A 257,500-nucleotide genomic window follows, 5' to 3' on the forward strand; every position below is an offset into this window, starting at 1 on the left:
TTAATACAATTACGATGATAAGTTTTTCTAAACATTTCTTCAATTTACTTCAAAATAAGAAAGTCACAAAAATGACGATAAAAAGGGCCTAAAACAAAAACAACATGTTAATTCATTTTCTTTTTATTCTATCGTTCGTGTCCGTAGTATGATTAAAACAATAAAATGATATAAATAAAACATTTAGAAGTTTGAACGTGGCAACTACAATTGTTGAAGATCATTTTAATTTCATTTGTATCCATCTGTCAGTAGTTTCTATTTGAATTTAAACATCTATTTTTATTCATAATGTTTTACAAAAAAGTTGTTAGGATTATACTTGTTATGTTGAGCACTAAATTTTATGACTTAATATTTTAAGATGTTGATTTACAGAATATATGTTATTAACATGAACATGTTAAGATTAAGCGCTTTGTGACCCTGGTCTAGAAAGGCGCTATATAAATAGAGATTATTATTATTATTATTATTATTTTCTTGAAATGGTTTGTGCAGTTCTACCTCCTCCACAGCAGGGGGCAACAGTGAGCAAAGCCCACAGCTGACTATGAAGTTCTACATGTGACCAGCACAGTAATGAACTATTTCATGCTAAATTAAAAGATAACAGAAACATTTCCAAAGCCTTGAACGAACAATATTCAGAACATTATAATGTATATAATGTGTATAATGAAGGAGCTTCAACCAGGCTGAGGCGTGTGCACAGGTACGCTGCACCCTGATCACTTTTATCAATTCAAGGGTGAGAAGTACCGATGGATGCCGCGTCTCCATGGAAACCGAGGCTGTCGGGCGCCTACCTGCTGTGCGTCTCCCAGCTGCTTGAGGTTGACCAGCGTTGCACCCGCGGATCGGCAGGCGGCGCCGGCTCGACTGAAGTTCATCTTGTACTTCCCCTCGGGGGCGCGCAGGTGGAACACCCCCGCGGTCATGTCTGAGGAACGATCCACAACATGAAGGTGTTGCGAGAACCTGAGTTCAAGGACCATCAGTCGAATCCAAACTACAAAGGATTTTCAGATGGTGCTGTTTTGAAGCTGCTCAACAGACTCCAGGGGATTTGATCGCGTTACTATAAAAACACTTAAAGCTTTATTGACAAACAGGTCATAGAATCAGATTTTTACTGGTTATTAAATGAACCAATTGCCAACTTTCTTTGACATAGGCTCCGCCCACTTCGCTGGATCTGCCAGCTGTCAATCAAAACAGCTGATTTGGCGTCAAGTTAGCGAAGAGAGACGTTACCGAGGTATGTGTTGGTTGTGAACTAATACTATGAGTTAAAAGCCAAATAGTGTCTTATTTTGGAAAATAAATAGAAATATATTGAAAGATGGAATTAGATTTTAAACAATTGACTTTTTCTCTCTTCTCTTTTCATTAAGACATTGGCATTAGAAAATTATTTTAAGCTCCGCCCATTGAAAACACTTTGTTTTTCTGGAGATGAAATCTTGTTGACCATAACCACGCCCACTCTGCTGTGATTGGACAAACATGGAGGTTTGTCAACGAGCGTCATCGATCCTGGAGGTCTCCACCTCCAAGGGACTCGTTGTATAAACAAAGCAGGGAGTGATTACAGCTGGAGGAGGAGTGAAGCCATTGTAACGTCATAATAGACTCTCGTAACCTCTCGTTCGTCCAGATTTCAGAGCAACTTTATAAAGTAATAAAGTGTAAAACATGGTCATGATGAGGAACTTACTGCATCTTGGAGAGAAGAACATTTACTACATGTAAGGAGAGTTTCTATACTTCCATAGTCTATAGACCATATTTTGTGTGTCATTATGGCTCATCCTGATTATAACAATAAGTACCGTAGTAATGAAGGTCTTTGCAGGAGGCCACAGGATCGCAGAATCCATTTTCTTCCTGGCACCGGTCAACAGGGGGCGCCAACTTCACCAGACACTGGAGTCCGTTCCCCACGTATCCCAGGCGACACTCACAGGAACGCTCGTTCTGTCAGAAACATTCATAGCTTCCGTTTCATTTTTTCAACATTGACTCGAGTGTGAACTTCAGTCTAGAAGAAAAAGACTCTGAGAAGGTAGATGTTTGAGAGAAACATCGTCTCGTACCGGACCAGTGAAGGTGCAGGAGGCGAAGTCGCTGCAGCCTCCGTTGGTCTCGTCCACACACCTGCACGACAACATTAACTTCACACTCGTGTGCTAACAAAGATGGTTGAAAACCAGCCGACCTGTTGATTGGCTCACAGATCGAGCCGTCTCCTTGGTAACCGGCGTGACAGGTGCAGTTGACGACCAGTCCCGTCTGGCTACAGTTGGCGTTCACGTGACAGTTCCCGTTGTACGAGGCGCAAAGATCCGGAGCTGGAACAAACACGCCAACCAAACAGACATTGTTTGTCGCCGCGGTTCAAAACTGTGACGTTAGCGTCCGGAACGACGAAGAGGTGAAAACACTCACGAGGTTCTGGGACACAGAAGGTTCCATTTCCCTGAAAACCGTTTCCACACAGACACCCGGTGCCGGGGATGCAGTCGGCGCGAGCGTGGCACTGACGGCACTCCACCGGGATGGAGCCTGAACACAACCATCCAGAGTTTCATTCTTGAGCCATCGGTGTCGACATCCAGAGCAAGAGTCCATCGTCACGGTCGACCATTATTTCCACTGATTTTCTTTTTCCGACATATTCATCTGACGCAGTCGTCGCCGACCTTTGAACCGCAACATTCAGGGACCGACCTTCAGGTAAACTGGTTAAAACGAATCCTTTAGAGTTTGAGCTTCACTCTTTTCCTCTCGTTTACAGGTTTATTCTTTTAGCAACTTTCTTTCCAGGGTCTCCACCAAGAGATGGGAACCTCGTAGACAAGTACCAGCCAGAGCATTCTGGGTAATATCCCACAATGGCAGATGCTCGCTTTGAATATTCCCGGGAGACCTGGGCCAGGTCCCGGCAGGTGGACTGGATCGATGTGGAGTCCTGGAGGCGGCCATCAGAGCAGGACTCTAGGCTCTTCAGACCGATGGTATGAGGACCCCCCTCCATGTTGAACCAGATTTAGACTCCTTCAGGATCAGGGATCTGGCTGCTCTGAAGCTCTTTCGAGCCCACTTGGTACGTTTTTCAATCCCACGTAGGATCCACCCGCAACCAGGAGGTCCTGAGTGGAGGTTGGCGGGTTCCTGCTGGACTCTAGGGTCAGCTCTGGTTCTGCCGACTTAACAATCATTGCACGTGTGGACAGAGTTACCTGGACAGTACACCTGGACAACATGCTTCAGAAGTCTTGAGCTGAGATTCTTTACTTTCCTGACCCGAGTCATCTTTCCCAGCGTCTGAGAACCTTCACATTCTCTCGTGACCGACCCGAGCGTCTACAGTTAGTGGTTTTCTTACCGATGTCGATCTGGCAACGGTCTCCCTTCCAGCCGGGGTCGCAGGTACACTGACCAGAGCCTTCCATACCTTGGTCACAGCGTCCTCGCCTTGTGCAGGTACAGGCTGAAATGCAGGTAAATAGAGACGACTTTACTTTGGATCAATATCAGCTCAGTGTAGAGACTTTAAATCAATACGTCTCTTTGAAGTAGGAAAGAAAAACAGGTTTATAGTTCACTGTGTGTTTGATGGTTTGTTCAGGTTTTCTTCGCATCACACTTCAGCATCTTTACATTTTGGTTTGGTGAATTGGGAATTGTAGTTTTTGACCCTTTACGTGTCTGTCGTAAATGTTTTAATCTTTTATATCAATCATATATACATCTATTGTATCTACGGTATATTACATATGCTATCTATCTATGATATAGATATCTGTACAATAGTATCTATTGTATCTCTTTCATATCTATTGTATCATCCATCCATTCATCCATCCATCCATCAACCCATCCATCCATTCATCCATCCATCTTTTGATTGTATCCATCCATCGTATCTATCATATCAATCCATCCATCCATCCATCTTTTGATTTTATCCATCCATCATATCTATCATATCCATCCATCTATCTATCCTCCCATCCATCCATTTCTCTATCTATCTATCGATTGTATCATCCATCATATCTATCATATCTATCCATCCATGTTTTGATTTTATCCATCCATCGTTTGATTGTATCCATCCATCTAATCCATCATATCAATCCATCCATCTATCCATCCATCTTTTGATTGTATCCATCCATCGTATCTATCATATCTATCCATCCATCTTTAGATTTTATCCATCCATCTTTTTATTGTATCCATCCATCTAATCCATCATATCCATCCATCCATCTATCCATCCATCTTTTGATTGTATCCATCCATCGTATCTATCATATCTATCATCTATCTTTTGATTGTATCCATCCATCTAATCCATTATATCAATCCATCCATCCATCCGTCTTTTGATTTTATCGATCCATCGTATCTATCATATCCATCCATCTTTTGATTGTATCCATCCATCGTATCTATCATATTAATCCACGTATCCATCCATCTTTTGATTTTATCCATCTATCATATCTATCATATCCATCCATCCATCCATCCATCCATCCATCCATCCATCCATCCATCTTTTGATTGTATCCATCCATCGTAACTATCATATCATCCATCCATCCATCCATCCATCCATCCATCCATCCATCCATCCATCCATCCATCTTTTGATTGTATCCATCCATCGTATCTATCATATCATCCATCCATCCATCCATCCATCCATCCATCCATCCATTCATCCATCTATCTATCTATCTTCCCATCCATCCATCCATCCATCCATTTCTCTATCTATCTATCGATTGTATCCATCCATCGTATCTATCATATCTATCCATCCATCTTTTGATTGTATCCATCCATCTAATCCATCATATCAATCCATCCATCCATCTGTCTTTTGATTTTATCGATCCATTGTGTCTATCATATCAATCCATCCGTCCATTCATCTTTTGATTGTATCCATCCATTGTATCTATCATATTAATCCACGTACCCATCTATCCATCTGCCTTTTGATTGTATCTATACATCGTATCTATCATATCATATCCATCCATCCATCCATCCATCCATCTTTTGATTGTATCCATCCATCATATCTATCATATCCATCCATCTATCTTTTGATTTTATCCATCTATCATATCTATCATATCCATCCACCCATCCATCCATCCATCCATCCATCCATCCATCCATCTTTTGATTGTATCCATCCATCGTATCTATCATATCTATCCATCCATCTTTTGATTGTATCCATCCATTGTATCTATCATATTAATCCACGTATCCATCTATCCATCTGCCTTTTGATTGTATCTATACATCGTATCTATCATATCATATCCATCCATCCATCCATCCATCCATCTTTTGATTCAATTTGAGTTTGTACTCAAAGAAATTCCGTAAACAACCAAAGGAGCAGCTCAAGACTCGAGGTCACAGGACGAGGATGAACGTCAAGGGAAACTGGAATTATGGCAGTTGGCAAAAAGGCCAAGTTGACCAGCGATAAAGATGATCTGCTGTTGAATATTTCAACTTGGTGACTGCGTGCAACAAAAGCCTTGAAGGTTCTTCAGAAGCTCTTTCAACTGTGTGAAGATGATCTTGCAGTGTTGCTATGGTGACAGACTGCTGTCGAGCTGAGCGCGTGAGACCGTCTGATGAGGGCAGAATTGGTTTTGGTAGATGCAGAGACAACATCTCCTTAATGACGGTCAATCCTGTGTAGTGTAGACAAGAGTGTTTACGATCCATCCGACGTGTTTGTGAGCTGTGCCTTTAGCTTTCAATGCTAACTTAGAAACCATCAGTCTTCCCCTTTAAAATATCCCAGAGCTATGTTTGTTATGCAGAAAAACAAGGTAAATTCAAAGAATAAGAAACTGCAGTAATTACATTTGAAATCAAATATGTACCTTCTATTTTCTCAATTGTTCTAAGCTAATATGTTCATTAAAATATATAAATTAGAAACAATCATTTGAAACAAGATTTTTTTTCTGCACTTGGATGTATTTGAAATTTAAATCTTCTATATATATTAGTGATATAAAGCTCTACCCAGCACATTACAACAACGACTCTCCGGCCAGACATGATCAGTGTATGTATCGGAGGCTTCGAAACAATTGATCATACTGGAGTTAACGGTGACCAGGGAGGAGCGAATGGAGGAGGCCAAGTAGTGCACCAAGTATAGGGACTTGTTGGAGGAGTCCAGGGGCTGGAAGACTTTCTATGGGTCCATAGAAGTTGGCTCTCGAGGCTTTTGAGGAAGCCAAGGAGTTCTTGGCCGATTGGGAATCACAGGGGTGGCTATTCAAGCCGCAAGTGAGGCTGCAGATAAATCCACTAGGTGGCTATGGATAAAAAGGGCAGATCCGTGGGTTGCTACTGGGACACAAGCCGGGACCTGATCCCCCTGGCTGGGTCGCCTGGACGAGGGTGTCTGACGTAGCGAGACCCGGAACATCCAATGAATCCAGGATACGTCACTGAGGATGTGTCCCAGTGATGTTGCTTTTGCAAGAATTAAGTCCTTGACAATCAGAACTATATACTCATGTTTTTAAAAATAACTATGCAAGAATATTTTTTCCCCCCTTTTTTTTGTTATTATTTATTTTAATTGATTTTAAATGTTTTGAATTTTAGCTACTCATCTTTTCAAAGTGCACTTGAATTTTTAATTCCAATACCTTTCCAAACATTTTCACCTCTAATTCCAGTTTCTTTGGCACAAAAATAGGTTTAACAATTTATGTAAAATAAATGCAAACTTCAACATTTTCCACGTGTGAAGAGTAAAGGTTCATCTTATCTCACAGACGTTTGGTTGAAACTAAAAGTTGCGTCACCTGTGCAGTTCGGGCCGTAGTATCCGACCTGACACTTTTCACAGGCTGTTCCACCGAAGCCACTGTAGCATGAGCATACGCCAGAAGCAATTCTACCCTCCTGGCAGTTGCCATGGTTACTACAGGGGGCGTCCAAACCACCTGGACAGACTGGGTTAAGAATCAATATTAGACAAACTCATGAATGTGTAACACTCAAATGTTTATTTAAACAATTATGTTGTGCTAATAACAATATTTTAATAATAATTCAAGCATTTATAATGAGCTCATTTCTCAATAGTTGAATTATTTAGTGATTTTGACTTGGTTAAACCTGGTTAAAAGTCTGAGCAATTCATATCTGCTTTCATACTACAAGAGCGTACTCCGCTCAGCTACATATTGAGATGACATTTGACAGTTTTCATGTCGATTCATATGTTCCAGAAGCTCACCTTGACAGTCCCGGCCATAGTGGTTTTTGCAGCAACTGGTTTCCCAGCTGGGATACAAACAGACTCTCTTGCAGCCTCTCCGTGAAGAAGGGAAGTCCAGCTGACTGTACCAGTGGAGTCTGTGACTGCCGCGAGGGTTCACACATTCCTCTACCCGTCCCTGTCGAATGTTGGTTTTTGGGGTAAAAAGAAAGATTTCTAGAGAGAAAAACGAATATCTTACTGTGTCAAAGTATCGCAGGGAGCACGGAGACGGAGACGGAAAAGCACAACTTCCACATCGTCCCTAAAACAAAAGACACTAAATATTATGGGTGTGAAAAGTAACATTGATACAGCAATATAATAATGGGGTCGTCATAGCTCGGATGGTAGAGTGGTTGCGGGTTCAGCACCAGACGAGTTTGTGGCGTTGTGTCCCTGAGCAAGACACTTTACCCTGATTAGCTGGCGCCATGTGTTGCAGCCTACTCCCATCAGTGTGTGATTGTGTGTGTGAATGGGGGAATGCGTGACTGTCAAAGCGCATTGTGAACATGGTCTAGAAAGGCACTATACAACTAGTCATTAATATATATATATTATTTTTTTTACTTTTTCACAACATACACAACATACAACATACACTTAACTATCGTAATCTTTTTCTGATAATACTTATCTATATTAAAGAGAACTGTATCAGATTTCTATTTACAATGAACATACAAATATTCACGGCATTTGTTTTGGGCTTTTTGGGTTTCACATAAACTTCCGACACTAGTCCTACAAGGCTAAAAAAAAACAATGAAATCCAGCTTCTTTCAAAGATTATCTGGGTCGTATTTTGGCTTTTAGTTCTATTAATTCAACCAAAAGAAAGCGGAAGAATCACAAGCTATCAATAAAAAGGAGTGTCACCTAAAATTGTTATGAATATTATGTATCGGAACAAGTTTAAAGAAATATATTGTGCATTCATTATCGTATCGTGAACTCATTATATCGTATGGAATCGTATTGTGAGCTGAATATATCGTACGTAATTGTATCGTGAGCTGAATATATCGTACGTAATTGTATCGTGAGCTGAATATATCGTACGTAACTGTATCGTGAGCTGAATATATCGTACGTAATTGTATCGTGAGCTGAATATATCGTACGTAATTGTATCGTGAGCTGAAAATATCGTACATAACTGTATCGTGAGCTGAATATATCGTACGTAATTGTATCGTGAGCTGAATATATCGTACGTAACTGTATCGTGAGCTGAATATAACGTACGTAATCGTATCGTGAGCTGAATATATCGTACAGAATCGTATCGTGAGATGAATATATCGTACGTAATCGTAATGTATAGCACTTTTCTAGACCAGATCACTGATGGAAGGTCTGACCATGAATAGATCTGAAAGTAAGAACCAGAATTTTAAAATGATCCTGAAAGAAACTGGAAGCCAGTGAAGAGTTTCAAGGATCGTAGAAATGTGAGTTCTTCTACTAGAGCAGCTCAGAATTCTCGCTGCAGAGTTTTGTATGAACTGCAGGCGAGAAGATCCTTCTTGTTTAGACATGAAAACAAACTGTTACAATAGTCCAGACGAGAAGAAACAAACACATGGATTATAAGATCCAATTGTGACAACATGTTTAGTGATTTTTCTCAGTTGAAGGAAAACATTTATGGTCAGTTTTCTGCAGTGTTGAACAAGAGACATGTATTTGTCAAATACAACACCCAGGTTTCTCAGGCTCAGTTTGACAGACTGAACCTTATCATCAGGAGCAATAACCAGAGTTTCAGTTTTGTCCACATTTAGCTGCAAAGAGTTTTCACTCATTGTTTGATTTCTAGCAAACAATTGACTAAGTTCAGCCTCTGGGGCTCAGTTGGATCAAAAGAGCAGTAGAGCTGGATGTCATCAGCAAACATGTGATAAGAAACATCAGGAAATCTCTGAATTATTTTACCGAGGGGAATTGAGTACAGCAAAAACATTAAAGGACCCAGAACAGAACCTTGAGGGACTCCACACAACAGATCTGCCGATTCAGACCTCATTTGATTGGCAGATACACTAAAACTGCGCCCAGAAAGGTAAGATGAGAACCATTCTAACACAGACCCAGACAGTCTTCATCCCTCAGTCTTCTCAGCAGGATCTGGTGATCAACTGTGTCAAAGGCTGACGACAGATCCAAGAGAACCAGAACAGTGGATTGACCCGAGTCAGCCGACATCATGATGTCACTGGACACTTTCAGTAAAGCTGTCTCCGTAGAGTGATGTTTACGGAAGCCAGACTGAAACTAAAGTACAGTTAAGCTACTATAGCGAGAAGATAACATCAGTGCCGCTTTATTTACTCGGTACTGATGCCATAGTTTGTTAAAAAGCCTGGAATTTCAGACAAATATGGACGGAATATAAAGCAGTTTGACCTAAAAGATTAGGAGAAGAAAGGATTAGATTCATGATGAATGTGATACTGACGTAAGTGGTTTTGTTCTGGAGGCTGTCACAATGGGCTCCCAGGCCGGGGGGCTCCAGCAGGTGGTCGATCCCATACGCGATGCCTCTTTTGAAGTTCATGATACGTTCCACCAAGTGGGCCTGGTTGTCATTTATGACCACGCCCCCCTGTGAGGAGTTGAGACGATGAGAAGCGATTGAGTGTTTCAACACATTCTGTCTCTAGAGAAGTTAGTTCTGGGATGAACGTGTTGGAAATGATGCAGGATAGAGTCTGGATTAAAACAATCAACGTATGGAAGTAAATCAGTGTCAACGGAATATTGAATGGTTAGATTTATCCCTTGTGTTGTGTCTGGTCTCGCAAGGAAAATTCCAACCATTAAATATATCAATTGTTCATTTAAATAATCAAAATAATAATTTAATGCTTGAAAAATATAAAACAAGATGGGACTATTTAACCAACATATACCCGGTTTAGAAGACTAAAAAACTTGAATTTAGATATTTTATTTTTGAATTATAGGAAATATCAAACTGTACATATGGAAAAAAGAATGTATTAACAATTAAAAATAAATAAATAAATATAGAAATTATTAAATTCAATCATTAAAAAAACATTCAATGCCTAAAAAACGTTTCAATAAAAACGGTTTAATGTATGTTAATGTAAAATTCAAACATTCAATTTTCTGGTAACACTGATATACTTTCATAAAATGAAAAATACTTTTTGAGGTTTATTCGAACTAATAAAACAAACCGCGAAACTCAATGAAACGTGATCCGAAAATAACGCGTGTAAATTCTCACCACCACGTTCTTGTCACAGCTCACGGTGAAGAGGGACCCATGCATGCTGCGGTACTTCCGGGGGACCTTGTTACTAGTACTGATGAAGAACTGAGGAACAAAATCAAACTTTGCAAAGAAGGAATGTAAAGATTGGTCGCTCCGGGTGTTCCTCTCTAACCTGGCTCTGTCGAATCAGGTGACCCTTCACGATGGCGGCCAGCTGCTCCTGGTGGTCCGGGCTGGACAGCCAGTGTTGTCTCTCGGCGGGCAGAGAGTTGAGGGCGTGGTCAGTGGGCCAGAACATGGTGAACGGCTGGTGGACGTCCATGGTGATGACCGGGAGCAAGCCTGCGTCCTGCGGGAACACGTGACTTGAATCCTCCGTCCACGACGCTCCCTCACGCCACAGAGAGTTACCGCTTTGTTTTACCTCGACCAGCTTCAAGAACCGACCGTAGCCGTAAAACGCCGCTGCTGCTGTGAAGTTCATCTCAGACGCTGCTCTCTGAGACGACATCAGACGTTCAACGTTCACTCTGGATTGATCTGGACTAAAGCGGGACGAAGAGTCGCACCAGGCTGGGCTTGTCCTGCAGCTGGTACGGCGTCAGCACCGAGTCGATGTAGTGGATGATTCCGTCGCTGGTGGTTACTTCACTTTTGATGATCTTTGATCGGTTGTTGAGCCAGATTTGACCCTGCAGAAGAAACGTGTTACACCAGTGAAGGAAACACTTCTTTCTTCATCCTTCCTTCATCCTTCCTTCATCCTTCCTTCATCCTTCCTTCATCCTTCCTTCATCCTTCCTTCATCCTTCCTTCATCCTTTCTTCATCCTTTCTTCATCCTTTCTTCATCCTTTCTTCATCCTTCCTTCATCCTTTCTTCATCCTTTCTTCATCCTTCCTTCATCCTTCCTTCATCCTTTCTTCATCCTTCCTTCATCCTTCCTTCATCCTTCCTTCATCCTTCCTTCATCCTTCCTTCATCCGTTCTTCACCCCCTGGTCTCTCTTCTACTTACGTAGCCTCGTGGAGTAATACAATAGAGCCTCACAAAGTGATACTACGGAGCATCACGTAGTAATACTACGGAGCATCGCTAATTAATATTACGGAGACTCCCGAAGTAATACAACAAACACCTGCGGAGTAATACTATGGAGGCTTGCAAAATTATAGTATGAAGCCTCACTGAGTAATACTACAAAGCCTCATGGAGTAATAATGCTCACAAAGTTATACTACGGAGCATCACGTAGTAATACTATGGAGACTTGCGGAGTAATACTACGGAACATCGAAAAGTAATACTACGGGGACTCGCGGAGTAATACTACGGATGCTTGTGGAGTATTACCAAAGAGGATCACTGAGTAATACTACATATCATCACTGAGTAATACTACGGAGACTTGCGGTGTAATACTACGGAGAATCGCAAAGTAATACTACAGAGACTTGCGGAGTAATACTACGGAGACATGTGGAGTATAACTAAAGAGGCTCACTGAGTAATACTACATAGCATCACTGAGTACTACTACGGAGAATCGCAAATTAATACTACGGAGACTTGCGGAGTAATACTACAGAGCATCGCAAAGTAATACTACGGAGACTTGCGGATTAATACTACGGAGACTTGCGGAGTAATACTACGGAGACTTGCGGAGTAATACTACAGAGACTTGCACAGTAATACTCGTTATAGTGATACGGAGAGATCCATGGCAGCATACCAAAGTGGTACTAAAACATATTGACGGGTTTTAAGTGACTTGTATCACAACAGTTTAAAGTGCAGTTTCTAATGAAATAAAAGGACATCAAGTCCACTGAGCACGACTTTGCCTGGACGACCAGCTCGGTCACATTACAAGACGACCTGTTCACTCAAGTCTTTCTTTCATTTTGTAAAATAAAATGGCTTGACTGGAGACACTTCGGTTTTCACGACTGTGAAAGGAAACAGTGGAGGGAGCGTGATGCTGAACAGATCTTCTGTGGAGTCACTTTGAAAATATCAACTTTCTGACCTGTTCCAGACTGATGTGTAGTGGATACCCAGAGGTCGTGATCACTTGCTTCACACTCCCGAGATCCGCCAGCGTTAAAGCCTCACAGGAAACCACGTGGTAAGACGCCAGTTCATGAATTCGTCGGGCCTGCTGCCAGTCATTGAGCTAGAGAGACGTGGAGCTCAAGTTAGATCCCTGACAGCAAATGCTAAATAAATGAATACAAACAAGTGAGCGGTTTGTTCCTGAGGGAGGTACGAAGACTGTATACGGTCCATCGCCACTGACAGAACCAGAACCAGCCATCTGTGGAATCAGAGACGTCCATCAAAACAGCTGAAGATTAGGTTTGTTTTTCACAATTTAATCACATACTAAGGTACAAATCCCGTTATTATTCTGCAATACTTTCCTTCTACACACACACACATATATAGGTATAAATATATAAACTGGTAGGAATGAGAGTGCAGACCCCTGCCAAGCTTTTTTTGTATTTCATCATTTTTTACATTTTATGTATAGTGACTAAATAAAGCTTATTTATACAACAAAAATATACATAAACATGTTTTTAACATTAGTACTTTGATTTGCAAATCATTTATAATGTTGTTAATAATAAATAAATTAAAGCCACAAAACAACCTGAAGTGACCCTGGTCTGGAAATATCTTTACCATTAACCCTTATCGACAGCTATGATTGGTTGGCTGGGTGGCAAAGCATTATGGGAGCTTTTAAGGTGACCATTACCGAGAGGGATGACGCCTCCAGTTCAATGGTAAGTTTGCAAGTAAACTTTAAATCTCATGTTAAGTGAAAAAAAATGAATGCTACCCTGTAATAAAGGAAGGAGCACTCAAGTGTATATTCTAAACATTTGACATTAAATAAGATTAGATGTAATCTGTTTTATATAAATTAGTTTAACACTAATCTAACGTCACCTTAAGGACGGTTCAAGTTAAACGTGGGGCTACAAACCGAGTGGATCAACACTTCCTGGGCTTCATACTCACGCCGAGCATTTCACTGAGACCACGATTTTCAGGATCTCTGAAGATTTCCTGAAAGACAAGGAGTGTGTTGTTGAGGAGGCCAACAATGGGGGGAGAGGGGTCAGCGAGAGGTCAAGCTGGCGCGCCACTCACTCGTCTGGTGCTGCTGCGGCACGTGATGCCATCGCCAACGTAACCCATGTGGCAGGAACAGTTCCTCTTGCCCTCGCCCAGGTACTCACAGCGGGCGGTGGGGCTGCAGCCGCCGTTCATCTACCAAGTATATTCCAGGTGAGTGAAGTACTGCAGTGAAGTACTGGGGTCACAAGCAGACCTGAAGGAAGTCCGTGGAAAACCATACGTTCTTCTTATATAAGGGGCGACATAGTTGCCGCTTCAAAGCTCGGAAAGTGTCCCTGAGCGAGATGATGGTGAGCTCGTTTGCTGCGTCGCGGCCTACTCCCGTCAGTGTGTGATGAATGGGTCAAAATGAATCGGATAAATGTGTGAAATGTATTACATTTCCTTTTTTCTTTGTTGATTTATGCTGAAAACAAAAACTGTTTTTATTTATTTTTTAATAAATATTGTATAATAATTGTTTAATTGTGTTATGTTTACTTTTCCATTGTCTGTTGTTTTTGTGTATTAATATTGACACAATTTATTTTGAGCAATATTTCACTTGACGTATTGAATTATTTAAACCGACAACAGTCTAACATCGTGTTTCCTTCAGACAAAGATGAATATTGTCTAGTGATTCACTGACGTAATCCCTCAATGTTAACTAGTTAAACCTAAATTAAGTCCACTAGTGAACCAGTCATGCAGTTTTACATACTAGTGAACTAGTGAAGGTTAAAAAAATCATACTAGTAAACTAGTGAAGGCCAACTCGCCTACTAGTGAACTAGTTTAAGTCTTTTTGGCTTTGCTAGTGAACTAGCTGGTCCCAAAATGTCAACTAGTAACAGTAAGACAGTTACTAGTTTACTAGTCCAGCTGAAAAATGGGCTTAGTAAACTAGTGAACTATTAATAGACAAACGGTCTACATGTTTACTAGTACTGAGTGTTCTGTCTGTACTAGTTAACGACTGAGGTCCAACATGTTATCTAGTTAACAAGTGAATGCTCCCTTCAGCGTCCTAGTTGACTAGTTCACATGTTATATTGTTAATGTTCACTAGTTCACTATTCAAACAAAAAATGATCTAACTAGTTAAATAGTGAGGTCTAACATGTTACCTAGTTAACAAGTGAATTCTCCTTTCACCATCCTAGTTGACTGGTTCACATGTTATACTGTGAATGTTCACTAGTTTACTATTCAAACAAAAAATTATCTAACTAGTTAAATAGTGAGGTCTAACATGTTATCTAGTTAACAAGTGAATGCTCCCTTCAGCGTCCTAGTTGACTAGTTCACATGTTATACTGTGAATGTTCACTAGTTCCCTATTCAAACAAAAAATGATCCAACTAGTTAACTAGTTGAGATCAGAGACGAGGCGTCCACAGTGGAACCACTCGTGAGCCTCGATGGTTCATGGACTCATAATTGACGGTTGAGTTCCAGGTGAAAACATACTTTGTTGCAGGGATTGAAAGCGAAACAGTATCTTCCGGAGCCTCTGAAGCCGTCCAGACACTTGCAGGCCACCTGTGGAGAGAGAAACGCTGGAATCACTCGAGGAAACGATTCTTTCCTCCCCTGATGTTTCGCTCAATCAACCAATCAAATCAGCAGCTCCTTGTCTGCTCTCCGCAATCAGGATCGAAGCATTTGATTGGTCATCACGCTCTTCTAGTGCTTCAGAGCCATTTTGTTTGGTCAGGAATAGAAAAGACGGAGGTTTCGCTTGTAAATCAGGGATCGTCAAACCTCAGCGGCCATGATGTGATACTTTGAGGCTTTTCGTTTATTTTATTCAGCAGAAGAAGTCAAGTATTATCATTTTTATAATTCTGACGAGAGATAGACACAAATAAAATAAAACACAAAAATGTATAAAAGATTTAAGGAAAAAATTAAACTTTGTAAAAGACGTTCAGAAAAAACTGCTGAAAGACCCTGTGACCCAGTCAGAATTGACCTGCGGTGACCCCCCCGGCCAGTTGAGTTGAGACCCCTGCTGTGATTGGTTTATCAAAGACATTGAAGGTCAACTAATTTGAAAACTCTCCTGACTCCCATGTAGTAAACGTTCTTTCTCTTCAAGACGCAGTAACTTCTCATCATGACCATGTTTTACACTTTATTACTTTATAAAGTTGCTCTGAAATCTGGGCGAAAGAAAGGTTACGAGAGTCCATTATGACGTTTCAATGGCTTCACTCCTCCAGTCAGCTGTAATCACTCCCCGCTTTGTTTATACAACGAGTCCCTTGGAGGTGGAGACTTCCGGGATCGATGACGCGCGTTGACAAACCTCCACGCTTGACCAATCACGGCAGAGTGGGCGTGGTTATGGTCAACAAGAGTCCCTGTTAGAGGCTTCACTGGTCTTACCTTGTTGGGTCCGGTTCTGATGCACTCGGCCGACCTGTGACAACCACCATTTTTTTTCAGACATCCGTCCACCTCTGACAACAGACAACACGACACAACGAAGGGCATCAGTGGCATCAGAATATTGAATTTAAAATGTTGACATTTTAAATGTTCTGAGTAAAATCTATTTTCAAGCATTTGACTCGTTTTTTAAATAATTAAATTAAATCATAAGAAAGGTTTACTTGTTTTTGTATTTTTAGATCATCTTATTTAAAAAGATAAAAGAGTTTTTTTTAGAATGTTCATGTTAAAATAATATTGAGAAAATGCATTTTCAAATGATCGTTATGAGAATATCAAACTCTATATGTAAAAATAATAGTTTGTATTAAAATAAAAATATAAAAATATTATTATTTAAAATATGAACAGTATTTGAATTTTCTAAAAATGATAAAAAAAAATTTAACCTTTTAGTATAGAAACTATTTAAGTAAATGATTCCAAATAATTAAATTAAAAAATACTTTTAAAATCTAAAATTCAATCATTCAATATTTTGAAGGCACGTTGGCCTGATATACGTCAATATATTCACACAGTTAAACTTTGTAGCTTCTGCAGCTCCATGAGTTCAACCCTCAATCTCTGGATAGTTTATAACTGTTGGACCTTCAGACTCCAGATGAGTGGGATCTCACCGAGGCAGACGACTCCATCTCCAGTGTAGTCCTTCAGACACGAGCAGCTCCTCTCTCCGCTCGAGATCTTTGTGCAGTTGGCAAACTGAGAGCATCCTCCGTTAGATCTGCTGCACAGATCCATCTCTGGGAGAAACAGAGTCAGATTCATGAACCGACACCAGCACCTCAAATATCATTATATTCAAGAGATGTTCATTATCTATTAATTATATTATTAAATCATTCTGGCTTCAGTTCTAAACTTTCATAATGTATTTATCATGTTTTTCTTCCTTTGATTTTAGGAAAAAAAGGTTTTTTTATTTTATTTTTAAGGATTATTTGTGTATTTTTAACCTCCTTTAATTCTTATATAAAATATTTATTTATCCTCATTTTATTGTCGTTTATGTTATACATTTTCAATAGAGAACATATTTAAATTGTACTATATATGTTTTGGTAAATATTTCTATATGTATTTCTGTGATGATGTACACAGAAAAAACGTATAAAATACCTACAGTATAAATGTGTGTTGTTGCTCTTTGATTATTTGAATTTAAGGAAGTGAAAATTTCACTTTTTTTTATTTTAAAGATCCTGAATGAATGAAAATAAATCTAAAAAGCGCTATACAAATAAAATTTTGAATAAAATTTAAAATAAAACTTACTTACTTACTTACAACATAAGCAAATGTTTTGTACCTTTACAGAAAGTTCCGTTTCCTTCAAATCCAACCACACATAAACACGCCGGACTCGTTCCTTTTTGGTCGGTGATACAACTGTGGAAGTAAACAACAGCTGGTCTAATCTCTGTCTTTTAGCTCAGCTCTTTCATCAATCTTATCCCTGGATGGATCTCATGATCCATCGTCGACCTTGAGAGGGACTCACTTGGCGTTCTCGTCACATGACCCGCCACAGGCGTCATCCTTGATTTCTGCGGCAGATACGAAGAGTAACGTTTGAACGAAGGAAGGTTTTGAGTCACTGAGTGAGTCTCACCGATCGAGCAGGACTTTCCTCTCCAGCCTTTGAAACATTCACACTTGCCGCTTCCAGACAAGCCGTCGCGACATTTCCCGTTGTCACACGCACACTCTGCAACAACAGCGAGTCAGTTTGAATCAAGGTGCGAGTCGGATGTGAGTCGGATGCGAGTCGGATGTGAGTCGGATGCGAGTCGGATCCGAGACGGATGCGAGTCGGATGTGAGTCGGATGTGAGTCGGATGCGAGTCGGATCCGAGACGGATGCAAGTCGGATGCGAGTCGGATGTTATTCGGGTGTTAGTCGGGTGTGAGTCGGGTGTGAGTCGGATGCGAGACGGATGCGAGTCGGATCCGAGACGGATGCGAGTCGGATGCGAGTCGGATGCGAGTCAGATGTTATTCGGGTGTTAGTCGGGTGTGAGTCGGATGCGAGTCGGATGCGAGTCAGATGTCAGATGTTATTCGGGTGTTAGTCGGGTGTGAGTCGGATGCGAGTCGGATGCGAGTCGGATGCGAGTCAGATGTTATTCGGGTGTTAGTCGGGTGTGAGTTGGATGCGAGTCGGATGTGAGTCGGATGCGAGTCAGATGTTATTCGGGTGTTAGTCGGGTGTGAGTTGGATGCGAGTCGGATGTGAGTCGGATGCGAGTCAGATGTTATTCGGGTGTTAGTCGGGTGTGAGTCGGATGTGAGTCGGATGCGAGTCGGATGTGAGTCGGATGCGAGTCAGATGTTATTCGGGTGTTAGTCGGGTGTGAGTCGGATGCGAGTCGGATGTGAGTCGGGTGTGAGTCGGATGCGAGTCGGATGTGAGTCGGATGCGAGTCGGATGTGAGTCGGATGCGAGTCGGATGTGAGTCGGATGCGAGTCGGATGTGAGTCGGATGCGAGTCGGATGCGAGTCGGATGCGAGTCAGATGTTATTCGGGTGTTAGTCGGGTGTGAGTCGGATGCGAGTCGGATGCGAGTCGGATCCGAGACGGATGCGAGTCGGATGCGAGTCGGATGCGAGTCGGATGCGAGTCAGATGTTATTCGGGTGTTAGTCGGGTGTGAGTCGGATGCGAGTCGGATGCGAGTCGGATGCGAGTCAGATGTTATTCGGGTGTTAGTCGGGTGTGAGTCGGATGCGAGTCGGATGCGAGTCGGATGCGAGTCAGATGTTATTCGGGTGTTAGTCGGGTGTGAGTTGGATGCGAGTCGGATGTGAGTCGGATGCGAGTCAGATGTTATTCGGGTGTTAGTCGGGTGTGAGTTGGATGCGAGTCGGATGTGAGTCGGATGCGAGTCAGATGTTATTCGGGTGTTAGTCGGGTGTGAGTCGGATGCGAGTCGGATGCGAGTCGGATCCGAGACGGATGCGAGTCGGATGCGAGTCGGATGTGAGTCGGATGCGAGTCGGATGCGAGTCAGATGTTATTCGGGTGTTAGTCAGGTGTGAGTTGGATGCGAGTCGGATGCGAGTCGGATGCGAGTCAGATGTTATTCGGGTGTTAGTCGGGTGTGAGTTGGATGCGAGTCGGATGTGAGTCGGATGCGAGTCGGATGCGAGTCAGATGTTATTCGGGTGTTAGTCGGGTGTGAGTCGGATGCGAGTCGGATGTGAGTCGGATGCGAGTCGGATGTGAGTCGGATGCGAGTCAGATGTTATTCGGGTGTTAGTCGGGTGTGAGTCGGATGCGAGTCGGATGTGAGTCGGGTGTGAGTCGGATGCGAGTCGGATGTGAGTCGGATGCGAGTCGGATGTGAGTCGGATGCGAGTCGGATGCGAGTCGGATGCGAGTCAGATGTTATTCGGGTGTTAGTCGGATGCGAGTCGGATGTGAGTCGGGTGTGAGTCGGATGCGAGTCGGATGTGAGTCGGATGCGAGTCGGATGCGAGTCGGATGCGAGTCGGATGCGAGTCAGATGTTATTCGGGTGTTAGTCGGGTGTGAGTCGGATGCGAGTCGGATGTGAGTCGGGTGTGAGTCAGATGTGAGTCGGATGTGAGTCGGATGCGAGTCGGATGCGAGTCGGATGCGAGTCGGATGCGAGTCGGATGTGAGTCGGATGTGAGTCGGATGCGAGTCGGATGTGAACACAAAAGTAAACAAAGTAAAACATTCTGCTAATGTTGACGTGAAGCTAGTACTTCTTGAGTGGTAGTATTACAGTATCAGTAGCTTTGTGGTGTAAAAGTACAAGTTTCCTCACTTGAAGAGCAGTTGACGCTGTAGCGTCCCGGCTCACAGTCCTCGCACGCTGTGCCATGGAAGCCCTCATAGCAACGACACTCGCCGTTGCCGTGGTTACCGTCCTGACACTCCCCGTGATTGGAGCACCAGCTGCCGTCGTCTCCGGGGCATTTGAAGCACTCGTGACCGTAGTAACCAGGGCAACAGGAGATATCCTGGAGGAGACCTCTTCATCAGTGACGTCACGCTGCATCTCAACAGGTTAACAGGTTAACCATAGTTACCGAGGTGACCTTGAGACACGGGACCAGACACCCGGGCACCAACTTCCTTCTCTTCCCGACCTTCTTCCTGTATCTGCAGTTGGTCTTCATGTTGGGAGGAAACTGTTCTTTGACCTGAAGAGCAGCAGGAACATGTTGCCTTGACTAGTGACTGAACTATCGTAGAGTCTATTATGGTATGTAAAGACTGATCCAATGAGACTTTGTACGGGAAACAAAATGGAGGTCAAGTCTCTGTTACTCACTGGTTTTTGTCCAAAAAGGCAGCGAGGGCTTCCTCCACAGTCGGTGCAGCGACCCTGAAGACAAGATGAACCGTCAGAAGACTGACTCGTCCGATGGTGTAGACGTCACTGCAACTCTTTAAATGAAGTTGGTGAGCTCTTGTATCATGGAGTCCCTCAGATTCCAGTGAGTCTTGTCTAGGAGGCAGTGAACCAGCAACACGGGTCCACTACTGGATCAGAATCTACTTATGGTTCCACGCACACGACTCAGGACCAGAGGAGAGAAATCTTTTCAGGCTGTTGCTCCTAAGCTTTGGAACGATCTTCTCTCTCTTTGTTCTTGATGGATCTACTGACTCCTTTAAGAAACATCTTAAGACGTTTCTATTTGTTCAGGCTTTTCCTTGAATTTCTCGAACTCCTGTGTTGTTGTCAGTATTATCTTGATCTTTAAAGTATGTACTTTTTTGAGTATTGTTTTGATTGTTTAAGCGCTTTGTGACCCTGGTCTCGAAAATCGCTATATAAATAAATATTACTTACTTACTTACTACGGTGGCCCAGAAGTCACAAACTCTCAAAGACAATTACAATTTCTTAAATTAAAATAACTTCAATTTTTTTGGTTTTAAGAGTTTGTCATTTTCAATTTTCTTCTCCTGATGGATTCACGTAACCACGTTGTTGCTGCTGTGAACCTGGAATCTCTCCTGGACCATCTTATCTGGACCTCCTCGACGGGTCATGACCATCACATCACTGTTGACCACCAGGGGTCGTCTCACACGTACGCCTGTTTGCAAGAAGACCTTCTTGCTGCATCTGTTGCGACGGACTTTGAGAACTCGATTGATGAACATGACCAGACCCAGCTGGGTCTCCATGAAGCTGCCGTCCAACGGGACTTCGTTCGCTGCCGTCTGGAGAGAAGAGCAGAGAGTCAAACTTAGTCCATTTCACTTTTTCTCTCCGACTCAAAAGCGTTACCTTGTTCTCGCTGTCGATGTGGAACTGGATTTGGTAGTCCTTGCCCAGCAGGGTGCTCCTCAGCATGCCGTCAGCGATGCGATCAGGGAAGAGGAGGTCGTTGGTGATCACATGGTACTTGACAACGTCAGCGTCCTGGAGGGAGAGACACTGTTAGAGCGTCGGTGATACCAGTGGTTGTTTAGAACAATCTCAGAGAGACCAGTGACAGGAAGGTGTTAGGAAAGACATGAACAGATGAAATGGATGGAGAGATGACTAGATGGATAGACAGAAATATGGACGGATGGACGGACAGACTAATGGTCAATGGATTGATGAATGGAAAAAAATATGGATGGATGATGAAATAATGGATGGATACATGGATAGATAGTAAGATGGAAGATAAATGGATGGATGGATGGATGGATGGACAAACTGATGGATGGATGGATAGTAAGATGGAAAGATAGATGGATGGATGGATGGATGGACAAACTGATGGATGGATGGATAGTAAGATGGAAAGATAGATGGATGGATGGACAGACAAACTGATGGATGGATGGATAGTAAGATGGAAAGATAGATGGATGGATGGATTGATGGAAAGATGGATGGATGGATGGATGGACAAACTGATGGATGGATGGATGGATGGATGGATGGATGGATGGATGGATGGATGGATGGATGGATGGATGGATGGATGGATAGTACGATGGAAAGATAGATGGATGGATGGATGGATGGACAAACTGATGGATGGATGGATAGTAAGATGGAAAGATAAATGGATGGATGGATGGACGGACAAACTGATGGATGGATGGATAGTAAGATGGAAAGATGGATGGATGGATGGATGGATGGATGGATGGATGGATGGATGGATGGATGGATGGATGGATGGATGGATGGATGGATGGATGGATGGATGGATGGATGGATGGATGGATGGACAAACTGATGGATGGATGGATAGTAAGATGGAAAGATAAATGGATGGATGGATGGATGGACAAACTGATGGATGGATGGATAGTAAGATGGAAAGATAGATGGATGGATGGATGGATGGAAAGATGGATGGATGGATGGACAAACTGATGGATGGATGGATGGATAGTAAGATGGAAAGATAGATGGATGGATGGATGGATGGATGGATGGATGGATGGATGGATGGATGGATGGATGGATGGATGGATGGATGGATGGATGGATGGATGGATGGATGGATGGATGGATGGATGGATGGATGGATGGATGGACAAACTGATGGATGGATGGATAGTAAGATGGAAAGAGAGATGGATGGATGGATTGATGGAAAGATGGATGGATGGATGGACAAACTGATGGATGGATGGATGGATGGATGGATGGATGGATGGATGGATGGATGGATGGATGGATGGATGGATGGATGGATGGATGGATGGATGGATGGATGGATGGATAGTACGATGGAAAGATAGATGGATGGATGGATGGATGGACAAACTGATGGATGGATGGATAGTAAGATGGAAAGATAAATGGATGGACGGACAAACTGATGGATGGATGGATAGTAAGATGGAAAGATAGATGGATGGATGGATGGATGGATGGATGGATGGATGGATGGATGGATGGATGGATGGATGGATGGATGATGGATGGATGGATGGATGGATGGATGGATGGATGGATGGACAAACTGATGGATGGATGGATGGATAGTAAGATGGAAAGATAGATGGATGGATGGATGGATGGATGGATGGACAAACTGATGGATGGATGGATAGTAAGATGGAAAGATAGATGGATGGATGGATGGATGGATGGATGGATGGATGGATGGATGGATGGATGGATGGATGGATGGACAAACTGATGGATGGATGGATAGTAAGATGGAAAGATAAATGGATGGATGGATGGATGGACAAACTGATGGATGGATGGATAGTAAGATGGAAAGATAGATGGATGGATAGATGGATGGAAAGATGGATGGATGGATGGACAAACTGATGGATGGATGGATGGATAGTAAGATGGAAAGATAGATGGATGGATGGATGGATGGATGGATGGATGGATGGATGGATGGATGGATGGATGGATGGATGGATGGACAAACTGATGGATGGATGGATAGTAAGATGGAAAGGTAGATGGATGGATGGATTGATGGAAAGATGGATGGATGGATGGACAAACTGATGGATGGATGGATGGATGGATGGATGGATGGATGGATGGATGGATGGATGGATGGATGGATGGATGGATAGTACGATGGAAAGATAGATGGATGGATGGATGGATGGACAAACTGATGGATGGATGGATAGTAAGATGGAAAGATAAATGGATGGACGGACAAACTGATGGATGGATGGATAGTAAGATGGAAAGATAGATGGATGGATGGATGGATGGATGGATGGATGGACAAACTGATGGATGGATGGATGGATAGTAAGATGGAAAGATAGATGGATGGATGGATGGATGGATGGACAAACTGATGGATGGATGGATAGTAAGATGGAAAGATAGATGGATGGATGGATGGATGGACAAACTGATGGATGGATGGATAGTAAGATGGAAAGATAAATGGATGGATGGATGGATGGACAAACTGATGGATGGATGGATAGTAAGATGGAAAGATAGATGGATGGATGGATGGATGGAAAGATGGATGGATGGATGGACAAACTGATGGATGGATGGATGGATAGTAAGATGGAAAGATAGATGGATGGATGGATGGATGGATGGATGGACAAACTGATGGATGGATGGATAGTAAGATGGAAAGATAGATGGATGGATGGATGGATGGACAAACTGATGGATGGATGGATAGTAAGATGGAAAGATAGATGGATGGATGGATGGATGGACAAACTGATGGATGGATGGATAGTAAGATGGAAAGATACGTGGATGGATGGATGGATGGATGGATGGATGGATGGATGGATGGATGGATGGATGGATGGATGGATGGATGGATGGATGGATGGATGGATGGATGGATGGATGGATGGATGGAGAGATTGATGGATGGATGGATGGATGGATGGATGGATGGATGGACAAACTGATGGATGGATGGATAGTAAGATGGAAAGATAGATGGATGGATGGATGGATGGATGGATGGATGGACAAACTGATGGATGGATGGATAGTAAGATGGAAAGATACGTGGATGGATGGATGGATGGATGGATGGATGGATGGATGGATGGATGGATGGATGGATGGATGGATGGATGGATGGATGGATGGATGGATGGATGGATGGATGGATGGATGGATGGATGGATGGACAAACTGATGGATGGATGGATAGTAAGATGGAAAGGTAGATGGATGGATGGATTGATGGAAAGATGGATGGATGGATGGACAAACTGATGGATGGATGGATGGATGGATGGATGGATGGATGGATGGATGGATGGATGGATGGATGGATGGATGGATAGTACGATGGAAAGATAGATGGATGGATGGATGGATGGACAAACTGATGGATGGATGGATAGTAAGATGGAAAGATAAATGGATGGACGGACAAACTGATGGATGGATGGATAGTAAGATGGAAAGATAGATGGATGGATGGATGGATGGATGGATGGATGGACAAACTGATGGATGGATGGATGGATAGTAAGATGGAAAGATAGATGGATGGATGGATGGATGGATGGACAAACTGATGGATGGATGGATAGTAAGATGGAAAGATAGATGGATGGATGGATGGATGGACAAACTGATGGATGGATGGATAGTAAGATGGAAAGATAAATGGATGGATGGATGGATGGACAAACTGATGGATGGATGGATAGTAAGATGGAAAGATAGATGGATGGATGGATGGATGGAAAGATGGATGGATGGATGGACAAACTGATGGATGGATGGATGGATAGTAAGATGGAAAGATAGATGGATGGATGGATGGATGGATGGATGGACAAACTGATGGATGGATGGATAGTAAGATGGAAAGATAGATGGATGGATGGATGGATGGACAAACTGATGGATGGATGGATAGTAAGATGGAAAGATAGATGGATGGATGGATGGATGGACAAACTGATGGATGGATGGATAGTAAGATGGAAAGATACGTGGATGGATGGATGGATGGATGGATGGATGGATGGATGGATGGATGGATGGATGGATGGATGGATGGATGGATGGATGGATGGATGGATGGATGGATGGATGGATGGATGGAGAGATTGATGGATGGATGGATGGATGGATGGATGGATGGATGGACAAACTGATGGATGGATGGATAGTAAGATGGAAAGATAGATGGATGGATGGATGGATGGATGGATGGACAAACTGATGGATGGATGGATAGTAAGATGGAAAGATACGTGGATGGATGGATGGATGGATGGATGGATGGATGGATGGATGGATGGATGGATGGATGGATGAGCAGCTGAAACCGACTATGAGAAGCTTCAGGATGAAAGTACCATCACGGAGGTGTTGGTGTCCTTCAGGTACTGGTTGACGGCCTGGTCTGTGGGCAGCAGGAGAGTGTAGTCATCGTTCATCTCTGCCGTCAGGTTGATCATCTGCAAACACTTGATGAGTCCAGAGAAGAACCAGAACCTCTCAGTCACAGACCAGAGCGAACTGTCGGAACAGAGCGAAGTTGGAGGACGTGTTGAGGAAGGCCATGAGTGTGGCAGGCTCTGGTGGGACACTCAGGCGGGACGGGGTCATGACCTTCCAGAGAGAACAGAGGTTAAGAGTCATGTATTCCTACCGTGTATTTTGTATTTTTATTTTAGTTACTTATAATCTGAACGTACATTTTTCTTACTTATTGAACAACTATTTTTCTTTTAAACCAATGACATCAAGGCTGTGCCTCAAATCGAGCACTTCTGCACTTACACTTAAGATTTTGAGTGCACAAGTGCGTCCCGAAGAGCAGTGTGTTATGTAGTGCACTATAAGCACTCAAACGGCCAGAAGATTTGAGTGTGGACACTTTCCACCCTCAACGTCCTCCATCTTAGTGACAAAGATGAAGCTGAACTGAAGCTACTTCACTGACGACACGTCTTCAGAGCAGATACTGACGTAAATGTCTCGGGAAAACAACACAACAACAGTAATAACACAATGAAACACAACTTAATAACTTGTTTCGATTGATGAAAAGTGTTGTCAAGTGTCGGTGATAGAGTTTCAACGACTGGTTACAATCAGTGTTAAAAAGTAGTAGAAGAAGAAACTGTCGAGTCATTTCCTGTAAGTGTGTAGTGACAGTGTTTGATTTGAGAAAGTACTACACTGTCGAAATTTGAGCACTGCACAAGTAAGTGCACTGTCTTACAGTGTACTGTAAAGCAGTGCACTTAGAGAAGTGCACGGTTTGAGACACAGCACTGGCTATGCTATGCTATGCTATGCTATGCTATGCTATGCTAGCAGGGGTCGTAACAACAAGTCAACATTAGTTTTAAAAGTAAATATAAGTCGTGCAAATCATACATTTCTATTTTCTATCAGCCAAATATGAACTTTTCTATCTGTCTTTTTTACAAGTTATCTAAAATAAACGATAGAATTTTCATCCTAATCTGGATTTTATTGTATTTTTCAGTGTTTACAATACAAGCAAAAATACTATTTAAAATGTCACGATTGGGATCAAACATGTCGAGCCGTCACTCACCTTGTCTACGATGTGCAGGTATCCGTTGGTCGCCGGCAGGTTCTTGATGTCGATCCTGGCTTCTCCGATATGAAGCCTCTGCGTGAAAATATCTCAAACCTCACGGTTGTTCTTCCAACAGTGACAGTTATTCGCAGCTGAACTCACTCCACTGATGTTACGAACGTCCCAGTCGTTGTTGTTGATCGACGACACGCTTCTGCCGACCAAACGCTCCAGATCCTCCAGGGAGTAGATCCCCTGCAGGACGTGAGATCTGCACAGAATCACTAGTTAAACAAGATCATCCAGACTTTTGTCATGTTTTATACGTGTTTGCTGTTGTTCCTGATTGTCTTTTGTTCATTCTGCATGTGTGTTTGTGTGTGTTTTTGTTGTCTTTATGTTTTATTTTGATTGTGTAACTTTTTTTAGATGAGATAATTGTGTATTATTAACGATCTAATGAAAGAGACGCAATTCTTTCCTGTTTGTTTTTTGTAACTCTTGCGTATTTTGTATGTGTGTTAGAGCGTGTGTGTCAAGTATCACAATACAGAGACAACAATACTATATATTATACTATACTATACTTTGATACTGTAGTAACAAGTATTTACGTGTTTGTAGTATTGTCCAGTACTTGACTCTGGTGTTGTGATAGTGTAGTAACAAGTATATATGTGTAGTATTGTCGAGTACTTGACTCTGGTGTTGTGATAGTGTAGTAACAAGGATATATGTGTAGTATTGTCCAGTACCTGACTCTGGTGTTGTGATAGTGTAGTAACAAGTTTATATGTGTAGTATTGTCCAGTACTTGACTCTGGTGTTGTGATAGTGTAGTAACTAGTATATATGTGTAGTATTGTCCAGTACTTGACTCTGGTGTTGTGATAGTGTAGTAACAAGTATATATGTGTAGTATTGTCCAGTACTTGACTCTGGTGTTGTGATAGTGTAGTAACAAGTATATATGTGTAGTATTGTCCAGTACTTGACTCTGGTGTTGTGATAGTGTAGTAACTAGTATATATGTGTAGTATTGTCCAGTACTTGACTCTGGTGTTGTGATAGTGTAGTAACAAGTATATATGTGTAGTATTGTCCAGTACCTGACTCTGGTGTTGTGATAGTGTAGTAACAAGTATATATGTGTAGTATTGTCCAGTACTTGACTCTGGTGTTGTGATAGTGTAGTAACAAGTATATATGTGTATTATTGTCCAGTACTTGACTCTGGTGTTGTGATAGTGTAGTAACAAGTATATATGTGTAGTATTGTCCTGTACTTGACTCTGGTGTCGTGATAGTGTAGTAACAAGTATATATGTGTATTATTGTCCAGTACTTGACTCTGGTGTTGTGATAGTGTAGTAACAAGTATATATGTGTAGTATTGTCCAGTACTTGACTCTGGTGTTGTAGTATTTACAGACCACATGACTCTTGACAAAGTCGTAACTACTTTCATTTGTTTTTCAAACAAAATTTGTCCAAACATCAGCTTTAAAAGCAACTGGAGTTACTGTATCCTCTCGTCCTCAGTCATCGCTGGGATCTCACAACATTTCATTCTTCCTTTGGCAGCAGAGGACAGAATGAATGCTGCCATCTAGTGGCAGGAAGTTGTGTGTCTGTGATTGTTGTGAACATCCCTTTTCTATGCGTTTTCAATTACATTCTGGCATCCTTGTCTTTCTATTCGTATGTGTGCACTTATGTGTTTAGAATGTGTGGTTGCACGCACGTTTGGGTGTGCGTGTGCGTGTGCGTGTGTGTGTGTGTGTGTGTGCGTAGGCATGCATATGCGTGGCACTGACTGCAGGAAGTGGGGCAGATGGTGTCTAGTGTTCCAGAAGTTTGTGTCGTCTGAACTCATGTTCCTCATGGCTTGTCTGGACGGAGCCAACAGTGTGATGTTTCCACTCAGGTCTTCAGCGTGACGTTTGTATTTCTGGAACAAACGCACACAAACATGCAGACTCACACCCAGCAGACGGACAAATCATTGGCTCACACAGTTGAAATTCATCTGCTACAACTGTTGTGTTGTTTTTAAAGTGTTGTGTTCAAACACACGTCAATGAAATCTACGAAGATGATGCTTACAAACCTGAATCAACCAGTAGAAACTGAACAAGGCTGAGTTAATTTCCAGCTCCTGCACACACACACACACACACACACACACACACAAATTGATTGATACACACTAATTCAACTCGGATCATCTGAATGTTTTTGTTTCACCTCCAGGACCGTCGCATAACAGATGGTTCCATCCCCTGTGTAGCCTTCAGGACACGTGCAGGTGTGAGTTCCACTTTCCTTCTGCTCACACTTGGCCTGAAACACCAGCAACACACTTTTACACAATAATCTATGGTTCGAGGCTCTGTGGACCAGCAGCACTAGTGACTCCTGAAAAGTTCTACTAATGTGTGTGTGTGTTGTTGTGATGTGTGACTCTATTATATCATCAGTGTGTGTGTGTGTTGTTGTGATGTGTGACTCTATTATATCATCAGTGTGTGTGTGTGTTGTTGTGATGTGTGACTCTATTGTATCATCAGTGTGTGTGTGTTGTTGTGATGTGTGACTCTATTGTATCATCAGTGTGTGTGTGTGTTGTTGTGATGTGTGACTCTATTGTATCATCAGTGTGTGTGTTGTTGTGATGTGTGACTCTATTGTATCATCAGTGTGTGTGTGTTGTTGTGATGTGTGACTCTATTGTATCATCAGTGTGTGTGTTGTTGTTGTGATGTTTGACTCTATTGTATCATCAGTGTGTGTGTGTTGTTGTGATGTTTGACTCTATTGTATCATCAGTGTGTGTGTGTGTTGTTGTGATGTGTGACTCTATTGTATCATCAGTGTGTGTGTTGTTGTGATGTGTGACTCTATTGTATCATCAGTGTGTGTGTGTTGTTGTGATGTGTGACTCTATTGTATCATCAGTGTGTGTGTTGTTGTGATGTGTGACTCTATTGTATCATCAGTGTGTGTGTGTTGTTGTGATGTGTGACTCTATTGTATCATCAGTGTGTGTGTTGTTGTGATGTCTGACTCTATTGTATCATCAGTGTGTGTGTGTTGTTGTGATGTGTGACTCTATGTATCATCAGTGTGTGTGTGTTGTTGTGATGTTTGACTCTATTGTATCATCAGTGTGTGTGTGTTGTTGTGATGTTTGACTCTACTGTATCATCAGTGTGTGTGTGTTGTTGTGATGCTTGACTCTATTGTACCATCAGTGTGTGTGTGTTGTTGTTGTGATGTTTGACTCTATTGTATCATCAGTGTGTGTGTGTTGTTGTGATGTGTGACTCTATTATATCATCAGTGTGTGTGTGTTGTTGTGATGTGTGACTCTATTATATCATCAGTGTGTGTGTGTGTTGTTGTGATGTGTGACTCTATTATATCATCAGTGTGTGTGTGTTGTTGTGATGTGTGACTCTAGTGTATCATCAGTGTGTGTGTGTTGTTGTGATGTGTGACTCTATTGTATCACCAGTGTGTGTGTGTTGTTGTGATGTTTGACTCTATTGTATCATCAGTGTGTGTGTGTTGTTGTGATGTGTGACTCTATTGTATCATCAGTGTGTTTATGTTGTTGTGATGTGTGACTCTATTGTATCATCAGTGTGTTTGTGTTGTTGTGATGTGTGACTCTATTGTATCATCAGTGTGTGTGTGTTGTTGTGATGTGTGACTCTATTGTATCATCAGTGTGTGTGTGTTGTTGTGATGTGTGACTCTATTGTATCATCAGTGTGTGTGTGTTGTTGTGATGTTTGACTCTATTGTATCATCAGTGTGTGTGTGTTGTTGTGATGTTTGACTCTATTGTATTATCAGTGTGTTAGTGTTGTTGTGATGTGTGACTCTATTGTATCATCTGTGTGTGTGTTGTTGTGATGTTTGACTCTATTGTATCATCAGTGTGTGTTGTTGTTGTGATGTGTGACTCTATTGTATCATCACTGTGTGTGTGTTGTTGTGATGTTTGACTCTATTGTATCATCAGTGTGTGTGTGTTGTTGTGATGTGTGACTCTATTGTATCATCAGTGTGTGTGTGTTGTTGTGATGTTTGACTCTATTGTATCATCAGTGTGTGTTTGTACAAAAATCTCTTTTCATTGAAATATTGACATTAGAAAATGATCATAAGCTCCGCCCACTGAAAAAACAACGTTGTTCTGTAGATGAAATCTTGTTGACCATAACCACACCCACTCTGCTGTGATTGGTTAAACATGGAGGTTTGTCTCCACCTCCAAGGGACTCTTTGTATACACAAAGCAGGGCGTGATTAAAGCTGGAGGAGAAGTGAAGCCATTATTACATCATAATGGACTCTCGTAACCTCTCGTTCGCCCAGATTTCAGAGCAACTTTATAAAGTAATTAAGTGTAAAACATGGTCATGATGAGAAGTTACTGCGTCTTGAAGAACATCTACTACATGACATGAGAGATGAAGTTCATCATCAGTTGACTCATTGCAAGTCGATAAAAATGACAAAATGATGTTCAATATGAATAAATCAATATAAAGGCTAAACCTCTCTGTCATTTGATTCTATTCTGTTTTTAATAAAAATAAAGATTTACAGTTGTTTCTGTTGCTGAGCAGCAGCAGTGATGAGCCATACAAGTGAACGAAACTTCAAAACCTTCTTGAATCCTGATGGAACCACATGATGTTCAAGCAGGTCCTTGAAGTAAAATCTAATGATAATTAATATATCTATATGGAAACTGAATATTTTTTATGTTTTAACACAAAAGACGTGAGGACATTTTGAAACGCACATGAAACACTTGTAAAAACACTATATTCACCAGATCATGACAGCCTCCATTGCCGCTCTGACAGGGGTTGACGGGGTCACACTTCAGTCCGTCACCCATGAAACCTTTTTTACAGACACAGTCGCTCTGCAGACACAACAGTGTGAAGGTCAGAAATCCTCAGTCCAGCTACTCGTAGGAGTTTAAACATCTCGACCAAACACTAAAACTAGAAAGTGAAACAACTCTCATATTCAAGCTTTAAAATGTATGAAATCTTAATACAGACTATAGAATTAAGAAAAAAAGTACTGAATAAAATGTAACTTTTCCCTGAAAATACCTTCAATACCATCCATACTGGTTCGTACAACAGGTAAATATATTATTTTTAATATAATAAATGAACATCTTTCATAAGCAGGAGTTGCTCACCTGTCCAGGTCCCACGTGGTTACAGTCGGCGTTTACGCTGCAGCCTCCTCGACTCTCCAGCTGACAGTTGTTGATTTCCACGCACACTTTGCCGTCACCGGTCCAGCCCTCCGTGCACTGACACGAAGCGTTGCCTGGACCCACGTGCACACACTGAGCCTGGAGGAGGATGGAGGGGAAGATATATATATATAACATACATAAAGAAAAGAACACAAAAACACCCCAAGAAAAGACAAACCAGTGCAATGAATAGCAAGATTAAAATAGACACAACATTAAAGACAAAAACATACAAGACAAAAAATTAACAGAACCAAACAAACACAAACCCGGACGTGATAATAGAAACAAACCAAGATAAAGCCTAAAAAGTCAAAACGTACAAATACAAAACACACTTAAACTAGACAACAATACCAACATACTAAGATAAAACAAGACTGAATAAAAAGATAAGACAAAACCACAAAACACACACTAGGAAGACATACCAAGAATAAACACACCAAGAAAAAAACACAATAATAGAATAAATACCAAGACAACACATACAAGTCAAAAAGAACACAAATAAACAGGATAACCTGTAAAACACAAACCAAGAATAAACACATGAGAATAAACACATGAGAATAAACAAAAAACAAGTCAAAACACACAACAGCAAAAATAAATAAATAAACAGGACAAGACACATCAAACTAACACAAACCCACACATACAAGTCAAGACATACAAATACACAGTATATCAAGACTGAACATAAAATAAAGATAAACAAATAGACACAAAATTGTAAAAATATCTATAGAAAACATAGGCTGTCCTGGTGTGTTCTATTGTGTCATAATGTATGATAAAATACAATAAGGTAATTAAGTAAGTCATTTATATTTGTACAGCGCTTTTCCAGACCAGGGTCACAAAGCGCTTAAACAATTGAAACAATATTCAATAAAATATATAATTAAAACTTCAAGACAAACACACGAGTCTCAGAGAATCAAGGAAAAGCACGAATACAAATAAAATGTCTTAAGATGTTTTTTTTTGACGTGCTTGAGTTTTCAAGACAAACAAAGCAGACACAACAGATGTTTCTTCTTTCCATCACAGGAACAAGACAAGAAAAAATGAATAAATCTTCTTACATTGGTGTCACAACCTCCGCGGTTGTTTAACAAACACGGCTTCACCTCGTCGCAGGAATGACCGTCGCCGGTGTATCCGTCTCTGCAAACACACCTGGACACCAGTTACTAGAGTTACAGATACACTGAATATTCAACAGATTACAAACATTAAAAAGAAACTTTAAACTCGACTTATTTACATTAAGTGGACGAGACACACGTCGTTGTTTATTAGGACGATTCTTAGATTTATAAAATCCTTCAAACGTCTGTGGTTTTGAGTTTGTGTAGCGTGTACTTTATCTCCACAGACCGTAGTATTAACTGTTGCATCTCTTACTCTCTTCTACTATCACGAGTCTGGATAGTTCCAACGGTGGAGTCTCACCTTTGACCTACAGGACCTCAGTCCTGACCCCGCATGACACCATCAAACAATACTTTACCTCCTTTTTTCTTTTTCTTCAGGCTACATTGGTATTATTTGAATTATCCAGAGATCGAGGCGTTATTTTGAGGAACAACTAAAACATGAAAACATGGGCTTGAGGAGAGTTGAGGGTTTATTCTAAAGAATGTGCTAAGATTAGACTAATAGAGAAATAATGCATCTTTTAGTTAAAATCTTAATATATTTACAAACCATCATTTTGTTGAGGAGATATACTTGTTGTGAAAAGCTTTAGATCAATTAAAATAGTGTGCCTTGTTATCCAGGAGGCCTGGTTAAGTTAATTTCTATGAATTGAAAATAGGAGTTTAGTTGATTTAGAAGAATTTGAAACACATATTGTCACGACACACGGTGACGAGCCTCTCACTGTGTCTGCAGCCCGGTGTGCGTGCAGTAGGCGTGGATGTGGCAGTGCTCCAGGAGACCCTCGGAGCTGCAGGTCGTGGCCCTCTTGTCACATCTGTCTCCAGAGAAACCCTCCAAACAGGAGCCTCGGCGACACGCTCCGCCGGTGCCCGGGCGGTTGTCGCACACGCCGTGGACACACCTGCACTCTGGCGGGAGAACATCACACTGATCGTTGGTCTCTGATCCCATGGAAGGTTTCGATCAGATAAGGTGGTGACGTTACCCTCGTCGCATCGATCCCCGTGCTTGGTGGGGTCGGAGCAGATGTGGCAGGCCAGGCCCTGGAAGGCTGGCTGACAAGCGCACGACCCGTTTCCTAGGATACCGTCGAAGCACTGACAGGCGGGTGACAAGCAGATACACATCAGTCGACGGGCGGAGACGTCCACCGGCGCCGCGTTTGGCTTCTGCTCTCACCGTTCCTTTGTCGTAGCAAGGATGCTGGAAGCCCCCGATGCACGGCTTGCAGTCCGGGCCGTAGAAGCCCCTGCAGCACTCGGCTCTCTGCACACACACATCGCTTCAACACTGAGTGGAAGAGCCGGCGGTGAGGAATCAAGTAGTGCAGCAAACTTTTTTTTAATATACCTTTAGTTCCTGTTAGTAGATTTAATTAAACCTTTATTATTATCTGTATCATTCAAAAGGTATTTTTTTTAATTGTCAAAAGTAATAATGCTTCACAAGCTTTTTATGACAATAAAAAGAGAAGATAAAAATCACAAACCCCAGTTAAAGAAGCTGCAAAGGATTGGCGCTAATTCTGAAGAAGTTTCTTTGAAGAAGTTCTTAACTTTGTGTTGCACTTAAGATGTGCTTAATAATGAACCTCTGAACGAGATAAAAAGTTTGGACACCCCTGACAAAAAGCAACATGAAAATCATTTCTAGCTCATTTATTAACGTAACGTAATTTGAACTGATTTGCTTTCCTTTTTTTTTTTTAAATGAAAAAAACATCCCAACATGCATTGCAGGAGGAAGAGGTCCCTCGGGCTGATGTTCATCTTCGGCGAGTGATATTTTCGGTGACATTTTTGTGCTTTTGAAGTCTGAGGCACGACACACTACGAGTGACTTTCTGGGTCGAGTGTCTTTTAATTGAGCTTCGATATGTAGGAGGTTAAAAAAAAGACATCAATATATCGTTTTGCTCCCTCGTCAAAGATTATCGATAAACCGGCGGCAAATATCCATATTGTATTTCAACACACTTTACAGATTTGACCCGTTTTCACCGCCGGTTCTCTCCTGTCCTGAGGCTTCATAAGAAGAATCGCAGGAGGAGATCAAGAATTTCAGTGTAAGAACTATTTTGGTCCAAGTAGTTCCTACGGACGACACCTGCTGCAAATGTGACTTTTATAAGGTTCTAACTTAATTACATAGAGTTTATTAATTTAAAATGAGGTTCCAGTTCACAGCAGACGATAGTTTCATAAAAACAAGAACGAGGACAAAGTGCAAAAAAAAGGAACAAAGTGCAAGGGATGACAAAGTGCAAATATAAAGAACATGGATCAAAGGAAAGAACAGGATACAAAGATTAACATACAATAACATCCTCCCTTCAAACTCAGATATATTTATATTTACAGCTAAAGATCCTTAATTTAGATTAAAGCTTTCTTTGGAATCATAAGACGGAAAATGAGCATATTTGTGCTTTTGTAACTGATGATAAGGAAGAAGTTAAACTGGCACACGAGCCTTTTTGGCCTTTGAATGAAACCAAAAAGTAAAAATCATCTCAGTCCACAGACACGGATCAGTTCATGGAGGTTATTTTGAGAAGATCTTTGCAGGACCCGTGAGAGAACCTGGAGCTGAAGTGACCTTTATGGACGCGAGACACGTGTTGAGGTCGACCCGACGCCCTTGAATGTAACTGATCACATCCACAAACCTGCTCAATATCATCATTACATGTTCATGTGATTCTCGTCTTGAGCTACAGTTAAATTACAACAGACCTAAGCTTTTGAAAACAAGACCTTTAAGTATCAGAAATTCTGTGAAAAATGTGTTGTAAATGTTATTAATACAGTTTTAATCCATTTGAACATTTTCCTTTTGATGGGTATTTTATTTGTCACTCACACATATCGTTATATCGTTGAATATATTGAATATTGCAGATATTGTGATGTTATTATTATCGTAGGCCAGATATCGTGACAGTATTGAACTGATGGGACGTGAACACACCTGAGGACCGAGGGTTGCTCTTATCATCACAAACACTCAGCAACAGTTTGAGCAAACAAACAAACAAACAAACAAACAAACAAACATGTTTTCATGACTCTCTTGAAATGAGCTGCGCCTCACATCTGCGCACGACTCTTCATGTCAAACCGCCTCGGCTGGAGACGCAGGATATGGGATGTTGAGAACTTTGACCAATCGCTTGTCGCTACAAATGAGCAACGAGTCGCTCAGCGGCGCGAACTCGCAGGAGAAAGTGTGAGAGTTCGCCTTGAAAGGCCTGTTTGTGTGACTGTGATGAGAGAGTTTTGATCGGATCAAGTCATCGCATCATTTCTATATGACCTCCAAAGAAACACTGACCCGAGTCACCATCGGATGATGCTAACGTTGGATAAAACCGATGAACTTCGAAGGTTGTCACGTGAAGCAGATCCGAAGCTCAAACACCTGAGGAAGCGTCAGGTGATCTACCTGTTTGGTGACGTTGCAGTATTTAGCGCAGCCTTTGTTGAGGGTCGGCAGGAGGGGAGAGATGACGTAGTCGCAGCTGTTCAGTTGAGTGTCCTGAGAACAGATGAACTATCCTTTATATACACTTATTTACAACACAGTTCTTGATGTTATCTACTAAATGTAGCAAACATAAAACATGAATCTATTTAATGTAATCATTTATTTTATTTTTATACCCTTTTTATTTCATTCATATTATTTAATTTTATATATTTTATAACCAAGTCCTGTGTTGTGTTTACAAGACTTGTACTTATTGACCTAGAACTTGTTTTTTATGAGGTTTCGCGACGCTCAAAAATCAGTCAAAATGTTTAAGTACAACTTAAGAAGTTAAGAAGCCACGAGGTAATACTTTAAAGCCCCTCAACACTTGATACTTTACAATCAAATTAAAATATTCATTTAATAAAGAGCAGATTAAAACCATCGAAAATGACAACACATTAATAATAAGAAAAATAGAGAACAAAGAATAATAAATACATAATAAATAAAAAAAACTAATAATGTGATATTATTAATACTCTAATTTTTTATGAAATGTAGTGGAAAATAATGAATCTACGTAAGTTTTATTTTTCGATTTCCTTCCACCCAAAGCTAAAGAAATTGTCATGATTTGGTAAATACTGCGTTGCAAACCATAAAAGAAAACATTACATTCAAATAAGAGATACAACAACTAAAATACTGTTGAGTGAAATATAGTTTTTAATATAATATATATATTTTTTGTGTTTGATGATCTACTGACTCCTTCAAGAAACATCTGTGTTTGATGATCTACTGACTCCTTCAAGAAACATCTGTGTTTGATGATCTACTGACTCCTTCAAGAAACATCTGTGTTTGATGATCTACTGACTCCTTCAAGAAACATCTGTGTTTGATGATCTACTGACTCCTTCAAGAAACATCTGTGTTTGATGATCTACTGACTCCTTCAAGAAACATCTGTGTTTGATGATCTACTGACTCCTTCAAGAAACATCTGTGTTTGATGATCTACTGACTCCTTCAAGAAACATGTGTGTTTGATGATCTACTGACTCCTTCAAGAAACATCTGTGTTTGATGATCTACTGACTCCTTCAAGAAACATCTGTGTTTGATGATCTACTGACTCCTTCAAGAAACATGTGTGTTTGATGATCTACTGACTCCTTCAAGAAACATCTGTGTTTGATGATCTACTGACTCCTTCAAGAAACATCTGTGTTTGATGATCTACTGACTCCTTCAAGAAACATGTCTGTTTGATGATCTACTGACTCCTTCAAGAAACATCTCTGTGTTTGATGATCTACTGACTCCTTCAAGAAACATCTGTGTTTGATGATCTACTGACTCCTTCAAGAAACATGTGTGTTTGATGATCTACTGACTCCTTCAAGAAACATTTGTGTTTGATGATCTACTGACTCCTTCAAGAAACATCTGTGTTTGATGATCTACTGACTCCTTCAAGAAACATCTGTGTTTGATGATCTACTGACTCCTTCAAGAAACATCTGAAGACACTTTTATTTGAGCTTTTTCCTGATTTAAATTCAACTGCAACACTTGAATAAAATGTAATTTCCATTGATAATGTACGGAAATCTGAGAGCCTGAATTGTAGATGAAGGTTTCAGTTGCTCAGTGAAAAACAAGATAAAATTAAGGTAAAACTGAACATTGTCTGAAGAAAACTCCGACTCTTAGCTACTATTTTAACTGTGATCGTAAAGACGTAGTTACCATCTCAGTGCTGCCGTCCGGACAGTTGGTGGTGTACAGGTAACTGCAGTGGACGCACGGACCCTGCAGGAGACACCTGTCAATCAAACTCATCCTGGACCGTTAGCCTCTGTTAGCTCGTTAGCTCGTCCGCTCACCACCGTGATCTTGCTCTCGGTGACGTCGCAGCGGTGAGGCAGGACGGGCAGGATGGTCGGCGGGTACAGGAAGCCGTCGATCAGGTGGATCACCCCGTTGGATGCCATGATGTTGGTGCTGGTCAGACCGATGCCTTTGTCTCCCAGAAGAATCTCACCCTTAACCACGAGAGCGTCGTCTCGTCAGCGGGCGTTTGATAAATAAAGTTTTAATAAACTCACTTTATCCGACACGGTGATGCTCAACATCTGATTGGCCATGGTTTGGATGCGAGGAAGAGCCGCCAGCTCGTCCACGGTGAGCTGGAGACACGTCAGTCAAACATCTGACCAGGATGGAAGGATGAGTCGGACTTACGGACGCGTGCGAGTAGATGTGGTTCCTCAGGAGCTCCTGGAGTTTGTACTGAGCCTGAGAAACCAGGAAGTTCATGATTGTGAGGAAAGATCTGGTGAAACCGCATGGATCGTCCTCACGTGGTTCAGCATGTAGAGGATACTCCCGTCTCTGGCCCGGTCCACGGCCTCGTTGGTGGGAACGAACAAGGTCAAAGGTCCTGGACCCCGGATGGGGAGCGGAGCGCCACAGTTCTGCGAACACAAGTGTGACATCATCACTGTGGGACACCAGAGTGTCGCGGTGAGTCCATCTGTCTCCAGCGAACGCTTACATCGGCCAGAGACAGGAAGCGGTTGAACCTGTCGTCCTTCGCCAGGATCTCTTTGATCGTTTTATCGGCAAACTACACAAAGAAAGAGGAAAAACAGATTGAATATCGCTGTATTATTATAGAAATAATATTTAAAAAGTATTTATGCCGTTGGTCGTTTATTCTATGCTTCAACGTCTTTGAGTAATTTAATTATTTCAATTTCTGTCTTGAATACTTTAAAAATAAATGTATTTTGTTTAAATAAAATAACCTTCCTGTCATATCAACCTATAACACTTTCATGATAAGGCTTTTACAAATACCCTGTTTCTTTAAACGACTTACACAGGATCCAAGGTCTCAAGCAGACACGTTGATATTATTTGTCATTACATTTAACTATACAATTCTTTAACGTATAATACAAATTTATTTCTTTCCACTGGGATGAGAAGTGAAGAAACATGAATAAAATGTACCAACACAATACTTTTGTGTATTTTATCATTTAGAATCTAGATTGTGTTAATATCAAATAAAAACAACAAACCTATTATTTCTCACATTAGTATAAGATTTTTTTTTATTATGTTTACATTAGGGGTGTCAACGTAGACACGGATATAAAATAATAACGTTAAATTGTTCTTTCTCCTCATAATAATACATAAGGCTTAACAATCATAAATCGATCTTAATCCCACAAATACGTTAAATTAATTAACATGGTTTATCTGTTAATTTAGTACATATTTAAACCAAAAATATTTTTCTGATAACTAATGGAAGGGCTTTGCTGTAATGGGATTAGGAGTGTTTGAATGGAGACAGAACCCTCCAGTGGTTATATAGAGGAACTGCAGGTCAACAAGAGAAGAAAAAAGTAAACGTTGACGTCCCTAAACTAAAATCCCTGAATAAAAAATACAAGATTGTGCTGAGAGTGACTCAGGTGTATCTCACCTGCTCATCTCTGGTGGGCCGGTCAGCAAGAGTGAACGTGATTGGCAGGTCGATGATGTGGATGATGCCATTGGCAGCAGGAATGTCCTGCTGGACGATGGTGTAAACGCGCCGAGGATCTGACGTCAAGATGAACTTCTGCTCACAGGGAGAAGAAATGTGGGATCAATGGTCGTGGAACCAGGCGGCCGTTACATTATGACCAGCGGGACTTTTAAATCTCGGACCTCCTGCTGTGCCGTTTGAGAACATTTTTACATTTATATTTTATATCAACATTTTTATATTGAATTAAAAACGGCTTAAGAATGAAAACTATTGAATAGATTTGATTTATTTTGAAATTATTTGAATTAGAAATTTAAAAAAAATTTAAAAAAAAGCTTTCAGATTTTCTCTTTAATTTATTATTTAATAAACTAACCTCTCAATATATTAATGATGTAATTAAATTATTTAAGAAACTATTCACTGCTTAAAAAAAACATTTAAATTCAAAAATCAAAGGTTTCAACTTTGGTATAATTGTGCCAGACAAGACCAGAAGAACACCGAGCTTGATCCAACTTTCAGATGATCATGTGACCCACAGACGGTCACATGACGACTAAGAAGCTCTGATGTGTCAACAATCGTGATGGATTCCAAAGCAACAGTAAAAAAAAAGATATTTTCAAATAATGGTATTTTTACAGCTTCATGTGAAGTTGAAAGTTAGAGCGAGTGGCTCAGGGATCGATTGGATGAGTCTGGAAGATTGAACTTTAATCCACACTTTTAAAAGGCTATGAATTAAAAATACTGAATTAAGAACATTTGTATTCAATCTATTGGAAATATAATCTCAAATTAATTTATGTTGAAAATATTTTAATTTTATATTTTTAATTACCTTTTTGAAACAACTTAAAACAAATTCAACTTTTCAATAAATAAATCATTTAATTAACTTATTTAACAAAAGCAAAAATCACCTGATATAGAAATGATTAAATTCAATTATTCAATAATTTTCTTTTAAATAAATTCAATTATTAAATGAAAAAAACATACATATAATTAAATGCTTGAAAACATTTAAATAAGAAATAAAGTTTTCAACAATTTAAATGTTAGATTAAACCAATCAATATTTTAATGGAACCAATATACTTCCGTACTGATCTAAATAAATATATACAAAATAAAATAGGGAGAATAGAACATTTGAATAATTAAATATAAAAACGACTATTTTCATCTTCCCTTTCATGTTAACAGTCGATGTCACTTTCCGATTGACCCTCATTTTCTTCTGATCAAAAATAAACGAGTGAAAGCACCTTGTTAGGTTTGTTCCTCCACTTGAGTCCACTGTACGTGAACAAGTCTTTCCCCTCCAGCTCCTGGTAGAGGTGCTGACCCAGGATCAGGTGGTTCTTACAGACCAGCTCGTCGTTGATGTTCTGGAAGAGACGTGAAGATCTGAGAACTAGTGTCGGCACAGAAGCAACTGTCTACGATTGTTCCTGGTCGACTCCTTCACCCGAGTCCACCTTCATCTTCCTCTCTAGAGACTCTTTCTCAGAGTCAACCTCAGCCTCTTCATCTCTGTCGCTTCTAACTCTTGTCTCTCCAGCTGATCTGAGCTGATCTGAGACCAACGTTCCTGAGGAGAGACTTGAGACTCACGGTCAGAGGAGATCTCAGCAGTGGGATGAAGGCTGTGAAGGGTCCGCTTTGGCTCAGGATCAGAGAGCATCCCTTTTCTGAAACAAACAACAACAACATCATCACTAACTAACTGATCATTATAAATCATCAAAGCAGTGACAGTTTAGTTTGTCTCTTGTTTATTAAGTATATACATTTATTTAACAACATTCATTTAAACTTAAAAAGTAAACATTGAGGTAATGTAATCCCTTGAAATAAACTTCCCAGTAACGGTGACGTCTCCCATTATGCTTTGCCGCCCAAAGCGCTTTGTGACCCTGGTCTCGAAAAGCGCTATATAAATAAATATTACTTACTTACTTACTTACTTACAATCGTTAGTAACGTTTGTCAACATAGACGTAGAGTTTAAATACAGAATTCTATCGACCAATCAGCTGTCACTGAATACAGCAGTGTGTTGAAAGGCATCATGGGAGTTCACCATAAATAAATCACATGATGGCAACAGCCTTAATGAAAACAAGGAACTTTGTTGACTCTTGTGTTGTGATAGTGTAGTAACAAGTATATATGTGTAGTATTGTCCAGTACTTGACTCTGGTGTTGTGATAGTGTAGTAACAAGTATATATGTGTAGTATTGTCCAGTACTTGACTCTGGTGTTGTGATAGTGTAGTAACAAGTATATATGTGTAGTATTGTCCAGTACTTGACTCTTGTGTTGTGATAGTGTAGTAACAAGTATATATGTGTAGTATTGTCCAGTACTTGACTCTTGTGTTGTGATAGTGTAGTAACAAGTATATATGTGAAGTATTGTCCAGTACTTGACTCTTGTGTTGTGATAGTGTAGTAACAAGTATATATGTGTAGTATTGTCCAGTACTTGACTCTTGTGTTGTGATAGTGTAGTAACAAGTATATATGTGTAGTATTGTCCAGTACTTGACTCTTGTGTTGTGATAGTGTAGTAACAAGGATATATGTGTAGTATTGTCCAGTACTTGACTCTGGTGTTGTGATAGTGTAGTAACAAGTATATATGTGTAGTATTGTCCAGTACTTGACTCTGGTGTTGTGATAGTGTAGTAACAAGTATATATGTGTAGTATTGTCCAGAACTTGACTCTGGTGTTATGATAGTGTAGTAACAAGTATATATGTATAGTATTGTCAAGTACTTGACTCTGGTGTTGTGATAGTAGTAACAAGTATACATGTGTAGTATTGTCCAGTACTTGACTCTTGTGTTGTGATAGTGTAGTAACAAGTATATATGTGTAGTATTGTCCAGTACTTGACTCTTGTGTTGTGATAGTGTAGTAACAAGTATATATGTGAAGTATTGTCCAGTACTTGACTCTTGTGTTGTGATAGTGTAATAACAAGTATATATGTGTAGTATTGTCCAGTACTTGACTCTTGTGTTGTGATAGTGTAGTAACAAGTATATATGTGAAGTATTGTCCAGTACTTGACTCTTGTGTTGTGATAGTGTAGTAACAAGTATATATGTGTAGTATTGTCCAGTACTTGACTCTTGTGTTGTGATAGTGTAGTAACAAGGATATATGTGTAGTATTGTCCAGTACTTGACTCTGGTGTTGTGATAGTGTAGTAACAAGTATATATGTGTAGTATTGTCCAGTACTTGACTCTGGTGTTGTGATAGTGTAGTAACAAGTATATATGTGTAGTATTGTCCAGAACTTGACTCTGGTGTTATGATAGTGTAGTAACAAGTATATATGTATAGTATTGTCCAGTACTTGACTCTGGTGTTGTGATAGTGTAGTAACAAGTATATATGTGTAGTATTGTCCAGTACTTGACTCTGGTGTTGTGATAGTGTAGTAACAAGTATATATGTATAGTATTGTCAAGTACTTGACTCTGGTGTTGTGATAGTGTAGTAACAAGTATAAATGTGTAGTATTGTCCAGTACTTGACTCTGGTGTTGTAGTATTTACAGACCACATGACTCTTGACAAAGTCGTAACTGCTTTCATTTGTTTTGGAACCAAAATATGTCCAAACATCAGCTTTAAAAGCTGCTGGAGTCACTGTATCCTCTCATCCTCAGTCATCGCAGGGATCTCGATAGGTTTAGCTTTGGAGGATGTAATGACTGCTGCCATCTAGTGGTCGGAAGTTTAATTGCAACACAAATAAGAGCAAACACTGTCAGTATTTGCATGTTAATTGTATATAAAAAATGTAATGAATTTATGATACAAATAAAACATGATTTTGTTCAATCAATAAATAAAATCAATACATTTTTGTCAAAAAATTGGATATTTAGGTGTATTTAGTGCTGTGTGCAAGAATAGAAAGTTGATGTTAAAAAAATGCATCTGCCATGTGTGTGTTTTTGTGTCTCAGTTTGTGTTAAACTGATGTAAAAAAAAGTTGTTGACATTCAAGTCAAAAAACTCATCTTCTCACCGAACAGGGCGACGGCGCCGGTCAGCGCCTCTCTGTGGCTTCCACTGCGGTCCAGCTCCATCACTCGCTCCATCAGGTTGCCGTAGCAACGATGGCCGTCGCCAATCTGAGACACTTTACATACACACCTGAGGGCGGAAGAGCCGATGAACCCGGAGCGTCGACACGACAACCGTTGACACGACAACCGTCGACGGCCAGATCAGCCGTAACATTACGACCACTTCATGGATCACCTTGTGACAGCCTAAAGTGGGCGTGGCTTAACTTTGGGTGAATAGGAAGTGTAAACATAAGGTTTTGTATCTGACCTATGATGATGTCGGTGTTTAAGACAAGATAAGGAACAATCTAATCTAATTAAACAGACTTACAGACAACAGTTAAACTGATGAAAGAAATTCAAGGAGAATTCGATACTTCCTGTCAAAGATAGTTTGGTGAATAGAAAATGTCTTCAACACACAACCAAGAACGCTCAAATCTTTTGGCCCCTGTGTGCTTGAGTTTGTCGCCCCTGGTCTAGACTTTCGGTCTAAGAAACTACAGGTGATGTGTCTCAAATCACATACTTCTCTTAGTATACTAGAAGTTAGTATCATCAGGACAGTGTACGTACTAACTAGTAACTAATTCTCCACAGATAGTATGTCTCAAATCAAACTCTGCTGCTACACACTTACAGGAAATGACGCGACAGCTTCTTCTTCTACTACTATTTAACGATGTTTGCAACCAGCTGTTTGAACGCTATCGTCGCCACCTGCTGGCAGCACGTTTTGCAAGTTTGGAAAAAGAAATAAATAAAAAATATGAGAATCGAAATATTCGCAATATATTTAAGCTGGTATCAGCAGCGAAGACGTGTCATCCTTCTACTGCTGCTGAAAATACACCTGTAAGTATATGAATATATATGCATTTATATATAACGTAACTTCCGTTTAACACGTCACTAAGATGGAGCCGTTTAGGGTGGTTAGTGTCCATCGAACCATGATCAGTTTTGTCTGCGTTTTTAGTGACAATTTAGTGTGCATGGCGCACTTAATTGGCGTACTAAGAATTGAGACACACTAACGCAATAGAAATACTAACTTTGAGTACGCTAGTGTGTGATTTGAGACACAGCAAGGGTCTCTGGGTGACCCGGGACCAGGATTTGAATCTATACGTTGTGGTGATCAGTAGTGTGGACTTAAGACTGGATCCAGACCTGGCTTGTCCGTCGACGCCCGTCTCACAAGCAGCAGTGGAGTGACATGTGTCCGGCGAGCAGGCGTTGACGGGCAGACATCCCATCATTGAGTCTCCGTCGATGGGAGACGTCCCGACCAGACACTCGCAGCTGGACTGAGACGCAGACAGAAGGAGGTGATCAGGGTTTTCACAATATTGAACCAGATCATTTCACTTCAAATGTTACAACTTTGAATTTTTCTTGATGAAATCCTGTTTTTTTTAGGCAATACATGTTTTTTTAAATAGTTTAATCAAATTATTTATATATTGAAAGGTTGATTTGTTGTTTTTTGACCAAAAATTCAAACATCAAGTTTTCCATAAATAAATATAATATAAATAGTTTTTCATATGTAGCCTTTTAAATTTAAAATAAATAATTTTGCTTATATTATAAATACTAAAACGTTCTTGATTTATAAAAAATATAAATAGATTTAGATTTAATAAAGAAATGATTGAATTTAATTATTATTACTATTTATTAAAACAATAATACCATTTCAATTTATGAAATATAATAATAAAATATATACAAATAATAAATAACTCAATTATTCAATGAAAACTAATTAAATCCTTACAATTACATTTTGGAATTTGATTATTTAATAAACAATATACAAATGTTTGATTTAATGATTTCGGAAAAAGAAAAAAACCTTCTAAGATAGAAACGATTGATTTTAATGATTTAATAAAAACTAATTTAACCTTTCAATATACAAATTATTTGAAAATAAAATCAATGCTTAGAATAAAACCTTTCAATAAGAAAATGTTCAAAGATTCATTTAATATTCTGATGATATACTTTCACAGTCTGTGTGACAAACACCTTGTTGGGTCCTGTGAAGACGCAGACCCTGGACGCTGAACACCCGCCTCGGTTGACGGAACAAGGGTTTTTGGGGACGCAGACTTTTCCGTCTCCGTCGTACTCGGGTTTACAGGTGCAGGTGAGTTTGGAGCCGGCGGCCGAACACTGAGCGTTGACGTGGCAGTCGTTGCCGGAGCAGAAACCTGAGGCGGGAACAACTGTTTCGTCTTTTCATGGCTTGAAAATGGCATGGAGACCTTGACGGCTGTGAAATCATGAAATGCTCCGACACAAGGTTTTCTTCACAGAGTCATACTTGCACATTTATTCTGCGGCGTCCTCCGGTATCCTGGCAAACACTCGCACACGGCAGAACTTCCTTCACCTTTGCAGTACGAGTACGAGCTGCAGCTCCTGCAACTGGGCGTCTCTGAGCAGATATTCACACTGATGTTCATCCGTTTGTTTCTTAACTAAAGTCAACCATGTAAAGATCAAATAATACTCATGTGAAGTAAAACCATGTTCAGTTGATAAATCTAACAGAGTTCTGTAGATCAAACACTAAACAAGTTACAGTTTTTTTAAAAGTTGAATCCAAAGGTTTTCTCCTTTAAGCTCTTTTAGCTTCTGCGTCATTTTTTTCTTAATCTGTCATGATCGGTCAAAACATGACGCAGGAACCTTTTAGGTCCAGGCAAGCATGTTGAAGGGACAATAAAGTATTTAGTATAAAATACACAGACTTTGCATTTTTCAGTTTTCAGTTTTGTGTATTTAAAAAATTCCAACACCATTTAGTTATTGGTGCCTTTTATGTATAATGTGCACATTATATGTGTCATGTGATCATTCATGTGTGTCATGTGATCGTTTATGGTTGTTGTGAACATTTGTTTGTGTTGCATATTCAGGTATGAGCCTCATTTGAACATTTATGAGTGTCAGGTTATCATATATGTGTGTTATGTGATCATTTATAAGTGTCATGTGATAATATATGTGTCATGTGATCATTTCTTAGTGTCATGTGATCATTTATATGTGTCATGTGATCATTTATGAGTGTCATGTGATCATGTAATGAGTGTCATGTGATCATTAATGTGTGTCATGTGATCATTTATATGTGTCATGTGATCATTTATGAGTGTCATGTGATCGTTTATGTGTGTCATGTGATCATTAATGTGTGTCATGTGATCATTCATGTGTGTAATGTGATCGTTTATGGTTGTCGTGAACATTTGTTTGTGTTGCGTATTCAGGTATGAGCCTCATTTTAACATTTATGAGTGTCAGGTTATCATGTATGTGTGTCATGTGATCATTTATAAGTGTCATGTGATACTATATGTGTCATGTGATCATTTCTGAGTGTCATGTGATCATTTCTGAGTGTCATGTGATAATTTATGAGTATCATGTGATAATGTATGAGTATCATCTGATCATTTATGTGTGTCATGTGATCATATACGTGTGTCATGTGATTATCTATGAGTGTCATATGATCGTTTATGTGTGTCATGTGATCATTTATGTGTGTCATGTGATCATTTATATGTGTCATGTGATCATTTATGAGTGTCATGTGATCATGTAATGAGTGTCATGTGATCATTAATGTGTGTCATGTGATCATTAATGTGTGTCATGTGATCATTTATGAGTGTCATGTGATCATGTAATGAGTGTCATGTGATCATTAATGTGTGTCATGTGATCATGTATATGTGTCATGTGATCATTTATGAGTGTCATGTGATCATGTAATGAGTGTCATGTGATCATTAATGTGTGTCATGTGATCATTAATGTGTGTCATGTGATCATTAATGTGTGTCATGTGATCATTTATGAGTGTCATGTGATCATTAATGAGTGTCATATGATCAATTATGTGTGTCATGCGATCATTTATGTGTGTCATGTGATCATTAATGTTTGTCATGTGATCAGATATGTGTGTCATGTGAACATCTGTGAGTGTCATGTGATCATTTATGAGTGTAATGTGAGCATATATGTGTGTCATGTGATTATTTAGGACTGTAGTGTTTAAGATGTGTATTGTGTGTAGCATGTTGTGTTGTGATCCTCAGGTCTCACCTGTGTCACAGCGTTTCCCAGAGTAGGGCGGCTGACACAAGCACTGTCCGTCTCCATCAGGACCCTTGTTACACACTCCGTGCACACAGTCGCACACTGAAACACACCAGAAGTTCATGTTCGCGAGCACAGACTCACAAAGTTCACCCGAGTCTTACTCTTGTCACATTTCTCTCCGTACGCCTTCGGGTCTTTACACTCTTGGCAGGTTAATCCAGCGAAGCCTTCCTGAGGACGAACAAGTATGTTCAACACAAACCAACACGTGGATCCATGTTTGTACTGACGTTGCACACGCAGCTGCCGTCACCCGTGTCGCCCTCCATACACGTCCCATGACGGTTGCAGGTCTTCCCGGACCACTTGGGACATTCTTTCAAAAGAAACCAACTGTTAAAGTTCTTCTGTTAAACTTGTGAGTAAAACTCCTGAGTTCCAGTTGTGGCAGTTACAACAGAACCTCTGCACAGACCGGCGGGTTCCGGAAACTTCACTTTCAGTTCTCTGTCTGTCACGCAACACAAGTACACAACAAAACACACACTACAAGGATGTCGGTGTTACTACGACGACAAGGACTCGAATCTTAAAATCATCCACGAAGTGTCCAACAATAAAAGAAATACATTGTTTTAAATGAGTTATTTTCTTCCCTTTATGTACTTCTGAAGTGTGTATTTAAAAAAACATCAAGTACTAGTAGTTATGGTTTAAATGTTTATTGTTGTTGATATGTTTCAAGTTATGTATAATTTTTAATTTATCAATATTTATTTATTAGATTTACTTAATTATTTTTGTTTTACTTTTTATTACAATATCACTTTTTATACGTTTTTGGTGGTATTGGTGGTAATTTTTACATATTCTTACAGTTTTAGAAATGTTCAGGATAAGAATTTTTGATAAGTTCTGGAAGAGTTTAGACATATTTTAGAATAGTTCTAGATGTATTCTTTGAAACTTATTACTATGTTTTTATAAATTTAACAAAGGTTTTAGAAGTGTTTACTTGGGTTCTAGAATAGTTTATGGGTACATATTTGATATATGCATGTACTGCTGGAAGTACAAACATTTTCACAATCTAGAAGTTTTAGATGTGTTCTCGTGGAAGTTTCAGAAATATACTGGAAGAGTTTTAAAAAATATTCTAGATAAGAGTTTTAGATCAATTCTAGAAAAGTTGAGACGTGTTCTAGAATTGTTTACATGTGTTCGCATGTTTTCTAGAAAAGTTTAATATATGTATAGAAGAGTTCTAGATGTGTTCTAGAAGAGTTCTAGATGTGTTCTAGAAGAGTTTCATATATGTTTAAGAAGAGTTCTAGATGTGTTCTGGAAGAGTTTAATATATGTTTAAGAAGAGTTCTAGATGTGTTCTAGAAAAGTTTAATATATGTTTAAGAAGAGTTCTAGATGTGTTCTAGAAAAGTTTAATATATGTTTAAGAAGGGTTCTATATGTGTTCTAGAAGAGTTTCATATATTTAGAAGAGTTCTAGATGTGTTCTAGAAGAGTATCATATATATTTAGAAGAGTTCTATATGTGTTCTAGAAGAGTTTCATATATTTAGAAGAGTTCTAGATGTGTTCTAGAAGAGTTTCATATATATTTAGAAGAGTTCTAGATGTGTTCTAGAAGAGTTTAATATATGTATAGAAGAGTTCTAGATGTGTTCTAGAAGAGTTTAATATATGTATAGAAGAGTTCTATATGTGTTCTAGAAGAGTTTAATATATGTATAGAAGAGTTCTAGATGTGTTCTAGAAGAGTTTCATATATATTTAGAAGAGTTCTAGATGTGTTCTAGAAGAGTTTAATATATGTATAGAAGAGTTCTAGATGTGTTCTAGAAGAGTTTAATATATGTATAGAAGAGTTCTAGATGTGTTCTAGAAGAGTTTAATATATGTATAGAAGAGTTCTAGATGTGTTCTAGAAGAGTTTAATATATGTATAGAAGAGTTCTAGATGTGTTCTAGAAGAGTTTAATATATGTATAGAAGAGTTCTAGATGTGTTCTAGAAGAGTTTAATATATGTTTAAGAAGAGTTCTATATGTGTTCTAGAAAAGTTTAATATATGTTTAAGAAGAGTTCTACATGTGTTCTAGAAAAGTTTAATATATGTTTAAAAAGAGTTCTAGATGTGTTCTAGAAGAGTTTCATATATTTAGAAGAGTTCTAGATGTGTTCTAGAAGAGTTTAATATATGTATAGAAGAGTTCTAGGTGTGTTCTAGAAGAGTTTAATATATGTATAGAAGAGTTCTAGATGTGTTCTAGAAGAGTTTAATATATGTATAGAAGAGTTCTAGATGTGTTCTAGAAGAGTTTAATATATGTATAGAAGAGTTCTAGATGTGTTCTAGAAGAGTTTCATATATTTAGAAGAGTTCTAGATGTGTTCTAGAAGAGTTTCATATATTTAGAAGAGTTCTAGATGTGTTCTAGAAGAGTTTAATATATGTATAGAAGAGTTCTAGATGTGTTCTAGAAGAGTTTAATATATGTTTAGAAGAGTTCTAGATGTGTTCTGGAAGAGTTTAATATATGTTTAAGAAGAGTTCTAGATGTGTTCTAGAAAAGTTTAATATATGTTTAAGAAGAGTTCTAGATGTGTTCTAGAAAAGTTTAATATATGTTTAAGAAGGGTTCTATATGTGTTCTAGAAGAGTTTCATATATTTAGAAGAGTTCTAGATGTGTTCTAGAAGAGTATCATATATATTTAGAAGAGTTCTATATGTGTTCTAGAAGAGTTTCATATATTTAGAAGAGTTCTAGATGTGTTCTAGAAGAGTTTCATATATATTTAGAAGAGTTCTAGATGTGTTCTAGAAGAGTTTAATATATGTATAGAAGAGTTCTAGATGTGTTCTAGAAGAGTTTAATATATGTATAGAAGAGTTCTATATGTGTTCTAGAAGAGTTTAATATATGTATAGAAGAGTTCTAGATGTGTTCTAGAAGAGTTTCATATATATTTAGAAGAGTTCTAGATGTGTTCTAGAAGAGTTTAATATATGTATAGAAGAGTTCTAGATGTGTTCTAGAAGAGTTTAATATATGTATAGAAGAGTTCTAGATGTGTTCTAGAAGAGTTTAATATATGTATAGAAGAGTTCTAGATGTGTTCTAGAAGAGTTTAATATATGTATAGAAGAGTTCTAGATGTGTTCTAGAAGAGTTTAATATATGTATAGAAGAGTTCTAGATGTGTTCTAGAAGAGTTTAATATATGTTTAAGAAGAGTTCTATATGTGTTCTAGAAAAGTTTAATATATGTTTAAGAAGAGTTCTACATGTGTTCTAGAAAAGTTTAATATATGTTTAAAAAGAGTTCTAGATGTGTTCTAGAAGAGTTTCATATATTTAGAAGAGTTCTAGATGTGTTCTAGAAGAGTTTAATATATGTATAGAAGAGTTCTAGGTGTGTTCTAGAAGAGTTTAATATATGTATAGAAGAGTTCTAGATGTGTTCTAGAAGAGTTTAATATATGTATAGAAGAGTTCTAGATGTGTTCTAGAAGAGTTTAATATATGTATAGAAGAGTTCTAGATGTGTTCTAGAAGAGTTTCATATATTTAGAAGAGTTCTAGATGTGTTCTAGAAGAGTTTCATATATTTAGAAGAGTTCTAGATGTGTTCTAGAAGAGTTTAATATATGTATAGAAGAGTTCTAGATGTGTTCTAGAAGAGTTTAATATATGTTTAGAAGAGTTCTAGATGTGTTCTAGAAGCGTTTCATATATTTAGAAGAGTTCTAGATGTGTTCTAGAAGAGTTTCATATATTTAGAAGAGTTCTAGATGTGTTCTAGAAGAGTTTAATATATGTATAGAAGAGTTCTAGGTGTGTTCTAGAAGAGTTTAATATATGTATAGAAGAGTTCTAGATGTGTTCTAGAAGAGTTTAATATATGTATAGAAGAGTTCTAGATGTGTTCTAGAAGAGTTTCATATATTTAGAAGAGTTCTAGATGTGTTCTAGAAGAGTTTCATATATTTAGAAGAGTTCTAGATGTGTTCTAGAAGAGTTTAATATATGTATAGAAGAGTTCTAGATGTGTTCTAGAAGAGTTTAATATATGTTTAGAAGAGTTCTAGATGTGTTCTAGAAGAGTTTCATATATTTAGAAGAGTTCTAGATGTGTTCTAGAAGAGTTTCATATATTTAGAAGAGTTCTAGATGTGTTCTAGAAGAGTTTAATATATGTATAGAAGAGTTCTAGATGTGTTCTAGAAGAGTTTAATATATGTATAGAAGAGTTCTAGATGTGTTCTAGAAGAGTTTCATATATTTAGAAGAGTTCTAGATGTGTTCTAGAAGAGTTTCATATATTTAGAAGAGTTCTAGATGTGTTCTAGAAGAGTTTCATATATATTTAGAAGAGTTCTAGATGTGTTCTAGAAAAGTTTAATATATGTTTAGAAGAGTTCTAGATGTGTTCTAGAAAAGTTTAATATATGTTTAGAAGAGTTTTAGATGTGTTCTAGAAGAGTTTAATATATGTTTAAGAAGAGTTCTAGATGTGTTCTAGAAGAGTTTCATATATATTTAGAAGAGTTCTAGATGTGTTCTAGAAAAGTTTAATATATGTTTAGAAGAGTTCTAGATGTGTTCTAGAAAAGTTTAATATATGTTTAAGAAGAGTTCTAGATGTGTTCTAGAAAAGTTTAATATATGTTTAAGAAGAGTTCTAGATGTGTTCTAGAAGAGTTTCATATATGTTTAAGAAGAGTTCTAGATGTGTTCTAGAAAAGTTTAATATATGTTTAAGAAGAGTTCTAGATGTGTTCTAGAAGAGTTTAATATATGTTTAAGAAGAGTTCTAGATGTGTTCTAGAAGAGTTTAATATATGTTTAAGAAGAGTTCTAGATGTGTTCTAGAAGAGTTTCATATATGTTTAAGAAGAGTTCTAGATGTGTTCTAGAAGAGTTTAATATATGTTTAAGAAGAGTTCTAGATGTGTTCTAGAAGAGTTTCATATATGTTTAAGAAGAGTTCTAGATGTGTTCTAGAAGAGTTTAATATATGTTTAAGAAGAGTTCTAGATGTGTTCTAGAAGAGTTTAATATATGTTTAAGAAGAGTTCTAGATGTTTTCTAGAAGAGTTTAATATGTGGATGATGATGTTCTACATGAAATAAATATCCCCATATATATACATGCTCTGCTGAAAGAACAAAAAATTATGTTAGGATTAGTGTAAAACATTTTTCATGTTCTAGAAATTTGAGAGAGTTTTAAGAAATGTTCTACAAAAGCTTAAGAAATTATTTACATGAGAGTTTTAAATATTTCAGTAAAGATTATGACATGTTTAGATGTGTTTAAGAACGGTCTAGCTTTAGTTTAGAACAGTTCTGGATGCGTTTTAAAATAGTTTGTCCATGTTCTAGTATGTTTAGTGTATGTCCTAGTTGAGTACGTTAAAACTACTAACATTTCCCTAATGTGGGAAGAATAAAGGTATTTCAATCAATCAATACCGCTGACTATCGATCAGCCGAGGAGATGCGGGTGTGTTTGTGTGCAGTTCTCACCCAGACATAAGGTTCCCCAGTGTTCTGGGCAGCATCTGGGCTGCATGTAGCTGCTCACACAGATGACTTTACATCCGGGCAGCACCAACACTTTGCTACCGAGCACCAGCGCATAACTGCGTCAGTGAAGACAAGACACGTTAAACATCACAGGTTTGTTGCCGTGACGCACAGAGCTGGTAATCGTGTACCTGCAGTTGTGTGTTCCCTCTTTACTGAACCCTTTGGGGCAGTGGCCGGCGGAGGCGGCGGCACAGGAAGTACACCCGGAGTACAAGCTGACCTTTTGAGCGATATCACAGCGACCAGAAGAAGAGGACTGGAGAGGACAAGAGAAGAGAGACATGTTTGATAATTGATATTCAAAAGTGACAACAAAGATGATTTCCAGCTGCAGTGACGGCACGAGAAGACAGTCGTGAACCTGAAAGAAAACATTATTCCTTCATTATCCTTGGTTTGTTCTCTTCAGAAGCTGATGCTATCCCAGCTACAACACAAGGGACACCCTGGACAGACTGCCAGTCCATCACATTCACAGACAATTAAGAGACGTTAAACTAAACTAGTAACTATTTCAAGGAGCAAAGATTAAAGTTAAGATAAAAGCACATCACGTTCTGGAAGAGAAATGTTCGATAACGGTTTTCATGTTTCAGTAGAATTTATGTTCTAGAAGAAAGGATTAGACTTATTATCAGAGTTTTAGATGCATTATACGAGACTTTTAAATGTGTTTTGAGAAGAGTTTCAATGTGTTCTAACAGAGTTTTAGATGGTTTTAGACATGTTTTAGACATGTTTTAGACATGTTTTAGACATGTTTTAGACATGTTTTAGAAGTGCTTATTTATGTTCAACACGTTTAAGATGTGATCTGGAGGAGTTTTTAAGAAATATTCCTGAAGAGTTTTACAAATATTCTAGCAAAGAGTTTGAGATGAGAAAAGTTAAGACATGTTTTTAGAACATAAACATATAAATGTTCCAGAAGACTCTTTCATGAGTTCTTGAAGAGTGTAGACAAGATAACAGCTGTAGAAATGTTGGATAAGACTTGGAAATGTGTTTTAGAAGAATTTAGACTTCTTCTATAAAAGTTTAGTCATGTTTTAAAAGAGAAAGTGAAGTGTTTAAAAGTATTTAGAAGATATTTAGATAAGTTCTTGGAGGTGTTTTGAAAGAGTTTATACATGTTTAATAATAGTTCCAGACGTGTTCTAGAAGAGTTTGGACCTTTATTAGAAGTGTTTAGATGTCTTCTAGAAGAGCTTTAGAAAAGATATTGAAGACTTAAGACTTGTTTATAAATGTTTCTGGATGTGTTTCCTAGACTTGTCCATTCTTCTCAAATAGATTTGTTAAGTTGTGATCTGGAAAATATTAAAACACGTTCAGAAGAGTCGAGCAGAAACGTCAACAATCCTCCGCTTCTACTTCAAGGTATCATTCATTGATAACCATTATTGATCGTGTCTTCAAGAGTCTTGATATCATAAGGGATTAAGTTGAATTTAAAAACATCTTTGAAAACATTTTATTATTTTTATTTTAAGTGTTACATTGTGTCATTGCTATGATGAAGATAGATAGATAGATAGATAGATAGATAGATAGATAGATAGATAGATAGATAGATAGATAGATAGATAGATAGATAGATAGATAGATAGATAGATAGATAGATAGATAGATAGATAGATAGATAGATAGATAGATAGATAGATAGATAGATAGATAGATAGATAGATAGATAGATAGATAGATAGATAGATAGATAGATAGATCAGGTGCGTTACCTGTTGCGCTGAAGTTTCCGCGCTGATGACCAGCAGCAGCAGGAGAAGCATGACTTGAAGTCCACAAAACCAATCCCGCCTGGAAGCGAGCGATCAACCAGAAGAACTTCAGATCAGATGCTGACTGAGTTTTCTTCGCTCGTGACCCTCAAACTTCACTTCTGCAGGAAACAACACGATGATAACGACATCCTTCGTCCGACTGTGATTCATCTGCGTGGACCAGAGTCCAAAACAAGTGAGAAGCTCTGGGGATCAGCGGAGTGCGGAGCCGAGGGAAGCCAGGAGGACTGCCTCGTGCAGGAAGAAGGCAAAGAGGAAAAAAAAAAAAGTAAAACAGAAACTGGCAGAGTTGAGACCTCCCAGCCAAGAACACCTCCTACTACACAGAAGCCAACACAATAGTGTTGACTGGAGTCATGACAATGTTGCTACAAGAGTCAACAACTTCAGCAACAGCAGAAGAACTTTTGGGATGTCACATGATCCTCACCTGTGGAGCAGCAGGTAGAACCTGAAACGACAGTTAGATTTCAACTCGTGGCTTCCGGGCTCTGGATGTCCCACTAGGAGGAGGACCCAGGGCAGACCCAGGGCACTGTGACTCGGCAACACCTCTGTGTTAAATTTAAAGAGCTGGAGGATTTTTCGACGACGAGAAAACAATCTTTCGATCGATGATCAGACATTTTTGAGTTCTGGACAATAATTCAAACATGACTCGACAGCAGATTAATCCAATTAATAATGGTTTCATTTATTTGGCTTATTGTGTGTTTAAAAAATATATAATTTCTTCTTCTTTTTTTGTTTGTAGTAGGAATTTTTGCCCCTTTGGTTTTTTATGTATTTCTTTTTTAAAAAGTCGAATGAAAATACACATTTACAAGTACCTTCAATCACAGCAGTCGACCGTCCACACAGAGTCTGGTTCTGTTCCAGGATTCTGCCTCATAAAAGGGAGTTTCTATACTCGCCACTGTCGCTCACTGTGATCGTCTTAAGATAACTTATCAAAAGATAAATCTTAAAGATGCTCTTCCTTTGCAAAATTACCTCAACTGTTTATGCCCCTGGTGGAGAGCACGTGTACTACCGGGCTCACCTCAGCTATGCCAATGATAACAATGACATTTTTTTTAAGTATTCTTTGGTTTGTTTTGAGAGAAGCTTCAGTGGAACCTGGATCATGACTGGGATCAATAAATGTCATTGATTGAACTGGTCCAGAAATGTTCCTGAAAATGTGTTGTTTGTCTTCCGAACATGAAAAAACGATCATTGGTCCAAAAGAGGTGGAGAAAAATGCTTATTTCCCCGACAGGAAGTCATGGGCGGATTTCCCTTCCCAGCGATCCCTGTGGGACGTCCAGATCTGGACGGATTTCCTCGTCAGCTGACTCCACTGGTGTTGCACAGAGAGACAAAAGCAAAACCTGATTTTTTTTTTTTTTTTTGTGACTTGGACGACTGACGCAGCAACTCCAGGCTGACCACACAGGAAGTCAGAGGTCAACCGATCACCAGAACAATTGCAGGAAGTAAGAAACGACACTCGAGGTTTCCAAAGAAAATTCTTTCATAATTCACAGAAACTGATGCATCGTGACCCAGATCAGAGAAGACCTGAATCTCATTTACTCACCTGGTCACATGACGCTCATGAATATTGGACACAACATTTCGTGTTGACGAAATCAATACAGGAAGAACTCACACCATCAATAAAAGAATAATATAATTAATAAAAAATACTAAAGAAATCTACACTTGATATGTGGAACAAAACGTGTCAGTCGTCATTATGTCATCGACAGCTCAATCCTTTAAAAATGACTGAGGACGAGAGGATACAGTGACTCCAGCAGCTTTTAAAGCTGATGTTTGTAAATATTTTGGTTTGAAAACAAATTAAAGTAGTTACGACTTCGTCAAGAGTCATGTGGTCTGTAAATACTACAACACCAGAGTCAAGTACTGGACAATACTACACATATATACTTGTTACTACACTATCATAACACCAGAGTCAAGTACTGGACAATACTACACATATATACTTGTTACTACACTATCACAACACCAGAGTCAAGTACTGGACAATACTACACATATATACTTGTTACTACACTATCATAACACCAGAGTCAAGTACTGGACAATACTACACATATATACTTGTTACTACACTATCACAACACCAGAGTCAAGTACTTAACAATACTACACATATATACTTGTTACTACACTATCACAACACCAGAGTCAAGTACTCGACAATACTACACATATATACTTGTTACTACACTATCACAACACTAGAGTCAAGTACTGGACAATACTACACATATATACTTGTTACTACACTATCACAACACCAGAGTCAAGTACTCGACAATACTACACATATATACTTGTTACTACACTATCATAACACCAGAGTCAAGTACTGGACAATACTACACGTATATCTTTCTTCTTACAGTATCACAATATAACATATCGTGATATGTATTTTATCACATACACCTAATTGTCTTTGTCTAAAGTTTATTTTGGCTTTTTATGGTATATTTATGGCTTTTTATACGTCCTTCTTACTACAGTATCACAATATATGGAAATATATTGTGTCGTAGAGTCTGTATCGTGATATGTATCGACAGATTCTTGAACACACAGACATACTTAATTAAACTCTTAGTTAAAAGAGAAAATACGAACGTGAAATCCAAATCATACAAACACTGACTAATGTGCTTTAATTCAACCAACATTTTCTGGTAAATTTTGAGTTGCAGTGACTTCACTGGATCCATAATATATCCCAGAAAATTAAACCCGATAACTTCTTTGTCAAGATTTGACTCACAGCTGGAGGCAAGGACTCGCCCGACCGTTTAAGAATGGACTCATGTAATCGTGTTTGAGTCTATCCCAGATTCTATGGGCGAGAGGCGGGGGACACCCTGGACAGGACTCCAGTCTGTCTCAGGACACACAAAGACACACAACCATTCACACACACACTTATACCTACATACAATTTCCCCCAAATTCTCAATCAACCTCTGTATGTTTTTGGACTGTGGGAGGAAACCGGAGTGCCCGGAGTAAACCCACGCAACACGGGGAGAAGATACTAACTACACACAGAAAGGTGTCTGGAAGCGAACCAGCAACCTTTGCCAGTGCACCACCGTGAGTGACCACCAGAGAGACGAACATTAAGACAGAAATTAATGAAAGAACTACTAAGAGATCTTTGGAAAATGGTTGAAATATAAGTAAAATACTAGTGTACGAATATTATCTACTCAGGCTTCTTACGTTTGTATTTATTTAATGTTTTGCCTATGACTTTGTCTATTTATATATGCTTTTTTATTTACTTTCTACTTCATTGAATTAAGTTTATTCATGTTCAGTGAGTTTTTAAAACTTTATGCGTACTCATGTACTTCATAACAGGTGAATCTGTTATAAAAACATATTAATATAGAAGAGGAACAAGTACTTTCCAGATGTTCATCCATTTTATCAGATCAACGGTTGCGTAATGATCATGATTTCATCAGCGAAAACTCTGGGGTTGTTGGGAAATCATGATTCACCTCAACTCTGCTCTGGAAGATAAAAAGGAAACGCCAGTGTGGATAAAATAGTTTGGTGTCATCAAAATATTTCTGTGATTTGTATCCATTTAATCAATTATAACTGTATTAAATAAATTAAATATATATGTTTTTTTGCAGGATAGGAAACCGATGAAGTCATAATTAAAGTTGAAATAGTAATTAATGAGTTTTCTTTGTATTAAACATATTTTTTGTGTCGTTTTCATGATTTTGTTCTGAAAGCAGCTTCTCAATAAAAGTGTCTAAAGAGCTCAGATCGTGTAAAGAGCAGAAAAACACGACGAGTGCACTTTGAATCTGGTCCACGTCTCAGTTCTCTGGATCCGTCCTGGAGGTCACGTGACCTTCTGGACGAGGCTCCAGTGGAACCAGAGGTGAAGTCTCCAGTTCTTGCTGATCACAAACTTCCCGGTACAGTATCTGTCGCCTCCGTCTGTCGAGCTGTCGCTCTGACAGGAAAGCGGTCGAACCTCTCAGAGCCACAGACGGGAAAGAGAGGAAGTTCTAAAAGTTCGTCTTCGTGCGACGGAACTGTCGAGTCATCAGCAAGTCCTCGCGCTGCAGGAGCGACAAACCGCTGACGACAAGCTTTCAACAATCCTGCATGATTTGAGCTTGTTTTTGTCTCTTTCGGGACAAACACCACAAAATAAACAGATAAACACGAGCGCAGACCTCTGCCAAGCTGCTCATCACCCGCACAACGTGATACTTCTACACTACAGTATTACCCTGCATTTATTTTAGCATTTGAAATGCATGTGAGCTCAGGCGGCTGTGGAACCTGCTCGCATTACACAAGAGAAACAATGATTCCTCAAATGACTCGAGGGTCCAGATGGTTATTTGGAACATTACAAAATTAATTTCATATTATTATCCTTCTTATGCATCGTGGGTTAAATGAAGGCACAAATGACCTCCTTGGCAGAGGTAGTTCATCATTTCTCTGTAGTTTAAGGCGTCAAAATATTAAATACCTTTTGTCAGAGGGCCAAACAAATGTATTTACCAAACTTTTTTTAACTTCAAACTCCATTATCTCCGTTTCTTATCTTATGTTTATCCCTAGGTTACCATGGTGATGCTAATATTGTCTTTGATTTTGAGCAAAAATGCATTGGTTGGTGCAGATTTGGCCCCGAAACCATGAGTTTTCTTTTCAGGGGTCACTCAGGGTCGACTTTAACGATCATGTTTAAAATGTAGACTTGAGTTCAGCAGTGAGGGAGAGGAGGATTACCTGGAGCAGCATCACCTGTAGAAGAACAACGAAGGCAGTTTTTCCATCTTTAATTCAGTGGCGTTTCCCCTTTAACACGACAACACTGGAGGTAAACAACAACAACAACAACAGTGAAAGTGAGTCCAGGACAAACACTGTTGTTAACAGATACAAAATGAAAAAACTGACCAAAAATAAAAACACTGATAATAACGATATTTGTTCATGTTGTAAATATTAACAATCGTCAGTATTTAAAAAACACAATCATACATTTATATTAATATAATACACATAATAAAACTCCAATTTACAGTTTAGCAACAACGTTTGTCAAAAAGTGCAAAGGATGAAAGATTTGAGGAGATTGTGCTAAGCAGTGTGTGTGTGTGTTTGTGTGTGTGTGTGCAAGTGTGTAACCAAGAGTCACGTGACATCCGAGCGTCTCCGTAAATGTACGAATAAAACTTAAATATTTTGGTATCGAAGCACGAACGACAAATGATGGAAACCGTCGAGGTTTGGGGTCGAGAGAGCTGCCGGAAGTGCTCAGGTAAGGACCGCTCACCTGCTTTAAGAAGCAACTCCTGTGGAATGTCTGCAGCGCCCCCTGCTGGTTATCACCGTTCTTGCAGGCAATATATCATCGTCCTGGTCAAGTGAGGATAAAACCTTCAAGTTTTCTTTAGCGTGACGTTTAAAGGCCTCAGAAGGTTCAAAACTCCAGACAAATCTCAGTGAGTCACAAGTTTAAACATAATATAAAAACACAATAATGTATTTTTATATTTGTATTGTTTCAATCATTCACTCTTCCTTCATGTTTTTTCTTTAAACTTTACCTTTATTTGTTTCTTCATATTTTCTTTGTGTTTTGTCAATTGTTTTCTGCATGAATTAATTTCTAATACATTTGAATTATTATTGTATTTATTTGATTTTACTTTTTAATGCAAATGCATTTATTGTTCATACTGTCATAAATGTGTCAATTATTGACATTGAAAGATACTTTTAATTAATCATTATTTAACCTTTAACTTAATATTAATTCAGATTTATTTTCTTTCCTTTAAACATTTTTTCATTGTTTTTATTTTATAGTTTTGAAAATCTAAATAAATTAAAATTTGTTAAACTGCAATAACTTGATCGTTTTACAACTGTTATCTGTATTTTTTTGTGATTAATGTCTATAATTAAGTCATAATGAGGGATGAGCTGACCTGCAGCAGTCTCCACACACTTTACTACACAACCTTTGTGTCACCTAATGAATTGTTGGGTTTAAGTTGGACAAACTGAGGCCTTTAAATCCTACATTAGTGTCTGGTTCTGGTCGGAGTGTGTGATGAGTTTCCATCGAACCAATCAGACGCGAGTGCATCATCCCTGTGAACCAATCAGCCCGTGAGCTCGACAGGAAGTTCCCTGCTGCACAGCGCCTCCCACTGGCGGGCGAGCAACGAGATCAGTCGCTCCCTGCTGTCGGCCCCCGGGACGAAGACGCACCACTGGACCTCGCCCTCGGCTCCGGCGCTGGCCCCGCCCCCTCTGAGATGAGGCTCCTCCCCCTCCGTGGAGAAGTGGTCCATGGTGAGGTGGCAGAGGAGGTCGGGGCCCGGCAGGTCGTCGAAGACCAGGGTCAGAGCCTGGGGGTACATCTGGTAGCCCAGCAGGACCCGGTCCAGGTCGCGGATCCTCCGGGCCTCGCGCAGCTGATAGCGCTCCCTGTTGGACAGACGCCATTATTGCAGCTGACTAATGTCACTGTTGTTACGTTTGTTAAATAATCAGTGTTTCATGTCTCGACTCTACCTGAGCTGCAGATCTGAACCTCTTCAACAACACGTCCTTCTTCAGGTCTGCCTCACTGACTCTCTCTTGTTACGCTTCAGTGAATATTTCACTTTTTCAAGTTCCTGACAAAATATCGCTCAGACGACAAGAATTCTTTCTTTTTTTCCCTGCTTCTTGGTTCACACGTGTTTTCTGACTGTAAAGGTGAAAAGAATCTTAAAAGCTCAAGCCTGAGATCACAGACATGTTTGTCTGCAACAATCTGAACCGTTTGAACATTAAATAAATATATTATTAAATATGTGAAGAGACGAATGACCACCAGGGGGCCTCAGCGAACCCACACACGGTTTATTCATCAAACAAATAAAGTAGCTAAAACTAACTAAAACTAAGCTAAATCTTCTTTTGATTACTTCAAGGAAAGATTAAGTGAAATTTGAATTCAAAAGTCTCTTTCCTTATCAATGTTCTCTCATAGCTATAAGTTCCTGAACCTCTCATGAGTCAAGAGAAATAAGACTCAGTGTCATCAGAATATCAAATGTTTGAATTAAACATTTCAAATGTATTAAGTGATTTATATAAATGCTGTTTTGTTTTTTTAAGAATTTGATTTCTTATAAATAATTCTATTCAATAATTCCTATATCGAATCATTTATTTTATTTTTTAAAATATTGAATCATTTTATAATAGATTTTGCTAATAATAATTCCAATAATTATAATAATAAAAAATAGCCTTTTAAATACAATATAAAATTCCGGTATAGTTGTGGTAACAGTTTAATATTGAATTTAAAGGCTAGAACATTAAAAAAAAAACACAGAATTTTGTCTTTTTTAGTTATTTGAATTAAATATGAATTATATGAAACTATATGCATGTTTTCTTTTTTTTAATATTTGGTTGAATTATTAATACAAAGGACAAATTCAAACTTTCAATATAGAGATTTTTTTTTTTTTTTTAATAAAACATTTTAATTGTTAAATCTAATCATAAAATATTCCGATGGCACTGAAACACTATTATATCGGACAATATAATCTGTACCTGGAAGGTGGTTCTTTGGCAAAGTCTGGCAGTGGATAACTGACGTAGTCCTCGTCCAGCAGGAAAACATCTGTGCTGGTCAGGATCAAAGTCCTGGGATGGAGCTCAGGGGAAGAAGAGGTAGGACCTGAGAGGGCGGAGCTTTGGCTCGGTAACTGCACCTACAGAGGTTTACAAGAAGAAACGTTGAGATGAAACACTCGAGACATTTCCACTTCTTCAGGTGCTCTCTCGCTGAACCTTCATCTTTCTCTCTTCGGTTTCTTTGACTGGTGATTACATCTCTCATTTCCTTTTCTCAGTAAAGTCTATTTATGATGGAGTCTGTAGCTGAACCATTTGTTCTTATAGAGTAAACGTTTGTAACTTTTTAATTAAAGTTGAATAAGTTTATGTTAAAAGTCCCGCTCAGCTGCCGACCAACACCAGTGGAAAACAGAAGCAACTTATTGACCTGGAAAACCAGCAGATAGAGGAGGACGTTGAAGGAGCGCGAGGACGAGGCTGCACCGACCGGAGTCTTCCTCTCCGCCACGATGAAGGTCAGGTCTCCCATCTCCTCCTCACTTGGATACACAAACTTCACTCTGCTGCTGTGGACCAGCTCGTAGTTGTGCATTTTACCTGAGGGCGGAAGAGAACTGTCAGCACGAGGAGTCGCACACAAAAGTGTTTATTTTGATTTTGTTCCATTTTCTTTCCTGTCCAGACATGTGTAAACATTGAACAAATGTATCTTTGTAGATTTTTCAATACAAAATATATATTTTTAATCCACAAACGCAAACCATGTCGTCGACAGAAAAATGCATTTGAAAACAGTTTTTCTTGGATTGAAGTAATTTGTATTTTTGAGTCATATTAAGGACATTTGTGTCTTAATTATTTAATCCCTGCAACTGTTTGGTAAGTAAAACAACATGAGGTTGATATTTGTGAGGTTAGAAAAACTCTGAATCGTGTTCCGAATAATTAAGGTTACTTAATACATTTTCTACATTTTTTTATTGAAATGAAAAAGATTTTAAATTGTTTTAATTTAAATTAAAGGTTGAAAAATTGTAAAAAATTATAATTGAAGAAACTTTTCTTTTTTTAAGATGTTTTTGATTGAAGCAATTTATTTTAATTTAATTGAATATATTTTAGGCGACTTAAGCAAGTTTTTTTCCTAATTCAAGATTTATATTTATTATTTAATCATCTTTTTTGGTGCCTTATTATTCTTTAAAAATGTGTAATTCTCAAACTTAAAGACTTCACTACAAATCATATTTAAAATCCTAAAGTTCATAAAGCACGATGGTGTACATCTTCTTCTGACACAGTAATGGTGGATTCTTCACCTGCGCTTGCGTTTGTGAACTGAGAGTAGAAATCCTGATCCGACGGCTCTGGAGGAGGAAGATGCTGCTTCTGACTGAGCGCCGACATCAGCTCCTGCAGGAAGACACTCGTCCCGTAACTGTCTCTGCTGAGGCAGCAGACGATGTGGTCGGCTGACCTCCCTGGACGGGAACACCAGACCATCAACACCTGCTTCATGCACCGGACCACGAGCGTGAACTCACCTACGACCCTGAAGTACTGGTCAAACAATCCCACGTTGACGGACTGAAGCTCCGACAAGCTGACGCTCAGACAGCAGCACAGGAACACGGACGGATCTTCAGAGTCTGTGACGTCCAGCACTGATGGTGAGGGATGATGTGGTTTGATTTCCAGGAGAAACACTGGATAACAACACGATCGGGTTCATGTTCTCACCTGGAGAGTCTTCCAGCAGGAAGTAGATGGTGTTGTTGGACAGCAGCAGGCAGCAGGTGAGCTCGGTCTCCGGAGACTTGTACAAAACTACTGACAGCCAGAGAGAGTGTTTCAACTCCTCCGCCTCAGACTGACAGACAGAATGTACTGGTTAGAAAATGTATATTCATTATTAAACAAACAATACAAGTGGAAGTAGATCAATTTAATCAGAAAATGGTTGAACATTTCAAATATTAAAACTGTATTTTATTTTTTTTAATTCATATTTCCATCTTTTTAAGCATTGAATTATATGTTTATATAATTGAATTCAATAATTTGCCTAATGAAAGGTTGAATTTGTTTTTTATTATTACATTCATTAAAAAAATGATACATCTCCAAAATTTGTGATTTTTTTTCTACACATACATTATATTTTATAATTACAATGAGAAAAGAAAATGCTGTAAATTCAATACTTTTAAATCCACATTGGGCTGTAAAACAACCATTACTTGAAAATATTTTAAAGATTAATTAAAGCACCAGCACTTCTTGTCGTCATGTGATCATCCACGCATCGCATGATTGGCTAAAGGTTTGATCCAGTCGCTCTGTACTCTTTTGGTCTCGTCCGGCGTCTCCATTATACCAACATTTTTATATTGAATTACAAAGGCTAAGAAAACGAGTTCAAACAATATATTAAAATAAATTAAAATGTTAAATTCAACCTCTAATATCCTGATGACACTGATATACTTCTGTACTCGCTCGCGTCTCCGTCCGTGTCTTACCAGCGCGACATGCTTGTGAAAATAAGTCGACAGCTGATGTCGTCCGAGTCCGGACAGAAGCTTCAGCCCGGCGGACAGACCCTGAGCGAGGTGAGGAGCCGGCTGGTTCTCATCCATCTGTTGAACCGAGGAGTCCCAGCTAAGAAGAGATGAAGAAGGTCAGATGTCAACTTGGTTCTGTTTGTTCTTCATGAACTTCATGAACAGAAACACTTTCCTCTGAACACATTTAAGATAAGAATTTACCGTCGCTCATTAATGGTACATAGCATTAGACCGATGAGGACATGATGGAGAAAATACCTGCCAGTGCTGGTGCTGTGAGGTTTGCTGGAGCTGGTAGAGTCTGAAAAACAGATGAGAGATAAACTTCAAGTCAGGGAAGAAGAAAGGTTTGTAAAAGCTTGAGTCATTCTCACCTCGCGTCTGTTGATCTTGATGCCGACATGTTCCGCACAGATGTGGCAGAGCCAACGTCTTCAGGCCCTCCAGAGACGCTCGGCACCGACTCAAGTCTGACAGGAAGCTTTTCTTGCCGCCGGCCAGAGGGAGGAGCAGACGCAGCCGCTGTCCTCCCAGCAGAACCTCCAGGGAGTGTCTGGACCTGAACAATCACCGGAGGAAACCACGTCAACATCAGAGGAACAAGAACAAGGAGTAAATCAGTGGCATCAGGATCTTGATCTTTAACCTTTCAGGTGTTGAAACCGTTTTTGATTGAAAAGTTTTCAAGCATCGATACACATTTATATAGTTTTAATCATTTCTATATTGAATTTATTTGTTTTGTTTTTATAATTAAAAAGATTCAAAAATGATTTTAAGATTTATTTATTTTTTAAACACATGGTTTTATATTCTTATTTCAATAATTCAAAAATAAAGTTTTAATGCCTAAAATGGTGGCCATATATATATATATATATATATATATATACATACATATTATATTGACCAACATTTTTACATCGAATTTTAATGGCTAAGAATGAAACATTTGAAAAGAAGTATTGATTTTAGATTATTATTGTAATCAAAATATCAATCTATGAGTAAAAAAAGTATTGATTTTAAAAACTATACAATTTTCTAAATTCAATTATTCAAAAACAAATTTCAATAAAGAAATAGTTTAATAAAATATTGAAATTTTTAAATGCAACTATTCAATATTCTTAAGGCCATGATATACTTATACAAACACTCTAAGAAATACTCAAATCCAAGTACAGATTTCTTCATGAATCGTGAACATTGAGATGTGAATAAACAGGTAAATAAGAGTTTTGCTCGACCTGATCTCGTGTTGCTCGCCGCGGTCTGATGATTGACGATCTGTCGTGGGTTTGGGGTGACGCACCACAGAACCGAGGGGAACACGGATCAGCTTATACACGTCAGACGGGGCAGAATCTCCCAAAATCCTCTTGAAGTCCATCCTCAGCACCCAGAGGTGTCTGTGAGTGAGGAAGAGGAGTGAAGGGAGAGTCGCCTCCTCTTCAGCGGGTAAGACGTCGGACAGAAGCGAGTGAGGGTCCGAAGAAACGGATGAAGCCGAGAGGTGAGCGACGAAGCCTCCTGCTGCTCCTCGACTCTCCTCCACCTCCCAGGAGTTGAGAAGTGATGGAGGGAGGAGTTGAGGAGATGCAGTTTTCTCTGAATCTGCCTAATTTTCAAACAAAAATGTAGATGTATTTCAGTGAATTAGCTGCAAAAATGACGTTGCTAAGTCTCGTACCTGGATCAGTGGCAGCAGTTCTTCCCGTGTCTGGTGGAGCTGCTGAGGCTCCGAGAAGAGAAACCAGCGAGTGTGAGCGCACTTGAGCTGCAGTGAGATGCAGCAGTGAGGGACTCTGGAGGTCAGCAGGAGCTCGGATGGAGGTAGAAGGAAGTTCACAACCAGCTTTGACAGCATCTCCGATGACGTTGGATTCATCTTTTCTGTAACTTGGATCCAAAATTAGTAGATTTAAAAAGTGTGGATTGAAGTTACAATTGACAAGTTCAGTGCAGTGAGCAATTATAATTCATATTAAATACCTCAGTGTCATCAGAATATTCCTTAATTAACTATAAAAATGATATAATACCGTTGCTTTGGAATCCCTTACAACGTATAGATGCACCAGTGCTTCGACATAGTCACATGACCGTCTGAGCCCAACATGATTGGCTGAACATTTGATCAAGTAGCTCTGTATTATTGTCTGGTGGCACCATTATACCAACATTTTATATTGAATTTAAAAGGATAAGAATGATAGATTATTCATTAAAAATATCCATGGAATTTGAATATCAGACTACATACAAGCATAAAACAAACTAACTCAAACTTTAAATTTATAATATTTCTAATTAAAAAAAAACATTTCAATAAAAAATCAAATCAAATGTTCCTACATTTTCTATGTTAAACCACTGATTTACTACATAATTTGTTAAATCATTTGGTAAATGTTGTCAAAGATGCATCTATGAAATAATGTTTCATCAATTGTTCATATAATTTGACAAATTAGTCACAGTCTTTGCTCTTAAATAGTTCACATACCATCTCTCCAGGTGAAGTCATGTGACAAGGACAACAGTCCAATCAGCTTGTCCATGAGCACCAGGCACACGAGCTTCTGATCCACGTCCTGATCCACCTCCACACAGTAGCACCACAGAACCCGGTGAACCTGCAGACTCTCGTCCTCCGCCTCCCCTTCGTCTTCCTCTGCCGTCAGCCTCTCGTGGAGGTTGGAGGAGCTTTCAGGAGGGAGATCTTGAGACAACGAGCAGATCGACTCATCCACGGAATCATCCAGGCCCATCTCGAAGTATCCGTCTCTGGAGCCTGGACTGTGAGATCACAAGAAATGAGGAAAGATTTATCAAACGACTTCATGCAGCCGATTGGATAGAAACAAGAAAAAAGACAATAAGAAGAGAGAACCGAGCTACTAGATCTTTCTGTCATGGTGGTTTATACAATCATTTATATATTGAATTCAAATGGCACCGGTGATATACTTCCATAGTTATCTGGCGTGCTTAACCATTTAAATAAATCAAAAATGTAAGTAGAAATAAACAATATACAAAATAAAGAGCCAATATATATTTGCATCTCTTCTTTTTTCATCCATAATTACTTCAAAATCGAATCTCCTCTCCCTGCAATAAACTGTGTTTCTGAAGATTATAGAATCATTTCCAGATACTCGAGTTCAAGATGGAATATATTAAATGACAAACGGCTGTTTCTGTTTGAATCACCTCAGACATAGCACATCTGTGGTCTCCACAGCAGGAAGGACGTCAGTGGACTCGGACGTGCTCTCATCTCTCTGCTCAGTTTCATCGTCGGACTCGGTCTTACTGGTTTGTTCCTTCAGATGCGAGCGGAGTCTCTGAGTCAACTGGGTGACAAAGTCTTTGTTGGACGAGAGTGAGAGAAGGTGATCGGAGAGGAGAGGGAACGACATGTGGCTGCAGGAGGCAAGACTGGTGTCGGATGGTTCGGAGCAGTAGCAACTGGAGAAGAAAATATCAATCATTATGAGGAGATTCAGAACACGATTCAGAGTTTTTCTAACCTCACAAATATCAACCTCATGCGGTTTTACTTACCAAACAGTTGCAGGGAATGAACTTGTACTTGTGGGCACTTCACGGTGTGTGTGGTCAGATCGAGTGAAGACTGGGACCTGAAGTAAGAAAGCTGGAACTATTTAATTGAAAATCCAAATTTGGTCACCTGCTCGTGACTGACCTGCACAATGTCGGCAGAAGAAAAGTGTGTGTTTGTGTTTAGGCTAGCAGGGGACGGGGCAGCATTCACAGGAGGGGCAGCTTTGGGGAGAACTATGAAATCTTTGTTTGCGACTTCTGAAAGAGACAAAAAGATAAGAAATTTAAAACCCTGGAAAAGATGGTGAGGTAGATAGTTTTCCTGAAGTGTTGTTTTGGCGTTTCATCGACCAAAACATCAGTATCGTTAGACACAATTGTCTAATGTTTGAAGCATAAGCGCCTGCTTTGGTTAGAAATGTGACATAAAATCACTGCACAAATGCATATACACATCAACACAACTTTGCAAATGTCAGTGTGCACACAAGCACATGCGACACCAGTCCATAAGGACAGTCATTTCAAGACACACAACACATACATACCCACTCTGTCACATTGAACAAATATTAACAAAAAAAAGAAAGAAACTAATGAATTTTTCTCGGTCTGCAACCTTTCACGACGAGCCATTTCAAGATCCACAACAACACAACTATCAAAACTATACAAGCAACTGGACTTAATAGGACTAAAGAGTGAGCAAGTCAAAATCTCACGTGTGACATATTTAGTAATATTATAGCCTTCATGTTGTAGTTCTCAAGATCAATTTATATTGAAGATATAGTTTATTTTGTTAGTCCCATCAGAGAGAAGAACAATATGACAGTGTTTTTCTAGGAAGTAATGAGAGTATTTTTAAGATTAAAACCAGAAACAGTTACAAAAAGAGCCGTTACGTGGTTTTGTTAACATATATACATGAGGTATGTGCTCACTATACACTGGGGGGGGGGCAGTGTTTATGCTTTGAAGCCACAGGGAAACTGTAATGTCGGAAGACCCGGGTGAAATTCCAGAGCTTCAGGTTGCAGACATGATTTAGAAGATAAAATCAATGAATCAATCTTTAGCTACCGTAAGACAGCAGCCAGAAAATGCAATTTTCTCTTCATTTAAAGCCAGAACTTGCATGGTAGGTGCAGACACTACCATCAACGGTGTCATCTTGATATCAAAACAAAGACTTGTTTCTGGCTGCTGTCCCCAGCGTCAGTCAGAACAACGACTCCTTCAGAGCTGCGCAGCCTGAAAGACAGACGATTACCTTGGCTGGGGCAGGCAGGCAGCTGAACCGTACAGGAGGAAGAGGAAGTAGAAGGAGAGGTGGTGACAATGACAGCAGCAGGGGGAGGAGGACAAGGAAGGACAGAGGATGAGCAGTGAGAGGAGAGGGAGGTGGAGGGAGGAGGAGGAGAGGAGGAGATACAGGAAGTAACAGCAGTAGACAGTCTGGTCTCCTCACTGATCTGACAAGAAGACACAGAGGTGGAATCTTTCAGAGAGCAGTGATTGTAAAGTATCCATTCAAAACCTAAAAATGCTTCAAGGCCCTGCTTCTCATCATCGATCACACAAATATTGTCAGATCTATAAGGAATTGCTGGTACGAGAAAGACAGTAAACTTCAAACCAGATGACATGAAACTGGTGTGATCCGGCCATTCTACCTTCTTGTCGCTGCTGCTCATTCGGTCTTTGACTTCTTTGGCTTTCTGAATGGCTTTCAAGACTTCCACCGTGTCCAGTTCTTTTTCCGTTGTCATGGTGACGTCCAGACAAACCTGACAAACAAACAGGAAACAATGTTCAAATACGTAAACAGTTCACTGATCACTAATTCTCACTATTGATTATATCATTTAAAGTGTTTCTTCTTTGACTTCTGATGTGTGCAGTAGATCCTCGCCATATTGTGGGTCTAAATTACAGTGTTGCGTTTACAGCACTGGCAAAAAAACTTTTTCTGAATATGCTATTATTTTGTGATGTCAAAAGCAATTTGGGCTGTGATTGGTTGGCTGGGCGTCAGAGCATTATTGGAGCTGTTCAGGTCACCGTTACTGAGAGGGTTGTTGAGGGATGACACCATTTATCAACCGTTGAGTTTGATTTTTAAATAAATGTTGTAAAATAAATGTTGTTCAATTAAACAATAACTACTTTGCGTTTTTGGTTTAATGTGTGGGGTTCAGAATGTAAGCCCTTTCTTGATATTTGAGAACACTGAGTTACTCTTTTACGCACCTCTGCTGCACGGTCACCAAACTGGGCCAGGACTTTGGTTCTGTAGTCTGGGATGATGCACATCGGGTTACTGGACAAGTTGATTTTCTCCAGACAAGGAAGCGAGCCGATGTTTCTTATCTCCTCCAACTGGAAATCCAAAAATCATTTCACACAAACTAACCAGCACGTGTTCAGACTCATGCTGTGACAACATATTGCAGAACCAAACCATGAAGATGCCGCGTTTACCTGGGCCAGTTGGTTGCTACTGAGGTCCAAGTTGACGAGGGAGTAGAGTTTGGTGAGACCCGACAGGTTCTCCAGCTGGTTTCCAGCCAGACTGAGAGTTTTGATGTTGCCTAGACGGGTGTGAGCAGCTTCCAGGACTTTCAGGCTGTTGTAGGACAGATCCAAATGGACCAAGTTGTAGAGGTACTGCAGACAAAGACGAGCTGTTCAGTGTCACTCACAAAACATATGCCATGAGAACAGAACAAATCAATTCAAGGAAGGAATAGTGAATCGCTGAGATGATCACCATGCATTACTTCTGTGAATATGCTGTTACATTTTTAGTAAATATTTCTGACTACTTCTAACTTTCTAACACTTGATTGGGGAAATACAAGATAATCTAAATCATTTCTATTTGTTATCAGAAAATGGTCTGATTCCTCACTTCTGTAGATGAATGATAGAAATGCTGATTCAGCACGTGCCGGTGTCTAAAGGTTAACAGAGTGACTTCTATATCCTGCTGGTTTATCTTCTTTTCAAAAAACACTGCAGTCTCGGTTTGTGCAGAAAACCAAAGCTATGTGAAAGATTCTTAAACAACTTTTATCATCAGCAATATCAATATAGATTATTTAAGGTTTATTTAACTAGTATGTTATATTTTGATATTTTTAAATTACTGTGATTAAAGTGCCTTTACATCAAAGAAACATTTTAATAAAAAAAGAAAGAGTTATAGGCTATAGAGATTTCACAGAAGCTTCTTCTCATACCTGAAGGTTTTCTACAGATGGAAGCTGGTTGTGACTCAGATCTAAAAACTCCACCTTTGGAATTAATTTCTGGAAAACAAAATAAAATAAAGATCATTCATTTATTTGTTCAATGCTCAGCATGAAAACATGTTTCATCTTGAGAATCAAATGCATCTAACAAAAGAGAAACAACACCAAACAAGGTCAACTCTGTCCAAACTATTTAAAGATGGTACAAGTTAACCCTTATAGTTTTCATACACTGGTGGGACAACCCAGAAATGCTGCAGTTGAAGCGGGAAAAACAGAAGCTATGCAACATCTGGCATTTAGTAATCATGTTGAAAGTGAACCTGGAGTTCCCCAAATAATTCCTGTACTTGAAGTCGCTTTGTTAGCAAACACACACATTTCTTCGCACAAACATGGGGAAATCATGGCTCAACGAAAAAGCACTAAGAGGCTGCATCTGTGTGGGGGGAGAGTTTGGTGGATCAAGACAGAGGAGGGATAAGAAGGCATTATCAATGGATTATTATAAAAGCATTCTGTCAGTTGACAGCTGCGCCAACACACTCAGAAAATATCCGGTCATGTGTCTGTGTTTCATAATATGAAGATGTCAAGAATATGGAGTAAAAATTTAATGTTTTACACATTTTTTTTCTAAAATTACAAAAAAGATTAAACAGTTTATTTTGGTGAGAACATGCATTTGTGAAAGAAAGACAAATGTTTAATATCTTTGTTGTGAATATATCTTACCACTGAGGAGTCAATGGTTGAGATGCAGTTGTGGCTCATGTCCACCGTTGTCAAGTTCTTCCACAGAGGAACAACTGCAGTCACGGGACACCCGGACTCCGAGCCCTCAGCCTCCCACTGGGAGAACTCACTGGCCTCCGGGACCAGGATAGCCTGTAAACGTTTCCACATTTAAGAAATAAAGACTAACGTTGACTCGGTCTAATGAAGCTTCTGGATTCATACCGTCATGGTTTCTGTAGAGTTGTGGACACTCAGAGTGGCCAGACTGGACCTGAGAGACGAGAGTCCTCTGATCTGCTGAGCGCTGCAGTCGCTGATCTTAAGTCAGGCAGAAGAAAAAAGCTTTTGATTGCATTTGTAAAACTATTTTCTGCAATTAAAAAAGCTGAAGGAATGTATGAAGACCGTTTACACAGGCAACAAATAAGTGAACCAAAACACAACAAAGTGTTTATTTGGAATCATTTAAAAATATAGGCAAAAACGATAAAAACAAGTAAATTATGTTTTCAGGAGTAAAATAACTGTTTGACTATGTTTGATATTTTTTTCAAGGATAAAAAGCTAACAAAACCATAACAGTGCCAGTTCAAAGTTAGTTTTTTTAGCTGAAGTAAATACCATAATGGAAACCCCCATTAAACTTAGGCTTCATTTATTTAAGTATAAATCCAAAAACTCATCTCTATCCACCAGCTAAATTTGAGTGAGAGTTTGATAATTACCTCAATCTGCAGCAGTGATTTGAAAAACGAAAGGTCAAATGGCAGAGTGTTCTCCTGGATATTACTTGTTCCCACCGGACCGATGGTACCCGGAATCTGATGTAAACAATAATGACTGTAAATCATCCTCCACGTACCACAAAATATAAACATTATATACTGTATATATATTTATGAACTGGCAAATTACCTTGAGGTACCGCAGTCTGCAGGTGAAGTCTAAGATATGTCCCAGGTCTGTTTTGGCATCCCCGTTGCAGCAGGTGGGTTTAGCCAGACGTAGCTGCTGTGAGACGGCGTTAAGCTCCCGAGGACAGAGAGAGAAGACCTCGCCAGCCTGCAGCAGATGCTCACCTGTGGCACAACAGGACACATCATCATCAGACTACAACTTTTGCTGCAACATTTTTCTCATTTCAATTGATTTTCATTCTTTTTTTTCTTTAGAAATGTAAAGTATGAAAGGAAATCAAGTAAATCCATTGTAACCAAGAAGGTTATAGTGTTAAATATTACGAATAAACAAATATACAGGAAAATTGATTAATGAAAAAAAACTTCACCTTTATGGAACAACTCCTCAGCCAATGCTGCTGTGACACCATTAATCTCCTGAAAACAGAAAATAATATTTAAATAAATATCTAGTAATAAGTTTCTAAATAGAGAAAATATATATTTATAAAAGGAGAATAATAATTTACCATACATAAAAATCAAACGTTCATATAACCTGAATCAAACGAAGTCTTGCTTGCATCTATATATAGATATAGGGTGTGTTGCATAAGACTTTTAGATCAAGAGACTGGTGATCTTGCTGCAGAAGCCCACAGCAGTATTTAACAACCAACTCCTTTGTGTTTTATACGTCACACTATCCTTTATCTAGTTACAATATTAGGACTTTGTGGACCAACAGTTTCGACGATTTCTTTTCTTTGGCGTTCACATGTTCTTCAGATCATGTCACATGATAGCATTTTAAATTGGGTTATTTTGTTGGACAACTTCTAGAGACAACACTGACTTATTGATAAAGATGTCATGTGACCCCGCAGTGATATCACAAGACAAACGTAAAACTTTTCAAAGGAAAAAATGTTTTTTCTTAATTGTGTTTTCATGGTTGTCTGTCTGGTGGTTAAAAAGGAAAATGTAATTTTGACCAGTACAGCTCAAAAATTGCCAGGCAAACAAATCTGTTTTATGGTCAACTATTTGCACTGCAACCTCTGCTCTCATGCTATAAAGAATTCTTCTTGTGATTAACACTCAATTCATCTCACCAATCCTTTCTTTAAATATCTATCATGAGGTGAAACTGAAATCATAAAAAAAAAAAAAGGTTTGAAGGTCACGAGGAAATACTTACGTAAAGGTGAAAGTGAAGGAAGTTAGCGAGGTGGGTGGGTGTCGACTGTGGAAACTGCTGGAGAAGAGTCTGCAGATACAACTCCAACTCTTTCTGCCGTCGTTCCACTAAAGTCTTGGAATTTTTCCCCAACATCTTTTTTGGTGGGAGCAACCGGCGATCCACCTTCTTCTCTGCCGTCAACTAAGTTGGAGGAATTAAAATTCTTTAGTATCAATTAATTAAAAAACTCATGAACAACTTTTGATAAAATGTATAAGACTAGATTAGGTTAAGGATTGAATGCCTTGTACAATAGTTCATTATAATTGGGTGAAAGGTAAAGAATGCCCTGTGTCATCATAGTCTCTATTGTCAAACAGGAAAAGTGGGTGTGACATTTAAAGAACCTTAAAAGAATGTGGGTGGATAAAAACCAGCATGATGAATGACATGCATGTGACACATGCCGACAGAAAAGTTTGATTGATTTGTATGTGAATGAACTGTATAACCTTACATGGCGTGTCAGATTAGAAATCATACGACATATTTTTTAAAAATTATTTCTATACAGTACTTCATTGTATGTGGAGTATTTGTTTTCCTTTAAGCTCAACCGTGAGAGTGTGCTTCTGACTATGGTTTGCTCATGTACTTGAACATGAACATTTAAATAAATATTGAATTACTTAATACATAATATAAATACCTTTTCGTGGAGATCATGAAAATCACTATAGCGATGCTTTACGGTCCACCGATGCTCCCCATCCTTCACCTCGATGATGTACACCTGATAGACATAAGAAAAAACATGACTCTTCAAAGAAAGAAAGAGGATAATAGGATTCTAAATACTTTTAAGCACATTTGTAACTGCATAATTACATTTTATGAATTGATGAGATACTAAAAGTAAAATCTAAGATTTTAAATGATCAGTATTGAGATTATATCTTAATAACCGCATGTATTGAATCAATTGTGCAATGGTAAAAAATAAATTTATAGTAAGTAACAAACACACAATGAAAGGTGAACAAAAACTGATTTCAAGTATGTGACTGGCATGTTTCTGGTAACTTAAACAACAGCGGAAAATCACATTTGTCTTCGCTCCATCACATGGTTCAGCATGACAAAAATTGAAACGGAAAAATGGGAAATTTTACAATTACAGTTATTTTAAAAAGCGAATAACAGAAAAAATGACGAGCAATATTTGAGGAGTTGAAAATGAAGAATCTTAAGATTGCAAAAATTACATCTGTATAAAGGAGCAAGATCAGCACTTTCGCTGGATAATTTTCTCCTGGTCTTAAATAGACCACATCTATCTAAATAGCTACTAAATCAACATAATGTGTCAAAATGTGTTCGTCATCTCCAGGAATCCTGCGAACATGATTTTCTATCTTCACAAACAAAGCTACGTTAACTGGAAGCTAAGCTAGTTAGCTTTGATAAAACACAACGTCTCTCACAGTGTAGTTTTCCACCAGCTCCGAGCCGACGACAGCAACATTTCTCTCGGCCACCTCCTCTGGAAATGTATCCTGCTCCATCACTGACTGCTAAAGTGGCGTCAAACATATATAAAAAACGATCTAAATGAACTACAGAGGATGTGGCGGCGCTTCTGCCAGGTTAGTCGTCGTCTGACGCCATGTTTGTTGTGGTGCAGACAGCTGACTGGCGAGAAGCGGAAGTGGAAAAATAAAACTTTATTGACAATGTACTCGTGACATTTTATATATATATAAATTAACAATCGCTTAAAGAGACTTTTTTTAAAAACACTATTAATATTAATAAACTGTGTTTTATAATAAATGTAAATAATTCCAGGACATTCCTCTCCAATGAGGCAGGATCACCTTCATGCTGACCCGTTAGTTTTCCCAGAGTGCACCTGTGATGCAATGAGCTTATTATACTGTCAAAGTATTTATATATTTGCAAAGGATACTGTAGTAGGGCATGACACGCAACACCGAGTCCAGATCTATAGATAGCACGATCACGACATGTTTATGAGGATCAAGTGACAATATATTCATTTAAAACAATAAATGCATTTTAGTACAATTTCTAATATTAATTGTCTATGTTTACATTTTAATCCTTTCCAAGACCTAAGAGTTTATATTATATTACATACCTGCTCATTTTAATAAAATCATACAGTAAGTTAACTAAATCCGTGAAGGAACATATTATAAAAGCCACAAATGAATATCTAAAATAAACCAACATTTATTGGGAAAGTGTTTAATTGTTTTTTTAAACACTTTCATAGCATATTAATGAGTTTGTCTAGTGATGTAGCACATAAAAGATCCACATGGAGGCGCTAATGAAGCTGGATAACCACATGACTTGTTTTTCTCTGTGTCTGCTGAGAAAGGGTTGCTATTATTAATAATGTTTGTGCACCAGGGGGCGATTTATAACATTTTTATTCATTTGCCATTTTCACTACAATAATGGAAAACGTCAAAACAAATGCCAGTGCAATAATAAATGCACGGTGTCTTTAATAACTACAATACAATTGGACTTTAACATAATAAAATGGATGTTTTTGCTTGATGAAAGAGGCTTTATTGAATCATTTTTGTCAATGTCGGAATGTTTACAGCATCTTGGTAAAAGTATCAAAAGTAGTAGTTACACTTTACAACACTGCAACAATTGAAGCTGCTAAAAAATGTCCCCTGTATTTACTCTTCGTGGTTCATATCCTTGCATGTGCTCTTAGGAGCTTGTATTTCACTGACAAAATAAAATCATATTGTAAATAGCTGTCATATTAGTAGTTTTGGGTGATTATAGGAAGGTCCCAGTATTCCCCTCAGAGGAGCTGAGGCCCCACAATGCATTTTATAAAGATACGCTTTTCTTCTGGGGTCCGTCCCAGCTACTTGGGGTAAGAGAGTGGAACACGCGATCAAAAAGCTCCCTTCAACAAACAATGATAAACACATTCACAACAACAGACCTGTGTGATCGTGGATCATACTTGCGCCACCTACAGGTTTCTAAAGGGAGTGCATCGTACGTGTTTCTAACTCTGATTTGATACGTCATTCCAGCAGATCAGTCGCTTGACCTATATTCAAAAACACTTCTCAAATAAAGGCAGGACTATAACGAATAAGGTTGAAAGTTCACATTTATGGGATGTTTATTAACCAACGGATTTATTTACGTCGTGCGTTTATTTATTAAAACCCGACGGACGTGTTTAAGAAACAGCGTCGGTGAAAATGTCTATGGGTGCAGTTTGACAGCTCCCCATAAACGTGTCAATACAATCGTGGTTCTGGTTCTGATCCAGAAGCGACAGTGGCTGGGCTCAGTGTGTCAGTTGTCCTCGGGGGCGGGGCTGGAGCTGAGGATCAGGTTTCAGCTGAAGGACCTGAAGCGGAGATACCATCATGCTATAGGGGGGGGTTCTCAGTTTTGTAACACAAGAAGAGGCTTTTATCTGAAAATATTTTAAGTGTTTTATATTAAGAAGTATGCTTAAATAAAGTCGCCGAGGTTAATTTGGATTTGTTACCTCTATAAAACGCTAGAATAAGCAGTTTGTGTCGCGAGTGCTCCCCTCCTCTCACCAAAACAAATGGACTCGTCCAGCTCTTTATCCAGGCTGTGAGAAGAAGGCAGAGCCAGAGTCAGGGTTTGTTGTCCACGCTGAACGTGTCACTCCAGCTTAGATCCACTGACATTTAAAACAGCCTTTAAACCCCCCCGCCCTCAGAAGATCCTTCAAACACACAATAGAATCTCCCTGTAGTTTCCAGTCAGGACTGATCAGATCTTTGGACTTTGAAGAGTCTAGAGCTCGAGGAGGGCGTGACGCGCGAGCAGACAGAAGAAGATCAGGCGATGCACGAGCCAAAGCCAGAGGTCAAGAAAAAAAGCGATAGACTTGTGAAGAGGTAGAGACCAGGAAGGGGGTCATTTTTTCATTTTTTGACCAGGGGGACGAAGCGTCCAAGAGCAGCAGGTCTTTGTTGAGGCGCGAGGACCATGTGAAGGAGGACAGAACCTGAGCTGAAGACAAGAAAAATGGTTTCAGGGACGATGTGCAGGAGGAGCTGCAGACAGACGGACCAGGAGGAACCTGTCAACCGCAGGAAGCAAGGGTCGTCCAAGAGCTGCAGGGGGCGCTCGCAGGGACGCAGGAAAGGAGAGGGTGGGTGGACCCGAGGAAGGAGCCACCATCATCCTCATCATCATCATCCTCATCATCATCCTCATCAGCATCATCCTCATCATCACACCCTCCAGAGACAGGTGATGTCACTGCGTCCTGTTAATGTCAAGGGGAGACTGGCCAAAGGGATGCGGGCCCCGAAGAACACCAACCAGTTCCTGATGCACGAGAAGTACCAGATGCTGCACCTGAGGTCGGACTCTGTGGGCAGCGACAGCGCCTTCAGCTCGGACAGCGACTCCGAGCTCACGGACATGGACTCGTACCTGGGGATCCTGGAGAACGCCCGGGGGGCCCTGCTGGGCAGCCCTGACCCCCACGGCTCCTCCACGGCGACCCCCGGGCAGGTCCTGGTTCTGGACCACCTGCAGCTCCATGAGGACAGCATGCAGTACTTCCCGTCCGAGGACGACCTGATGCAGAGCCAGAACTTCATGCAGAGAGACTTTGTCCAGTTCTGTGACATCCTGACGTCATGAAGGAGAACTTCCATCAGACTCGTGAAGATGTTTTTCATATTCTGGACAATTCATGCTTTTGTCACGTGAACAACAAAAGGAAGTGTGTTTTTTTTTACTTGTGTGGTCTCAACTTTGTGTTGATGTTGTTGCACACAAAGACGTGGGCTGGTTGGTGGGAGTGAGTCCAGTCGACCAATGAGCACTGAGCTGGATCTTACTACAAATATTATTGGTCGACACATGCTGTCAGTTTTTATTTCACCAAATAAAGAGATAAAACTGTTAAACACTTGTTGTTGTTTTTTAATATCAACCTTTATTCATAAGAAACATTGATGTGGATAAAGAAACTGATGTTTTTAGATAAGATTTAGATAAAAGTAACATGAAGACAATACCATTATTTTTTTATTCATGCTTGACGGTCTTGTACTGAACATAGTTATACTTACATAAATGTTTTAACTCATGGAGGGACTCATGAAAATAACTTCTTCCATGATCTATTTTTAACGATGGAATGCAAACAAGTACAAACAAATCTCCTAAACCGGATTACTTTTTTTTTTTTTTTTTTTTTTTTTTTAACATAATTCTATTTTTAACATGGAATTCAAATACTACGTTGTTTTTTTTTAAGTTAAATTAGAATTTTATAATCACATTTTGGTTCTGCTTAGTATTAGTATTTTTTATGTTTAAAAATAATATTAATAATTTAAATAATTTTATTCGAAAAAATCCAACGAAATAAATATAATATATTTCCTCAAAAATAGATTCACAGTTCAAACATATTTGAAACATTCCTGTTGTACATTCAATTTACTATTAGAACATGTTTATTGCCAGTGTTTTAAACACAACACTGTTTTTCAGTGGTAATGACAATGTTAATAATACAAATAATTATACAGCGTTTTTATTTAAATTAAATAATGATCTTATATATAACATATGGCATTATGTAATAATGAATAATACATGGTTGAATCATTTATTATTCTATGTTCTCCAATATTATTAGAAATTAAAAATGATGTTGAACGAGAGACAACTTCCTTCTAGAGGTTCATGTTCTTCTCGTGTATAAACCAGCAAGGCGGGTCCAGAGAAGCAACAGGGACAGAAATAAAAGTCGACGGAGAATCAGCAGCGACGAGCAGTTTGAGTGGATTATGTAAAGTCAACCTGACTGGTCGAGCGTATATAAGCTTCTTTGTGTTTCCGTCGTAAACTAAACACGTTTCAAAAGTTTCTCTGTTGAAAATATGAAGTTCGTCGGGCCGGACGGTTCTGACTCATGAGGAGACGACAGTAAAATCTGATCAGTAAAAGGTTAAAAATGTCTGTGACATCATAAGCTAATGTACATGTCTCTGAAGGTATTTACAAATAACTATAACTTAAAATGTTAAATACACCTTTTATTACATATTTCATTAAAAAATGAACATCTGTCGTTGAGTTCTGACCCGTCAGACAAAGTTCCGGGTCATCATCAGATCATATTCAGAATCAAACATCATCATCTGGATTGTGACACGTCTGTGGTTCGTGATGTTGTTGCAGGTGCAGCTCGTGGTATCACCTCCTGATCCCACAAAAGTTGTCAATATCTGACATTCAAATCCAGTATCTAGGCAGTGAACCCTCAGTCCGACCCCTGACCTCTAGATCCGATGACCCGAGGCTAAACCTTGCCGTTCGACGGTTCAATGAAAGATTGCGTCACGATAGATGACATTTTATTTAACAGGAAGTCACGAGTCAACTTCTTTATTTTAATTGTAGCGCAGCTGTGGTCAGAATAGAAATAAAAAGTAAGTCCAAACGTAGAGTCAGGTGTACGTGGACCTCACCAGGTGTACAGGTGAGACAGCATTGTTAGTGTTGAACTGTACAAGATGTAGTTTGTCTGATGATGACAATGTACTGGATCATTAATAAGAGCTTCACGGTGTAGCTGGGGAGAGGAAGGAGTCCGGGTCTCCCTGCTGGAGCTGCTGCCCCCGCGACCAAGTTCCAGATCAAGCATAAGAAGACGAGAAGCGACCAATTAGATACACAAATAATTTAAAGATTTCCTTAATTTTCTGAGACTCCTGTGTTGTTCTCAGTGTTATATTGATCTTTTAAGTATATATTTTATTGAGTATTGTTTTGATTGTCTAAGCGCTTTGTGACCCTGGTCTGGATCCTCTATAAATATAAATGACTTACTTACTTACTATATGCAGCACAAACTCTCATTGTTGCTATTGCATGCAGTGTGTTGTGCAGGTGAGTTTTGGCTACCAGTTGAACCTGAACTCAATGCTATCCACGATATTTCAAATGCTAAAAAAACAGGGATCAAATTATCGTATTCAAATAAGTATTTGGCAATACTGTTTAAAAAAAAAAAGAAAAGATTTTTAATATAAAACTTGACTCCTTCTCTTTGCCACAAAAAGTTTGCAGGTCTTGTCAATAAACTTTGTATTGTTTTCTCATGTTCTTGATCCAAAGTTGCGCCCGAGGAGAAACAATCAACTGAATGAAAACCATTCAACCATCAGACTCGTGAGGCATGCTGGGTAAAATTCGGCAGTTTGTTGACAACAAAACCTGTGATCACGGGAAGAGGAGGAGGGTAGTTGGTGTTGTGAGTGGAAGAAGTGAAGGAGCAGGAGGAGGAGGAGGAGGAGGAGGAGGAGGAGGTGCTGAAGGAGGGTCCAACTGGGCTTGGAGTGGAAAAGTACAGCCGGCCCACTCTGGTCACAGCCAATCACGGCGCTGGGCCGGGATTAACTGTTCCAACTGATATAAAGTGTCAAACATTACAAACTTGAATAAAATAACATTTAAAAAATCAATGAAACGAGAAATTTTAATCAAGAAGTAGCTAAAAAGAAATTCTTTGTAAACATTTACAAAACCTTTATTGAATTAAACTTAAAGTAAATATCTGTGTTAGAAAAACACCTGTTGAAGAGTTAAAATAAGATTAAATTAATATTAAAATAAGAATTATGGTTCAAGTGAATGAACTAGAAACACGTATCTTTGGTTGAAGCTCACAGACATAGAAAGTTATGAGCAGTACAACGTTGAAGTCTTTATTCCTGAAAAAGGTTAAACTCTTGGAAGTCCCAGCATGATAGCACACGAATCACAAAGTACAATAAAGATAGAAAGAGCTACTGGAGAGGCTACTGTTCTCGTCGGCGCCTTGTGACGTTGCAGAGACGTTATATAAAATACAATAAAAAGATTTAGATTGAACTTTAATTGAAATGTTTCAATAAACAATAATTCATTCAATCATAAAACTTTTTTTCTTAGACTCAATTCTTCATTCCAGAAGTGGTCTTAGTGCATTAGCTTGTACAGTGTTAGCATTTCAGAAGCTGAAATCCCACAATGGAGGATTAAAGTCAGGTTTTAAATCTTACAACGTTTAAGATAATCAGAGAAAAATGTTTTTACAAGAAGAAATCATGCAAGAACTACTGGACAAAACAAGGAAATGTTTTTCTGATGTTAAAATGTGGTAGCAGTAACCACTTAGCATGCTAACATTCCATTTAGCAAGCTAACATTTATATTTAGCATGCTACTCTTTCTATTTAGAAAATGCTACCATTTATATTTAGCATGCTACTCTTTCTATTTAGCAAATGTTACCATTTCTATTTAGCATGCTACCATTTATATTTAGCATGCTTAAATGTTTATTAAGCAGACTAACAGGTCTTTTTGGCATGCTACCATTAATATTAAACATGCTACTATTTCTATTTAGCATTCTTATATTTCTATTAAGTGCATGCTACCATTTATATTTAGCATACTAACATTTATATTGAGCATGCTAACATTTATATTTTGGGTGCTAACATTCATATTAGGTATGCTAACATTTCTATTAAGCATGCTTACATTTATATATAGGATGCTATCATTTATATTTAGCGTGCTAACATTTATATTTATCATGCTATAATTTATATTTAGCATGCTAATATTTCAATTAGGCATGCTAACATGTATATTAAACATGCTAACAATTATATTTAGCATGCTATCATCTATATCTAGCATGCTAACATTTATATTTATCATGCTAACATTTAAATTTAGCATGCTAATATTTAAATTAGGCATGCTAACATTTATATTTAGCATGCTAACATTTATATTTAGCATGCTATCATTTATATTTAGCATGTTAAAATGTATTTTTATCATGGTAACATTTATATTTAGCATGCTAATATTTCAATTAGACATGCTAACATTTATGTTTAGAATGCTATAATTTATATTCAGTATGCTACAATTATTTTTTATCATATTAACATTTATATTTAGCATGCTATCATTTATATTTAGCATGCTAACATTTTTTTTTTATCATGCTAACATTTATATTTAGCATGCTAATATTTCAATTAGGCATGCTAACATTTAAATTTAGCATGCTAACATTTATATTTATCAAACTATAATTTATATTTAGCATGCTACTATTTCTATTAAGTATAATAACATTTATATTTAGCATGCTAATCTTTATATTTAGCATGCTAATCTTTATATTTAGCATGCTAACATTCATATTTAGCATGCTAACATTTATATTTAGCATGCTAACATTCATATTTAGCATGCTAACATCTATATTTAGCATGCTAACATTGGTGAAACACAAAGAGTTCCTAATAAAATGTCTCCTCAGTGATGAAACTGCTCACAGCTCATGTCCAGTCATGTATTTACATTTTTAAAGTCTCAGGAGCTCCGCTGACCAAGTGTTTCCATCTAGTGTGTGTGTGATCTGCTTCCTGCTCCACTGACCGACACACACACACATAAGGACGCACACACAAGTACACACACACACACACACATGAGGACGCACACACAAGTACACACACACACACACACAGACAGAGGGGGAGTTGTTTTCATTCTGCTCTGGCTTTCAGCAGCATGGTGAATGTGTCACACCACTGAGAGGCTTCCACACACACATTCCAGCGCTTGTGTTGCTCACACACTCAACTGTTCATTTCAGGTCCACGTCGAAGAATCTGTCAGCACACGATGATCTTATAACACAGGAAAGTACTTTAGAAGGATTCAAATACGAACCACTTGTTTGTAGCTGCTATAAACGCTGATACTGGATGGGTTCAGTCACAGTCCAAATAATGTAGAAGAAAAAAATAGGAAATATGTTTTTGTCCACTGAATTGTATGTCTGGGTCTAATTTAAATTTAATAACCACATTTAAAAGGATAATTTATTTCAAGATAATGTAGTTGAACATCAATGTGGTTGCTACATGTATATGTTATAAGCAAACCCACAGAAGGAAACCTTAAAACTCAAAAATAACAAACCTATAATAAACAATACAGGTTGTAAAAACATTTTGGATTTATCTTAAGAAAATTACCTTAAATTCAAAATGTCTCATTTAAATTTAAAGATAAATGGAGATATATAATTTGTTTATATATTTATTTATTTTCCATTATTTATTTTTAAAACGATATATCAATTAAATGTGTATGATAACAAAATATAACCTGGATTTATGAAATCAATTAATGAAATTTAAATGGATTTTTGTTATTTTTATTGTGTATCTATGTTTTATCCATTTTATTGTTTTGTGAATTACGGTGTATGAATCAATCAATTGACGTTTTTTATCAAAACACTTTTTTTTTAGTGACTTATCATTATTATTATTTTAATTCAATTAAATTGAAATGACATATTTGTTTCTACAAACAAACATGTAAATATTTTTGTATTGTACATAACATGAGAATAAATACACTATTGTAATACCTTTAAATATAATGAAATGGCGTCATGTGAGTAACAGCTGCTTCTTCCAAACAACTGTCAAAAGAGCGACACGTCAGTCACGTAGTTGCTGCTCAAAGCAGGAAGTGAAACAGGAAACGGACTCTTCTGATTGGCTGTCAGGGTCACACTGAACTACTTCACTCGTTTCTTTTTCTTATGCAAATATTCTGCAAAGGTTCGTTTTGTCTCGACTCGTTTCCTTCATCTAAGATTCTCCAGGAGTATCAGAACCTTATTTCTGGAGGAGTCCAGATGTAAGTCCAACACTTCTGTGGTCCAGAGGTGTGACTGGAGGACGAGTCCAGACAAGCCTGTGGCTGGTTAATAAATGTTGGTTCTGAACATCTGAGTCAACATTGTTCACCACTTGAGAAACATTTCAATCATTTTATCTCGTTCAACAAGCCGATCTGGACACTGTCTAAACATGTTCTTGAGGCATGTTCTTGAAACATGTTCTTGAGGCATGTTTGGACTGAAGTCTTATTGATCACCGTCACAAGTTAAATATTTATCAGAGGCTTTCAGACGAATAACAAAAGTAATAATATATATTGTGTATTTAAACCTAAGGTAATCAGATTGTCCCAATGTTATGACTCGATCTGCAGATGATACATATTTTATTTTGTTTCAATATAAGTTAAAGAATATTTAAAGATGCAGATATACAATTTAAACACCATAATTATAATAAATAAAAAACATTTAAAATGTCTTTTATCTAATTTCTCTGAGCCGTGTGAAACGTATGATACAAAGAGATTTTAAGTTAAAGGCACAGTTATGACCTCTCACTGTTTTTTAATCATTCAAGAGCAACAATTATTTATTTTTAAAGTTTTAATCATAACCAGTAGACGATAATTCATTTTGCTTGGAAGGCAAAGTGCAGCTAGAATTGCTGGGATCTGTTTTTTTCTTTCTCCACTATAGTCTTACTTCAACTATAAAGTGTCTTGAGAGAACTTTGTTATGATAAGACACTTTAAATAAAATTGAATTGAAAAGAGGTATGTGTTAGCTTGTACAGTGTTAGCATTTCAGATGTTAAAATCCAAAGACATGGTTTTAAACCTTACAACATTCAAGAATGTATTTAAAAAAAAATGTTTTCCTAAAACAATCGAAAGGAACAAGGAAACGTTTTTTTCTGATGTTAAAAGTTGAAGAGTAAAAACACTCAGCATGCTAAGCTAACAGTTCCATTTAGCATGCTAACAGTTCCATATAGCATGGTAACAGTTCCATATAGCATGCTAACAGTGCCATATAGCATGCTAACAGTTCCATTTAGCATGCTAACAGTGCCATATAGCATGATAACAGTTCCATTTACAATGCTAACAGTGCCATATAGCATGCTAACAGTTCCATTTAGCATGCTAACAGTGTCATTTAGCATGCTAACAGTGCCATATAGCATGATAACAGTTCCATTTACAATGCTAACAGTGCCATATAGCATGCTAACAGTTCCATTTAGCATGCTAACAGTCTCATTTAGCATGCTAACAGTGCCATATAGCATTATAACACTTCCATTTAGCATTCCCCATGGTAGTAGTAACAGTTCCATGGTAATAATTATAAAATTATTTGTCTATTTATTAGTAGTTCAAAAGGAAAGTGATTTTAATCAACATCTTAAGTTCATTGAAAACTTAAATTGACAAGATTTTTCACAATCCATTGCAACTTTACTGTCAAGTGAAAATCATTGAAAAACCAAGATAAAAACAAGTTTAAATTAAACCGATTGTTAACACAAAGTATTTCACCTTCATGTTTATTAGAGCCTGCATGAGTCAAAAACACAAACTCCTCTGAGCCTCTGACAACAACAGCAGGGTTTGAGACGTAAACATGGAAGTGAACTTCCTGGTTGATCCTGAACCACCAGAACACTAATGCTCTTCTTCAAAGAAACACTTCTTCATTAATATTGTTCATTTGTAGGTACATTTTTTTTGCAATTTTGCAAAATATAACATGCATCAAACATAAAATAAATCTGTGACACATTGAAAGTATAACAGTTCAACCATGACTTAGAGATTTGTGTACTTTTTAATTAAAATCAAATGATTGTAAAACAGATCTTTTAAGAAGTCTTGGTCAAGTTAGTCTCAGTTTAATACATAAACCGACGACATTCGACCTTGAATGGAGGTGAAAAAAAAACTCAAAACAGTGGAAAAAGACACAGCTGCAGAAAAACACACTCAGGTAGACACGACAACTTTTGGCTTTGAAACTAAACACACTAAAGAAACGCACGTCCGTCAGAAAGAAAGAAAGAAAGAACTCTCGCTGAGATGATGCACTTCCTGTTTGAACAGGCGTGTCTTCAGTAAAACTTTATTTAAAAATATCAGTTGAGCAACATCAGACTTGTTGAGATACTGCCTGTTTGGATCGAGGCCAAAACGAACTTCTTGGAGGTTGTGCGCCCCCATGTGGTCAACTAATGTAATACACAGACTCGCAGCTTCAACCATGGGATTTCCCAGAGGTTCCTCAGCCAGACTTTCTCACACTATCCTGCTTTCTTTTGTCCAGTTTGCGTTCAGGGGTCGATCGATGACTTGTGATCACATGATTTGTGATGCACTGGTGACCTTTCCAGGGTGTCCCTCACGGAGGGGATCAGTGGAAAAGCATATGTTTAGAAGACAACTATAAGATCCCACATCATGTGGTCATGACTCCGTGTTTCACTCAGTCCTCTCTGGGTTTCTCCTCCTCCTCCTCCTCCTCGCTCCTCTTCTTCTCCTCCTCGCTCCTCTTCTTCTCCTCCTCCTCGCTCCTCTGCTCCTCCTCCTTTTGTTTCTCCAGCTCCTGCTGCTCCCTGAGGTCTGCTTCTTGCAGCTTCACCTCCACGTCCGCAGGAATGTCCACCTCCATCAGGTTCTCCATCCCCTCCTCCGGCTCGTCTCCGATCAGCACCTGGAGTTACGGACCGGACGTGATGAGATTATCAAGCTTCTCCTCTAGGTCTCGTTAAAAACATCAGCGCCGCGGTCTACCTCGCTCTGTGGTTGCCAGGCAACGCAAACAACACCGATCAACAAGATGATGTATTCTGGTTCTTTTTCTTGTCCTTTCTTTTAGCTCAGCTCATTCATTTATGTTTCTTTAATCATCTATAATTCCCTACCTAAAAATATTAATTTGTGAAATTGATCCAATTTTCTCACTATTAATAAATTTCACTTTTGTACTCTCCTTTTTCAAAGATGCTAACAATGCTAAAAATATTTTAACATCAAACCTTCATATTTATTCTCTTCTTTTATATTATAGTGTCACTCATTTTCTACTCTCATGTCCATTTAGGGTTGGGATTATTTAGAGTAATCTGTTCTTTTTAGAGTTATAGACAAAAATGTTTGTTCATTTTAATGTAGCGACTAGAGCTCAGTTGTCTTCGTCTTCTTCCAAATAATGTTCATTTACTTTATAAAATATAAAATATATTTAATCATCGACTCCACAACAAGACAGATTCAACTTCTCGTCTCTTAACCCTTTCGTTATCTCAGAGTCAGAGTGACCTGAAGGCCTGAAAATAAATGTGTTTGTGGTATCCCTTTTGTCGTCTCTGCGTCAAGGTCAATAACCGTTCTGGCTTCCATAAATACATATGCAGTGGTGGAGTTCCTTCACCTTCAACGAGAGACAACATAAGGGATACCACAAACACATTTGTTTCCGGGCCTTCGGGTTACTTTGACCCTGAAACAACACAAGGGATACCACAAACACATTTGTCCATCCAAATACCTCCATACTGCTTGTCTCTAAGATCCCTCTGGTATTGAAGCCTCGACAAGAAGAATTGTTCCGGAATAAAGTTTACACACTTAATAGAATTTCTACAAAACACAAATTATTCTGAAAATAATCCCAACCCTTCGTTGACATGAAGGTTTAATAATAGGTGAACAATAATGATAGTTCATTTTTTATTTTAGTGAATTTTCAATACAAAGATTAAACTAAAAATCAAACCTATATATTTATTTTCTTTTTTTTTAATATTACATTGAAGCAACAACATTGAATAATTCTAGTTTAAAGTGATCCAACTCTCAACTGCTCACCTGCACCAGCTTCTCACAGGCTGCAGCCACGTGGACGTCCTTCTCCCAGAGGTGCAGCTCCCTGATGATGGGATAAACCTTCTTGTCGTTCATGGTCTGTCGTCCAGCTTTGGTGGCGGTCAGCTGAACACAGAGGACAGTTTGTTTGTTGATCAGTGTCATCAGAAGTTTAATTTAATTAATTGAAAGTTATTTGTTTTTCTTAAGCATAACAATATTTATTTTAATGATTGAAGTCAATAATGTGTATATTTAAAGGAATCAGTTTAGAGTTAAATTAATTCTAGTTCAAGAGATAGAGAAAAACCCCGACTTCTAAATACAATTATTTTTCAATTCAAAAGTTAGAGTGAGAGAGTGAGAGAGAGAGATAGAACTAGATAGAAATATAACTAGATAAAGGACTTCATAAAGATAGAGATATAACTAGATAGAGTTTTTTTTTTTAAGAATCCCTTATTAGTCCTGTGAGGGGAAATTCGGTAGTGCTTTTTACAGCCATTCACACATACTGATGGGAGTAGTGTATATATATATATATATATATATATATATATATATAGATATAACTAGAACTAGATAGAGAACTACATAAAGATAGAAATAGAACTAGATAGAGAACAACATAAAGATAGAACTAGATAGAGAACTACATAAAGATAAAGATAGAACTAGATAGAGATATGGAGAACTACATAAAGATAAAGATTGAACTAGACAGAGATATAGAGATAGAACTAGATAGAGATATAACTAGATAGAGATAGAGAGATAGATAGATGGATAAACTATACCTGGGTGTGTGCACGCGCGTGTGTGTGTGTGTGTGTGTGTGTGTGTGCACGTGATCACCAGACGCTCCACTCACCAGATAAAGTGTTTCCAGGAGCATCTTCCTAATATCCGGGTCTTCTTCCCTCTCCTTGTCCTCGGGGAGGTACTGAAGATCTACTGGTAGACCTGGAGCATCGGGAGGAAACATCCTCTGAGGAAGACGTCCAGAGACACAAACACGGATAAAAAGTGTGGAACAAATACCTTCGTTCTCCTGCTCGCTGAGCTCCTCGGGTCCAGCCAGAGGCAGCATGAGAAACGGCAGGATGTCCACAGAGTCGCTTAGCAACCACTCGTGATGAGCTGATGGACAGTTAGGACTTGATTATGATGTTACAAACAAGTAGGATGTTGTATATGGGTGATACTTGGCATTCAAAATATTTTTTTCCTTTTCTATTTTCTTCACTGTGTGTTAACATAGATTCAACGTAATAAAACATTATTTATTTAAAACGTAGCAATAACGTGTCCGTTTTTTTATATATTGTTTAAAAAAAGACTAATTATCATAATTTAAAAAATAACGTGAAAGAAAATCTAAATCTTTAAGTTAACAAAGAGAGGAGCTTGATCTTTATCCAAATATAAATAACACTGTTAAACCCCTCCCTGAAAACGAAATTAAAAATAATAATAAAAAATTGATTTATTCTTATTCGTATTTAATCTGGAAAACAGTGTTTCATAACAACTTTTTTTCTAAAGAAACATTTTTGGTAAAAACTGATTTGGTAAAGAGGTTAACTATTAATGTACTTAAGGTTGAACAGATAGACGCCTAGGATGTAAATAAAAAATGGATACACAAATATATAATTATATTTCGTTCATGATACTGCATTAACATTCAACTTTATTTTGAAGTTAAAACAAAGGCTAACGCTCAAAAAATATTTTACGTTACTTTATGGTTTATATTTCCTTAAAGTGTGTGTTAAAATTGAATAAGTCTATATTTTTTTCTCAATTAACATGCTAATATCAACAGCGTTTGTTCTTTTTTTGTGTTGCTATTAAACTTCGGGCCACCAGATGGCAGCAGTCATTACGTGACAGCTACATGAGATCAGTGTATCGTACTGTGTGATTAGTGTAGCGCTAAAGCCCTGTAGACGTCCAAAGACATTCAGGATTGACGCAGACATCGCTCGGATGACCATGGACTCTCATGTTACCGTGGTCGAAGCAGCAGTTTCGAAGCGTTCCCACGACTCCTCCTCTCCTCACCAGCGAACCCTGGAACTGCGTGAAGGGCAGCAGACGCTGAATGACACACCTGGTCACACAAACGTCTCTCAGTGTTGAACAAGCATGGAAACAAACGTGCAGCAGGAGGTTCTGATACCTGTCCTTGTCCAGCAGGTACGTTCTGGCCTCGGGAAGCTGCGTCAGGTTGGACAGTAAAGGACCCATGTAGTGGAATTTAGCGTTCTTGTTGTAGCCTTCTGTGCACAGAAGGTCCACCAGCTGAGCCAGACCTCCCTGATCCTGGAGCTCCTGAAGAACATCATAGAAAGATCTTTAACCCCTGGTCTTGTTTTAACCCTTGTGTTATCTCAGGGTCAAGGTGACCCGAAGGACCGAAAACAAATGTGTTTGTTATATCCCTTGTATTGCTTCAGGGTCAAGGTGACCCGGAAGCCCAAAAACAAATGTTTTTGTGGTATCCCTTGTGTATATATTTTGTGTGTGTTGTGGGATACCATAAAAACACATTTATTTTCAAGCCTTCGGGTCAACTTGACCCTGAGATAAGGGTTTAGAGACGAGAAGTTGAATCTGTCTTGTTGTGGAGTCGATGATTAAATATAATTTATATTTTATGCAGTGAATGAACATTAACGTGTTTCCATATGGTTTCACTGTGTGTGTTATTCATAAATACAGCAGTGTTGTAACAACAATCTTGATTTATGTGTACGATTGTGTACAAGGTGGAAAATTTGATTTTCTCAGAGGCCACATTATGTGATGTGAGGGCGACGAGCCACACAAGAGAAGCAATATAGACAGAAATAACGGTTTACATGTGTCCACATGATATCATAACATTAACAAAATATCCTTAATATAAATCCTAAAGGGTCTATAAACAAAACAAAACTTTCACATTTCAAATAGTTTTTTCTGTTTTCTGTTCATTTATTTTGATAGAGAAAAGTTATTTTAATGGATCTCTTTTCTATTATTTGAGACCCTTTAAATATCTTTGATCGGGTTAACTTTGAATCAATATATATTCATGTAAATTGCAAGAAAAAGACATCAGAATACAGCAGTGATACTCGAGGGATTGTTCTGCCTTTTCTTGTATTCAAGTTAAAAAATAATTATGTCTATTGTTGTTGTTTTTATTTTGTAGCATTTGATTTATTTTGCATCTGACGATATCAACTTTTCATTATTATAGTTTTCACTGATTTAGGAAAAGTTGCGTTGCCTACTAATACTCAATACAATATTTGGAATTAAAAAGTATTTTAAGTTGTCAGAACAGATTTAACATGAGTTAAGTACATAGATAAGGATGTTAGGTATGAAAATAAAGTTTGACAGGGAAGCAGTTACATCACGAATGACATCATCATCAGTTCTGTACCTTGAACACGGTCTTGCAAGTGTTAACATGGCGACTCAGGTTGGACAGGATGGAGCAAATCTGATCAGCAAATACATACTCGGGATCCACCAGGTTCTTCAGCAATGATGGCAGAACTTTGACGTCAGAGACAAGAACCTGAGCCAGGAGGAGAAGTTTAGTGTTGTAGAGTTAGAAGCCGCTTCAGCAGATCTCACCTTGTGCAGCGTCTCGTCCGCCGACAGGTTGATGAAGATGAGGAAACAGTCCTTGACGATGGCGATGGAGCGGTCAGAGGTCAGCGCGAACAGGGCCACGAGCAGCTCCGGTTTGGAGCGAAGAAACCGGCAGCCGTCCCTGGAAAAAACAAAACAACGTATTGTAACAGGAAAGCCTCTTTTAAAAGACACGTTTATAACAAGATTTCCCTCACCTGTTGCCAGAAACACCGAGCAGGTATTCAGTGGCGTGACCTTTGACATCAGGTCTTGTGTCAGTGGTCAAGAAGGAGAGAAACTCCGCAGCTTTAGAGTCACTCAGCATCCTTAGAAACTGACAACACAACACACAGAATATTAACTTTTACTTGTACACAACATGGACAGCACTGTTATTAAAAGATTGACAAGAACGGCTGCAATTGAAACATTATTTCTTTTGACTACAATGATGTTATGACCCCTTTAAATATATAATAATAATCATGTTTAAATGGGGGGAAAAGGTAATGTTGTGTTGAGGCTATTTACGAAAACATAACTCCGACGTATACCTATTAAAATAAACATTAAATCACCTTACCTTTGCTTTCACTTCAGACTAAACCTCTTTCATTGCTCTCCGATAGTAGAGATTTTATTCTTAATATCTAAAAAACCCTTTTCGGCACATGTGGAGAAAGCTAGAAGCTCCACCCATTTCTGGTTTCAGTCTTCTTCGACTAGTAAAAATAGATTCAACGTCACTCTGCTGCCCCCTATGGTTCATTAACTGTTTTGATTTTTTTTTTTTTTAATAGATAAAAGAAAAATTATTTTTCCAAAATCAACTCACGAAAAGTATTTAAGTTCTTTAAAAACAACTTAAAGAATGGCGTCCCATAAAAAAAACATTTTATTTTGGAGAGATTATTTACGTCAAAGCTCTGCTACTATCGCGTTAAAATAGAAATTAGGTGTGTTTTAACTGTTAAGTTAAATATTGATTTAAAACAATATCCCACTAGTCCATCCTTTAAATGAAGCTTGAAACACGTTACTTATTGAGTTTGGGCCAATATTAGTCATTTTAAAGGTATTTTTTGCAATTAAAGTCAAGTAATATAAGCTAAGCTTTAAGAGATAAAACCTTGTTTCAACACAACCTAAGAGATCGATCGTCAATGACTTCTTTGATCCACTAAAATCAATGCAGATACGATACTGAACTTGTGCTGATTGGAGTTCATTTCATGATAGTGGAGAGAACAGAGCGGACATGTTGGATGAAGAACACTGGAGATGGAGGCCCCAGGAAAATGGAGATAAAGAAATGCAAATAACTTATGAGGACGAGAATCGAGATACATTTGAGTGGAAGATAATTTTAAGAATACTAGAAAACGGTTGCTAGTTTGACTCTAGCCTTGAGAACTCATTCCAGCTGTGAGGTGAACAATAATGTGATATTGATGATTGACTTCTTCACTTGAGCTTCAGTCACTCGACAAGTTCCTGCAAATGACTTTATTGTGGTAACAAACGCTGGTAAAAGTCTCACTGCATCTGTTGCATTGACACGTTGATATTGCATATGATCGTGAATCAGCATCGAGGCGCCGTCCGACAGCATCTCACACACACGAGGCTGCTGGGTAAAAACATTAGCACAGAAATATTGGATTTATTCTCTTCACACAAAAGCTAAAACAGTCTATTCAGAGATCATCGGGTGAAGCGCAGGAGGAGCAGGATGCAGGAGCTTCTGTGTAAACAAAAGTTCATCAAGTCCACCACGTGCTGATGTGAGTTCAAGTCTCTGTAAAACCCACGTGGAGCCGGATCCAGACGTCCCACTCCAGAAATGTTTGGATAGTTGTGTCGTCAAAATTTGAGAAGGTACTGATGCGTCCTTCTGTTCAAGGCCAAGAACTTTTTTAAAGGCACTGTGGGCTTGATTGACAGGTCGAAGCTGATGGCTGCTTCCGTTGGCTCAGGATGGGGTGTGTCTTCATCATCATCTTCATCATCATTATCTTCATCATCTTCACTCAGCCTTGTCTTTCCTCTTGGACTTGAAGGGCACTTTGCTGGCGACCGACGAGCCCACCGAGGAGACGCCGCCGGCCACGGCAGACACGCCTCCCTTCACCAGCCCCACCCCCATGGAGGGCACAGTGGTCACGGCCGATTTGGTGATCTCCAGACTCTTGCCCCCGACCCATGCGACCCCCCCGACCGCCGCTCCCACCACGCCCTTGGTGACGTTGAAGAGGCCGCCGGTCACTCGCCACACCATGCCAGGAGCCGGAACCTCGTGGTCCTTCCCGGAGTCTGGAAGCACAAAGTCCACATGATTAATACGAGAATAGAGGCTCATAGTTGTGAAAAGAAAATAGTCAAACATCAACTAGTCAGACTCAAAATGTGTTTATATATCTCGTTCAAATAGTTCCCAAATTAGAAGTCGGCAATTCAATTTTTTTTTTTTTAACCTTTTACAAAATGTGCAACAAGATGCTCATATCAGGTCAGTGTTATCTATGGACATATAATCAGTGCAAGCATTATATTGAAGGGTTGAATTTTGTATTGAAGCCTTTTTAAATTTAAATTCAATTAGTTTTGGAATAATTTAATTCGATTATTTCTATATAGAAAGGTTGATTTGTTTATTTATTTTAATTTCAATATTGAAAGGTTGATTTGTTTATTTATATTTATATATTTATTATATTAAAGGATATCATTGGTTTTATTAAAAAAACTAAATTAAAAAATTGAATTATTGAGAATTTCGAATTTGTTTTTGTTAATAAATAATTTAAATAAAAAACATTTTAAATTCACCAGACTTTAAAAAAAAATCTAGCCTTTTAAATGTATAATAAAACTAGTGGCACTATTATACCAAATGTTTTATATTGTATTGAGAAGGTAATGCATCAAATAATAAAATTTTGAATTAGAATATTAAACTGTGAAGTGTGTAAAAACCTTTTTGAAAACAACTTAAACTTCTCAATAAACAAATAATTTAATTTAGTTATTAAACAAAAAACTATTAAATCCTTTATCTCTCCTATACAATATAGAAATAAATCAACTTTTGATTTAGAAGTTGTACAATTTAAAACTTATAAACCCATTTATTGTTTTGATGGCACGAATATACATCGAAACATCTGAGCAAAAAAAAGCATTTACAACACATCTGAGGACTAGTTAAAATGTGTTTAAAAATTAATCTATTGTTGTCAGCGTGTTGCCATAAGTTGTAGTTGGTTTTTCAAAAGGTTCAAGCCAGTTATTCAATAGAGAGAAGAATTAAAAGCTTCTAAAATCTCTATGATTTACAACAGAATAAAGAAGACAATTGTGGGATCGGATCCAAAATATCAGTGTTGTCGCCTTTGTGACACAAACAAGCACAAGATTCCCTCGTGGAGGTTTCTGAAATAGTAACGAGCAACGTCTGAGCACAGATTGCAGCATATCCCCCGTCGACGTCTGCTCCGGGGAGAGCGCCTCGACACCTACCCTCCGCAGGTGGACTGTAGGCGGGTTCTGCCTCGTCGGGGGCCAGGCTGGTCGCGGTCTGCGGCTCCACGCTCACGCTGTTGACGTTCTGTGGAAGGAGGAGGAACGTTTACGTCCAGAACTAATGCCGGGTCAACATGTAGTTTAAGTAGTTTAGGCCACTATGACAGTACCTGGGATCAAAGTGAAAGGATGAGGAACAAGATAGTTTCATGCAGACTGAATGGAATGTTTGGCGAGCAAAAGTACGACAAGTAGGATAATCGAAAGCAGTCGACAAGGAATGTTGACTTTTGAGAACATCGTGTTGCCATGTTGGTGTCGGAATGTGTTTGCAGGTGTAAACTCTGAGTGTAAGAAAACATACAGTTAAATATCACTACTTTTTTTTTCATGATACTGTATCACTTTTAAATTGTATTTATTTTTTGTGCTGCAATTAAACTTCTGGCCGCTAGGTGGCAGGTGTCATTACGTCCTCCTGTGAGGTCCCGGTGATGACTGAGTACGAGAGGATACATCGACTCCAGCAGCTTTTAAAGCTGATGTTTGTTCATATTTTGGTTTGAAAACAAATGAAAGCAGTTACGACTTCGTCAAGAGTCGTGTAGAGTCAACACCAGAGTCAAGTTCTGAACAATACTACAGTATCACAGTATCACAGTACATAGTGTCATGTCAATTTGGACAGGAAATCATTCTTCATGCGTCATGCTTCTGAAAAGATGACGTGGAATGGACGGGACATGGATGAGACACTCGAGAACCAGTGACCGACTTAAACCCTGCAGTGATGAATCTTGAGTTGGATGATGATTATCTTAAATCATATGTTATTATAACGGATCCGCAAAGTCCTGAGGTCTCACCGATGACTTCGGAGGCTTCAAACCTTTGACCTCCTACTAGAAAACTAGTCATGTTGCTACGCAGTGATCTAACCTCACACATTCCAGACGCTTTTGAAGGTCACAGCTTTAAAGAGCCGACGGAGCCAGACAAGGCTGAAGAGCATCCGCTATCAGGTCCTCCCAGTTTAGAACGAGCAGATTGGCGAGCTAACTAGCATTAGCACCTTGCTCTTGCTCGTCCAGTTCCCCCCCAAACTCTTTTAAGTGAAACCAGACAAGTGTGGAATTGATTTAGGAGGATGTGTGATAACTGACAATAGTTGATGCTCCACAAGTGACATGGATTCATCCATGACTCAATAATATTTAGGTTTTTATTGACATTTAAACACAATGTTATGATACACAACCCACTCTGGGATTAAAAAGTTTCACAGCTTCTTTTGACTTTACTTTAAGAACATTTACTCGCATTGAAATCCAGAAACAAGACCTTGTTTGTTGCAATTATGCAACGTTTCATGTTCGCCCAGACATGAAGATGTGACCTTATCTTTGTATATTTCACCCTCTTTAACACGAGAGATAAGATAAATGATCAGGAACATTAACAGAAAAGAAACATGTCATTAAAAAACATTTTTTCTCCTTCTACTAAAAACAAAACGGAAGAAAAAGTTCCAAATGTTTTGAATGTTGCCAAACACAAAAATTATAAATGTATTTCAAATTGGATTTTACAAATACATGTTTTAATATATTTTTTAGACCAAAAAATTGAAGGTAATTGAACTTTAGACACTTTTTAATGGGACCTAATTTTCAACATTTTGTTTTCTTAGAACCATGTTTAGAAGAGCAACAAAAAGAGTTTAAATATTTCACAACATGTTGAATCTGACACCGTACTGAGTGTCAAAGAGACCTTTGTCAGAACAAGATGTTTTTCCTGCAATATAGGTTACTTTCCAGGTGATTTCGAGCAGGTTATTTTAAAGATCGTATTCACTTCACAATATTATATCTTTATAGAAGGTGAGTTTTATTTAAACACGACAGCCTCATGCTGATCGTTGCTCTGTGGCCTACAGAAAATTCACATTTGACATAAATAATAAACCATCTTAGAACAAATAGCTCATGGTTAGTAGCGGCCTACATAACACGTAGTCAATAAATGATGCACAAATATGTTCATTTAAAACATCAGATATTTCAAAGTAAGATCGTGACCATGTGGAATAAGTTGTGTGTAGCATGAGTGACAAGTGTCACGTTGACTGTAAATATGACTAAAAACCCATCAAAAAAAGAGAAGAAAACTAACATAAAACTCACTAAGAAGGATATTTTCAGACACAATATAGACAGTAAGTTAAATAATAAATACACTTTGAGCAACATGAAGAACAAATGGAACAGAAAATGGCCAATTGAAGTGGTTTTTTAAGCGTGTTTAGGGATTTCAAAGTGTCTCACCTTCACCATTGTTCCAGCGACACACCTGAGGCTGCAGCGGCTCGAGTTTCAGAAGAAGTGACACAAACACACGCAGCTGTGGAGGATGAAGACTCGACGCTCACTTCTGCTGCTTGACTTTTACACTCTCGTGTCGCGTCACTGTCCTGCTTCTTCTTCTTCTTCAGCGCAGTCTCTGCAGCTCGTTCTGCCGACGTGGCGCCTACAGACACACGCACACGTGCACGGACACGCACGCACACGCACAGCAGAATCACTTCCGTTCAACTCCTCCAAAATAAACGACAGGACGCTGCGTTCACCGCGCTCATGTTCAAATATTTACATAGTTAAAAATGATCGTTTAACTTTATCGAGACTCAAATATGAGTTTGGGAATAAGTACGGATTACATCTTGACGTAATAATAGAGAATTATTTTCACTTCCGTTTCAAGTTGACAAAAATAAATGCGCCCGATATTTAACTTGACTATTTTGTTTGTTCATAATAAAGTCTAACGTTGAATAAACCGAGAGAAAACACACTTATTTAGTGTACACAAAATATCTATTTAATATAATTTATAAAGACTTTTAAATCCTGCTTGAGGCAGATAATCGTTTGGATTGAAACGTTGTCATTTGTGTGCAAATTGTATTTTCTCCTGGTTTCCTCCGGGCACTCCAATTTCCTCCCATTGGTATTTAGGATAGAGAGAGAAAGAGAGAGAGAGAGAGAGAGAGAGAGAGAGAGAGAGAGAGAGAGAGAGAGAGAGAGAGAGTTTAAGTTAAGACGTCAACAGAATCAACAAATTTTCATAGACACATTATTTTACAGTTAAAGAAAAACCAACCAGGTAATATGGACTCATTGAGCTCTGCGAAATAACACATATCCATAAAAGATAACAATACTATCTGTTTTATTTTAGAAGTTAATTTAGTTAGATTACCTGGAAAATGTACATGGAAAAATGTAATCCACGTAGACCCATAATTCATGTGAACAACAACAACATCATCACTAACAACAGAGTCTCATGGCCCAAGAGTCTAAGTAGACACAGTATTTTTGAGGACAGAGAAAATATGTAAATATAAAAAACAAAAATCAATAAAAGTATGGTGCATATTATTTTACAGGCAGATGTCAACAGAAGGAGAGTTTTTTTTCTATTTTGATCAGGCGAATCTTGCTGCGCCATGTTTGGGGTCCTAACGAGGCTCGGCGCCACTGTAAGCGAATCGTAAACAGCAGAAAGAGCTCGATATTAAGTGGAAAATACGGCTTTGGGAGGTTTTGCGCCCTCGTGTTGTTCGCAATGAATCTCGAACTGCTTGGTGAGTGCAAAAATAAACATATACGTCTCGAATGTTAGAGTTAATGCAGTTTCCCCTCATAGCGATGTGCATAGTTAGCTTAGCACGATAGCTTCGACGACAGTTCATTCAAAATTAGGCTTTGATTTAGTTCACAACTGTAAATGTTCGTTTTCGATCAGATTTTTTAAATCGATCCTATCGAGAAATACGCAATTTTATTCGTATTTAACCGTAATTAGAAGTTAGCTTGAACAGTGTTATAAAGCAGCCGTTTTGACAGCAGGTGATGTTTATAAATGTTTTCTCTGAAAAAAAAAACTTCAAAACAAACCAAAAATAACAATCGGATATAATTTATTAAAACATTTTGATCTCATAGAGCTCGACACATGTGCATCTAATTGAAGGAAAACCAAACATCAGTAGTTGAGTTGTGGTTGTTTTGACTGAGACATGACCACCTTTATTTTGATCCTGAATTTTTCCATCGTTTGTTTTCATTTACCCAATACTGTTTTCTTACATCGTCTAAAGTTACTATAGTAAATTGTTTTTCTTCTTATTTTTGCAAAATTTAAAGTGATTAAGTTTTTCAGGTTGCCTTAGATTACCTGTCAACATAAGCGTCTAATGCAGATCTTTTTAACATTTAAATTTATTTCTCAAAGTTAAACAATTTCTACCAAAGTCACCCCATAATTTACAGTGATGATGTGTTATTGAATAAGTCAGAATCATCTTAACATTCTTCCTACTTTCTTCAGAATCGTTTGGGCAGAACTATCCAGAGGTAAGTCTTCGATTAGTCCTTGTTAATAATTATAAAAGACTCAAGAACCTACCGATCATAACTTGGTATGAAGCTGCTTATTACAGCAACACGATGTTAAAATAAATCTTTATATGTTTAGGAGGCAGATGGCACTCTGGACTGCATCAGCATGGCCCTCACCTGCACCTTTAACAGGTGGGGGACCCTTCTAGCTGTCGGCTGCAACGACGGCCGCATCGTCATTTGGGACTTCCTCACACGGGGTATCGCCAAAATCATCAGCGCGCACATACACCCAGTCTGCTCCCTATGGTGAGATACTGAATCATGGGTCTCTGGTGGTCTTGACTGAAACTAGTAATCCAAATATATATTTTCATACTTTATATATTTTAGTTGGAGTCGAGATGGTCACAAGCTGGTCAGTGCCTCTACAGACAACATAGTTTCTCAGTGGGACGTCCTGACAGGGGACTGTGACCAGAGATTCCGGTTCCCTTCGCCGATCCTAAAGCTGCAGTGTCACCCTAGAGACATGTGAGTGAACAATCTGAAGATGTACCGTCACCATTTCTTTTAGTTTCAAAAGATGTTGATTTTGATGTTCATTCCAGGGACAAGGTGCTCGTTTGTCCCATGAAGTCGGCGCCTGTGCTGTTAACCCTTTCAGATTCCAAACACGTCGTTCTTCCTGTTGACGACGACTCCGACCTCAACGTGGTCGCATCTTTCGACAGAAGAGGAGAATACATTTATACGGGAAACGCCAAAGGGAAGGTCAGTGATCATCTTAACTTTGAAATTCATCTAATGATGATGAGCAAAAACTTTGGAATTAAAATAAGAATGTTAAAGGGAACCAATTGTAGATTTACTATGAATATAAGAATGTTGTTGTTGTTTCTTTTTTTATTTTCATTTAAATTTTACAGTGAGGCAACAGGACTATCATCATTAATAATCTTCCTTTTTATCACTGCTACTTAAACTTGAATAATTATTATTCAACAAACATTTATTTCTCTTTAAATTAACTATTATGTTAACTGATCTAGGCCAGGGGTCGGCAACCTTAACAACTCAAAGTACCATTTGGACCCATTTCCTACATGGAAAAAAAACCCTGGGAGCCACAAAACCTCTTTGACTTAAATTAATATCATTCCATAATGTTCACTTTCTCCGTTTGCCTTTATGCTATATATAAATAGAATTTAAATAAAACTTTCGTTAGAGATCGTTCACTCAAAATTCCAACTAAACTAATTTTCTTCTCTCAAGTCGACTAAGGGTTGGGATTATTTTCAGAGTAATTTCCTCTTTTAGAGTTATAGACAAAAATGTTTGTTCATTTTAATGTTGTGACTGGAGCTCAGTTGTCTTCGTCTTCATCTTCGTCCAAAAAGACACTTAAAAACATACCTCCATACTGCTTGACTGTAACGTCCATATTGTATTGAAGCATAGACATGAGAAGAATTGATTGGAAAAAGAATAAACAAGTCTATGTTTTAGGCTTGTTTTGAGTGGATTATACCATCTCTTATGTTGAGGCTTTAATACAAAAGGTTACAGTTGAGCATTATGGAGGTATTTGGATGTTTTTAAGAGTATTTTTGGATGAAGATGAAGACCAAGCCAACTGAGCTCCAGTTGCTACATTAAAATGAACAAACATTTTTGTGTATAACTCTAAAAAAAGAACAATTACTCTGAAAATAATCCCAACCCTTAGTTGACATGACTATTATGACAAGGCTGAGTGGAAAATATGTGAAATTTGAATATAGGGTGAAGTAATACTTTAAGCATTGATAATTATCATAACAATGTTTTGTACTGTATATTTACTGCAGTTGTTTAACTGAGTCATGGTTGTTTTTTCCTTCCGTATGTACATCTGTAACTAACTGACTCTGAATGGTTATTTATATATACATAGCTTTGGAACGATCTTTCTCTCCCTCTGCGTACTGACTCCATCAAGAAATATCTTAAGACATTTTTATTCGTGCAGGCTTTTTCTTGATTCTCTAAGACTCCTGTGTTGTTCTTGGTGTTATCTTGATCTTTTGAGTATATATTTTATTGAGTTGTTTTGATCGTTTAAGCGCATTGTGACCCTTGTCTGGAAAAGCGCTCCACAAATATAAATTACTTACTTACATTAATATAAATCAACATTTTATCATCATAATCATCATCATTATTATTTTATTATTATTACAATCATTTCAACAAAGCAGAGTACAAAATAAAAGGACATTAAAAACGAAATAATTTGATATCAAACTAAACCTAATTTATAAAAATGTACACATTTGTAACTGACTTGAAAAATATAAAATATTTTCTACAGTTTACCAGATCTTTTTTTTTAATTTTTTTTAGGTCTTCACAAATTTAAAAACTGAATACTATAACTCTCATTGTTTTGCATTGTTACTGTTCCTTTAAGACACAGGTGAGGGAGGGGGGAGCGAGGAGTCAGAGTTCTGATGACTGAAGAACTAAACTTGTTCTTATGTCAACAAAGTAACGTCTCACAGTAACAGTTTTGGTTAAATAAAAGCTAAAGTGAAGGAGAGGTTTGCTCGTTTTTCAAACAGAATGGGAAAAACAATATGAAACATTTAAATTAAATTCACACATTTATACTAACTTATTTTCAAAAAACTCGGGGATGATGAAAGAGTGGGGGTTGCCGACCCCTGATCCAGGCCAATGTAGGTCATTCAGATTATTCAAATTATGAAACATAAATGCACCTGGTGAAGTAATGTTTGGCATCACAAGTGAAGGAAGTGACAAAATTCAAGTTATGTTTTTTTTTCTGTTCTATGAAAAACTGACATTTTTATATCGTCACTTTCTCTTTTTTTAGATTTTGGTGTTAAACACAAACACACAGGAGCTGGTTGCTTCCTTCAGAGTCACCACTGGTACTAGTAACACAACTGCCATCAAATCCATTGAATTTGCACGCAAGGGAAGGTGAGAATCAACCTGAGTGATCGTAGCTGTTTATTTATCTAAACTCTCACATGTTTTCCTGACCCTCCCTGTCCTGCACAGTTGCTTCCTCATCAACACCGCAGATCGAATCATCAGAGTCTATGATGGCCGAGAGATACTGACCTGTGGCCGCGATGGAGAGCCGGAGCCCATGCAGAAACTTCAGGATCTCGTCAACAGGTGCTCCACACATTATAGATTTTCTACATGATACTTTCCTCCGATGATGGAGAACAAATGAATCAAAAACAAAAAAAGTATCCAGGTCTAAATGAACTGTGTCTCTAAGGGGTTTGTATTGTCAAGTGTCTGGTGATGCATATCATAAAGTGGTCCAAGATACCATATATAGTGATACTGTAGTAACAAGTATATATTTGTAGTATTGTCCAGTACTTGACTCTGGTGTTGTGATAGTGTAGTATCAAGTATATATGTGTAGTATTGTCCAGTACTTGACTCTGGTGTTGTGATAGTGTAGTATCAAGTATATATGTGTAGTATTGTCCAGTACTTGACTCTGGTGTTGTGATAGTGTAGTATCAAGTATATATGTGTAGTATTGTCCAGTACTTTACTCTGGTGTTGTGATAGTGTAGTAACAAGTATATATGTGTAGTATTGTCCAGTACTTTACTCTGGTGTTGTGATAGTGTAGTAACAAGTATATATGTGTAGTATTGTCCAGTACTTGACTCTGGTGTTGTGATAGTGTAGTAACAAGTATATATGTGTAGTATTGTCCAGTACTTGACTCTGGTGTTGTGATAGTGTAGTAACAAGTATATATGTGTAGTATTGTCCAGTACTTGACTCTGGTGTTGTGATAGTGTAGTAAAAAGTATATATGTGTAGTATTGTCCAGTACTTGACTCTGGTGTTGTGATAGTGTAGTAACAAGTATATTTGTGTAGTATTGTCCAGTACTTGATTCTGGTGTTGTGATAGTGTAGTAACAAGTATATATGTGTAGTATTGTCCAGTACTTGACTCTGGTGTTGTGATAGTGTAGTAACAAGTATATATGTGTAGTATTGTCCAGTACTTGACTCTGGTGTTGTGATAGTGTAGTAACAAGTATATATGTGTAGCATTGTCCAGTACTTGAGTCTGGTGTTGTGATAGTGTAGTAACAAGTATATATGTGTAGTATTGTCCAGTACTTGACTCTGGTGTTGTGATAGTGTAGTAACAAGTATATATGTGTAGCATTGTCCAGTACTTGAGTCTGGTGTTGTGATACTGTAGTAACAAGTATATATGGGTAGCATTGTCCAGTACTTGAGTCTGGTGTTGTGATAGTGTAGTAACAAGTATATATGTGTAGTATTGTCCAGTACTTGACTCTGGTGTTGTGATAGTGTAGTAACAAGTATATATGTGTAGTATTGTCCAGTACTTGACTCTGGTGTTGTGATAGTGTAGTAACAAGTATATATGTGTAGTATTTTCCAGTGCTTGACTCTGGTGTTGTGATAGTGTAGTAACAAGTATATATGTGTAGTATTGTCCAGTACTTGACTCTGGTGTTGTGATAGTGTAGTAACAAGTATATATGTGTAGTATTTTCCAGTGCTTGACTCTGGTGTTGTGATAGTGTAGTAACAAGTATATATGTGTAGTATTGTCCAGTACTTGACTCTGGTGTTGTGATAGTGTAGTAACAAGTATATATGTGTAGTATTTTCCAGTGCTTGACTCTGGTGTTGTGATAGTGTAGTAACAAGTATATATGTGTAGTATTTTCCAGTGCTTGACTCTGGTGTTGTGATAGTGTAGTAACAAGTATATATGTGTAGTATTGTCCAGTACTCTGGTGTTGTAGTATTTACAGACCACATGACTCTTGACGAAGTCGTAACTGCTTTCATTTGTTTTCAAACCAAAATATGTCCAAGCATCAGCTGTGTAATCTGACTTTACCACGACAAAACTACTATCTTTATTTTTTTCAAAACGGGACTTTTAATTGCAACACAAAAATAAACACATTCTGTAAATATTTGTATGTCAATTGTACATTAAAAACCTTATTTATACACTTTATTTTAACATAAACCATAAAAGAGCTATGATAAAAATATTATTTAAAAGCCAACAACAAAGCCAAAAACATTAATACAGTGCTGAATATTGATATGTTACCTGGGGGCGTACGGTGAGGGACATATCGACAGACATCTGCTCAGACACTACAGACGGTTATGAGTCTATTAGCTCAGTATGTGTGACAGAAGTGCCCAGAGGCACAAACAAGCACAGCGAGACATCAAACCCCTGAGGACACGTGTTTGTTCCAAAACCTGCTAACGCACCTGGATTGTCTCGTTCAGGACTCCATGGAAACGCTGCTGCTTTTCTGGTGACGGCGAGTACATTGTCGCTGGTTCGGCCCGACAACACGCCCTGTACATCTGGGAGAAAAGTATCGGCAACCTGGTGAAGATCCTGCACGGAACCAGAGGAGAGCTGCTGCTGGATGTCGCCGTAAGAAACCCTTTGATGGCCGACCTTCATCATTTGTTCTCACAATAATATGCTGGTGTTGATCTGTCCAGTGGCACCCGGTCCGTCCAATCATTGCCTCCATATCCAGCGGTGTGGTTTCTATCTGGGCCCAGAACCAAGTGGTACGGAGACTCTTGACATCCATTTTCAAATGTGACTCACCGTGAGTGTGCTGCTGTGTGACAGTTCCATGTGTGTCGCAGGAAAACTGGAGTGCTTTTGCTCCAGACTTCAAAGAACTGGATGAAAACGTGGAGTACGAGGAGAGAGAGTCCGAGTTCGACATAGAGGACGAAGACAAGAGCGAACCTGAGCAAACGGGTACATTCATGCAGATTTTCTATACAATTTTGCTCCAGATTACAAGAAAACTTTGTTTCATGATTGAGTTAAAATCATGACACATACAGTAAATGTATAAACTGTCTCAGATATTGAACCTATACAAGTTATGGTTGTAGTAAGGGTCGGTTTTCAAGAATCGGGTTCAATTTAAAACGTCAGTGGTCCGTCGTTTATTCCTGAAACCCTCGTAATAAACAAAAACTGCTAAATCGAGACCATTACATTTTTTAATTGTTTATATGCACAAAATATATTTACAATTGCAAACTTGACATTGAAAACTCGTGGTGTCAGTCCCTCTCAACACCCTCCTCATTAATGTTGACCTGAACAGCTCTTATAATGCTTTGCCGCCCAGCCAACGATTCACAGCTGTCGGTCACCTGAGGCACCACTACAGATTAGATTAGATTAGATTGACTTCATTAATCCCTCCTAAAGTTTTGATACATTTTCAGTTGCTAATATTACAGTTTCTCTTTAATTTTCAGCAGAACATCTTGTAATGAAACTTTCCCAGAGTACAAGTGGAAATTGATTCCGCAAAACCCTCAAATAGTTCATCTTATTGGCAAAGATGCACCTAATGATGGAGCAAACGGCTAATGTTAGCATCTCCTTGGTCTAGAAAAGTGCTCCACAAATATAAATTACTTACTTACTTACTTTTTAAGCATCTTCTGTTGCTATCATAGATGAAAGTGTTGTTATGTTATTATTAAGTCCTGAAGTCAAATCACAACTTGACTTCTGTATTTATCTTCATGTTGAACTTTGTCAGTCTGTGTAAATCCTCGCATCATTCCTGAGAACAAGGACGTTCTGTTATTTGATGATAATACCAAGTTTGTGAAGTCAGCACGACACATTCCTGTTTACTACATCAGTGAGGACGGCAGCTTCAGGTACTTGATGACAACACATGTTTAAACTTGCCCAGGTTTCGTTGTGTGCGTCAAAAACATTTCTCCCTCAGTTTCTGTGACTTTTTCAAATTAAGAAATATACGTGTGTTTATGTTTGTTAACACGGTTCCTGCAGATCCTTAAAGTCTTGAATTTAAAATGTTCAAAGGTAAAAGAAAAATGTGAAAACATGGTCAGTAAGATTTTTTAATTGAATTCAAATCTCAAAACATCTGGTAACATTTATTTGGTGTAAAAGAACAACAGATTGATCACAGTAGTTACTAATATGTAACAAACGACTTCAGGTACATGTTACGGTTCTACTTCAACGCGGTCCATGGAGTTTATTCTGGTCTCACTGGTTTGTCGTCCACTGAATGTTGAAGGTGGAGACGCTGCAGAGGACGAGGAGGTTGACGTCACAACCGTGGACCCCATCGTGGCCTTCTGCAGCAGGTGAGGTTCTTTATACTCACTGGATCCAAGGTCAACGTCTACGACCTTCAACCAGGACCAGGAGCTCGACCCATGGCTGGACTAGACCAACTGTCTCGTTCTCTTGTGTGTTCAGTGACGAGGAGCTGGAGGACTACAAGGCTCTGCTGTACCTGCCCATCGCTCCTGAGGTGGAGGACCCGGAGGAGAATCCATTCGGACCTCCTCCAGATGCTGCGACGGGGGCAGAAGACGGGTCGACTGCTGGCGACAAGAAGCAGCGTCCGCCTTCGACCGATGGAGCCCCCCCCAAGAAGAAAGGCCGCACCACCACCATCGAGCTGCAGGGGGTCCCGAGTGACGGTGAGCTCAGCACCGGCGTCTCAGAGCAGCAGAAGAAGAACTAACGCCTTGTGTTGTTCAGAGGTGCACCCTCTACTGGGCGTGAAGGGCGACGGCAAGTCCAAGAAGAAGACGGCAGGTCGGCCCAAAGGCTCCAAAGGTAAAGACAAAGACTTCCCATTCAGGGCCAAACCGTACAGGAGCGAGCGCGCCTCCTTTCCCATGGAGGTCATGGGCAGCTCTGGCCTGGGAGGTGCAGGAGGAGGAGGAGGAGGAGGAGGAGGAGGGATGAAGGGCAGGGCAGAGGTGGGCCTGGCCACAGGTAAGCTTCTCCACCACTCTATTGCTGCTGCTGCTGCCGGGTCTGGGAGCTCTGCTGGTCTTGCTGCCCCGCTTGTCTGACGCCCCCGAACCCTTCACTGTGCTGCCCCTGCCCAACACCCCCCCGCCCACCCACACATGCACCCCCTCGTTGAGGTCTGCACGCTGCCCCCCCCCACTCCTGGAGTCTGACGCTTATATATCGACTTTAAAGTAGAACTTTCCAGCAGCAGCTGCGTTACAAACATGTTCATCAACTATTGATGTTGAGTTTAGACATGAAAAACTGAATTTACATAAAGTTTACATGAAAATCTCATCCTCCTTTCCAGTGCTTCTACTGTGAAAGTAAATCAGTGGCATCAGGATATTGAACATTTCAAATGATGAAACTTAAATGTTCACTAAATGTTGCTGTTTTAAGCTTTGAATTCATTTTTGAGTGATTGAAATGAAATAGTTTATTTATTAAAGGTTAATTATTGACTTTATGGCACTGAATTAATATTTCAGTCGAAAGAAGACCTTGTGGACGGACAGAGAGACGGAGTAGCCGATGCTCACAGTAAATTAGTGCCATCGATTAATTAAAAAAAAAAATCTTTGTATTCAGTTAAATGAGATATACATTTTCTGAATTTAAATATGTTTTAAATATTATATTAGTGTCACCAGACAACAACGATTAAAGATATTGAAATTGAAACTTGAATTTTGGGAATCAGAATATCAAACTGTGTAAAAAATATTTTTTTAAATGTTCAAAAACATTTATTTTAACTATATTTCACTATAGGATTTTTTTTTTATTCAGTTTTTTTTAAAAATAATATATATATATATACATTTCAATAAAGATAATCAGTTTCAACGTTTGAAATTTGAAAATGAACCAATCAATATTCTGATGAAATACTTTTTAATCTGTAGGTATTTTTAAATGTTTATTGTTTTGTTCGTTCAAGCGCTTTGTGACCCTGGTCTAGAAAGATCTTTACAAACAACTATCACTTACTTACAATATCCTACGATCAAAGGATCTAGGATTAAAACGGTCAAACCAACAAATCTAAATATAAACGTGAAGGTGTCGCTGAGAACTCGCTGGATTCTCGCGAGCGATCCCGAGATGTCTCGTTGCTCGACTGATGAACTCGTGTCATGTGAGTGTGAGAAGTGCTGCTAATCCTGGACCGGGCCCGTCACGGATCCAGAACACCAGCGACTCGAGGACATGACGGTCCCTCGGTGATCACATGACTTGTGGAAAAGTCCTGAAACTGGAAGCTCAGACTTATTTTGCTCCAAACTTGAGTTCCTGTTGACACAACTTCCCATTTATCTGCTCATCTTCAACATGGAGGCTCGCTCGGTGTCAGGCCGACCTCAACGCTTCTGACCCCGACCCGGCGGTCACGTGACTTCTGATGTGCTCTGGCAGCCGGGTGTTGGGGGGGGTATCAGTGGGTTGGTGCAGCTTGATTCCCTGCAGGCTAGTCTGGCAAGTCTGCGTCTGCTTCCTGCTTGACCTCTTGACCCTCCTGCTCCGCTCCCACCCCCACCTCGGCTTGATGTGTGTGAGTGCCGCCTCGCTCCGTCCTTCCTGTCTCTGTGTTCTGACCTCGACGTTGAAGATCAATGAACATTACGTCAACTTTAATACTTCCATGGATCAAACCCTGATCATTGCGTCAATGTTTCAATGAAGTTGATCCGAGTCATCAGAGTCGTTGAATTTGACTTTTGTTTAAACTTATTTATGTTTTAAAACGATTTAATTCAATCATTTCTATATCAAAAGGTGTATTTAAAATATTTTTATTACAAAATGAATGCAGTTTTTACTGTTCGGTATTCTAATAATTTAATATTACATTTTCTAACTTCTACAATTTCTCATTCGTTATCGTAATTAATTTGCGCTTTTATTTTTAATTAACAATTCTATTTAGAATCAAAAAAAATTATACATTTAAAATTTAGAAAATGTATTTTTGAATTATTAGAATTAGAATATGTCAAACTGTTTTTCATTAAAAAAAAAAAGTTTATGGTAAAAATCATGTTGAAAACGTTACATGTAAAAATAAAAGATTAAAAAAACTACTTCAACCTTTAATATAGAAATATTTAATTAAACTTTGATAAATAAAAATATATTTGAAATGTTTTTTATTAAACAATTTTCTGATGACATTGATTAACTTCCATTGAGTTTTCTGACTGTTTAATCTATTTATTGTACTTTGTATATTTATAATAAAATAAAAAAGGTTTGTATCGTAGTATTTCCAAACGGTTAACAACCTGTTGAAGTGATTCTTAGATTTTTGAAGAAGCGACTCAAGATACACATAAAAAACAGAAATTCAAACTCAAGAGTATTTGTACACGTTTACTGACTACTCTGTGTCTCCACAGGGTCTCTGGTCTCTCAGTCGTACAAACAGCACGACATCGGAGGGATGGACTGATCTAGACGGAGCTCGGTCCAAATTCAAAGACAATGAAACCAGCAGTTCAACAGACTTTGTGATCATGTCTGAGGTTCTCGTCACAGTAGAGATCACATGACCTCTGTAGGCTTTATCTTGTATAGACTTCTTGACCTGATAGTGTGAATGTGAGAATGTGTGTGAGTCTCTCTTGTTCCTTTTTATATTAAACAATTTGTTTAAAAAAAAATGTAATTTCCGTGGCTGTATTCTTGTCTTTTATTTTAGATGTGGTTTTATATGTATATTTAAAACCACATTTGATCCTCCAACAGCTTTGAAAAATACTAGAACGAAATGATTTTATTTCAGAAACAAACATTCCTTTGTGACCCAGAAGTTCATCATCTTGTGACTCTCAGCGTGCTTTACTACCTCATAGGTCAGTGACGTCAATGTCTCATTAACCAATCACAAGAGGTGAGCACCGAACGAAACCAATCAGATTAAAGTGGGCGGGACATCATGGGTACGACAGCGAAGATGCATGACCGGATGTAGTCAAGATGATGATCGGTAAAATTTGTTAAATTATAAATACAAATGAAGTAATAAAAAACGTACAGGTGTATTCCACATCCTGCTGTTGACAAACGTTACGTTCCCTCCATTTCCCACACAAAATAACATTTACGTGATTCGTTGTCTAGCTATATGGAATTATAAATGTTATTACGTTGCTAAATGCTGTTTAACTACATGTAGAATTATAGTGGATTAAATCAAGTGGATGTTCCAAAGTTTAAAAACGTAACAAAGTCACAATAACAAAGGCTTAAATGTAACTTTGAATGCATTCAATTCTAAATGATTTCCTTTGAGTCCGTTTCAGGAGCTTTTATTTTAAAAGCGATGCCGGAAGTGGAGCGTCAATGGGCGGAGCCTCGGCCGGGCATCAGTCCCTCGGTCTCTGCTGGTCCCTCAGAGCCCAGCCTGGTCCCTGAACCACCGGGACGTGTGAGCCGTCGAGTCGCTTCCAGAGCAGCGGGTGAACGAGTCCGAGTGATGGACGTGGCCAACATGGACGAGAAGGACTGGAGGTACCACGGCGAGGGCAACAAGAGCCTGGTGGTCTCGCACGTCCAGGTGAGTCCGAGCTATGCTAACAGAAGTTCCCCTGAAAGACTCAAACTCTCGACACTCGCGCGAAAAGTTCCGTCAAATCTTCTCGTTGTCGTCAGAAAGTTGACAGAAACACTCGGGACTCGGTGGTTTGACAGGAAAGCGAACTGTCAATCAAAGGCTGCGTTTTATTCTTATGCTAACAGTGTTAGCTTAGCCGGCTCCTTGAAACTACTGGCATGTCTCGTCAGGTTCGAACTCTAAATGTGAATTATAGTTATTAAAACACGCGCATATTTCCTGCTAATGTGGGTTTATTTTACTTTTGTTCACGTGGTTCTCTCAAACTTCAGATTAGCTGTTAGCATCCGAGCTAACCCTCATCTTGAGTGTGTGTTCATCGCCTCAACGATCAACTTTCAAACTGGATTTTACTCCTAAAGACCCTGAACCCACCGCGCGTCTGGTGGTGCGTTCACTGACACGCGTGTAGCGGAAAGTCTGGTCTCGGACTCGCCTGTTTTCATTGTGTAATCGACGGGACAGTGAAAGACACGTGTGACGTCACCGGCTGGTTGTTGTGACGTGTTCACATGGATTTCATCTCATAGCCTCGATTTATTTTGCTCCTAAAGGTGACCAGGTGGGTCACCCGGTGACGTCACGGGACTAGATGTTTTTAACATGTATTTATATGATTATAACTTATTCAGGATCTGTTCTTTAAACGTCACGTTCTAACACTAGACATTCATTTAAGTTTTCCAGTCAAACATGGCCTCGAACTCAAGTAACTCCCGAGTGAGAACTCGTGGAAAAACGTTGACATCTTCGGCCGTTTCTCTTGTGAGTCATGAAGTTATCGCCGGTTTAATTTGGTTGAGAAACATTGAGTTTATAAAACCACGCCCCGTTGACCGCGTCACCAAAACTCCTGTGACTTTACAAAAGGTTCGATATTGAGTTTCGTGATGTATTTTAATACAAGAAAAGTCAATCGTCTTGAAATTAGACACGAGTGCGACTCACTGTTGGTTTTATGAATGTTGTGAAGACGAGTCCAAGTGAGAAGTTAAACCATAATCATTAAGTTAAAGATATTTGTCCTCTTTTAAAGTGTACTATGAGACGATCATAAATCCAACCGCGAGGACACGAAACACCTCGAACAAGCCAACAACCCTTCGCTCCTCAAACATCTGGTCTCCAGAAGTCACTCGTCCAGCTGAGACTCTGAGTAGAGCAGCTGAGACTCCTCAAACATCTGGTCACCAGAGGTCACTCATCCAGCTGAGACTCCTCAAACATCTGGTCACCAGAAGTCACTCATCCAGCTGAGACTCTGAGTAGAGCAGCTGAGACTCCTCAAACATCTGATCTCCAGAAGTCACTCTTCCAGCTGTGACTCCTCAAACATCTGATCTCCAGAAGTCACTCGTCCAGCTGTGACTCCTCAAACATCTGATCTCCAGAAGTCACTCTTCCAGCTGTGACTCCTCAAACATCTGGTCACCAGAAGTCACTCGTCCAGCTGTGACTCCTCAAACATCTGGTCACCAGAAGTCACTCGTCCAGCTGTGACTCCTCAAACATCTGGTCACCAGAGGTCACTCGTCCAGCTGAGACTCCTCAAACATCTGGTCACCAGAAGTCACTCGTCCAGCTGAGACTCTGAGTAGAGCAGCTGTGACTCCTCAAACATCTGATCTCCAGAAGTCACTCGTCCAGCTGTGACTCCTCAAACATCTGGTCACCAGAAGTCACTCGTCCAGCTGTGACTCCTCAAACATCTGGTCACCAGAGGTCACTCGTCCAGCTGAGACTCCTCAAACATCTGGTCACCAGAAGTCACTCGTCCAGCTGAGACTCTGAGTAGAGCAGCTGTGACTCCTCAAACATCTGATCTCCAGAGGTCACTCATCCAGCTGAGACTCTGAGTAGAGCAGCTGTGACTCCTCACATGATGGAACGTCCTTGATGAAGATGTTTCCGGACAGATCTGAGATCTGAACTCCTCCAGGCTTTACTCAGACTATTCAATCAAAACCGACCCGAAGAAAGATTTCTTCAGAACAATGATGTCTTATAATTTAGTCTCAAACCTGCATATCTGGGACTGAGTCCAGGGGCCCAGTGACGCTGCAGGGGCCTCATCGTTGACGGTTTTTCAAGAATTAAGGCCGTGACTGGGAAACGACTCGTAACGAATATTAAAGCCAAAATATTTTCTATTATTTATTTTTTTAAATGATTGATCTTGCAAATGTAATCTATATTTATATTATATAATATGTATTTATATTATTATATCATATGTTTTTTATCTTTGACTTGGATTGTGTCATCTTGTACTTACTTACTTAAGAAACTTTGTTCTTGTTCTTATTTTTATTATTATGAATTACCGTCTGTATTGCTATTTGGAAAAACTATTTCAATAAAGTTCTATCTATTTATTTGACATCAAGTTCATTCTTATCCAAATAAATATATCAATCAAAGAAAATGTCATATTTTTGATCGATATTATTCATGTTTGGTGTTTCAGTTTTGTCTTATTTTATAACCTAATAGACTCATCATTTTATCAAATTTAATCTGATTTTCAAACAAAAATCGGCCTTTTTATGGATCAAAACACCTTTATTACATTGAATAGTTTGGGTGTATGTAGGTTTAAGTGAAGGTCAGAACAGTTTCAGTCAAACAAAAGTTGTGTTTTCAGTGACTGCAGGTCTTCACTAACTTGAATCTGGAGTTGAAGAGAAACTTGTTTAGTTTGTGGTTCCGGTGGAAACCTGATCGTTGGTGTGGTCTCGCATGTTTGCATGTCTCGCTCGTGTTGTTCTTCCGGCTTCTTTCATCACAGGTGCAGAAAAAGAAGTCCTGAGAGAATAGCATGTTGATCTGTGTCAGGTGTCGAGTGAAGCGTCTTCTCGTCATTAAAAAAAACGTCTTTGTCGTGGTAGAGATCGTTTCTTCCTCACTTTGTTCTTGTGAAAGAGCGAAAGTTGAAGACAGAAGTTGGGCTGAGCCAGAGAGTTGTGTGTTGCATAACAATGAGTGTGTGGCGTCGGAGTTTGGAGAAATTCTTGCTCAGAGTGATTGACGTTTGTGTTTCTAGCGCTGCAGGTGTTTACACGTGAAACCACTAATAGTTCTTGTCATGAAAGTGATTGATTCTTTTTTTAATCCAATGTTTTTTACTACATGAAAGTGTGGTGTGTACTGGCAAAAATATGATAAGTAAGTGATTATACTTGTGATGCAAGAGGCACCAATATGATATATCGTGATAGTGTCGTAACAAGTATATATGTGTAGTATTGTCCAGTACTTGACTCTGGTGTTGTGATAGTGTAGTAACAAGTATATATGTGTAGTATTGTCCAGTACTTGACTATGGTGTTGTGATAGTGTAGTAACAAGTATATATGTGTAGTATTGTCCAGTACTTGACTCTGGTGTTGTGATAGTGTAGTAACGAGTATATATGTGTAGTATTGTCCAGTACTTGTCTCTGGTGTTGTGATAGTGTAGTAACAAGTATATATGTGTAGTATTGTCCAGTACTTGACTCTGGTGTTGTGATAGTGTAGTAACAAGTATATATGTGTAGTATTATCAAGTACTTGACTCTGGTGTTGTGATAGTTTAGTAACAATTATATATGTGAAGTATTGTCCAGTACTTGACTCTGGTGTTGTGATAGTGTAGTAACAAGTATATATGTGTAGTATTGTCCAGTACTTGACTCTGGTGTTGTAGTATTTACAGACCACATGACTCTTGACGAAGTCGTAACTGCTTTCATTTGTTTTCAAACCAAAATATGAACAAACATCATCTTTGAAAGCTGCTGGACTCACTGTATCCTCTCGTCCTCAGTCATCGCCGGGATCTCATTGTTCCCTTGTGTAATGACTGCTGCCCCACGTAAATTCAAAATAAAAATGTAAAAGTAGAATATTGATACAGTATAGTGGAAAAGGGTATCGCTAGATAGATACTTTATTGATCCCGAAGGAAATAATTATCTTAAGTTTTAATAAACCCAACATCAAACTATGTCGGATATGAAGATGAAAGTATGTAACATAGAACAAGGATTCATAGATGGTTGAATTTCTTCAAACACTTGTTGAAAAGTGACTTTAGATGTTTATCCGTCGACTCAAGAACATCTTGTTCGGATGTAATTCCTTCAATGCAGCATGTTTGTTACTAACCGTTGCTATAGCAACCACAAATATGTGCTTATCTCAGCTTATCAAATGTTTCTAATAAAACGTGAACTCTTTGTTTCCCCTCCTGGCCTGTGGACGTCGACGAGTGTTTCCACTGCTCATGTAACAACAACGTTGAGCTAAACCCAGAAGAATGAAGATCTTTGTTCTTCACGTCTGGACGTTTGCTCGGATATAATATCACCGTCTATGCTCGTGGTTTCCACGGCGACCTGTCCGTCAAGTTGGACTCCTGGCGTATGTCGTGACTCGGGCGGTTTGACCGTTGCGATCGAGACTCGGAGCAGGATCCTCCGGACGTGTCTTCGCGTGCAGGAGTCTCTGTCAACAGGTTCTTTGTTGTCCTCGTGACGAGAGACGTCTGCCTGGACTTGTTTACGCTCGAGGACGCCATGACGTTCTCACGGCTCCTTAATGTCGATGGTCTCATCCTCTGTTTCTTCTTCTCTCGCAGCTCTCCAAAGTCCTGCGTCTGCTCAAGTACCCGGTGGAGGACTCTGAGAACCCTCCTCAGGTAGATATGACTCCTTCACTGCAACACCTGCTATGACTTGTCCTTGAATTGAAACCATGTGTCCTCGTAAAACACTCTTTCACCTCATCCAGCTCGTACTGCTGTGCAGCTGTGGACACAACATATCTCTGTGGTATCACTCCTCTAGACCCCCGTGGTATCACTCCTCTAGACCCCTGTGGTATCACTCTTCTAGACCCCCGTGGTATCACTCCTCTAGACCCCCGTGTTATCACTCTTCTAGACCCCCGTGGTATCACTCTTCTACACCCCCGTGGTATCACTCCTCTAGACCCCCGTGGTATCACTCCTTGAGGCCCCCGTGGTATCACTCCTCTAGACCCCCGCGGTATCACTCTTCTAGACCCCCGCGGTATCACTCCTCTAGACCCGCGCGGTATCACTCCTCTAGACCCCCTTGGTATCACTCCTCTAGACCCCCGTGGTATCACTCCTCTAGACCCCCGTGGTATCACTCCTCTAGACCCCCGCGGTATCACTCCTCTACACCCCCGCGGTATCACTCTTCTAGACCCCCGCGGTATCACTCCTCTAGACCCCCGTGGTAACACTCTTCTAGACCCCCGTGGTATCACTCCTCTAGACCCCCGTGTTATCACTCTTCTAGACCCCCGTGGTATCACTCTTCTAGACCCCCGTGGTATCACTCCTCTAGACCCCCGTGGTATCACTCCTCTAGACCCCCGTGGTATCACTCCTCTAGACCCCCGCGGTATCACTCCTCTACACCCCCGCGGTATCACTCTTCTAGACCCCCGCGGTATCACTCCTCTAGACCCCCGTGGTAACACTCTTCTAGACCCCCGTGTTTTCACTCTTCTAGACCCCCGTGTTTTCACTCTTCTAGAACCCCGTGGTATCACTCCTCATGGTATCACTCCTCTAGACCCCCGCGGTATCACTCCTCTAGACCCCCGTGGTATCACTCTTCTAGACCCCCGTGGTATCACTCTTCTAGACCCCCGTGGTATCACTCTTCTAGGCCCCCGTGGTATCACTCCTCATGGTATCACTCCTCTAGACCCCCGCGGTATCACTCCTCTAGACCCCCGCAGTATCACTCCTCATGGTATCACTCCTCTAGACCCCCGTGGTATCACTCTTCTAGACCCCCGTGGTATCACTCTTCTAGACCCCCGTGGTATCACTCTTCTAGACCCCCGTGGTATCACTCCTCTAGACCCCCGTGGTATCACTCTTCTAGACCCCCGTGGTATCACTCCTCATGGTATCACTCATGGTATCACTCCTCTAGACCCCCGTGGTATCACTCCTCATGGTATCACTCATGGTATCACTCCTCTAGACCCCCGTGGTATCACTCCTCATGGTATCACTCCTCATGGTATCACTCCTCATGGTATCACTCCTCATGGTATCACTCCTCATGGTATCACTCCTCTAGACCCCCGTGGTATCACTCCTCATGGTATCACTCATGGTATCACTCTTCTAGACCCCTGTGGTATCACTCCTCATGGTGTCACTCCTCATGGTATCACTCCTCATGGTATCACTCCTCGAGGCACACTATGGTTTTAAGAATATGATTCTAAAGCACTTCTATGTTAATATTTACTCTGAAGAATCGAGTCAAGAAAGGTTTGAAGGACATTAAATAAAAGATCATTAAGAATAAACACAACATTCTCTCGAAGACGAACCACTGTTTGTTCTGTTTCCTCGTCATGAACGTTCTGCTGTGATGTTGATCCATAAATCAGGATGAAACCGGATGTTTGACGCCTTTGTTGACCTACTGTGTTCCAGACGGCGGAGCAGGCCTTCAGGCAGATCCAGAACATTGTTGACTTCAGCTCCAACGTGATGAGCAGCCTGTTGGGAGACAAGTTCACACACAGCGGAGTACGACACAACACAACCATTGCTACTACACAACGACACAACACAACCATTGCTACTACACAACGACACAACACAACCATTGCTACTACACAACGACACAACACAACCATTGCTACTACACAACGACACAACACAACCATTGCTACTACACAACGACACAACACAACCATTGCTACTACACAACGACACAACACAACCATTGCTACTACACAACGACACAACACAACCATTGCTACTACACAACGACACAACACAACCATTGCTACTACACAACGACACAACACAACCATTGCTACTACACAACGACACAACACAACCATTGCTACTACACAACGACACAACACAACCATTGCTACTACACAACGACACAACACAACCATTGCTACTACACAACGACACAACACAACCATTGCTACTACACAACGACACAACACAACCATTGCTACTACACAACGACACAACACAATCATTGCTACTACACAACGACACAACACAACCATTGCTACTACACAACGACACAACACAATCATTGCTACTACACAACGACACAACACAATCATTGCTACGACACAACACAATCATTGCTACTACACAACGACACAACACGTGACACTTATTTCTACTACACAACGACACACAACACAATCATTACTACTAAACAACGACACGTAACACAATCATTGCTACTACACAACAACACGTAACACAATCATTGCTACTACACAACGTCACGTAACGCAACACAATCATTGCTACTACACAACGATACAACATGACACACTCGGTCATAAATACACAACGACACGTAACACAACACAATCATTATCATCACAACACCAGAGTCAAGTACTGGACAATACTACACATATATACTTGTTACTACACTATCACAACACCAGAGTCAAGTACTGGACAATACTACACATATATACTTGTTTCTACACTATCACAACACCAGAGTCAAGTACTGGACAATACTACACATATATACTTGTTACTACACTATCACAACACCAGAGTCAAGTACTGGACAATACTACACATATATACTTCTTACTACACTATCACAACACCAGAGTCAAGTACTGGACAATACTACACATATATACTTGTTACTACACTATCACAACACCAGAGTCGAGTACTGGACAATACTACACATATATACTTGTTACTACACTATCACTATATATCGTATCGTTGACTCTGTATCGTGATACATTATATAAACTTATTCTTGACGATACACAGCCCTACTAGTACTATTACCTCCAATACTATAATACTACTATACTACTATGATGAGCACTTAAACGTTGAAACGATGTTGTCGTATATTCGTGAAAACTACTTTCAGCTTCACACTGTTGCCTGAAGAAATGTAGTTAAATAGTCCTAAAGTTCTCCCGAAGAAACTTAAATAGTCCTAAAGTTCTGCTGAAGGAACATACTATAGTTAAATAGTCCTAAAGTTCTGCTGAAGGAACGTAGTTAAATAGTCCTAAAGTTCTGCTAAAGAAACTCAAATAGCCCTAAAGTTCTGCCGAAGAAACTTAAATAGTCCTAAAGTTCTGCCAAAGAAACTTAAATAGTCCTAAAGTTCTGCTGAAGGAACGTAGTTAAATAGTCCTAAAGTTCTGCTGAAGGAATGTAGTTAAATAGTCCTAAAGTTCTGCTAAAGAAACTCAAATAGCCCTAAAGTTCTGCTAAAGAAACTCAAATAGCCCTAAAGTTCTGCTGAAGAAACTTAAATAGTCCTAAAGTTCTGCTGAAGAAACTCGAATAGTCCTAAAGTTCTGCTGAAGAAACTCAAATAGTCCTAAAGTTCTGCTGAAGAAACTTGAATACTCCTAAAGTTCTGCTGAATAAACGTAGTTAAATAGTCCTAAAGTTCTGCTGAAGAAACTCAAATAGTCCTAAAGTTCTGCTGAAGAAACTCAAATAGTCCTAAAGTTCTGCTGAAGAAACTCAAATCGTCCTAAAGTTCTGCTGAAGAAACTTAAATAGTCCTAAAGTTCTGCTGAAGAAACTCAAATAGTCCTAAAGTTCTGCTGAAGAAACTCAAATAGTCCTAAAGTTCTGCTGAAGAAACTCAAATAGTCCTAAAGTTCTGCTGAAGAAACTCGAATACTCCTAAAGTTCTGCTGAAGAAACGTAGTTAAATAGTCCTAAAGTTCTGCTGAAGAAACTCAAATAGTCCTAAAGTTCTGCTGAAGAAACTCGAATACTCCTAAAGTTCTGCTGAAGAAACTCAAATAGTCCTAAAGTTCTGCTGAAGAAACTCGAATACTCCTAAAGTTCTGCTGAAGAAACTGAAATAGTCCTAAAGTTCTGCTGAAGAAACTCAAATAGTCCTAAAGTTCTGCTGAAGAAACTCAAATAGTCCTAAAGTTCTGCTGAAGAAACTTGAATACTCCTAAAGTTCTGCTGAAGAAACGTAGTTAAATAGTCCTAAAGTTCTGCTGAAGAAACTCAAATAGTCCTAAAGTTCTGCTGAAGAAACTCGAATACTCCTAAAGTTCTGCTGAAGAAACTCAAATAGTCCTAAAGTTCTGCTGAAGAAACTCAAATAGTCCTAAAGTTCTGCTGAATAAACTCAAATAGTCCTAAAGTTCTGCTGAAGAACACGTCGAGTCACTTCATCTCAGCAGGAACCTTCGATCTTCACCTGAGTGAGAGACGATCAAACCTGTCAGGTGTGTTGACGTCTCCACCGTGACTCGCATCCGGAAGAATGTCCGGCAGCAGAAATAATCCCAGTTGATCCCAGAGTCAGACGCCAACAAACAAGTTTATCCATCAATCTTCTGACTGATGACACGAAGTGACAGTCGTTCGCTTTCTCTCCTCCTCTGACCTCCGACCCCGGGGCTACATGACCTCAACATTCGCTTCAGTAACCGAGCGATCACGAGTGTGATGATGTAACTCTTCCTCACAACGAGGGAATATGTTTGAAACGATGTTTCTCTGCAGGAAGTCGTCAGATTGTCACTGGAGTTTGTGCGACAGCTGTCAATCAAAGTTCAACATCAGAGACCTGGTGAGATGGAAAATATTTATGTTCTTGAGTCGTTTGATAACTGGATCAAACTGGACTTATTGTTGCTAACGGTGTGTCTCTTTGTGTATATGTTTGTGTCTCGTGTGTGTGTGTGTGTGTATATATATGTTTGTGTCTTTGTGTGTGTACATGTTTGTGTCTCTGTGTCTGTCTGTGTGTGTTTGTGTGTATATGTTTGTGTCTCTCTTGTGTGTGTGTGTGTGTGTGTATATGTTTGTGTCTCGTGTGTGTGTGTGTGTCTCTCTCTCTCTGTGTGTGTATATATGTTTGTGTCTCTCTTGTCTGTGTGTGTGTGTATATGTTTGTGTCTCTCTTGTGTGTGTGTGTGTATGTTTGTCTGTGTGTGTGTGTGTGTGTGTCGCTCTGTGTGTGTGTGTCTCTCTCTCTGTGTGTGTGTGTGTGTGTTGCTCTCTCTCTGTGTGTGTGTGTCTATGTTTGTGTCGCTCTCTGTCTGTGTGTGTGTGTCTATGTTTGTGTCTCTCCCTGTTTGTGTCGCTCTGTGTGTGTGTGTGTGTGTGTGTCTCTCTCTGTGTGTGTGTGTGTGTGTGTCTCTCTCTGTGTGTGTGTGTGTGTGTGTGTGTGTGTCTCTCTGTGTGTGTGTGTGTGTGTGTGTGTGTCTCTCTGTGTGTGTCAGCCTGGCGATGTGACAAAGTGATGGACATCTACAGCGGCTGTGCTCTGTGTTTACCAAACCTCACGTCTCCTGCCCTTCACCTGCCCACACACACACCTCCGCTTTGTATTGAGATCAAGGTGAGCGCACACACACACACACACACACACACACACTCACACACACGGATCACTTCACTAAGTCCTCAGTGAACGACACACTCTTGTGATCCATGTTTCAGCCCAAGTGTGGCTTCCTTCCGTCCTCCAAACACGTGAGCAGAGACGTCAAGACCAAAGTGTGTCGCTTCTGCATGCACCAGCACTACAAGGTACGCACACCTGCAGGAGGGGGCGTGGCCTCTACTCTCATCTTCCTCTCCTCCTCCTCAACAGGTGACCAACGGGAAGTGGAAGAGACGCAGTTACTACTGTCCTCTGGATCTGTTCTCAGGGTTTGTTCTTTAAATCACTTTCATGCTTCACTTCAGGTGGAAATATGTGGAACATCTGACTGATGTTTACAGGAGTGAAGAGTTAACACTAGGATCTGGTGACGCAATATGTATCACGATACAGTCAAGATATAGTAATAGTGTAGTAACAAGTATATATGTGTAGTATTGTCCAGTACTTGACTCTGGTGTTGTGATAGTGTAGTAACAAGTATATATGTGTAGTATTGTCCAGTACTTGACTCTGGTGTTGTGATAGTGTAGTAACAAGTATATATGTGTAGTATTGTCCATTACTTGACTCTGGTGTTGTGATAGTGTAGTAACAAGTATATATGTGTAGTATTGTCCAGTACTTGACTCTGGTGTTGTGATAGTGTAGTAACAAGTATATATGTGTAGTATTGTCCAGTACTTGACTCTGGTGTTATGATAGTGTAGTAACAAGTATATATGTGTAGTATTGTCCAGTACTTGACTGTGGTGTTGGGATACTGTAGTAACAAGTATATATGTGTAGTATTGTCCAGTACTTGACTCTGGTGTTGTGATAGTGTAGTAACAAGTATATATGTGTAGTATTGTCCAGTACTTGACTCTGGTGTTGTGATAGTGTAGTAACAAGTATATATGTGTAGTATTGTCCAGTACTTGATTCTGGTGTTGTGATAGTGTAGTAACAAGTATATATGTGTAGTATTGTCCAGTACTTGACTCTGGTGTTGTGATAGTGTAGTAACAAGTATATATGTGTAGTATTGTCCAGTACTTGACTCTGGTGTTGTGATAGTGTAGTAACAAGTATATATGTGTAGTATTGTCCAGTACTTGACTCTGGTGTTGTGATAGTGTAGTAACAAGTATATATGTGTAGTATTACAGATGTTTACAGATTACATGACTTTGGACATATTATGGTTTCAAAGCTTTAAAAGCTACTGGAGTCATTGTATCCTCTCGTCCTCAGTCTTTGTCAGGTTTAATAGGTGCAGAGGACTTTATGACTGCTGCCATCTAGTGGATGGAAGTTTATTTGCAACACAAAAATAAACAAACACAGTTGATTGTAATAAAAAATGTAATAACGAACTGTTGAATATTGAAACAGTATCGTGAGTAAAATATTGTGATATTGAAGTAGTTTTACTCCTGGTCTTCACTCACTTGACCATGAATCTGGTCTGGGCTCCTCTGACGGACGGACTCATGTGTGCAGGAACAGGCAGAGGATGCAGTTCGCCATCAGGCAGCTGGTAGAAGAACCTCAGAACAACTTCAAGATCTTCAAGGTGAGGGCGGCGAGCGAGAGGCGTGAGGCGTGACTGACGGCTGTGTTTCCAGGGCGGTCAGTGCATCTACAGCAGCAAAGAAGGCAGTGAAGACCCTTCGGACTTGAACTCGCTGCTGCACAGCCTCAGACCGTACTTCCTGCGCGGCAACAACCGCATCAACAGTCACATGACCAACAAGGCTGTTCTCAACGACCTCATCCAGGTGAAGACTTGTCACTTCCAGGAGAACGACTCCGTGACTCGGTGACCCAGTTGCACCGGAATCATTGCGTAATATTTGTGCGTACAAATCCTATAGAGGCCTGGTAACCATGGCAACCTCTCTGATGCGTTCACTAGCATCAGTGGCGTATTAACACTCGGTGACGAGCAGAACAAACATGAAATATAAATATACTTGTATGAAGTATTAAAGAATATCAGAAGGTTAAAGGTTAGGGTTTAAAATGTTTTGAATCGTTTCTTTATTAAAACTAAATAAACTAATAAAACTAAATTGTAAATGTTTTTAAATTCAAGATAAAATTGTGTATTTATTACAACATTTTATTGAATTCGCCTGATAAGAATAAAAACATATTGACTTTAGAAAATGTATTTTTGAGTGATTTGGAAAAGAATATAAAACTGTCCATAATATATATATATATATATATATATATATTGAAAACCTTCACATTTTTTAAACCAATTATTAAAAGAACAATTTAAATTATATTGGAAATTATCAAATAATCCTTAATCCTTTAAATATAAAACCTTTGAATTCAACTTATAAATAAATATTTTGATGCTTAAAAATGCCCAAAAAAACAGTTTTCATTCATTTTTTCCCCACTTAATCCCTTATGTGGCCTGTAGGGGGGGCTCGAGTCTATCCCTGAATCTTTGGGTGAGAGGCGGGGGACACCCTGGACAGCACACCAGTCTGTCTCAGGACACACACCCTTTCACACACACACTCATACCTACAGACAATTACCCCCAAATTCTCAATCAACCTCTGTATGTTTTTGGACTGTGGGAGGAAACCAGAGTTCCCGGAGTAAACCCACACAACACACAGTAGAACATACAAACTACGCACAGAAAGGTCAAAGTTGACTCACTCCTGACCTGGAAGAGAACCAGCAACCTTCTCGCTGTGAGGTGATAGAATGTTGAAACTTTGGTTCAGTGGTTCTGACTCTGAGGTTCTTCCGTACTTGAGTCGGAACCACAGGTTCTGCTCCAGGTTGACCCGGATGTGTTCGCAGGTTCTGGTCAAAGCGCTGCTGAACGTGGGCGGAGGGGGCGGAGTCCTGGTGACGGACAGGCGCGGCGAAGGAAGAAGCTTCTGCGAGGCGAGTCTCTTCAACAAGGAGAGGATCAGACACGGTGAGTGGCGCAGATGAACCGGGTCAAAGCGGTTCTGGACCTGAGCGGGTCATGTGTCTGCAGGTTCTCAGGGTCTCCCCAGCGACAGCGTCCTGTCCAGGATCCTCCAGACGCAGATGCTGGACACGCTGGACATCGAAGGTCTTCATCCTCTGTACTGTCGAGTAGAGCGCCACCTGCAGGAATGCCCCAAAGACAGGTTCGGAACCCGGACCCGGCAGAGCCCGCACCGATGCTGACCCCTGACCTCTTGTCTCCCCGGCTCAGGTCTCGCCTGCAGATTGACGGGCCGTACGACGAGGCGTTTCTGGAGAAGCTGCAGAAATGTCCGTCGGACGACGACGGCTCCGTGGAGTTCGCTGTTGCCAAGGTAACCAAGACGACGTCACTGATTGGTTGATGTTTAGAAACTAGTTTGTTTACAAATATGAAAGTTCTTGTTAAATGTACGTATATAATTGAAAAAAAGAACAGGGTTTGATATTGTTATTCCAATAAATATAAAATGTTATTTTTATAAATTAATATTTTTAAATTCAATATAGTTGCAAAAATCAAAAGCATGGATTTGTATATTAAATATAAAAAGCCTAAAATTAAAATAATATTGAATACAATATAACATTCAGAGTAGATGCATTAATTTCTTTACATTTTAAATGAATTTGTACAATAAACTATTTGTAATTAATTTATTAAATTCATCCATAAAATTAAAATAAATAAATAAAAAAATTAAAAGTTTAAGCTTTGACATAATTTATATTGAAAAAAAAAGTATAATATTGAGTATTAATATATTAATAATATATAATAATAATTGAATAGAAATAATAAACTGAATATTTTCTGATGTAACTTATAAACTTCTGTATTAAAATAGTTTTAAAGACGACGTTGAACATCAACTGTGTCTCTGCAGGTCCATCAGTACCGTGTTGCCATGACGGCGAAGGACTGCTCCATCATGGTGGCTCTGGTGCCGACCAGTGAGGACGAGGACGACGAAGAACCGTGAGAACACCTGCAGTACACCATGTTGTCCGCTGGGCGGCGCCTCACGCTCGTGTCTCCTCAGACTCTCCACTCAGCGGCGCCTCCGGGACCTGGTCTTCTCCAGACCCCCGGCCTTCTCCTGCTCCGTCTCCATCCTGGACCTGGACCCCAAGCCCTTCGAGAGCGTCCCCCTGCAGCTGCGCCTGGACCAGAAGATCGTCTCCTGCTACCTGAAGAGCGCCGCCGCCTTGCCCAAGGGCTCGCTGACGCCGCTGCCCGGCATCTTCGGCGCCACCGAGCGAGACGAGTGCACGCTGCTGTTCCACCCGGTCTGACCCCCCCGCCCCCCCAGGAGCTGGGACCCGGGTCACCGCAGGACGTGACATCACGGACTCTAGCGCTTTAGTGTTGCCGTGGCGACGGCGTGGAGTTCCTGTCGGGAGGCCAACCTCGAGTTGGCTTTGGATCCACTTCCTGTCTGGATCCACGGGGTTGCCTGGCGACCGTTGCTAACCCTGTGGAAGCGTTGCCGTGGCGACGGCGCTAACGGGGAAGTGCCAAGAAAAGTGGAGGCGAGGTACTAATGATGTCATTTCCTGAATGTAGAGCGGAACCTGTGGGAGGTTCTGCTGAGTCGGAGGAACTTTATCGATACCTCGAGACCTAGTTTACTACCCATAATCCATTGCTCTAGTTTAACAATGGAGGCCACATGTCGGGGGGGCTCCGTCTGAACCCCGGTTTTTGGTGATGGTGTGTGTGTGTGTGTGTGCGTGTGTGTGTCGAGCAAGAACGTGAGTGAGAATCTTCAGAGGTCAAATATTTTATTTCAAGGTCACGGGTCGGCGTCACCTGACCAGGTCACATGACTCCATTAGTTCGTCACGATGATGTAAAACAATCATGAGTTTAATCCTGTGAAGCTGTTTAATCCAGATTAGAAGTTGAGACGGATCTTAAACACCAGCGACTTTAAAACTTTGTTTTGGTTCGACACGCGCTGGATTTCTGGGTCGCGCAGGTGATTATTCTGGGATGGCGGTCGAGCCACTGACCACTGCAGAAATCTCTTCCACACAGTCGTTGAGAAGATTTTGATTTGAGTTTCAAAGAGAAGGTTTTGAGCTGCAGCTGTTTGTGCCAAAAGTGGCTTTTTTGTGTTTGTGCGCGAACCTCGTGTTCTGGTCCGAGGCGCCGGTGAACAGAACCGCGTCAGAACCGCGTCAGAACCTCAAACTGCTCCCCGTAAATCAAGAGACGGCGCGTCGGGAGGTTCCGGAGAACGTGGCTCGTCTTGATGACATCATCGTTCTCTGGAAGCTTGGACTGAGAAACTGGAAGCACTTGACCTTGACCTTGACCTTGTGTCGCCGCGACTGAACGGGTCTGTCAGAACCCTGTGTCCCCGGACTGTCAATCAAGTTTTAGTATCATATAATTCAACTCGTCACAAGTATGACCTATGACCTCGTCACGGATCATAATCCAAGAGAAACTCATTGATATTTTGAATATTCATCGGAAATATATATTTTTATAAAAAGAAAAGCAAAAATGTTTATTTGATACAAATTTAAAAGAGTAAACGACTTATTCCCTGATACTGGATATAAAACACGTTTTTATTGTCATTTAAAAGTAATTCTTCTCACGTACGAGTTACAGTGACGTCATCAAAACGCATCAGGTAGCGCTCACGACTTTAAAGGAAAGAAACGGCTCCCCCTGTGGTGTAAAGATGAATTGCAACGTGAGTCCACGTCTCAAGATGATTTAATTATTTACTTTAATGTTTTAATGGATGAAACTGAACTAGTGTTAAAAATATATTAGATTAAAATCTGTTAAAAGCACAAAACGTTTTCAATTCATAATCCCCTCCTGACTTGTAGCTGCAGTACAGCTTGACACCGCCAGAGGGAGCTGTTTCTTGAGCCTGGAACTCAAGGTTCTGACAGACCAGTCACAGGAGGTTCAGGACTCACCTGAGCAGCAGGGGCTGATGGGAGGAGCAGGTCTGGACGAGGTGTTCGACCTACTTGACTACAGGGAGAAGAAACGCGACATTAAAAATGGCTTCAACATAATTGAATATATTTTTTAAAGTTTCACTTCAGCACTTAAAGTCCAGACCTTGCTCCCTGGCGCCCCCTGCTGCCGCGGCAGAAGCGTCACCAGTCCAGAGACTCACCTGTGTGTGTAAATAGAAGATATCGGAAGATACAAAACAATTTGTATTTAAAGTATTTATTTTTATAGACTTTGACCACGAGCTCTGCTGTCACATCTTTATACCAATAAACGTTTTCTATGAGGGACCCTCTCTGCCTGATCTTTGACCCTCAGCCCCGGACCTCTGGTTCTGGTGCAGGACCCAGAGCTCTGATGATGGACTCCAGCGCCGCCTCTGGACCCAGAAGCCTCAGCAGACTCGTGAAGGCCTCAGCGGCGCCCTCTGCGGCCAGAGAGGGGAACAGCTGGAGCGCTGTGATCAGATTATTAATATTGATTCAACAAAACAAGTATAAATTGTACTTAAGATCCTTTGAACATTTATTTTACATCAATTTTATTTTAACAGAAAGACATTGAGTTCATCGTTTACCAGTTAAAATAAATTATAAGTTAATATATTGCTTTATTAAACATACAGTTTGTAAATATATATCTATATCTATAGATATATATAACTATATAGATATATATCTAGATATATAACTATATAGATATATATATAACTATATATATATATAACTATATATAGTTATATATATATAAATATAGTTATATATATAGTTATATAAGATTTGTTATACTTGATTTATATAACAAGACGTACAAGTACACAATACTGAAGAGGGCGGAGTTAAGTATATTAATTTAAAGGTATTTATTTAAAGAAATCCTACAAGTGGATGTTTTCTAAGAACACGTTTAAATGAAATATATTTGATATTATTCTGAACCGAGAGGATCATCTCACCTTCCTCTGAGATCTTTGTTAGCAGGTCCAGCTTCGGGACGACGACCCCGTCTGCAGAAACCTCCACTGACCAGTGAACGAACCACACACAGCTGCACACACGCACGCACGCACGCACGCACACACACACACACACACACACACACGTACACGTACACACACACGTACACACATGTGGTGAGAAGGCGGAAAGAACAGGTGCAGAGATCTGGTCCTGCTCACCTGGACAGCTGGGGGGGCTTCAGGGTCATGACCTCTGACATGCTGCCTTCTGGGAGAGAAACGACGGACGGAAATTCCTCCTGAAAGATTCATGGAGCGACTTTAAAAAACAGATTATTTTTACAAAACTGTATCAACTTTTGCTTTAAAATAACATTTTATTTTTTAACGGTTGCCAAGCAACGAAATTTCGTTGCCAGTTTCACTGTGTTTTCTGTGCAGTGACAATAAAAGAAAGTTTAAAGTCTATTTTATCAGTTATTTTATGGTTTATATTTAAATACGTTGTACATACATTTTTCATTTTACAATAAAAAACAACAATTACAATTTTTGCCAAAGAAGTCAAAGACAAAACAATGAACTCCTGCAAGATCCCGATGATAACTGAGGACGAGAGGATACAGTGAGTCCAGCAGCTTTTAAAGCTGATGTTTGTTCATATTTTGGTTTGAAAACAAATGAAAGCAGTTACGACTTTGTCAAGAGTCATGTGGTCTGTAAATACTACAACACCAGAGTCAAGTACTGGACAATACTACACATATATACTTGTTACTACACTATCACAACACCAGAGTCAAGTACTGGTCAATACTACACATATATACTTGTTACTACACTATCACAACACTAGAGTCAAGTACTCGACAATACTACACATATACTTGTTACTACACTATCACAACACTAGAGTCAAGTACTGGACAATGATACACATATATACTTGTTACTACACTATCACAACACTAGAGTCAAGTACTGGACTATACTACACATATATACTTGTTACTACACTATCATAACACTAGAGTCAAGTACTGGACAATACTACACATATACTTGTTACTATACTATCACAACACCAGAGTCAAGTACTGGACAATACTACACATATATACTTGTTACTACAATATCACAACACTAGAGTCAAGTACTGGACAATACTACACATATATACGTGTTACTACAATATCACAACACCAGAGTCAAGTACTGGACAATACTACACATATATACGTGTTACTACACTATCACAACACCAGAGTCAAGTACTTGACAATACTACACATATATACTTGTTACTACACTATCACAACACTAGAGTCAAGTACTGGACAATACTACACATATACTTGTTACTACACTATCACAACACTAGAGTCATGTACTGGACAATACTAGACAGATATACTTGTTACTACACTATCACAGCACCAGAGTCAAGTACTGGACAATACTACACATATATACTTGTTACTACACTATCACAACACTAGTCAAGTACTGGACAATACTACACATATATACTTGTTACTACACTATCACAACACTAGTCAAGTACTGGACAATACTACACATATATACTTGTTACTACACTATCACAACACTAGAGTCGAGTACTGGACACTACTACACATACATACTTGTTACTACACTATCACAACACTAGTCAAGTACTGGACAATACTACACATATATACTTGTTACTACACTATCACAACACTAGTCAAGTACTGGACAATACTACACATATACTTGTTAGTACACTATCACAACACTAGAGTCAAGTACTGGACAATACTACACATATATACTTGTTACTACACTATCACAACACCAGAGTCAAGTACTGGACAATACTACACATATATACTTGTTACTACACTATCACAACACCAGAGTCAAGTACTCGACAATACTACACATATACTTGTTACTACACTATCACAACACTACAGTCAAGTACTGGACAATACTACACATATATACTTGTTACTACACTATCACAACACTAGAGTCAAGTACTGGACAATGATACACATATATACTTGTTACTACACTATCACAACACTAGAGTCAAGTACTGGACTATACTACACATATATACTTGTTACTACACTATCATAACACTAGAGTCAAGTACTGGACAATACTACACATATACTTGTTACTATACTATCACAACACCAGAGTCAAGTACTGGACAATACTACACATATATACTTGTTACTACAATATCACAACACTAGAGTCAAGTACTGGACAATACTACACATATATACGTGTTACTACAATATCACAACACCAGAGTCAAGTACTGGACAATACTACACATATATACGTGTTACTACACTATCACAACACCAGAGTCAAGTACTTGACAATACTACACATATATACTTGTTACTACACTATCACAACACTAGAGTCAAGTACTGGACAGTACTACACATATATACTTGTTACTACACTATCACAACACTAGAGTCAAGTACTGGACAATACTACACATATACTTGTTACTACACTATCACAACACTAGAGTCATGTACTGGACAATACTACACAGATATACTTGTTACTACACTATCACAGCACCAGAGTCAAGTACTGGACAATACTACACATATATACTTGTTACTACACTATCACAACACTAGTCAAGTACTGGACAATACTACACATATATACTTGTTACTACACTATCACAACACTAGTCAAGTACTGGACAATACTACACATATATACTTGTTACTACACTATCACAACACTAGAGTCAAGTACTGGACACTACTACACATATATACTTGTTACTACACTATCACAACACTAGTCAAGTACTGGACAATACTACACATATATACTTGTTACTACACTATCACAACACTAGTCAAGTACTGGACAATACTACACATATATACTTGTTACTACACTATCACAACACTAGTCAAGTACTGGACAATACTACACATATATACTTGTTACTACACTATCACAACACCAGAGTCAAGTACTGGACAATACTACACATATATACTTGTTACTACACTATCACAACACTAGAGTCAAGTACTGGACAATACTACACATATATACTTGTTACTACACTATCACAACACCAGAGTCAAGTACTCGACAATACTACACATATATACTTGTTACTACACTATCACAACACCAGAGTCAAGTACTCGACAATACTACACATATACTTGTTACTACACTATCACAACACTAGAGTCAAGTACTGGACAATACTACACATATATACTTGTTACTACACTATCACAACACTAGAGTCAAGTACTGGACAATACTACACATATATACTTGTTACTACACTATCACAACACTAGAGTCAAGTACTGGACAATACTACACATATATACTTGTTACTACACTATCATAACACTAGAGTCAAGTACTGGACAATACTACACATATACTTGTTACTATACTATCACAACACCAGAGTCAAGTACTGGACAATACTACACATATATACTTGTTACTACACTATCACAACACTAGTCAAGTACTGGACAATACTACACATATATACTTGTTACTACACTATCACAACACCAGAGTCAAGTACTGGACAATACTACACATATATACTTGTTACTACACTATCACAACACTAGAGTCAAGTACTGGACAATACTACACATATATACTTGTTACTACACTATCACAACACCGGAGTCAAGTACTGGACAATACTACACATATATACTTGTTACTACACTATCACAACACCAGAGTCAAGTACTCGACAATACTACACATATACTTGTTACTACACTATCACAACACTAGAGTCAAGTACTGGACAATACTACACATATATACGTGTTACTACACTATCACAACACCAGAGTCAAGTACTGGACAATACTACACATATATACTATCACAACACTAGAGTCAAGTACTGGACAATACTACACATATATACTTGTTACTACACTATCACAACACCAGAGTCAAGTACTGGACAATACTACACATATATACTTGTTACTACACTATCACAACACCAGAGTCAAGTACTCGACAATACTACACATATACTTGTTACTACACTATCACCACACTAGAGTCAAGTACTGGACAATACTACACATATATACTTGTTACTACACTATCACAACACTAGAGTCAAGTACTGGACAATACTACACATATATACTTGTTACTACACTATCACAACACTAGAGTCAAGTACTGGACAATACTACACATATATACTTGTTACTACACTATCATAACACTAGAGTCAAGTACTGGACAATACTACACATATACTTGTTACTATACTATCACAACACCAGAGTCAAGTACTGGACAATACTACACATATATACGTGTTACTACAATATCACAACACTAGAGTCAAGTACTGGACAATACTACACATATATACGTGTTACTACAATATCACAACACCAGAGTCAAGTACTTGACAATACTACACATATATACTTGTTACTACACTATCACAACACTAGAGTCAAGTACTGGACAATACTACACATATATACGTGTTACTACAATATCACAACACCAGAGTCAAGTACTTGACAATACTACACATATATACTTGTTACTACACTATCACAACACTAGAGTCAAGTACTGGACAGTACTACACATATATACTTGTTACTACACTATCACAACACTAGAGTCAAGTACTGGACAATACTACACATATACTTGTTACTACACTATCACAACACTAGAGTCATGTACTGGACAATACTACACAGATATACTTGTTACTACACTATCACAGCACCAGAGTCAAGTACTGGACAATACTACACATATATACTTGTTACTACACTATCACAACACTAGTCAAGTACTGGACAATACTACACATATATACTTGTTACTACACTATCACAACACTAGTCAAGTACTGGACAATACTACACATATATACTTGTTACTACACTATCACAACACTAGAGTCAAGTACTGGACAATACTACACATATACTTGTTAGTACACTATCACAACACTAGAGTCAAGTACTGGACAATACTACACATATATACTTGTTACTACACTATCACAACACTAGTCAAGTACTGGACAATACTACACATATATACTTGTTACTACACTATCACAACACTAGTCAAGTACTGGACAATACTACACATATACTTGTTAGTACACTATCACAACACTAGAGTCAAGTACTGGACAATACTACACATATATACTTGTTACTACACTATCACAACACTAGTCAAGTACTGGACAATACTACACATATATACTTGTTACTACACTATCACAACACTAGTCAAGTACTGGACAATACTACACATATATACTTGTTACTACACTATCACAACACTAGTCAAGTACTGGACAATACTACACATATATACTTGTTACTACACTATCACAACACTAGTCAAGTACTGGACAATACTACACATATATACTTGTTACTACACTATCACAACACTAGTCAAGTACTGGACAATACTACACATATATACTTGTTACTACACTATCACAACACTAGAGTCAAGTACTGGACAATACTACACATATACTTGTTACTACACTATCACAACACCAGAGTCAAGTACTGGACAATACTACACATATATACTTGTTACTACACTATCACAACACTAGTCAAGTACTGGACAATACTACACATATATACTTGTTACTACACTATCACAACACTAGTCAAGTACTGGACAATACTACACATATATACTTGTTACTACACTATCACAACACTAGTCAAGTACTGGACAATACTACACATATACTTGTTACTACACTATCACAACACGAGTCAAGTACTTGACAATACTACACATATATACTTGTTACTACACTATCACAACACTAGAGTCAAGTACTGGACAATACTACACATATACTTGTTACTCCACTATCACTATATATTGTATCAACACACTGCTAAACTTCAACATGTTTGTTTTGAATGTTTCAAACTCAATGTTTTTCTAAACCCTCTGGATCATCACACGTCTGTGCAACACATGTCCATGTTCACAGTGACCTCTGACCTCTGTGCGGGGGTCTTCTTCTGCCCATCGTAACATTCTGTCTAAACTCTGAAGGTCCTGCATGAAGACACTCGTCTTCTCTCGCTCTCTCTCCTCGGTCTGCTTCCTCTCTCTCTCGCCCGTTCTTGTCCTGGCCGAGGTACAAGTTCTGGATTTGCTTTTTCATTTCTATTAGTCGGCGCGACTCCACACAAGTGTGCGTGCTCTGACACACACCATCCTGGACACACACACACACACACACAGGTCCATCACACTCTCCTGGAGCTCCTGAGGACCCGGAGGAGGAGGAAGGAAGAAGGTTGTGGACTCTTGAGGCGCCATCGAACGGCTGGTAAAGTAGAGTTCACGTCTGTCTGTCTGGGCTCCGCCCCCTGAGCTGTCCGTCATCCTGCTGCTGTTATTATGTTCTTTAAACATCACTTCTATGATCGACTTCACGACACGGAGGCGACGTGTCTGACGGTGAACCGGGTCTGATCAAGAACAGGCTTGTTTGGATGCGTTCTGGAGCAGGAATCTTGGATCGGACTTTAATCCGATCCATGCGCGATGAGGTTCTGGTTCCGGGCCCTGCTGAGCTCGAGTCGATCCACAGGAGGTTCAGACTCGATGCAAAGATCCGAGAGAGACTTGAATGTTTGACCTTCATCTACGTCTCCTCGACCTTCACGACTGACACTCTTGACTGACAGATCAGATCAGGACGAGAGTCGTTGTTATTGTCAAGAATGTGTTGATACAATACAGTCAATGATACCATATATAGTAATACTGTAGTAACAAGTATATATTTGTAGAATTGTCGAGGACTTGACTCTGGTATTGTGATAGTGTAGTAACAAGTATGTATGTGTAGTATTGTCCAGTACTTGACTCTGGTGTTGTGATAGTGTAGTAACGAGTATGTATGTGTAGTATTGTCCAGTACTTGACTCTGGTGTTGTGATAGTGTAGTAACAAGTATATATGTGTAGTATTGTCCAGTACTTGACTCTGGTGTCGTGATAGTGTAGTAACAAGTATATATGTGTAGTATTGTCCAGTACTTGACTCTGGTGTTGTGATAGTGTAGTAACAAGTATATATGTGTAGTATTGTCCAGTACTTGACTCTGGTGTTGTGATAGTGTAGTAACAAGTATATATATGTAGTATTGTCCAGTACTTGACTCTGGTGTTGTGATAGTGTAGTAACAAGTATATATGTGTAGTATTGTCCAGTACTTGACTCTGGTGTTGTGATAGTGTAGTAACAAGTATATATGTGTAGTATTGTCCAGTACTTGACTCTGGTGTTGTGATAGTGTAGTAACAAGTATATATGTGTAGTATTGTCCAGTACTTGACTCTGGTGTTGTGATATTGTAGTAACAAGTATATATGTGTAGTATTGTGGAGTACTTGACTCTGGTGTTGTGATAGTGTAGTAACAAGTATATATGTGTAGTATTGTGGAGTACTTGACTCTGATGTTGTGATAGTGTAGTAACAAGTATAAATGTGTAGTATTGTCCAGTACTTAACTCTGGTGTTGTGATAGTGTAGTAACAAGGATATATGTGTAGTATTGTCCAGTACTTGACTCTGGTGTTATGATAGTGTAGTAACAAGAATATATGTGTAGTATTGTGGAGTACTTGACTCTAGTGTTGTGATAGTGTAGTAACAAGGATATATGTGTAGTATTGTCCAGTACTTGACTCTGGTGTTGTGAAAGTGTAGTAACAAGTATATATGTGTAGTATTGTCCAGTACTTGACTCTGGTGTTGTGATAGTGTAGTAACAAGTATATATGTGTAGTATTGTCCAGTACTTGACTCTGGTGTTATGATAGTGTAGTAACAAGAATATATGTGTAGTATTGTGGAGTACTTGACTCTGGTGTTGTGATAGTGAAGTAACAAGTGTAGTATTGTCCAGTACTTGACTCTGGTGTTGTGATAGTATAGTAACAAGGATATATGTGTAGTATTGTCCAGTACTTGACTCTGGTGTTGTGAAAGTGTAGTAACAAGTTTTTATGTGTAGTATTGTCCAGTACTTGACTCTGGTGTTATGATAGTGTAGTAACAAGAATATATGTGTCGTATTGTGGAGTACTTGACTCTGGTGTTGTGATAGTATAGTAACAATGATATACAGTATGTGTAGTATTGTCCAGTACTTGACTCTGGTCTTGTGAAAGTGTAGTAATAAGTATATATGTGTAGTATTGTCCAGTACTTGACTCTGGTGTTGTGATAGTGTAGTAACTAGTATATATGTGTAGTATTGTCCAGTACTTGACTCTGGTGTTGTGATAGTGTAGTAACAAGTATATATGTGTAGTATTGTCCAGTACTTGACTATGGTGTTGTAGTATTTACAGACCACATGACTCTTGACGAAGTCGTAACTGCTTTCATTTGTTTTCAAACCAAAATATGTCCAAACATCAGCTTGAAAAGCTGGTGGACTCACTGTATCCTCTCGTCCCCAGTCTTCTCCAGGATTTCATTCTTACTCTAGCTGTGGACGACATTTTTGACTGCTGCCATCTAGCGGCCAGAAGTTTAATTGCAACACAAAAACCAACAAAAGCCGATGCTGGTACATTATTGTGAACAAAACCCTGCAATATTTAAGTAACAATACTTCCTTCGACCCGAACATCTTCTCAGTCATTTCTCTAAAAACAACAAGACGGAGAGGATTCTAGAAAACTTCCTGACAAGAGTGAAAACTTATGAACCTGTGAAGGAAGTTCTGGATCCTCTGAGCACCGAAGAGACAACAACGACTTCAAAATGACTCACATTTCCTCCCCTAGTGTCCACTAGTGTCCACTGACCAAGAATAAAGACACACAACCTTGAATAAATGAATTAGCTCAGATCATAGTCAAGTATTTTCAAACACTCTCAGCAGAGCCTCAAGGTCTCTCCATCTGAGCCTGATCCTCCAGACAGAGAATAGTTTCCATCGCCCTCCTCTTCCTCCTCTTCCTCCCTCTCTCTCCCTCTCTCTCTCTCTCTTCTATCCAAACACACAGAACACTGGGGTTTACGCCGGGCGTTGTGATTGGTGGACGCCGAGGGGAGGGGGGTGAGGCGGGGTGAGGCGGGGTGAGGCGGGGGAGAGAGGGAGGGTCAGACCTTCAGTCTGAGGATCTTAAATGTTTCCACTCGCAGGGAAAAAGTGAGCAACGACGGCGAGAATGAAGTCATGTGAGCGAGGACGAAATGAAGGTCGCTGTGATACCGCTCGAGGTCACAAGGGGGCGGTAGAGAACACCAGCAAACTTAGTACACGTTTTCTTTTCTTTCTTGGAAAAGTGCCTCGTACATTGAAAATAAACTGATGGATGAACTTAATAATTTAAAGTACTTTAACTTCAGTATCTCATCTCAGACGTGATCATGTGACCATACATGTACTTCCTTATTGATCGTTAGTGTTTATTGATTTAATGTTTTTATTAGATCACTAAATAACTATACATACATTTATTGACGTTATATTGTAATTTATTTCATTTTTATGAATATCTTTTCGTTTCATACTCTCTTTAATGTCACCACAAAAAAAAAAGTTTTTAAAAGACTGGCAGTAAAAGTTTTTATTAAAAATATCTATCTTTCTTTCTGGAGATGAAATCTTGTTGACCATAACCACGCCCACTCTGCTGTGATTGGTCAAGCATGGAGACTTGTCACCGCTTGTTATTAATCCCGGAAGTCTCCACCGCCAAGGGTCTCGTTTTATAAACAAAGCGGGGCATGATTCCAGCTGGCTGGAGGAGTGAATCCATTATTATGTCATAATGGACTCTCGTAACCTCTTGTTCGTCCAGATTTCAGAGCAACTTTATAAAGTAATAAGTTCAAAATATGGTCATGATGAGGAACTTACTGCATCTTGAAGAACATTTACTACATGTCATGAGAGTTGATCAGTAGTTGACCTTTAAGTATCTTTATGTTTGCCTAGATAGAAACCTCCCATCATGCACCAGTGCTTTCACATTCAGTGACACTGTTGGAGAATCTGCTCAGTTTGAAGCAGATCACAGGAGACACAATTATCAGGTGTGTATTCATGTCAACTTTAATAATGACAGGACTGCTGTTGGTAGACTCCCCGTTACACACTCACACACACACACACACACACTCACGCACACACACACACTCACACACACAGGGAGGGAACCGGCCATTAGCTACCTATATGAGGACCAGGACAAGAAGTCACAGGTCTTTCAGTCCAAGTAGGATTTGTCAGCTTGTTTGAGGCGCTGCAGCAGTTTATCCAGGTGAGTGTCTCAGGTGTTGGCGACTCGTGATCATTCTGCTGCAGCGACACGAATGTTCAAGATGACACCGAGCAGTTCCACGAGGAGAACTGAGGCTTGTGTTGTTCCTGCAGGGATGAGGCGGTGGCTCGTGGTGGCCTGTCTGTGGCTGGTCGTCACACTCGTGGCCTCAGAGGCTCAGATCCAGACAAGACATCGCAACAAGAGGAAGAAAGATGCAGAAGGTAGAAGATCTACTCGTGCTTTTGACTCTTAATATTTGTTTAGATGCACAGTTGAGTACTTTCTAAAAGGTAACCCCTGAGGAACTGATGCTCCAGTACACACTCCTGTCAATACATTCATCCTTCACTGCTCATAACCTTAATTGGGATGTGGCAGGTTATCCCAGTCACCTAGGGTAAGAGGCAGGGACTTTTTAAAAGTAAAATTATAAGAAAAAATATAATTTATATATGTATGTATGTAACTGGGTAAAATATGTGACCTTTGTAAAAATGAAAAAATAAAAAAAAGTAAAACATAATTTAATCTTTTTAAGAACTTAAATAAATTAAATTTTCATTCGTTTCATTTTACTACTTTCATTTGCGATGCCAGAGTAAAAAAAGACTAACTAAAAAAATACAACACATAAGCATTTTGAACATCAATAGTTTCAAGTATTATGAGTTAAATATTTAACCTACAACTAAAATAAGTTAAAACGAGAGTCATTTGACATAAATAAATATTTCTCGTCCTAGTAACACTATTGTTAAAAATACTATTGAAAGTTTGTCCGAGGATATAATACATTTATATTAACAGTATATGAAATAGAACTAAAATGAACAAAACAATCCAATAAATTATATGACACTGGAGGTGGATTCAATAGTGTAAGAAGTAAAATGTAATCTTGTTGAAAAATAAAATAAAAGGTGGACAAAGAGTCGATGATTAACCTTGTGTCTTGATTTATGATTATTAAGAGACAAATGACAAAATATAAAACATGTGCAGAATATACTACATTATAATAGACTTGAAATTCTACCAGGAGCCTCAAAGACAAATATATATCTCAAATATTTTACCTGAAAAAATTGATTTGTTTTGCGTTGAACTCTAGAACTGTAGACTTCTTGTTACCAACTGAACCATCGGAGCCAGACAAGTGGTCATAATGTTATGGTTTCTAACACAACACTGCGACTCTCATGCAGGTCGCGGGCGAATCAAACCCGGTCGGTCTAAGAACCAAAAAGTCAGACGGGTTCATGGGGCCAGAACTCCGGTCCACCCCGGAGACATCCAAGGAGACACTTTGTTCCTGGAATCCTACAAGAGCATCCAGGACGAGCTCTCCAGCTACAACGTCATTCCAGGTCAGTGCAGCTGAGGCTCCAGGTCACAGCGAATATCTGTGCGATGACAGCAGGAAACTGGGGGGAAAGAAATCTTCCACAGTTTCCAGAGAGTTTGAACCAATAACTTGATGTTGACCTGAAGTGTTTATACTATGTTCATGTCTCGGAAATAATAGGGAAGGTTTTCAAATCATCTTTAAAAACATATTTATTTCATGGTTAATATGAGATTACTTTATTTTCTAAAAGAACAATTAAATCCTGGGAGTGAGGATGAGAGGATACAGTGAGTCCAGCAGCTTTTAAAGCTGATGTTTGGACATATTTTGGTTTGAAAACAAAGAGTCATGTGGTCTGTAAATACTACAACACCAGAGTCAAGTACTGGACAATACTACACATATATACTTGTTACTACACTATCACAACACCAGAGTCAAGTACTGGACAATACTACACATATATACTTGTTACTACACTATCACAACACCAGAGTCAAGTACTGGACAATACTACAAATATATACTTGTTACTACACTATCACAACACCAGAGTCAAGTATTGGACAATACTACAAATATATATTTGTTACTATACTATCACAACACCAGAGTCAAGTACTGGACAATACTACAAATATATACTTGTTACTATACTATCACAACACCAGAGTCAAGTCCTTGACAATACTACAAATATATACTTGTTACTACACTATCACAACACCAGAGTCAAGTCCTTGACAATACTACAAATATATACTTGTTACTACACTATCACAACACCAGAGTCAAGTACTGGACAATACTAAACATATATACTTGTTACTACACTATCACAACACTAGAGTCAAGTACTGGACAATACTACACATTTATACTTGTTACTACACTATCACAACACCAGAGTCAAGTACTGGACAATACTACAAATATATACTTGTTACTACACTATCACAACACCAGAGTCAAGTCCTTGACAATACTACACATTTATACTTGTTACTACACTATCACAACACCAGAGTCAAGTACTGGACAATACTACACATATATACTTGTTACTACACTATCACAACACCAGAGTCAAGTACTGGACAATACTACACATGTATACTTGTAACTACACTATCACAACACCAGAGTCAAGTACTGGACAATACTACACATATATCCTTGTTACTACACCATCACAACACCAAAGTCAAGTACTGGACAATACTACACATATATACTTGTTACTACACTATCACAACACCAGAGTCAAGTACTGGACAATACTACACATATATCCTTGTTACTACACCATCACAACACCAAAGTCAAGTACTGGACAATACTACACATGTATACTTGTAACTACACTATCACAACACCAGAGTCAAGTACTGGACAATACTACACATATATCCTTGTTACTACACCATCACAACACCAAAGTCAAGTACTGGACAATACTACACATATATACTTGTTACTACACCATCACAACACCAAAGTCAAGTACTGGACAATACCTCAAATATATACTTGTTACTACAGTATAACGATATATCGTATTGTTTCCCCTGTAGCGTGATACACAGTGTATCACAGATTCTTGACGATAAACACTTTGTTCATCTTCACACTACTATGAGCAACCAGTAGTTAAGACTGAAACATTTCAGTTCTCTTGCTGTTCACAGACTCAAACACTGCCTCCTTAAAATATGGGTTTTGCTCCAACAACCCGTCAGGTCCAATTAGAACTGTGTACTGAACTGACTCAGAGTCAGTCTCTTGAATGGAAAGTGTTGCGTGAAGAACCGATCGCTGATTGAAGAGGAACAGTTGATGGTCCAAGTCTCCCAGAAGCTTCACGAGACACTAAAGTTCCAGCATTAGACGATATCCTGAGGAGGGAAAAGCTCCAGATGACAGGGTTGTCGGTCTCATCGCTCAAAGATGGACACGATGGAGAGAGAGACAGTGTTTAAGAAAGAGAAGCAAAGCCTCTTAACTACCTCCCGGTGACAAAGAACATGCCATTAGCAGCAGAGATGACAGACGGGACAGACACAAAGAGCCTCTTCCTGCCGCATCATAGTGGTTTAAGGTCTTTCCTCCTGACTCAGAGCAGCCGTGACCCGGTCCGGCTCTCAGATGTGTATTGAAAGGTGAGGTTAATGCAGAGGGAGGAGAGGGAGCGGGACAAACCATTGCTTTGTCTGGTTTTGATGGTAAAATACAGGCTTCCCAGCAGCAGACACACAACAATTACAGCAGCTGTGCGACCCACACCTCAGCCCCGAACCCGGACCTCCCCGAGAACCAGGAAGCGATTCTAATCTGTCAGCGATGTGTTTGTGTTCCCAGCTGTCTCACTGCTCGTGAAGACTTGCCATGCGGAACAAAGCTCCGTGAAGGAGTCCCTCAGTTCCTCCAGAACAGGTCATGCAGTCATGGACTGCAAATAATGAAAAACTCATCACTCTTGACCGCCCTTGTCACGTTAGTTCCTCATGTTAGTTCTTCATGAGACAGAGCAGAGAAGGAGAAGGTGTTTCCTGCAGGGGCAACAAGAACAAGAAATAAATAATGCTGGAAAAAAATTAAATAAAATGAATTAAACCTTCTAAAAATAATGCTTAATTTAACTTTATATATATATTCAATATATATGTGAACAGTGTCTCGAGATAACTTCTTTTTAATAACTTTCTAAAAAATGTGTACAAAAAAACAAAACATTAAAACTTTGTAGATTTTAAATTTAACTATATTGGAAAAACATTGTATTAGAGATTAAGAGTTGAGGTGAATTAAAGTTATCTAAAAGACTACTTGTCCATCATGGGTGATGACATCATCCTCTCAACACTGTCATCAGTGAGCAGAGAAGCAGATGGAGCACGAATGCTCCTCCCATGATGCAACACTAATAGACTCAGGGACTGATTCATTCCTCGTGTAATTAGACTATCTAATTCTGAGTTTTGGGGGCAGGAGTGAAGTGAAAAGATAGTTCTATGTCAATCTTTGTATCTTTTTTTCCTTTGAATCCTCTTTGTGTTATTTCTTTTGATCTATGTTCTTTATTCTTGCACTTTGTTGGAACTTTGTTTTTGTTCTTATTAAACTTGCTGTACCGAACTGAAAACCCAATTTTCCGAAGGTAGATCTTCAGAGGGATTAATAAAGTAATTCTATCTACTTATCTAAGACCCACCATTAAATGGATATTAACATCATGCAATACATGGGTAAACATTTGAACATGTACTTGAAGTTGCCAAGAAATATTTCTACTTGAGTTTCACTCTGAAGCAAAAGCAGAGTATTTTCTGGGTATAGCCTGAAGACAAAGGTAATTTCATGAGGCTTGTGTTGTAAGAATCTAACACAACATTAACACTCCTTAAGAGATTGTACCAAGTATAGTCATAATCAAAACGACATGAACAATGTGACGGGAAACAAAATATCCTAAAAAAATAAATAAAAATAAAGACTACAGTGTTCTTAGACGACAACTAACCGACAATGATTGTGTGTTTCAGGTAAGCAGGGCCAGTGTGTGTACCAGGGCCTGACCATGTACGACCAGGCCGTCTGGTCACCGAAGCTGTGTGTGACCTGCCTGTGCACCAGTGGGCGGGTGGTTTGTGACGAGACCCCCTGTCCCGTCCTCGACTGCCTGGCGTCCTTCACGCCCGACGGGCAGTGTTGCCCCGTCTGCATGGAGCCAGGTAGAAACACGACATGTGGCGACGCCATGGTGCAACATCGGGGGGCGCCAGAGACGATACTTCTGACGCAATAATGACACTTCACAATTATTTGTGATCGTAAAATAGTCCCATCTATGGCATAATAACGGAGGTGTCAACGTTTATTTTTTACATGTGTAGTCAAAGCTTTGGTTACACGGCAATGATTGATGATCTTTCAATCGCAGTTGCACATTATAACCACAAGAGGGTTCTGTCTACATTCAGACACCTCTTAATCCCATAACAGCAAAGCCTTTCCAATAGTTATTAAACAAAAACATATTCTTGTGTCCTCATTATGAATAGGTACTACATTAAATTTAAATACTATAAGGCAAGATTTAAATACTTTAATTTTCAAAAAGAAATCAACGTATTAATTCTGTTTTTACTTACTGACGGCAAGATAATTTTTAAGGTCTAAATGTGTCAAACACATTACACAATATTTATTTTGTAAATTCCAAAATTTTTAAACTCTATCAGTAAAATATGCCCTAATGCATCAATTGTTGTACTTGTCGTATCCCTTTTTTTTTTTTATTTGTTCATAGAATTTTGTGAGTCATCGCTGTCAAAGTCTCAAAACTTTATTGACACGACTCACTCTCAACGTCTCATTGGTCAACAGCAAATTCGCTCAGTAAGTATTGGTGAGATAAGAAAACAGAGGAGAGTAAAAGAAAGACGTTGTTGATTTTTTTCAAATGTTTGTGATCATTATCTGTGTAACCGTTTACACATGTAGACGTTGACACCCCTAGAACATAACATTATTCTAGATTCTCATCTCAATTGCCCCTCGATGTTGCTTCTTCATTCCTGCCATGGCCGTGAAAAATGTGAGAAACACATTTTTGTTTTATTCAACACACAATATCAACACGTTAACCAGGCTGTGTGTTTGGAGACACCACATGTTAGGTTTTGAAATCCCTAGCCTTCTTTCTTCAAGCTGTCGGTTCCATTTTATTTTTAATTTCTGTAAAAGCACAAAAACAGGCTCATTGTGTTGGTGAAATGATCAAATTAGTAGAGTCAGCTTAAGGACGCTCTAAGAAGGAGTTTAGACTTTCATCACAGTCATTAAATGAAATGTTTCACAGCCTCATCCACGTTGTAATTACATGGTGGCAGGAAAACAGAGTTTCGAGCTGGTTCTCACACGCAGCTACGATGATGGATGAGCACGACTGCGATATACAGCTACGAGGTGTAAACAAAACTAGTCTCTGAAATATGTACAGTTAAAGCCGGAGCCTCTAGGGTGTGAAAATAGTTTGGCCCTTTGTGGGATTTAGTTTAACAATGTAAGTGGAAGTCAGAACAACTTTTCTGTTAAAGTCTTTTAATGTTCAGTGGCTCAGTGTATCTTCAAGTTTATTTTTCCCTAAACATTTCAATTCAATTTCAATTCAATTTTATTTAAAGTGTCTTATCATAACAAAGTTATCTCAAGACACTTTACAGTTGAAGTAAGACTATAGTGGATAAGGAGATCCCAGCAATTCAACATCTTATAGTATATAGTATAGTATATGAATGCTACATTTTTTTTGACTCTGGTCTGGAAAAGCGCTATATAAATAAAAATTACTTACTCACTTACTTACATTTTGACCTATAAAGGTGTTTAAAATCAAATTTTAACCTTGTAAACTGTAGACATCAATGATGTCTGTTCCTCATCTGACTATAAACACCTTTATAGGTCACAAATGTAGCGTTCATATACTATACTTTTTCCGATACCAATTATAAAAGACGGAAAAATTGCATTACATATAGAAAAATTCAAATCTTGAGTTAATTTTTCAGAGTTGGAAAATGTCCACTCCAAGCTATTTTTTTGCAGATAAAACACACAACAAATGACTTCCAAAAACACTTTTTAACAAGTAACAAAAGTGTCTGATGATCTCTGTCTTATCAATTATCAATGTTTCTTCATGAAAATACACACATTATCCAGTTTTGATCAAGCACGGGTATCGAAACGCTTCGATACTCGGTACTACTGAAGCATTTCGGTCAGTACCACAAAAGAACCCGAGAACAGGATAAAATCTTCTTTTTGTATCCGACCTTTGTTTTGGGATTTTTTTCAGTTTATAATGCTTGAAAAAAAGACAATCATAGTTTTGTCATAATGTTCATCTAAACCGTGCAAGTATCTCCACAATGAGCTGCAGATGCTGAACTGTCGCAGTAGGTCGAGTGTTTGCTGGTTTAGTTCGGTGAAAAATGGTGTGGAGACACTTGCGGCCATTTTTCACTACGCAGCCTGAATTTAAAGTCATTTAAATTACAGGAAGAAGCTTCTATGTGAACTGAACATTATAGAAGAATAAACCAGTCCGTCTTGTGATCTGTCTGTTTGAAACAAAAGAGGGAATTGGACACTAACACAACTTTCTTTTTGGCTTTCCTTCTGTCTATCCATCCGTCTACTGTCAACATCTACTTCCCTCTTAGTTTACTTTTTCTCCATCTCTCTTTTCTTCACCACTTATCCTTCCTTCTTTCTATTTCTTTTTCCATTCCTGATTGGCGGGCCCCGGTACTCCCACCCCAGATCCCAACCTCAGCCCTGACCTCTCTGGTGACTCCCCAGTGCCCAACGACCCAAGTGAGCCCGTCAAGCCGCTGACGCCCGAGGAGATTCAGCGCATCCTGTGGAGGGAGGAAGAGGAGCACCGCGAGCAGGAGGAGCGCCTGAAGAAACGAGACGAGGCCAGGAAGAAGAGGAGGCAGCAGAGGAAAGAGCAGGATGACAAGCAGAGGAAGATAGTGGAAGAGCAGAGGAGGATCGAGGAGGAGGAACTGAGAAGGCAGATAGCGAAGGAGGAGGAAGAGTGGAGGAGGAAGCTGGAGGAAGATGAGAGGAGGAGGCAGGAAGAGGAGAGGAAAAGACAAGCAGAGGAAAAAATAAGACAGGAGGAAGCAAAAGAAAAAGAACGAAAGCTAGAGGAAGAGAGGAGAAGACAAGAGGAAATGCTGAGGGAGGAGCTGCTGGCACTAGTGGAGGAGGAAGAAGAAAAACAGGAGGAGGAAGAAGAGGTCTGGCTGAGAGGGGACGTCTTCCAGATGCCTCCAAAGGAAGAGCCAACAGAGCCAGCACCCATTCCAGGACCTCCACAGGTCACTGAGGAGGAGCTGAAGCAGATGGAAGTAGATGCAGATGAGGAGGGAGATGAGGAGGGAGAAGAGGAGGAGGAGAGGGAAGTGCTTTACGTGAACAGAGCTTTTCTTCCTCCAGGATGTGACATCTCTGATGTCATAATGACATGTGACGACGCCAAACTCACCTACTTCCCTCCTCTTTCCATCCCTGAACTCAAATCTCTCAGTCTGGAAGGTGAGTGACTGATGCAGAGCAGGTGCTGACAAAACTGTAGCTTCCATATGAAAGTCACACCAGAGTCTGTCAATCCTGTTCAAGCCAAGACAAGTATTTTCACAGCTCTTTTGTCGTATTCATCCGAAAACGTACGAGTACTACCAACCTTAGAGTGTTTAGCAGATCTACTTCCTGTTTACCTTCCTAAATAAAGGCTTCTCGGAGATAAGTGGGTTAGGAATATGAGGTTAGTCATCAAGATGTAAACTATCAGATTGTAGTCATTTTAGGTAGTTATTCTTACGTAAAAAGTCTTGTTACCTTGCACTGTAGATGTAACTCGTATTGAAGATAAAAAAAAATAAAAAAAATAGTATTCAAAGACTAACCTTTTCTCGAGCATTGACTTTTTAGTTCCAGGAAATATGCATCAACTAGAGCAGGCGATAAATCTATTTTTGCAACATGGACCGTATTAACGTCTGCCTGATTTACACAGACTGACCTTTAGATATTACATGACCGGCAAAAAAAAAGGGTTAAGTACATAAAAAGTATCTCAGCAATTACAAGTATTAGTAGACAAGTATTGTCTACAAAAAGATGGTCTCATATAGAGACTGCGTTAATCATTTTTACTAGTTAAGAGGTTTATTCTTGTATAAACCTTTCAGGAGTGTTTGGAGTATTAGGTTACGCAATATACATAATATAATTATTTAATTTATTTTTATTTTCGTGGGTCCAGGTATCAAAAGTCTCACATACATTTATATTCCCCAAATTTTCTTCCTATAAGAACCACAACCTCAGACTTTAAGGAGCCTTAAATGTCTTGGTCAGGTCACGGAAATTGGGTCGATGAATTCAGGGGGAGGTTCAGCTGAGTTAGAAATGCTGGAGAAATGACTACTTTTGCTGAAATGCCAGAGATTTGCGCCAACAACGAGTTACAAAAAGTAATACACCTGGAAAGTGAATTTCTTCAGGATCAGTGAATACGGTAATGGTCTTAACAGAACAATAGACTTGTATTACGAGAGAAGTAACAGAACAGCTACAGGCTGTTCTCGACTGTGAAAAACAAACGTGGAAATATCATGTTGTACCTCTGAAACACACGTAACCATCTAATCCTTTTTCCAGATAAGACTAGCTACTGTTTTCCAGTGTCTGATTCAGGGTTCGTATCGATGGAGGAAAGACAATGTCAACAATGGAAGAATGGAAAATTAAATTCTCCTGTAGTTACAGGGATAATGTTAAATGATAATCAAAATCTCTGACTCCCTAGTAATGGAATCTCCAGCGAGAAATGGAAGACAAAGAAGTAGGCCTGTCGCAATAAAACTTTCGTTCGGGTGTTCATCGCGTGGAGGTTGAAATGCAGAGGGAGTGATTACGTCTACAAGCCACAGTGTTTGACCGCCAACGTTTACCTCGGCAAACCAAACACAGACAAACAGTTGGAGAAATCTTGTCACAGCAACTGTAAACTGACTCAAACTTCCCTTCAGGAAACAACATCACCAACATTCCGGCAGAAGCCTTTAACGGTATTCCCAACCTGGAATGGATTAACCTCAAGAAAAACAAACTGACATCAGCAGGGATTGATCTCGCCGCCTTTAAGGTACGTGGGACTGATACAAGTTTCATCTTGAGTGGTCAAACCAGAGACACAAGGATCCTAGCCACAACCAGAGTTAGTAATATCTGTGATACCTTTCTTCTTTCAGTACAGGGCAACTGGTACACCAACACTTGGCATCACAAATACTTACTATAACCTATTATTTTGGATCATTTGAGAACATCTAGTGGTCAGACAAACCATATATTGGCAATTGAAAAATGAAGATACCAATATGTGTGTCTACATCAGGGTCTGAAGATGCTGAGGCGCCTTTATTTGGATGGAAACCTTCTGGAGATCGTACCTTCAAATCTCCCCTCCACCCTGCAAGAGCTGAAGATCAGTGAAAACAGACTGCAGAGGATTCATAAAAATGATTTCCGAGGTACAGCTTTAAGTAAAGATGTTCAACTTGCGTTATCTTCATCTATTCAAGATGGTTTCTTACTGTTTTAACATAGATCAGGTGGTGAAGAGGTGAGAATCCTGAGCTTGGTTGCGCTCCATTCATAATACCTTAACAATATAGAAAGATAGAACAAAAATTTTCGTTCCTACAATTCTAATTGAAAGATTCCCTTTGTTTCTATCTTAAAAGATCTGAGCAGTCTTGTAATTCTGGAGTTGGAAGGAAACCTGCTGAGCGAGGGAAATGTGGATCCCGAGGCTTTCTCTCCACTCACCCAACTATCGTACCTCAGATTGGGACGAAACCACTTCCGCACGGTACCTCAGGGGCTCCCTGGTTCACTGCTGGTATGTAGTCAAACTTTTTTTTCCACCCATCATCTGTCCGAATCTTTACCTCAAAGTGCAGACAGGAGACTTTTAAACTTGGGAAGCTGCCAGTATAAAGAACATGCATAAGTACTTAACACACTAATGTTACTGATTTTCCCTGCAGATTCAATAAATCAGATCAACGTCTGCTTTGTGTGAAGGAACAAGGAAATGAACTAATGCTATAAAGAGACAAGGTGGCGATTGAAAGCTGCGAGACTTGCATACGTCAGTAAACTACGAAAACTTATTGAAATATTCAAGGTTTCTATCTGGGCCGGCTATTGTTGAGGACAACTGCTTCTGATTTAGAGGAACACAAATTTAAAGGCAAAAAAAGGAAAGTGTGAATAAGCTTCATGAGAAATGCCAACCAGATGCAGTAGCTTAAGTCCTTGGTGAAGACAGAAAGGTGTATTGTTCTGCTGTTCTTCAGATTTCATGAGGTGTAAATGCTCATACGAAGAACGGATACAATGTGCAGTGTTTGGTTTTTACTTTTCTCATGCTGACAGCCAAAATACCTTCTCAAGGACTAGAAGAAGTGACGCCACTCAAGAAGCCTTGATCCAATTATTCCGCTATCAGCTAAATATTTATTCAGTGAGCGAAGAGTAGCAAGTGAAAACCTATTTTCCAGAGAACGCTAATCATTACCAGCAGGCGGCTCTTTCACTTTCAGCCCAGCCAGTTTGAAGTCTGCGACTCTTTTCTAAAGATCTTGCACCTTCACAAGAGCAGCTCAAACCGCAGAAGGCAGCAAAGCTAGTTCACCATTCTGGATAACATTCACAGTCTCGTCTTGAGCAGGAGGTCACAGTTAAATAAGGATTTGTTCTTAAGCCCTGCCATCTTGCATTATAGGTCATCAAAAAGACTACAGTCTACAGTAACTTAATGACAGGAACTTGAAGGGCACAGCCTGGAGAGACTTCTTTGTATGTTTTGACATTTTGTCAAAAGGCAAAACTCAGCTTAATAGATAGTTCCATGTGAAACATGCTACTACTTTAGTAATTTACTGAAAAAAACTTCCGTCCAGCAGTCATTTATCTACAGTTTGCCTATCAATAATCAAAAGAATACCGTCATCGTACATAAAATAATTTGCACGCAGTAAGGCAAGCTTTTTGTCATTGCAAACTAAGAGTTAAAAAAAAAACTCTAAGCCAACTTGAGAAACTGGTAAAGTAAATGTGCAATCATGGTTTCATGGTTGACCACAAACAATTCCAAAAACAATAGACCACAGGCAAAGATCCTGTGGGTGCGCTCAAGTCCCAACTACCATGGAAAATGCAGAATCCCCATGACTGCCGCGTTGAAAATCAGATCTGACAATGACTGTGGCGTTGGTTTCTCTGAGATGAGCTTCGCTGGCTTCTCCATTGTGACGGTAATCAAAATAAGAGGAAACCTCTTAAACATATAATCTGGTTTGAAGTTTTATCTCTGTTTTTTTTTTTTAACCACCGTTTGAAAGTAGTTATCCGTGTATACTTGCAGAATATGTCATGTGAGCACTAAATTGGTTAGCCATCACCTTGAATGTATTAGCAGAAAATTCCATCGACTGAATCCATGTTGACAAAATTGACTGATTTGCGGTCGAGTCTGTTGTCACTTGTTAAAACTCTCCAGCTTTCCGACTCTTTTCCTGCCTGTTGGCATGCGATTAAGGCCTTTAAGTTTCAGTCATGCGTAATATATTTTTTTCTTTCAGACCTTCAAGAACTTAAAGGAGAGCAATAAGAATAGAAATGTGAATGCCTTCTGGCTGAAACGTGATCCAACATCAATAAATGTCCTCTATAATTCTTCAGTTTTTTTTACATTCCTTATCTTGATCTTTTTTGTGATGAGATCAGCACGTATTGTTATTAAATGGATTTAAAATCAACCTTTTAGGATAAGACTAAATTCAAACCAAGAGAAAGAAAAGTAATAAAATCTCAAAACCACAGTAAAAATAGACGAGACTGAACTTAACGTCAGTTAAACCAACTCATAACCTTATACACCTTTCAGGAACTTTATCTGGAGAACAACCTAATAGAGGAAATCTCAGAGAACGTCTTCAATCAAACCCACATCCTGAGCGTCGTCTCTCTGAGACACAACAGGTTGGACGAGACCAAGATCGCCCCCATGGCCTGGATCCAGCACAGGTCAGTGAAATGAAGTCGACATATACTTTTATCCAACAACACAACCATTTCCTCCCAACTACTAAATCTGTTGCCAATCCAGAACGTTTTCATTAACTTTACAAGCACACAATTACATTATTTTTAGACGCTAATAAAGCAGTTATATACGCATTTACGATCATGAGTGCTGAGCTTTCAGAACGACTCAATCATTTTGATTGTGATTTCATTCTTATTTAACTAGAGGCCTTTCATCTTTTTCTGTTGGACAGAAATCTTGAATCCATCGACCTGTCAAACAATGACTTCTACTTGGTTCCATCATATCTGCCAACATCTCTGGTCCATCTAGTGCTGGTGGGGAACAACATTGAGAGGATACCCGGTAGGTTAAATCTCGATTAGGTAACCAACGCCATCACACGACACCAACGCCCGAGAGACACCTTTAACAAACTTATAATAAAGAAACAAAACACAGACTATAGACAGTGAAATATAAATCAAAATTGTTTTTTCAGTTCTGTTTGTATAACAACCCTAATTCTCCCTTTACAACTCATCCGAAGGTTATGTCTTCGCCCACATGGACCCTGGACTGGAGTACCTCTATCTCTCCTACAACAAGCTTGATGGGGAGGGAATCGAACCAGAGTCATTCTTTGGCTCGTACCACTCTATGGTAGAACTTTGTCTGGACCACAACCAGCTGGTGTCCGTTCCCTCAGGCATCAACGAGATGACCAACTTGCACTTCCTCAGACTCAACAACAACAAAATCAGGTACGAAAGCATCAGTGTGTGAATCTTTTCCACTAACAGAACCTCTACAAACACATGGTTGGTTTTTGAAGATGAAAGACAAAAGGTTATGTCATATACAAGATACAAGGTCATTTGAAGACGTATAAAAGTAGGACACTATTGTGTTGTTGGTGATATGAATCGTATATCGTATATATAAGAGAGTGACCTCATGACTGTACGTTGTCCAGCCGTTACTCTTGCCCCCAGAATGAAAAGGTCAGTGGATGATTACTATGATGAGTGAAATAATACATGCAGTGAACATTACTCTTTTTGCTGGTGATTGTTTCCAACTCTTGACAGTTAAATGACTTCATGATCACTTTTTTCCAAACAAATGTTTGTAATAGTAATTGAGTATTTTCATAGACGTGACACATCGAGCCACATTCACTCCCATCATAAATAACACAGACAGGGAAGTGACCAGTTCGTGGGACAGCATGTCTCAGGGATAAACTCCAGGGCCAAACAACTGAATACAATTGAACAATTTTGTCAACACAAAGGGGGAAAAAGTGGCCAAAGAAAGTCCCACATCACAGCAACATCTCAGCAGCTGACCACCTCATTTTGAACAACCAGCCACAAAATATTGGAAGAATTCACAACACATTGTTGCCGTGGCGACAAGAAAACACAACATTACATATTTCAAGCCTGATTATACCTCACTACTCACTCTCAGGTCACTCAATGGTGCACACACATAGTTCCAAGCATGAGGCTCAAGAATAACACAGGTATGCTTCAAGGAGAATTCAAGGAGGGAAATATCCGGTTGTAATTCCTAATGTTAATGAAAAGGTTTTTTTAGATGTCTCCAAAATTCCAATTGGGAAACTGGAATCCAACTCTGAGCTAAGGATGCATTCCACTTTCTGCACGCTCCAGTTATCCACGGAAGTCAGAACTCTGATGTTGTCACACTCGTGCCAACTCGCTCCTGTTCCAGTTCAATCCCACTTTCTGAGTAAGACAGAAAGACCTGCACATGCACTTGCATCACGTCCTTACCTGTTCCCTGATGTCCTTATAGAGAAAGAAAACCAAAACAAACAACAGTCATACACAAATAATAAAATATGTTTCTTTCTAAACTTCTGATATTCCATGTATGTGAGCCAAGAACAACAGAAGCAAACACAAGTTTGACATAATGGTAGAAAATGGAACAATAACCGTCTATATTTATGAAAATTTCTATAGCTTTAAAACAAATTAATGATAGCATTAGACAAATAATGTTAACAAACAGGATGGGTTGACATTTACAGGGAAAACACACAAACACATCTAAAAGTATACCGAGACAAGGTCGAATGAGTTGTGCATAAAGATGAGCTCATTTGTTCTATGTCTATAATTTGTATCCACAATATACACCTGGAGTGTCTCTGTTTACTCTGACAAGTATGAACAGATCCAGACGCGACCGATGATGCATAAAAACATCTGCAAGGAAAATCTGAAGGAACACAACAGATAAAAATACATTTCAAAGATTCTTTTCAGGATTATTTTCACCGTACTCAAGAGTAATGTGCCTTTACTTCTCAGGAGTATTCCCGACGAAGGGATCTGCGACCCGGGCCACAGTGGAGACTCGACTCTGGTGGCCGTGCGTCTGGACTACAACTACATCCAGCCACAGGAGATTTCGCCCACAGCTTTCTCCTGTGTTCGCTCTTCCTCAAGTGTTGTTTTAAAACCACAGAAAACCAAGTGATCCACATCAAAAAAGACTTTTTAAACCCCTGTGAATGGAGGAAAACACTTTTAATACCACATACACACATTCAACTAAAGATTCCTCCACCATCTACAGTCAGATGTGCATAGAAAACAATCACATGACCCTTTAAGATCATTCTTATAGACTCTCCTACCTTTTGACATCTAGAATGACATACGTTTTTAAAGTTGATTGGCCTGTTATTGATGTTTATGTATTTATGATGAGAAGGAATTCCTTTTTGAACTGTTCTTACTTAAAAAAAAACTAAAGTTCGGGTGGAATATAAAGCAAAACCCATGGTATGGTATTTTGTTTAAACGTAAAATCCCACTAAAATTATTTTAAGAAAATAGAACAATTTAAATATTTAAAACATTGTTTAAAATGCTTTTGAAAACTACCTAAGCTAACTTTGTCAAGCACTTTATCATAGAGTCATGACCACTAAAACAATAGTTGACAACTAAAAGTCTGTAGTGATAGCAAAGTTTGCTAATAATAATAAAATAAACATAAACAATTATAAATAACTTTTCAAATATTTATAAATAGAAACCTACCTCCTTCTCAGTCTTATCATTTTCTTTTTTTTTATCAGTGGAAACTATTGATCTCGAATGAAAACATTCACAGCCGACTAAGAAAGACAAGGCAACACTTTCCTTCTGCATTTCACAATCATTTTATTAGTTTCTGTAACTGAAACTAATTGACAAACTCCTATATTGGACCCTCATATTCAAACTGTACATCATTTCAAATCTCAGCAGTTACTTAATACTTATTTAGAAGTTAGATTAAATTGAGTAGCAAACACTGAACCATACATCTGAATGATTTATAGCAAAATATGCATATTTAAATCTGCATATACCTTTGATTTCTCTGCACAACTATAACTTCAGGTCTTTATGTTCCATAATCCAAGACTTCAGTAGCATTAAAACAATATATAGCATAATGGTGATCTAGTTCAACTGTAGCTTGATTCATGCTTTCACGATGTGTAACCGTTACAGATTCAGAGCAATGTAACATCCAATAAAAACATCTATTGTTGTATTTATCTGGCATCTTCTACGTACTAATCCTCAACACTTCTAAATTAAACCAAGCAGCCGTCAGACTCATGGATGGAATCTTGCACCAACAATGAAAATGAGTTAATTCCATCCAAAAGTCCTCAAAAAAGAAACTCGATTGAAGATTTATGATACACAATGCAGACAAAGGAAATGGACAACATATGTGACATAGAGATCCTGTAAAATGTTAAGAGAAAAACTCTTTGTTGGGATTATGACCTTCAGCCAACATGAGATGACATCAAACACAAAGAACCTCCCTCTGATTTTTTTGTTTAAAGAACCGACAGATCAAGGACTGCAGTGAAGGAACAGAATGTTATCATTGAATCATACTTGGGGGTTTTCCCAAACTATATATCAAGGATTTAAAAAGGCAATCAATGTTGCCGGAACAATTGTTGCCTGATCAAAAAAGCCTTGTTATCATTTTCAGGTGTTTGTGGCTGTGAGTTATGAAGAAGACAGCTGTGGTCAGCCAGCGTGAGAAGTGGAAACGGTGGAAAATGGAAAGTCATTTATTGGCCTTAAGGTTTATACTCACCGCTTCCTGGTATTAATCTCTGTCCCAATATGATCTCGGACTCAGCAGAACTGCCTCTCAACCCTGATTTAAAACATCTCTAATGGATGCATGTAAAGATTTAAAGTACCACGTGATCATGGAAATGTTACACTTGCATGACCAAGATAGGTCAAGGTTCAGAGACAGTGACTTGCAGTGGCAACCCCTGATGGGAAAAGACAAAATAAGACATTCTCAGGGATTCCTGTATTGACAAACTCTTAATTAAAACTTTATATTTCTTTTGGACATCAAATTGAATCTTTGATCAAACTGTAACACCGCTGTTAATCATTGCTTACTATTGGTGGAGTATCAGAGCTTAGTAACCTATATAAATATGCACGTATACGTCGTGTTTACGACATGTCATGTTCAGAATACTTCCAAATACAAAAGCAAAATATATCTTTTTTAAATCGATGCAGTATTGTGAATATATATTGCGATGATTCGCCGTATAGATATTTCTGAACAACTCTATTGTTAATGAATTGACAATCTATTATTATTTTCATCCATGTTTGCCACTGGCAAAGGTATGTTAACAAATTAAGAACTACATCTTCAGCCTGACATGAGTCACTAGAAAAGAGTTAATCTTGGCACTACATGGTGTCTACCGTTCAGCAATACCGTAAAAGCTGTAATTATAATAACCATAAAAGCTGACTGCATCATATTTTCCAATGACAGCATGAGGTTTTGAATCATTTATGGCAGTGGAAAGTAGATAAAGAAGCCGTGGAAAGGGAAGGTTACATGTGAAGAGGGAAAAAGAAACTGTGGAATGACAAATGGGAAGTTGACTGTGGTCGGTTTGGAGATGCCGACAGTCAACATCACATCATGCCTCAGCTGGAAAAGCTGCTTCCAACCACCCCGACCCCTTAAGATCTAAGATTTCAAGTCGAAAAAAAGGAGAATTCATCAGAATTGCCAGCGGCAACAGCAGCTGTACTCATTAAAATCACAAATCACTCACAAAGGTATAATTGTCGTCATCTGCAGGATCTTATGCAACGACATAAACACTGGTTAGGGATGAAATTCAGAACTGATAAATGATCTCTAGAGCATTTCACATTAAGCAATGCTGCGTAGCATAAACCATGTTCACCAGGATCAAGATCTGAACTCACCACATGAGTGTCAATTAAACAAGAGGTGGGCTCAAGACCACACGTATTCTTCCACCATCATTACCATTTCCACCTTTGAAGAAAATGTCTACGTGTGCTTCAGTATTTGTTTCATTCGTGTCGTGGGACCTCTGAAGCCTGTAGGTGTTTTATTTATGAGCTTGGACCGCTTGAGCCAGTGAGTCTAGATGATGTTGAAGGCATCACACCAGTGGCTGATGGATGAGAGTCAGAGAAGTATCTCTGTTGGATGAGTCAGTATCAAGCAGCTCAGCACGACGTCTGCACCTTCTCATTGTGAACATTCTTGATATTGAAAAGGAGGAAGTTATACATCGTCAGTTTGATATATTGCCATTATCCTGATAAAGAATTTATGGTTGACATACATCATAATTAGGTTTTTAGATTTTGAGATACTATCTGGCCAGAAAAGGGCCTCGGCTCAGAGATGTGAAAAGACAGAAAGATGTGCGAGAAACATAGGTTATATGAGGACGTGTACATGTTCTCATTCATGATAATTGGAATGATCGTCCTGGGATTTGGGATCTTCAACCTGGTTAATGTAAACAAGGAAGAGGGAGGACAACACAACCAGACTTCGCCAGATCGTGGCATAGATGCCAGCGGACGTAGCCAAAATTTGTGAAGATTTGGCGAAAATCAGAGAACGAAAGAGACCTATAAATAAAAAAAAATGGCTCCCACTCTTCCAACAAATACAAAATGGACTGGATAAACAACTGTTTGTCGACCGGACAAATTGTGATCTACTGTTGTAACATGTTAAGTGGAAATCATCATACATTACAATAATCTGTTAAGCCCATGGGAAACAAGCGCTGATTTAAGATATGATTATATCTATGATTTCATTTCTTTAATACTACTACTACTATTTTGAGGTAAATGGGGGAGGGATTAGATAAGCTTCTGCTTCTCCAGTTTTCTCCAGGACATGCATGTGATATGTGAACTATGATGAAATGTGATGTTGATGACCTAAACCGTCATCCCCGTAATAAACAATATTCATACATAAACAGATATTCTTAACTCCTAATGTGTTGATTTGCATGTGTGTCAAAGTGATGTGTGACTCTATTGTATCATCAATGTGTGTTTGTACAAAACTCTCTTTTCATTGAAATATTGACATTAGAAAATCATCTTAAGCTCCGCCCACTAAACATTTTGTTTTTCTGGAAATTAAATCTTGCTGACCATGACCACACCCACTCTGCTGTGATTGGTCAAGCATGGAGGTTTGTCACCATACATCATCAATGCCAGAAGTCAATATCTCCAAGGGTCTCATTTATAAACACAACGGTAAGTAATGATGTCTTTCGACATTAGTTTCTCGTTAACCAAGTAAGTAAGTATGTTTTATTTGTAAAGCGCTTTCACAGGACAAAGGTCATTTAAGTGTCTAAACTTCATGTGAAAAAAAACGATTAAAAATGAGTCTGTTCATCATTTACAAAACCGCTAAATGAACCACAGAGGTGAGGATGTGTTGATGTCCATAAGGTAACTGGTATCAAAAGTTGTAATAAAATGTTTCCTGGCACACGAACAAGATGTTCCTGAGTTACTGGAGCAAAAACACAAGGTAGCCACGGAGCTCGCTGGAAGCTTTGAAACGCTCCAGATCGAGGAAACTATCATAAGAAAAACAAGATCCTCGCCTTTGCACGCCAATAGACGTCTGGGTTGGAAAGTATGAGGTTATAAGAGGTGGAGAGACGATCTTTCAGACTCCCAACAGGAATGCAGACCATCATCCATCAGGGAGCAATGGCCAGTTTAATACTGAAATTCCAACAATTACGCCATCAGTTTTACTTCTCTTCGTCTAATACCACAGACCAGCTTCCCACTTAGGTCCCAGCTACTGGAATTAATCCCCCAGTGTCAGGCAGCAAGCAAAGTCTGGAAGGTTCCTGCTCCGTGTAGTTAGGATCAAATATTATGAAGGTTTAAAGTATTGTATTGTTATTAGCTGCACTCTGTTCTTGCAGTTTAAACAATGTAGGAGGAAGATAAATAATAAACAGAGGAAATATAATATGTTTTTTCAATAAAATATGTGGACCCCAGGGAAGCTCTGGTGTTGTGAGCAACAACAATCACTCACTTGGCTGATCCTTCATATATATAAATGAACAATTAAGATCAAAACAGTAAAAAATATATAAATAAAATGTTAGTTTTTAGTTTTATTATGGAAGACTTTCTAGCCTCTACTGTATTTACCCGTCAAAGTAAGGAAAACACCGCAGTACTATACAACAATGCTTTCACAGTAGTGAAAGTTTTAGTTTGTACAAACAAGCAGTACTCCATGAGAATCCAAGGACATATACTTATGAAATGTTTGATTATATCCTTTCCTTTAAACTTCTGGCAAGTACTTGGGCATTTCTCCAAAACTAGAAACAAAGCCTGAGGTCTCAACGCAGAAGCATAAACAAAGTCTTGCCCAACCATCGGGTATCAGAAGCTTGTTTGTGTTTTCATGAGAACCTCGAACACATGAGCCGACGACTGGCTGTGGAGTGAGCAGCGTGCGAGCAGAACAGAGAAGGCTTCGCTCAATTGATATCTGCTTGCAAATGAAACCCAGGAAAGAAAAACAATGAATGAATTTGAACGAGTCCAACTCGTCAATCATTGCTGTATCTATCCAAGGCCTTTCTGTTGAATTTGTTGAAAATAAAAAACCTCCAATATTAAAATCTGATTCATTATTATACATCATTCTTTATAGTCATTCTTGCAAAAGGATGTCGACTCAAAGGGGATTCACTTTTAAAGCAAATAAAACCAAGTGAAAAAATATGAATGACCAAAATAAGAACTAACCAGTTGAAAAAAAAACCCTAAGATGTGTTTTCCAAATATAATTCATAAATGTAATTATATTTGACTCCACACTTTCATTTGATCCCCACAATAAAATGTTTCCTCTCCCAGGTCTTTCAGTTTTCAAATTCTCTCAGTGAAATCAGGTCAGCTTGACTTTGGAAGATCATCCTGCAGGCAAGAGAAAATGCTTTCGCTTTTTTTTCTCTTTTTTTTAATAGACTGCATTTATGTGAAACAGAATATGATACTTAATTCAACCACATTCATATCACTGTGCATGTTCATACGTGTGTAGACATTATCTTGTAGGTGCCATCTGCAGTAAATCAAGTTCACGAAACAATTTCCCGAACACAATTTAAACAATTCCCCGAATTAAGAAGTAAACAATTTCCCGAAGGAGACATCCTGAGGGATCAATAAAGTTCTACCTAACCTAACCTCAGTTGTAGTTGAACTAAATCAATTCTAGTAATAATGTGTAGATCTAAGTGATGTGTGACTCTATTGTATCATCAGTGTGTGTTTGTACAAAACTCTCTTTTCATTGAAATATTGACATTAAAAAATGATCTTAAGCTCCGCCCACTGAAAACAGTTTTTATTGAGAATAATCTTGTTGATCATAACCACACCCACTCTGCCGTGATTGGTCAAACATGGAGGTTTTTAGCCGCGCGTAACTGACCCCGGAAGTCTCCATCTCAAAGGGACTCGTTGTATAAACAAAGCGAGGCGTGATTACATCGGGCTGGAGGAGGAGTGAACCCATTTTTATGTCATAATTGACTCTCGTAACCTTTCGTTCGCCCAGATTTCAGATCAACTTCATAAAGTAATAAGTTCAAGACATGGTCATGATGAGGAACTTACTGCGTCTTGGAGAGGTAGACTTCAACGTTTCATAATCATGCATAAAGGGTTTTCAGAACATTATGAACACATTATTCACGTGTATTCTTAAATAGAGAAGCAATGACAAGTTAAAAATCTTGCTTAAAGGCAACTAGAACATGAGCGTCACATTTTTTGTTGGTGAGATGATTGTTCAGCCAGACCTCTGATGGTTTGGAAAATGTGATTTGCCACCGGGGCGACCAGAGATCCGCTACCATTTTTCAGTTTCCAATTGCCCCTGCAGGGCATATTTTCGTAGTCTTGTGACGCTTTACGTCGTGCCCTTCCTGCGCTTTCAGCTGGAATCAGCAGAAAATACCGTTACAGGAATATTTACCACGTGAACCCCTGAGGGCCGCGAGTCTCCGTAAACTTTTCCATTCTTGGGAGGTATTTCAAGTTCTGGCACATTTGTGGTGTTTCAGCCGTCCTGTTGATCCACATCAACTGGAGAACAGAGCAATTCGACCAAACAAACCTTGGCTTACTGACATAATTAAGATTAATGTGGACTTAAATGAGATAATAATCATGCTTAGGTGGACTGAATTCATATAGTTAGGATGTCAGTCATTGTCAACTGTGGATAATAAATAAGACAATGTAAGAAAGAAATAAACTTCAGGAGATTCACCTGGATTAAAAGACTAAAATAACAAATACAAGAATAGATCAGTAATGCTACTTACAGCCCGAGGACTTGGCCAGGAAACCTAATAATGAAATCATCTCGTGTCTAGCAGCTGTGCTTACTAAAATATCTGTCTTTTAACATCTTTTATGAGCCATCACCTGAGCAACCTGCCTCAAGAAATAATATGAACTGACATATAGCTTCTAAGTGGATAAGACAAACCAGCTGATGGCAAAACTGATTTCTAGTGCATCAAAAAATCTTTAACATTGTTTAGTACCAGCTATTTGTTGCAGCCCAGTTTGTACATTGTCATCCCATTTGAACCAAATCAAGGGTCTTCTCACTTGTGTCAACTTAAAGTGGGTTTATAATAGAATACTTTTACAGTTGCCTTAATTTAGCATGACAAAACAAATTGGGATTCCCAGACAGACGGGGGCACACCTTAATATTCTTTTCGATAATCCACACAGCTGCAGTTACAGTCCGCTTTTGTGTAAAAGCCAGTACCAACACGTCGCCGTGTGTTGATGTAAACTGTGTACCATGGCAGCGGGCTGTGAAAGGAGGGGAAGTGACAAACCTGCGAGTGTGTTTTCTATGGATACTTGAGAATCTAAGAGTCGGCGCTAACTAGACTGGCATCACTTCAAAGCTCCTGATGGAAAGCACATGACTAGTCCTCACAATGCCTTTTTAAACCTGGTCCCTGAGAAATACAGATGTTGTGTGACGGAAAGAGTCTCGAGCTCATTTCTTAGACTGAACTTCTCACCCTAATCGGTTTCCTTACGGAGGGGGTGTTCAGGGGCCTTTTTTTCATCCTGTGAGACTGGTTGATGCTGTTCACTGTTCTTTGGGAATGTGTTGAATGATACCAAGTCTCAATCTTCAAACTGGACCGTGCTGCTGCTTCTCTCTGTGGGCTTTGAACCAGGAGGACTGAGGTAGGAAAGCTTCAATATTTACTACACAAACACATGAAAATACTTTTTGACAAAAGCATCAACTCGATGGGTTTTATTGACAACACTGGATCTGAGGATTATATTGACATTTGCAAAGATGCAGCTTCATAGCTACCTTTAAGGATTTTTTTTCTTCAAGTTGATTTAAAGATCATTTTCTATGTATTTATTTAGAAAATACTGTAATAATTCAACAGATAACAGTTTTAAATAAAAGCATTTTTGTTATTTTATCTTGTCATCTTTGTTGATAATTTATAGACACACCAATCTAGAGAAAATAAAGTACTACACATAAACAATAATATAAACATTTTATTATATTTTGTACAATTGTTTGTGAATTCAGGACATCAAAAGCAAACAATTATTATAAATGTATTTTTCCACATTGTTAACCTAACTTAAGATATTGGATCCAAATCCCAATAGGAAATTTAAGATTATTAAAATGATTAATATTAAAGTAATGACAAAAAAGTCCATCTGTATTCAATGAGTTTTTCAATGATTACAAAAACAAATGCAAACGTGTATTAGGACAAGGTAAGAGAAATGGATCATGTTTTATGAGGCACTGACAGAATCATTTCACTCACATTCGTGAGGTCCATAAATCTTGAGTATCAAAACTATGTTAAAAGCATTAAAGAGCCTGAAAGTGTCAACTTAAAATTCACATTAATCTTTGACTGAACATCTTAAGTATTATTTTAAATTAGAACCCAAATCACCACCAGCTAACCTAGAACAAGTACCATCATTTGTTGAGAATATCTGAAAATATACACTAAGGGGAAGGAAGAGTAAGTATTCTCACCAAGAATATTTTTTTTATTTACACAGTCGTAAAAAAGTCAATAAATGTTTGGGCAAAGTAAGCGGGGGTCTGTTCTGGAAATTTTGCTGTCGCAGCAGGAATACCCGCTAGCACATAGTTGTGGGTGGACTGAGAGCTCAGCCGAGGGGTTCAGAATACATTCAGATTACTAAAATCACGCACCCAGATGTTCTCAGTCTATTTCTAGGCTCACTCTGAGGTGACACTAAAACCTTTTAGTGAATCCCCACAGATGGTGAAAAGGTATGAGCCGGAGAAACATTTGTGTTGGCTGGAAAATCTCATTTCAGGACTTTTTACTGATTCATGGAAATGAAAGACAAAGAGCAGTCTTTGCTGAAACTCAACATCTATGAAATTCAATATACACCGTTTTAGCAATAATCACATTAATATGGGGCCAGAATTTTGAGTTGAATAACAGCAATGAAAGAGTTTAGTTGAAGCAAACGTTTGCATAATAGTCTCCCCAGCTGGTTGATTTAGTCTAGAGAGGCAAGGCAGGGAAAACAAATTCAGGATGCTTTTGCCATGGAGTCACAGCAACACAGGGAGCTCAAACCCCCCAGAAAATAAGTACAGTGAACTCGTTTTTTAAGTTTCTTATTGCCTTGAATCAACATAAAAACTGGGCAAAAGAGTGACCCTGTTACTTGAATTAGTCCTGGTTTTTATTATTTTGGGGGTGAAAAGTTTGACAAATTGTATTGTGTTATGTCAGCGTTCTTATAAAGAGGTTAAAAGTTTGGCTCTAAACTGGCAATTAATGTCATATATATTTTGGTCAAAGTAATATTTCACCATGTCTAAAACATAACATTGACATGGCATCACAGTGTCCTATAAAAGTCTCCGTCCACCATCAAGAAAGATCTAATCATTTCCCAACGTTCCTCCCATTTTCAATGATATGTCATTTTCACACATTCATTTATGGTGACCCACATTTTCTAATGGCTTAATCATAGCAGTTACACCCTGCACATGTCAGGAGGATCACTATTTAAGAGGCCCTTCATGGTACTGTTCCCATTTCTGAAGTAGATCAGGCGAAATACAAAAAAATCTCTTGCATTTCACAAATTAAAAAATAAGATCATGGGTTAAAAATAAAGGTTCCTTGTTTGTTCATAAATTCAGCAATATAGAAGGATAAAAATGACGAGCTTGGATAATAGTTGTAAAAACATACATTTCATTTTCTTTGAATCTGTAAAAGACATAATCCAATGTATTTTTTTCTGTTCTTCAGCTTTCCTTACCAACCCATTCCCCTTCTCCAACTCAACAATGAGGATCTTCCTTCTACTTTGTCTTCTGGCTCTGGGAAATGCCAAACCGTACGAGCCCATCAAAACCTTGGACTTCATGAGGAACTATGACATGATGATGGCCGACTCGAGGGGAGACGACGATGACGATGACGAGGACAGCAATGAGGACGACGATTTTGATGACGAAGAAGAGAACTGCCCTAAGGGTTGCCATTGTTCACCAAGATTGGTCCAGTGCTCCGACCAAGGTGTTCTAACTTTTCCACGATATGATTTTACTTCAGTAGTTAGAACAGCTTTTTTCAGAGCTGTTTACAGTAAGAAGAAAACAGTTATGAAGCCAACATTTGTATGGATAAGAAGTAAAGCTCTGATGTTTAAACTAATCAGAGAATATTAAAAAAATAATAATACAAATTTAAAAATAAACATGCGTTATGCCAAGTTATTATATCTATTATATCTAAGCTCTGGCATCTGCCCACAGGTCTGCTCTCTGTGCCGGGAAAGATTCCTGAAGACACCGTCATCCTAGACCTCCAGAACAACGACATCACTGAGATCAAGGAAAACGACTTCAAAGGGCTGCACAAGCTTTATGTAAGATCTGTCATAACGGCAAATATTTACATGAAGACTATGTACATAACAGGATTACTAGGTTTTATATTTTGACCACACAACAAGAGGGATTTACCATCAATGTTGCAGACTTTCAATCAACAGAATATTTTGGGATGTTGCCAAAGACTACATAAAATCATTGCTGTTCTCCAAACTTTTTTGATGCCGTTTTAAATCACCTCCATCTGTACGGAGGCCTTCTCTGCAAAGCAAATCCTCTTTTATCCCTTGAAGAGTAACAGACTATTTCTCAGAAACCACATCTATAGGCAAACATTTCTTAATTCAACATTTTTCCTGCAAACTAATTAACTTTTATTTTCTGACGCTGATTAGACAAAACAAATCATTGCAAGAAAAGAGAACCTTTTAAGAACCTACCCTTGAGTACTGTCTGGTTATTTTTGTCATAAGTAGGGCTTACCCCAGAGTATTGTAAAGTAGGTTATGTCATCAAAAAGGATGTCGATTTTATGAATGTGTTTAAATAACTCATACCTGGACACGACGATGAAGACTTTGGTCATTGATTTTCTGGTCATTACTTTAAACATCACTGTGACATTGCCTAAGATGTGATTCGATTTTTGTCTCTAACAGGGCCTTTTCCTGATCAACAACAAGATAACAAAAATCCACCCAAAGGCCTTTAAAAACATGGATCACCTAAGACTGCTGTACTTGTCCTACAACCATCTCAATGGAATCCCCGCTAATCTGCCCCCAAATGTCATAGAGCTCCGATTCCACGAGAACAATATCGACAGAATTCAGACAGATGCTTTTAAGGGTTTGAAAAAACTTCATGTGTTAGGTAAGACCTATAATACCTCCCAATATCACTTATAATTGTAGTTTAAAAAACAAACCATGTGTGTCTTGACAGAATTGGGTGCAAACCCTTTGGCCAACAGTGGACTCGAACTGGGAGCTTTCAATGGGTTGTCAACGCTGTACGTTGGCATGTCAGAGACCAAACTCACAGCTGTGCCCAAAGGTATAGTACTTTTTACTTCAGGCATCTTATCATTTCATTCAACAATGAATAATGTGAATCCCAGCGGAAAACTTTTGTTGACATCAGTGTGTTTGCATCTCAATTCCTTCTGCGAGGTTAGAAAAGTCAATAAACTAGTGACAAAAGAGAGAATTTAAAGGAACAATCTGCATTTGAGATTAGACCAATAATAAGTCAAAAGACTATGCAATCTATCTTGTTTTTTTTTTAACTAAAATTTTTCTTTTTTCAGATTTCCCAACTTCAATCACCGACCTGAACCTGGACTACAACAAGATTGCAAAAGTGGAAGTTGAGGATTTCATCCGGTATAAAAATCTTCAGCGGTAAGAGTAATACATGTTTTAATTGCACAGTAAATACATACATCAATGTCCATTCATTAATTTCCCTTTACTAAGTTAAGTCATATTAAATAACATATGTCTTTCAGGCTGGGTCTTGGATTCAACCAGATAAAGTTTGTCGAAAATGGTAGCTTCGTCAGCACACCCAATCTCCGATCGGTGCACCTGGACAACAACCGTCTGAAAAAGGTTCCACCAGGTCTCAGCTCACTGCGCTACCTTCAGGTGAGGTTTTACGGGAAAAAAACAATACATTTTTATAATTTACAGTGTGCTGGTGACCTGTAATCGCAATATTTTTTTAACGATACCGTATGATTATTCGATAGCACTGCTTTGGTTTTTTATTTTTCTAGTTTTTGACTTTCAAAATGTTTTTTTTTTTACCATAGTTATTTAATGTTTTATAGTTCGATAAAGTGTGTTTAAACTTCTGGTCTGAGAAGGCAGCAGTCATGACGTCCTTCGCTGCTAAATAAATAAAGAAATCATGCAAGATCCTAGCCATGACTGAGGACAAGAAGATACAGTCTACTCCAGCAGCTTTAAAAGATAAAGTTTAGAAATTATTTGGTTTCAAAACAATATAGGACAGCTGTTTGTTGCGGTCTTTAGATATTGCAACAACAGAGTCAATTACTCTGGCAATACTACGAATATACCACAATATATGATAGCGTTTCTCCTGTATTGTGATACAGATTCTTGTCAATACACACACCTACTGTCCAGGCTGTTCGCTGCCTCATTCTCTGAGCAGCAGAATATAATCAGTCTCAGTTGTCCCATGAAGGGTATAAGTGTCATATAATACACTTATAAAAGTAATTATAATTAGGTTACTCTTATGAAGCTCATTAGAACATTGTAATAAAATACATCACCACAACTTTTCAAGCCAATTCGACTCCATCCTGATGGCATCTACCAGCACCACATATAAACTAGCGGTTTTGAGGGGAATAATATGTAGACATGTTTTTAATTTTCCTTCAATTCAGCAACTTCAAAAGCACGTCATCGTTTCCAAGTGGAACCATTGAAAAGGTTCTTTAATGCTGGGAATTCTCATGATTTAGATTTTCCATAGCAGTAATGAAGTGTTATTGAATCGCAGGCAAGTTCAACTTAAAAACATTTAGACATTTGCTAAGATTAAGAGGTGCTAAAAGCCTCTAGAATGCCACACTGGTCAGCCAGGGTAAATAACGAACGAATGTTGGATTGAAAATGAGATAGAATTAATCATTATGAATCACATGACTTATTTCACACTTGTTCTGTCTGTTAAGGTGATTTTCCTCCATGGCAACAAAATCGGCAGTGTTGGTGTCAACGATTTCTGCCCCTTAAAGCAAGGAGTGAAGAAGAACCTGTACACTGGCATCAGTCTGTTCGCGAACCCTGTCAAGTACTGGCAGATACAACCAGCCACATTCCGCTGTGTGAGCGGACGCCGGGGCGTGCAGCTCGGCAACTTCCGGAGGAGATAGAAATGTTTAACATCATCCTCTGACAAGCATGGCGCAGAAAAAAGAAGTGCTGGTGATAAAGACAACACTTTTTCACTGAACGAGAAATTCACAATGTTTATGAGAAGCTTTTATACATTCTGGTACAAAATTTTGGTTCATTTTCAGGGAAATAAAGGTAATGTTTGGTTGTTGTCTAGTTGTGGGTATCAGAAGCTTGATGGACACGTAAATGATGATGGATCTAAATTGTTTTTCAAGGTATCATACGCCTCCCCGTGGTGATGTTGGGTAAAGCACCAGGAAAACCAGTTTTTAAGTACATTTTCTAATTCCAGTATTGATGTTTATAATGCACAAGATCATCAAAAAGGCAAGAGTTCCTTCGGCAGGGCTGAGGATCAACAAAGTGTCTTCGATAATGTGGAAATAAATAATTGACATTATAATGGTTGAACAGTTCCTTTTTTAAAAAAATACATTTCCTACCTTCACTTAAACTTGCTTTGGAATGGTGCTATATTTATTTACTTTGAATGGAATTAACTCTGATGAATAAACTTCTCCCCAAATCATGTATTTTTGTTTTATTCAGTATATCAATTCAAACTACTTTTAATCTCTAGATGTCTATGAAAACATGAATTAAATATACAATAAATCATTACCTGCCACAATCCTTCCGGTCGTGAATGTATTTTAGACATTTAAGGTGAGTGAATACACAAACACGCCCGTGCTAATGAAGTTTTTCACACACTAAAGTAATACATGGAGATACCATAGCAGTCGCTGTTTACTCGCTGACTCAGAATACCTTAAGTTAAGATAATAGATTGCTCAACATGCCCAAAATTGTATCTTTGGCAAAAATAAATGATGCTTTGATGAAATGCAAAATAAAGCAAACACATTTTTAATTATCTTACCAGACGTCTAAGCCTTACCGAAACAATGCAGTTGCTGGTTCAATGTTATTAAAATTGAAGGAAAACTTGACTTTATGTTTATTACCTCGACAAACCATTTGTAGAGGGATGCTTTCCAGAGTGCGTCCCAAATGTTACAACGATTGGTACCTATTTACAAAAGTCAAGAATACAGCTAGAATAACGTCGATTCTCCTGTCACCACCAGATGTCACTATTGAATAAAAATAAAAAATAAAATAAAAAAGGCAAGAACGCCTCCCTACTATAAAATGTAGTTGGCCAATGGAGAGACATTCAGAGACAATTGTATCTATAGATGACAAGCAACGATCGCACACCTCTTGGTTTGCTTCAGTTAGTTCAATAAATTATAATTCAAACATTAAGACATAATTGACAACAGTTCCTCTTAAAATTGAATTTAGTTTGAAGGTGAGGAAATCAATCAAGGTGTTTAGCAAACATTGACATTCAACTACTATATATAACATGTATTCTAATAGATTACAATGAATGGGGAAATGGGGATCTGTCTCTTCTTTTAGAGAATCTAAAAAACAAGTTAAAAAATGACTTTTTAAGCATCAAATACTGTCTTCAGAAAAACAAGTGCTTGGAAGTGATTGAATTCTGATGCATCTGCTATTCTTGTGGTGGTTGTTTTTCTTTTTTTTTAGAAGATGCCATCTTTCACCTCCTGCACCGGACCTACTCCCACCTGGATATAGGAAGTGGCTCAGTGAGGATCCTGTTCCAAACTGACACAGATGCATTTGGACCCTTGCCTGGTCTCCTGGATTTCGGACTATCTCACTGATCGACCACAGTATGTCAGGCTTAAAGACATCAAGTCTGACACTGTGGTGTGCAGTACAGGAGCACCTCAGGGGACAGTACTGGCCCCTCTTCTCTATACCATCTACAACTCAGAGCTGAGTCTGGTCCAGAAGTATGTTGACGACATTGTCATTGTTGGATGCATCAGGGACAACAGCGAGGACGAGTACAGGAGTCCGATACGTGACTTTGTGGACTGGAGTGAGAGGAACCACCTGCAGCTGAACACCTCAAAGACCAAGGAGCTGGTCTTGGACTTCGAGAGGTCCAGGACAAAGCCACGTCCAGTGTCCATCAGAGGTGTTGAGGTGGAGATAGTCGACAACTATAAGTACCTCAGTGTGTGTCTGGACAGTAAACTGGTCCTGCAACACAGACCATGTGTATAGGAAAGTTCAGAGTAGACTTTCTGAGGAGGCTCCGATCATAACATCTGCAGGAAACTTCTCTGCATGTTCTACCAGTCTGTGGTGGCCAGTGTTTAATGCTGTGGTTTGTTGGGGTGGGAATGTGTCCAATGGGAGTGTCAGCAGGTTGGACAGGTTGATCAGGATCTGGCTCTGTGGCTGAAGCTGGACTCACTGGTGACGGTTGCAGAGAGGAGATATCTGGACAAACTAATGTTGACATCATCCTCTGAACACTGTCATCAGTGAGCAGATAATCAGATGCTCCTCCCATGATGCAACACTAATAGACTCAGGGACTCATTGATTCCTCGCGATATTAGATCGTTTAATTCTGAGTTTGGGGGCAGGAGTGAAAAGATTCCATGTTCATCTTTGTATCCTTTGTTATTTTTCTTTGATCCAAGATCTTTATCTTTAGATTTAGCTCATGTCATCTTGCACTTTCTTTTTATTGTCCTCGTTCTTGTTTCATGAATCTATCGTCTGTATTGCTGGAAAAATAATTTCCCGAAGGAGACCTCTAAAGGGATCAATAAAGTTTATCTATTTTTCTTTGATCAATGTTCTTTAGACTTAGATTTTTGTCATTTGTCTTTTTGTTCTTTTTATATTGTCTTTGTTTTTGTTTTTGTTTTGATGAATCCATCGTCTGTGTTGCTGTATCCTGGAAAACAATTTCCCGATGGAGACCTCCAGAGGGATAAATAAGGTTTATCCATCCATCCATCTATAGAAGCAACACACTAGTAGTGGAACCAGGAATGCAGAGTATTTAATTATGTCTTACTTCATAAATGGAAATGGATATAAATGGAATTCTACCCCTTCTGTTGCACCACTTGCCCACTTAATTCTAATGAGAATTCAACCTCAACATTATGTTGTCTCTAGTCACCTAATCTAGTTAAATCCCTCGAAGCCAAGCAGCCATTATTGTTGGCATTTCAAATTACACGTGGCTCTGGGGGATACATTTAACTGATGCACAACACAAAAGGTTCTGGATTTCTGCTCCATCTACAACGGTGCACGCTGTGATGATGAATGTGGTGAAACCATGTGAAAACATGACAGACTGTGTGTTTTTCTTTACCCTCCCAACCTCTCCAGGAGGCCCCTGTCAAACAGCAGCAAGCTTCCTCCAGACTCCCAGAAAAGCACCACCTGCTAATCCGCCTCAATAGCTTCCATGTCCACCAGAAACCGATACCTTACAGTTCAGAGAAAATCAGACGACACAGTGCAGTTCCACGACATAAAGCTGTGGATACTTTGCTCCTCAATTGTCTGGGATTTTAAAATGAAGACTTGGGTGTGCTGTGGGTGGAGTGGAGGGGGTCCGCCTGTCTCTCCTTCTCATTCTTCAGGAAACATATGGAATAGATCTACCACTTGGCCAGACCTTGTGCTGCCACGTCTCAAAGCATGTGCACACACACTCGCATGAGATTTTCTCCACCGACTTTGCATCGACTCTTCTTTTCTCAATACCCTTATTTAATCACTGTTGTCTATTGTGTGGGGCCGGGTATCCAAGTTCGGTTCTTTTGTGGCACCGACCAAAATGCTTTGGTAGAGCCATTATCGAAACATGCTTTATCTTTCGATGCGAAGTTTCTGTACCAATACTTAATCAAAACTTGATATTGTGTGGATTTTTTGGGAGAAAATGGCAGTGAACGTCAGATGAATTTTTTACTTGGGTTTTCCTAAACTGAAAATTATAGTTTTTTTTTCTGCAAGTCAATATCTGGGAGGGATTTTTTTTTAATCTGAAAAATGTAACTTAAGATCTGAACCATGTGTAATGTCATTTTCTTATAAATTTGCTATTGAAAAAAGTAACCAGTATGCAAGGGAAGGGATCAGTACCAGTATCGAAAATATTCTATCAATACATGGCTATTAAACGTACTATTGTGTCTCTGATTTCGTCAAAACTCATCTTCAATGAGAAGGAATTCCAATGCAAACCAAAATCCATAATCGCATCAGTTTTCTTCAGGGTTCAAATGTCCAGGGTACAACAGGGTATGGGTTATGAATCGATCAGACCCTTCATGAAGATGATTACAGTGTTCCTAATCGTTTCTTCTCTTCAAAGTGTCCTTGTGTTCTCGAACCACTATCTAATAGAAACAACTTTTACTAGCGGCTTTAACGGTGCACCTTCAGGGAGAACAGGCTTAGGCATGACTTCAAAAGGAAACAACCCATAAATCTAGTCAATGAAGTAATTATTTCAAGGATAATACAAACCTCACGACTGAACAGATGGTTGATCTAATGGCAAAAGCAACAATTGGACTATTGGTAAAATCAACTCAACTGATTTGGACGAAAACAGTTATAACGAGTTATAAACGCGAATCAAAGTGTTATAAAAGCTGAATGGGTGAAACACCATAAAGAAAGTAGACAAACTATATAACACACAAATAACGACGAATATACGACAGGCTTAAATCAATAAATAAAAAGCAATTGTCAGTAAAAATGTGACGCTTTAATTGTTCCACTGGCATCAGTTCCAAAGTCAATCCATTCATGTTCAACCATATCTCTATAAGGGTTGGACTAAATGATCCCTGATCCTCCTTGTGAAATCTACACAAAACATGCTTTTCTTATCTTGTGCTCGTCTTGTTTGAAGTATCAAAGGCAAAGATGTTTCTCAAGAGAACAAAACTCAAAAAGTTTACAGACAGAATCGTGTGAGCAACAGTTAATCAAGTCTCAATAATGTTTTGTGTATTTTCCGTTTAAAGATATTTGAATAAGCCACAATAAACCGCTTAGACCTACAACGTTGAACAATTTGAAATTACTGGAAATATTCACAAACTACACAATTAATGTTTGACTGAACAGAAAATATTTGGTTCCGTCAACAAAGCCAAAACTGTTGGATAGTTGCAAATATGACCAGAGGGATAAAGAGCCACAAAACACAGGTGGATGGAAAGAATGTGCATTCTGGTCTGCCTGCTCTCATTTATCCCACATTTCATCCAAGTCTAAATGAGACCATTGACAGTGAGATGTTTAGAGTCCTAAATGGGATGTTTGTTCATGCGAGAGAATCCCAGCAGTTGTGGTCTCTGCACGAAGAGTGGCATGAAAAATGAGAACAAGGACGACAAGCCAATTACTCTGGTTCTGGAGTGGAAAGACCTGGTCTATGATGGATGTGTGTGTGTGTGTGTGTGTGTGTGTGAGGCAGTGTTTGTGTGACTGAGAATATAACTATTGAGTATCTTACAACATGAGAGAAAACAATTATGTTGGAAAATGTTCCATTTATACGCCCACAGCTAAAATGTTTAAGTCAAGCAAATATCTGATTATAGCTCGAATCTGTTCAAGCTGTGATGCTTTTTTTTCTGAGAATCTATTTAAAAGAGATTATATGAAATTATAAGACCTGGCCACCATCTTATCTAATGATGCGCCTTTGTAGCCTTTCTTTGCCATTTTAAAAACTAATACACGTTGTTTTTTGGCTACATCACATTCTTTTCCTAACATTGAAGCAGCATCAGTTCAGTTTTAAGCACACATCATATATTGTCACACTTCTTAAAGTTTACTCCAAATAGAACATATGCAACACAATTAAAAAGTGGAACATGTTTCACAATTTGAGCGTGAAGACAAAGGATTGCGACCTTGCTGAGTACCGCACAGTCTGAGAGCAGAGATCCAACTGGCTGAGTTGGATGTCAAAAGTATTTCCACACACATATTGTCATCATTTTGGCTTTGTTTGACAAGAAAATCCCGGCTGCTCTGAAGCAGTCCATTAAAACTGGACTTTCAGAAAATGTGTTAATCAAAACATGGTGAGAAAAATCAATCTTTCTTTGGACTGGTTATACTTTTCATCCTTTTATGGGTAAAAACCATTAAAATGGAAGCCCAAATATTTGAATTGGCTAAAACTACATTTTCAGGATGAAGACTCAGCAAAAGTAAGCGAAGACTAAACACATACTATATTGCAGTTAATTCTGGATTTAAGATGGTGCTGAAGATTTTCTATTGACTCAATACAAAACACCCAAAAGTCCTGTGTTGTTTTTACAATACTGGTTATAATAGTTTTCTGATTACGTGTCAGGAAAACTTATTAAATAAAGACATTTAACCGTGTCAGTTGTGACAGATTACACTTGTATCTTATAGAATAACACAAGCTCACATCTCTTGGACCGAACTTTTTGTATATTGACGTATCTTGCAGATGTCTGGCATGATCATTGGTTTTATGAGTAATGGAAAAATGTAAAGTAAAATATCTACAGTTATTTCCATACTACACAGCACTCTTTAATAGAATTAAAAAATGATTTGGTTTGATAAATTTAAATATATTAATAGCCAGACAACCATTGACAATTTTCATGTCAATCGCAAAAACTTTCTTCTGAAAGCCGTTGAAGTCTTCAAGATGCAGTTAGTCCTAAATAATGTTTTGAACGTATTACTTTTCTAGTCCATTATGACGTAATAATGGCCTCAACTCCTCCTCCAGCGAGCTGTAATCACGCCCGCTTTGTTTATACAACAAGCCCCTTGGAGGTGGAGACTTCCGGGATTGATGACGACTGACGTTTTCAGTGGGCGGGGCTTAAGATTATTTTCTAATGTCAATATTTCAATGAACAGAGAGTTTTGTAAAAACAGGCACATACTGATGATACAATATCATGCCCTTTAAGCAATTTGAACTGCTGCGGTTAGTATCTATAAATGTATTATCAAAAAAACAATAAAATAGAAGTTCCACCAATCGACTGCACTGGTACCACTTTTCGCCTTTTACAGTAAGTCGGTGAGCAGCAGTTTAAAAAATGCAACATGATCATCTCAAAGCAACATACATTTGAGAAGGAAAATACAAGATTTAACCACGAATGGAGTCAAAAATATCAACACCGAGCAAATGGCCAAGGCATTCCCATGGAGTTTAACGCGAGAAGACACTTAGCAGTTGCTACTTCAATACAGGAGTCCTAAACGATTTATAATATTGTGTTACTGTTTTTAATCTATTTGCCCAACATTCAACAGCCAATAATAGTAGAGGTGTTGCCCACAGGCTCAACATCTGGCCCCCAGGACATTTCTGTTGAATAGCCCTGTTATTTGGATATACTTTATTATGATCAACGTTCTGCGTAATCAAAGTTAAATATACATCTACTCTTAGCCAAACAGTCTCGTCTTAGGAAGTCATTGGGTCTGATGGCAGATTCAAAGCTAATAACTTAATGCAACAAATACAAAAAGGTGTGATTTGTAGCATAACAAAGTGCCAGACAAGAGACAGGGTAAGTTCAGAGAAACCAAAGCCAGTAGCAAACTTGAAGCCAAGACTTTGGAAAAGCTGTCCAATAAAAAGATTTTGTCCAGATGAAGTCCACAGCTGAGGAGAGTCGTGTTCCCCTCATCACAATTAGCACAGTGGGATGTATTCAAGACCACAACGTCCTTATAAGCCAACGTAATTGCATTAACATGGGTACTTCCCAGAAGTCCCCTGGTCACCGTACACATGAATAATACATTGACATTGCACAAAAACATATATGAACAGCGAGGACGGGTGGAAAGCAGAGGAGGCTGTCGTACCATTTCATTGGACGAGCTTGATTTATAGAGCAAGATAGGAACAGCATGCAGTGATACGATGATGTGTATCCAGTGAAGGACGGATGTTCATTGTCTTTACAGATTCAAAACGAACATATTTCTAGAACCAATAGTTTCCTTCTCAGGATCTATCAATATATTAAAAAAAACTTGTGGTATATCTTTCTAATTCAGTCTCAATGCGTCTTTACTAACTTGCGTTAAACATGTTTTTATCGATCTAAGATGTTGAGTTTAGGGTACGTAATGGTTGTTATGTCATGTGCAATGGAGGTAAAATAATCCGAGCAGAGAATCCCTTTGGTAATTTTATACTTGAAGAATGTTATCTTAGCGTGATTAAGCTTCAATCTGCTGGATTTGGAGGTTGAGAATAAAAGCCGCTCAAAATGAATGGAGTAATAAAAGGGGATGTGTTAAGCTTCACGAACGGACAGTGGGGGGAGCAGAGAATCAAACCCCAACATTCCTATAGGGACTGAATCCTCAGCAAACAAAAGAGCTAATGTAACGCAAATAAACAACAGCAGGAGTGACTTGATCAAGTCACGTATGCATGAGCATTGATGAAGTGTGGTAAAGGTAAAACAGACATCCACTATATTCAGTGGAGTATAAGAGCGCTGCGGAACACTTTCAATAATACTCTCCATATGTCTCATCCTGCTTTAGTCCAAACCAACATGTCTCAGTCACTTAAATGTTTCACTGGATCTGCTCCTCTTTGCTGGCATCGTCAGTGTCTGATGAGTCCGTCTGTGAGTGGCATGCCAGGAGAAAATGAAGAGAAAAGTGAACCCAGATTAAACAAACCCAATACATTTATATAGAATTTTTTTTGAATTATATTTTCTAATAAAACCCTAAATAAAGTTACTTCAAACGGCACATGTTTATTCCTTTACTTTTATTAAAGCTTCTCATCCATTCTCACAGTTACTTATTCCTCACAATTATTTTTTATTTATTATTACTTTTTTTTTTTTACTTCATTTAAGTTTATGCATTTTATATATATAATTTAAAAATATTGGCAATAAGTAGAACTAAAACATTTTGGGGGCAATGTGGGATAAAATATAAGTAAGCAGCTACACCAGGGAGCTAAAACCATTAGACACATATTACCTGTTAGTGATTTTAAATTATTTCAGATTAAATCCCTCATTGAAAGAAGAAAACCAAAGGGAATACCTTTTATGAAAATGCAAAGCTGTGCTGTATATCATACACTTTCTTCTTAGAGATGTTTTTATGTGAAATTGACCATGAAATTATATATTTTCGGGAACTACTATATTCTGGATTACACTGAAAATGTCAGATAGTCAACAATAATCAGATGACAGTCGCACAAAGCAATAGAAAGTGACATGTTGTCAGCACAAGACTTATTTAAGACTAAATGTCATACAGCTGCAGTTAACCTACGTGTTTAACAAGTCCCATGACACTAATCCCAAATTTACAAGGTAAGAACACGTTTCATTGCTTTCCCGTTTCTTATGTGAGGTACAAGAAGTAACACCCCCAACGGCTAATATGTGCTTTCATTTTTTACTATACATTGATCAGAACGTTTTGTAAAATGAAATAAATAAGAGCAGTGATGTCATTTTACTCTCAAAACACGCATGAGAAAGTGCAACCTCTCCATGAAGAAGGTAAACTGAAAAACATGTTGTCAGGATACACATGTTAGAAACATTTCTGTCAGGACGCCTTCAAGACTGAAGGACACGCGAATCCGGGGGAACGACAAAACATCTTTAGGGACTGGACTCTAAGGTTATGAGTAAAGTTCCTGGCATCAGCAGATGTTAATGTTTTTTTATCATTAACATTTAATGTTTCCTAAAAACTTTACAAACATTCTAGATGGACTATGAATGTGTTGGTTCTGCATGATTAGATCCGTTCACATTGATGTAAAACAGTGTCGCTATAAATGTAGTCAAATCATATGAGTATTTTAATATGCATGTACCTTGTAAGCTGTAAAAATGTAGTAACCCTTATCTGGAACAACTTCATAGCTGCGTTCTTTTCTGTCTAAATATGGCTGACTATTCAGTTGTAGAATTTCAAACCCTTTATATTTAATAAATCATTATCTGTATCTAAAAATATTGCTAAAGCATGAAGCTAATCTCCCACAGCTGGTGCCTTCATCTCTATTGGTCAAATGAGCACTCGGTTCATTTGAAAACTTTGCTTTAAAAGGACTTGTAAGGGGTTGAAATGGAAAAATGAAGAATGAAAACAAACTGACAGAGAAAAGGTCATTAAAGTTTAACAACCATGTGCAAATAGAGAGAAAAAGACTCATGACCTATTACATAAGTCAAGAAGTTGACCCAAGAACACTTCACTGACAGGTCTGCAGCGGAGCGTTGAGAAAAGTCGTGACCAAAAACACACCTTCCCCGAGGGGTCTTAATACATCATGCAAGTTGTCAGCCAGACCCATGCAGACTGAGGTACCTTTGGGCAAGCCAGGTGGTCCATGTGGGGAAAGTGTTTGTGTGTCAAGCAAGCTGCTAAAGGGAATTCATTACTTGAAGTGTGGTTTTGTCTAGACCAGATTCGGATTCTTCCACACTTTGTGTTCGTTTATAACTAGAGAAAGAAAATTAGTTCTTGATATGTACGTTTCTCAATCTACTGCTTCAGAAGAAACTATCCTTGGGTTCCTTTTAGATTAAAAAATATACATATATCACAAATTCTCACCAGAAAAGTTGGAGAAGCGTGAAGAAGCCTTAGACTGTTCAGGTCAGGGACCATGGATCTCAGACAGAAATGGGTGGAATACTGAAGTAGACTTGAAGTATCTCGGTGGTAAAATAGTGATAGGGGTCGGGTATGAGTCTGTCATTGCGAAAAAAAAGGACCTGAGCCAAAGGAAAACTTCTTAAATTACCAGTCAATCTTTAGCCATAACCTGACATGTGGTCATGGCCCTCAGGGAGTGACTTAAGAAAAAGATTGACGTTACAAGAAACCGCAATGAGTTTCCTCCCCCATGGGGCTGGCAGGCTCTTCCTGAGAGATGTATGGAGAAGGCCAGTTAGGAACCCCTTAGAATTCCTCAAAAAGAACTAGGATGGCTGTGTGGGAATGTGGGCCAAGTAGAGTATGGAACTATAAAGGAATTTAAATGAGCATTTGTGCGGTTAAACATCATAATAAACAGCAAACATGTAACCATTGAACGTCTTTTTTGTCTGTGTGGTCTATGGGGATATGGATTCCATGTGTATGTTGACTGTCTGTTGTCACTGCACCGGGGTCTGGATGAGCTTGAACAGTCTTGAAGAATCAGAAAATACCTGCTGAATTTGCAGTGGTACTTTAATCCTTTCATAACCTTTCGTGGCCACCTAGATAGTTCAAATTTCAAGCATGATAAAACCCGGTCACTACGTTGTGGATGGGTTCCTCCAAATGACTCACTTATGTACAGTCGACCACCAACAAAACCCACCACCGATGCTCAAACTTAGAAAATTAGTGACGGTCAAAACATTCTCCAGTTACTGGCTCTTTTCCCGGCGTCATAAAAGTTTAAAGGTGTTCATAATTGCTAACACACCTGTAACAGTTCGGGGCTCGTATTCCTTGCTTGTTTATATCTGGGCCCCCTTCTTTTTCCTATTCCACTTCAAGGCTGAAATAGTCACATGTTTCCTATTTAACCGTTTTGCCGTTAAACTTCTTTGCTTTTACTTAACGTGTTTACAGAGAAATAATTATGTTTCTGTTTGCCGTTGCATCTACACAACAACAAACAGAGAATATCTTTTGGGAAGAGCTTAAGTTCATCTTCACCCGACAACTCCAGTTAATCAAACCCTGAATTATTTGGACTCTTCAATTGTGAAGCATTTCTGTGCCTGTTTTTGATTATATTTGGGGCTTTTATCATGGTCAAAATAAAAATGGTTATTTACGATTGTGTTCTGGCTAGTGCAGCACATAACTCTTGACAAGCAAGACATCCATGGTCTGATTCTTATTGAACCACGAAGTTACAGTTAAATAAATAAATGAGCAGCCGAAGCACGAATCAAGTTCACTTTGACCACAGAGAACCTGTTCAACTTTAATCATTTTATTTAAGTAACAAACTGCTCCAACTCTTAACCAACACCTGTTGCATTTCAACAATACAACAGCAACGACACGCAGGACCAGATAATGATCTGGTTTCTTACCCACACCTCATCAGTGTCCCTTTATTTTACACAACAAATATACTACGTCTGCGGTGGTGTATGTTTCATTTAACATTTAACATTTAACATAGCCACCACAGGATTCTTTTTCAGATGCACAAATGTGATTCATTTTTGTAGGAAGCAAAAACAGAAATGTAAAAAACAAGCAAGGGCTTAAGTCAGAGAAACAAATACGTCTATATTCAGTTCATTTTTATGATGATAAACTATTCCATTTAACTTCCAAGTTACAAACATATGAGCAAGAATATATATATATATATATATATATATATATATAATATTGCCAGGTTATTTATTCGGGGTGAGCATTATTTACAAAACATTGAGATCATAACAAAAGAAAATCTGGCAAAAATATTTCTGTATTTCAAGAATAGGTTTCTTTTTAGCTTAACGTCATAGTGTTTACATTTAAACTGTGATGTGTCGTAACTGATGTTATAGTTATATACTTGTCTTTACTCACAGTCTCTTTTGTAATTTATTACACACATCCTTTGACTGTATTTATGTGGCCCTCGTAATGTCAAAGTATGACTATGTATAAATGGTTCTAATGCATAAACAAATGTATTTTGTAATTATTATTCATTTACATTTCAACATAACACTTGTTTAATTTTTTTTGTGTAATGTTTCGAGTATACATTAATCCCTCAAAACATTTCTTATAAGTTAGTTGAAGAAATGTTTTGAAAAAAACTCATATATACAAGAATAAAATAGATTTGAAACAGATTATTTAGCTTAATAAAAGTCATGGCTTAATGATGAATGTTCTTTTTTTATTTATTTTTTCCGTCTTTTCCTTTTTGCTTGACGGCCCCTAACAACATTCACATAATTGAATGTGGCCCTTGAAGAATTATAATTGCCCACCCCTGGTTTTAAGGATTGGAGAAATGTGAGTTCTTCTACTAGAGCGGTTCAGAATTCTTGCTGCAGAGTCTTGTATTAACTGCAGGCGAGACAGATCCTTTCTAACAACTATTATTTATTTATTTTTGGCTTTCAAATCATACATTATTTTTGGTTTATTTCTATTCGATTAAATGTGTACAAATAAGTCAAGTTATTCCCAATTACCATGCAAATATTAAGGCCTCTGTTGATTTCGGCGTCTCAATTAAACTTCCGGCCGCAAAAGTCATTACGTTTTAGCTAAGGTAAAATTACTAGAGGAGCAGAAGATAGAATACAGTTTGCTTCTGTTCCTTTTAAAACTGTCCAATATTTTGGCTTTCAGTTCTATTAATTCCACCAAAACAGAGTGTCCCCTAAAATTGATCCAAAGTTTCTGCAAATGTATCAAAACATATTGAGTAGTTTCGTGAGCTTATTATATCCAATTGAATTGTGCGATGATTGTTTATTTTAACAGACCTACATTACAGAACATCAAGTCGCAACTGATATTTTATGACAGAGGTGGTGGTCCGCGGGGAACTTGAGGAGGACCGCAAATGGCCCTCTGGCCACATTTGGAAACAACCGCTTAAAAATCAAAATGAACCTGTACTTTAAGCTCTTCGTTTTTACATGCTGTCATTTAATCACGCATCAGCCATTGTTGACAGAAAAGTACATGTGGAATCAACAACAAACTCCAGACTAGTGGACGATGGAAGGATTATCAGTGGATTTCATTGGCTGAGCAGAGACCACAGACATTCCTCTGAACAAAACAAGCTTAGACTGTTCATGTCAAACTTTAATGTTTATGCTATTTTATTAACTTTATTAGTGTTTTCCTGTAGCAGCAAAAGTTACATTTAAAGAGAAAACTTTTCTTAAACCCAAAAGACATCGTAGGTCCATAATATCAAATTACTTTTTGCCTCTTTTTATTGATTTCGTTCTCCTCTCTGTGATTGGATGGCTGGTGGTCAGGGAAGGGTTAAGTCCTCTGCGTTTCCAACTCTTCTTTAAGAGTCTGCTGGAAGCTACTGGTTCAGCCTTTAAATAGAGTCATTTGACACATCCCGAACGGGGCTAGTGTAGTTTGAAGCATCTGCTCACCCAAACCGAGGGTTTATGAGAGCTTGCGTTTCAGCAACACACACTTGCAAACACCATGAAGACTCTCCTGTGCCTCTGCATGACACTGTCAGGGATAGTTGCAGGACTGGCCTGGAAGTATGACCAGGACTCCCAAGTGATGTCAGGATCACCGTTTGGCAGTGAGCTGCATGGATATCTGAAGTTAAGGAGGGCAAGGGTAAGTCTTGTTTTATATTCTATATTATATTCTATATTTATAATAATAATTTCTATAATAATAATATATTCTATATAAGTGCTTTAAGATGTTGTATGCATGTCATTTCTGTGTCATTTCTGCGTGGCGTAAAAGGTCACAAATATTATACTTAGATTATTCTACTTGACTTAAACCACTTTCAAATATAACATCATCTTCATTCACTCCTGTGCACCTTGTAATATCTGATATTTCACAACTCTAAAAGGAGCCAAACCAAGGATTTATTACATTAAGCCTCAACTTACCACACTGACCACTTGAGGGAAAACTGGTTAATGCTGCAGCCAGACCCTGGTTTAGTTCCCCCTCTCAAATATATTGAAGATCTCTCAAGCAAAACAAGGAAAAGGGAGAAAAAAAGAGCAGCATGTAACCACAGCTGTTTTCACATTTTTAATTCAATAAATCAATAATATTCAGCCCTTGTTATCGACAATAGTATTTGACTTTTATGCCCAAATTTTACAAGGATGGGAAATGAATCATAAATTATAAAATAAGACTATACAAAATGTTATTCTTACATGGTAGTTTTGCATATCATTGGATAATCTGATGCTTCCAATTTAAGGTACATTGAAGATCAGGTCATCTTTATGGTGAATTCGACCAGGTTTCTTAAAAATTGTTAACTTTTGACCTCCCAGAAATCCCAAGTATAAATTTGGTTAGATTTACAAGGCCAAATTGGCTTTTTCCTTGCCACATGTAACCAGGCTACACTTCCTGCTAAAATCTCACCACTAAGCCCACGTTTATTGGACTTGGCAGAGGCTGAAGTTTTGACAATCCTTTACCACTATATTAGTGTGTAATTAGTTGAGAGTAGAGAGGCTTAGTACGACGATACCATAATCATCTGTTTATTGCATTCCCCACTTAAATTGTGGGCTTTATGGGCTCACAGAAACAAACTCCCCGATGCCTTCAAACAGATGACATGCAAGAGATTCATCAGTCACCTTTAAGCCCCTCTTATATTTGTGACCCTGGTCTGGATAAGCGCTATATAAATACAAATGACTTACTTATATAACAAACATGTTCTTTATCATCTACATTTTTGAACAATCTTTTCTTCCACAGAGGGCATTGCCTCCTGCAGACGAGCCCGACGACAACTCGCCAGCACCTGACACTTCAGGTGAGACGGTTGAACAATCTGTACATGGTTTAAACTAAAGGTTGCATCGTTATAACAAAGAATGAAATGTAAGATGCAAATGTAGCTTCTTCTCCCTCACAGCTGGAAGGTTGCGCCCAGAGTTAACATTTTCGTTTACAGACATGATTATAGATTCAGTCCTTCATTGGAAAAAGCATGGTTTGTGTTTCAGTTGTTGGTCAACCTGTCCAATGACACGTGAGCAGTTAGATTAGATTAGATTGACTTTATTAATTCCTTTGGAGATCTCCTTCTGGAAATTGGTTTCCAGTTCACAGCAGATGACATAAAAGTGCAAGAACAAAGTACAAAACAAAGTACAAGTACATAGAACATGGACCAAAAAAAAAAAAAAAAAATAGAATACATCATACTTTCACTCCGCTCCTGCCCCAAAATTCTGAATTATAAAGCCTAATAGCCCGAGGACTGAATCACTCCCTGAGTCTATTAGTGTTGCACCTTTGCACTTATAGTTCTCCCCCTCATCACCTCTGATGGACACTGGACGTGGCTTTGTCCTGTTCACCCCAGTTTTTAGCTGGTGAACCAGACAATGTATTTAAAATGGTAAATACACATGTTTACGCTTTCTCTTGATAAACTCAAAGTAAACACCCTTACTGGATTTAGGGTCTCAGTAGACATACCAACATTAAAAGAACAGAAAATCTTGTTTGAATATTTATGGCAGGTTGCTCTAGTGTACTAGTGTACAAACAAAAATAGCTTATAGGAGCTGAACATGAAGTATAATTAGCATTTGACATGTTGTCTCATTCACACAGAGTTTTCCACAAACCACTATGAAACACTTTTAAAGTAAAACAAAAACAGGGACCTGGTGAGCATAACAGACCTTCGTTTCAGAAGTCAGAGTCTTTTTTCCAAGTGTTTTGACCAAACTTATGTGCTCATGTTTCAATAAAACAACAGACGCGCTCATGTCAGGCCAAAACAAAATTAAGTTGCAATTTCTCTGTGCGAGGAGTTTACACAAGTTTAAGTGAATGTGTGTGTTATGTCTGTTGCAGACCTTCCCACTTGTCTGTTGTGCGTTTGCCTCACTGGCTCGGTTTACTGTGAGGAGGTGAGTCCTGACATGACCGCCATTCCCACCCTGCCTAAAGAGACCGCATACCTGTACGCTCGCTTCAACAAGATCAAGAAAATCCTCACCAAAGACTTTGCCGACTATGGTAAGAAAACCAAATAAAAAAAATATATACATGTATCTAATTGCCTTAAGACTATGAGACTGTATAGTAGATCATAAACTACTACACATAACTACAACAACTGAGAGACGATCAGAAACATGGACTTTTGGAAGTGCTGAGATGTGGGTCTTGTCAACAGTTACTCTGAAGAGGATTGACCTCACAGGAAACCTGATATCAGAGATTGAAGACGGAGCTTTCTCCAAACTTTCTCTGCTGGAAGAGTTGTCTCTGGCTGAAAACAATCTTGTCAAGCTTCCCATGCTGCCGGCCAAACTGAAAACATTCAACGTCAACTCCAACCTTCTCAAAACCAGTGGAGTCAAATCCACAGCTTTCAAGGTACACGTTTTGATCCAATAAACCATGTGAATTTAAAATAAAACTAAAACGTTTGGCGTAAAATATGTTATCGTTGTTTCTCATCTTTCCAGAAAATGACCAAGCTGATGAAGTTGTACTTGGCCGACAACCAGCTGGAAGCCGTGCCAATCATCCCCGACAGTGTCCGGACCGTACATCTACAGGTTCTTTCTCATCTATTTTGTCACAAAGAATTATTCACTGACGTCATTTTCTATTTTCTAACAGAACAACAACATCACTGCGGTGGACAAGAACACCTTCTGCAAGTCCAACGACACCTACTACCTACGGCCAAGTTTAAGAGAGGTCCGTCTGGACGGCAATCCCGTGGTTCTCTCCAAGTACCCCGACAGCTTCATCTGCATGAACGTACTGCCAATTGGACGATACCGCTGAGGTGGAACACGACGCGGAGTGGAGCGGGTTTTCAACACCAGAGTTCATGTTCTGGTTTTTGAGGAGCTGGTCCGTTTAAGAAGATAAAAAGGTGTACAAGTATGTACTAAAGCAAACCTTAGCAACTTACGATGTCAAGTCAGAAGATACTTTTTCTGGAGTAGATATGGTGCCTTAATATGTTGGCAACTAATCACTTACAATTAATGTACAAGTTGGTTATGGTGACCATTAGAAATATGCAACTTGCCATGTATTCAAAAGGCTCAAAAGCCTTGACTAACTCATAAAGAGACTCTTCATTTGTATAGAGTCATCCAAGTTTAAGGAGCACGTCAACTCAAAATTTCAGTCACCCATTGACATTCATTTTTTCTGTCGACTCTATGGGGACAGTAGGACACTGGTCTTGGGCTTCAGCATGTGTCTGCTACTTACATTCCTCAATAAAATTAAATAACAAGCCTACCTTATGATCCCATGAATAATCTACAGAAACGAGATGTAAGCAATAATTGTTCCACCAACGCAGTCATCGTCTACTTTCACTTTTAACTGACGCTTTACTTATCAACACTAAACCAAACCTGATGAGCCACATCTTGAAACAGACGATTCACAAGATTTTTGTGATACGAGTCAGGTTATCATTACATATTTAAATTAAATTGTTATTCTCACAGAACGGCATCATTTTAAAAAGCTCAATATTTAAGACAAATGTTTGTGAAGTTTGGAGTATCAATGCCAGTTAACTTACTTCATCATTGCATTCCAAATAAAAGCTTGAAAAAAAGATATTTAATCTGAAACAAAGACAACCATAAACATCCTGGTGACATCTTCTGTAAATATTCTATTGCTTATGCTTATCTTGCCAGCACTCTGCAACTCTGTGTACTGTAAGAATCCCCTTAAACTTGATCAAGCAGAAATTCATTTTGTTTGTCTATGTATTGACAAATCTTTTGAAGCTTATTTGGTTCAATTTTAAGATCATTGACTTTGATCAATTCAAACCTTGTAATAGCATTGAAGATTAAAAGGTTAACTCATGTGAATAATACTTAAATGTACATAAAATGCTGTTTAAATCTTTTGGTTATTATGAAAATTAATACTTAAAATAAAGTAAACCATGAAATGAATTATGGAAGTTATGAGTTTTGGTGTTTGTATACAATACTTTTTTGTACTGCCTGGTGTTTTTTTTAGCCACATTCACTGTCTTTTTGAGAGCCAATCAACCAACATCTGATCTCCCTCGACAGCATGAGTGAATATTTCACCACAACAAATATCAAGATTCTTGGCCCGGGTTCGTTCCTAGTCTCTGTAATTTAGATTCTCAAAACTTCAAGCAAACATTTATGTTAGTATGTCATTAATTCCTGCTAACAAGCACTACATCCACATTACACGGTAACTGTCACAGTGGGAATAACATTTTTCCATAATAACACTGAGAGAGAGAAATGCAAGCAAAGCATAATACCGGTGGATCAGCCTCGCACACAGGCTTGGATGGAAAATGCGTGTTAATTCTCCTTCAGCTCGGCCAGTTTGGCACGACTCTACAATCTCATCGTAATCAGTTCCATATTGTTTGTAAAGCTTAATTTAGTGTTTGATTTTTCAATGTTACCCTTGTAGTGAAAGTCACACCAAGACGTAGACTTATTCTAAGTTAATTAGTTCGAAAGTAAAAATAGAAACACGTACCGAAGATGAATTTAATTGTATCTGCGGTCCTCAATGTGAGTATTTTTAAATTCAATAAAAGGTCCTGTTTGGACTTCAAAGCATGGGCAAAATACACGTTTAATTTGTATAATCTACCAGATCCATGTCTGTCTTCCTGTCTTAGCTTGAAATACACCAGACTAGTGTAGTACTAGAAGAGTAAGAGCAGCTCTAAAACAATAATAAATCTCTAGAGTTTAATGAAGACAGAATAAGTCGTACGCTTCATCTCCGATCTTTCTGTTCCCTTTTAACTAGGCTCGCTACTTCTGATTTCACCATTCCATCACAGATTTCTTGCCTCTAAAAAGCTCGAGCATGTCCTGAGTCTTCCCCATGGTATCATTGGGACATGGACATTATAGAGTCATTATTATTAGATAGACTTTATTAATCCAGGTGATCATCCAAGTCTTAAACAAGTGCGTTTTGCCCGTTAGGGATCTGCAAGGGTCACGGTGACCCGAAGGCCCTATGTTTTTGGTATCCTATGTGTTGCTTCTGGGTCAAGGTGAACGACCTCTGTGGCTTCCAGAAATAAATATTCATTGGTGGAGGTTGTTGACCTTGACCCACAGACAACACATCTCATATATAGATAGTTATGTGAGGATGATGAACGGCATCTGTGTCGCTGGAGACGAAGATACTTCATGTTAAAGTAAAAGTAAAATAAGAAAAAGAATTATACCGCATTTAATTCCCAATCACAATAATAACAAAATAAATACTGTATAGTTTTTGAACTGTGGAAGAAAAACCACACTTAGAGATCACTTTATACATGACGCCAATAAAGAATACTCAAACATATATCACTTCCTGATGGATTCAGTGTTTCCAGGTTTGATGGTAAACTCTTGTAAAGGCGTCTCTTATGAAAGCAGAGGATAACGCAGCGTCCTTACCTGGAAGTGAAGGAATGTTCGGCGGCGGTCTTCGCATCTGTCTGAGAAGGTTCTGAGAGTTCGAAATAACAACGGAAGGTCACAGCTCTCCTCCAGTCTGGAATAAATACAATAATGAGACGCTTTAAAAACGGGAAATCCTGGTTTTATGTGAGATAAATAAAAACATTATCCAGTACATGTAATATGATGTGAGCATGCTACGGGTCTCAACAACTACACGTGTAAACGGTTACACGGATATCAATTCATAAATGTTTGGTTTCAGTTTTAAGGCGTTATTGACCGTAACAACTCACAAGTACAAACATTTTATTCACGCTACGACTGGAACAGCCTCTTACCCTGCGAGGCTCTATAAAACGGGAGAGACACAAAGATATACTACAATACCATGGTGTATTACTAGTGCAGCTTTAAAATGTACCTGCATTTTTTGAGCGCAGTGTTCCACACATAATTGGTCAGTAAGTAAAACCTGAATTAATACATGAGAATTCTATTTTTGATCAAATTAAAGTATAAAGTTCTGCTATTTATCTGTATTATATAATTGAGTATCTATTTAAAGCGGGTCAACAAGAATAGATGTTTTTTGTCGAACTAATGGAAGTTCGAAAAATTGTGAAGTTTGAATTGAGGAAGAACAATCTTGTTATACAGCACAACTCCAAATAAAAATGGCATATGGGAGATAGTAAATCTTGTAACCGGTTACACTACGGTTAGAATCTTCGGTTACACATGTTTAAAAAAGAAAAAAAGGAAACGTTGACACCACTATTGCATGAATGATCATTTATTTTCTAAAGTGATGTGGAGATATCCTCACATCAGAACCAGAGACGGAAAGAAGAGGGCGTCACTTGGTCAGATGGCCACACGCTTGTCTTTGAGATTACAATACGGAGTAGTTGTAGGAGAAGATGGAAGCTTGAGCCAAGTGGAGCGATGGTCATCGGAGTAGATGGAGCAAAGCTGAGCCATGACTGTCGAGTGTAGTTTACGTAATGATCAAATGGAACTAAATGAAAGTTAGCAAGACTACAAGTCTTTTCAGGTTATCATGCTGCAATTGTGGAACAAATGTACAGCCGGCCAAAATCTCTTTTAGACCGTGAATGTATTTGTGAAAAAATAATTGTGTCAAACTGGGTGAGGAAGATAACCCAGGTCGTTCACACCAAAGTCTAGAATGTGTTTTTTCCTGCAGTGATATGATAAAGATTTAACATATGTACTACAAGCAAAACAACATCAGAGCACCGATTAGTCTCTGGCACTGCTGCTCTTGGTGCTGCTCCATTATGTAGGAGCTCACTGCCATGTTTCCTTCACTTCTGCTGGAATAACAGTCTCTGGAAACTTCACCTAGCTGCCGTCTAGCCCCGAGCCCCAATGGAAAGATTCTGGAAAGGCTTTAACAGAATATCCAGACCTCATTTAGAAGGATGTGAACCGAAACAAAACAGTCATCAAACACTCAAAATAGCCTGTTATGAATACATACCAGGAGATGGGTTGATAAATCTGGAGTTATCATTCATGACAATAATTTAATTAATAATTTACTAATAAATCACCAGTGATGGTCAGCGTGGTCCACTTCCTGGAGGACACTCCAAACGTTATAGTCTTTCCTATCGGATATAGCGCTACCAGGGTGATCCTTAAATTCAAATTTTGGAGACCTAAAGATCCTCTAAGACATCTGTCAAACCCAAGGACTGGGTGCCAAATCCAGCCAAACCAAATAACAGAGTTTAAGAGATGATGAGGAACATAAATGATCAACGTCGAGTGACATTGAATTTACAGGATGCGAAGCTTTGGGATAGAAGCAAACATCCATCAGACTCTTACCTCCTGTTACAGACAGGTTAGATAATAAAGTGTTGTTCCTTTGTGTGATAAAATTTGACAACCCTGTTCCAGTCCCAAAATCTCCTGTACTTGTCGTTCATTCTTTTTAACTATATTATTGTTCAATGTAAATGTTATATACTTGTGGTGAAAGATATTTGAGTCACAATACAATAGTATCCTGATTGCGATGTTCTAGAGCTAACAGAATTTTTGTCAGTACTTTTGTTAGTACCTTAAGTTGTGTCTTCTAAGAAGTGACTGTAAGTTTTTGATGTTCCTGCTATAGTTCACAGCAGCAAGGTAGAGCTTTTCGAGACTCATTCATGGTCTTACTCACCATTTGTTTTGATCTGGAAACAGAAATGCGTTTCAATCTGCTTTAAATAGTGCAGGTATTGTAATATTGGCGACATTAAATCAATCTATTATATCAACTTGAAACAATCGTTTTCATATCAAAGGTTAATATATTAGTTTCTTCTACTGCATTCTTTTGAAAATTTGTGAATCGCAGTGCGTTTGAAAATGCTAAAGTCCATTACATCGAAATCGATTCATCATTGGTTCTGTTATTTTTCCACAGCTGGACCTCACACCTCAAAAGCCACGAGAAAATGACATGACATCAGGAAACTATGTGCGGGGCAAGCCAACTGTCACTGTTGGTTGTTCAGAGCAGCGCCGCTAACAGACCGAGACACTTAACACCTCCAGCACATCACAATGGAGCTTTCATAACCACACGGCTGCTTTTCACACTCAAACAACAACTCAAGAGACGCACACAGCGAAGATGTGCTGAACGAGTGTTGAACCTTGAATCCAGTGTCAGTGTGTTTATGCTGAATAGCAGAAACATATTTTTCAGCAGAGATTAGCGACTGATTCAGAGAGTAAACTCTCTCACACGGAGACTTGGAGGAAGCCCGGCTGTGTCCGAGTCATTATCTGCAGTATTTTTCCATCTGTTGTTTCCAGATTCCGCAGACTACACTACACAATCCAGATGTGGCTTGGCCAGAAACTCATCAGATAGAGCTCCACACATCTGCTCAGAAGCGCTCAGACACCTAAGAGATAACAGTGTTGTGACACTGCTGGTTGAATGAACAAGACGACACTAATGACGTTTGTACAAACACTCGAGCAGGTGGAGAAGGTGAGCGAGCATCTCTCCTCCATCGTCTTGGGAGTCTCTTCGCTTGACTCATCTCGCTTCAGGGCAAATATTTGCAGACCATCATCTGCGCTTGATGGAGTCTACTGACTCCTTCAAGAAACATCTAAGACACTTTTATTCATGCAGGCTTTTCCTTGATTCTGAGACTCCTTTGTTTGTCTTGGTGTTATCTTGACCTTTAAAGTATATATTTTATTGTGTATGGTTTTAATTGTTTAAGCGCTTTGTGACCCTGGTCTGTAAAAGCGCTCCACAAATATTACTTACTAGCTCCCTCAGAATTAAAGAAAAGAAAACACATACTTGATATTCATCACAATTCTAAAGCACATGTGTCAAACTCACACCAGGTTTGCTCACAGTAGATAATGTTCATATCCTGACCTACAAAGATGTCAGTGTTTAAGCTATGATAAGGAACAGAGATGATGGATCTCGACAAGTATATAGACACTTTCAATAACATTTATTTGATACTCGCTTTTAAAGAAAGTTGAATATAAGTATGAAATAGTTAGAGCCTGATTGAGTTTGACACTCCTGTTCTTGTGCTTTGGAATACAGAAAACAGGTGATGGTCCTCCATCCTGGAGACGTGTCCTTCCCAACGTAGCTGCGAAAGCAGAAAAGCTTTGATCCCGGAGACATCCGTCTTTCCGAGGACCTGAACATTAGTAGCGTAGTCGTCTCCAGTGGATGTTTAGGATGGTGCGAAGGTGGCGATCGGTTGACCAGAGCATGATGCTTGGAGCCACACGTGAGAGATTTAGGGATCAGCTTGCCAGACACCAAAAGCTACTACCCCTCCACAGAGCCCCTACGCTCCACATAAGATGACCTTATAACGTCTAAACAACTGGTCATGGTTCAGTTCTTGCAGGTGGTGGGAAGTGCTTCGGCAGATGAGCAGTACATAGGAAAAGCCCTGGAGAATGTTGTGTTATGACCAGGTTCAGAACTGTCAACTGTAAAGAGGGAAAATCTACAACCGTTGGCTCTATGTGGGACAAACATTAGTCTTTTCAGTGTAGTCTGCTTGAAAAGGAACTATAACATGGTCCAAAAAAAAAAATTAAGTAGATCGACCCCACAGTTCGAACCATCTATTGCTCAAGAGAGGGAATAGAACGGACTGTCTCCATTATAGATTAGATTAGACTTTATCGATCCCACAGCGGGGAAATTCACTTGTGCAGTAGAGAATACATTTAACAGGCACAAAAACGGAGACAGAAAACTAAAGAAAGAGATGAGAGAAGAGTGAAAGTAAGAATACCATCAACTACACACATCACTGAAACACTGACCAACAATATGATAATTAAAGTGGTAAGAAGCTTACAGTGAAAAGTGTATTATGCTTCAGAACTATTGCACAGGAATGGATTATTGCACAGAATAGCTGGTACGGAAGAGGAGGAAGTTAACCCCTTAACGCCGAGTGTCGCGAATTCGCGACATACCGCCTCCATTAAGAATGCGCCAGAGATCGTGCGCGAGTTTCCCTAATGTTGGTTCATGCCTCTTTTTGCAATCACTAGTTTCTCGTAGGACCAATAACATTTAAAACCACGTCCGGTTTACAATCGTGTTTTCTTCCTGGTGTTGCGCAACCCATTCAAAGTTGGAAGCGCGAAAGGATCGTCTTGTTTGAGGTAAGTTACCGTAAAAAAATATACACGTCTGCTTATTGTTTGTCTGTGGAACTAGGAAAAGTAAAATAAAGTGGTTTTGAACGAATTTTTTTTAAGATATTTCGAGTTTTCGGTTTGTCGCGAATTCGCGACATTCGTCCATAAGGGCTAAATTAATCAGTAAGTAAGTAAGTAAGTAATATTTATTTATATAGCGCTTTTCGAGACCAGGGTCACGGCCAGATGCGCAATGGCGCAGTACACACTAATATATTCAGATGGATTTTAGCCGTCACACGCTTTCTATAGCAAAAACAATTCTTGTAACAATCTGTAATCATGTAGGATGTTTTATGAATTAAATGATTGACGTTTATTTTTCCTCAGGAATGTTTTATGGTAAGCGAACTCCTGTAGAAATCAGAGTTCCACCAGCTGAGAGTGAGGACATCTGTCTCAGTGAGTGGAGAAGTTGATGAGGAATACACACCTGCACAAGGTGGTGAAAATAGGGGCGACATAGCTCAGATGGTAGAGTGGTTGCCTGCAGTCCAAAAGGTTGCAGGTTCAATCCCAGCTCCAGACAAGCTTGTGTCGTTGTGTCCCTGAGCAAGACACTTCACCCTGATTGCTCCTGATGGTGAACTTGGCGCAAGTGTGCATGCCTACTCCCATCAGTATGTGTGAATGGTTGAATTTCCCCTCGCGGGACTAATAAGGGATTCTAAAAAAAAAAATAAAAAAAAAATAGCAGTAATAATGCTATAATATTGTGTTGTACAGACTTTCAGCTTTTGTGTTGTAAGACACATTTGAGGACGTCGCTTTGAGAGCAGGTTGTGTAAAGTTCTACCTAACCTAAATAGAATAGTCTGCACTTTTCAATGGCGTTTTTTTTTTTTAAACACCAGGTGACAGCAGTTAGGAAAGCTTCACTGCTGAAGAGGATGGTGAGCTTCCTAGTGTAGCTACTCCTGAACAAAAAGACAGAGTAGAGTGGGAAGAAATACAACATTACATCCATTTCAATGACAACATGGCACCAAACAATGACAGAATTTTCAAAATAAGGCCACTGATTGATGCACTTCTTCCCAAATTTCAGGCTCTTCTACAAGAGCAAATGCTCTGTGTTGACGAGCAAATGGTTCCTTTCAAAGGAAAATCAAGTTTAAAACAATATGTCCCCAAGAAGCCACATAAATGAGGATACAAAATATTTGTGCTTTGTGACACAAAAGGGCTGGTGCATTCCTTTGATGTCTTTGAAAGGAAAACTGACCCTGTGTTCAAGTGTTCTAAGTGCAATGTTCACTTGTGCCTGAACAAAAATAACAATTGCTTCAGGGAGTTTCATGAGTAAGGCACCCCACAATTGAAACAGCTCAGTTATCGTTGTTATAGTAGTTGTTGTTATAGTATTAGTTGTTGTTGTTGTTGAATATTCAGGTACTGCATATCATGGTGTTAGCTTTTACTCAGTGCACCTGCACACCTGGGGATTCCTCGCACCAGAGAACAAACTGTGGGACCAGAAACGAGCAGCTTATGAGTGACACGTCTGCAGTCAGGTGACGCTTCTGAGGAAGACTTGAGTCACTTTTTTTTTATTGTTTTTTTCTTACCACTGTAATGTATATGTTGACATTAAAAAATAAAATGTCATGCCTAAGATGGGAAATGTTTTTATTATTTTTTGATCCTCGAATGCCTGTTGTCGCTAATTTGCGACATACCCAATTTTACAATAATTTTATGTTCTACAGTAAAAAAAAATATCTTCACTTAATTTAGTCTCTGCTTGAAAGCAAAAACACACATAATTGTTTTTTTTTGAACAATTGCAAATAAATTCAGGCGTCAAGGGGTTAAGCACTGGAGTTTAAGACAGAAGGTTTTTGTGAAGTCCAACTGCGTTTGGAATGAGACATGGTGTTAATGAAATGATCGATTATAATCATTAATCTCATTTGAGGACAATTAAAAAAATAAAAATATATAAAACCATAAACACAACTACTGAGCCCACATCATGTAGGTTAGTAATGATACATTCCAACTCTATAAATAATGAAATCTGAAACATACGTAAAATATAAATCCCCTTTTCATTCATCTTTTCTAATACATTGTACTGTGCATGTTCAAGCATACAAACTACATTTTAACTATTGGTTTATAAATATTGAATGAATTGTTTAAAATAAATGTGTCCACACATGGGATTTGTTATTAAAACATGTCGTGCTGCAATGTTTTCCATAAGTAGCCACGATTTAACGATGATAACGTAGTGTTTATAAATGATTTTGTTTAAAAGATCTTTAATCAATTAGCAAATTATCTATTATCACAAATCTTCTATTTATTGAGTGTTTATTTACTGTTGCATACTTTTTTTGAGATTATTTAAGGCGAAAAATAGGTTTTAAACCACTGTGGTTACACACAACATTTACTTTTTACATTTACGCTCACTAATATTTAGAAAATTAAGCCTCTATAGTTCTTTGTTGCTTTGATTCAAATTTGCTCGAACAAAATGTTCCTCTCTGACGCCATCATCTGTGTTATATTGTCAGTTAGACACGTTTCATCTTAGTTCAACTTGAATCAATTTATCTCATCTTGTGTCTTTTATGAGAAACTGTTATAAAGGTTTTTTTGACATGCCGTGTCAGCATAAAATAAAGTGACCAACACCTGGACCGTCCAGAACTTGGTCGTAAATCTTAGATTTGAGTTCTCACCCGGATAGAAAGCTGCCAAAGTCCTGGAGGTCAGTGTTGTCCATCACCACGTTCAGACCGCTGATCCTTCTCTGGGAACTCTGACCCTCCTGAGGGGAAATACAAGTTTGATGGGAATTTAACTGCAGAAATGATTTATTGCCTCACGCTTTTCCAGATATGTAACCTGGTGTGAAAACTACATGATCATAAAAGTGAGACACAAACCATGATCATTATCAGGTTCAAAATGAAATGGTGGTCAAAGGATGGGAAACATTCAATGAAGAGTGTATTCACCAGAGTCACTATATATATACACTATAGAAAGACCTGATTGAGGGATCTCTCACTATCCAATAGCGTTTCGGTGATTGGCTCTAGAGAAAAGTGGGGTCTGTTAGCTCTGTGATACCTCAGGACGAGCTGGAAAGGTAGGATTTATAATCTTTGTAAAACAGACTTAATCGTGATGGGACATGCAATAATATTTACGAGCCCTGATTGTAACTAAAACAACCAGCTGTTCACAATACTGGTTCCCAACAAACCAAATATGTGCTGCACATGAAGCTTTTGAAAGATGATACATAAGAGATCTCAAAGATTCAAAGCCAGACAACGATGAAATGACATTTTCACGACTGAATATTTATGGCTATGGCCTACTTTTTATCGCCAAGTTCTTGACGGAGCAGCTGCTGTTCCCTCAATATATCAGAGCAACTTTGTTTGTATTTACAACACGAGCATTAAATAAATCCTAGTTCCAAATCTGTAATGGTGGAGGTTTTTGCAGTCTAGCAACTATACTACAGTGAATAATAGAATGTATTTCTTTGATAAAACCAAAGTCATATTATATTGACAAACATGGTCTTGGTTACTTTAACAATTAACTAGTCAACTGATTAAGAGAGAACCAAGACATTGATTTTAAATACAAATATAATTTGATTTAAGAAATCCTGTTTCACTGTATCAACTTTAGGGATTTTTACTTTCTATACTTTTAACTTCCTTATAATTGTTTACCACTTTGTGAAATAACAAATGTTTTATGAGGGAACTACTCAGAGAACAGCAGCTGATCCCGTTTTAACGTCTACGTCGCCCTCTGGTGGATACATCAAGCACTACCCATTTCAAGACTAATTGAGGTTCCGAAGTGAAGATCTTAGTTGAATGTTTAAATAGGTAAAAGAGTTTATTAGGAACATGGTCTTCATGCAGCTCAAAAATAGAACTCCCATTTTTGTGACACATCGTGGTGGTTGCCACCGTGCCTCAAAGACAGAGAAAATAAATTGTTTTATTTATATTGTATTGATTATAACTGCTTGAAAGTTGTGTTATTTGGGGTGGAAGGAAGACTTCTCAAAAGTCTATTCTATGTCCGTCAAATCTAATCACAAATTGAGTAAACTAGATACATATAATGAAGCACAAACGCTATAAAGGTCCAGCCTGGGAATCCTGCTTTTACATGGCTAAAGAGAGATCTTTCTATGCACATTGCTTTTTTTTGCCATTTTTGCCTGCCTTTTTTGTTGTTTTTATCTGCCGGTCAATGATAAAAATAATGCCATTAAACCAGATTGTGGTGCAAAACGGTTAGGAAACACTGGCCAACACAAACACTACAAACTAAATCAAACAAGTATTGTTCTACACCTGAGGCAGAAATGTGTGGAAGTATTAACAATATGGACATCCACCCTTAAAAACTAAAATTAGCCTTTGTGTCCGATTTGTGTCCAATTATACGTTCTACAATGCATCAATTTAATTAATTAACTTTAAATGAAAACAAGATTAAAAGGACAGAGATTATTGAGAATAATACAGATAAGTAAAAGGGACTCACCTTCTTCTCAGTGAGATTAAACTCCACCATGAATTCCACATCTGAACAACTGCCGCTCACTTTAAACTTTCGCAACGTTTCTCTCTCACCTGGATCACACAAGAACAAACAAAAATATTCAAACTCTCTCTTCAAAGATAAACACATCAGATAATCAGAGACAGTTGATCATCATTTTATAACGTTAGGCGAAAGGTTAAAGGTCAACTAATGTGAAAACTCCAACTCTCATGTCATGTAGTAAATGTTCTTCTCTCCAAGATGCAGTAACTTCTCATCATGACCATGTTTTACATTTATTAATTTATAAAGTTGCTCTTAAATCTGGACGAACGAGAGGTTACGAGAGTCCATTATGACGTAATAATGGTTTCACTCCTCCTCCAGCTGTAATCACGCCCCGCTTTGTTTATACAACGAGTCCCTTGGAGGTGGAGACTTCCGGGATCGATGACAAACCTCCATGCTTGACCAATCACAGCAGAGTGGGTTTGGTTATGGTCAACAAGATTTCATCTCCAGAAAAACAAAGTGTTTTCAGTGGGCGGAGCTTAAGATCATTTTCTAATGTCAATATTTCAATGAAGAGAGTTTTGTAAAAACACACACTGATGATACAATAGAGTCACAGATTACTTTAACACATGCAAATACACACATTAGTGGGACTTTTAAGATTTTTTCCCTTTTCTAATTATAACAAAAAAGTACAGATTAAAAACGACAATTTTAAAGATGTTATAGTTTCAAAGGTTTAGAGTAAACGAGGACCAGTATGAATAATTAGGTCAATCACAGACTAGAAAGAAAGATTTTTGTCAAATTCAGAGACACATTTTCGAGACGTACCATTTTGCAAAATCTTAATGGAGCACAGGTCCAGCATAAACCCATTCATGTGCGTTTGACGCCCGAGCTCCTCCTCCAGTTCCTCCACCTCCTCCTTCAGTCTCAGCAGAAGCTCTTCCTTCTGACCCTCTCGCCTCCTGTCGGTGATGACGGAACTGAGGACGGACACAAATGAGTCCAGTCAAGCTGACATTTTTACCCTGTGTTACTTTTTTAAATGTTCTGTAATGTTGCAGCTACCATAAATATATTTTTATTTCAATCACAATATCTACAACACTTAATAAAATGACAAAATACCTCATTAAAACCATTGAATTGACACTGTTTTTTTTACTTAAATTGTTAATTAAAGGAACCTGAATACACATGTATTCTCCAATAGAGAATATGAGATTATTTTACAACAAATTAAACCACAATCTGTGTTACCACACATTGTTCTGTACAGATAAAGTGTCAGCAGTGAAAAGAGTCAAAAACTTACACTGCATCCTGCACAGATCCTTTGGGATCCATCGAAAGACAGTTTTTCTTTCGCTCTTGTAACATTTTAACTTCTGCCTCCAGACTCTTGATCTGAGCTTCCAGCAGCTTCACCTCCTCAGTGTTTTCAATGTCGTCCATTCTGTTGAAGAGAAATACACGCCATTAAATGAGATCAAACAGTAAACAAATGTAATGTTTCACACATAAATGCTACTTTTCCAGGTGACTGACTCAAACTTTACACGTTGAGAACACTTAAAACAAACTATATTATTCTCTGAATTAAATGTGAATTGCAGTTTATTCATATTATCAAACAATAGCAGAAAAACATAGATATGAGCTGAAATGATATCTTATTTTATTACATCAGCTGCTGTTATTGTTTTCAGTGACGCTCACGTACAGCTGGTTCCGGTCTGACCATGTTGACACATTCATGCTAAACTAATCTTATATAAGCCCATAAATAAGCGTATTTTGTAGTTTAAAAGTTGATAAAGTGTCACAGAATCTCACCTGTCGCAGCTCGACTTGTTCTCGCTTCCAAAACAGTTCGAGAACTCGCGCCCTCTGGACTATACTATCTCATGTTTGAAATAGGGGTGAACCAGCTGTAAAATGACTAGGACTAAGAATGTATAAAGGTTAAATGTATTTTCTATTTTACATATTTATTATTTAACATTAAGTTCATTTTATAGTATTTTAATTTAGATAAATCTACACATCTTAAAAATTAAGAACTAGCCTTCACCCCGACCCCCATCACATTTGGATTCTCTCATCCTGGAAATGACGCATTTTGCATTATTGTCTTTAATTTAGAGAGTGACTTTAAGGCTATGGAAACAAAACTGTTAATAAAAATATAATTTTGTTTTATACCAATTAATTAACTTGACGCTAATCGATAAATTTGGCTGAATTAAACAAAATCGGAACCGGAACCTTTTCTTTTCTTCTCAGGAAACCAGTCGGTCGGAACTCTTTGTCGGATGCACCGTCGATCGACTGTGTTATTTACACGAGATGGACACACGTGAGGTTAACAATTCTGATATTATTTCAATTACAACTGTAATTGTTTGACCATAAATATGTGTTGTATTAGCTGTATGATTCGGTATTATTAGTTGTATATCTTCTATTGTTAATTAGACGGTTGCAGCTGTTACAGTTTGATCTGTTAAAGTTCTAATTCTCTTTGCTTATCATTGTATTTCTTCCCTGGTGTGCAGGAACCATGTAGTGTCACCAACATGCAGAGGTTGTATGTTGGCGGGTTGAGTCACACTGTCAATGAGAGGGAACTTAAAGAACGTTTCGGAAAGTTTGGAGCAGTTCATGACGTGGAGCTGCGAACCAGAAAGGATGATGATGGTGAGAAATCTATTTAAATAACGTGCACTTGTTTCAAATGTTACGACTATTTAAAAACAACGTCACTATATTTGAAACTGTGAAAACGTATTTACGTTGTTTCCATGTTGTTGTCTTACAGGCGTTCCCTACAAAACCTTTGGTTATATCAGCATGAACATTTCTGAAGGACACCTGAAGAAATGTATGCATCAAATGACCCTTTTTAATATCTTTGATTTCTTTTCATATGATTTGATACGCAAATGACGAGGCAGGATTATTGAGCTGTTAACTCATGGTGTTTTTTTAAATACTCACTGGTATTTGTGTGATAATTCGTTTCTTCTCCGCTCGCAGGCATGACTGTGCTGAACAAGTCCAAATGGAAAGGAGGAACTTTGCAGATTGAAGTGGCCAAAGAGAGTTTCCTCCACAAGTATGACACTTCCATTAATAGGAACAAAACATTTAAAAGATTCTATTTACACGAATCGATGTTACCGTCACACTTTAATGACCAGCTTGATGATGTGTTAGATTGGCTCAGGAGAGGCAGACCGAGGAGGAGCGACGCCTCCAGAAGCCTGAAGTCGTGGACAAGAGGCAGAAGATGTTGGAGGCTCTGAGTAGTGTCGGTGTGAACAACTTCGTCATGAAGGCTGCTGTTCCAGGAACTGAAATTGAGGGTCACGAGGTCTGGTTGTTTTTTTTTTCTGGGTCATCAATATTAAATATTTAAAAAAAAATGGTATCAAAGGTTTCCCTCAGCGTGTTTGATTATTGATACATAATTGTAAAAGTAACTCTTTAATTCTCCTTTTTTGGCTTCTGCAGTTTATTCTAGAGGTTTTCTTAAGGTTAAAGTTAAATATTCAGTTGGAATGCAAGACACTAAATATCAAAGGGCCTAACCGTTTTTTCTGGTTTCAGGACTGGGTGGTGAGTAAATTTGGCCGAGTTCTCCCCGTCCTCCAGCTCGGGAGTCCTAAAGGAAACGGAAGAGGCTCATTCAAGTATGACCCGTCGAAGTACTGTCACAACATACGTAAGCTGGACACGGCCACGGAAGACTCTTCCACTCCGGTCAGCAAGCTGACCTGGGAGGTGCGGGGAGGAGACGACGACATTAGCAAGAAGAGACGAGGAGAATTTCCCCCTTATGTCCCGCCGAGACCCAAAAAGAAGGCCAAGTGAGCACAAACTAGCCAATCGCGTGTCTCTGTTACAGCGTCACTCATTTTAACCAATTCCTTACAGAGTGATTCCTGATGCCAACTTGATTACACCTGCCAGACCAACAAATGGATTCAGACCTGAAACCAAGCCTATGTCATCACAGAGTAGAGTTCAGAATTGGCTGGACAGTGATTCTGACGGCGAGATCCGAAGAATAGTTGAGTCTCAGGCCAAGTCTAATGGAGGAGGGATGAGAGACGAGCAGGATGATGAGATGGAGGTCGTCGGATTAGACTATTTAGTGAAATCGAAAGAAAAAAATCTTCAGATCAGAGGTGAGAAAACAATAACCTATACTTTATTATTGAAGGTAAACTAATGTGTGTACGTGTGTGTGTTGTTGTGATGTGTGACTCTATTGTCTGTTTGTACAAAACTCTCTTTTCATTGAAATATTGACATTAGAAAATGATCGCCCACTGAAAACACTTTGTTTTTCTGGAGATTAAATCTTGTTGACCATAACCACACCCACTCTGCTGTGATTGGTCAAACATCAGGGTATGTCACTGCACGTCATCAATCCCAGAAGTCTTCACCTCCAAGGGACTCATTGTATAAACAAAGTGGGGCATGATTACAGCTGGCTGGAGGAGGAGTGAATCCATTATTACGTCATAATGAACTCTCATAACCTCTCTTTCGCCCAGATTTCAGAGCAACTTTATAAAGTAATAAGTTCAAAACATGATTAGGGACTTACTGCATCTTGGAGAGAAAGAACATTTACTACATGTCTCTCAGGAGAGTTTCACCTTAGTCGAACTTTTAATAAAACATAATGATCAATCATTTAGGAAGAAGACACACAGAGTTATAAAATTGCTTCCTGTCTATGTATTCTGTTGTGTGACCATCTCTTTTACTGTGAAAGAACCAGGATGACTGTGATGCCGATACTCATATGATTTTTGTTTGCATCATAATTTCACTTCTGTTTTGTAGATAAACCAGCTGATGGCGATGACTACGATTCTGCAGACACGGATGAACTGATCGCTTCCAAGAAACCACCTTCATCAAAACGACAACCTGTCCCGCCTGCAGCCAAAGACTCCGACAGTAAATCAGTTCAGAGGAAAGGGAAGCAAAAGAGAAACCCACCGGATGAGAACAAAGAGCCGAAGGAAGAGCTGGTTTGTAAAAGTAGAAGAAAAGCTTCCACCGATCAGCCAAGCGGAAAAACTACAAATGGTATTTTGATGGCGAAGTCCTCTGAATCTAAGTCCGAGGAGGATGAATCGGATTCTTCAGATTCAGCGTCAGTCTCGGACTATGAAGCCATGTTTTCAAACGTCACCCGTCTGGAAATCTCCATGACAGATCTGCAGAAACTTGCAGAAGAGAGTCAGCAACCCTCGGAGACTCCGGGTCCGAGCAGCCTGGACAACGTCTCCTTCACGCCAACAAAAGAACCGAAAACGCCCAAGAAAGATACAACCCCAGAGGACATCTTGGCTTCTCTGATGGGGGGAGGATTTGACAATGAGAAGGAGATGAAGACTACAACCGGTCGGAAATCTTTGCCACCTTTCATGGGAACTAAAATGTTGAATGACCAAGTCGAAGAGCAGACGGTGGACTCTGGATTAGTTTCTCAGGACATGTCTCCGACAGAGAGGATAAAAGAGGGGACGAATGAAAAGAGAGTTGTCAATGAAAAGCAAAACAAGACTCTTGAGTCGTCACAACTTACAGATGAGAAGATGGAGGAAGAAGGGAAGTCAAGGGTCGGTAAGAAGGAGGAAGATGTGAAAAAGTGTAAATTGATAAAGACCAACATAGCATTAAAGTCAATCCCGAAGAATAATCTGACAAACATGGAGAGTATCGGTAGAAGCTCTTCCTCCAGCAGTGATGAAGATGATGATGATGATGAAGATGAGGCAACGACACAGAAACTTGTCAAGACCAGTGGAGCTGAAGTTAAAGCATCATCATCTGCTCATAAAGAGTCTCCTTTAACTAAAGTCGCCTCCAAAATATCAGGTCCGTCCTGCAGTCAGAGCAAGTCTTCGTCCAGTGAGGATGATGATGATGATGAAGAGGAGACGATGCAGACTAGTGGAGCTAAAGTCAAAGCATCATCATCTGCTGTTAAAGCTTCTCCTTTAACTAAAGTCGCCTCCAAAAAATCAGGTCCGTCCTGTGACCGGAACAAGTCTTCGTCCAGTGAGGAAGATGAAGATGAGGGGACGACACAGAAACTTGTCAAGACCAGTGCAGCTAAAGTTAAAGCATCATCATCTGCTGTTAAAGCTTCTCCTTTAACTAAAGTCGCCTCCAACAAATCAGGTCCGTCCTGCAGTCAGAGAGAGTCTTCTTCCAGTGAGGAAGATGATGATGATGATGATGAGGAGGAGGAGAGGAAGAAGGAAGTGCAAGTCAAGCCAAGGACTCCTCGAGCTGCAGCAGAAGAGAAGGAGCTGCAGAGGAAGGCCAACTTGAGGAGACTAGCTGCAGTCCAGCAGAGACAGAAAGAGGCTGAAGAACACAAAAAGTTGATCCAGGGAGCGCTGGCCAAACTGGTGAGTGTGTGTGTTTCAGTTTGTGATGGCGGCTTTGTGTGTGTACTTGTCTCTGTGTTTGAATACATTATTTTTTTAGGTTCCATGATTGTACATGTGACCGTCAGCAGGATCTTTGTATTTGTTTTCTAATATTAGCTGCAAGTGTGTGTCAGGATTGTGTGTGTGAGTGTTTTTGAGTTAAACGTGTGTTACTCATGTGTGTAGGAGTGTCATAGTGTACATTACTGAGTTGTTTTCTTTGTCTTTTGAAGGACGCTCCTACGACAAAGGGAGGAAAACATATCGTCTTTGGCTCTGATGAAGATGATGACGATGAGGAGGAAGAGGGGGAGACAAAATCAAGGAAGACTTTGCTCCAAGACAGTTCGTCAGAAGATGAGAGTGAAGCCAAAAAGGGCAACGAAGTAAAAGAAAACATGAGATTAATTCGATATTTTCCAACTTAAATACTTTTATTGTAGTTTTTATTCATCGTAAATGTTGTGATACTTTCTTTTTTTTTAGAAACAGACTCAACTGTTCAGCAGCAGCAGCGACGATGAAGAGGAGGATGATGATGATGCAAACAAAGAGGAAAAAAGGTTTGAAATCAAGCCTCAGTTTGAAGGCGAAGCAGGAAAGAAGGTGAGAGATGGAAGTTTTCTTTTTATTAAACATGAGTAACATCGTATTCTTGTGTCACGTGATCCAGCTGATGGAGCTTCAGTCTCGCTTCGGGACGGACGAACGTTTCCGGATGAACTCGCGCTTCCTGGAGGAGGAAGAGGAGAAGGACGGCGATGAAGAGGCAGAGTCGGGTTAGTCGAACTGAAGTTCAAAGTTCACCAACAACTAGTTCACCGTCAATGAATGTTGACGTTATGACCTGTGACATCATAACATGGAACAAAGCTTCTCTAACACCAACAGCAAAAGTCATGGTTTGACTTGAATTCAATTTTCACTGATTTTCTACTTGGCTTTGTGTCATTTAAGCGTTGAGATTATTTTATATATACTATCCCTCTTGTATTGAAGCCTCGACATGATGTTCAGGAGAATCTTAAATAAGAATATATTTTTGATTTTGGGCCTTTGTACCACTTCTTAATTTATTAGAGGTTAAATTAGTGTCTAGTAATTTAAATAGCCTTCTTAACCCTTGTGTTATCTCAGGGTCAAGGTGACCCGAATGGCCTGAAAACAAATGTGTTTGTGGTATGCCTTGTGTTATGTCAGGGTCAAGGTGACCCGAAGGCCTGAAAACAAATTTGTTTGTGGTATCCCTTGTGTTATCTCAGGGTCAAGTTGAATGACCTCCACCACTGCATATGTATCAATGGAAGCCAGGGAGGTCTTTAACCAGAAACAACAAAATGATTCATGTATATATTTCTCTATTCACGACATGTACCTGATCGATTTAATCTCAGTCCAAGTACATGTTTGTCAGTGTGGAACTGAAGTCTAAAATAAAAACGTGTTCAATCAGAGAAACAGACGAACGATGAGTCACTGACGGACGAGAAGAAGAAGAACTTGTCCATCCTTCAGAGCGTCCTCGGCGTGGATCAGGCCTACAGTAAACCTGCTGCTAAAGCGAAAACCTTCAGGTTTGTCTAACATTTGGTAGTTTTAGTGGATCAACTGTGGATCAAACGTAACGTCATTATTTCCACAGAGACGTGTCGGCTCTTCACTACGACCCCAGCAGAGAGGAGCACGCTGTGTTCGAGGCCAAACCGGAGGAGAAGAAGAAGGAGAGGTTTGTCGTAACACGTTTATAACGGTTTCATATTTATTAATATCTTCATGCTGTAACTCTTCACATCTGTCGTCTTTGCAGCAAAGCTTCCAGGAAGAAGAAGCGTGAAGAAGCTCAGAAGCTTCCAGAGGTCTCCAAGGACATTTACTTTGATGTGTCGGGCGACCTCAAGTCTGTGTTCGGGTTTGAAAAAGACAAGGAGGTCACGGCTGAGGAGAAGGGCAGCTGGGACCAGCAGGAGGAAGCACCAGCAGTGGAGGATGAGGAGGAAGAGGAGCAGCAGGAGGAAGAAGAACCTCAACTCTCTGTAGCTGATGCTGAGGAGAAAGAGTCTGGATTCAAGTTCTCCTTCTTTGGTGACGACGCTGAGGAAGAATGTGCAGAAGAGGGTGAGCTCACTACTATCCCAGAATGCATCACTGGAGTTTTTAAACTGACTCTCGTTGTTTTGTCTTCATCCTAAAGTGGAATATAAAGTGGAGAAAATCTCCGCATCCAAAGTGTCATGGCAGCAGGATCCACGTCTGCAGGACAGCAGCTCGGAGGAAGAGGAGGATGAAGAGGACAAACAGGAAGTCGCTTCAACAACAACAACCACAGAGTGAGTGAGATTAGAGTGACAAGAATTCTCACTTTGTAATCTTCCTGAAGTTCACAGACATGAAGACAGGGGGCGCTGTTGACTTGAGATGTGTTGTTTGTTCCAGAACTGAAACAGCGTTGACACAGGAATTGTTCTTCTTCTTCCCCGATGACATCAGACTGACGGGTCAGTGTTATCTGTTTATACATGTTTAAGATGCTTCATAATGTTGTTGACGTCTCAACTTCAATCTGTTCAGAGGGTCCTCGGTGCTTCTGTCGTCCACCTCAGCTGGAGGAGAAGATGGAGGAGTGGGAGGAGAAGAGGGGTTTGCTCCGACAGGTAGCAATCCACAAGATCAGCTGCAAATTTAATATGTTTTTGTTTTTTTACGTTTTTATTCTCTTGTCTCCAGGAGTATCGCAAGAAACACAAAGACGCGAAGAGGCAGCTGAAGATCAACAACAGAAGCTGAGGATTCAAGAAAATTGATGTTTATCTTATTGTTTGTGAAAAATCATGAGTTCGTTCCTCCTGTAAAACATCGACCAATCACGGCTGGAGGAGAAACTAATCATTGGACTGAGAAATGACATTTTGAAATGATAGTATTATAAATAATGACTGGCCTTTGAACCGTATCTTTCTTTATTCTTTATTCATTATTGAAAATTGTCTATCTTAAATCTACATTTCTTTCATGTTTGAAGTGAAGCTACATTTTTCAACTATTTGTTTATGGTTTTGTCTCATAAAAACTCACAGTATAAGAAGCAATTATATGGTGCTTTATTACTTAGTGGGTTTTTTTTTTTTAATTGAACAATAATTTGATTTATTTGTTATGTTAGCAGTTACTTAAACTCAGCGCATGGTCTTTATTCAAACATTCACTGTGTTAGTGAGTTAACGCTTGTGAACTTTTATATGTGAAAATAAAAGATTTCTCATGACAAATGATCAGACAGACACACTGCAATTAATTTTAATTGATAAACAGTGAATTGCTGAAAATGTCAAAGATTTAACTGCTGTATTTAAAAAAAAAAAAATAAAGCCAGAAATTCACAAACAATCTTTTACCACAAAATACACTTAATCTTTAATTCATTACGCTCGTGTGAATAAAACAAGGTCCATCTTTACAAACTAAAATGACTTGAATGGATCACTTTTTATTTATTAAGTATTAATGGAAAATATATTATTCTGCAGTAACATTTTGACATGGAAATATTTAGACTTCCTGTTTATTTTGAAGTGCCACCGGAAGCCGTGCAAGTGCTCACCCGTGCGAGCAACAGTTGCGCCAGAACTGGTCCAGCATCAGGACCAGATGAGACTCCCTGAACTTCTTTGTCCTCGTTCTTCTCACTCCTGGCGAGACGAGTGTTCGCTGCAGCTCATGCTCCGGTCCGGTTCTTAGCAAAGACATTCTGGGTCACATCAGCGGTAAGATGAGCCCGGTTCTGGTTCTTTTTCTGCTCTTCATCCGACCCACCGAGCCCCGCCACGCGCGGCTGAACCCGGACCATGGTTCGCTGCACAGAAGCGGTACCGCTCACCCCGAGGACCCTTTGGACCAGAATGGAATCCCAGAACCGTCCAACTTGAGGCGGACCGCCCGCGGGGCCAAGGACGGAACCGTCAGGAATCAGGACCCGAGGCGCCTCGAAGACCCTCATGGATACTTCACGACCCCGCGCAGTGTTCGGCAGAACTTCTCGTCCGGCCGGGGCTCGCTGCTGTTCCCGGTCACGGACGGCTCGTACTGGGCCTACGCGGTGCTGCTGCTGGCGCTGGTTCTGTTCGCCGCCGGGCTGGTGGGCAACCTGGCGCTCATGTGCACCGTGTGGCACAACTTCTACCTGAAGAGCGCCTGGAACTGCATCCTGGCGGGGCTCGCGTTCTGCGACTTCCTGGTGGTCTTCTTCTGCCTGCCTGTGGTGGTCTTCCATCAGCTGACCCTCAAGAGGCTCCTGGGAGACCTGTCCTGCCGCCTGGTGCCCTACCTGGAGGTGAGTCTTGTTATCAAGTCAAATGTCATTAAAATACTACATTATAGGATGTTTTGGGAAAATAATAAGGAAAAGAAGAAGTAAAAGTTGAGTTATAAGTATATTAAAATATAATTAAAGTTCATCTTGAAGTATAAATACACGACGGAACATGTTTATTAAATTAATTCTATTATGTCTGTCCATGTGTGACCTCAGGTGACCTTTTGCGTCGGAGTTCTGGGAAATTCTCTGACCCTTGAATACGTGGGAACAAAATGTATTTGCTCTAGAAAAACTTTGTGAATATATTTTGAAAACAATAAACAGCTTTATGAGTGACGAACCATTTATGAAGAAAACGATCATTAAAAGTGTTTTTAAAAAGTTTAATTTTAATTTTAAAACATTTAAATAAATCAACTCAATAGTGACTGTGATCACAAATAAATTGTCATCGTCTGTTAAACATGTTTTAAAGTTGCTAGTTTCATTCTGAGTTTTGTGTTAAATGTCTACATTCGTACAAGACAGTAATGTTTAAACGACACGTTATTTATTTTATTACATTATAATAAAAATAAGATTTTATAACAGGAAGTGTTTCCACTAGACTTGGACTTCAAAGTGTCTTGAAGTAAATTTGTTCTGATTTGACACTTTAAATAAGGTAAGGTAAGGTAAGGTAAAACTTTATTGATCAAATAAACATTGAATTGAAAATTAAATTGAATTATATATATTAATATGTTGGTCAACAATGTTATTATAGAGTCGACACATAAATCACAGTTTAAAATAAGAAGAAAAACATTAAATTCTTAATTCTTAACTGTTGATAATGTGAATGAAAGTGTTGAGTGTGTGTGTGTGTGTGTGTGTGTGTGTGTGTGTGTGTGTGTGTGTGTGTGTGTGTGTGTGTGTGTGTGTGTGTGTGTGTGTGTGTGTGTGTGTGTGTGTGTGTGTGTGGCTCAGTGTCGCTGGCATCAGTGTTTACATCCGACAGGCGTGCGGTTCTGGTCTGTTGAGTCTATTCTGGACTCCATCTGTAAACAAAGGCTCTCAGTCGACGTGATCTACAGACGTCGGGTTTGAACTCACGGGTCGCAGGAGCGAGAGTTTAAACATCGACTCGACTACAAACTCTCTGCTGTGTTTATTGATGATGAAGATGTTGAGATGGACGTGAATCACTACTAAGTGTTTCACCAACATTGTGTACTTGTGGTTAAAACACAGAGTTAACAAAGACTTAAGTCGATTCAATGGTAGTTCAGCACTTTTGAACACAACATCAATTGAGAAAAAACAATGAAAAATAAGTAATAATCTTGTACAGAGAAATCACAAAACAACAAATAATTCAGTTTCTCATAAAAACAAAAAATAATCCAATATCTTATAAAAACAACAAATAATCCAATATCTTATAAAACCACAAATAGTCCAATACCTCATAAAAACAACAAAAAGTATAATATCTTATAAAACAACAAATAGTTAAATATCTTATAAAACAACAAATAGTCCAATATCTGATAAAAACAACAAAAAGTATAATATCTTATAAAACAACAAATAGTCCAATATCTGATAAAAACAACAAAAGTCTAATAACTTATAAAACAACAAATAGTCCAATATCTGATAAAAACAACAAAAAGTATAATATCTTATAAAACAACAAATAGTCCAATATCTGATAAAAACAACAAAAAGTATAATATCTTATAAAACAACAAATAGTCCAATATCTGATAAAAACAACAAAAGTCTAATATCTTATTAAACAACAAATAGTCCAATATCTGATAAAAACAACAAAAGTCTAATAACTTATAAAACAACAAAATAGTTAAATATCTTATTAAAACCACAAATAATCCAATATCTCATAAAAACAACAAAAAGTCCAATATCTTATAAAAAAAACAAATAGTTCAGTATCTCATAAAAACTTTATTTTTAATTATTTTTGAGGCATCGTACCACACGATTGAGTGAAGTGTACGTCACAAACGTATTTGTGTAACGTTCATATATAACTATATCTTAACATGTCGTACTGTAAAGAGAGTCTTATCTTAAAATATAGTACTGTAAAGAAAGTCTTATCTTAACATATCGTACTTTAAAAAGAGTCTTATCTTAACATGTCATACTTTAAAGAGAGTCTTATCTTAACATGTCCTACTTTAAAGAGAGTCTTATCTTAAAATATAATACTGTAAAGAAAGTCTTATCTTAACATATCTTACTTTAAAGAGAGTCTTATCTTAACATGTCGTACTGTAAAGACAGTCTTATCTTAACATGTCGTACTGTGAAGAGAATCTTATCTTAACATGTCGTACTGTGAAGAGAATCTTATCTTAACATATCGTACTGTAAAGAGAGTCTTATCTTAACATGTCGTACTGTGAAGAGAATCTTATCTTAACATGTCGTACTGTGAAGAGAATCTTATCTTAACAAATCGTACTGTAAAGAGAGTCTTATCTTAACATGTCGTACTGTGAAGAGAATCTTATCTTAACATGTCGTACTGTGAAGAGAATCTTATCTTAACATATCGTACTGTAAAGAGAGTCTTATCTTAACATGTCGTACTGTAAAGAGAATCTTATCTTAACATGTCGTACTGTAAAGAGACTCTTATCTTAACAGAGCAGCACGACTTTAATCCTCATCTGCCTGCACGTCTTCTCTCTGCTTTATAATCACACTAACGAGTCTCTGAAGAACTTGAATGAATGTTTGTTCAAATGCTCTTCGGTGGTTTGGACCGTTTAAAGCGGGTCAGAACAGCAGCTCCTCCCGCGCTCGTCTATTTTCATGCTAATTACAGCGGCGTGTTAATTATCCTGCGTTGATTGAGGTCATGAAGTCTGAAGGGGGCGGAGCCTCTTCAACGACTGATGTCTCGCAGACGTTAATGATGCTCCGTCTTTATGAAGGAGCTTTATGTTAGTGTCCATTAAATACACCATTTAAATGGTTAACCTTTTGTGCATTTTTTAAAGCATTTAATTCTTTTTTTGATAACTGAATTAAATTATTTCCATATTTTAAGATAAAATTTCATTTTCCTCTTTGTAATTGAATTTTAAAAAATGATTATCAAATTGAAACCATTTAGTTTTAAACATAGAGTTTGATATTGTTATTCGATTTATTCAAAAACAAACTTTCTAAATTCAAATTTTTTTAAATTTGTAGTCCTTTAAATTCAATTTTAAATTTTGCGACAATAGTGCGATTTTACCAGACTCATCTAATCGAGCACAGATCCACTCGCTCTAACTTTTTTAATTCACATAAAGTTGATAAACTACCATTAGTTAAAAATCGCTGAAATCTAACAGTTTCTTTGGAATCCTCCGTGTCAGTGCTTTATGACGTCACATGATCGTCTGTGTGTCACGTGATTGGCTTAGAGTTCAGTTGGCTTATCAAAATCTTCTTGTTATTTTTGTAAATATGATAGTGTATATAATATAGGGCAGATTTTTATTCTATTCTATTTAGATCTTTCTTTTCATTTTATTATTCTATTTCTGGGTGTCTTTAATTTTTTTTATTTGAGGTATTGCGCTTGCTGTTGTTTAAACTGAATTTCCCCTCGAGGATTTCTGAAGTAGCTCGGTACTCGACTGGTAATGTCTGGTGTCACTATTCTACATTTTTATATTGAATATAAAAGGCTACGAATTAAAAAATATTGAATTTGTTAAATGTATTTTTGAATTATCTATATAAGAATATTAAACTCTATGTGTAAAACAAACAATTACATGTAAAAACTGTTAAACGTTTAAATATAGAAATTATTGAATTGAATTATTCAAAAATAATAAAATTATTTAAAACCAACATTTCAATAAAAAAAATCCAAGTTACAACATTTAACTGTTAAATTCAATCCTTCAATATTCCGAACACAAACTTCCATAAAGCTTGTTCCCTCATGAAGACCATGAACCCTGTGGATAACAACACGTCTGTCCTGCAGGTCACGTCTCTGGGCGTCGCCACCTTCAGCCTCTGCGCCCTCAGCATCGACCGCTTCCACTCGGCCACCGGCCCCGGGCCCCTCCACGTGCCCAGAGTCGAGCCCTGTCAATCAATCCTGTCCAAGCTGTCCGTCATCTGGCTGGGCTCCATGGTGCTGGCGGCGCCGGAGCTGCTCCTGTGGCACCTCCTCCAGGAGACCGTGAGCGCGCCGACGCTCCCCACCGTCCCGGGGACGCTGATGTCCGGCTTCAGGTCCCGGGGCGACACCTACGTGGTGGACGTCTGCGTGCGGGAGCCGTCGCCGGACCTCCCGGACGACATCCTGGCCCTGGTGCTGACCTACCACGAGGCCCGCATGTGGTGGATGTTCGGCTGCTACATCTGCCTGCCGCTGCTGTTCACGCTGGCGTGCGACCTGGTGACGAGGCAGGTGGTGGCCACGCGAGGGTCCCCCGCCCCCGACGGGGCGTCCGGCGGGGGGTCCCCGACCCCCAGGAAGAAGCACGAGGTCCGAGAGCATCGACTCCGCGCCACCATCATGGCGCTCACCGCCCTCTACGTCCTGTGCAACCTCCCCGAGAGCGTGTGCAGCATCTTGCTGGCGTACATCTCGGCGCCCGCCTTCGCCGCACTGCCCGCCGCGGTGCTGTCGGCGCTGGGTCTGGCGGGTCAGTTCCTGCTGTTCCTGCGCTGCTCGGCCACGCCGGTGCTGCTGCTGTGCCTGTGCCGCTCGCTGGGTCAGGCCTTCCTGGACTGCTGCTGCTGCTGCTGCGACGAGTGTCTCCCGGACGCCACCTCGTCCTCCTCGGGATCCACCGCCGCCACCTCCGCCCTCCCCTCGCCCACCTCCTCCTCGCCCACCTCCATGCTGCCCTCCAGCAAAGACGCTACGGTGAAGAGCGTCTTGACGGTGGAGGTCAACAAAGACTGTCCGGCAGCCAGCGGGACCCCCTGCTGAGACGCGCTTGAACTGCTGCCATGTTGTAGTTTAGCTCGTCGTGAGTCTAGGGTGTGTTTGTGTTTTTGTAGACGAGTGTAAAAGAATAATCGTGATGCTGCTTCACATACGATCAAGATAACATTTATTCATTCCACATATTACAGAGTTTTTACACTGAGCAAAAATAAAAAACGGTAAAAATAAGGGTCAACAGGTGTATAGGACTAGTTTAAAGTGATTAAAGTTCACCCAAAGTTCTTCACTCATGTTCTGCTCACCCTGGTTGGTTAATATCAGTAATCAGTTCTTCTAAGAGTTATAGACAAAAATGTTTGTTCATTTTAATGTAGCGACTGGAGCTCAGTTGTCTGCGTCTGCGTCCAAAAAGACACTTAAAAACATTCTAAATACCTCCGTACTGCTCGTCTGTAACGTCCCTCTTGTATTGAAGCCTCGATATGAAGAATTTGTTCTGGGAAAACATTTCAAAGGGATATATTCTAAGTCTATATTCGATGCTGCTAGGCTAGATGCTAGGCTAGATGCTAGGCCAGACAGTAAATACATGCTAAATATCACACATAGACACTGAAAAGTATGGAGGTATTTGGATGTTTTTAGATGTATTTTTGGATGAAGATGAAGACAAAGAAAAGTTAGCGCTGGTCGCTACATTAAAATTAACAAAAAAATGTGTCTACAACTATAAAAAGGAACAGATTACTCTGAAAATAATCCTAACCCTTAGTCGACATGAGTAGAAAATGAGTGAAGTTTGAATTTTGGTCATTCACGTCAATATTTAGGTTTCGACTCAACACAAAAAAGAATCTGAAAAAGTGATAAAGGAATATTAGCTAATGTGGAATTTAAGATAATGAGATGAGGATGTTATATTATCCTCAACGTTACTACACTGTAGCCATTAGCTCTTTTGTTAGCAAAATAACATTAAAAACAAACTTATTTCCATGAAACTTTCAGGGATATTTGATAATGTTCCATCTGGATTTCCCAAGGTTTTGAAGGTTTTGTCGTCCACATCAATGGCCTCTGAGACGAGTCTTGCTCTTTTCACGACTCTTTCAAAAAGCCAGAAGTCTTGACAGTAAAAATGAGTTCAATTCCAGGTCAGAGTTACTCGTGGTTTAATGGTTTTTATTGTATCCTGTTTTTTTTGTACAGTCATTAAAATGAATGAAATGAGCTCCTTGGCAGAGGTATGCACCGTCTCTGTGCTTTTCTAGTTGAATTAATAAATTGGTTTTCAAATATTCTGCAAGAATTATGGATAAATTGTTGGTAAAATACTCTCTGAACTTGAAAATGTACGAGGATTGTCCCGAGACAAGTTCAATAACTTCAGAGTTTGGTTTAAATCTCACATGATTCAGCACGAGAATGTTTTCCGCTCCGATAATTGTCGACTGTGACAAGATGTGGAGCGGCTGCAGTGAACAGAAGAAGAAAAGAGCCTTAAGACTTCTTTGTGCTGGAGATGAGCCGGCGGGTCTTTGTGCTGCGACGCCTCAGCCCCCCGACATCGTGTGAAAATAGATCCAGGCTGAAGAGAAACACAACAGAAGTAGCTGGAAGTGACGTTCAAAAAACACTACACACACGTCTGTTGTGGTTTCCAACTCTCAACTTTCTTTCAAAGTGTTTGTTTTTCTGTTGTTTTAGGATTTTTTTTGGCTACGTTTTCAATAAAATACATGAATACAAAACTTAATTATGTGTTTTAAATGAAATTGTATTTTTTTTCTTTTTAAAAATGTGTTCAAAATAAAGAAGGAATGACAAAGTTTCATCTTATTTTGTTTAGAAAATTACAGAAGATTCCATCGTTATTTTATTATATTATCTTAACCATCTCACAACTAATGTTTCTTTACTATTGCAGCTATTTTGAAGTCACATGGCTTCACTCTCTTCTTCGCCTTCTACATCTCTGTCCATTTCTCCAGATAATAATCTTTTATATGCTGAACGTAACAACCTGAAAATAAAAATAGCAAATAAATATAAATAACCAACAGGATAATAAAAGATTGTCAAACAGTCAAGTCTTTGTTGACGTGACGCGTCGACATGCGACTTAAACACTTTCACTGGGAAACTCTGATGTCTCGTGGAAAGAATGTCCGAAACTCCCACTGGACGAGGAAGCGACTCACACTCGGTGCCGACGTCGACGTTCTGTTATCGTTCAATTATTGAAGGTCACGGCTTCACAATAACTGTTTGAGTTCCTGCAGACGTAATGAGCTCGCGTTGCTAGGGAAGGATGACGAGAATTCCCGAGTTGTTTTCCACAAGTTTCTCTCTTCATGGTTTTAAAAAAAAAATTTATTCGTCAAATAAATTGAAAGAATCCACTTCTCTTGAGGAGACGTGTCAGATCTCTATCACTCTTGCTGGAGAAAGAGCTGAGCCAAAAGTCAAATCTCTCCATTTATCGGTACATCGGAATCTTAAAGTGATAGTTCACCCAAAATTCACTAATTTTCTACTCACCCTCATGTCGACTAAAAGTTGGGATTATTTAATCTACATTTTCCAGTGTCTACACGTGATATTTACCTAGAGTACGTTCTGTCAGTGCTGGATCTAGCCTAGCATCTTGCGCAGCATCTAGCCTAGCATCTTGCCCAGCATCTAGCCTAGCATCTAGCCGAGCATCTAGTCTAGCATCTTGCCCAGCATCTAGCCTAGCATCTAGCCTAGCAGATAGCCTAGCAGATAGCCTAGTATCTAGCCTAGCATCTAGCCTAGCATCTAGTTTAGCATCTAGCCTAGCATCTAGCCTAGCATATAGTCTAGCATCTAGCCTAGCATCTAGCCTAGCAGCTAGCCTAGCAGCTAACCTAGAAGCTAGCCTAGCATCTAGCCTAGCATATAGTCTAGCATCTAGCCTAGCATCTTGCCCAGCATCTAGCCTATCAGATAGCCTAGCATCTAGTCTAGGAGCTAGCCTAGCATCTAGCCTAGCAGCATCAAATATAGACTTAAAATATAGACCTTTAAAAAGTTTTCTCAGAACAATTTCTCCTGTCGAGTCTTCAATACAAGATGGACGTAACAGACGATCAGTCTCGAAGGTATTTGGATGTTTTAAGTGTCTTTTTGGACGAAGATGAAGACAACTGAGCTCCAGTGGCTACATTAAAATGAACAAACATTTTTGTCTATAACTCTCAAAAGAACAGATTACTCTGAAAATAATCCCAACATTAGTCGACATGAGGGTGCGTAGAAAATCAGTGAATTTTGGGTGAACTATCACTTTAAGTGTAGCCATGAGCCTCATGGTGAGTAAAATAAATTCTTGCTTCAACTTCAATAGTTTTTCCCTCAAGTGGCAAAACTTTTCAACCTCGTCTGCTGAAGATATTTCATCTCCTGGTCCCGGGGGACGTTGAGGCTCAAACCTTCCCGAGGGGCCACCTGCAGCCCCCCCGCTGAGGCAGGGCCCCCCTCCGCCTCACTCCCAGGGCCACCTCTGTAAGTTGAACTCTTTGGAGCTGAAATATTTGTCCTCCCACGTCCTTGTTTCTGGTTCAAGAGGAGGAGGAGGGGAGCTTCAATAAGGCCGGCTTTGTTCCGCCGTCCCCTCCTCTGGCTCGCCGAGCGACGCCGCAACAAAGCTGCATATCAATCCCCGTCCACGGAGGGGAGTTGCTAAGCTACACGTCTCCCACCTCCTCCCATCTCCTCCCACCTCCTCCCACCTCCTCCCACCTCCTCCCTCTTCCTCCCTCCTCCTCTCAGAGAGGCGGCACAAGAAAGAGATGGAGGGTAAAGCTCGCTCGCCCACCAGTGTTGGTCGTCTTGACAACCCGCCGAGACACAAGTTACTAAAACCAACACATTTGTCAACTGGACCCGAGCGGGTCGGCCCAGCGAGGAACATCTCCTGCTGGAGTGGATCCTTTCACGTCTGGAGCCCAGAACAAGATCATTAGACTTAATCCAGCTCGTAATTGTGGCATCGCAGGAACAGTTTCAGCTTCTTTTTCTTCCTCATGTTAAAGATCCTTCATTTATTTACTGTCTGGTCATGAACCCACGAGCAAAGAATCAAAGTATTAGTATCTGAGGTTTATTTTCTTGAGAGTATTTGAAATGTCTCTGGATTTATGTTTTGTTTTTGATTTAGAATTTTATCTTTAACATAAATCACCTGTTTCTCTGGTAAAAAACAACATTTTCTTATCAGAACTAAAAACATTTAGACATTTCTGAATATTTGTTTCAGATTTTCTGTTATTATTGGAGTGTTTTAACAATTAAAAAGTTAAAGAAAACAGAAAAATACTTTTCTATAGAAGTAAATGTGTGAGATTAGACTTTGAAGATGAATTTTTAACACTGACTTTTTACAGCAATAAAATCAAACTTTGATTTTGAAAAAAAAAAAAGTCAAATTTCAAGCAGTGATATTTTTTCAATGCATAAATTAATTCGGTTTTAAATTAAATTTCTAAAAAGTTAAATATAATATATGTAATAAAATATTCAGTTTGAGAATTTAAATGTAAAAAAAAGGTAAAAAATAAAATGAATGTAAGAAAAATAATATAAAAATCAATGGAATATCAATGTGTAAGAAATTTATATTCAAAGTCCGATGTTTCACATTTACTTTCATGGTTTTCCTATTAAACACTTGTTACCAGAAGCAGCAGAAGATGATCAACAAGAGCTCAGTGAAACTAAGATTGTACATCAATGTAAAAAAGTATTTGGAGAAACACGTTTGTCAATCTTACGTATTGGGGCTTTAACTGAGTATTTGTTTTTTCATTAACTTTGATACAAAACAGAAATTCAATACTAATACCATTTAAAAAAATGTATATAAAAACGAAAAAAACGTTTTTTTCCCTCTATATTATCCTTTAGTTTAATAATATTCACATCTTGTCTTTTCTTCCCAGAGACTCTTCCATGTGGTTTGTGAAGAACAGTTTCTGATCCTCTGAGCATTAAAGTGACTCAGGATGTGTTCGGAGTCTTGCAGAGACGTTGGTTTCCGTCACAGCAGCAGGATCCGGAGGCTGCTCTTGTCACTGGACTTGAAGAAATGCTTTTGTCCGGTGGGATGTCGAGTGACCGGAGACTGACCAGTCCACGTCCACTTCCTCTGCGAGCAGAAGATGAGAAACTTGTAAACCCACTCGTTCTCTTGGCACAAGTGAAAGAGAAAATGTGAATAAATGAAAGAATCTTTCAGTGTCGAGAAGAAAGACTCACAGCCCCTGCAGGGATTTAAAATACCATCATAATCCATGTGCTTTTATATAACATGAGGTGAATTAAGGATTTTCTGGGGGGTTTTTTTGCAACATATTTAATTCATTTTTCACTCCATCCATCCAAGAGAGACAGAGTTCACAGTGTAAAATACACAACATGCTTTGATTTTCTTTTTAAAATGACATAGAAAACTAATAGATCAAAAACAAACAACAACGAAATTAAATAAACCATTTTTAATTTGTTTTTTTTCTTGACTTTCTTTACTGATGACCTTCATTTAAAGAAACTTTTCTACTTGTTGTCTAATCGCTTACCGTTAACTGACGACACAGACCACTAGAGGGCGGTGTTTCCACATATTTAACGATGAATAACTTTTTAGAAAACTTTTCTTTATATATTCGCCTTTATTCGTTATTGAATCATGACGATGAACGATTCAATAAAGCCGATTCATAGACACTAAAGGCGGTTTGGAAATCAGGATGAAAACAGGTCGCTGGTCACGTGACTTCCGGACTAATGTTTTTAGTAGTTAATATGACCTTTTTTATAATCGATGAATTCAATCGAATTCAATTCGTTTAATTTCAACATAATAGAGGAAAACAATTTTATTTTAGGTGTCGTTCTTGGAATATGTCACTTTCTGCATCATTTCAAGTCTAATGAAGGTAAGAAACCGCGTTTCATGATGAACGTTATAACTGAGTTTGTAAAGTTAAAGTTAGTCACAGAAAGTGTAAATCAAATAATGGATTAAAACTTCCTGTTTACGATTAAATGTAAGTTTTATTGTATTCGTTGTACGTGAGATGTCATGATGTTCTCGGCCACAGGGGGGCAGTCTCGCTTCACGCCAGGGCTCTCCTCTCACCTGGGGCCCCACTGCAGACAGAATCGAGGGGTTCAAGTGAACCCAGGATTAGTGACTCACTGGATTAACTGGAGGATAAATTCCACCAGAGATCCGCGACGTGACTTATGAGTGCACTTTGGTTTTTATGTCCGGCAGTAAAACATGGATCATATCGAGCCGTAGATTTGTTGGTGAGACTTTATACAATCAGTGTGGGTGTTTGTTTATACTGGAGGTCTGTGGCTCGGCCCGGACCAGCTCTGGGCGGCCATATTTGGAAAGTTTGTTTAGGGCAGTGGAGACAAAAGACACAACCGACGCTTCACAGCCACATATGGAGACAGTGAGTCTTTGTGACATCGTTGAGGTATAAACGTTTCATTTCAGCTGGCAGTGGTTCTGGAGACTGTCCCAGCTACCCGGGGGACACTCGAGACAGATTCATGAAGGTTAGATTTGTGAAGGCTTTTCCCTGTTTCTTTGAGACTCCTGTGTTGTTCTCAGTGTTATATTGATCTTTAAAGTATATATTTTATTGAGTATTATCTTGATTGTTTAAGCGCTTTGTGACCCTGGTCTGGAAAAGCGCTCTACAAATATAAATGACTTACTAACTTGAAGTGAGTTTATATTAATCTGTAATCTTTGATTCAGAGAAAAACTACCTTTGATCCGTTTCGATCTGAATGTGATGTACGTTTGTGCTTAAGTATTTCTTCCTGAACACCAGAGGTTTGAATGTTTTATTGAGCAGAATCAATGGCGGGTCAGCAGAGGAAGATGAGCCGATACCAACCTGAAGAAGCAGATGGTTTATTACTCTCGACCATCTGGTCCAACGTGCTCGGAAACGAGCCGCGGGCCGCCAATGATTGGATGAATGAATTATGGATCACGTTTACGCTTAAAGCAGAGTCTTGTTCCGAAGACGAATGGAGCCGCAGACGTTTGCCTCCGACTTCCCTCCGAAGACGAGAATCCGACGCTGTATTGTCGGATTAACGCGACCGCGGCGTGACTCATCAACCGACCGATGTCCGACACCGAGCCGCTGCCCTGCAGGGTCAAAGGTTGAATTCCATTAGGATTTTGAGCCAACGTTGATTTGTGTGACATGGACGATGTCAGGACACAAATTTGATGTCAATATTTGCGTGTACAGTACAAATAAACATGAGATGAAATAAAAGGATGTGATCGGGTGGAATTTTCGGGAACGTTGAACGTGGTTCACGGAACAGATGATTCATTTTGGTCCCATAAATATTAAGAATAAAAATCATGGAAAACTTGATGTTATGTATTGACATTACAAAATGATCTTAAGCTCCGCCCACTGAAAACACTTTGTTTTTCCGGAGATGAAATCTTGTTGACCATAACCACACCCACTCTGCTGTGATTCGCCAAACATGGAGGTTAGTCACCGCGCGTCATCAATCCCAGAAGTCTCCACCTCCAAGGGACTCGTTGTAGAAACAAAGCGGGCGTGATTCAGCTGGCTGGAGGAGGAGTGAAGCCATTATTACATCATAATGGACTCTCGTAACCTCTCGTTCGTCCAGATTTCAGAGCAACTTTATAAAGTAATAAAGTGTAAAACATGGTCATGATGTGGAACTTACTGCGTCTTGAAGAGGAAGAATTCAACGTTTTAAATATGTCAAGAAAGTTGGAGTTTATCATCAGTTGACCTTTAAGTCACGGCAGAAGACTCGTACTTCTTGGACTCATATTGCAGACGCTCTCGTTTCTCTGTGGGTTCTGTTGTTGCTGTTGCTGTTGTGTTGTGATAATTGCAATTTCGTTGTGGCTTAATGTTGTTGTGTTGTGGCTTCTGCAAGTGTTCTCAACCACCGTACTCAATCCTGTGCCCTCCATCAGACGCACACTTTTCACAACACAACAATAATGACAGGCCAGTTTTTGTGATGTGTCTTGTAAATACAAGAATATTTTAAGGCTCATGGTGGCGCAGTGGTTAGCACTCCGGTTTGTGAGTCTTTGTGTGCGCTGTGACAGACTGGGGTCCTGTCCAGGGTGTCCCCTGCCTCTCGCCTGAAGAAACCGGGATAGGCTCCAGTCTCCCTCGCGGCTCCCATAAGGGGATAAGCGGTTACAAATAAATGAATGTACCTGTTAAATACAGTTGAAGGTCATACAAAAGTTGATTCTCATAGTAGAGGAAATGAAAGATCTTGTTCACAAGTGAGGTTACGATCGACAGGTCTCTGAACATGATGACTCTGCATTGATTGTTCTGAAGAAAACGCTGAGCTGCAACAATCTCAATGTAACCGTTGATCTTTCTTACTGGTGATGACCAGAAGACAACCTCGTGGATACAAGTCCTGGTCATTGTCTCGTAAATAAGAAGTTTCGTGTTGAATTCTTATGTTTCTTCCTTTTTTCACGTGAGATTCTTTGGAGGGACGACTTCTAGATCGGTCGTGGGAAAGATGGCGCAACATTGTGTAGTGGTTAGCATGAAGGTTTGCTAATTTGATAGCTTGTTCTAACTTTGCTCGGGTTTACTCCAGGTACTCTGGTTCCTTCCTACAATCCAATAACATGAAAAAGGTTCCTCTGGCTCTCGTAAGTGTCCATAGGTGTGTGTGTGTCTGTGAGTGTCAGTTGTGCGTCTCTGTGTGCCTAAAGAAAGGCGGGTGACTTCATGACGTCTCCTGCCTCTCGCCCCGAACAACTGGGATAGATTCCTGAGAAAGGCATAATCAAATCTTTATTTGTGTTACGATTATCACCACATATCACACAACATCAAAAGTGTGTAGTCTCTTCCTGGAATCGTTACTTGCGACCAATGTTTTCTACATTGGCGCCACTGCAGGTGGTGACTTAGGTCCACTAGAGGGCGTGTGTCCTCAGGCAGGTTCAGAAGTTCAGGGTTGGACTCGACTCATAAAACGATCACGAAGCTAATATTAACTTCTTTGTGATGCAACTTTTGTCGTCACCAGCAAGTTTGTTCTCCAGCAGCAGCTCGTCGCTTCTAAATGACTCGAGCATCTGCTGTCAATCACTCGCTCCTGTCTGTCATCAGTGTCCGAGGCTGTGTTCAATTCCCGCTTTCCCTCCTCCTCAGAGACGCCTCACACGTCCTTTGTTCCTCTCTCTTCCTCCTACACCTTCTCCCCCTCTTTCATTCCATCATCATCATCCGCCGCCTTCAGCGCACCGGCCTCAGCAGAGACTTATGAATAGAATTCAAATCAGCGTCTCCCGCCTCCTCTCGTTGGCGTCTGCCTTCAGAGCTGTGTGACGGTGCAGCTCTCGCTCGGAAACACTTCTGACTCGGCCCAGACGTGATGTCACAGCTCGACACTTGACGGAGCCCTGCGGCGATGACGCGACAGATGAAAGGATGAACGTTTGTTGAACCGGCTGCTTCCTCTCAGGAGTGACCCGGCGGAGAAGTTAAGAGTTTGGATCTCATCAGGAGACGTCTGGTCTGTTGCATTTGAGACTTTATGCTGATACATTTGTCCCTCCACGTATCACGGCTCATCCTCCATCGTCCTCTGTTTTCAGCGCTGCTTTCGACACCGTCAACCACTCGATCCTCGCCACGTGTCCATCCATCGGCGTCTCTTGGTTCAACTCATACCTGTCTTAAAGATTCCACGATATCGCTTTAAACAACCAAAAGACCTGTCTCACATGGAGTCCCCCAAGGCTCATTGCTTGGCCCCATCCCCTTCATAGTCTACCCGCTTCCCCTTCGTCACATTATCCGTCACCATGGACTTCACTTCCACCGCTATGCTGACGACACCCAACTCTATATCATCACCATTGAAACCATCAGTCCAGCCGTTCTCTCCACCCTCACCAACCGACATAAATCCTGGATGAACCACAACTTTCTCAAACTCAACTGCAATAAAACAGGAATCATAAAAGAATCATCCTTCATGTCTCCCAAACTTTCCCCTCTCCATTGATGGTCACTCTGTCCCTCCCTCCCCCTAATCAACCTTAAAATCACATGGACCCCCGTTCTCTCTTTCAAGTCACACATAAACCACATCACCAAAATATTCTTCTTCCACCTCTGATACATAGCACGCCTTCGACAAACTCTCGAATTCCTGCATTTATCACCACCAGACTCGACTATTGCAGCAGCATCCTGTACTGTCTCCCCTTCACTGCTCTAGAAAAACTGCTATATGTCCAACACTCTGCCGCCCGTCTGCTCACCCACACACCCTCCAGAGAACACCGTCCTCCGTCATCTTCACTGGCTTTCTGTAAAAGAGTGAATACACTTCCTCACCACTTTCAAAGCCATAAACAACTTTGCCCTTTTCTACCTGACCGAGCTCCTCCAGCACCTCACCCGGCGCCACCGAACCTGCTCTACTGAGACCAATACCCCCATCATCAGAACCTCCCCCTCGGGCCATCCGAAATTCTGACTGTTTTTAATTAATGAATAGAAACTTTAAATCCAGTTTGAATTCATGTTTTTATCTTGTTTTTTTCTGGAGAAGAATCCAGAATTCTGAAGATGTGGAAAGGGAATGAAATCCACGCACTTATCAGTACATGATAAGTGCAAAATTGCAAAAAGCTGCAGTTCATCGAGTGACCACTAGAGGCTGGCTGCAGAAAAGCCTGGGCTATGTCCCAAATCGCGCACTTCTCCGAGTGCACTGGTTTATAGTACACTTAAAGATAGTGCCCATACTTGGCCAGTGCACAAATTTGGACAGTGTTTTACTTTCTCAAATCAAACACTGTCACTACACACTTACAGGAAATGACTCGACAGTTTCTTCTTCTACTACTTTTTAACACTGATTGCAACCAGTCGTTGAAACACTATCGTAGACACTTGAGAACAGTTTTCACCAATTGATAAAAGTTATTAAGTTGTGTTAAATTAGTGTTTTCTCAAGACATTTACGCCGGTATCGGCTCCAAAGACGTGTCGTCAGTAGATGACGCTAAACAGAAGCTACGTCACTACTACTCAATTTTTTGGCCAATTGAGTGCTCATTGTGCACTACATTTTCGAATCTTCTAATTGGGACGCACTTTTGCACTCAAAATACTAAGTGAAGAAGTTGCGATTTGGGAAACAGCCCCTAGAATGTACACAACTGGCCAAAAAACAGACTTTTACAGCACTAAAAAATAAGCCGTAAACACAGACTTCACTATCAGCATGATTTCATCGCCTGAACCCCAGCGGTCATTTGAGTTTAAGACCCCTGAGTTAGATGATAAAGTTCTGGTGGAAGACCCGGCACCACAAACCTGTGAGCATGTTCAGGAGGTACAGGAGAAAAACAGGATTATAGCAGTACTTTCCTGCTGCTACTCATTTTATCGTGAGCGGAGAAATAACAGCTGGTGATGATAATGTTTCTGCAGAGTAACAGTCAAGGTCACGGCTCTTGTTCTCGCTTTTTACCTTTTGTCGGAGCTTGTAAATCACATCGGCACCGTTTTCACCGCCGCTTATCAAAGGCGGAACATTTCCTCTGCGAGGGAGAGATATCAGCCCGACGTATAATCCACCTTTGTTACGCTCAACAAAGAGGAGATGAAGAGTTTACAAACACTTGTGAGGACAAACTGACACTCGCTGAGTCGAGGATTTGAATCCAGAAGAGATTGATGAGGTTTACGTTAAATGATAAACCATGAAGTCAAAATATTTAAGTGCCTTAAGAAATACCTGGATCACCGTTTTCATTTTTGTATTTTCGTGATTGGATCAATCTGAGCGACTAAGGTCTGCAGTCAGACGCCACCAGTGGGCGGAGCTAGAGCAGCCGTTGTCCTTTTTACCACCGTTTCCGTCCTCCTTAAAATTTCCGGCAGTTACTACATGCATGTCTTAACAAAAAGGATGTGTCTCACCTGCACTTGATACAAAACTCTGAAGCCAGAATTCTGAGCTGCTCTAGTAGAAGAACTCACATTTCTCTGATCCTTAAATCTCTTCACTGGCTGCCAGTTTCTTTCAGGATCATTTTAAAATTCTGGTTCTTACTTTCAGATCTATTCATGGTCAGACCTTCCATCAGTGATCTGATCCAGACTTACACCCCAGCTCGGGCTCTGAGGTCTGTGGATCAGAATCTTATATTAATATTTATCAATCAAATCATTTCCTAAGCATCCGATCGTTTGCTCACTTCTGCCTGACAACGCACGTGACCTTCACCCCAGCAAAATGTTGGGTCCGAAAACAAATGTGTTTGTGGTATCCTCTCTGCTGTCTGTGGGTCAAGGTCAACGTCCTCCACCACTGCATATGTATTTCTGGAAGCCAGGGAGGTCGTTAACCAGAGACAACAAAAGGGATACCACAAACGCATATGTTTTTCGGCCTTTGGTTCACCTTGACCCTGAGATAACACAATGGTTATGATGTAGAACTGTTGAATTGATGTCTCGTATATTTAAAAAGAATCACAGGACACGGCTCAACCACTCAGCAGCGTCGTCACATGTAGCCCGGACACCTTCCATTTGGTGAAGGTCACATGTTTAATATGTGGTTCAAAGTGTCTTTTAATCGCTCAGATTAAGTTTTGTTCACTCATGAAAAGATTTAATGATGATTTGTGACATCATCAGATAGGAACTGCTCGGACCACAACCATAGGCCGGACGCCACTGAAGACTTATCAGTGTGACTCCCAACCAAAAGAACTAGCCTACCATTTTTTTTAAAGTGGGTTCGGTATGTGAGACCGAAAGTGGTTCTATGATTCGTGGACAAGGTCCACACCTTTTGTGTGTAATAAGTACACCATTGAGTACTTAATAGTTAGCAGTGCCAGTGGAAACAAGGCCCAACAGAATAGTTTTGAGTCGTGTTGGGCTGGAACGGCGTCGTAAAAAAGTGCCAATAGACATTTTGTTGCCTCCAGCACCTTGTTCGACACCGTTTTCGGTGGTAAATCACCTACTCCAGTCATGCCTCTAATAACCTTCTCACTTTCTCAATTTTCCATCAGTGAAGTTTTTAAAGTCTTTAGATCGTAAAAAATCTGCAGGCCCTGACGACTTCTCCCCTTACTTTCTGCGTCTGGCTGCACATATTAAAGCTGAACCAATGTCATATATCTTTAATCTCTCCTTACAACAAAATATTATTCCTGATGTTTGGCAAACATCTTTTGTACTCCCTTCACTGAAAGGCGTTCCCACTCTGTTAAATAACTATCGACCAGTTTCCAAACTCTGCGTTTTATCCAAGGTTCTTGAAAAGCTGGTGAATGATCAGATTAAGGAGAACTTGTGTTCTCTGAATATTTTATCTCCGCATCCGTCTGGCTTCAGGAAACATCACAGCACAGTGAGATGCCTCCATGAAGGTTTTAAATGTGGATGCCAAAGACTACTGTGCTGCACTTAACATACATCTGTCCAAATCATTTGACACCGTAGATCATCTTATAACACAGAATTTCAGAATTTCTTTCAGGTCGAAGCAACGTGTGCAGCATGGTGACCTTTCCTCAGGTTAATGTCATCAATGGAGTGCCACAAGGCTCAGTTTTAGGACCAACTCTTTTTACAATCTATGTAAACAATGTGGGTCATAATATTACCGATGCATCTTTACATCTTTATGCAGATGATACAATGATTTATTGTCGTGCAAACTCGGTCTTTCAATGTCTACAGTCTGCATTGGACACTATTCAGTCGAACCTATTCAATCTCAGACTTGTGCTAAATGCTGAGAAAACAAATAAAAACAAAAAGTGTCATCAGCTCTTCCGTCACGTCCACAAAAGGCGTCCCTATAGAGTTTGTGGCCACTTATAAATACTTAGGGATTCTTAATTGATTTCGATCTCTCTTCTAAGCCTCATATTTTAAATATTTTAAAGAAGTTGTAACTAAGGCTAAGGTTCTTCTTTAAGGAACAAATCATGTTTTACACTTAATGTCAGGAAACGGCTTGTAGTTGATCATGTTGATATTGTTTAAATGAATGTGTCAACTCTCTACAGATGTTGTCTATCATATAACTGGCTGTAAACACCTCACACATCACTGTACTCTGTATTCTCTGGTCAATTGGTCATCATTATCCACTTCTGCATTGGTACACCTTCATTTACTAACTGATCCTTGGATTTCTGCCATCATATATCTCTCATGCCTTCATTCCTTCAGTACTTACAGAACTTGGCAAGAAGACATTTTCAAACTCTGCCCCGTAAACCTGGAACACTTTACAACAGCATCTGAAGTTGTCTCGTTTGATTTTAATGAGGGATTTTATGACAATTTTAAGGGCACTTGAAATAACTCTGAAAACGTGTTCCTGTTTTTTTTTAACATTTCAATCTGCTTTGATTTATACTGTGTTTGTACTTTTATTATATATTTTGTCTGTAACTCATCGTTGTTTGTTTTAGTTTCTTGAGAATGAGACCTTATATGTAGCGGATCTATGGGACCAAATCTGGGTTCGATGAGGGCATTTTTATATGAGGGAACATCGGAGGAAAGTTAAAAGAAGATGCAAACAAAAGATCTCCACCCTCTTGTGGAGACCCTGAAGATTTCACTAAACCTCTAAATCTCAGGCTTTGAGGGGTGACGGGTTTGAACCTCGATTCAGAAAACGATTGAGCCAAACAACCGAGTCAGTTACTGCATGATGATGTCACACGTCAAGACTTCGTGAACTCTTTTTCAAGACTCTACCAAAACTCATTTGATAATTCAAGGGGACATCGTAGCACAAATAAAACATTTATAAAATCAAAAGATGATATTTGTCAATCAAATAATTTCCGAAGCATCCGATCGTTTGCTCACTTCTGCCTGACAACACACGCTCTCCACCCTCTTGTGGAGACCCTGAACATTTCACTCAATCTCTAAATCTCAAGCTTTGAGAGGTGACGGGTTTGAACCTCGATTTAGAAAACGATTCAGCCAAACAACCGAGTCAACAAAAGAAGTCATTGAAGACGTTGAGAACAAAGACCCGAGATGGTAATTACTGCTCCAGATGTGACGTGACGTGTCAGTAACGCTGAGGAATTTAATTTGGTTTTAAGTGGATAGAACGGGAACAAATGTCATCATGTGACGGTTGATGGTCTGGATTTAGAAGAACATGCAGCAGTTAATCAGTGTCGCAGCTGGAGCGCCATGACTGCAGCAATGAGTTATATAACGCGTGACTGTGGGATTCCCAGCAGCGCTGCCTCCTCCACTCAGCAGTCTGAGGAGCGCCGGCACGAAGGTGGGGTGATGGTGCTGGTGGTGGTGGGGCGGGGGGCTGCATAATGGATGGCAGCTGAGGGACGAGATTATCGATGTTTGTGATTGTGATCATGAGTGTGAAGGGCTCAGGTTGGCCAGCAGCCTCTTCGCTCCTCAATAATCCAATAATTACTGTCAGCGTTATCTTAACAGGAGATCCCGCCGCCATCAGGACGTCGCTTATGTGGGTCACCATCTGAATCTCTGCTCGGCTCAGAAATCTGTCCTCCCCCTCAGTACCTGCGTGGAATGAGACGTTCATCTGGTGATTTCTCCTCGTGAAAAGTGGTTATTTTTTCTTTTACTTAATCATTGTTTGGTCCTTGGTTTTACTTTGGGTGGACACGTGTGCTCAGGACCTCCAGGACCTGCTGCTGAGTGTAGGACTCACAGATGGATTGTGGTGTCATTGGTCTGTTGTTAGGCGAATCATGAATAATGCTGGAGGAGGGAAAAGGACTGTTTCGTCGTATCAACCTGTGCAAACAAAGACACCAATTATTTTACTGTCAGGTGCAACCATTTGTCTCGCACATGCTGCTGCTCTACAGTCCAGTCAGGCTTTCCAACTAAATCTTTAGCTCTTATAGCCCTTTTTCTATGACTCAGTTCCATCCATACCTTACTCAACTCTATTCTACTGTGTTGTGTTTCCACTGTCTCTGCTACTTACTCGCGGTGGAAAGACAGCATAACAAAGTGCTAGAAACTTGAAGGCGATGTTACTTATCAGGCACAAAAAAGGTCTGAATCTCGTCCAAGGACTACCAAACCAACATACATGTCAGGACTCGAGACAGGAAACTCAAATGTAGATGCAGGAAACAGGAAGGATGAACAAACTTATTTATGTTTGGTCTCTGATCTTTTTAGTGCCGACTCAGCTCGATTAGCACCACAGTCAAGTAGGTACCAAAAACAGTATCTACTTTGACGTACCGTCGTGGTGGAACCCTTACACAAACTGAGTAGAGTTGAGTAGAGTCCAGAAGGGCTTAAATGAGCCTGAAATGGGGCGAACAGTCTATTGACCACCACAACATTCATCCGAGACCGGACCACCACATCCCCCACTGTGATCCCAGTACCTCGTCGTCTCAGGTTGTTCCAAAATGATCATCTTTCCTTTTCAAGTAGGTCTGAGATTGTCCTCTCGCTCTTCAATTGCTAACGATATCCTGGTGGTCTGTGTCCACGACTGCAGTGTTGCCACCAAGCTTCCCCCACCCCCCTAATTAAATTGAAAGCTTTGAGGAAACAGCATAAGTCCCTTAGGGAAATATCTGATGGAGATTCTTTGGCTCGGGCCTTGAGGTGGACATGTTTCTAAGGGTGACTTTACTGATTAACTCCCATTTCTATCTGGGTAAAAGAGTTTAAAAGAGCAAGTGCTGTTTATAGAAAAGCCACGATTAAACACTGTGTTATATGTTATATAGTCCTGGTTCATACGCTGGGATTTGTTTATGGTATTCATGTTGAGTTGAACAGTTTTTACTCCCGGAGTACAATAGCTGCTGCTGCCACGAACCGTCTGATTGGACCACACTTCCTGTCCCGATGTATCATACTGACTGGTTTCACAAGCTTCTGTTGCTCTGAAGCTGAAGCGACTTACAGCTGAACGAATGTCAAACCAGAGTTGACGTCCCTGTGAGCGCCGGAGTGCTGCGTGCTCCCTCCTGCCGCCCAGAAACAGCCGGTACTGTGAAATATGTATGTGGCCATAAGAGCAAAACCTTATACGACTGATGTATTATTTACACAGTGACACAAGCGTCACGTGCCTCTCTTTTGCGTCTTCGCTGGTGACTCCACAAACAAGCTGCTTTCAGTTCCCTCTGGTTCTTCCCAGACCAGACCATGGAGACCTGAGCGGTTTACAAGTCTATTCTTAGACCACGACATTATTATCAACAGGTTTTCACTTTCATTTGGGTTTTATTTTGTGCTCTCACTTCCTGTTTTATTCCCCCAGTCCACTTCTGGCACACAGCTGGACCACATGAGTCATCAAGATCCCTACTTCAACCATCTGAGTCCAGACCTGTGTACCAGACCAAAGAATTTCCTTCAGTTTGGCTTTTTTGCCTCTTCGCCCGTGTGCCTGAGTGCTTGAGTTTGTTGTTTTTTAGCGAGTGTTTTGACCTCCTTGTTTTATTTTCCGGGTTCCCTGTTGTTTCCTTTGTGTCCTGTTTTATTCCCCGGTTTGGTGGACGTTTTGGTTTTTGGACTTTTAGAGATTTTGGTCTCTGGTTTTCTTTGTTTAGTATTGTTTTGGACTATTGTTTGAGTGTTTTGTTTGGTTCATATTGTATGTGTCGTCTGCTGGTTACTTACACTTGGGCTTGGGCTCTACCTAGTTGAGATCTAACATGGATATCTTCATTTTTAACTTGTCAACCTAGAAAACCTGGGCCATGGGTGGTGGGAGTAAAAACCGACATTAGCCGTACCCTAAACGGTAACAAGGGGGATTTCCTCTGGGTCTTCAAGAGTCTGGGGTGGTCTTTAGAGATCTTACTTACTATCTCTACAGACCAGCGAAAGGGATCTATCTCTGGTCTCTAAGAGTTTTAGAAAGACGGATGGAAAAAGTCGTAAATGTCGAATGCAGACTAGTAAAAGGGGAAACAATAACAAGGTAGATGTCAGGACAGACATATCTCCTCCCTCTTTCCCCGATGACCCGTTCTTCTTCTCTCGCCCAGTTTGACCTGCCGGTTAATATCGGAGCTCTCAGTGTTTGACTGGTTCATGGGTGGAACATAAAGTGAGGATTTACTGCCTCCCTCCTGAGCCACATTACAACCTCCCCCTGTTCTGCTCACTCTGCTGATAGGCATCCGTTTATTTCTTCGACTCTTCTTAGTGAAAATATTCAGTTTGACTGGAAGTGTTAAGATATTTAACTGCATGTGGTCGTCAGGGATTTTTGAAACTCACAGTTTATATTCGATCGATGAGCTTAAAGGTGAATCTTTGATACATCAACAATTTAGCTTCAGTCGACGCTTTAAAACTCAATTTCTCCTTTTTATTTATCTCTTTTGGTTGTTGGCACCTTCCAACTTTACATGGAAATAAAGGTGACCAAAGATAACGTGACACATGAAATAAAGATGGATTTGAGAGCAATAATTTAAAAGTTATGCTCAGTCTCTGGATTCTTGAGAGGTTAAGGCTGAAGCTAATGTTTCTTTGATAAATCACTGGTGGCATCATAACCTAGTTGCAGCGCATGCTCTTCAAGTTTGTTGCATTAGAAGAAGTTAAGTGTCATTTTATTGGCGGATTCTTGCTGAAATGAGTTGGATTCGAAGACATGGTTTGACCCCATTTGAATCCACTGCTTCCCTTCCACAATATAAGTGATATATATAAACCATGCCTGTCAATATTTAACCCTTTAATCTGATTGATTTGAGTTGAATCGACCCATGTGCAGCACAGAATGATTCACAGGTTCTATTTCCACCAAATGTTTTGTGTTACACTGCAACAATAACACACTTCTTACTTCGGATAAAAAGGATAAACAATAGCTTTGTCGTCGTTGCAAAATTAAACACGATTCAAATATTTTTCAATCACTTGTTATTAGATTTAAAATTGTTGATGTACAGAGGGGTGTGAGAAAATAACAGATACAGATATATATCCTTTTCTTTTCACAGCACTGTATCGATTCCTTTTCTTTATTATTAAATATATATATATAATATAATATATATATATATTTACCATCTACTGATGGTTCCTGAACACGTTTCAGGACCAGAGGAGAGAAATCCTTCCAGACTGTTGCTCCTAAGCTTTGGAACCATCTCTGTGTTTGATGATCTACTGACTCCTTCAAGAAACATCTGTGTTTGATGATCTACTGACTCCTTCTAGAAACATCTGTGTTTGATGATCTACTGACTCCTTCAAGAAACATCTGTGTTTGATGATCTACTGACTCCTTCAAGAAACATGTGTGTTTGATGATCTACTGACTCCTTCAAGAAACATGTGTGTTTGATGATCTACTGACTCCTTCAAGAAACATCTGTGTTTGATGATCTACTGACTGCTTCAAGAAACATCTGTGTTTGATGATCTACTGACTCCTTCAAGAAACATCTGTGTTTGATGATCTACTGACTCATTCAAGAAACATCTCTGTGTTTGATGATCTACTGACTGCTTCAAGAAACATCTGTGTTTGATGATCTACTGACTCCTTCAAGAAACATCTGTGTTTGATGATCTACTGACTCATTCAAGAAACATCTCTGTGTTTGATGATCTACTGACTCATTCAAGAAACATATGTGTTTGATGATCTACTGACTCCTTCAAGAAACATCTGTGTTTGATGATCTACTGACTCCTTCAAGAAACATCTGTGTTTGATGATCTACTGACTCCTTCAAGAAACATCTTAAGACGTTTTTATTTGTTCAGGCTTTTCCTTGATTTTCTGGAACTCCTGTTGTGTTATCAGTTTTATCTTGATCTTTAAAATATATACTTTATTGAATATTGTTTTGATTGTTTAAGCGCTTTGTGACCCTAGAAAAGCGCTATATAAATACAAATTGCTTATTTACTTACTTTATTTGGCCTTCAAATCATATTTAGTTTTTATCATCAATTCTTTGGTTTATTTGTATACAATTAAGTGTGTGTAACATAAAATGATGATCAGTCATGGCATCTGTCAGGTTAAAACTGGCTTCATGAACCTCAGTTTTCGACAAAGTTAAAAATAGATTTCTAACGACGTTATGAAATTGAAGTTATGCATTCCTGCACATGTGACAATGGAAGAACTGTTCTTGCTGCACAAAAGCTTCCGCACATGGCAGTTTGACAAGAGTTTGATGTCAAACTGACGACAGCAAAGTGTCCGATTTGGCAGACAAACCCGTCAAAGTTTAAACCGGGACAGACAAGATTCAATATTGATTCAACTTTATATTCCAAAGTTATTTTCTGGGGGTTGGTGGTGACAAAGAGTGTCACTATAGATCTGCGCTCTCAAAATGTGCAGGTCCACCTCCATCACGAGCCAATAACCTATTAAAAGCCTGGCCTGACACACGTGCATCTGTTTATTCACATATCTGTCGTCCAGCTTTCCATCCATCGATCAGGCCTCCGGCCATCAGTCCATTAGGGTCCTAAACGAATGAAAACCACCTCACACTGACAATTTATTTTGATCCTCTGACACCAGGAAGTGACACGAGAAGAACCCAAGACATGTGCTGTGTCTCAAATCTCATACTTCTCTTAGTGCACTGGTTAGTATGCATCAGGATAGTGTGCGTACTAACTAGTAACTAATTCTCCACAGATAGTATGTTTCAAATCAAACTCTGCTGCTACGAACTAACAGGAAATGACGCAACAGCTTCTTCTTCTTCTACTATTTAACGATGATTTCAAACAGCTGTAGGAACACTATCGCCACCTGCTGGCAGCACGTTTGGTTTGGATTAAGAAATATGAGAAATATTGGTGAGATATTTACGCCGGTATCAGCACCGAAGATGTATCATCCTCCTACTGCTGATGAAAATGTACCCGTAAGTATATGAATATATATATAGATGTAATTTCCTCTACAACGTCAATAAGATTGCGGACGTTTACTCGGTTTTTAGGGTGTTTTACTGACAATTTAGTGTGCATAGAGCACTACATTTAGCAAGAATTGAGACGCACTTTTGCACTAAAAAAAAAAGGTTGAAGTACACAAGTATGTGATTTGAGACACAGCTATGGACCTTAAGAAGCTTGGCTTCTGACCTTGAGGTTCTCCGTCAGATTGACCAAACCCCTGCTACACCAGGTCAGGACTGAATCTCCACTGAAGTAGTCGCTGACTTCAGTCGGTGGGATCAACGCAGACGCTCCAGGACAACACACCGGTTGTTTTGCCCACATGGTTCTGATTCCCTGTGCTCCAGCTGGACACCGTGGCTTCCAATGTTTGTCTCCTGGGAGCAGTTTCCTCTGCATGCCACGAATCAATGTGGATTACAGGAGCTGAGCCTCGACACATGCGGCGCTGTTCGCATGACCGTGTGTTCTAACAAGGGAGCGCCAGAGTGTGTGTCGGGGGAGGGCGTTACAAAGTGGCTGCAGCGTTTTTGCAAAGCTGGGCGACGCAACCGAGCGCTGGAGCGAAGCGACACCCTACACACAGCTAAACACTGCTGCTTGTGCTTCAGTTAACATCCTCCACTGACGCTCTACACCGATCACACGGCAACATCTAGATGGAGATTCAAAGGATCAAGACACCAGTGCTTCTAGCCCAGTCCATCAAGAACATCTTCGACCCCGAACCTGCTCTTCTGCTGAAAAGAACTTAACCATAACAATCTCAGTCCTTGTTTACGATCCCAAATAAACGCTCCTACAAACATTCCAATACCAAACCAGCAATCGATAGCAAAGTTTATCCAACTGCCTGTTGGACTGGACCAGTAAAGAGGGAATCCTCTCGCTCGAGGACCTCATGAGTGTATCTTGTTCTCACGTACCGTGGAACGCATCCTTATCAAAGACATTAGGAAGTATTGAGGCCTGTGTTTGTATCTAAGGCTTAGTTCACCAACAATTCACTCATTTTCTACTCACCCTCATGTCGACTAATGTTGGGATTATTATTCAGAGAAATCTGTTCTTTTTAGAGTTATAGACAAAAATGTTTGTTCATTTTAATGTAGCGACTGGAGCTCAGTTGCATGCACTAGAGCGCGCACAGTCTACTATCTTCTGCTACAAACAAGCTTAAAATATAGACTCGTTTTAGTTTCCTTCATGTTGATGGACGTTACGGTCGAGCAGTATGGAGGTATTTGGATGTTTTTAAGGGTCTTTTTGAAGGCGAAGCTCCAGTCGCTACATTCAAATGAACAAACATTTTCCTTTAAAATATATATCATTATTAATAATGAACTACTTCTCTCACGGTACTAACACCTAATAAGGAGTAAATAGAGAGAAGTAAGTTCATCTTTAAATACTTCTTAATATTTAGTAATTGAGGTTTAGTTCAGAGTGAATGATAAAATGTTGGATATAACTTTATAATGTTCAGTTCATGACTAATTGTCTGTTAATAAACTTATAAAAAAATAAGCTTATTTATAGTTATTTATCCTCATTGTTGCCAAGCTTTGTCAGAGTTTTTAAACCATCACGGCATGTCTTACTAATGTCATATAAAGCTTCCTCTTCTCTTGACAATCCCTCAATGATCACAGCCCTACTTTTTAAATAATGTCTGTACCACAATTATCGGCTTTATTTGTTGTTAATGGTGAAGTTATGGATGCATGTATCGATCAGCACATAGATGTGTATTATGACCATCATCAAATGAAAATGATCGTCGATCAACTCTTGCCCCTCCTACAGTGAAGGGACAGACTTAAAGTCGGAACATGTGGTAAAACACTCTGTGGAAAGTGCTGGTTCAGCAGGTTTCTGTTCCACTGTCGTGCCCTCAGAGCTGCTAAAGACGTTCTCGTGTCCACCCAACATATGACGCGACACCAGAGAAGAGGAAGTTCCTCTGAGGCCTCCAAACCACCACGTCTGTTCGTATGGGGAAGTGTAGCTGAGAAAACAGGAAATGCATCGCCTGACGGACGAGGCTGGATCTTCCCCTCATGACAGACGAGCTGACAGGCCAACTGATGGAAGGACAAACATTTTTAACCCTGTCAGTGTTTTGAGTGAACTTTAGTTGTTGTGTACATCACACGTGTCAAGATCCGGCCGCTGGATGGTCGCTTGAAATCAAAGTTCACGTTGATATGTTGACGTATAAAGATGCCATTATTTAAGATAAGATAAGGAACATACTTAGATTATAGTGATCAACGATTATACAGATGATTTCAATAACTGTTAATCTGGGTTAAGGGGAATTTGATCATCAGTTTTTTGGGTTTTTGACTAGAGCTGGAATCAAGTGCAAAACAACCAAAACAAGAAATGGAAAGAGTCACAATAGTCACGAAAACAAAATTCTGAAGTGTCCTAGTACAGTCCAAAGGTTCACCACAAGTCAGACGGAGAAAAAAGATTGAACAACCAATAGAGCGGTGATTAGAAAGAACGCTGGGTAAAACGACCAAAAGTAGGCTCAGGCACTAGGAGGACAAAATAAAACAAGAAAGAACAATAATCCAAGAGGAGAATGTACAGACCAGGGAGTGACCATAATAATCCGGCGCCTGTTGCTGCAGGAGAGGTGGCTTCAAGCGCTGCTGCTCAGGGTGGTGATTGTGTGACGAGCTGCAGATGCTGTTAGAGCAACAGGCGCTGTAGGGACGACAAGAACATACAAAACAAGTTTCAAAATAAAATCATAGGACATGACAAGTTGGGTGTTTTTAACATTTGTTTGGCGACACAAAGATTCTGGGCCCTTGTGTGATTCAGTTTGTTCTACTTGGAGGGAAAACACTGGTTGATAAAGGAAGGAGTTGATAAAACCTCTCGGATGAGAAGGTGAAACCTCTTCCTCGAATGCTACACAGTCCAGTTGAGTCGCTTTGGAACCACTTGCATAACCATGACCTGGATGAATGAGAACCTTCACAGTTAGTACAGTAAGAACCACACAATCAGATCTCTGCTTACAGTCTTTGTGTCATTTTCTCTTCAATAAATCTTGATCTAAAATCTGGACAAGTACAGATATTCAAAATCTGGTCAACTAACACTAAAGGTCAACTTTCCTGACATGTAGTAAATGTTCTTCTCTCCGAGATGCAGTAAGTTCCTCATTATGACCATGATTTACACTTTATTACTTTATAAAGTTGCTCTGAAATCTGGACGAACGAGAGGTTACGAGAGTCCATTATGATGTAATAATGGCTTCACTCCTCCTCCAGCTTTAATCACACCTGCTTTGTTTATACAACAAGTCTCTTGGAGATGGAGACTTCTGGGATTGATGACGTGGGGTGACCAATCACAGCAGAGTGGGTGTCATTATGGTCAAAAAGATTTAATCTCCAGAAAAACAAAGTGTTTTCAGTGGGCGGAGCTTTAAGATTATTTTCTAATGTCAATATTTGAATGAAAAGACAAACACACACTGATGATACAATAGAGCCACACATCACAACAACACACACCTGAATCAACACGTTACCTGAACACACAAAACAAGTGTCATGTGCGACTCAGTGATTCAAAGCACTTGACGCCGTGATGACGATACATCGAGGATGAACCTCAGGATCCATGACTGACAGATGCTCCTCAGCAACCTTCTCGTCCATCGCATCCATTCAAGAGCTGGAGGAGGATCTTTGACTCCGGATTCAAACAAGTGTGTCTTGATAGGTTGAGTCGCTCGATCCACACAATCAGTAAACCGTGCACAAGTGTGACATCAAGACACTAGAACTGCTTTAAATAACACTCTAAGGAGGGTAATGAAGACATTAAGGCAGCTTTGGTGAACGTATCTCCTCCTACAACGACACGTGGTTACAACACCACTCCGTCGGGGAAGTGACACCTTCGGAAATATGCAGAAGAAGAAGAAGAGTTATGAGCGGCGGTCAGTATTTGATGCTGCAACACATCAACTCCAGATACTGTTCGTATCCAAATCCATGAATTGAATAACAAACGTGTTCACTCCTGATGAGTGTCGCTGCAGGAACGACGCTGTGTTTGCATCATCACACCCCTGACGGCGTCCGTGTCGCCGCCGCCGCCGCCGAAGCGTTACCAATCTAGCGGACGACCTTCACGTATGCGTCCCCCGGCGCTCGTAAAGACCGCCCACCTCTCGGCCGTCGCCGGGATTCTGCTGACGAGACGCGTTCGCAGGTTCTTGTTTGCTTCAGAGAAAATCATCTGTGAGAATCTTAATGTCCGAGCGTTTCGTGTGATCGATTTAGAAACCCGGGGGCGGAGGGCGGCCACGCCCCGGGTCGTAAATCATCACATCGTTGAATTACGACCCCCCCCGCCCCCTCGAGGTCACGTTTTCATCGCTGTTAGTTTTCTGTCTCGTGGAGGAAGGAGGAGGTTATTTCCTGTCACGAGTCGGATCTCATCAGGAAGCGAGTGAATTGAAGGATCAGGACCTTCAGATGAAAGTGGAGGATCTGAGGCTTGTTGTTGTTGATGGAACAGATGCACAAACTGTTGCTACTATTTTAGCGTTGTGTAGTAAGATGCTACTGAAGTACACACTAGGTTTCCTGAAACACACCCAGCATATCAACAAGTAGCACATAAAATACACCTTGAACACATAATACTAGGTTTAAATATATTCATTTATTTATAGATTCATAGGATTCTCATGTTTTAGTTTTATTGTAGGTGTTTAATGGTTCATATTTCAACAAAGTGTGTATAAATAATTATACTTTTTTACGCTACATGGCAGCAGTCATAGGGTCCTCCACAGCCAAAGGAACATTGAACTCCTGTGAGATCCCCGCGACGACTGAGGACAAGAGGATACAGTCACTCCAGCAGCTTGTAAAGCTGATGTTTGGACATATTTTCGTTTGAAAACAAATGAAAGTAGTTACGACTTCGTCAAGAGTCATGTGGTCTGTAAATACTACCAGAGTCAAGTACTGGACAATACTACACATATATCCTTGTTACTACACTATCTCAACACCAGAGTCAAGTACTGGACAATACTACACATATATACTTGTTACTACACTATCACAACACCAGAGTCAAGTACTGGACAATACTACACATATATACTTGTTACTACACTATCACAACACCAGAGTCAAGTACTGGACAATACTACACATATATACTTGTTACTACACTATCACAACACCAGAGTCAAGTACTGGACAATACTACACATATATACTTGTTACTACACTATCACAACACCAGAGTCAAGTACTGGACAATACTACACAGATATACTTGTTACTACACTATCACAACACCAGATTCAAGTACTGGACAATACTACACATATACTTGTTACTACACTATGACAACACCAGAGTCAAGTACTGGACAATACTGCACATATAGTATGTCCTTGTTACTATACTATTACAGCACCAGAGTCAAGTACTCGACAATACTACACATATATACTTGTTACTACACTATCACAACACCAGATTCAAGTACTGGACAATACTACACATATAATTGTTACTACACTATGACAACACCAGAGTCAAGTACTGGACAATACTACACATATATCCTTGTTACTACACTATCTCAACACCAGAGTCAAGTACTGGACAATACTACACATATATACTTGTTACTACACTATCACAACACCAGAGTCAAGTACCCGACAATACTACACATATATACTTGTTACTACACTATCACAACACCAGAGTCAAGTACTGGACAATACTACACATATATACTTGTTACTACACTATCACAACACCAGAGTCAAGTACTGGACAATACTACACATATATACTTGTTACTACACTATCACAACACCAGAGTCAAGTACTGGACAATACTACACATATATACTTGTTACTACACTATCACAACACCAGATTCAAGTACTGGACAATACTACACATATACTTGTTACTACACTATGACAACACCAGAGTCAAGTACTGGACAATACTGCACATATAGTATGTCCTTGTTACTATACTATTACAGCACCAGAGTCAAGTACTCGACAATACTACACATATATACTTGTTACTACACTATCACAACACCAGATTCAAGTACTGGACAATACTACACATATACTTGTTACTACACTATGACAACACCAGAGTCAAGTACTGGACAATACTGCACATATAGTATGTCCTTGTTACTATACTATTACAGCACCAGAGTCAAGTACTCGACAATACTACACATATATACTTGTTACTACACTATCACAGCACCAGAGTCAAGTACTCGACAATACTACACATATATCCATATTACTAAACTATTACAAAACCAGAGTCAAGTACTCGACAATACTACACATATATACTTGTTACTACACTATCACAACACCAGAGTCAAGTACTGGACAATACTACACATATATCCATATTACTACACTATTACAAAACCAGAGTCAAGTACTCGACAATACTATAAATATATCTTTGTTACTACAGTATCACTATATATCTTATCCTTGTCCCTGTATCGTGATACTTATCAACAGATCCTTGAGAGTACACACACCTACAGATGAATCCAGGCAGTACAGATGCATGATTGTCGTAGAGCGAAACATATTTGTCATATTTCACTGAACTCTCACCAGGATGTTAACTGATCAATGGCATCTCCCTGCGAAGCAGATTTTCAGGAAATATTGACAATGGGAAAAAAGGATATTTGGGTTTCCTGAGTCTGGATCCACAAATCATTGGAAGATTTGTCACTCTCTGTGGTGCAGACTTCATAAATGATTGATGGCCGATGATTATGGTTAAGAAATATGCCCATTAAATATGCATCACGTAACTGGAGCAACAACATTACCCTTCAAAATAAATGTGCAAAAGTTACAACAGACGAAAAACCAGACACATGACCATATATAATTACATTTATAATGATTTACAATAAATTGTTAATGCTTGGGTCTGCTGCGGGTCACGTTAGCACTTGTTGCTATTTCAATAATTGCTACTAATGGTTCAAGTTATACTACTTATATTACTACTGAAATCTGGGCGAATGAGAGGTTACGAGAGTCCATTATGACGTAATAATGGCTTCACTCCTCCTCCAGCCAGCTGCAATCACACCTCACTTTGTTTATACAACGAGTCCCTTAGAGGTGGAGAATTTACAGGGTTGATATCACGCGGTGACAAACCTCCAATGCCTGACCAATCACAGCAGAGTGGGCGTGGTTATGGTAACAAGGACATTAAGAAACGTATCCTTGTATGTTGAGCTACTTTGAAAAGAATCCAACGGATGGATATTTAAACTTAATTTATCCATAAATGCTTGTCATGGCGGCAGATTTGCTCTGAATTGAGCCTCATGATTTATTTGTAGTTTCATGTACGATGCAAATCCTGATGTGCAGTTTATGTCTAATTACTTTCTTGGAGATTTTCCTTCTTCATGTCTCAGCTTCTCTCCCCGACATGCATCCACTGCTTGCATCTATTATTGAACAGCTTCATCATTTAATTATAAATGACTGTGTTCCTTTGAGGGTGCTAATGAACCCCCACCCCCCCCACACTCCGCAGCATATTCCCCACTGGCTAACCTTGTTTTCCCATCAGTCAAGATGATTGCCCGCCCCCCCGCTGCGAAGGGAAGATACCGCAGTCATTTGTCCTCATCGTTCAACGTTAATCATTATCGTGATATCATGAAGAAGAAGAAAAATATGTCAAATGTTTGGGGATAAAAGCAGGTTTTATTAAATGTCAACAAAACTCCTGAAGCCACTTTATCAGCTCGACACGTGTGACGTTCTGAGAATTCTTAATTTAACTCAGAGATTCTTGCACAACAAGAGGGAACGACCCAGTTTGAAAACTATAAATGCTATTGTTTTCTCTCTAATGAAGCCAGCGCTGAGGACCAGGGTCTTGAGGAAGGAGGTGTAGGTCGTTCACGCTTCACAACAGATCCAGCTTGAAATCTTAGCTATGGTCAGGATCTTCAGTGACAGCAGAACAAAGCGAACATGGAGGAAAACATGTTGATCCAAGACACGCATGTCCAAAGTTTGCAAATTAAATGTGGCCCTTGTGTGCCCTTTATGAAATATATTATTGACCCGGGGAATGTAAAAAAGTGTAAAAATAAAACTTTTTAAATGTCAGACAAACTTTTTTTAAAACAACAGTCAACGGAAAACACACTAAAGTTAAACTGCTATCTGTCTATGCTAACTTTCTATTGTAACTCTCCATGCTAACTTTCAACGCTAACTTTCCAATTATAACTCTCCATGCTAACTGTCAATGCTAACTTCCCATTGTAACTCTCCATGCTAACTTTCAATGCTAACTTTTCAATTATAACTGTCAATGCTAACTTTCCAATTATAACTCTCCATGCTTACTGTCAATGCTAACTTTCCATTGTAACTCTCCATGCTTACTGTCAATGCTAACTTTCCATTGTAACTCTCCATGCTAACTGTTAATACTAACTTTCCATTGTAACTCTGCATGCTAACTGTCAAAACTAGCTTTCCATACTAACTGTCAATTCTAATTTTCCATTCAAACTCTCCATGCTAACTGTCAATGCTAACTTCCCATTGTAACTCTCCATGCTAACTTTCAATGCTAACTTTCCAATTATAACTCTCAATGCTAACTTTCCAATTCTAACTGTCAATGCTAACTTTCCATTGTAACTCTGCATGCTAACTGTTAATGCTAACTTTCCATTGTAACTCTCCATGCTAACTGTTAATACAAACTTTCCATTGTAACTCTGCATGCTAACTGTTAATACAAACTTTCCATTGTAACTCTCCATGCTAACTGTTAATACTAACTTTCCATTGTAACTCTGCATGCTAACTGTCAAAACTAGCTTTCCATACTAACTGTCAATTCTAATTTTCCATTCTAACTCTCCATGCTAACTGTCAATGTTAACTTCCCATTGTAACTCTCCATGCTAACTTTCAATGCTAACTTTCCAATTCTAACTCTCAATGCTAACTTTCCAATGTAACTCTCCATGCTTACTGTCAATGCTAACTTTCCATTGTAACTCTCCATGCTAACTGTCAATGCTAACTTTCCATTGTAACTCTCCATGCTTACTGTCAATGCTAACTTTCCATTGTAACTCTCCATGCTAACTGTCAATGCTAACTTTCCATTGTAACTCTCCATGCTAACTGTTAATACTAACTTTCCATTGTAACGCTGCATGCTAACTGTCAAAGCTAGCTTTCCATACTAACTATCAATGCTAGCTGTTCATGCTAACTCTCTAAGCTAACAGTCAATGCTTGCTGTCCATACTTACTGTCCATGCTAACTGTTCATGCTAACTGTTCTTGCTAACTGTCAGTAGTAACTGTCCATGCTAACCAACCGTCCGTTCTAACTGTCCATAATAACTGTCAATAGTAACTGTTCATGGTAACTGTCCTGCTAACTAACTCTCCATGCTAACCATCGGTGCTAACTGTTCATGCTAACTGTCCATGTTATCTCTAGTTCTCAGAGATTAAACTGGGGACAGTATTTTTCATTCAGGTAAATGAAACTTGGGGAAGGCATCCAAACACATGTTGGAAACACAGACTTCAGCGCAGCGACAATTACATCATAGAACGAGAATATCAAAATTGGAAAGCGTTTGTGTGGCTGTTGTTTCAGACGAGAGTGAACATAATGAACAGTAGAACCTGTGAGCAGCGTCGGGTCTAACACTTAATACTGCAAACCCATGGCACCTGTTATGAAAACAGCAAAACTCTTGTTGTGGGTTTTATTAAAGGCGATATAAAAAGAGTGTTTCGTAAATGTGTTGTTACTTCCCTACGACCCCACGATGAAGATGCTACAGCCTGTGATGAGAGTGACTCATGAAACGACTGCACCAGAACCAGCTTTCGTGCTGCTGTGCAGAAGTTATTAAAGCTGCACCGATGTATAGAAAATGTTTTGGATTTCATCTTCTTGCGATGAAAGTTCTCGTCCAACACTCTCGGAGTGATGATGAATATGTATGTGAGATACTTCTGCTTCCTTATGCTCTTTTAAATGTCTTTCTCTTCCTCGCCCACTCCACGCTCTTGATCTGGCTTTTGCTTCTGCTCTTCATCCGCAGAGAATCATTAAAGCTGAGGAATGATGGACCCATTAGAGAGATGAAGACCCCCACGTTCTGCTGCTTCACCTCTCGTCTTCTGTACTTTTCTGAGCCCATTAACATCTGACACTTACATTCTCCGCTCTGGTTCTCTGAAAACCCATTTGTTCTGACACTGTCCTGTCTGGCTTTTGGTAATACGTGGCAGGGGTTCAAGAAAAATCCCTGCAGAAGACCCTTTTAATCCAGCATGAATAATTACTATCGCTGTTACTCACGGTGTCATCACGGAAAGTGCTTTGGTGTCTTTGACGTGATCCCATGTTGGACCGGTTCTGTTTTAGGACCCTTTTCCCTTAGCCCTACTCTACTCTACTCTACTCTACTCTACTCTACTCTACTCTACTCTACTCTACTCTACTCTACTCTACTCTACTCTACTCTACTCTACTGGACTCGGCTGGACTTGGCTTGACTCTACTCTATGCTACCCTACTGTACTCTAATGTAATCTACTGTACTCTGCTCTACTGTACTCTACTCTACTCCACGCTACTCTACTGTTCTCTACGCTACTCTAGGCTACGCTACCCTACTCTAGTCTACGCTAGGCTACTTGACTCTACTCTACTCTACTGTACTCTACGCTAGGCTACTCTACGCTAGGCTACTCTACTGTTCTCTAAGCTTCTCTAGGCTACTCTACTCTACTATACTATACTCTACTCTACTGGAATCGACTGGACTCTATGAAACCCTACTGTACTCTAATGTAATCTACTGTACTCTACTCTACTGTACTGTAGTCTACTTCACGATACTCTACTCCAAGATACTCTACTGTTCTCTACGCTACTCTACACTACTCTACGCTACTCTAGGCTACGCTACGCTACCCTACTCTACTCTACGCTAGGCTACTTGACTCTACTCTACTGTACTCCACGCTACTCTACGCTAGGCTACTCTACTGTTCTCTACGCTACTCTAGGCTACACTACTCTACTCTACGCTAGGCTACTTGACTCGACCCTACTGTACTCTACTCCAAACTACTCTATGCTAGGCTACTCTACTGTTCTCTACGCTACTCTAGGCTACGCTAGGCTACTTGACCTGACCCTACTCTACTCTACTCTACTCTACTCTAATCTACTCTACTCTACTCTACCCTACTCTACTCTACGCTAGGTTACTCGACTCTACTCTACGCTAGGCTACTAGACTCTACCCTACTCTACTCTACCCCACTGTACTGTACTGTACTGTACTGTACTGTACTGTACTGTACTGTACTGTACTGTACTGTACTGTACTGTACTCTACGCTAGGCTTCTCTACTCTACTCTACTCGACTCTACTCTACTCTATGCTAAACTAGGCTACTCTACTCTACACCACTATGCTCTGCTCTATTCTACTCTACTGTACTCTACTCTCAGTTACTTAGAGTCTTAAGTAAAACCTTAACAGGAAAGAATCAATTCAATGAACACATTAATCAGTAATCATCAGTAAATTTCCTGAGCTTTGCTAGTAAAAGTAACTTACTAGTGAGTAAGGTTTACTTTATGATCGATCGTCTTTGTAAAATTTACTTAATTCTTTAAATTGAAACACTTTCTTGTACTTTACTCAGAATTTGAGCACCTGCATAGACACGCTTCAGTTTTCAAGACAACTACTGACTTAGAGATAGATGCAGATCATTTTAAACGGCTGCTTTAATGAGGACTAAACTTGACAGAAGTGATCTGTTAACATTTTTGAATGCATTTGTTGCCTAGCAACTACATTTGAGTCTCCAGAGACTAAGTTAGTGCATCATGAGTATTGAGATCGTAAATAAATGTCCGGAAGACATATGAAAGTTCACCGGATGACTTTGTTTCACGATCACTGAAGTGAGGTTTGTGATGGAACAAAGCTGTCTAGACATGTTTTTAAGACTGATGAGTCCAAACATGCAGAAAATATGGTGTTATTGTCGAGGTAATGATGTGGGAAATCTTGATCGTCTTCTTCTGTTCTTGTAATTAAGGAGGTTCATTTTTTAGGAGGATTTTCCAAGACATTGTTGAGAGAGTTTCATCTTCCACGGCACAAAAGTTTCAACTACATTCAATTATACTTGATATAAAAAGAAATAAATATTGGCACAGGATCATGTTTTTCTTCTCAGTCTGTTTACAAGCCAAGAATGTGGTACATTTTTTGGACTAGTTTTGTCAGTTATAGCAACAGTGGTCTATACTAGTGTGAATAATTCGTTTTGTTTGGCTAAAACCAAAACATTTTACTATTTTTTTGGTTTTGCTAATAGTAGGTTTATCAGTTACAAATCTTCACTTTCTTGGTGCATTTAAATCAACCTTGATTTTTTTTGTTTCAATTTTAACAAAAGGTAAAAAAGGATTAATTTACAATAAAAATATAAAACACTTCATGAGTTTCTGCTGTTGTTTGCTCAGATAGCCATCATAGTAATATATACAGTAAATTGACAAAGGTTCGGAATTGTAGTTAGCAGTACTTAATACTTTAAACACTCAACATCTGGCCAGTCATTCACAAAGTTTTCTATACACTAGCTAGACATGCTTCTAGACATGCAATTAGCCACGCGATTAGGCATGCCTCTAGACATGCGAGACATGCCGCTAGACATGCCACTAGACACGCTAGACATGCCACTAGACACGCTAGACATGCCACTAGACACGCTAGACATGCCACTAGACACGCTAGACATGCCACTAGACACGCTAGACATGCCACTAGACACGCTAGACATGCCACTAGACACGCTAGACATGCCACTAGACACGCTAGACATGCCACTAGACATGCTAGACATGCCGCTAGACATGCTAGACATGCCACTAGACATGCTAGACTTGCCGCTAGACATGCTAGACATGCCACTAGACATGCTAGACATGCCGCTAGACATGCTAGACATGCCACTAGACATACCACTAGACATGCTAGACATGCCACTAGACATACCACTAGACATGCTAGACATACCACTAGACATGCTAGACATGCCGCTAGACATGCTAGACATGCCACTAGACATGCTAGACATGCCACTAGACATACCTCTAGACATACTAGACATACCACTAGACATGCTAGACATGCCGCTAGACATGCTAGACATGCCACTAGACATACCTCTAGACATGCTAGACATGCCACTAGACATACCACTAGACATACTAGACATACCACTAGACATGCTAGACATGCCGCTAGACATGCTAGACATGCCACTAGACATACCACTAGACATGCTAGACATACCACTAGACATGCTAGACATGCCACTAGACATGCTAGACATGCCACTAGACATACCACTAGACATGCTAGACATGCCGCTAGACATGCTAGACATGCCACTAGACATACCACTAGACATGCTAGACATGCCACTAGACATGCCACTAGACACGCTAGACATGCCACTAGACATGCTAGACATGCCACTAGACATACCACTAGACATGCTAGACATGCCACTAGACATGCCACTAGACATGCCACTAGACACGCTAGACATTCCGCTAACCATGCCCTTAGACATGCTGCTAGCTATGCCGCTAGCCATGCCTCTAGACATACTGCTAGCTATGCCGCTAGCCATGCCGCGCCGTCATTGTTGGTAAATTTTACCATCATAATGTCCATATTTTGTTGCGGAACATTCAATCAACTGATTCATAAACGGGACATAATTTATCTCAGACCTTCCTATTAGTGTATTCACATGTTTAAAATGAATAATGATGGATTGAACCAGTTCATCTTTACAACGCTACACTGCACAATGCACCTGCCACGTCACTAGGTGGTTTCGAGGGTCGCCTGATTCTGTTGTTTATGTTGTTGGTCCTGTTTGAGATTGTAGTTCCTGGATGGTTGTTCTCCTGCAGAGCCTCCTTCATCTTCCTCCACGCATGACGCCACAAACGTCAGGTTGAGTAACGAACCTCCTCCTCAGGAAGCAACGAGGGATGAACATGTTCTTACTGAACATATTTTAGGATCTTTTGATTCAGGATCTCCTTCGGCCACTAGATTAAATGTGTTTTATTCAAGACGTGACTTTGATGGAAGGTTTGTAAAGCGTGTGTTTCTACCTGCAACAATAAAAACATGTAAAATATTGAACTGATTCCACTTGTGAGAGGAGGCGAGAGCTGCTTTCACCCGAGATAAGAAGTGACGCCTCATCAGAGCTGCTCTCCCCTCTTGAAGCCTCTAACCTCTCATCCTGCTTCATCCCATCACATCCCTGCCATCCCTCAGCGAGCTGCGTTTCTACCCTTTCTGGCCGACAGCTAATCAATGAGCGCTTGTGAGCAGCAGCTCCGCTTCCAGTGGGACGTTGATGTTGAGGTGGCTGCACTTGAATGAGGAATTAAGAGTCTTTCTTTCATTCAGGCCTCGTAAGAACACATGGTTTCCTCTCTGGTGAAGCAGCATCCACAGAAAAAAACATGGGAAATCTTGAGTATGAAACTCTAAACAACCCAACAAAAGATTAAAATAACCTTCACACAAATATGAAAACTATGTTCAGATCCAAAGAGCTTGTTGTCATTTTACCAATAAAAACACGAGCAGCAGATCAATCGGTACTTTATAGACTTTTAGTATTTTGTTTGTTGACCTTGTTGAAGGTTGAAAATAGTTTGATAACATTAGAAGATTGTTTGATTATAGTTGAAAATTGTTTGGTTATAGTTGAAAATTGTTAATTGTAGTTGAACATTGTTTGATTAAAGTTAAAATTGTTTGATTAAAATTGATTTTTTTTAAATTATATTTGAAAATTGTTTGATTAAAGTTGTTTTTTTTTTTAAATTATATTTGAAAATTGTTTAATTATAGTTGAAAATTGTTAATTATAGTTGAACATTGTTTGATTAAAGTTAAAATTGTTTGATTATAGTTGAAAATTGTTTGATTATAGTTGAAAATTGTTTGATTATATTGAAAATTGTTTGATTATAGTTGAAAATGGTTTGGTTATAGTTTAAAATTGTTTGATTATAGTTGAAAATTGTTTGATTATAGTTAAAAATTGTTTGATTATAGTTGAAAATTGTTTGATTATAGTTTAAAATTGTTTGATTATATTGAAAATTGTTTGATTATAGTTGAAAATTGTTTGATTATAGTTGAAAATTGTTTGATTATATTGAAAATTGTTTGATTATACTTGAAAATTGTTTGATTATAGTTTAAAAATTGTTTGATTATAGTTGAAAATTGTTTGATTACAGTTGAAAATTGTTTGATTATAGTTGAAAATTGTTTGATTATAGTTGAAAATGGTTTGATTATATTTGAAAATTGTTTGATTATATTTGAAAATTGTTTGATTATACTTGAAAATTGTTTGATTATAGTTTAAAAATTGTTTGATTATAGTTGAAAATTGTTTGATTACAGTTGAAAATTGTTTGATTATAGTTGAAAATTGTTTGATTATAGTTGAAAATTGTTTGATTATAGTTGAAAATGGTTTGATTATATTTGAAAATTGTTTGATTATATTGAAAATTGTTTGATTATACTTGAAAATTGTTTGATTATAGTTTAAAAATTGTTTGATTATAGTTGAAAATTGTTTGATTACAGTTGAAAATTGTTTGATTATAGTTGAAAATTGTTTGATTATAGTTGAAAATTGTTTGATTATATTGAAAATTGTTTGATTATACTTGAAAATTGTTTGATTATAGTTTAAAAATTGTTTGATTATAGTTGAAAATTGTTTGATTACAGTTGAAAATTGTTTGATTATAGTTGAAAATTGTTTGATTATAGTTGAAAATGGTTTGATTATATTTGAAAATTGTTTGATTATATTTGAAAATTGTTTGATTATATTGAAAATTGTTTGATTATAGTTGAAAATTGTTTGATTATAGTTGAAAATTGTTGGAGCAGTTTAAGATTGTACAAAAGAAAGATTGTTTGATTGACAGATGTTATTAATCACAGACTCTCATCTTTCCATCAGATCTGGTTCATCGTGGATGGATTTTAAGCTGAATCCTGAGCCGACATCTTTCAAGGTAAAACCAACTCTTTTCTTCCGTCAACTCCTGTCTGAATATAATCCCCATAAATCCATCACACTCTCCGTGACCTCGATTCAAGAAGTCAAGGATTCGAGCTCTTGACTCTGAAGCTGCAGCATCATGTCGCTCACGTTAGCATCACTAGATCTAGAACCTGAGACACAAACTCTCCAAATGTTCCTCCAGCATCTGAGCTCACTGTGGTCTGTGCAGAGTCACTAGAGTTGATTAGAGTCACGAGTCAATGACTGTCAATGATGTCGCACCTGCTGCAAAGTTCAATGTTGCCAATGTTAGATTTTAATTAGACTCTACGTCTCGCTGCTCGATTCCACGACTGAACTGAGCTCATTAGTGAAGAACAGACTCGTCTGTGTCGGCAGGAATTAGAGCAGGAAGAACTCGTGCTTCTAGATCTATGTTCATGTCGTGTTGTGTCCACGCCTCATAGATTCACCTTCACATGATTCACATGATTCACATGATTCACATGATTCACCTTCACATGATTCTCGTGATTCACCCTCACATGATTCACATGATTGACTTTCACATGATTGACTTTCACATGATTCACATGATTCACATGATTCACATGATTCACATGATTCACATGATTCACATGATTCACATGATTCACCCTCACATGTTTCACATGATTCACCTTCACATGATTCTCGTGATTCACATGATTCACATGATTCACATGATTCACATGATTCACATGATTCACATGATTCACATGATTCACATGATTCACATGTTTCACATGATTCACATGATTCACATGATTCACCTTCACATGATTATCGTGATTCACCCTCACATGATTCACATGATTGACTTTCACATGATTCACATGATTCACATGATTCACATGATTCACATGATTCACATGATTCACATGATTCACATGATTCACATGATTCACATGATTCACATGTTTCACATGATTCACCTTCACATGATTCTCGTGATTCACATGATTCACATGATTCACATGATTCACATGATTCACATGATTCACCCTCACATGTTTCACATGATTCACCCTCACATGATTCACATGATTCACATGATTCACTTTCACATGATTCACATGATTCACATGATTCACATGATTCACATGATTCACATAATTCACATGATTCATCCCTCACATGTTTCACATGATTCACATGATTCACCTTCACATGATTCTCGTGATTCACCCTCACATGATTCACATGATTCACATGATTCACATGATTCACATGATTCACATGATTCACCCTCACATGTTTCACATGATTCACATGTTTCACCTTCACGTGATTCTCGTGATTCACCCTCACATGATTCACATGATTCACATGATTCACATGATTCACCTTCACATGATTCACTTTCACATTATTCACTTTCACATGATTTAGCTTCACATGATTCACTTTCACATGATTCACTTTCACATGATTCACTTTCACATTATTCACCCTCATATGATTCACATGATTCACATGATTCACATGATTCACATGATTCACATGATTCACATGATTCACCTTCACATGATTCACTTTCACATTATTCACTTTCACATGATTCACTTTCACCTGATTTAGCTTCACATGATTCACTTTCACATGATTCACTTTCACATGATTCACTTTCACATGATTCACTTTCACATGATTCACTTTCACATTATTCACCCTCATATGATTCACATGATTCACATGATTCACATGATTCACAAGATTCACATGATTCACATGATTCACATGATTCACATGATTCACATGATTCACATGATTCACATGATTCACCTTCACATGTTTCACCTTCACATGATTCACCTTCACATGTTTCACCTTCACATGATTCACTTTCACATGATTCACCTTCACATGATTCAACTTCACATGATTAAACTTCACATGATTCACCTTCACATGATTCACCTTCACATGATTCAACTTCACATGATTAAACTTCACATGTTTCGCCTTCACACGATTCACCTTCACATGATTCACCCTCACATGATTCACCTTCACATGATTCAACTTCACATGATTCAACTTCACATGTTTCACCTTCACATGATTCACCTTCACATGTTTCGCCTTCACATGATTCACCTTCACATGATTCAACTTCACATGTTTCACCTTCACATGATTCACCTTCACATGATTCAACTTCACATGTTTCACCTTCACATGATTCACCTTCACATGATTCACTTTCACATGTTTTACCTTCATATGATTCACCTTCACATGATTCAACTTCACATGTTTTACCTTCACATGTTTCACCTTCACATGATTCACATGATTCACCTTCACATGTTTCACCTTGTAAACTAAATCCCAGCTACCTAGGGTTGAATGCAGGGGACACTGCCTGGAGAGGTGAGTTGTGGGAGGAAACCAGAGTACCAGGATGAATAGACTGACGGATTACATACACAATTCAAACTGGTTTATAGAACACAAGTTATGGATGTAAGTCATGAGAACCTGAGGTTTTTAAAGTGTGTCTAAAAAAACCAACATATGTTCAAAGCTTGACTCTGCAGCCGACGGCGAGTGAAGAAGGCGATGCTAACGTGTCGCAGCTCGGGTGACGAACACGCGTGTTACACTTCACGGATGTCGATCAGCAGGTGGAGGTCAGCGACAGGTCACCACGAGTCCCTGGAGGATCAGACGATGCTGAGTCAGACTCGCTGCTGAACGGCGTCTCGACGCGTCAACGCCTTCGTCGTATTTTTAAACGTGTGATGAAGCCGCTCACAGCTCTGCTCTGATCCTGATCTGCTCGGGCGAAAGTCAAACATTCAGAGATCATGGTTGAGAAGAACAGTGTTTGAAAGAACCTTCAGGCGTCAAACCATCACGAAGATTGACAACATTTGAAAATGTCTCTGGAAAAGTGTCTGAAAATCATCTTCCTTTTAATTATTGGTGACAAATTCTATCATTATTTATTATTATTATTATTATTATTATTATCCACATTTTTGCATCAGTGTTTACCGTGTGAAAGTATTTCATCAGAACATTGAATGTTTCTATTTAACATTTCAAATGTTTCCAAGGTTTGATTTAATTTTTGTTTATTATTTGTAAATTGTTAAATTATTCTTTTAATTTTTGAAAATAATGATTAATTTAAAATGTGTGCACACACATGATAATTCAAATAATTCAACAAAAAAACAGCAATATTTTTTTTAATTCAAAGCATTTAAAATCAAATTTAAAATGTTGGTAATATTGCTACTATAATTTGAATTAGAAACTCTTTGTATAACAATAAACTTGTTTAAAATGTTTAAATTAAATCCAAATTATCAATCCATTCATATTTTAATGTATAGATTATTATTATAAAATCGTAAACCTTTCAATATAGAAACTATCAAATTAAATGATTGAAACAAAAAAAACGGTTAAAAAACAATTATATATTATTAATTTATAAAAAACAAAGTCACATTTTTAAATTCATTTAATATCTGATGCACTGACAAGATAATAATATCTCTGTGAGTCAATGTTGTCGAGTTCAACCTCTGCTGGTCAATATTCAAAGCTGTGGCATTTAATACTTATTCTGGCCACATAGCAGTACCTAGGAGGCCCGATTTGGCCCTCAGACCGTAAGTATGTTCTGACCCCTGTAGCACATGCTAGCTGGGATTAGCTTCTACGCGTCGTCTTCCTGAAGCGTCTCCTATCATCTATTGATCCGTCAGTGGACGTGACAGGAAGTGGATCTCACTGTGTGTCACGGGTCTGAGTCGCTCAGTGCATTGACCAGGTTTAACCTGCTCTGAAAACACTGGTCGAACCTCGGATGTTGTGTCACAACAGCTCCGAAGCAGATGTGGCGTCTATTATTGACGACAGCTTTGATTCACTAACCACTGGTTCTGGTGCGTGTGCAGCTAACTGTCAATCATTCTGTTCCGACGCCAACCGCGAGCGTTTTCGTCAACGGTTCGCATTAGAACGACGACAACGTTTGTGTTCACGTCGATGAACACAAACGTTGTCGTTTTCAGATTTAGAAAGACAAACAAGTACAGAAG

At 39.1% G+C, this 257,500-nt stretch overlaps 13 protein-coding genes across 20 annotated transcripts in view; 8 read left to right on the plus strand and 5 right to left on the minus strand.

Moving 5' to 3' along the window:
- The window catches only part of stab1 (stabilin 1), a 63,233-nt gene extending 6,611 nt beyond the window's left edge, over window positions 1–56,622 (minus strand). The window contains exons 1-62 of the mRNA XM_087799984.1: window positions 56,247–56,622; window positions 54,639–54,766; window positions 54,448–54,563; window positions 49,184–49,269; window positions 49,055–49,124; window positions 48,897–48,992; window positions 47,101–47,214; window positions 46,803–46,987; window positions 45,939–46,075; window positions 44,723–44,850; window positions 42,286–42,362; window positions 41,937–42,059; window positions 40,615–40,752; window positions 39,670–39,741; window positions 39,476–39,589; window positions 39,357–39,410; window positions 39,221–39,301; window positions 38,999–39,157; window positions 38,862–38,924; window positions 37,077–37,169; window positions 34,812–34,898; window positions 34,618–34,729; window positions 34,354–34,540; window positions 33,551–33,644; window positions 32,397–32,555; window positions 32,013–32,108; window positions 29,411–29,506; window positions 29,274–29,321; window positions 28,981–29,114; window positions 27,326–27,434; window positions 27,179–27,256; window positions 26,119–26,220; window positions 25,965–26,066; window positions 21,454–21,588; window positions 21,258–21,386; window positions 20,485–20,538; window positions 20,240–20,353; window positions 19,975–20,170; window positions 17,794–17,889; window positions 17,683–17,728; window positions 17,491–17,570; window positions 16,799–16,924; window positions 16,113–16,186; window positions 15,192–15,263; window positions 13,752–13,871; window positions 13,620–13,667; window positions 12,826–12,903; window positions 12,616–12,762; window positions 11,153–11,275; window positions 11,008–11,082; window positions 10,756–10,932; window positions 10,596–10,685; window positions 9,798–9,944; window positions 7,536–7,598; window positions 7,313–7,472; window positions 6,876–7,025; window positions 3,392–3,496; window positions 2,452–2,568; window positions 2,222–2,354; window positions 2,100–2,160; window positions 1,836–1,980; window positions 810–943 (exon numbers count right to left, since the gene is read on the minus strand). Of these exons, the coding sequence (XP_087656110.1) occupies window positions 810–943; window positions 1,836–1,980; window positions 2,100–2,160; window positions 2,222–2,354; window positions 2,452–2,568; window positions 3,392–3,496; window positions 6,876–7,025; window positions 7,313–7,472; window positions 7,536–7,598; window positions 9,798–9,944; window positions 10,596–10,685; window positions 10,756–10,932; window positions 11,008–11,082; window positions 11,153–11,275; window positions 12,616–12,762; window positions 12,826–12,903; window positions 13,620–13,667; window positions 13,752–13,871; window positions 15,192–15,263; window positions 16,113–16,186; window positions 16,799–16,924; window positions 17,491–17,570; window positions 17,683–17,728; window positions 17,794–17,889; window positions 19,975–20,170; window positions 20,240–20,353; window positions 20,485–20,538; window positions 21,258–21,386; window positions 21,454–21,588; window positions 25,965–26,066; window positions 26,119–26,220; window positions 27,179–27,256; window positions 27,326–27,434; window positions 28,981–29,114; window positions 29,274–29,321; window positions 29,411–29,506; window positions 32,013–32,108; window positions 32,397–32,555; window positions 33,551–33,644; window positions 34,354–34,540; window positions 34,618–34,729; window positions 34,812–34,898; window positions 37,077–37,169; window positions 38,862–38,924; window positions 38,999–39,157; window positions 39,221–39,301; window positions 39,357–39,410; window positions 39,476–39,589; window positions 39,670–39,741; window positions 40,615–40,752; window positions 41,937–42,059; window positions 42,286–42,362; window positions 44,723–44,850; window positions 45,939–46,075; window positions 46,803–46,987; window positions 47,101–47,214; window positions 48,897–48,992; window positions 49,055–49,124; window positions 49,184–49,269; window positions 54,448–54,563; window positions 54,639–54,766; window positions 56,247–56,297 (6,684 nt within the window). The 5' untranslated portion in view covers window positions 56,298–56,622. The remainder of the gene's footprint in view (window positions 1–809; window positions 944–1,835; window positions 1,981–2,099; window positions 2,161–2,221; window positions 2,355–2,451; window positions 2,569–3,391; window positions 3,497–6,875; window positions 7,026–7,312; window positions 7,473–7,535; window positions 7,599–9,797; window positions 9,945–10,595; window positions 10,686–10,755; window positions 10,933–11,007; window positions 11,083–11,152; window positions 11,276–12,615; window positions 12,763–12,825; window positions 12,904–13,619; window positions 13,668–13,751; window positions 13,872–15,191; window positions 15,264–16,112; window positions 16,187–16,798; window positions 16,925–17,490; window positions 17,571–17,682; window positions 17,729–17,793; window positions 17,890–19,974; window positions 20,171–20,239; window positions 20,354–20,484; window positions 20,539–21,257; window positions 21,387–21,453; window positions 21,589–25,964; window positions 26,067–26,118; window positions 26,221–27,178; window positions 27,257–27,325; window positions 27,435–28,980; window positions 29,115–29,273; window positions 29,322–29,410; window positions 29,507–32,012; window positions 32,109–32,396; window positions 32,556–33,550; window positions 33,645–34,353; window positions 34,541–34,617; window positions 34,730–34,811; window positions 34,899–37,076; window positions 37,170–38,861; window positions 38,925–38,998; window positions 39,158–39,220; window positions 39,302–39,356; window positions 39,411–39,475; window positions 39,590–39,669; window positions 39,742–40,614; window positions 40,753–41,936; window positions 42,060–42,285; window positions 42,363–44,722; window positions 44,851–45,938; window positions 46,076–46,802; window positions 46,988–47,100; window positions 47,215–48,896; window positions 48,993–49,054; window positions 49,125–49,183; window positions 49,270–54,447; window positions 54,564–54,638; window positions 54,767–56,246) is intronic.
- A 4,548-nt stretch (window positions 56,623–61,170) lies between these two features.
- Window positions 61,171–77,870, minus strand: nisch (nischarin). 4 transcript variants are annotated; one of them, XM_087800583.1, is made up of 28 exons: window positions 77,697–77,870; window positions 76,922–77,005; window positions 76,231–76,413; window positions 75,419–75,467; window positions 75,046–75,209; window positions 74,856–74,951; window positions 74,353–74,448; window positions 74,128–74,280; window positions 73,381–73,449; window positions 72,620–72,805; window positions 72,389–72,517; window positions 71,812–71,925; window positions 71,409–71,610; window positions 70,278–70,393; window positions 70,136–70,212; window positions 69,782–70,039; window positions 69,072–69,364; window positions 68,256–68,458; window positions 67,813–68,183; window positions 66,937–67,121; window positions 66,821–66,863; window positions 66,518–66,656; window positions 65,736–65,865; window positions 65,540–65,659; window positions 65,315–65,476; window positions 64,423–64,592; window positions 63,969–64,129; window positions 61,171–62,840 (listed from the first exon to the last, which is right to left on the minus strand). In XM_087800583.1, exons 1-28 carry the CDS (start codon window positions 77,775–77,777, stop codon window positions 62,513–62,515), a joined length of 4,362 nt encoding a protein of 1,453 aa, XP_087656709.1. In that variant the 5' UTR covers window positions 77,778–77,870; the 3' UTR covers window positions 61,171–62,512. The 4 variants fall into 4 exon arrangements, with proteins under 4 accessions (XP_087656709.1, XP_087656711.1, XP_087656708.1 ...); XM_087800585.1 differs by having other exon boundaries at window positions 65,540–65,644; window positions 68,256–68,464; XM_087800582.1 differs by having other exon boundaries at window positions 68,256–68,464.
- A 2,003-nt stretch (window positions 77,871–79,873) lies between these two features.
- On the plus strand, window positions 79,874–81,185 carry LOC148069968 (uncharacterized). The gene has a single exon (XM_087800747.1). The coding sequence runs from the start codon at window positions 80,290–80,292 to the stop codon at window positions 80,914–80,916; it is 627 nt and encodes a 208-aa protein (XP_087656873.1). The 5' UTR covers window positions 79,874–80,289; the 3' UTR covers window positions 80,917–81,185.
- A 7,896-nt stretch (window positions 81,186–89,081) lies between these two features.
- Window positions 89,082–95,217, minus strand: hgh1 (HGH1 cochaperone). The gene is made up of 10 exons (XM_087800649.1): window positions 95,090–95,217; window positions 94,722–94,840; window positions 94,507–94,645; window positions 94,310–94,447; window positions 93,056–93,207; window positions 92,886–92,986; window positions 91,912–92,010; window positions 91,742–91,833; window positions 90,874–90,996; window positions 89,082–89,716 (listed from the first exon to the last, which is right to left on the minus strand). Exons 2-10 carry the CDS (start codon window positions 94,829–94,831, stop codon window positions 89,489–89,491), a joined length of 1,182 nt encoding a protein of 393 aa, XP_087656775.1. The 5' UTR covers window positions 94,832–94,840; window positions 95,090–95,217; the 3' UTR covers window positions 89,082–89,488.
- A 780-nt stretch (window positions 95,218–95,997) lies between these two features.
- LOC148069970 (transmembrane protein 263) lies at window positions 95,998–100,557 on the minus strand. The gene is made up of 3 exons (XM_087800599.1): window positions 100,356–100,557; window positions 98,026–98,113; window positions 95,998–96,819 (listed from the first exon to the last, which is right to left on the minus strand). Exons 1-3 carry the CDS (start codon window positions 100,362–100,364, stop codon window positions 96,533–96,535), a joined length of 384 nt encoding a protein of 127 aa, XP_087656725.1. The 5' UTR covers window positions 100,365–100,557; the 3' UTR covers window positions 95,998–96,532.
- Window positions 100,558–101,543: 986 nt separating this feature from the next.
- On the plus strand, window positions 101,544–112,995 carry rbbp5 (retinoblastoma binding protein 5). Of its 2 annotated transcripts, none has more exons than XM_087801122.1 (14): window positions 101,544–101,677; window positions 102,424–102,449; window positions 102,571–102,743; window positions 102,828–102,968; window positions 103,046–103,208; window positions 105,316–105,425; window positions 105,507–105,626; window positions 107,780–107,933; window positions 108,005–108,076; window positions 108,158–108,275; window positions 109,594–109,663; window positions 109,779–110,005; window positions 110,067–110,306; window positions 112,727–112,995. In XM_087801122.1, the coding sequence occupies exons 1-14, from the start codon at window positions 101,659–101,661 to the stop codon at window positions 112,777–112,779; spliced, it is 1,686 nt and encodes a 561-aa protein (XP_087657248.1). In that variant the 5' UTR covers window positions 101,544–101,658; the 3' UTR covers window positions 112,780–112,995. The 2 variants fall into 2 exon arrangements, with proteins under 2 accessions (XP_087657248.1, XP_087657249.1); XM_087801123.1 differs by having other exon boundaries at window positions 110,067–110,144.
- Window positions 112,996–113,692: 697 nt separating this feature from the next.
- Window positions 113,693–130,625, plus strand: ippk (inositol 1,3,4,5,6-pentakisphosphate 2-kinase). The gene is made up of 14 exons (XM_087801666.1): window positions 113,693–113,886; window positions 118,564–118,623; window positions 120,415–120,510; window positions 123,487–123,553; window positions 124,209–124,327; window positions 124,429–124,518; window positions 124,583–124,641; window positions 125,858–125,930; window positions 125,983–126,135; window positions 127,190–127,310; window positions 127,374–127,509; window positions 127,578–127,680; window positions 128,233–128,324; window positions 128,389–130,625. The coding sequence occupies exons 1-14, from the start codon at window positions 113,806–113,808 to the stop codon at window positions 128,639–128,641; spliced, it is 1,503 nt and encodes a 500-aa protein (XP_087657792.1). The 5' UTR covers window positions 113,693–113,805; the 3' UTR covers window positions 128,642–130,625.
- Window position 130,626: 1 nt separating this feature from the next.
- cenpp (centromere protein P) lies at window positions 130,627–202,258 on the minus strand. The gene is made up of 9 exons (XM_087801668.1): window positions 202,241–202,258; window positions 201,720–201,860; window positions 201,233–201,387; window positions 200,384–200,472; window positions 198,538–198,626; window positions 191,108–191,204; window positions 131,512–131,591; window positions 131,290–131,381; window positions 130,627–130,791 (listed from the first exon to the last, which is right to left on the minus strand). The coding sequence occupies exons 2-9, from the start codon at window positions 201,857–201,859 to the stop codon at window positions 130,649–130,651; spliced, it is 885 nt and encodes a 294-aa protein (XP_087657794.1). The 5' UTR covers window position 201,860; window positions 202,241–202,258; the 3' UTR covers window positions 130,627–130,648.
- On the plus strand, window positions 137,447–158,297 carry ecm2 (extracellular matrix protein 2, female organ and adipocyte specific). Of its 4 annotated transcripts, none has more exons than XM_087801662.1 (12): window positions 137,447–137,704; window positions 141,781–141,891; window positions 142,876–143,037; window positions 146,561–146,749; window positions 149,349–150,131; window positions 151,631–151,746; window positions 151,999–152,134; window positions 152,348–152,505; window positions 154,558–154,697; window positions 154,952–155,064; window positions 155,249–155,462; window positions 157,047–158,297. In XM_087801662.1, exons 2-12 carry the CDS (start codon window positions 141,783–141,785, stop codon window positions 157,213–157,215), a joined length of 2,289 nt encoding a protein of 762 aa, XP_087657788.1. In that variant the 5' UTR covers window positions 137,447–137,704; window positions 141,781–141,782; the 3' UTR covers window positions 157,216–158,297. The 4 variants fall into 4 exon arrangements, with proteins under 4 accessions (XP_087657788.1, XP_087657789.1, XP_087657790.1 ...); XM_087801663.1 differs by having other exon boundaries at window positions 149,388–150,131; XM_087801664.1 differs by lacking the exon at window positions 146,561–146,749.
- Window positions 164,976–171,530, plus strand: aspn (asporin (LRR class 1)). Its single transcript, XM_087801667.1, has 8 exons — window positions 164,976–165,371; window positions 167,486–167,755; window positions 167,995–168,107; window positions 168,732–168,945; window positions 169,018–169,128; window positions 169,382–169,475; window positions 169,583–169,721; window positions 170,789–171,530. Exons 2-8 carry the CDS (start codon window positions 167,524–167,526, stop codon window positions 170,987–170,989), a joined length of 1,104 nt encoding a protein of 367 aa, XP_087657793.1. The 5' UTR covers window positions 164,976–165,371; window positions 167,486–167,523; the 3' UTR covers window positions 170,990–171,530.
- Window positions 184,988–189,549, plus strand: ogna (osteoglycin, paralog a). The gene is made up of 6 exons (XM_087801669.1): window positions 184,988–185,264; window positions 186,396–186,453; window positions 187,509–187,673; window positions 187,834–188,036; window positions 188,129–188,221; window positions 188,286–189,549. Exons 1-6 carry the CDS (start codon window positions 185,121–185,123, stop codon window positions 188,454–188,456), a joined length of 834 nt encoding a protein of 277 aa, XP_087657795.1. The 5' UTR covers window positions 184,988–185,120; the 3' UTR covers window positions 188,457–189,549.
- A 449-nt stretch (window positions 202,259–202,707) lies between the features above and the next one.
- Window positions 202,708–210,143, plus strand: nol8 (nucleolar protein 8). The gene is made up of 18 exons (XM_087801304.1): window positions 202,708–202,768; window positions 202,963–203,104; window positions 203,226–203,288; window positions 203,444–203,522; window positions 203,624–203,780; window positions 204,017–204,276; window positions 204,344–204,597; window positions 205,268–206,850; window positions 207,105–207,257; window positions 207,358–207,477; window positions 207,545–207,650; window positions 208,325–208,445; window positions 208,514–208,597; window positions 208,679–208,986; window positions 209,063–209,198; window positions 209,305–209,366; window positions 209,440–209,522; window positions 209,596–210,143. Exons 1-18 carry the CDS (start codon window positions 202,754–202,756, stop codon window positions 209,653–209,655), a joined length of 3,786 nt encoding a protein of 1,261 aa, XP_087657430.1. The 5' UTR covers window positions 202,708–202,753; the 3' UTR covers window positions 209,656–210,143.
- A 394-nt stretch (window positions 210,144–210,537) lies between these two features.
- On the plus strand, window positions 210,538–217,936 carry gpr37l1a (G protein-coupled receptor 37 like 1a). The gene is made up of 2 exons (XM_087800605.1): window positions 210,538–211,198; window positions 215,190–217,936. Exons 1-2 carry the CDS (start codon window positions 210,638–210,640, stop codon window positions 216,147–216,149), a joined length of 1,521 nt encoding a protein of 506 aa, XP_087656731.1. The 5' UTR covers window positions 210,538–210,637; the 3' UTR covers window positions 216,150–217,936.
- Window positions 217,937–257,500: the final 39,564 nt, after the last annotated feature.

Source organism: Callionymus lyra, chromosome 10, assembly GCF_982586985.1.
Source record: "Callionymus lyra chromosome 10, fCalLyr1.hap1.1, whole genome shotgun sequence".
Lineage (NCBI taxonomy): Eukaryota > Metazoa > Chordata > Actinopteri > Syngnathiformes > Callionymidae > Callionymus > Callionymus lyra.

Bases quoted from the DNA above. Each gene is read 5' to 3' on its own strand.
- nisch (XM_087800582.1), bottom strand. From the start codon at position 77,777: ATGGAGCAGGATACATTTCCAGAGGAGGTGGCCGAGAGAAATGTTGCT. The intron at 75,210-75,418 runs GTGAAGTTTTTT...GTTGTGCCACAG, and splicing joins TGAGGAGTTGTTCCATAAAG to GTGAGCATCTGCTGCAGGCT. The intron at 70,040-70,135 runs GTAAGTAAAACC...TTTCTTCTCCAG, and splicing joins TCATTCCCTGCAACTGTTTG to TTGCTACTGCTCCGAACCAT.
- LOC148069968 (XM_087800747.1), top strand. From the start codon at position 80,290: ATGGTTTCAGGGACGATGTGCAGGAGGAGCTGCAGACAGACGGACCAG.
- hgh1 (XM_087800649.1), bottom strand. From the start codon at position 94,831: ATGCTGAGTGACTCTAAAGCTGCGGAGTTTCTCTCCTTCTTGACCACT. The intron at 93,208-94,309 runs GTACAGAACTGA...GATGTTCTTCAG, and splicing joins CTTGCAAGACCGTGTTCAAG to GAGCTCCAGGATCAGGGAGG. The intron at 89,717-90,873 runs GTGAGCAGTTGA...CCGTAACTCCAG, and splicing joins CCTGTGAGAAGCTGGTGCAG to GTGCTGATCGGAGACGAGCC.
- LOC148069970 (XM_087800599.1), bottom strand. The intron at 96,820-98,025 runs GTAGGTGTCGAG...TTGTGCTTCCAG, and splicing joins CTACAGTCCACCTGCGGAGG to ACTCCGGGAAGGACCACGAG.
- rbbp5 (XM_087801122.1), top strand. The intron at 102,450-102,570 runs GTAAGTCTTCGA...TTATATGTTTAG, and splicing joins TTGGGCAGAACTATCCAGAG to GAGGCAGATGGCACTCTGGA. The intron at 102,744-102,827 runs GTGAGATACTGA...TATATATTTTAG, and splicing joins CACCCAGTCTGCTCCCTATG to TTGGAGTCGAGATGGTCACA.
- ippk (XM_087801666.1), top strand. From the start codon at position 113,806: ATGGACGTGGCCAACATGGACGAGAAGGACTGGAGGTACCACGGCGAG. The intron at 127,311-127,373 runs GTGAGTGGCGCA...ATGTGTCTGCAG, and splicing joins CAAGGAGAGGATCAGACACG to GTTCTCAGGGTCTCCCCAGC. The intron at 128,325-128,388 runs GTGAGAACACCT...GTGTCTCCTCAG, and splicing joins GACGAGGACGACGAAGAACC to ACTCTCCACTCAGCGGCGCC.
- ecm2 (XM_087801662.1), top strand. From the start codon at position 141,783: ATGAGGCGGTGGCTCGTGGTGGCCTGTCTGTGGCTGGTCGTCACACTC. The intron at 146,750-149,348 runs GTAGAAACACGA...CTCCCACCCCAG, and splicing joins CCCCGTCTGCATGGAGCCAG to ATCCCAACCTCAGCCCTGAC. The intron at 155,065-155,248 runs GTAGGTTAAATC...ACTCATCCGAAG, and splicing joins CAACATTGAGAGGATACCCG to GTTATGTCTTCGCCCACATG.
- aspn (XM_087801667.1), top strand. From the start codon at position 167,524: ATGAGGATCTTCCTTCTACTTTGTCTTCTGGCTCTGGGAAATGCCAAA. The intron at 167,756-167,994 runs GTGTTCTAACTT...ATCTGCCCACAG, and splicing joins GGTCCAGTGCTCCGACCAAG to GTCTGCTCTCTGTGCCGGGA. The intron at 168,108-168,731 runs GTAAGATCTGTC...TGTCTCTAACAG, and splicing joins AAGGGCTGCACAAGCTTTAT to GGCCTTTTCCTGATCAACAA.
- ogna (XM_087801669.1), top strand. From the start codon at position 185,121: ATGAAGACTCTCCTGTGCCTCTGCATGACACTGTCAGGGATAGTTGCA. The intron at 187,674-187,833 runs GTAAGAAAACCA...TCTTGTCAACAG, and splicing joins CAAAGACTTTGCCGACTATG to TTACTCTGAAGAGGATTGAC. The intron at 188,037-188,128 runs GTACACGTTTTG...TCATCTTTCCAG, and splicing joins TCAAATCCACAGCTTTCAAG to AAAATGACCAAGCTGATGAA.
- cenpp (XM_087801668.1), bottom strand. From the start codon at position 201,859: ATGGACGACATTGAAAACACTGAGGAGGTGAAGCTGCTGGAAGCTCAG. The intron at 198,627-200,383 runs GTGAGTCCCTTT...ATTTCCCCTCAG, and splicing joins TTAATCTCACTGAGAAGAAG to GAGGGTCAGAGTTCCCAGAG. The intron at 130,792-131,289 runs GTGAGATGATCC...ATCTGATCACAG, and splicing joins AACAAAGATCTCAGAGGAAG to CGCTCCAGCTGTTCCCCTCT.
- nol8 (XM_087801304.1), top strand. The intron at 204,598-205,267 runs GTGAGAAAACAA...TCTGTTTTGTAG, and splicing joins AAAAAATCTTCAGATCAGAG to ATAAACCAGCTGATGGCGAT. The intron at 207,258-207,357 runs GTAAAAGAAAAC...CTTTTTTTTTAG, and splicing joins AAGCCAAAAAGGGCAACGAA to AAACAGACTCAACTGTTCAG.
- gpr37l1a (XM_087800605.1), top strand. From the start codon at position 210,638: ATGAGCCCGGTTCTGGTTCTTTTTCTGCTCTTCATCCGACCCACCGAG. The intron at 211,199-215,189 runs GTGAGTCTTGTT...TCTGTCCTGCAG, and splicing joins GCCTGGTGCCCTACCTGGAG to GTCACGTCTCTGGGCGTCGC.